This window comes from Protomyctophum parallelum (genome assembly GCF_964188405.1).
Source record: "Protomyctophum parallelum genome assembly, chromosome: 8".
Taxonomy (NCBI): Eukaryota; Metazoa; Chordata; class Actinopteri; order Myctophiformes; family Myctophidae; genus Protomyctophum; species Protomyctophum parallelum.
This window is the reverse complement of record NC_139703.1, coordinates 31,095,101-31,383,458: the sequence shown is the minus strand read 5'-3', so window position 1 is coordinate 31,383,458 and position 288,358 is coordinate 31,095,101. Positions and strand designations below refer to the sequence as shown.

Sequence of the window (288,358 nt, the reverse complement as noted above, 5' to 3'; positions counted from 1 at the left end):
CTCAAAAATGATGAAAAACGGCGTGCTATAGTATGCCGTACGGTAGGGGCTATAGCCCATGTTCAAAAATGATAAAAAACGAGGTTAAAAGAAAATCAAAAATTCAAAAAACAATGGGCTATAACCAATGTTTTTAGATTTTTTTTTTTTTTTTCAAATCCTCAAAAATGATGAAAAACGGCGTGCTATAGTATGCCGTACGGTAGGGGCTATAGCCCATGTTCAAAAATGATAAAAAACGAGGTTAAAAAAAAATCAAAATTTCAAAAAACGATGGGCTATAACCCATGTTTTTTGAAAATTTTATTATTTTTCAAATCCTCAAAAATGATGAAAAACGGCGTGCTATAGTATGCCGTACGGTAGGGGCTATAGCCATGTTCAAAAATGATGAAAAACGAGGTTATTTTTTTTTTCAAAATTTCAAAAAACGATGGGCTATAACCCATGTTTTTTGAAATTTTGAACTTTTTTTTAAATCCTCAAAAATGATGAAAAACGGCGTGCTATAGTATGCCGTACGGTAGGGGCTATAGCCCATGTTCAAAAATGATGAAAAACGAGGTTAATTCTTTTTTTTTCAAAAATTCAAAAAAACGATGGGCTATAACCCATGTTTTTTTTAATTTTGATTTTTTTTCAAATCCTCAAAAATGATGAAAAACGGCGTGCTATAGTATGCCGTACGGTAGGGGCTATAGCCCATGTTCAAAAATGATGAAAAACGATTTTTTTTTTTTTTAATTAAAAAAACAATGGGCTATAACCCATGTTTTTTGAAATTTTGATTTTTTTTTCAAATCCGCAAAAATGATGAAAAACGGCGTGCTATAGTATGCCGTACGGTAGGGGCTATAGCCCATGTTCGAAAATGATGAAAAACGAGGTTAATTTTTTTTTTTTCAAAAAATCAAAAAACAATGGGCTATAACCCATGTTTTTTGAAATGTTGAATTTTTTTCAAATCCTCAAAAATGATGAAAAACGGCGTGCTATAGTATGCCGTACGGTAGGGGCTATAGCCCATGTTCGAAAATGGTGAAAAACGAGGTTAATTTTTTTTTCCAAAATTTAAAAAAATGATGGGCTATAACCCATGTTTTTCGAAATGTTGATTATTTTTCAAATCCTCAAAAATGATGAAAAACGGCGTGCTATAGTATGCCGTACGGTAGGGGCTATAGCCCATGTTCAAAAATGATGAAATGATGAAAAAACTAGGTAAACCCATGTTTTTTGAAATTTTGAATTTTTTTCAAATCCTCAAAAATGATGAAAAACGGCGTGCTATAGTATGCCGTACGGTAGGGGCTATAGCCCATGTTCAAAAATGATAAAAAACTAGGTTAATTTCTTTTTCAAAATTTCAAAAAACGATGGGCTATAACCCATGTTCAAAAATGATGAAAAACTTTTTTTTTTTTTTTTAATTCAAAAAACAATGGGCTATAACCCATGTTTTTTGAAATTTTGATTTTTTTTTCAAATCCGCAAAAATGATGAAAAACGGCGTGCTATAGTATGCCGTACGGTAGGGGCTATAGCCCATGTTCGAAAATGATGAAAAACGAGGTTAATTCTTTTTTTTCAAAAATTCAAAAAACGATGGGCTATAACCCATGTTTTTTGAAATTTTGAATTTTTTTCAAATCTTCAAAAATGATGAAAAACGGCGTGCTATAGTATGCCGTACGGTAGGGGCTATAGCCCATGTTCAAAAATGATGAAAAACGAGTTATCTTTTTTTCTTTCAAAAAATCAAAAAACAATGGGCTATAACCCATGTTTTTTGAAATTTTGAATTTTTTTCAAATCCTCAAAAATTATGAAAAACGGCGTGCTATAGTATGCCGTACGGTAGGGGCTATAGCCCATGTTCGAAAATGATGAAAAACGAGGTTAATTTCTTTTTCCAAATTTAAAAAAAATGATGGGCTATAACCCATGTTTTTCGAAATGTTGATTATTTTTCAAATCCTCAAAAATGATGAAAAACGGCGTGCTATAGTATGCCGTACGGTAGGGGCTATAGCCCATGTTCAAAAATGATGAAATGATGAAAAAACTAGGTAAACCCATGTTTTTTGAAATTTTGAAATTTTTTCAAATCCTCAAAAATGATGAAAAACGGCGTGCTATAGTATGCCGTACGGTAGGGGCTATAGCCCATGTTCAAAAATGATAAAAAACGAGGTTAATTTCTTTTTCAAAATTTCAAAAAACGATGGGCTATAACCCATGTTTTTCAAAATTTTGATTATTTTTCAAATCCTCAAAAATGATGAAAAACGGCGTGCTATAGTATGCCGTACGGTAGGGGCTATAGCCCATGTTCAAAAATAATAAAAAACGAGGTTAAAAAAAAATCAAAATTTCAAAAAACGATGGGCTATAACCCATGTTTTTTTAATTTTGAATTTTTTTCAAATCCTCAAAAATGATGAAAAACGGCGTGCTATAGTATGCCGTACGGTAGGGGCTATAGCCCATGTTCAAAAATGATGAAAAACGAGGTTAATTTTTTTTTTTCAAAAATTCAAAAAACGATGGGCTATAACCCATGTTTTTTGAAATTTTGAATTTTTTTCAAATCCTCAAAAATGATGAAAAACGGCGTGCTATAGTATGATGACGTTCTCTCTACTCTCATACTTAAAAGTATAGCGGTGTATGAGAATGGGTGTTGCGGAGGATGAGAAACATCAGCATGTTTTGCTAACAACAGAGAAGCCTACATACTTACACCTAGCAACCCCATTCTAGCCTACTTAGGTTCATCTTACGGTGGACATGTTTGCCTGAAAATAATAATAATAATTTTTAAATGTTTCATAGTTTTAGAAATATATTGCTTTCAAATTTACAATGGGGCTCAATGGCAGACATTGGCACGTCAAAAATCACTTTCACCTAGAAAGTCCAATGGCATGCTACTAGTCCTACATACTTACACCTAGCAACCCCATTCTAGCCTACTTAGGTTCATCTTACGGTGGACATGTTTGCCTGAAAAGGAATCTTTGAAAGGTGTTATAGTTTTAGAAATATAGTGCTTTCAAATTTGAGACTTTTAACATGGGGCTCAATGGCAGATTTTGGCACGTCAAAAAATCACTTTCACCTAGAAACTCCATTCACACTTTTTATTATTCAGCTTACTGTGGAGACACATGCTGGAACTTTTTTACTTTGAAATGTTTTATAGTTTCTGAGTTATTGTGGGCTCGCCACAGCGAGCACACACTAGTTACTCTCAGTTTATATTTATTATTCCAATTTCCGCCACTTTTTTTGGCACCCTACTACTTCCACATACTTTATGCTAGAAATTTAGTTCAAACTTCAAACTGTTCAGCTCTTTGCAGTTATTATTGCTCCAATTAGAATTTTTACAAAGTTTTATACTTTTTATACTTTTTAACTTTTTAACTTTTTTTTACATTCTTTATAGTGAGAGTTGATGGAAGAAAGGTCCCATTTTTCACAGTTAACTTTTTTGAGCTCTTATTACTCCGTCATACTTTCACTTTGAAACTTCATTCAAACTTTATAATGTTCATCTATCTTTGAACTTTCATTGGTGAAAAAGTTGTTTTGAAAAAGTTTATACTTTTTAAAATATTTAACTTTATTTATAGTTTTTTCCTCCCATTGACAATGTATGGGATTGATCTCTAAATCAACCTCACTTTTGCAGCCTCATTACTCTGGCATACTTTGTCGTAGAAACGTGATTTAAACTTTAGAAAGCTCACACGACTCTGGACTTTTTCGTGGTTCAAACCGTATTCGAATACGTTAAACGGTTTTTCCGAAATTGCAGTTCAATCGCAGGCCGTTTCGCCTAATTAGTGCCAAGTTAGAGTGCAGGGCTTCTTTCACTAGAGTGCGTGAACAGAAAATCTTTCCTTGAAAATGTACCAAACAAATTGCCGTCCCGGCCAAAATATTCACTTTACACGCATGTCCTTTGGTCATTTTGTAGCCACACATGTCCTCTTTCACACAATGTGACCACCAAAACACAGAGACATACAGAATGTGAACTACGGCCTTTTAAGTGACACAAATACAGTCAAGCTGCTCATTGACATCCATTGTAGAAATCTTACGAGGAAATTATCGCGATGACAATTCTTAACTCGCTCTTATAACCACATTTTCGATCGTACCAAAACCACAATCGCACATGGTGTACCTCAATATCTCAGGCCACTCACAGCGAAAAAATTATTTGCATTCGACTTTTACTTTTTGCGATAGAGCAATTTGTTCGGGCATAGTTTCCCCCCATTCAAGACCATTCAAGACCATTCAAGATCAAGACCTTCAAGTTGCGCGCCACTTGTTTGTCTTTTACACTTCCACAGCTGAGACATATAAGAGCTTAATTACAGGGCTGAAATTAAAGTTACAAGATCTCAATGAGTTGCTCTGCGATACCTTGTGGGCTTGTAGGTCTGCCATTTGTGCAATTGGATGGCCTTTACACAGCTCTCGCAAGAGCACGCACGCACGCATGCACGCACGCACACACACACCCTGTCTTCCTATTGGCTGGCCTTTACACAGCTCTCGCAAGTGCACGCACGCACGCACGCACGCACGCACACACACACACACGTTTATAAAAAAAAAAATTCAAAAAAATAAATAAAAAATAAACAAATAAAAAAAAAAAAAAATAATAAAAAAAAAAAAAATTCTTTTTTACTTAAAAAGAAAAAACTTCAATTTTTTAGATTTAAAGAAAAACTTTAAAAACACTTCTACAACTTCCACATACTTTATTCTGCTTAAACTATAGTTTTTACACATTTTCATACTTTTTTTAACTTTTACTTCAGCTTTAATGCATTTTCTACTTTTCTTTACAATATGCTACAGTCCCGAAATTTTGATTATGGATTTAGAACACCAATGGTAACACCATTACTCCGGTCCCCGAGTTTCAAACTTGACACGGCAATAACTTTATACAAAGCATTTTACGCGAGCCCACGCAGTTTCTACAGGAACTGCTTTCTAGTTTAACTTAAACACCCAATGCTTTCTCTATGGCAATAGCACAAACTTTGGCATGCTACTAGTCCTACATACTTACACCTAGCAACCCCATTCTAGCCTACTTAGGTTCATCTTACGGTGGACATGTTTGCCTGAAAAGGAATCTTTGAAATGTTTCATAGTTTTAGAAATATAGCGCTTTCAAATTTGAGACTTTTAACATGGGGCTCAATGGCAGATTTTGGCACGTCAAAAAATCACTTTCACCTAGAAACTCCATTCACACTTTTTTTTATCTTTTTTTTATGCCAAGCAGCAGAAAGAGCCCATGGTAATTACAGACCTACCTACTGTGCCTTGGCAGAAAGTGGGAAATGACTTGTTCCACCTGGATGGAAAGAATTATCTACTGGTCATAGACTATTTTTCAAACTTTCCAGAGATTGCACTGCTTTCCAGCATGACAGCTACTTGTGTGATTACACATTAGAAATCTATCTTTGCGAGACATGGGATTTGCTTTGCAATCAGACAATGGGCCATGTTACAACTGTAAGGAGTTCCAGAACTTTGCAGAAGAATATGATTTCCAGCATGTCACATCAAGCCCCCTGTATGCCCAATCCAATGGCAAAGCAGAAAAAGGTGTGCACATAGTAAAAAATCTACTCAAGACAGCACAAAAAAGTGGTTCTGATCCATATCTAGCTCTACTGAGTTACCGAACATCACCACTAGAACATGGAATGTCTCCAGCTGAGCTACTGATGGGACGCAGACTACAAACCACACTTCCTCACACTGTAAAGCGGAAAAAGCATAACATCATGAGACAGAAGTGTCTGCAAAACAGACAGAAAGCAAACTATGAAAAAAGTGTCAAACTGTTTAGTGCCGCTGTCAAAACATGACACAGTGAGAGTTGAAGATTCTAACTATTGGAACAAGAAAGCCACAGTTTTGAAGGAAGTGGGTCCTAGATCGTACACCGTCAGGACAGAAGATGGTCAAGTGCTGAGAAGGAATCGAAGGAGCTTGTTGAAATCACCAGAGACACTCGAACAAAAGGAACAGTCAGCTGATGATGAAGTTTGTACCACAGCAGCACCACCGGCTGAGCTGGCAAACGTGTCACCTCCAGCTGACCAGACAACTTCAACTGACCAGACACCTGTACTGAGAAGGTCAACACGCCAGTCGAAACCACCTGACAGACTGGTCCTCTAGTCTAAAGGACAGCCCCAGAGCTGAATCTATTTGCATTAAAACAAACACTTACTTACTTTTGAGCACGCATTTAAAAAAAGAAAAAAAAGATGGACATTGATATGTGTTATGCATTTGGAATAGCAACAGTTGAATAACAATTCACAGAATGTGTTGTGTGATTTTACATTTAAAGAAAAGGAGATGTTGTGATATGTGAGTATAACAGCCACTAGATGGCAATGATGATGACTGTGCCACACCTATATCATGGCCACACCTACAAACATTTCTAGATCTTAGAATAGGATGTATGACCTGTATGCTACCCAACCCTATCAGTTCAAATAAAGAGTCATATCAAGAACCAAGTTTCTTCATTGAGATACAGAAACATTACAGTCATTTATACTGGTCACGCTCATTTACTAGTCTTATGTATGCAGACGATTTGGTCATTTTTAATCCATATAGTGCTGGCCTTCAACAGCTGCTGAGTGCATGCTCACGGTACGGTGCTGACTTTGACATTAAAACAGAGCAAGATTATGATTGTCCGAAGCAGTGAAGACGGACATCTAACCTTTCCTGACTTTTACCTCTCTGGCTCTGTCCTTAGTGAGATAAAATATTTGGGCCACATCATCTCAAATGACCTCTCTGATGACAAGGACATATACAGACAGCGTCGGAAGCTGTATGCGCAAGGAAACATGCTGTGTAGAAAATTTAGCATGTGCTCAGTACCGGTGAAGATTTCACTTTTTAAATCCTTTTGTACACCCCTGTATACTGCCCACCTGTGGTGTCGATACAAGCAAGCCAGTATCAGACGTTTGACAGTGGCCTACAATGACTGCATGAGGCTGCTACTGAGAGCTCCAAGAAGCTCCAGTGCAAGCCAAATGTTCGTCAGTGTTGGGTCCCTACCTGCTCTGCTGTGCTACGCAATCTCATGTATAGATTTATGTGTAGAGTATCTGAGTCATTAAATGACATCATTGATGTCATTACTAACCCAATACGAAGCTCTGTCAGGTTCTCCTCCAGACTGTGGAACCATTGGCGAACGTGTCTGTATGTTCGAAACTGAACATGGTGGAACTCTTTTTATTGTATATTTCTTTCTATATTTTTACTTCTTATCTATTGTATTGTTATTCTGTACTGTGATATGGATTCCCCTGAGTCTGCAATAAAGATTGAATTTAATTGAATTATGAAGGTCATTTATACTGGTCAAGGTCATTTATACTTGTCAAGGGCATTTATACTGATCAAGCTCATTTACTAGTCTTATGAAGGTCATTTATACTGCTCAAGGTCATTGATATTGGTCAAGGTCATTGAGCGGCATGCTATAGTGCGAGATTCTTCATCATTGTTGAGGATTTGAAAAAAGGTGCAAATCGCGGAAAAGCGAAAGGCTATATATAGTCCATGGTGTCGGAGGGCATACTATAGTATGTCGTTTTTCACAATTTCGGAGGATTTGAAGGTGAAAATGAGCTGTATTTGACAAGTTATAAATCAAGATGGAAAGATATAGAGGGTTCAATGGGAAGGGGGCTACCTATTAATATGCTGGTGGGAGACCCATCCTTGGTCAAACACTTGTCAGATCCTCAGAATGTGATGATAACGGGTTCATTGAAGGTGTGGAGTGAAATAATTAGGAGATATAAGCTGAAGGACAAAACTGGAATTCTCAAATGGTTTGCATATGAACCAGACTTCAGACCTAGTACACATGACATGAGGTTTAGAGGTTGGATTGGGAATGGCCTCTCTGCATATTGTACTCTATTGAGCTGTATTTGGGTAAAGCGATAATAAAGGACACATTCAAGTATCTCACAATGTATAAAGTCTCCAAACCAACTTTGATGAGTCAGTGTTGTGTTGCTCTTAAAACATCACTTCATCACTAATCTTTGCAGAAGAAACTAGAAAAAGTGCCCTTCTGGGCACAGGTCTCCACCAGGATTTCTTCCTCAGCCTAGTGGGAATATGCGTGCACAGTTTCATCGCAATCGGACGCTGCGTTGAGGAGTTGTGGCGATTTGTACAAAGCGGGCTACTCCTGAAAACTGTAGGAGCCAATCGTGGCCAATCAGGATGGAATATGAGAAATCAAACAAACCTGTCTTGATCACATGACTATGGAGATCATGTGTACCGATTTGCGTGAGATGTGGATAAAAAGGAGTAATAATAGAAAATGTGTTTTACATATGTCGGCCTCCTGGTGGCGCTATAAAGAGCAGATGTGAAAAATTCCAGGCAAAGGTTTTTCCTTGGCCTCTAGGGAGTTGGCATACAAAGTTATCCACAGATCCGTGCAGTTGGAGGTAAAAACACTTTTCGGCCAGTTATAGCGCCACCTTGAGGCTGAGTTGAAATTGTTCATGTGGCATTTCGTCCTCGGCCTAGTGGGAATGTGCGTGCACAATTTCACGGAAATCACGCGATGTGTTCATGATTTGCATCATTTTGTTTGAAACTGAGCACTCCTGTGAACTTTGGATGCCAATCTTAACCAATCAGGATGGAGTGTGAGAAATCTGAAAGACCGGTTTCGTTGAATGGCTCTAGAGAGACTGTGTACCAATTTGCGTGATGTTTGGACAAAATCTGTAGGTGTACTGTGCAAAAACTTGTTTTGCACAAAGCGGCCTCCTGGTGGCGCTATAACAGGCCATTCTGGAAAGTTTGGGGCAGAGGTTCATCGTTGGCATCCAGGGAGTGTGTGTGCAAAATTTGGCATCGACCGGGTTAACGGTGGCCGAGATTAGCTGCTCACGGACGGACGGACACACACACACACACACACACGGACGGACGGAGTGCAAAACATACTCTCCCCCCATGCCTTCGGCCTGGTGGAGACAATAATTATACGTGTGAGAACTTTCTTAAACAAAAATAAGACGTTCTCATACTTTGTTCTGGGTCTAGTGAACAGAAATCACAAGTAATAAATAGACTCTGTAAACTAACTGTAGGGAGTACAAACACAGTAGAGAACCTTGGGGTTATCATCTATGAAAAGGCAACACAAATGAGCAGAAAATAAAAAATAAATCATGTAAATACAACAAATTGAGCAGAGCACTGCAGGGACTTGAACCCCGTTCTGGAAAACCAGGAGTACCACACCAGTGCCTTAGTTTGTTTTGTTGTAATTTACAGGTCCATTATTTATCAGGCCTGGCCAATCAGCGGCAGCTAGAGGCGGGATCAAAGCATACACAGTGCTGCCTTGATCCCGCCTCTAGCTGCCGCTGATTGGCCAGGCAGTTTGGTGGCCGGAGCATCAAGTCTGCCTGAGAGTTCCCAGATGGGAACAGGAGGGGGGGGGAACCCAGTGTCTGACCTGAGATCAGATTCATACGAGGTTTCCACCGGACACACACTGGTCTGATTAACCCATTCTGACCTGAGATCAGATTCTAAAAAATGTCAGTCGTTCTTCGATTTTTCAAAAATAGCAGACCTACAAGCTCGTATCGCGCCACTCGGTGGCGCGATATGAGCTTGTAGATCTGCTATTTTTCAATAGCTAAAGCATAACATGATGCTAACCCCAAAATGGGTTCCCGTTCAGAATGGGTTAATAAGAACTGTGTTTGAAAAATAAACATGTCATCCCGGCCGTTTCACTCATATGGATATGAAGAATCAACTGACTGAGAGAAAACGCTATTGTTACTGCTGCTGAATTAGTTACATTTTCACTAGAAACAGACTATCATATATGAGTGACTGACTGTTGCAAATTATACAGAGACACCTCCCTGACAATATAACGATACAGAGACACCGCCCTGACAATATAACGATACAGAGACACCGCCCTGACAATATAACGATACAGAGACACCTCCCCTGACAATATAACGATACAGAGACACCTCCCCTGACAATATAACGATACAGAGACACCGCCCTGACAATATAACGATACAGAGAGACACCGCCCTGACAATATAACGATACAGAGACACCGCTCTGACAATATAACGATACAGAGACACCTCCCTGACAATATAACGATACAGAGACACCGCCCTGACAACATAACGATACAGAGACACCGCCCCTGACAATATAACGATACAGAGACACCTCCCTGACAATATAACGAAAACTTAACTAACACAGTCCAGGTGACTAAAATGTGACTAAAACTAAATGAAAACTATTCAAAAAGACTGACTAAAACTAATAGAAATGTGCTGCCAAAAACAACACAAGCTGGGAGCGATACAGTGGTGGGAGATGTTCCATGCTGTGAGATAACTGGGAGAACTGGGAGCGATACAGTGGTGGGAGATGTCCCATGCTGTGAGACAACTGGGAGAACTGGGAGCGATACAGTGGTGGGAGATGTTCCATGCTGTGAGACAACTGGGAGAACTGGGAGCGATACAGTGGTGGGAGATGTTCCATGCTGTGAGACAACTGGGAGAACTGTGAGCGATACAGTGGTGGGAGATGTTCCATGCTGTGAGACAACTGGGAGCGATACTGTATAGCTCATACATGGGCCACATGCGGCACATGCATCCGCCTTCACTTAACACATTGATTGCTAGAGTTTTCTATTTGCTCAGGCTTGGTGGTGCTGAGCGATTAACATTGGGACTTCTGAACTTTTTCTGGGCCCACAGCGAGGGGCCTCTTATAGCGAGAATCACACCGCATAAATCAAAAGGAAGCCAAACTAGTCCACTTCAATTTTAAAAAAAAAATATGATTCTACCATCTTCCATTCTGGAGATATTGACCTTTTTCTAACACCTGCTTTTCGCAGCACGCTGCTCTTTTGAAAAAACAGCAGAGATATGGAAGGTTGAAGTTGACAGACATTGACAGACAGATATAAAAATGAACACAAATAATATCATATACATACTACACACTGAATGAAAGCCCTGAATGTCTACTTTTAGGAGGAAATGAAAATCACACCCCTGTGAAGTGAGCAGTGCAATGTTGCGCAACATTGCACTGCTCACTTCACAGGGGTGTGATTTTCATTATTATTACAGTAGAAGTCTTTTTCTTATGAAAGCAGAGAGTCTTCTGTTTCATACGGTATATAGTATGTACATTTCGCTATAGGCCTTATTTTGTGAATAATAGTTCTTCTGGTCCATGCATTTTCTGAAATCCTCTCTGGTGGGCGCAAGCTGCATTCAATAGCCAATTACTGACAAACTATATTTGTATATATTTGTATATTTGTTTTCCTCCTAAAAGTAGACATTCAGGGCTTTCATTCAGTGTGTAGTATGTATATGATAATAATTTATTTATGTTTATATCTGCCTGTCAATCTCTGTGACTTTAAACCTTTATAACTCGCTATGATAACTTCATGAGGAAATGCTCACTTCACAGGGGTGTGATTTTTATTATTATTACAGTATTAGTTTTTTTCTTATGAAAGCAGAGGGTCTTCTGTTTCATACGGTATATAATATGTACATGTCGCTATAGGCCTTATTTTGTGAATAATAGTTGGACCTGAACAACTGCATTCAATAGCCTACTGACAAACTGTACATGGGATCAATATTATGTATTTGTTTTCCTCCTAAAAGTAGACAATTAGGGCTTTCATTCAGTGTGTAGTATGTATATGACAATAATTTATTTATGTTTATTTTTATATCTGCCTTCAGAACGATAGTATAACGGTGAGATGCGTTACTGGATCGGTGAGTTTAGTGGTTGAGGTTGACATGTCTGGACATGTTTGAGGAAAGAAGCACAGGAGAGAGAGATGATCAAATAACTGGCTGCTTTGTTGGACAACGCTATCTTCACTTTGTTTGGGCAAAGAAGCAGAGATCAGCGATGGAAAAGAGTTTTATCCACGGCAGATAAGTAATGACGTATTATCGAGGGACCGCCATGATCAACTAACTGCCTGGGACCGAGGCTACGTTGTCACCAGCCAATGCAGCCATCGCTATCCGTTGTGTGATTGTAGCCTTTTTATTCATTATAATTGCAGTGATAAGACCTATATCACAGCCGGGCGTCTCTCTCGATACCGTGGATATAGCCTACATCCACAATCACACAACGGATAGCGATGATGGCTGCATTGGCTGACGAAGACGTAGGCAGTAAGTTGATCATGGCGGTCCTTCGATAATACGTCATTACTTATCTGCCGTGGATATAAAGCTCTTTTCCATCGCTGATCGTGCTTCTTGCCCAAACAAACAAAGTGAAGACGCGATGGCGATACACACAACGGATAGCGATGGCTGGTGAAGACTGAAGACGTAGCCAGGCAGTTAGTTGATCATGGCGTGTGCCGTGTGCGTGTTGAAAACGTTATGAAATGGCGATCGTTGAAGATTATTCTTGGTTTATATACTGGCAGAGGGCAAATCGACACGACTGCGTTATATCTTTTTCCGAGAATGAGAGAGCGGTGCAAGGCGATTGCAAGGCGCAGTGTGGCCTGGGGCCAGTGGGGGGGGAACTCAAACTGCAATGCGATCCGGGCAGAAGAGACTCCCCCCACAAAGATTCCTCGGGAGAAACCATGTAGAAACAGGAGGGGAGGGGGAATCGAGTGTATTCACAGACACTAGACTACTACTAGAGTATGGGTAACTCCATTTTAGATGCCCTGACATCTGCGTTGGTCTATGCCGTTGCCGTGCAGACCCATACGTGTAATGGAGGCATTGGAGGAGGGAGCGTCTTCGCCACAGACAGACCTCTTTTCAGGAGGGAGGGGCTTTTTACTCCCGGATCACATATTGGAGCTTCCTGGAGACGATCGCTGTTATTTTCTTCGGTGTCCTGGAGCATAGGACGTTGATGTACAGTAAGCAATAAAAAAACGTATAAAACGTATACATACGCTTCGCGCGTACGGCGTTCGATATTAATAAAGCGTATGGATACGTTTCCAGCATTTTTTGTGTTAAAGGACAACTTTAGTTTTTTTCAACCAAGGTTCATGTTTTAGGTTGTCATTAGAGAAACTAAAAGGTGAGTGTTAATTTTCTTTCATTTGCTGCTTTCTTTTGTTTTTGGGATTTTAGCAGTTTTTGACAGGGGGGCGGGGGCATTCGAGCATGGGGCTAAATATGTATTTTTTTTTTACAAATTATTATGGCTATTTATTTTTTTATTATTTACTATAGTCCTAATAAACCCCAAGAAATTACATCTGGCCACAAAAGATCACAGGATCTACTGAATGTGACAAACTGACATATTGAGCCTATACACACAGTATAAGCCTTCCCCCAGTAGGCTACCTTCACATTCAGTAGATCCTGTGATCTTCTGTGGCCAGATGTAATTTCCTGGGGTTTATTAGGACTATAGTAAATAATACAAAGATAAATCACCATAAGATTTTGTAAAACAAATACATATTTAGCCCCATGCTCGAATGCCCCCGCCCCCCGGTCAAAAAGAGCTAAAATCCCTAAAACGAAAGAAAGCAACAAATGAGAAGAAATGAACACTCATCTTTTACTTTCTCTAATAACCTAAAACATGAACCTTGGTTGAAAAAAACTAAAGTTGTCCTTTAATGTGGCCCTCAAGTTAATATTGTAATACTGATATATGTTATTGATTTCAGCTGCTATAATTCCAAACATGCTTTAATTACTTCAATCTATATTAGTAGCTTAACCCTTTTACTGCTGCCATTTATTGAGAAATTAGGACCTAATTCATGCCAGCATTTTTTTAATTTGAGCTCTTATTTTGAAAAGCCACATTCTGCCTCAACCGGAAGTGAGCTTATCCCTGCCAGCTTTACGTTGCCAAGACAACCTTTGTTTACATGATCGAATCATGCCGGTACATTTTAGCACTCCACAACGTCGGCTCGTGCCGTCAAAGAAACGCTGTTTTGACCAAAAATGCCATCTGGGACAAGGAATAGGAGATACAGGCGATTGAAAGAAACGGATAGAATGGATTCTTATGGCGACGGTGAATTAATATGAACGATCCAGTGCAGTGCTAACAACATTGCTAGCTAACCGGCTAACGTGAGTAGCATTATGGCTTGATCAATCATATTCACTATAAAAGCGCAATTGCCGAAGGGCTTCGGCAATGGCAGCAAGCGTTAATATCAAATTAATGCTTCAATTGCCGAAGGGCTTCGGCAATGGCAGGAAGACGGTTAGTAGTATTTCAATGTTATTGTCTTTTTGTGTGTTTGGATTTAGTTTGTAAAGTGACTATAACTAAATGCATTAAATAAAAAGGTTACATTTCAGGATTCCAATTCAAAAATGAAAAGAATCAGGATTTAAATTCAAATTTGAGCTTGTAGATCGGCTATTTTTGCTACGACAGTAATATGCAATGTGGCCCTCTGGAATGAATGTGGAAATATAGTGGCCCTCTCCATCGTCAAAGTTGCCCACCCCTGGTATAGCTATACTGAATAGTATAGCCATACAGCTATACTGGGAAACTTGGACCATGGAGAGGGCCACTATAGTTCCACACTCACTCCAGAGGGCCACTGTATTTCCACACTCACTCCAGAGGGGCACTATAGTTCCACACTCACTCCAGAGGGGCACTATAGTTCCACACTCACTCCAGAGGGCCACTATATTTCCACATTCACTCCAGAGGGCCACTATAGTTCCACACTCACTCCAGAGGGCCACTATCTTTCCACACTCACTCCAGAGGGCCACTATAGTTCCACACTCACTCCAGAGGGCCACTATAGTTCCACACTCACTCCAGAGGGCCACTATAGTTCCACACTCACTCCAGAGGGCCACTATAGTTCCACACTCACTCCCGAGGGCCACTATAGTTCCACACTCACTCCAGAGGGGCCACAGTAGATCGGCAATTTTTGCTATATTTGAATTGAAAACCTGAATACGTTTTTGCCATTTTTGAATTGGAATCCTGAAAAGTAACCTTTTTATTGAATTTCAAATGCATTTAGTTATAGTTATGTTAACTTTATGAACTGTTAATATAACTACATTGGACACAAAAAGACAACAACATTGTAACATTGTCATGAAGTAATTAAAGCGGGTTTGGAATTGTAACAGCAGCTGAAATCAATACTATATCAGTATTCTGATATTAACATGCGGGCCGCATTAAGTGAAGGTGGGAGACGCACGTGGCCCACGGGCCACCAGTTGCCCACCCCTGATATAGCTATACAGTGGTAGTATTAGTCATAACACATCTAGCCTGGAATCCAGACTGATTACTGTTCCCTACTCAGTCTGGCCAGGGTCCTATTTTGACTTGAATTTTAATTAAGGAAAGTCAGTCAAGTTTTACATTGGAAGACACTAAAGTTACAATGTAAGGACTTTTAATTCCTCTAATGAAAACAAATAAAACCGTTACTGCATCAAAAGTAATCAACAATATAACAAGAATCAAACATGGGGTCAAATTGTAAAATATTACCAAAGAATGATGCAAAAAAAGTGTGAAAATCTACAAGACCACAAGAACGCGCCGAGGCGCTGTGAGCTTGTAGGGCTATTTTCACAAAAAGTATCTGTAACCAAATACAATTGAATGCCTCAACTGTGTCACATGGTGAGTTGAGGACTTTGTGGTGGCGGTGTGTTACATGGTGAGTTGAGGACTTTGTGGTGGCGGTGTGTTACATGGTGAGTTGAGGACTTTGTGGTGGCGGTGTGTTACATGGTGAGTTGAGGACTTTGTGGTGGCGGTGTGTTACATGGTGAGTTGAGGACTTTGTGGTGGCGGTGTGTTACATGGTGAGTTGAGGACTTTGTGGTGGCGGTGTGTTACATGGTGAGTTGAGGACTTTTTGGTGGCGGTGTGTTACATGGTGAGTTGAGGACTTTGTGGTGGCGGTGTGTTACATGGTGAGTTGAGGACTTTGTGGTGGCAGTGTGTTACATGGTGAGTTGAGGACTTTGTGGTGGCGGTGTGTTACATGGTGAGTTGAGGACTTTGTGGTGGCGGTGTGTTACATGGTGAGTTGAGGACTTTGTGGTGGTGGTGTGTTACATGGTGAGTTGCGCTGGCATGCCGCGCACCAAACATGGAAGATCTGCAAGCTCATAACACACTTGGAGCTTGTACAAACAGGGGGAGGGGTTGGGGGGGATGAGGGGGTAGCAGAACACAGCACAGAACAGCACTGATCGACAGTAACAGTAAAAGTAAAAGGAGACAGGTGGTGATTATGTGATTGACAGTAACAGTAAAAGGAGACAAGTGGTGATCATGTGATCGACAGTAACAGTAAAAGGAGACAGGTGGTGATTATGTGATACAGTAAAAGGAGACAGGTGGGGATTATGTGATACAGTAAAAGGAGACAGGTGGTGATTATGTGATCGACAGTAAAAGGAGACAGGTGGTGATTATGTGATCGACAGTAAAAGGAGACAGGTGGTGATTATGTGATCGACAGTAAAAGGAGACAGGTGGTGATTATGTGATCGACAGTAAAAGGAGACAGGTGGTGATTATGTGATCGACAGTAAAAGGAGACAGTTGGTGATTATGTGATCGACAGTAAAAGGAGACAGGTGGTGATTATGTGATCGACAGTAAAAGGAGACAGGTGGTGATTATGTGATCGACAGTAACTGTAGAAAACCCCACCACTCTCCGGCTGAGAGTGGGGTGGAACCGGAGCTGATCACCTCATTCCTCCTCTAGTGGTGGGCGGGGCTATACTGAATACTAGTTGGGCACACCTGTGGCTGGCCTATAAAGGCCCAGGTGTAACCCTCAGAGAAAACATAGTACATGAACCGTACTGTACTGTACATTATGTGTCGCATGTCGTTATAGGTGAGCCGTACTGTACTGTAGAGAAAACGGGTCGGGGAACTGCTTAAGGGGCCTTGAGCCCCCGCGGGCCAGGCAAAGACTGGTTGTATGCGGCACAGGCAGCCACATCCAACCAGGGAAATTGTCTGACTACGCTGCTTCCCGTAAGGGATGGCAACGAAGGTCAAATAATTTAGGCACAAGAAGTTTGAGGTGACCTCATGGGTAGGAGGACACCTCGGACAGGCAGGGGTTATCTTAGCATACCCCACAAACTCCGGGGGACAGACTCCAAGAACCAGATCCGCGAGTAGGGCCCGGCGCGCGTCCAGAGTCGCCGCCAACCACCGCCGCCCGACCCGCACGGCTCGACAGCCCTCATGGGGCGGACAACAGCCGCACGCGCGCCGGCCACCGCCGCGCCCGAGAGGGACACTGATCGACAGTAACAGTAAAAGGAGACAGGTGGTGATTATGTGATCGACAGTAACAGTAAAAGGAGACTGTCATTATGTGATCGACAGTAAAAGGAGACAGGTGGTGATTATGTGATCGACATTAACAGTAAAAGGAGACAGGTGGTGATTGTGTGATCGACAGTAAAAGGAGACAGGTGGTGATTATGTGATCGACATTAACAGTAAAAGGAGACAGGTGGTGATTATGTGATCGACATTAACAGTAAAAGGAGACAGTTGGTGATCATGTGATCGACAGTAAAAGGAGACAGGTGGTGATTATGTGATCGACAGTAAAAGGAGACAGTTGGTGATCATGTGATCGACAGTAAAAGGAGACAGGTGGTGATTATGTGATCGACAGTAAAAGGAGACAGGTGGTGATTATGTGATCGACAGTAACTGTAGAAAACCCCACCACTCTCCGGCTGAGAGTGGGGTGGAACCGGAGCTGATCACCTCATTCCTCCTCTAGTGGTGGGTGGGGCTATACTGAATACTAGTTGGGCACACCTGTGTCTGGCCTATAAAGGCCCAGGTGTAACCCTCAGAGAAAACATTTGGTCTCATTTGGTATAGAAATGTTGAATGGGAGAAGAGGTAGAAACCTGATTCTGTCCACCTTGATGCGTTAATATAATTCAACCATAATCACTCCATGTCACCCTCAATAAATATATGTGAAACCACAAGCCGACTATGATCCTGCATGGTGCTCCAATAGGCACACTGGTGTAAGGGTGATATAGCCTACAACCAGCAAACCCCTTCGTAGTTCGTACAGTATACAATTCTTTCATGGTCCTTCGAGCACGGATCACCCTGCCATCAGAGATGGACCCGAGTCCCCCTCCCCAGCTCGCGCCACCATCGGCGCAGCAGCGACCATGGGCCCCAGCCCCCCAGCAGACATGGCCCCCAGCTCCCCAACAGCAGCCATGGCCCCCAGCACCCCAGCCGTACTGTACTGTACATTATGTGTCGCATGTCGTTATAGGTGAACCGTACTGTACTGTACATTATGTTTCGCATGTCGTTATAGGTGAACCGTACTGTACATTATGTGTCGCATGTCGTTATAGGTGAACCGTACTGTACATTATGTGTCGCATGTCGTTATAGGTGAACCGTACTGTACTGTACATTATGTGTTGCATGTCGTTATAGGTGAGCCGTACTGTACATTATGTGTCGCATGTCGTTATAGGTGAGCCGTACTGTACTGTACATTGTGTCGCATGTCGTTATAGGTGAGCCGTACTGTACTGTACATTATGTGTCGCATGTCGTTATAGGTGAACCGTACTGTACATTATGTGTCGCATGTCGTTATAGGTGAGCCGTACTGTACATTATGTGTCGCATGTCGTTATAGGTGAGCCGTACTGTACTGTACATTATGTGTCGCATGTCGTTATAGGTGAGCCGTACTGTACATTATGTGTCGCATGTCGTTATAGGTGAGCCGTACTGTACATTATGTGTCGCATGTCGTTATAGGTGAGCCGTACTGTACTGTACATTATGTGTCGCATGTCGTTATAGGTGAGCCGTACTGTTGTGATGCCCCACACATATGAATAGAATATGCCTGCCTGCCTGCCTAACTGTCATCCTGTAGGTGAGCCTGGGTAGGGCATCATTGGCCTGATGGCTGATGGGAGAGCACCTGGGCCCGGTGTCTCCCAGAGGCTATAAATGCCACACTCACCCCAGTTGAGGAGAGAGATCCAGAGGAGGCAGACCTGCTGCCTCAACTCCCTGCACTAGCCTCCATGTCGCTGCTCATTTATGTTTGATTATTCTTTCCATCCACACATGCACCACACCATGTATCACCCATCCATACACCACACCTACACCACTGATTCACTGACTCCACACCTCATACCTGTTGCGTGATTATGTCTTATAGTTCAGTTCATTTAAGTTATTGTCTAGCCTTATATATATAATAAATACAGTTTATTATACTGTTGCGCTGTCTCCTGCCTCCCAATCTTTGTCATGGCATGAGCCAGCTATGACACTGTACTGTACATTATGTGTCGCATGTCGTTATAGGTGAGCCGTACTGTACTGTACATTATGTGTCGCATGTCGTTATAGGTGAGCTGTACTGTACTGTACATTATGTGTCGCATGTCGTTATAGGTGAGCCATACTGTACTGTACATTATGTGTCGCATGTCGTTATAGGTGAACCGTACTGTACTGTACATTATGTGTCGCATGTCGTTATAGGTGAGCCGTACTGTACTGTACTGTACATTATGTGTCGCATGTCGTTATAGGTGAGCCGTACTATACTGTACTGTACTGTAGATTATGTGTCGCATGTCGTTATAGGTGAGCCGTACTGTACTGTACATTATGTGTCGCATGTCGTTATAGGTGAGCCGTACTGTACTGTACATTATGTGTCGCATGTCGTTATAGGTGAACCGTACTGTACATCATGTGTCGCATGTCGTTATAGGTGAGCCGTACTGTACTGTACTGTACATTATGTGTCGCATGTCGTTATAGGTGAGCCGTACTGTACTGTACATTATGTGTCGCATGTCGTTATAGGTGAGCCGTACTGTACTGTACATTATGTGTCGCATGTCGTTATAGGTGAGCCGTACTGTACATTATGTGACACATGTTGTTATAGGTGAGCCGTACTGTACTGTACATTATGTGTCGCATGTCGTTATAGGTGAGCCGTACTGTACTGTACTGTACATTATGTGTCGCATGTCGTTATAGGTGAGCCGTACTATACTGTACTGTACTGTAGATTATGTGTCGCATGTCGTTATAGGTGAGCCGTACTGTACTGTACATTATGTGTCGCATGTCGTTATAGGTGAGCCGTACTGTACTGTACATTATGTGTCGCATGTCGTTATAGGTGAACCGTACTGTACATCATGTGTCGCATGTCGTTATAGGTGAGCCGTACTGTACTGTACTGTACATTATGTGTCGCATGTCGTTATAGGTGAGCCGTACTGTACTGTACATTATGTGTCGCATGTCGTTATAGGTGAGCCGTACTGTACTGTACATTATGTGTCGCATGTCGTTATAGGTGAGCCGTACTGTACATTATGTGACACATGTTGTTATAGGTGAGCCGTACTGTACTGTACATTATGTGTCGCATGTCGTTATGTTGTCCAGCATTCACAGCATATCGCGGAACAGAGTAAACCTCTGTTTATCTAAACGGTCGTAATTGAGACAAACATTCTGTGACTACTAGAAAAGAAAGGAAAAACAAAACATCACGGGCAAGGGGTGGATTATTTGTGACCAGATTTGACTGAGCCTGCCATCGCACAACCTCCAGCTTTTCACCAGAGGAGAAAAGATCCTTTTTTATCCAAAATGAGTTAATAGCACAGGCACTCTTCACAAACTGGAGCATGTATGAAATAAGTGTCAGAGCTGAAATCTACATGTAAATAAATACAAAATAAATGCTTAAACATGTAGCTAGGTGTAAAGTTTGAGAACACAGAAGTGAACCTTTCAAGCCTGCTTTCTCAACTCTGCAAGACATTACTCTATAAGCCATATCTCTAAAACTGGTGGGTCAAACTGAACAACCAATATGTCACAAAACTTTGGCCACATTTATGCATTCACTGTGGCAGTAAATGAGGTAATGGGTATGAATGGCCTGTCTTGGTTTAAAGCCCACTCACCACGACAAGGTGCAGGCCGAGAGTGGGGGGGAGGGGGGGGGGGGGGGAGGGGACAGAACACAGCACAGAACACATTAAAGTCAATATGAAGCATAATGATAATATTACAATCAACATGAAACGCATATATTTCGTTCAATTTATTTAAACAACCGTGGTTACTGAAGTAACCTTTAACATTGCCTTTAATCCAGCCAATATACAGTAAGCTAGAACAACAACTTGCTAATAATGAGCATTTTTCTTTTCTTTTGTTCTCTCTTTCTCTAGCCTATAGGTTGACGCTATATATTAAGTGACAGATCACATACTACTTCAACAGAAGATGATGCTACAGTTGTATTAAATAGAAATTTCACGAAATACCTTTCGTTTATGGGTAGGTTTCCTTCAAAACCTAGATGCAGAACATTATTTTATGTGCTCCTAGGACAGAAAATTCTAGACTTTTGCTGTCCTGGGCTCTTAGGGGTGACGTAGGCAGCTACGCCCACGCCGTATAAAGCGGACGTGGCTACGTCATCCCTCATTCGGAACTTTTCTTCTGCTATAGAGAACAGAAGGGCGTTCCACGAAAGGTATTTCGTTCAATTTATTTATACAACCGTGGTACCTTTAAGGTTGTATTAAATAGAAATTTCACGAAATACCTTTCGTTTATGGGACTTTATGAACTCCCGTGACCTGAACTTCCAGTTCGTCCCAGGTAAGTCTTTTGGGAGGGACTCTGACCCTTTTGTTTCCAGAACCTAGTCCTTGTGGAGAACAGGAGGCAGCGCTATGCTGCCCTGATTTTCTACTGAGCCGCTGCCCCCAGCTAGCGAAGGCGCTGCCACATCTAGGTTATAGTATGTGGAGAAAGTCGAGGGTGTAGACCAGCTTGCTGCTGTGCAGACTTCCTGAATAGAGACACCCTTGTAGAGTGCCCAGGAAGCTGCCACGCCTCTCGTGGAGTGGGCCCTCAGGGCTTGAGGGGAATCCACGCCTTGGCTAGTGTAGGTCAGACGGATGGCTTCCACTATCCAGTTGGAGATAGTGACCTTCGTGACAGGCTTTCCTTTGGTCCTGGCACCCCAGGACACGAAGAGTTGGCTTCCTTGTCTGAAGGGAGCCAGTCTATCCACGTATATGCGTAAGGCTCTGACTGGGCAGAGGCAGTTAAGCCTCCTGTCATGAGGCGAACGGCGGGGGGTGGAATGCCTGTAGGTTCACTGGCACACACACAGAGCATTTTTGGGAATGAAGGCAGGTTTGCTTTTAGGGTGACCTTGGTCGACCCATCATTGAACCTCATGCAGTCTGGAGAGATCGAGAGCGCATGTTAGGTCGCTGACCCTTTTTGCCGTCGTGAGGGCGATCAGGAGAGCCACCTTCAAGGTTAGGAGCTTGAGGCTCACTGTTTGTAGTGGTTCAAAAGGTGCTGTAGCCAGAGCCTTTAGAACCAGGGACAAATCCCACGAGGGAACAAGGGATCTGCATGTCCTATGTTCCCTGTGTACACCCTTCATGAACTGTTTTACCAGCGGGTGCTTCCACACCGTCTGGTTAACAAGGCCCGGGTGGCAGGCGGAAATTGCTGCCAGGTGGACCTTGACTGAGGAGAGGCCTAGACCGTTGTCTAGGAGCTCCTGTAGAAATGTCAGGACGTCGATCACTGAGGCCTGGTAGGGGACGACTTGGTCTGGTCTTCGTGACGCTCGAAAACGCGCCAGGCTGTGTCGTAACGGTCCCTTGTTGACTGGGCCCTGCCTTTCTGAATCGTTTCGATGACGATCGGAGGTAGGCCCACGGAGGTCAACATCACCCTTTGACGGGCCAGACGTCTAGGTCCTGGGGGTGTTGGGTGAAAGATCTCCCCTCTCGCTTGGGAGAGGAGATCCGCTCGAAGAGGAATTTTCCACGGCTGGTCGTAGAGGAGAGGGGTTATTTCCGACCTCCAGACCCCCAGGACGGGGCTATTAGGAGCACCGTCAGACCCTGAGTCCTCACTCTGTCCAGAGTGGGGCTGATGAGGGATAGCGGGGTAAAGGCGTAGAGAAGGGTTTTGGGCCATCGGTGTGACAGAGCGTCTAGCCCCGATGTTGATGGTCCCGTGATTGCGAAGAAGAGGGGACACTTCGTGTTCGCCTCTGTGGCAAAGAGATCCACCCTGGGTTTCCCAAACCTGCTCCAGACCTGGGACGCTGCATGAGGATGTAGCGACCAGTCTGCGTAGCGGAGAGGTCCTCTGGACAGCAGGTCTGCTGTGTTCAGAAGACCTGGGACATGACACGCTACTATGGAGAGAAGGCGTGTGTTGCACCACAGGATTAGTTTCCGAGCCAGTTGATGAAGACGAGGGGACCTGAGTCCGCCTTGTCTGTTGATGTAGCACATGGCCGTGTTGTTGTCTGTCCTGACTAGGACGTGGCAACCCCGGATGCGCTGCTCGAAGTGTCTCAGGGAGGAAGACCGCCATAAGCTCCAAGTAATTTATGTGAAGGGCACGTAGTGGCCCCAACCATAAACCTCTGGCTGTGAATCCTTCCAGCGTGGCTCCCCAGCCTGTCATGCTGGCATCTGTGGTGACGACTTTCCTGATCAGAGGCTTTCCCATGGGGACGCCCTCTGAGAGGGTTTTTCTGTCTGACCACCATTGAAGGGCTAGTATGCATTGTGACGTCACTGTTACCTTCTGGTGGCGACGGTGCATTGGTACATGTAGAGAGCCTATCCATTGTTGGAAAGGTCTCATATGTAGTCTTGCTAGGCGGATTAGATAGACCGCCGAGGCCATTAACCCTGCCATTCGGAGGCATGCATGAAAGGGAATCGAGCGTCCCCTTTTGAATGATGCCACGCACTGCAGTGTTGCGTCTATTCTCTCTTGGCTCAGGCGGGCCGTGTAAGAGAGTACACTTCGAGTCGCAGCTGCGATTCAAAATGTTGACACCACCACTCCTCCTGCGCCTAATCCGCGAGGGGGATTGGTTTACGTCAATAGACCTGCAAGATACATACTTCCACATTCCGATTTACCACCCGCACAGAAGATTTTTGCGCTTTGGGTTCAAAGGAAAAGTGTACGAATACAGTCCTTCCCTTTGGAATGTCTCTGAGTCCGAGAGTTTTCATAAAATGCACCGCGGCAGCTATTGCTCCCCTGCGACAGCAAGGAATCCGTCTCGCAACATATGTGGACGACTGGATCCTACTTGCAAACTCTCCGCGAGAAGCACTGTTGCACACACATCGCGTGCTCAGCCACTCTCGCCTCGCTCGGCTTTTAATAAACCACGAGAAGAGCATGCTCATGCCGACGCAGTCAATAGACTTCATAGGCTGCATAACACTTAACTCAATCTCTCTATGCAGACTGGTCGCTACATCCTCATGCAGCGTCCCAGGTCTGGAGCAGGTTTGGGAAATCCAGGGTGGATCTCTTTGCCACAGAGGAGAACACGAAGTGTCCCCTCTTCTTCGCAATCACGGGATCTTCAACATCGGGGCTAGACGCTCTGTCACACCGATGGCCCAAAACCCTTCTCTACGCCTTTACCCCGCTATCCCTCATCAGCCCCACTCTGGACAGAGTGAGGACTCAGGGTCTGACAGTGCTCCTAATAGCCCCGTCCTGGGGGTCTGGAGGTCGGAAATAACCCCTCTCCTCTACGACTAGCCGTGGAAAATTCCTCTTCGAGCGGATCTCCTCTCCCAAGCGAGAGGGGAGATCTTTCACCCTCACCCCCAGGACCTAGACGTCTGGCCCGTCAAAGGGTGATGTTGACCTCCGTGGGCCTACCTCCGATAGTCATCGAAACGATTCAGAAAGGCAGGGCCCAGTCAACAAGGGACCGTTACGACACAGCCTGGCGCGTTTTCGAGCGTCACGAAGACCAGACCAAGTTGTCCCCTACCAGGCCTCAGTGATCGACGTCCTGACATTTCTACAGGAGCTCCTAGACAACGGTCTAGGCCTCTCCTCAGTCAAGGTCCACCTGGCAGCAATTTCCGCCTGCCACCCGGGCCTTGTTAACCAGACGGTGTGGAAGCACCCGCTGGTAAAACAGTTCATGAAGGGTGTACACAGGGAACATAGGACATGCAGATCCCTTGTTCCCTCGTGGGATTTGTCCCTGGTTCTAAAGGCTCTGGCTACAGCACCTTTTGAACCACTACAAACAGTGAGCCTCAAGCTCCTAACCTTGAAGGTGGCTCTCCTGATCGCCCTCACGACGGCAAAAAGGGTCAGCGACCTAACATGCGCTCTCGATCTCTCCAGACTGCATGAGGTTCAATGATGGGTCGACCAAGGTCACCCTAAAAGCAAACCCGCCTTCATTCCCAAAAATGCTCTGTGTGTGCCAGTGAACCTACAGGCATTCCACCCCCCGCCGTTCGCCTCATGACATGAGGCTTAACTGCCTCTGCCCAGTCAGAGCCTTACGCATATACGTGGATAGACTGGCTCCCTTCAGACAAGGAAGCAAACTCTTCGTGTCCTGGGGAGCCAGGACCAAAGGAAAGCCTGTCACGAAGGTCACTATCTCCAACTGGATAGTGGAAGCCATCCGTCTGACCTACACTAGCCAAGGCGTGGATTCCCCTCAAGCCCTGAGGGCCCACTCCACGAGAGGCGTGGCAGCTTCCTGGGCACTCTACAAGGGTGTCTCTATTCAGGAAGTCTGCACAGCAGCAAGCTGGTCTACACCCTCGACTTTCTCCACATACTATAACCTAGATGTGGCAGCGCCTTCGCTAGCTGGGGGCAGCGGCTCAGTAGAAAATCAGGGCAGCATAGCGCTGCCTCCTGTTCTCCACAAGGACTAGGTTCTGGAAACAAAAGGGTCCGAGTCCCTCCCAAAAGACTTACCTGGGACGAACTGGAAGTTCAGGTCACGGGAGTTCATAAAGTCCCATAAACGAAAGGTATTTCGTGAAATTTCTATTTAATACAACGTTAAAGGTTACTTTAGTAACCACGGTTGTATAAATACATTGAACGAAATACCTTTTGTGGAACGCCCTTCTGTTCTCTATAGCAGAAGAAAAGTTCCGAATGAGGGATGACGTAGCCACGTCCGCTTTATACGGCGTGGGTGTAGCTTCCTACGTCACCCCTAAGAGCCCAGGACAGCAAAAGTCTAGAAATTTCTGTCCTAGGAGCACATAAAATAATGTTCTGCAGCTAGGTTTTGAAGGAAACCTACCCATAAACGAAAGCTATTTCGTGAAATTTCTATTTAATACAACTGTAGCATCATCTTCTGTTGAAGTAGTATGTGATCTGTCACTTAATATATAGCGTCATTAACCTATAGGCTAGAGAAAGAGAGAACAAAACAAAAGAAAAATGCTCATTATTAGCAAGTTGTTGTTCTTGCTTACTGTAAATTGGCTGGATTAAGGGCATCTGTTAAATGCCTAAATTGCAAATTGTTGATAAAATAATAAAAATACACACACCTTGCTGTGTATATATTTAATATTATTTCATCAACAATGTACAATTTAGGCATTTAGCAGATGCCCCTAATCAATATAGTATAGGTAATATAGTTACCTTGCCATGATGGGACTCCAATGAATGATGGGAAATGAAATGAAATTCCTCAATTGTTTTATTGAATGAAACACACGCACATACGCGTGCATTAACATCCACACCACTACAACGTCCTAATAGCTATGTAGGGTAATACGGTACAGAGCTGCACTAATTCATATGTTAATTTGGGTCACTAGAAGAGTGACACAAATTCAACGTTTGCCACCTGAAAAGTACTACGAAAAGAGGTTAATCAAACAGAAACCACCTGAAAAGTACTACGAAAAGAGGTTAATCAAACAGAAACGACAACATTTGGCCAACCTGGCGGGAAGGAAAGTACAAGATAGGGAAAACATTTGGCCAACCTGGCGGGAAGGAAACAACCTTGGGAAGGAAACAAGATATTCAACAGTTGGTACTTTGAAGAGATGTGAAGAGATGAAACCTGAAAACCTGAAACCTGAAACTAGAGAAGAGAGAAACTAGACTAAAGACCTTGGTACGGGAGGCCGGGTATCAGAGCACAATGGACGGGGGTCGCACGAGGGACCGCTGGGTACGACCCGGTTCCTGCACCACCCAGTTCCTGCACGACCCGCCTGCCCATTATGCCCGATTATCCCAGATTCAACCCATACCCCGGGGAGAACTACACTATAACTGACGTAGATCCAGCGTCGTTCAGCTCGTAGATTTAATGTTGTCAACGTCGGGCCCCAAATTCAACATGCTCGTAGATTACACGTCGCGTCGGGCCAATCAAAAACAGATTCAACACACACACGGCAAACACATGCGCGCACACACAGACAGACACCCCCCCCCCCCCCGCACACACACACACACACACACACACACACACACGCCCCCCCCCCCCCCCCCCCACACACCCTTAGGCCCATCACAATTACTACATAATAAGTATTTGTGATAATCGCAATACTTTTGGGATAATAGTCATAATCGCTCCCATGTTAGAAAGTAGTGGAAGTAGCAGATCTAGGAGCTCAAAACTGTTTTGATCTCGTAGATCTGCTACTTTCACAATTCATGTATTTTTTTTTGTAATGTAAATAATTTATTAATACTTGTGACGGGCCTAATGTACCTTAATGTACCCAGGCTCCAGGGGTACATTTGGGGATTCTAGACAACATAGCGTGCCCACTATCGTTGCCCGGGCGAGGAGAGCCTCGACGTCCCAAGATCACTGTCCTGGCGGGGAGACCCTCAATCCAGCCCCCGGTGTTCCCAAGGAGCATTCCAGACATCAAGGGCAGCAGGCATCATATCCTTTAAAAAATATATAAAGAAAAAGTGTTAGAAATGACTCCCCATGTCCCCCATATATGGGGACCAGGTTGGCGGAGGGTGTGTAGAGCCCAGGATCACATTCAATAATTGACACAGGGGTGAAAAATGAGTTACAAAATCGTGGGATAAAAAGATTATATAAAAGAAAAAAAGACACACCCGTGGGCCACCAGCCTACTTGAGAACGATGCAACTTTGGAACCCAATAATAACCGTTGTCAACTTGTCATAGCACCCGTTTTAACTAGAGATGCAACGATACTGATTTTTCAATTCCGATCCGATCCGATATATTAATTTTGAAATTTCCCGATATCCGATATTTGCCGATCCGATATTTGCTGTAGGCTACATAGCAAAACAAATAAATACAAAAAAAATTCAAAGAGGGGATGTTTATGGTTAAGTGTTTAACCTGTAAAAATAAGAATATGAACTGTTTAACCTGTAAACCTTAAGGGAATGGCAACCTGTTAATTAATACTATGGATTATTATGTGCAAAGGTACATTTTTACCCCTAAAGTGATGCCTGCATGTAACCTGTTAATTCATTCTATGGTTTATTAATAATAATAATATACACGTGGTACCTTTTTACCCCTAATGCGATGCCGGGAAGCAGCTGCGCTATCATGAGACAAAAGCCTTGAGCCTTACCGACAGAACTCTGGGAGAAAAAAAGATACCTCAGGACGTTTGTTTTGGCGCTGGTGTTGTGTTAATGCTACTTTAGTTTGCAAACTCTGTCTTTGTCTTAAGAATTGCACTACACTTACAATCTGAATCAGTGTTTGAGCTTCTGACAACAATGTCATGGTTTGATAACTGAGCCAATTATATAAAGACGGATTTAACCACGACGACGACGCGCGCTTATTATTCATCATCATCATCATCATCATAGTCACAGCAGCATTTTTTTCAATGGCAATAATAAAGTTACAAAGATAGAATCACATAGCGCTAAACAGCACGTGTGTGCAGTAAATATATAGCAGATCCCCTCCAAAAAACGCTACCAGAGCATCAAATCTCGTACCACCCGTCTCAGTAACAGTTTTTACCCCCAGGCAGTCAGGCTGCTGAACAGCTGACCTTGAACTGTATTGCACTTCACTTCACTTGCACTTTTCTTTTCCTGTTTTTGTCTTTTCTTGCACTATAGATGTTTGTTTATGTCCTGTGTATGTAAGACTGAGAGTGCTCTGAGCAAAATAAATTTCATTGTATGTATACTCTGTATCTATACAAATGACAAATAAACCTGAACCTGAAGAATGGATTACAAGAGCAATCTCATCAACAATGTCAGAACGCAGCTAGATGATCAGGCTCCACCACACAACTGAACTGCGAAAGCACTTGACTGATCCGTGCGACGACGGGTAAACGTTATACTTTTAATACTGTTAAGTCTGTAAGTGATTCCATTATCTTGCATATTGCACCTTAGTGGGGCTTTTTTCTATAGTCTGTTTGCAGTCTGTACATACTGGAGGTTGGATTCGCTCACTGCACTGTCTGTGCAGGACGGACTGTAAACATTAAACACGTGTCCCCCTCCTGTATCGGAGCGTGTATCGGTGGCATCAAATCCGATCTCCGATACATTAATTAAGCTGGATCGGAGGCCGATACCGATATAATATCGGATCGGTTGCATCTCTAGTTTTAACTGTGTCTGTGTCCCTTTCTGTATGTGAAGAGTGCAAACAGACTGAAAAGTGGACTGGTTAAGTAATCAATTGGCAGGTGTGGGGTGCCATGGCAATCAATTGGCTGAGGCAGAGGCTGGAAATTGCACAAGTGAGGGGATTTAGGCTGATTAGGCCCACTGGCAGAGCCTGACCAGGTGTGCTATGACAAGTTGAAAATAGCCAATCTACAATCTCACAACAGCTCGCAGTGCAAGGTATTGCCACTGCAATGCTGTAGCTACAAAAAATACAATCTTTCTAACAGCAATGATGAATACTATTTAAAAGTATTTATAAGCAGTGTTGGAATAAATACTCTCATTTCTGACTTGAAGGACAACTTTCTTTCTTTTCAACCAAGGTTCATGTTTTAGGTTGTGATTAGAGAAAGTAAAAGATTAGTGTTCATTTTTGTCTCCACCAGGCCGAAGGCATGTGGGGAGAGTATGTTTTGCACTCCGTCCGTCCGTTTGTGTGTCCGTCCGTGTGTCCGTCCGTGTGTCCGTGAACAGCTAATCTCGGCCACCGTTAACCCGGTCGATGCCATATTTTGCACACACACTCCCTGGATGCCAACGATGAACCTCTGCCCCAAACTTTCCAGAACGGCCTGTTATAGCGCCACCAGGAGGCCGCTTTGTGCAAAACAAGTTTTTGCACAGTACACCTACAGATTTTGTCCAAACATCACGCAAATTGGTACACAGTCTCTCTAGAGCCATTCAACGAAACGGGTCTTTCAGATTTATCAGACTCCATCCTGATTGGTTAAGATTGGCTTCCAAAGTTCACAGGAGTGCTCAGTTTCAAACAAAATGCTGCAAATCATGAACACATCGCGTGATTTCCGTGAAATTGTGCACCCACATTCCCACTAGGCCGAGGACAAAATGCCACATGAACAATTTCAACTCAGCCTCAAGGTGGCGCTATAACTGGCCGAAAAGTGTTTTTACCTCTAACTGCACGGATCTGTGGATAACCTGGTGGAGACCTGTGCCCGGAAGGGCACTTTTTCTAGTTTATTTTCATTTGCTGATTTCTTTCGTTTTAGCGATTTTAGCTATTTTTGAAAGGGGGCGGGGGCATTCGAATATGGGGCTAATAACATTTTTTTACAAAATGTTATGACGATTTCTTTAATAATATTTACTATAGCCCTACTAGACCACAGGAAATTACATCTGGCCACAGAAGATCACAGGATCAACTGAATGTGAAGGAGGAAACTGGGGGGGAAGCCATACTGTGTCATAGGCTCAATATGTCAGTTTGTCACCTCACCCTTGACATTCAACAGATCCTGTGATCTTTTGTGGCTAGATGTAATTTTATGGAGTCTAGTAGGACTGTAGTAAAAAATCAAAAAATCGCTATAACATTTTGTAAAAAAACAAAACATATTTAGCCCCATGTTCGAATGGCCCCGCCCCCCCGTGTCAAAAATAGTTAAAACGAAAGAAAGCAGCAAATTAAAGAAAATGTACACTGATCTTTTACTTTCTCTAATAACGTAAAACATGAACCTTGGTTGAAAAGAAAACTAAAGTTTTCTAAAGTAAAAGTATCAATACTGCTGTATAGAAATACTATGTTACATGTAAAAGTCCAGAATTGAAAATGTACTTAAGCAAAAGTACAAAATAATTGGTTTTAAAAATGAACATAAAGTACCAAAAGTAGAAAGTAGTCATTTTACAGAATGTCCCATTACAAGTTTTCAAATGTGAGCTTGTAGATCGGCTACTTTTTTTATACATTTATACAGGACTGAAGTGGTTAATGCATGTTTTGTAATAATTCTTTTTTTTTTTAAGTAGCTAGTAACTAATGTTTTCAAATAAATGTAGTGGAGGTAAAATGATAATATTTGGATCCGAGATGTAACGTAGGGAGGATGAACCCTTGACAGTCAAACGAGCCAATGAAATAAACTAATATAGTGACATCACACCATCACACATTTATCATACTACAGCTGTGGGTGCGGCTTCAGTTCAGGTGGATCACCACCCATCAGGCAAACCAGGCATACTTAATGAACTGATGGGCGTGCCGGGCGTGCCCACATAAAAACAACATTTTAACAAATACTGTACAAGTTATACCTCCTTATATAACAATAAGACCTGATGATCATGTTTTATGGTGGACAAAAAAATCACGGCACTCCATCTTTAAGGAATGACCGAAGTACTCAAACTTAAAAAATTACAGTGTTAAGCGTTCGCTTAACACTGTAATAAAATAACATTGTAATAACACACTCACCGGTCTGCCGGGTCCAAAGACCGGGGAGAGGCAGGGAGCCAAATCTGTACCTCTCCCCCACCGCCGTTCTGAGGAGGGTTCCAGACAAGGGCAGCAGGCATCATTTTCCTTTAAAAATAAACAAAAAAAAGGATTAGACCCGAGGACAATTCTACAAATGCCTTCTAAATCCTGACAGTTTACTGAAAATCCTCATGTTTTTTTGTGTGTGTTTCTATGTCAGTGGTTTTCAAACACATGTCAAGGACCCCCAAAAATACGAAATTGACGGCCGACCCCCCATCTGAAAATATGCTGTTCCAGGGACCTCCCCAGAAGCAAAGATTTGAGTTAAAAATGTTCGCAATGAGAGAATATATTAAAAGATTTGTGCCACATTTTCACACATTTTGAAAAATAGCTATAGCTATAGCAACACTATGAGCTTGTAGATCTGCTATTTTTCAATAGTTAAAGTATAACATATTGCTTAACACCAAAAAATCACACCTGTGTGTGAAGTGAGGGGCACTCATCATTGTACATCATCATCAAGAATGGTGGTCCCCAATGGTCCCTATGTAATTAATGTTTAATTTACATCATATTTGGCGGAAATTTGACCTAATTTCTCCTTTCATTGTCAATGAAATGAGACAAAAGCTGTATAAAAAAAACACTCGTGTGAAGTGAGGGGTGTCATCATGACATAACGTATGTCGATTTGAAAAGACACACGAGTCACGACGTAAATTCAACATTCATTGTCAATTGGAGCCGAATATAGGAGGGACTAACGCCCCTTGAAAATAAACCAAACTTTTACTTTTGAAGCCTTTGAAATTACTTCGGACAAAAATTTAGCATATCTTCGGCGTCCAGAAAAATGTGACATTACTCCTTTAAAGCAGGGGTATACCATTCTGGCATGATAGTTACACACGTTTGGACGGTTGTAATATAGGAAAAACATAATAAAATAATATATATTTTACTTGGAGTATTTCAATTTCCAGTAATTTTACCACTACATATCAGAGGCAAATATTGTACTTTTACTCCACTACGTTAATTTGAAATATTTCGTTACTATATGTTAGTTTGTACATTAAGATCGGTGGTTTAACCCTTTTCATATCAAGGCCCATTATTTATTGGGCATTTGAGCCACGGAACCACCATTTGACGACATTTAGCCTCTCAGACCCATTTGAGCCACGGACCACCATTTGATGACATTTAGCCTCTCAGACCCATTTGAGCCACGGACCACCATTTGAAGACATTTAGCCTCTCAGACCCATTTGAGCCACGGACCACCATTTGATGACATTTAGCCTCTCAGACCCATTTGAGCCACGGACCACCATTTGAAGACATTTAGCCTCTCAGACCCATTTGAGCCACGGACCACCATTTGAAGACATTTAGCCTCTCAGACCCATTTGAGCCACCATTTGATGACGTTTAGCCTCTCTGACCCATTTGAGCCACGGACCACCATTTGAAGACATTTAGCCTCTCAGACCCATTTGAGCCACCATTTGATGACATTTAGCCTCTCAGACCCAAAACTAAAGAATATGTTGGTGTCGTTGGATAAGATTTTTTCCACCATTCCATGCTGTATTGATGTTGGTACCATTATAGGAGAGATAGCAGGCAGATGTTGATCAAAATAACAATTCTTCTACATTCTCTAATTGTGTAGACTTCTTGTAAATTAAGTAATGCAGATTTTTAACAATAATTTAACTCAAGAGTTAAAGATCTATAGAGCGTCGCAGTCCCGCTCCATCGAGAGACCCGGAAAAGAATTCCGCGTTCATTTCGTCATAGACTTTTCAAAAAGTATTTATTTAAAGACGTTTACACTGCAGACAAAGCCAACTGGAGTTGTGACAAATCATGACAATAAACACAATGTTTTGGGATGATCAAATAATTAGAAAGAAATTACAAATTATTTGATCGGCCCAAAACATTGTGTTTGTCATGATTTGTGACAACTCAAGTTGGCTTTGTCCGCAGCATAAACATCTTTAAATAAATACTTTTTGAAAAGTCTATGAGGAAAATTAACGGGGAATTATTTTATCAATTAACTTGTGTAACTTGTCACCCTTTTTGCAGGTGATTATTTTTCTAAGTGCTGGAGTTTGGAAGTGCTCGTTAGATATCACTCAACTGACCTGTGTACCACCTGTTTTGAATTAGCACATAATGCAAGAGGCAGCAGGACATTGCTTTACTGAAAACGAGTGCTTCCAAACTCTGGAAAAAAAACATGGCCGTGGTCTGCAAAAGGTAAATAGGAGTGGTTGCACCACTCAAAAAGACAAAACACCATACAGATATGAACATGAACACCCCTCTACAGTGCTTTGGCACCTTCCCAATCAACAGGATTGCCAACAACACTGCATATGAGACAGGCCAGTGACCCACACATAATTTAGCTTCCCCACAGTGTCAATAAATTAACACATTATAAACCATTTTAGTTCTCTTGTGTGTTGTTACTTAAACATGGTCTATATGTTATACACAAGGAAACATGTGCAACACAACATGACTTAACAGTCACTTCCAATCAAGCAGCTGGTGATGTCAATTAGTAATTTTGACTCAGGTGTGTGCGCACACTTTCCTGGGGGTCTTTGTGTGTGTAATATGTGGTTTGTCATGGACACTGGGCTCACATCCTTCCTGGACTACATGTTGGCTCAGTAAGACAGCCCTCCCTCTATCCAAAAGGAGGAGCAGTGCACCAAAGCATTACGGGAATTTTAGTCCAGGAAGGACTCAAATCTAAAACCACATATTACACACATAAAGACCCCCAGGAAAGTGTTCTAAATCTTCTAATCGTCATTAACATATATTGCAAAAAGTGTCCCTTTAATATTCACCAAAACCAGAGCAGAACTCCCACCACGGGACTCGGGCAATTAATCAATAAAGTTGCAACCACTATTAATGGCAAGTATTTCATACAGCTTAAGTTAAAACATTGTGAACTATCCGTTTAAGCTAAAGTATCAATGCTTCCATGTCGAAATATGTCTGCTGTACTGTACTGTACTGTACTGTACTGTACTGTACTGTACTGTACTGTACTGTACTGTACTGTACTGTACTGTACTGTACTGTACTGTACTGTACTGTACTGTACTGTACTGTACTGTACTGTACTGTACTGTACTGTACTGTACTGTACTGTACAAGCTCTCCTCCGTGGCCTGTGTGTTAGGCTGTGCAACAATGACACATGGTGAACAAATGCTATAACGACCCAGGGACCCAGCCACACAGAGCTGTCTACAGGAGTGGTTGTGTCACTCAAAAATATCCCAACACGGATTTTTTATTGACAGAAAGTAGCTCAAAAGATTTTTAGGAAACAAAAGCATGGCAGATTGAAAGAGGATAATTCAAGCTTGCCCTACTACAGCGGCAATGAGTTTAACGTTGTTCAATACAGATCGTAAATGCAATTTGGATCAATGGGATGTCAATGGAGGGCATTGCAACTCTAGATTCATCACATTGTTAAGTGTTGCAAATTGTGGCTAAATGACTCTTAATCAAAGGAATTTCCAAACTGATTCCACTATATTTCAAAGGCCCAATTAATTCAGAAATGAATTATAAATCAGACCCATCTGAAGTGAGTGATACTGTACAAGCCCTCCTCCCTGGCCTGTGTGTATCTGTCTGTTAGGACACACACACACACACACACACACACACACAGTCGAACATTGCAGCTGTATGGAAAGCTTGACTTATTCTCTTTCTATCCTCAAAGTGTTTGTTTCATACAAATCCACTGTATACATGTTATGAGTTACTTTGTGTCCTTGCAGGTGATTATTTTTCTAAGTGCTGGAGTTTGGAAGTGCTCGTTAGATATCACTCAACTGACCTGTGTACCACCTGTTTTGAATTAGCACATAATGCAAGAGGCAGCAGGACATTGCTTTACTGAAAACGAGTGCTTCCAAACTCTGGGAAAAAAAACATGGCCGTGGTCTGCAAAAGGTAAATAGGAGTGGTTGCACCACTCAAAAAGACAAAACACCATACAGATATGAACATGAACACCCCTCTACAGTGCTTTGGCACCTTCCCAATCAACAGGATTGCCAACAACACTGCATATGAGACAGGCCAGTGACCCACACATAATTTAGCTTCCCCACAGTGTCAATAAATTAACACATTATAAACCATTTTAGTTCTCTTGTGTGTTGTTACTTAAACATGGTCTATATGTTATACACAAGGAAACATGTGCAACACAACATGACTTAACAGTCACTTCCAATCAAGCAGCTGGTGATGTCAATTAGTAATTTTGACTCAGGTGTGTGCGCACACTTTCCTGGGGGTCTTTGTGTGTGTAATATGTGGTTTGTCATGGACACTGGGCTCACATCCTTCCTGGACTACATGTTGGCTCAGTAAGACAGCCCTCCCTCTATCCAAAAGGAGGAGCAGTGCACCAAAGCATTACGGGAATTTTAGTCCAGGAAGGACTCAAATCTAAAACCACATATTACACACATAAAGACCCCCAGGAAAGTGTTCTAAATCTTCTAATCGTCATTAACATATATTGCAAAAAGTGTCCCTTTAATATTCACCAAAACCAGAGCAGAACTCCCACCACGGGACTCGGGCAATTAATCAATAAAGTTGCAACCACTATTAATGGCAAGTATTTCATACAGCTTAATAAGTTAAAACATTGTGAACTATCCGTTTAAGCTAAAGTATCAATGCTTCCATGTCGAAATATGTCTGCTGTACTGTACTGTACTGTACTGTACTGTACTGTACAAGCTCTCCTCCGTGGCCTGTGTGTTAGGCTGTGCAACAATGACACATGGTGAACAAATGCTATAACGACCCAGGGACCCAGGGGCACAGCCACACAGAGCTGTCTACAGGAGTGGTTGTGTCACTCAAACATATCCCAACACGGATTTTTTATTGACAGAAAGTAGCTCAAAAGATTTTTAGGAAACAAAAGCATGGCAGATTGAAAGAGGATAATTCAAGCTTGCCCTACTACAGCTGCAATGAGTTTAACGTTGTTCAATACAGATCGTAAATGCAATTTGGATCAATGGGATGTCAATGGAGGGCATTGCAACTCTAGATTCATCACATTGTTAAGTGTTGCAAATTGTGGCTAAATGACTCTTAATCAAAGGAATTTCCAAACTGATTTCACTATATTTCAAAGGCCCAATTAATTCAGAAATGAATTATAAATCAGACCCATCTGAAGTGAGTGATACTGTACAAGCCCTCCTCCCTGGCCTGTGTGTATCTGTCTGTTAGGACACACACACACACACACACACACACACACACACACACACACACACACACACACACACACACACACACACACACACACACACACACACACACAGTCGAACATTGCAGCTGTATGGAAAGCTTGACTTATTCTCTTTCTATCCTCAGTGTTTGTTTCATAAAAATTCACTGTATACATGTTATGAGTTACTTTGTGTCCTTGCAGGTGATTATTTTTCTAAGTGCTGGAGTTTGGAAGTGCTCGTTAGATATCACTCAACTGACCTGTGTACCACCTGTTTTGAATTAGCACATAATGCAAGAGGCAGCAGGACATTGCTTTACTGAAAACGAGTGCTTCCAAACTCTGGAAAAAAAACATGGCCGTGGTCTGCAAAAGGTAAATAGGAGTGGTTGCACCACTCAAAAAGACAAAACACCATACAGATATGAACATGAACACCCCTCTACAGTGCTTTGGCACCTTCCCAATCAACAGGATTGCCAACAACACTGCATATGAGACAGGCCAGTGACCCACACATAATTTAGCTTCCCCACAGTGTCAATAAATTAACACATTATAAACCATTTTAGTTCTCTTGTGTGTTGTTACTTCAACATGGTCTATATGTTGTACACAAGGAAACATGTGCAACACAACATGACTTAACAGTCACTTCCAAATTTCCAATCAAGCAGCTGGTGATGTCAATTAGTAATTTTGACTCAGGTGTGTGTGCAATCCAAATCACAATGTTGCTCGCGCACACACACACACACACACACACAAACAAACAGTGTCAAAATTGTCAAATTGGAAACACTTCTTCAGCAAATAAAAGCTTCACATCACACAAAACAACAATGCTTCTAACTAACTAGTTGCTGCTTTATCAATTGGAAAATCAAAGTGAAATTACACACAGGCAATTCCATCAATTCCTTAATGATAATTAAGCAGTTAATTAGATAAGCCAGTGCACCATTGGTCCTTCCAGCAAGGTGGTCCCCAACTAAATGAATGATGAGTTTGTAACCAAATGGACACTTATTGAATCTTTAACTCTTGATAGAATGAAACCAAATGAACCAATCAGAGTAAATATCTGCATTCATTAATGTAATACCAGAACAGAAGTCTACACAATTAGATGTAAAATAATTGTCATTTTGATCAACGTTTGCCTGTTATCTCTCCTAATGGTACCAACGTCAATACAGAATGGAATTGTGGACAAACTTTTATAGAAAATATGTTTTAGTCTCTAAATGTTCTGATGAATTGAAAATGGTGGACCCTGTTGTAAACAATTAAGTGTAATGCTGTATCAGTGTGCCTCCACAGACCACAGTAACAGTCTTTGTATTGAGTTGTGCTTTCATGTGAAATGTACCCATTCTGCAAACTGTTAATAAATACTGCAATCTTATCAAAGACAACAAAATATTCTAATAGTTTTGGGTCTGATTGAGTCGGCTATAATTCTCATCAAATGGTGGTCCGTGGCTCAAATGGGTCCGAGAGGCTAAATGTCATCAAATGGTGATCCGTGGCTCCTCAAATGCCGAATAAATGCTTGAAAACCACTGAGCTAAATGAGCCAACACCAAACACTCACCTAGGCTGCATAGTGGACAGTGAGGACTTCTGTTTCCACTGCAGATTCTTGTAGAAGCTTTTTTTGTTTTTCACCAGCCAGGTAAAAACACTGACGAGTCTAGTCTACTCGATGTCCATGTCAATTAAATGTTACATTACGAGTTATTCATTAAAACAAACGGCTTGTTGTAAGTTACAAACACTAGCAGGCACGTGTTGGGAGTTGGCGTGTGTGCTGTTACTTTCTTTTACCAGAAGGTGCGGTGGTGCGACCTGAGGACTTAAATTGCATGCACATGCGCATCCCGTGCACCGCAGCTCAAGGAAACACCCCCCCCCCCCCCCCCCCCCCACACACACACACACACACACACACACACACACACACACACACACACACACACACACACACACTCACACACACACTCACACACACACACACACACACACACACACACACACACACACACCTACACTTACACACGCACACAAACACACACGCACGCGGCACACAATTTATTCATTAATTCGTTCGTTCGTTCGTCCGTCCGTCCGTCCGTCCATCCATTCATTCATTCAGAATCATTCATTCATTAATTATTTCGTTCGTTCGTTCGTTCATTCGTTCATTCATTCATTTCATGACAGACTGAATGACGTTATAGGCTATATGGCTGCATTGAAGTGTATGATTCAACTTTTCATGGTTTATATTAAATTGTTTTAAAATGTTAGTGTTATAGTAGGCCTATAGTCTATAGAGTAGCCTAAAACATAATTTAAAAAAGCAAAGTAACTTATGGGGGCAAATTAATCGCAATATTTCTTATTTCTGTGATTTCTTCTTCCTGTGAAGCACTTTACAATTTACAATTTAGGCATTTAGCAGACGCTCTTAATCCAGAGCGATTTACAGTAAGCAAGTACAAAAAACATGGTAGGCCTAATACATATGTAAAAGGTCTTCATATATAGTCCAGGCAATCTAGCCCATTTTAGACCCAAAAATCAGACTAATTAAAATAGTTTTTTTTTCAACAGATATCATTTCTATGAGGTGTCTAGAAGAACATACTAAAAGTCCTAAGAAATCCTAGATGCGGAAATATATTTAATTCTCATCAATTCAAGATGTGTGCTAATACCTCGAGAAAACTAAACACCCTAATGGGCTTTTTTTTTCTTTTGTCCTATCACAATGAAACTTTCCACAATGAATCTTAACATGAAAACTAAACTTTTTTGTATTACAAGTTTCTCTGAAAATTAATTTGAATATGCAAATTAGCTTAATATATATTGAATATGCCCACATTTGCATATCACGAAAATTACTTTTCCCCAAAATGTACAATATTTACATTGTTGTTTGTTAATGATATCAAACACACTGATCAGACTTTCATGAACCATTTCATCGAAATATTGTGACTTCATAGAATAACACCATTCATATGTATGACAAATGCATAAATCCGTCAAATCTTCCTCCAACCATCCTACTGCTAATGGTTGATGGCAATGCTGCTTTTGGACTGGCCTCTAACCTGAAACCTGCCGGGCTTGGTTGTACCTACCGGGGGCATAACCCCCACCGGTATAGTCCTCAGGGTCACAGAGGCACACAAGCCTCCCCAGTCCCCACCACGACAAGGTAGCAACAACAGGGGAGGTTCCCCTGCTAACGTGGCCCAGGAAAGAGAAGTCTGGAACTCTCTGCAACCCGACTTCGGATGAGCGGATGAAGATGAATGGATGGATGAATTTGCAACACATTAAAGGGATTGTGACATTAAAAATAAATGAATTAATGTCACATGTGAAACCTTTAAGGAGTAGGAAACAGAAACACACAACATAACATTGTAGCGACAGAGCTGTGTGATGGAGTCTACCTGGAGGTTGCAGAGCTGTGTGATGGAGTCTACCTGGAGGTGACAGAGCTGTGTGATGGAGTCTACCTGGAGGTGGGAGAGCTGTGTGATGGAGTCTACCTGGAGGTGACAGAGCTGTGTGATCGAGTCTACCTGGACCTGGAGGTGACAGAGCTGTGTGATGAAGGCTACCTGGAGGTGGGAGAGCTGTGTGATGAAGTCTACCTGGAGGTGGGAGAGCTGTGTGATGGAGTCTACCTGGAGGTGACAGAGCTGTGTGATGAAGTCTACCTGGAGGTGACAGAGCTGTGTGATGGAGTCTACCTGGAGGTGGGAGAGCTGTGTGATGGAGTCTACCTGGAGGTGACAGAGCTGTGTGATGGAGTCTACCTGGAGGTGACAGAGCTGTGTGATGGAGTCTACCTGGAGGTGACAGAGCTGTGTGATGGAGTCTACCTGGAGGTGACAGAGCTGTGTGATGGAGTCTACCTGGAGGTGGGAGATGTGTGATGGACTCTACCTGGAGGTGGGAGATGTGTGATGGAGTCTACCTGGAGGTGGCAGATGGCCTGCAACAGCTTCAGGTGCGTCTGCAGAGTACAGGAACAAGAAGACTGGGATGGACTGAGACACTGCTGCAGCCAGGGGATGTCCTCCCAGAGGTAGGTCACCTGGCCTCTGTGACCCTGAGGACTATACCAGTGGGGGTTATGCCCCCGGTAGGTACAACCAAGCCCGGCAGGTTTCAGGTTAGAGGCCAGTCCAAAAGCAGCATTGCCATCAACTATTAGCAGTAGGATGGTTGGAGGAAGATTTGACGGATTTATGCATTTGTCATACATACATTTGTCATACATATGAATGGTGTTTTTGATGTAATTCTATGAAGTCACAATATTTCGATGAAATGGTTCATGAAAGTCTGATCAGTGTGTTTGATATCATTAACAAACAACAATGTAAATATTATACATTTTGGGGAAAAGTAATTTTCGTGATATGCAAATGTGGGCATATTCAATATATATTAAGCTAATTTGCATATTCAAATTAAGTTTCAGAGAAACTTGTAATACAAAAAAGTTTAGTTTTCATGTTAAGATTCATTGTGGAAAGTTTCATTGTGATAGGACAAAAGAAAAAATAATGCCCATTAGGGTGTTTAGTTTTCTCGAGGTATTAGCACACATCTTGAATTGATGAGAATTAAACATATTTCCGCATCTAGGATTTCTTAGGACTTTTAGTATGTTGTTCTAGACACCTCATAGAGATGATCTATGGTGGAAAAAAAATGTAATTAGTCTGTCTGGAAATGCTACTTTGCCTGGACTAATAAGCTATAAACAGTGGAATATCTATAGAGCACCGAAGTCTGACGTCACTTTCAGTAGAGGGCGCCAGTAGACAGGTTCATGTATTTTTTTAGTTGCATTATAATCACTTTTTATTATTAGGGCAACCAGACTCTAGTAATTGTAACACTTTATTGTGGGCTCGCCACAGCGAGCACACAATAGTTATTGCCAGTCTATATTTATTATTGTGGGCTCGCCACAGCGAGCACACAATAGTTATTGCCAGTCTATATTTATTCCGCTTCTTTATTCCGCCGTTTTTTTGTGACCTAGTAACTTCCACATACTTTATGCTAGAAATTTAGTTCAAACTTCAAACTGTTCAGCTCTTTGCAGTGATGTGTGCTTGTATTTTTATTTTTACAAAGTTTTATACTTTTTATACTTTTTAACTTTTTTTTACATTCTTTATAGTGAGAGTCGATGGAAGAAAGGTCCCATTTTTCACAGTTAACTTTTTTTAGCTCTTATTACTCCATCATACTTTCACTTTGAAACTTCATTCAAACTTTATAATGTTCATCTATCTTTGAACTTTCATTGGTGAAAAAGTTGTTTTGAAAAAGTTTATACTTTTTAAAATATTTAACTTTATTTATAGTTTTTTCCTCCCATCGACAATGTATGGGATTTATCTCTAAATCAACCTCACTTTTGCAGCCTCATTACTCTGGCATACTTTGTTGTAGAAACGTGATTTAAACTTTAGAAAGCTCACACGACTCTGGACATTTTCGTGGTTCAAACCGTATTCGAATACGTTAAACGGTTTTTCCGAAATCGCAGTTCAATTGCAGGCCGTTTCGCCTAATTAGTGCCAACTTAGAGTGCGGGGCTTCTTTGATTAGAGTGTAGGAACAGAAAATCTTTCCTTGAAATTTTACCAAACAAATTGTCGTCCCGGCCAAAATATTCATTTTACACGCATGTTCTTTGGTCATTTTGTAGCCACACATGTCCTCTTTCACACAATGTGACCACCAAAGCACAGAGACATACAGAATGTGAACTACGGCCTTTTAAGTGACACAAATACAGTCAAGCTGCTCATTGACCTCCATTGTAAAATTCTTACGAGGAAATTATCGTGATGACAATTCTTAACTCGCTCTTATAACCACATTTTCGATCGTACCAACACCACAATCGCACATGGTGTACCTCAATATCTCAGGCCACTCACAGCGAAAAAAATATTTGCATTCGACTTTTACTTTTTGCGATAGAGCAATTTGTTCGGGCATAGTTTCCCCCCATTCAGGACCATTGTAAAATAGCCGACCTTCAAGTTCATAGCGCGCCACTCCCAGTCATAGTGCTGGCAGTCTTTTACACTTCCACAGCTGAGACATATAAGGGCTTAATTACAGGGCTGAAATTAAAGTTACAAGATCTCAATGAGTTGCTCTGCGATACCTTGTGGGCTTGTAGGTCTGCTATTTGTGCAATTGGATGGCCTTTACACAGCTCTCGCAAGAGCACGCACGCACGCACGCACACACACACACACCCTGTCTTCCTATTGGCTGGCCTTTACACAGCTCTCGCAAGCGCACGCACGCACACACGCACACACGTTTATAAAAAAAATACTTTCATAAAAATTTAAAAAAAAAAAAAAAAAAAAAAAAAGAAAAAAAAACAATTAAAAGAAAATTAAGAAAAAAAATTAAAAGAATTACAAAAAAAATTAAAATTGAAAAAAATGAAAAAATTGAAAACATTTAAAACATTTAAAAATTAAAAACTTTAACTTTTTTTTTAAACTTAAAAAGAAAAAACTTTTAATAAAGAACTTAATATTATTATTTCTTTACATTTAAAGAAAAATCTTAGACCATTATCAATAATCATTGTGTTTATGCTTTTAAAGATAGGCCTATATGCTATTTGAACCTTCTTTTTACATGTAAAAGTATGCTATTTCTGTTAAGCTCATGAATGCTTTTATATGTATACTCCATTGGATTTACTCTTTTTTTTCTTTTTCTTTTTTACCTTTTCTTAATTCATCAAGAATACATTGTAAAGCATTATTCATACATTACAAATCATTAGTAGACACTAGACAGTAATACTTTACTTACTTTATTCTGCCACTTTTTGGGCATCGTACTACTTCCACATACTTTATTCCGCTTTATGCAGTTATTTATGCTTATTCTTTTTACCAATTTTTATACATTCTTTTTTAAACTTTTCCTTCAGCTTTAATACATTTTCTACTGTACATTATATACAATGCGTCTTTTGGCGAGTTCACGCAGTTTCTGCAGGGAACTGCTTTCTAGTTTAACTTAAACGCCCAATAGCACAAACTTTGGCATGCTACTAGTCCTACATACGTAAACCTACCAACCCCATTCTAGCCTACTTAGGTTCATCTTACGGTGGACATGTTTGCCTGAAAAGGAATCTTTGAAAGGTGTCATAGTTTTAGAAATATAGTGCTTTCAAATTTGAGACTTTTAACATGGGGCTCAATGACAGATTTAAAAAAAAAACACTTTCACCTAGAAACTCCAGTCACACTTTTTATTATTCAGCTTACTGTGGAGACACATGCTGGAACATTTTACTTTGAAATGTTTTGTAGTCTGAGTTTTTTAACTTAAACGCCCAATGCATTCTCTATGGCAATAGCACAAACTTGGGCATGCTACTAGTCCTACATACTTAGCATACCTAGCAACGACAAAACATTTCAAGGTAAAAAGTTCCAGCATGTGTCTCCACACTGCTGAATAATAAAAAGTGTGAATGGAGTTTCTAGGCGAAAGGGCTTTTGACCATTGAGCCCCATTGTAATTTCTCAAATTTGAAAGCACTATATTTCTAAAACTATGAAACATTTCAAAGATTCATTTTCAGGCAAACATGTCCACCATATGATGAACCTAAATGGCTAATGGTGTTGCTAGCTGTAAGTATGTAGGACTAGTAGCATGCCAAAGTTTGTGCTATAGCCATAGAGAATGCATTGGGCATTTAAGTTAACTCATAAACTACAAAACATTTCAAAGTAAAAGGTTCCAGCATGTGTCTCCACAGTAAGCTGAATAATAAAAAGTGTGAATGGAGTTTAGGTGAAAGTGATTTTTGATGTGCCTTTAGAGCTGCCCCATTATAAATGTCTCAAATTTGAAAGCACTATATTTCTAAAACATTTCAAAGATCCCTTTTCAGGCAAACATGTCCACCGTAAGATGAAACTAAATAGGCTAGAATGGGGTTGCTAGGTGTAAGTATGTAGGACTAGTAGCATGCCAAAGTTTCAATTTGAATTATTTAACTTAAACGCCCAATGCATTCTCTTTGGCAATAGCACAAACTTTGGCATGCTACTAGTCCTACATACTTACACCCATGTGACCAGGGCACTAAGGTCCGGACACAGAACACCACTCTGGGAGTTTCACCCAGAGAAAAAAATATTTATATATATATATATATATATATATATATATATATATATATATATATATATATATATATATATATATATACACACACATACACATACACATACACACACACATGAATACCCAACAGGTTTACATAAAGGGAGCAATGATGCGTGTTTCCAGTACAACAATGTAATAATTTATTTAGGCTCAAAGCAGAATACTTTAATCACTTACAACTAAAGGGAAGGGTCATCAGGTCAGAAATAGATTTTTTTTATTTTAACAACCCATTTAAAAAAGGGATGACTACAACATATCAGAAACTAGGTTAAAATGTCAGTTATGCTAACAATTACCACAATACCAGTAGCCAGGGCAACAAAAGGTGTCCTTGCTGACAGGGGGAAGGCAGGGAGTGAGGGGAGAGGTTTGCAACGACACCAAAGAGCGCACCGCGCACGCACACACTCAAGCCACTCGCACTGCAAGACAAGGATAAAGTTAGATACACACACCCCCCACTGATTTCACAAACCATGCACTAAACTAGTTAAAACCCCAAGACAGCCTATAGCCGCAATTTGCAACATATACATATACACTAGGCAATGAGAGGCCATGCCGTCATCAGCACTCTGTCCCTGGAGCATGCCACCGAAGCTGGAAAAGCACAGCATAAATATATACGAGGCCATGGCGTGGAGAAGCCACGCAGTCAGTACTCCTAGCTGGTCCATGGGGCAACAAGCCACTAAACGGTCAGGAGCCAACAAACAGCAGCTCTACATGAGTCATAATTATGAAGTTATAGTATAGTCTACAACAGGTGGGGGGAAACCAAGGAGCCTATCCCAGGGTAGGATTCCCACTGTCAGATGCCTGCAAAATAAGAAACACTTCGATTTTGCTCATAACTTTACAATTACAAAAACACATGGAGACCTTACATACCGTCAATGACATTCTCTTGCACCTACAACCCCAACACACCACCAGGCAAACACAACAAGCCAGCCAGCTACTCTGATAGCTGGGTGTGGCTCCCTCTTATTCAGTGAGCAGCCAGGTGTCTCAGCTGTCCTGAATATGGGTAATTGGGGTGCCACAAGCTCAACCCACTACACCTAGAAACCCCGTTCAAACCTGTTTAGGTTCATCTTACGGACATGTTTGCCTGAAAAGGAATCTTTGAGATGTTTCATAGTTTTATAAATATAGTACTTTCAAATTTATAATTGTGGTCAATTTGCACATCAAATAATCACACTACTAATGCTCACACATCGATGGTTTATTTACAAACCCAACACTTTGTTTGAACCGTCAAGGTATCCCGTGGTGTCCCATTTGAATAGACCACTGCGCCATTGGTACCAGTCAATTCATGCTGCTTTTTTTAGTTTTGAAGTTGTTCTTCTAGAAATCGGTCTTGAAAGTAAAGACTTGAGTGTGGTTTGAACCCACAACCCCCAGATAATGTAGCCAATTACCTAACTCACTGACCTGTATGTGCTACCTGCAACAGCACATCTTCCTTTGCCTTTGAGTAACAACATTGGTACAAAAAAATTAACATCAGGAGTTTTGTCTATCGTTTGATGTGCTGTTGTTTATCTAGATTACAGTACCAAGTCGGCTATACCACCCATGAAATTATCATTATTAAACTAAATGACACCAGGGGGGTTTAATAACAAAATGATAGACAATAGGCCTATGGTGGAATATGACATCAAAGCTTTTAAGTAATATGTTGCTAACACCGTCCCGTCCCACACAAGTGATACTTCTGTCCCTCAAATGAACAGTTTGGATCTGGTCACCCTAACTACTGTATACACTACTGTTGACACAGCATCTTGTGTTTTATGGAGGGCAAAATGCATGGCTGTACTTCCTGTAAATGATCATGCTAATAATAATGCGTCCTCATTGATCAATCATCATTAATTAGAAATGGGTTTTCATTTCATAACGTAAAAATAAAGGAAAGGGGAAGAAGACCCACTGACAGTTAAGTTCCCATGAGTTCTCCGGTAAGGCTTTCTTTTTTCATTTTTGAGTGCAGGTACAACCACTCCTACAACCAGCAATGTCCGCGTACACCTATGTACCCATGACGTCATGTATGTATGTGGTCATGAGCACCAGTATATGACTATAGGGTACCAGTAGGGGGCGCCAGAAACAGAGAGATAGTGCTGCGCCTGCAATGTTGCCTGCTAATGAGAGAGAGAGAGAGAGAGAGAGAGGTGTGTGTGTGTGGGGGGGGGGGGGGGGGGGGGGGAGTTCACACAGGTGTGATTTTTTTATTGTATTGAATTCAGGACCGGTATGCGCTGGATGGGAGCATAGCCTAGATATAATATGTCTGTGGATGGGAGCATAGCATAGATATAATATGTCTGTGGATGGGAGCATAGCATAGATATAATATGTCTATGGATGGGAGCATAGCCTAGATATAATATGTCTGTGGATGGGAGCATAGCATAGATATAATATGTCTATGGATGGGAGCATAGCATAGATATAATATGTCTATGGATGGGAGCATAGCATAGATATAATATGTCTATGGATGGGAGCATAGCCTAGATATAATATGTCTATGGATGGGAGCATAGCATAGATATAATATGTCTATGGATGGGAGCATAGCATAGATATAATATGTCTATGGATGGGAGCATAGCCTAGATATAATATGTCTATGGATGGGAGCATAGCATAGATATAATATGTCTATGGATGGGAGCATAGCATATATATAATATGTCTATGGATGGGAGCATAGCATAGATATAATATGTCTATGGATGGGAGCATAGCATAGATATAATATGTCTATGGATGGGAGCAGCCAGCGGCTATCATAATCATAACGGGTTAAAGTCGCCTCAGCCAGCCCGGCCCACCCGGATGCAGTCATTCGCATGGTCCTCCTGGCAGCCAGCCAGGCAGCATCTGTTGAGCAGACCCATGAAAAATCCCATTTTCAATCCCCACTAAAACCCAAAACAGACAGCCGAGGGAGCCAACCGCACCGAACACCTTTAAACCACAGCTCCAATCGCAGTGAGTGGGGGACGGTCACGGGACATGGGAGGGAGCTTGTAGCACCGTCCGTGGGCTCGGGTTTGCAGGCAGCATCCTTTCTGTGTTATTATGTGTAACACAAGACCGTGCCGGACAGAGGAGGAGGAGAGCAGATCTTAGGAGGGGGGAGGCAACCGGAGAACAGGCAGGGACTGAGGGACAGGGTATCTTTGTGCAGGCTGCTGGGTATAGGGTTGCGTGATGTGCGTTTGAGTGAAGGTTTCATCATGACTGAAAATGGCTGTGTTGTTGTATGTAGGCTATAAACAACCGATCTGTGTAGCGCCTGCATTGCTACCGCTGGAAGAAGCAGAGGAGGAGGAGGAACGAGGAGGGAGCGTTCTCTCTTCCCCAAAAATATTAGCCCATCTCTTGTCGTAGTCTCCCTGCCTGTTAGCCTCCGATTCCTGTTTGAAATTGACATTATGAATGAAAGGTACGTATTTACCCGCTAATCTGAGAGGACGCGCAGCTAGGGAGGAGCAATGTCACGTTGACTTGACAGGATTATGTGCCTGATTTATACATAGTTGCGCGTGGGTGTCGCGCAACCGATATAGCCGACCGCGACGCGCGGTGGCCAGCGGGTTTGTAGATCGGGATATTTTCGGTACTGTCACAGTAGTGACACCATTGTGCGACGAAGTATATCCGACTTCTCAGAGGGTGATGAATGATGATGTGTGATGCATGTTGACATGGATAACAAAACATGATGATGCATCAGTAATGCCGAGGAATGTGGCAACAAAACAATAGTCTCCCACAAGATGAACCGTCTTGTATGATCTTTAATATTTTATGGATGGACTGAGTTTCTGTCTTTGTACTGTTGGTTGTTCCCTCATTGGACAATGGCAAGGATTAAAATATATCTCCCCAGAGTTTTGATTGGCTGTCGGGTTCAGCTGCACATGTTCCTCATTATAGTGCCAAAAAGCAGAATGCTCTGTGGAAAGCAGAATCATTAATGCATTGCAGTTTGTCTTTTGTTTTCTGTGACATGATTCAAAATTATAAGCTTTTAAAGCCACAAACAAAGGTGTCGTAATTGGGAACAATATAACAACTAGCTAACTCTTGATGTTGAGACAATAATACCAAATTGTGATATCAAAATTTATTTTATTTATAAAATAATCAAAATAGTGATACATTTACAATTATACAACATTGTCCACAATGATACCTATAGTCTCATAACACAGCATCAATATAATATTGAAGTATTTCCCAACCCAGCATGTATGCATGCATAATAGTATGACATTTCATCAAAGGCATTGTGGAGTAATATGAAATATACTGCAAACTGAGTGTAAGGATCCATTCACATCACATTATTTTATCCAATCTGGATCAGTATAGTATGCATTATATCTAATAATGACCTACAGACTAGAGGTTGGAGGTGGTCTTCCTAGTCTTCCATTGATGAAGCTCGACCCTTGCAGTGTAAGGGCACTGTTATATTACTGTTGACAAGCCGATTGACTCTTGCATGAGCAGTAGAAATGTAGTCTACTCAGCTCTACTGTATATGCAGAAACCCAGGTTCGAATCCCAGGGTATGGTGTAAATGTTACGGATTTTATAGTGTGGAAATCTGCAAGTGGCATGATAACCCCCTGCTGATAACATAGGGCTGGGCAATTCACTGAAAATATAGCAACACCGATATTTAGAGACCATTACCAAATTGTTAAATTATTAGCTTGCGAAAGATGAGAAAGATGATCGACGTTGTTTTCTTTCCCAAAAAATGTAATTGTTATATCAACGAATCAACATGAAAAAATCATATTGTAATTGACTAAGATTAACCGCTTATTAAATTGTATTATACTTGAAAATAGCTGATCTACAAGCTCACAATGCATTGCATCACAATTCGTTTTGAGCTTGTAGGTCTGCAATTTTCACTATAGCCTACTGTATGTATTTTTTTTATTTTTTTTTTCAATAAACATAATCGAGGCAAACATTTTAAATAATCACAATATTGATTTGAAGTCATATTGCCCAGCCTTTTGATAATGTAAAACCGTCTGTTTCTCTAAGCACCAGGTTTTCCACCAGAAGATCTATATGGCCAAAGCATCTTCAATGACTCTAGGCCAGAGGGGAGAAAACCTGTGTCTGCCATGCGCCACATTACTGGAGAGTGAGGGACAGACAAACTGCCACCTAGGAGAGTGAAAGCAAAGCCGTCCAACTGCAACCCAACATGTCTGTGACCGCCGTAGACACAACCGCTGGCTTCCTCGCCACAACTGCCGCCACTTCCGCAGTCCCTTTCCTTTCCACGACCACCGACGCCAGAGCCAATGTCACCTCCAGGGCGACGACGTTAATGACCGTTACCATAACCACAAACGAGACCAGCTCCTTCAATGCCACCAAGCTTCCGGCAGTGGTAGACGAGGGCTCGGGGATGGGGATCTCTGTGCTCGTTCCCTTTGGCATCATCACCGTGATTGGACTGGCGGTGGCCATTGTAAGACATCATTATGTCCTGTATTTGGTTTCTATGTGTCTGCTTTTTATATATTCCCTCTGGTCATTATTTTATGGCCGTTGAAGATATGTTTTCTGTTCAGATAATATGATTTTGTTTGATATTTATATTTAATAACGCAATTTAATAAAATATTTGTTAATCACATTCACCCTGGCATCCCTATTTTTGGCATGGGCGACATTTCTACATTCTTGTTTACATAAAAAAAATTAAACACTCAGTTATTACGTAAAGTATTAATGTGTGTGTGTATGTAGGCTATATGTATGTACCAGTATGTCATTACAGTATGTGAGAACTATTGATAACAAAGAATTCTTCCATTTTTGTCTCCTTGTCTTGTCTGTTTCTCAGATGCTGTATATTCGGAAACGGAAGCGGTAGGTTTAATATGTTTTTAATTTCAGACATGAGGGCGTTTTTAAAATCGCCTTCTAAATCCTTTTCAGCTTCTTTATAAAAGAAAATAATTTCATGTCATTTTAGATGTTGCAATTTTTTATTCAAAGAAATCCTGTTGCTATAATAGGCTATAGCTACAGGATTTCTTTGAATAAAAAATAGCAACATCTAAAATGACACAGCTTTCCTGGTTTTAAAGGTATAACAATGTGTATGCTTAATTGGTTAACGCATCTCACCAAAGCTTGATTGACGATTTCACATGGAAAAAATAGCTGATTCACAGTGTGTTTGTATTTGTCTATTTTTTGCACGAGACCCCGCTGTACGACCTGGTATAAATTAAGCGCAATATACTGCTGTTGACCTCTGGCCTCTCGTTGCAGGTTGGAGAAGCTGAGGCACCAGCTCATGCCCATGTACAATTTTGACCCCGCGGAGGAACAGGATGACCTGCTGGAACAGGAACTGTTGGATCACAGCCTGGCCGGCCCCAACGCCAAGGTGCGTTGTTCCATCACAACTAACCATTCTGCAGCACTCTTAATAGTACACCTGAACTATGAATACAAAGAATGAGCTCATTTTAGTTTATTTCAAACATAAATTAAAAACAAAATAAAAAGTAGTTGGACCCGTTGGTCGCCTCGTTATCCGTTCGTATCACTGTCTTTGACTTTATTAAGTTTCATAAAAGTAGTGTCAGATGGTTTGACTTCCATGCCGTTCAGACTATGTTTTTGCTTACTAGCAATAGCATCCCATGGCTGAGACAGAGTCATGCCGTTCAGACTATGTTGATGCTTGCTAGTTGCTAGCATCCCATGGCTGAGAGGTCGGCTAGAGGCAAAAAGTGTCTGGTTGCCTAGAGACGAGGCAGCCAATACGGCAGCCAATGAGAAAGATAGCTTGCTAGTATGGCCACTACGGCAGCCAATGAGAAAGATAGCTTGCTAGTATGTGAAAGGCAAAGCGATCGAACATAGACCAGCTCAGCTGTGCTTACACATATGATGAATTTAGCTACATAGAAATGTCTATTTGTATGTCTCTAAATGTTTGTATGTCTTTAAATGTTTTGATGAATTGAACAATGTGGACCCTGTTGTAAACAAGTGTAATGCTTAATTGGGTCGTCCACTCACAGTTGACAGTCTTTGTATTGAGTTTGTGCTTAAAATGTACTGTAAATTCTACAAACTGTTAATAAATATTTCAATCAATCAATCAATCAAAAAGCAGCTGGTAAAAACTGAAAAATAACAACACAGCAATGTTTGAAAAAGAGTAAACTTGTAAACTCCTACCCCCACTCTCACCAATGCAAACTCTATTAACTCATAATCATCACAATTTTATACACAACCAAAACATTTCCACTCCATGTTCAAAGAAAATACAACTATTAATGGTGTTGTTAGTAATAAAATAAAGAAATAAAACCAAACCGTTGATTAATTGAACCCATTAAAACCGAGAAGGCATCCATGTCATATAAGATGACAGCATTGGCTATTCAAAAATAGCAGATATACAGGCGTGATCACAACGCATTATTTGTGAACATTTTAGAAAAATCTTTAACGTGTGAGAACTACTGATTTAAAAGGCATTTGTAGAATTGGCCTTCGGGTCTCAACCCATTCAGGACGGGAACCCCTTTTGGTCACCCCAAAAAACACGATCCACAAGCGTGTGACGCCACGACGGAATGCACACTTCAACTCGTCGTGAGCCTGCAGATCTTCCAACAGAAACATTGTGTACACTCAGCAGGCCTTGTGGTTAGAGTGTCCGCCCTTGACATTGGGAGGTCACCAGGGGGTGTACTTGTACTTGTTCTACACAAACAGGTCGCTAAGCTCCTGCCCTGTGGGCCACAAGGCTTGGGAGCATTCTGTAGCTCGATATTAGTACAGCCAACCGAATATAAAGAAAACATGAGCAAATGACACTATAGAAAGTATGCTGGTAATAACAAATGCACAATGTAATTTATCCATTTTCAGTCTTCTGATTGGTCCCTTTGGTCCACAAAGCAGCGGTTGTTTATGCTGACTTTGCTAAACATAATACTGCACCTGAGAATCGAGATATAACTTTTTACTATGGCCAAGTTTCAAATTTGAATTGAATACTTTAACCCATTAAGACCTGAGGCCGATTCTACAAATGCCCTCTAAATCAGTAGTTCTCACACTTTCAAGAATTTTCAAAACTGTTCAAAAATAGCAGATGTACAAGGGTGGCACGAAGTGACGCGCTGTGAGCTAGTATATCTGCTATTTTTGAATAGCCAATGGGTTAAATGTTTTTCAGGCAACTGAAAAACATGGATGGAGAGATTATTTTTGTCCAACCTAGCAATAAAAGATAAAAAAAAAAAAACACAGAGAAATATACATTGATTACGTTTCACAACTGTGTTCTCTACGTGCTCGTAACACCAAAAAATGTTATCAGGCGGTAAAAGTCTATTTTTGATTTGATTTATTTATTAGATCCCCGTTAGCTTGTTGTACATCAAGACACCAGCCACTCTTCCTGGGGTCTCAAGTCTATGAAAGTGTGTTTTAAGAATTGATTTAACCCATTTTGGGCTGGAAACCCTTTTGGCGTTAGCATTATGCTATGATTTAGCTATTGAAAAATAGCAGATCTACAAGCTCATAGCGCGCCACTGAGTGGCGCGCTACGAGCTTGTAGGCCTGCTATTTTTGAAAAATCGAAGAACGACTGACATAGAAACATAGCTTCTTCAGAAAACTGCAAGGATGTATAAGACATTTTTAGAATCTGATCTCAGGTCAGAATTGATTTAAGAGAGCAGTGAATGTGCTGTCCTGATCCCCTCAGACAGGCCAGTCCAAAGTCCAGGAGCCGTGGTGGCACAGGCAGATGCCTGTAGAATCCACACAATGTCCTGTTAATGCTGTATGTGCTTTTCCTTTATTTTCAGTTTTATGTGCACATTTAATATACTATGCATTTATTACTTGCGCAAGCAGAGCGCGCAAGTAATAATTTCACCCAGTCTCTTTCGCCGTGACAGCCAACCCGCCATTTGATGTTTATGCAAAAAAACATCAAATCTGTGCCTGTTTTGCTGGGACCAGATTACACAAATGACCATATTTCTTACGTCATCATTGAGAGCTAGTCATACGTATACTATACATAATCAGTAAAAATAAAATAGCAAATTGTGCCTGATCTGCTGGGACCAGAGTACGTGGTGTGTATATGTATGACTAGCTCTCAATGATGATGTAAGAAATATGGTCATTTGTGTAATCTGGTCCCAGCAAAACAGGCACAGATTTGATGTTTTTTTGCATAAACATAAAATGGCGGGTTGGCTGTCACGTTTTTTGGCGCAAAGTAACCACAGTATACCGCTAATCAACTTACAACTACATACTCTAAATAGTATATGTATATGTATATGTATACGTATACGTATGTCTTACGTCATCATTTAGAGTTAGTCATACGTATACTAAATACATAATCAGTAAAATAAACGACTTCTGCAATTATGATAATAGGAGATTTCAATGAAGACCATTATACTGAGAAAGATAGAAGTATAAAGACCTTCATGTCAAGATTAGGCTTTAAAAAATTAAATACAAATACAACTACAGATTACGGAAGTATTTTAGATCATATCATATTTTAACAAATGTGAAAGTATTATTACAGAAATTGAAGTTAGAGACACATATTACTCTGATCATGATTTAGTATTAATATCACTATAGTCCAAGATGAAATACATTTAAAATTGACAATTTACAATAAATAATAAAATAATTATACTGTATAATATATTTTAATTCAGTTTATATACCTTTTTTTCCATCACATATCAATGATTTATTTTTCTTTGAAAAACTAAAAAGGGATCTAGAATATATCTACATTGATAAAACTGTATTTCTTATATAGATAGAAACTTGAACCATACTTAATAATACTAGGTGTTTATATGCATAAAGTAGGTAGGTAGCAAATAGTTACACCTAATAATTATACATTTCAAGCGTTCCTTCACAGATATTCTGAGATTTGACAGTTTACAGCGGTCGAAAGTACTTGCGCGCTCTGCTTGCGCACTAGTTGGCCATTTATGGCCTACTAGTGTGCAACAAGCAAGTATGCACTCGACAGAGTGCAGTTCTAGTTATTACTTATGTCATGCCATATTCTTTCTAGGATGTTGATTAATTGGGAACTGTAAAATAGAGCTATAATGAAATTTAGACTAGATAACGGTCGACTATGACAATATTGTATAGCTTAAAGCCTTAAACTGTCTAATGCTGGTTTTACCGCATTTACTGTAGAGTGATGCAATGTTATGAACGTATTTTATTTAATGTTTCTAATTCTAATTCTAAATACACATTTCTACCCTTGTTTACCAAAATGTCGTACGTCAAATAAAACAATCTGCAAAAGGTTGTCACATTGCCTTAGAAACCTGTTGTGACATTGAATTGATCAATATTGCACAGCTCTATTGTCCATAGTTTTATTTTATTTTATCATGTACCGTAATAGTGTAAACGTGAAGAGTTGTTTTCCGGTCGTAATTTCCCATTTTCTTTCTTGTTTCTTTTAAAGTTTTGACAATGGCATAATGGTAAAAAGACAACCCTGGTAAAGTATGACTGTGTGTGTGTGTGTGTGTGTGTGTGTGTGTGTGTGTGTGTGTGTGTTTTGATCCATGTTCCGTGAACCTGTTCTTTCATATCACTGATCCTAAAGCTTCCTTTATCTTTGGTATCACGCCGGTGACGCTCGCCCAAAATACCTGTCCTGAGCCACACCGACATGCGACCAAAATACACTTTACTACAACAATGATAGTTGAATTCAGTGGTTCTCAAACATTTTAATTTCAAGGACCCCCATAACTCTGTAACTCAGAGTTACAGACCAGCAAGGGTCCTTTTTGAACACCTTCACAGAACCCTGAAGGTCCCTGGACCCTCTTTTGAGAACCGTTGGTTTTACTTGCAGTGTACAGTATACAGTAGTATGTCTTCAAACCATTCACTGCCAGGATACTTGTGTGCGTGTCAATGTGTGTGACAATCTCTACCTTTAAAGGTGAGCTGAAATCGCATTTTCGAGTTATTGTTGGAGTGTATGGTATTCTGTATGCCCGGTGACATATTTCATAGAGAAACAGGAGCTGTTAGCCATGTGTTTGGCTAACAGTGAGTCTTAGCCAAACACATGATGGGGCACAGGGTTGAACCACATCCTCCAGACAGCAGCTATAAGCCTCCTGTGCATGGGGATATTTTATTGTGCTATTTAGTTGTAAAATGATAATTGATCACGCTTCCGCCATAATAGCTCAGATTTATATAGAGCTTTTCTAAATACCCAAAGCGCTTTACATGGGAACACCAGGAACAGACTTTATTAAGAAAAAAAAGATCAAAGCTAAAACGTAACAGATACAGGGTTAAAAAGATAAAAGGATAAACAAGACCTCAGCTGGGGAAGGCTATTCTGAAAAGGTGTGTTTTGAGTGAGGTTTTGAAGGAGAGGAGAGAGGGAGCAGCTCTGAGATGGTTGGGGAGTTCATTCCAGAGTTTGGGGGCCGAAACATAAAAGGCCCTGTCCCCCCAGGTACGGTACTTGGCCTTGCGGACCTTCAGGAGGTTAGCTTCACTGGACCTGAGGGAGCGGGGGGGGGGACATAGGGTTCAAGAAGATCGGAGAGGTAGGGGGAGCCAGGTTATTGAGAGCTTTGTAGGTGGTGAGCAGGATTTTGTAGTGAATTCTTTGTTTGACGGGAAGCCAGTGTAGGTCGTGGAGGACGGGTGTGATGTGGTCTCTGGAGCGTGTACTGGTGAGCAGGCGGGCAGCGGAGATTTGAACGTGTTGTAGTTTGTTGAGGACTTTGGAGGTGGTGCCATTGAGTATGCTGTTGCAATAGTCAATCCGGGATGTGATGAATGCGTGGATGAGGGTTTCGGCGGCAGTGAAAGACAGAGAGGGCCGGAGGCGAGCGATATTCCTGAGGTGGAAGAAGGCGGTTCTGGTGATCTGGTTTATGTGGGGGAGGAATGAGAGGGTGGAGTCAAATATGACACCAAGGTTACGGATGTGGGGGGAGGTAGTAACTGTGGAGCCATCGATATTGAGGGTGAAGTTCTGGGTGGAGCTAGTGAGAGAGTTAGGGCCGATGAGAAGGATTTCTGATTTGTTGCAGTTTAGTTTTAAAAAGTTATTTTGCATCCATATTTTGACATCTGTGAGGCAGGTGGTGAGGGTGGAGTGGGTGGCAGCAGTGATGGTCTTGGTGGAGAGGTAGAGTTGTGTGTCGTCGGCATAGCAGTGGAACTGGAGGTTGTGGTGACGGAGGATTTGCCCAAGAGGTAGGATGTAGATGATGAAGAGGAGAGGACCAAGTACAGAGCCCTGGGGGACGCCCTGGGTGACTGGGGCAGTGGAGGAGTGACAGTTGTTGATGGAGATGAACTGGTGGCGGTCAGAAAGATATGATTTCAGCCAGGAGAGGGCAGTGTGTGTTATTCCAAGGGAGGACTGAAGGCGTGAGATGAGGGTGGAGTGATTGATGGTGTCAAAAGCGGCAGAGAGGTCCAGGAGGATGAGGATGGAGAGGGAACCAGAGTCGGCGGAGAGTAGGATGTCGTTGGTGACTTTGAGGAGGGCTGTTTCTGTACTGTGCATTGAGCGGAAGCCAGATTGAAATGTTTCATAGAGGTTGTTTGAGTCCAGGTGTGATTTCAGTTGGGAGGCGACTGCTCTTTCTAAGATTTTGGAGATGAAGGGGAGGTTGGAGATGGGGCGGTAGTTGTTGGGGGTGTCAAGGTCTAGTCCGGGTTTTTTGAGAATGGGGGTGACAGCAGCCAGTTTAAGGGCAGGTGGGATGAAACCAGAGGACAGGGAGGTGTTGATGATTTTGGTGATGGTTGGGGAGAGAGCTGGGAGGCAGGCCATAACTAGGGAGGAGGGCATGGGATCCAGGACGCAAGTGGATGCCTTCATGCCGGAGGTTATGGCGGATAGGTCAGATGTGGTGATCTCGGTGAAGGTAGTGAGTGGTTGACCAGAGAACAGAGGGGGGGTAGGTTCAGGATCCGGGGGAGTGGTGGAGGAGGGGATGGCCAGTTCAGAGTGAATGTTGTCTATTTTAGTTTGTTTACGTTCAACATGCAACATTGCCATCTGGTGTCTGTATAGAATAATGAAACATGGCCCTGTGTGGAAGATTGATTGGCATTTTCTGGCATGTTGCCAATTGTTTGAATGCCCCCGCCCCCCTGTCAAAAATAGCTAAAAACGCTGAAACGAAAGAAAGCAGCAAATGAAACACTCAACTTTTACATGAAAACATGAACCTGGTTGAAAAAAAAGAAAGTTGTCCTAACAACTGTAAGTTCCCAATATGACTGACTGTGACTGAAAAACATATGCTTTTCATTTCAGCTCATCTTTAAGTCTACATTATATACTACATCTTTAGTATCTTTTCCTTTTTACGTCTTGGTCCTACTGTCAAGTACTTCTCCTTCAAATTATTCTGTTCTACTTCTATAAATGTATCTATATTCTATTTTATTTATATTCTATCTCTCAGTAATCACATTCTTAAATGATTCATGAAAACAGAACAGAACAGAATGACCTCCCTCAAATAATACGGTAATAATAATAGACACTGGGAGAAATCTTTCCCCTTTCTGCTTCGTCTAAGGTCCCAACTTTAACCAAACAGTGGTGGCGAAGGCAATTATGAATCAACTGAATCTACCGTGACTATTGTATTTGTCCCTTTTTCCACCTCAATGTTTCTGCAACTGAAGTACTAACAAAAAAAATACAAAAATGGAGAAAATGGATAAATGGCAAATCGATTAGATCGGCTGTTTTCACTATTCGTCGTACAACAAAGTATATAGGGCTTAAGTCTGTAATGCCTGTCACTTAGTTTTAATGTTTTGTGCCCCAACCCCTCCACCCCTGGCCCCTTTCATCCACAGACACTCACAACCTCCCAAGGGACGACACAGCGGCCCAGTCGACTGGTCTTCACAGATGTAGCGAACGCTCTCAACGCTTAACGGCCGTCCCAGACATGAGACTGGGCTTCATGGGGACGGTTGAATGGACGGTTACCCTCCCCATCGTGGAGGTGTGTGTATAGCTCAGGAAGTAAAAAAACTAAAGAGGGAAAACTGGATGGTATGTTTTAGTGGGGGTCTTTGTGGGCTTTCTTTTACCCGATTTGGAATTGTAAAAGTCTCCCACTAGTTTCATGGTTTCACAATCACGTCTGTTTAGAAATAATGTCTTTGCTGAATAATAATTAAATATTTCGGGGTGAAATCATGTTTGATGGAGCACTGTTAATCTTTTGGCACACAAAGTCACTGTAATAGAGCACGACCGATTTAGCGGCCAGCATTTTACTTTTGTGGTGACAAGCAGTTATGCAATCGAGGTGTCCCGATTTGTTAAACATTTTGGTCTTCTTGGTGTTCAAATGTTTAAAAAAAGGATTCTAAAATAGCAGATCTACAAGCTCACACGATTTTTGAATAGGGCTTTAAGTGTTTAAATAAAATAAATTTAAAACCGGGAAAACCTCTGTGTCATTTTAGATTTTAGTGTTGGCTCACAGCGCGTCACTTCGTGCCACACTGCAAGCTTGGACATTCGCTGTTTTTGAACATTTTGGAAAAGGCATTTGTAGAATAAATAGAAACTTGAATCAAATCTATGTTCTACTAAATATTAGTACAAAATATCGTTCAAATCTGGTAGTTGATGGTAGGACTTTCCAAAATTGGTATCGGCATTCGACTAAAGATGGCTTCGGTCGAGCTCTACACTGTAATGCCCTGTTTTTGTGGAATTACCTTGGTGTCATTGCTGTTGAAATGTCTTGAGTCAGCTTGTCAGTCCGCTTTCTCTGCACTCTGTTGTGCTTCCATGTAGAGATGGGACGATAATAATTAAGAACATTTAACACGATTATTGTGGCCAAAATAATTGCGATGAACAATGTTATATCATGACAATCCAAATATGATTAATGCTCTTAAAATGCCACTTTTGTTAACCACTTGCACCCCAGACAGCATCCCTATATGTTTGCCAAAAACCCTAGGTCTACAAGCTCGGCTATGTTTGGCAAAAAGATTTGGCTTAGAGTGAAAAAAGAGCATAACAAGTGTACAGTATAGTGAGTTTAAGTGGTACAGGATTTATGCAGCTCAGCAAAAGCTAATTGATTCCACGATAAATTAAATTTGTTTTTCTAATCATGATATAATAATTATCGTCCCAGCCATGCTACTTCCATGTGTTTGACACAAACATAGCATAAACTATGAACTGTTTTGCATTGTTTCTTGACGTTAAAGCTCTGGGTACCGTTGAGCTTTAACTGACCTTGTTTTACGAGTTCCATCTTGGAGAGAACTCTCACCCTTCTAATCATCCTTTCTTTCGTCTCTGTCAAGGAAGTAAACAGTGCTTGTTTCAGTGACACATTGGTTTGGGTACCTGTGCCCAGACCCACATTAAACCTACCAGTATTTAAACCTTTTTTATATTTGTGTTTTTCCATAGGCAACCTTGAAAAAAAGAGATTATGTGAAATCTTTATTAAAAGGAAATTAGATACAAGTTGCAGTTACACAAGTCACACAGTAAATTGTAAAAAAAACAAAACACCAACACGTTGGTTTGCGAGGTGTATTTTGCCATCTTTTATAACCTGAATCCTATCATTCTGTTGTGAGAATGTGAAAATCTGACACTCTTGAACACTCAACGCTGACTCTCAAAGGGGCTTTTATATCTCCGCTGGTCTACGTAAAACCACACATTCCAATGCATATTACGTAGACCAGTGTTTCCCAAACCTCTCAGCACCAGTCAGACCACAAAGAGACATTTGGTGTCTTCCTGGGACCCAAACGTACAAAAATACATCTAGAAGCCCATGTGCCTCGATTCGACGTGTTTTTGAGCTTGTAGATTGCCTAAGGGGCTATTAATGTTTCTTAAATGCTTTTGAAAAATAAATGTTACTTTATTTATTTTTTATTTATTTATTATGATTTGTGTGCGTGTATGTGGGGGGGGGGCTGCTGGAATATTTTTACTCGAGGCCCATAAAAATGATTCCACGATTGAAAGATCACGCTTGTAGCGTGAGTCAGATGTCCCAATAATCTGACATTATTTACCCCTAACCATAACCACATGCTGAAGCCACGGCTGAGTCTTAACCGGCCACGTATGTGGGACATCATAACCCCCATAGCTATCAACACTAGAGCTGGGACTCGATTAAAAAAATTTATCTAATTAATCAGAGGCTTTGCGATTAATTAATCTAGATTAATCGCATTTTAATCGCATATCAATATTCAACCCGAGAACAGCGAGAAACCTTTTTTTTTTAATGTTTTTTGGTATCCCAGTGAATCAACGAATAGTGACTACAGGATACCACTCATTTTCCACACATTAATGTCATTAATATACCTGTTGTGGAAATAATAATAAAAAGTCACCCCATTCTGTGTTGCCTAGAACTGGAGGTCTGAAAAAAGATTAGTAACAGTAACAAGTACATCTCAGTGACATCACAAAGCTGTACTTACTTCATATTGTTACTGTTTTTTGTCAGACCTCCAGTTCTAGGCAACACAAAATGGGGTGACTTTTTATGATTTCCAGTTTTCAGTACTATAGAAAAGCGCCCAGTGAGAAACGTTCTGCGGTGAAAAAAAAGGTGCGATTAATTTATCTGTAGTTAATCGCGATTAATTTTTCTGTAGTTAATTCATCTAAATTAATCGCAATTAGTCCCAGCCCTAATCAACACTCTACAGTACGTCAGACTAACCCCCCGTAGGCCATAGCTATCAACACTCTACAGTACGTCAGACTAACCCCCGTAGGCCATAGCTATCAACACTCTACAGTACGTCAGACTAACCCCCGTAGGCCATAGCTATCAACACTCTACAGTACGTCAGACTAACCCCCCGTAGGCCATAGCTATCAACACTCTACAGTACGTCAGACTAACCCCCCGTAGGCCATAGCTATCAACACTCTACAGTACGTCAGACTAACCCCCCGTAGGCCATAGCTATCAACACTCTACAGTACGTCAGACTAACCCCCCGTAGGCCATAGCTATCAACACTCTACAGTACGTCAGACTAACCCCCCGTAGGCCATAGCTATCAACACTCTACAGTACGTCAGACTAACCCCCCGTAGGCCATAGCTATCAACACTCTACAGTACGTCAGACTAACCCCCCGTAGGCCATAGCTATCAACACTCTACAGTACGTCAGACTAACCCCCGTAGGCCATAGCTATCAACACTCTACAGTACGTCAGACTAACCCCTTGTAGGCCATAGCTATCAACACTCTACAGTACGTCAGACTAACCCCCTGTAGGCCATAGCTATCAACACTCTACAGTACGTCAGACTAACCCCCCGTAGGCCATAGCTATCAACACTCTACAGTACGTCAGACTAACCCCCCGTAGGGCATAGCTAATTAGCTATCAACACTCTACTGTAGCTTGGTTATCTTCATATTCCGCAACCATTGCTGCTGGTGGAAAACCATGCATGTCAATTTTTTTAATTATTATTCTTAAAAAAATAGAAAAAAGGGAAAATAGCCAATCTACAAGATTGTAGATCTCCGGTTTTGTACTACTTTGTGTGACACTTGCATGACAAACTAGTGCATTAATAAAAAAAAAGAAACGACAAAAACTAACAATTTGAAATAATGGACCTACAAGGTTTTCTCACTAACAGCGATGGTCCTAACTACAGGTGAAGTTGCCCTTGATGTTTCAGAGGATGAGAAAAGGATCAGCTGTTATCGTGCACTGAAAAATAGCAGATCTGGAAGCTCACAACGTGTCGTGGATACAATTTAACTAGATGTGAGTTTAGATCTGCTAATGTCAGCACGCAACGTGATCATAATTATGACAAAGTATAATTGCGGCAGTACAGAATTACAAAACGACATTTAGAAGGAGCAACAGTGACAATTATCATTTCTCAAGTTATAAACGCTATACTACTGAGATGTCGACTTAAAAAACAACAACAATGAAAATGGATCAAGTAGACTACATCAAAATGTTACATCACTGTCAGTAATAAGGTCACTGAACAACATTTCCACCATATTAAGACAGTGAATATCCAAGCAAAGAATGGTGTAAAATTAAACTAGAAAGCTTGACTCACCTTTAGTCAAATTGAAAAGGAAGGCACCTTTTGTTTTTGGCTCAATTCCATTGAGTATGCTCTCATGAATGTGGTGAGGTGAGATGAGTGTACTACGGACAGTGGTGGAAAGTAACTAAGTACATTAATTACATTTACTCAAGTACTGTACTTGAGTACAATCTTGAGGTGCATTTACTTTACTGAGAGAATTTCCAATTTTCAATACTTCTACTCTCCACTACATCTCAGAGGCAAATATTGTACTTTTTACTTGAAAACTTTAGTTACTAGTTACTTTGTAGATTTGAATTATTACAAACCATACATTAACCACTTCAGCCCTATTTAAACTTTGGCTATTTGAAAATAGCTTGTAGATTAGCTCCTTTCAAAAGATTTCTATACGTTATACTCATATGTAAAATGGGGCATTCTGCATAATGAGTACTTACTTTTGGTATGCAAGCAAGTATATTTTGAGGACGATACTTTTGTACTTTTGAAGTAAATTTTGAATTCCGGACTTTTACTTGTAACAGTGTTTCTACATTACGGTATTGATACTTTTACTTAAGTAAAGGAATTCAGTACTTTTTCCACCACTGACTACAAAATTCTTATATCGTCGTTGTTGGGTGGGAAACTTTGTATAATCCAAAACACGTTACTTTTCAGGAAATTGAAAAATAATGAACCTGTGTTCCAATGGATCCAATGTAGTTATTTAATAATAAAAGAATGAACCTGTGTTCCAATGGATCCAATGTAGTTATTTAATAATAAAATAATGAACCTGTGTTCCAATGGATCCAATGTAGTTATTTAATAATAAAATAATGAACCTGTGTTCCAATGGATCCAATGTAGTTATTATTTAGTCACAAGCTCTTGTTAATACTAATCATTGGTTCAATGTTTATATAGAAAAAGAAAAAGAAAATAAAACAAAACACTTTCACGGCTACTTCCAAAATGTTTCAGAACTAAAACGATCTATATGAAATACAGGTGAATATATACGAATCTATATTAAAATAGTATTGTAGGGCATTCATTTAAAAAAAATACATACAAAGTTTAAAAAAACACGGATACAAGGTTTCTGCCCGACATCGACGATATTTCAAGATTATACAGGGGGCTGGAGATTTTCCGAGCCATCTGGATGTTCTCGTGTGATCCTTTTACCCAAAAAGGACCCTAGACGAGTCGAGGTTAAAAAAGGACAAAGTACAGTATAGCTAAAACCAAGCAAGCATTCCTCCTCATAGTGGCTGAGGAGGACCCGAGCCTGTTCGGTTCCAGAGGTAGTCCAGTGGACAATGAGCTTACAGAAAAACAATAGACTCAGGGCTTTGTTCAGACTGCAGACAAATCCGATATCTGATCTTTTAGGACTTAAAACTGTCCACATCACTATTAGCAAGTGATCAGAGTCGGACCTTAAGGCTGGGGCGTTATGACTTCGGAAAAAAACGTCCACCTCGATTACGATTGATCAATGATTTGTTTTGAAATAAATTGTGATCTGCAAGATTTAGATTGGCTATTTTTGCACTCTAAATGCATTTCCGATTATGCTTAGGGGTCCTTGTGTTTTGTTTTTGTGGTTGAGACTTAATTTAAATAGAAATAAGTAATAATAATAATCTGATTCCAATCTGGATAGGCCAAAAATCTGATTCAGGCTGCCAGTGTGAACAGAGCCATAATGTACAGTACATCAGTTGTGTTAGCATTTAAACAGTGCTGAAATATGTGGAATTACATTACCACAGTAATGAAGTCATTTAACCTGTGAAAACATCATATACAAAGTAATGTATTAATGATCTATTTATATGTATGCCAAACATGATATGCATTTCACATAAGGCTAGGTCACAGAAGGGTAAAGCAACTGAGCTCATGTTGAAGGCAATCTTGTTTCAAAGAAATTTGAAACAATCTTTTTCACCAATTGTTGTGATGTTTCTTTCAGTGTTTTCCACAGAGTTCAGTGCTACCCCTCGTTTTTATATGAGAGTGATACAGAGTGTACATACACGCTTGCAATTTACAGTGTAAAATAAAAAAAGAATCTAAAGAATACATGTCATGTTAAAAATGTTATTGTACTAAAAACTTAAAACAAAACCTCATCAAGTTCATGTAAACTATAGGCTCATCTAGCCCAGAAAAATAAAACAAGTGTCATTCCAGGTTTTGACTCATACAGCTTGTAAAGAACACCCACAGGCACTAGTACACAGTAAAATATATGGACTGTTAAGTTTAGGGCGGTTAATGGAAGTAATCAATTTAGGTTTGTAACTAATCAATGGGGCTTAAGTGGTTCATAAGACTAATAATCGATTTACTCTGTTATATCAAGTTATTTAGACCTTTATCAATTTTTTTATATATAAATAAAATATATATTTATAAAAAAAGATCTGTGTGTAACGGTTAATGTTTACATTCCCAGGGTTAAATGAACACTCCAGATTTTGTACTGTGTAGTAGATATTTTATAGGAGTCAGACATGCTGATTGTTTGTACAGGAGTGTACAGTATGTGAGAGTGAGTGTACAGGTATTGTCTTATGTTCATGTACGTTATGTATTTTGAATTTATATTGGTGAGTAGGTGTGCATAAACAGATACTCTTTGCCTGTCTACGATTGAACGTCTAAAATATATGTGTGTGTGTGTGTGTGTGTGTGTGTGTGTGTGTGTGTGTGTGTGTGTGTGTGTGTGTGTGTGTGTGTGTGCGTGCGTCAAGTGTATCCCGTGTGTTACACTGAGGTAGAATCAGAATGAAGGTAAGTGAGGCGTAGTCGAGTGAGGTCGTTGTGTGGTTTTTCATGCTGTGAATGTCAAACAAGGAGATGCACAACAAACACAGGACAATAAGTCAGAGTGAAAACATGTTCCTGAATAGCTTTGTTACCTGAGGTTACATGGTCACGGTGATGAAAGTCATTTATCGGTAATGTCCTGAGTGTGGTCAGATGAGCTGTCAAACACTAGTGCTGCCGACTACATACGGTAGGAGTAGTTTCATTCCAAAATGAGACACCCACAATCCATTCCGGTCGAGCAGAAACCTCTCATCTCTGTATTTTTAACATGAAGTAAAACAGGTTTCCACCCGACAAGAACAAATTGGTACAAGTCACCACAAAGTCAAATTAGTTAAATTAACACACTGGATTTTACTGTGACAAAATGATTGCCAGCTGTAAAATAACACTCCCTTTGTTATCAAGAATGTTGAATTATTATCTCAGTATGGTGGTTACTCACACAACACTTGCAATCGAGAGCCTACAGATTTGCGTTTACTTTTTTTTTTAAATATGCAATTAAAAAAGTAATAATTTTCCCCTCCAAAATTTATGTGATTTTGGAATGAAACATTTCATAATGATGTTCATAATGATGACATCAGCACGTTTGTAAAATAAAAAAATAAAATAACATATGCTAAAAATATCAGTCAAAAGTCTAGATCCCATGTAATAACTGGGAGAAAAACTCTTGATTTAGTACTTGTGGTTCAAGACGAAGTTCTGTTTGGCAACTGTTTCTTCCCTCCACCCTCATCCATCCATTCTGAAACCCAAGCCAAACCCCTTAACACACACGCACGCATGCACGCACGCACACACGCACACCCTGAACAGCCACATCCATAGAGCAACATTAAAACAACAGAGGTATGCCTGCCCATCATTGAAAACAAACCCAAGATACAGTATGGCAATACAGCCGTAAAGAGCAGAAACCATCTCCTGCAGTGAATCCTTCTGAATTCCCCAAGTCCTTAAAGGAGCCCTTCGCCCATTTTCAACCTAATCTTCATATAATTGGTCCTCACTAATGATCATTGTAGATGGCACCATGTATGTCTAGTCACTGTCTAGTGTGTCAGAGGCCTACAACAGAAGGTAGCTTTGGTAATTACAAAAAACGAAAATGTAGGTGGCTGCTTTTAGGCCCACTTAAACAAGTCTCCTTGGTTGAGGTATGATCGTATATGAGTGGGTTGTGTCCTTCTTCAAAGGGGCTGTACCCTCTTTGACCAACTCCCTTGTTGTCCTTAATTGGTTTTGGGAGACATAAATGTGTCAGATTGGGGGTGTCGGGAGGTAGCCTGGCTAATAAGCCAGACTCAAATCACACTGTCGTGTGGTATTTGAGTCTGGAGATGCTGTGTATGGATCTTGTTTCCAGGGGGGCAGGTTAAAACATTTTCTCTTTGACGCAATTGGTCAGAGCTACTGTCAGTCAAAGGTCTCAAGCATTGAACATCACTGTACCAAAGCCCGCCCATATTGCATACAGTGTCCCGATTGGCCACACCAGTTCTCTGGTGTAGGAAATGGGCGTACAATTGAGCCTCTCCAGACCGTAATCTGCCGGCAGGCAATTTTCTTTTTGCCAACGGCTGATTCGGTCTGGCTTATTAGCCAGGCTAGTCGGGAGGCTGAATATAAATGGAATTTCCAGACAATCAGGTTTGCCACCTCTACTTACTAATCTTTTGTAATATAAGAACAATGGATTCTATTTCAGCATGTTAACTTTCCAGGAAGAGAGAAGTTATAGTTTCTATTAGCTTGGAATCTCTCCATCGCTGATGTCATCGGTAGGCACTAGGCAGGTTGCTGAACTGTTCGTAGCCCACCAATGAGATGCAGAGTGAGTAGACTGAAATGGAGCCATCTTACAACGAGCATCACCATCAACCGTGCATGAAAATGGGCGAACTGCTCCTTTAAACCTTTATACTTTGTTGCATGCCAGTGTCGTGCACAGAAAATAGCGGATCTACAAGCTCACAACGTGCCACAGCACAACACGTTGTGAGCTCATCAGCTCAGCTGTGAGATCGGTAATTTTCAGTGACATGACACGATGCGCGGCAAGTATGAATGGGACATCAGAGCGGATGTGGGGATCAATTTGTATCCCTCTTTGACAGAGGCCAAACTATGAGGTAAAGGCAGAGGGCCACTGTTTCTCTAGTCTTCCTCCTGTTCTGGAACCTGAGATGGTGAGGCTTCAGGGGACGAGGACCCCTCCTCAGCTTCTCGTGAAGGGCCCTGAAACACCAGGGACAAACAAGCACTGTTGTCAGTTTACCTTTGTCTCTATACATGCTGAGGGCTTGACGCCGAAACGCATCCGTGTATGCTGTCCGTGTACCGGAAGGCTATTATTTTCTTATTGTGTTTATTACTTTATTACTTTGTCTCTATACTGAATGTCATCACTATCGAGGAGTATCTCTGTATTTCAACTTTTAATGTTTTGTTTTCCGCAAATGAATGCCCTACAGTGTCAAACAAAACATTGCAGATCTACTTAAATTTGAATAGTGAGAAGTAACAGTTTTGGCCGACAGCGACAATATCTTATTTGTGTAGTGAATGAAGTAGGACTGGCCGATATGACCGTTAGCTCAAGGACTGTTAACACATTCAGACCGTACAACGTGTGGAAACGTCATAGCTAATCCAACCGACTGATTGCGACGACGTGTGACGTGTTGGCCTATCCTCCTTGCTTTTCGCGCATGCGCTGTCCCGTTCACTTCCCTGTTTAGCGATCAGAAAGAAAGGCTTGCCACGCGTAATCTAGGGAGCTCTCCGTGGTTTTGACCAGATGGCTATACTTCATTTACTTAAATGTAAATAGCCAAGCTACAATCTATTCTCACTGATACAAATTCTTCAAAAGAAAACATTTCAAGGGAGAAGAGGAAAAGAGGGGGGAAAAAGGCAAAAGAAAAGTAGAAACGTTTTTTTTTTTTTTGCTTGCTGCCAGATAGCTACAGTAGCTTGTCCCAGGAACAAGGATATGAAATTCAGAGGCATTTGACATTTCTACATTTTAATGTACTTTTTAATTTGAAAGTATTTATGAAAGCATGTACTTTTGAATACTAATGTATTTTTTTAAAGTACAACTGTAACTCAACTACAAATTTGACACAGCAACTTTCACTTGTAGTGGAGTAATTATTTGACCAGGAGTATCTGTATACTTTTGACTCGAGCACTGGGGTTTGGTTTATGTTGTTACTGTGTTAGCAGCAATAACCTTATACCAGCATGAGTGTTAAGGTGTCAGTGAGTGACTGTGAAAGCAGGGAAACGAGTCCACCTGTTAGACACCAGTAATGTTGAGGAAGAGGACCGTTATGCCAGGAAACAGAGAAGACAGGGGAAGAGAGAGAGAGAGAGCAGTTAGATCAGGTTTCCCCTCTTCAGCTTGACTCATTCTTCCCCTTTGCGTGCGAGCATCTGAGAAAGGGAGTCTGCCTATAACGGTTTCAGTTCTTGCAACATCTCAAAACTTCTTTGAAACTACTTTTCAGAAGAGAGGATGCGATAAGACAGATGGAGAAGAGGGCATCGAGGAAACTGGCCCCTTTGGCTCGAAAACGGTTGTGTAATATGCTGAATTGTAATGTGGAAAGTTTCTTACTGAACGACGGGCGTACTTTTAATTCCCTGTGAATAATGATACTTAACCACTTGAAGAGATTTGGTGGCGGGGACGGAGAAAGCAGTCCGAGTACAGTTGTCACTGAAGTCTGTTAAGACTGTTACTAGAACATTTAAAAATGGAATGTGCAAAAGGACATATCAGGTGTAGAAAACTCATCACATCTGCAACGATGCTTGGTTGAGGACAGATATTTTAAGAACGGTTCACAGGCCTGCCTTACCTTATGATGAAAGAATGCATTTACATTTATTTTAGGGATGTCCGATCAGGTTTTTTTGCTCCCGATCCGATCATTTGATTTTGAGTATCTGATCCGATCATTTGAAAATGACGTGATCGGCCCCGATTTCCAATCACGTGATCGGATTGGGACAACCCTAATTTATTTGTTCGTTTAGCTCTTACATTTCAACATGTACTACAGAAAACTGTGGATCAAGGGCACAGACGCCAAATAGAAGTTTTTGTCTTACCTGGTGTCCTTCGACTGCCTCTAAAGAAACCTTCTGGGGCTGTGAAGAGAGGTGAATCGGACAATTGGCTAAAAGAGGATTTGAAACAGGTCTTATATCCATTTTCAGGCCATGCCGTTTCTTTTTTTATCCCACGATTTTGTAACCCAGTTTTTTCTTTTCACCCAGTGCCAATTATCTAATGTAATCCTGGGCGCTACACTTCCTCTGCCAACCTGGGGGGGCAGCGGACTGACCTCATGCCTCCTTCTATCCATGAGGAGTCCAAGCTGCTTCTTTTCACCTGACAGAGGGGAATTTCCCCGGCCGGTCGTAGCGCGTGGAAGGGACACGTTATTCCGACCAGTTCCTTTCCCCTCCATCAGGCGCCCCGGCTGGCCAGGGGGAGGTAGTTTTAGAGACCAGGATTACGGCATGTTTTTGTGAGGGTATCTACCCTAGGGGACACAGGGAGAACATGCAAACTCCACACAGAAAGGCCCTATCGCCAACCCCCGCCTCGGGTATGGGCACTGATGACGCGGAGGAGGGAACACGCCGCCAGTGCCCACAGTGTCCCCAGCGGGAATCAAACCCAGGACCTTCTAGCTGTGAGGCGACAGCACTACCAACTGTGCCACCGTGCCCCATGCCGTTTCTACTGAAGGTGAAATCACCATGTTAAGGCTGTTTAGGACGGGACACGCCTTGATAATTCAAATGCGAGGCGGACAGACTGTCACCATCACTGATCACATACCCAAAGAAAATCCATTCTATTCTACCAAGTGTTAGTTCAATAAAATAATTATTAATTAATTGTCTCTTTCTGTCATAGTGGCATTGTCCTGCATCAGATCATGTGTCCCTATCCAAATCAGGTTCTCCAATGGTTTTTAGACCAAATACAACCACTGCAGTTGTTAGTTATATTGTATTAACAATAACATACTCTACCATACTGGTCAAAATAAAAATGTATTAATGACAATAAGTTGCATACTGGTGGAGCTCTCATTTGAGATCTGGTCTCATGGTTCCTTGAGGGGGTTCCAAATGGCACATCCATTTGGCTCCATTTGTACTCTCTCAGAGTTATAGGTGTCCTTGAAAAAGTGAGCACCTGCACTGTGCTACACTAAATGGAACAGAGCCTTCATTGGTATCATTGACAACACCCACACTATGAAAGAAGGAAGGAAGAGGCTGCTGAGGATGGCTGCTGTGCATAGAGCCTATACACATAACATAACATGTTTACGTGATTGAATTTGTCACATACCCATTTCCTTGGTCGCCCACGTGGTCGTCTTCCCCCAACCGGCTCTTGTTTCTGAAGCAGAGTAGATGAATGTTTTTGTGACATTGGACATTGGACTTTGGAAGAGCATTGGGCACAAGTCACTACAATGCAATGATTTTTTTATTTTTTATATTATGAGGAGCCCCTTCACATTAACATAACATTAGAATGCTGCGTTCACACAGGCATTGGCAAAAGATGCAAAGATCACTCAACCCCCTCCTACACTCGGACTTGACCCCCCTCGGACTCGGTCTTGACTTGGACTCGCTTTAGGTGGACTAGATCCAGGGGTTCTCAACGTTTCAGGCAGAAATGCTTTGGCCATGTCTTGCGATCCCCGCCCGGCCCCCCTCCCCACCCCAAATACAAATTGACCGCTACAATAACCTTAATAATAGAGAAAATACATCAAAATAAATACTGAAACCAGATATAACTAGAACTGCACTCTGTCGAGTGCATACTTGCTTGTTGCACACTAGTAGGCCATAAATGGCCAACTAGTGCGCAAGCAGAGCGCGCAAGTACTTTCGACCGCTGTAAACTGTCAAATCTCAGTATCTCTGTGAAGGAACGTTTGAAATGTATAATTATTAGATGTAACTATTTGCTACCTACCTACTTTATGCATATAAACACCTAGTATTATTAAGTATGGTTCAAGTTTCTATCTATATAAGAAATACAGTTTTATCGATGTAGATATATTCTGGATCCCTTTTTAGTTTTTTAAAGAAAAATAAATCATTGATATGTGATGAAAAAAATGGTATATGAACTGAATTAAAATATGTTATACAGTATAATTATTCTGTAAATTGTGGAATCTCAGTATCTCTGTGAAGGAACGTTTGAAATGTCTAATTATTAGGTGTAACTATTTGCTACCTATCTACTTTATGCATGTAAACACCTAGTATTATTAAGTATGGTTCAAGTTTCTGTCTATATAAGAAATGCAGTTTTATCGATGTAGATATATTCTAGATCCATTTTTAGTTTTTCAAAGAAAAATAAATCATTGATATGTGATGATTTTTTTTTTATATAAACTGAATTAAAATATATTATACAGTATAATTATTGTATTATTTATTGTAAATTGTCAATTGTTTTCAATGTATTTCATCTTGGACTATAGTGATATTAATACTAAATCATGATCAGAGTAATATGTGTCTCTAAATTCAATTTCTGTAATAATACTTTCACATTTGTTAAAATATACAATATCTAAAATACTACATACGTAATCTGTAGGTATATTTGTATTTAATAGTTTAAAGCCTAATCTTGACATGTAGGTCTTTATACTTCTATCTTTCTCAGTATTATGGTCTTCATTGAAATCTCCTATTATCATAATTGCAGAAGTCGGAGATGATAGATATTTTACCATGTTTGAGAAATTTAATTTCGAAAGGTCTGTTTTAGGTGATCTGTACCTAAGAATGATATATAGATCTTTATCTTTTACATGTATACATAAGTGTTCTACTTTTTCTAATATCCCGATTTCATTTTGAATTATTTCAATGGAAATATCTTCTTTTATAGCAAACATAACTCCCCCACCTATATCTTTTCATATACACACCACGTACTCTGGTCCCAGCAGATCAGGCACAATTTGCTATTTTATTTTGACTGATTATGTATATAGTATACGTATGACTAGCAGCTCTCAATGATGACGTAAGACATACGTATACATATACATATAATATATAGAGTATGTAGTTGTAAGTTGATTAGCGGTATACTGTGGTTACTTTGCGCCAAAAACCGTGACAGCCAACCCGCCATTTTATGCGTATGCAAGAAAAACAGCAAATCTGTGCTTGGTTTGCTGGGACCAGATTACACAAATGACCATATTTCTTACGTCATCATTGAGAGCTAGTCATACATATACACACCACATACTCTGGTCCCAGCAGATCAGGCACAATTTGCTATTTTATTTTTTACTGATTATGTATATAGTATACGTATGACTAGCTCTCAATGATGACGTAAGACATACGTATACATATACATATACTATATAGAGTATGTAGATGTAAGTTGATTAGCGGTATACTGTGGTTACTTTGCGCCAAAAACCGTGACAGCCAACCCGCCATTTTATGCGTATGCAAGAAAAACAGCAAATCTGTGCCTGGTTTGCTGGGACCAGATTACACAAATGACCATATTTCTTACGTCATCATTGAGAGCTAGTCATACATATACACACCACGTAATCTGGTCCCAGCAGATCAGGCACAATTTGCTATTTTATTTTTTACTGATTATGTATATAGTATACGTATGACTAGCTCTCAATGATGACGTAAGAAATATGGTCATTTGTGTAATCTGGTCCCAGCAAAACAGGCACAGATTTGATGTTTTTTTGCATAAACATCAAATGGCGGGTTGGCTGTCACGGCGGTTCCCGCCCAAAATGGGTTAATTAATTTCTCAACAAATCGACACAAATTAATTCAAATAGATATTTTTTTAATTGAGTAAATCGATTTGTCTAATTATTAACCACTTTTAACACCATATCGTTCTTCTCTTTTCTCTTTAGCAGAGTTTGGCAGACAGCTTGGGAGTATAGACTAGACGCCTTAAGAGACGACGTCACACCACCTCCCATAAGATGCAATGGAAAAGTTCTGCAATCACGTGTAAAAAATGCCCCATCAAACTTTTATATGCTGTTTTTATCCCAGTGTGGAGGAAGAATGATTAGGATTTGTATTGTGATCTCTCGCCCTTGAAATATATAATCCATTGGTTTCTGTTGTGTTTGAACAATAATAGCAATTCAAAACAGTTGTCCTCAAAACCACACCTCCAGTCGCTGTCATAAGAACGGGAGGTGCGCTCATGAACACGGCAGCAGAGCCTATTTGTGCACGGCTGCACGCGCACCTGCAGCCCATCAAATATAATTTATGCTTCGTCCCGCGATGGTGCACGCAGACCTCGCACGCAGACCTCTAAGCTCACAACAGTCGCGATGTGATGTGAGCTTGTATATCAGCTGTTCTCTGCGTGCAGTACTGTTGCGCAATGAAGAATAAATGTCTCCTAGGGTGCATCTCACTAGCCAACACACAAGAGAGATTGAATGGACTGAAAACATTTGTAAACAAATAATTGGTCTATATGCTAATGTGGTGAACCTTTGGTGTAGCACGGGGCCCCTTGTTCTTGGGATTATATGCTAATGTGGTGAACCTTTGGTGTAGGACGGGGCTCCTTGTTCTTGGGATTATATGCTAATGTGGTGAACCTTTGGTGTAGGACGGGGCTCCTTGTTCTTGGGATTATATGCTAATGTGTTGAACCTTTGGTGTAGCACGGGGCCCCTTGTTCTTGGGATTATATGCTAATGTAGTGAACCTTTGGTGTAGGACGGGGCTCCTTGTTCTTGGGATTATATGCTAATGTGGTGAACCTTTGGTGTAGGACGGGGCTCCTTGTTCTTGGGATTATATGCTAATGTAGTGAACCTTTGGTGTAGGACGGGGCTCCTTGTTCTTGCTCCCTCTCGGTCTTCCTCTGGGTCGTTTTGGAGGTAGAGGTCCAACAGGTTCCTGGAGAGAGACGGAAATAAAGCAAAAAGTATATTTTCGTGATGGCTATTTTATTTATTTACATTGTTATAAAATAATTAAAAGATAGAAGTGATATCATTTTGTTAAAAAAGGCGTTAAATAGCTATAGATTATGAACGTAATCATTGCTACAGTAAAGTGCTTGTCCAGTAACAGGAGTATCCCCATCTCTGCAGCTCTTGATAAATGTCTACTCTCTCTCCTGAATGGATGAAATTGCTTACCTACCTAAAAATAAATGTATTTTCTGTTTATTAAAGAGCTAATAGATATTCTATAGAGAAAATACTTTAACTACTTCTCACATACGTTTTGTTTTAAGCATAAAACATCATGTCGTTAATAAATTCAAGGACTAAGGGGGAATAAGGGAGGAATTTGAAAACAATCACACTTGTGTGAAGTGAGGGGCTGCCACATGATGTGAGGCATGGTGATTTTTTTTTGGGGGGGGGATGTTGATTTTTGGGTGAGCATGAATAAGATAAACATTAAAAGTCCACAGACTTGGCTGCCACATGACTTCATGTCTGAAAGCCATGGGCGTTACTTGGGAGGGGCATCTAGCACTTCCAAAGCCTTCCCCACCTGCTGCTGCTTGCGTGGCCGGCCCCTGCCCCTGCGCTGAGGCTCCTCCGGTGTCTGTGCCGCGTCTGGCTGTGGAGATGGCTCCGTGGTCCCCGTGTCACTCATCCTTGTGTCTGTCCACCAGCTTCAAACAGTGCAGGCATTGAAGCACAACGCAGAGGCCTCCAGGGCTTAAGTAGATCTCAACGATTTATCGGAGGCTGGCGGGTAGAGAGAGAGAGGATAATAATGAATGACAATGTCTGTCTGATCTCCTTTGCAGCTTTTGCCACTGTATGTTTATTTTTGAGGTTGCAGACTATATAGCCCCTCCTATATCCTAGCTTTTGATGTGTGTCCACAAACGTTGTCCTACACAGTCATTAAATTCCCATTGAAAATGAATGGCGAATTTCAGTGCCTGAGCAAATAGTAGTGTCTATTTTACACCATGACGATGTACGGTGATAAGAGCACCCCTCACTTCACACACGGTGTGACTTTACAGTATACAGTGGAATATGTTATGTGCATCTAATGTCGCTTCCACACCTGTACTTTAGGTAGACGTGACGCTAGCCTCTTCTATAACCCATTCTGGATGGGAACCCGTTTTGGTGGGGTTTTTTTTAATATTTTTTATCCCATGATTTTGTAACCCATTTTTCACCCCTGTGTCAATTATCTAATGTGATCCTGGGCTCTACACACCCTCCGCCAATCTAGTCCCCATATATGGGGGACATGGGGAGAGCTTGTAGGTCTGCTATTTTTTTGTGGTGGAAATCTTTGAATATATATTTCAGAGCGAACGTTTTTAACTAAAATATTTGCTTCTGGGGGATCCCTGGAACAACATATTTTGAGATGGGGGTCCGTGGCCCAATAGAGATAATTCTGGGGGTTATTCAGAAAACTATTAGGATCTAGGGCCGATTCATACTCCTATTTTACCGCTGTTTCGGCGCTGTAGTGCCGAAATGATTTCGGCTCGTCAGAAACTTTCAGTAGCACCGAAGAGCCGACTTTAGGACGGTACCCGTCCCCCCCCCCCCCCCGTCCCCCCCCCCGAACCTCAAATGACGTCAAATTGTAGGCTCTACAGCGCCGAACCGACTTTTATTCGGCTCTAAAATAGGAGTATGAATCGGCCCTTAGAAGCCTTCTTTTTTTAATCGCCATCAGTCCAAAATGGGATAAACAGCTTTTGTCCCCACACTCTCAAGATTTGCCATTGACAATTTCATCGTCTACTCAGTCTTATAGTAGAGTAGAGTAGAGTTTATATATTTTGGTCATTATAACAAATCAATACAGTGCCTGCTTTCTTTTTTTCTTTTGCAAAAGAAACACACCAAAAAGGTGTAGGCTGAAGCCTAAGCTTATAGTGCCTACCCTTCTAACAGATAAATGGCTTTCATAGGTAAAATAATACAACGAAGCAAACATGTGAACACCCAGACAGTTTTTTAAGTTACTTGATTCAGTATTTAGATATTTGATATTAATTTTAGCTGCCCCACCCCCTCCCTATACAAACCCATTGTAACTTCTAACTAATTTTAACCAAAAACACTTTTTTCTGGTGACTGATATTGTCCTGATATTGTCCTTCTAATACATGTTTTTTAATTTACCGTTTTAATTTATTTTTAAATATTGTTTGGATTCTTTAGTCTCTTCGTCTTTAGTCTCTTCGGCAACAGTAAATGAAAAACTACGTCCTCCTCACGTATTAGAAGGACATTATCAGTCAACAGAAAAAAGGACTGGTGTTTTTGATTAATCTATCATGGTTAAAATGGAGTTTGAAGTTACAATGGGTTTGTATAGGGAGGGGGCGGGGCAGCTAAAATTAATATCAAATATCTAAATACTGAATCAAGTAACTTAAAAACTGTCTGGGTATTCACATAAGACTGAGTAGACGATGAAATGACCAAACTATTTTTTTAGGTTTTTAGGTTAGGACGTAAAGTGAGCGTAACGTGAATGCATGCGGGGGGTGTCAGGGACTGGGCGTTACTGTGTGTGTGTGTGTGTGTGTGTGTGTGTGTGTGTGTGTGTGTGTGTGTGTGTGTGTGTGTGTGTGTGGAGGCACAGTGGAGACAGCAGCGCAAAATGTATCCAACGTTTACAATATGTACTCATTGATGATCCGATCATCATGTAAGGGATAACGTATGGCTGAGTGGTCATTGTTTATAGACAAATCACCAACAGGCTGATTAACCACAGATGCGAAAACAAGGTATTTCCTTGCTTGGTAATGAAATTCCATAAGCTGGCCAGCGTTTGCCCAGCTGCAGCACAGTCGGAAGACAAGGAAGTGAGTTGATCAAATAGAATCCATTTCCAGGTACTGCATTGTCTATTCCTCGCTCAAATGTTTGCAATGTTTAGCTGTAAATGACATTGTGTGTGTGTTTACATGGCTGCCATGTTGGAAACAGCAGTACATCAGCGGGGCACAGAAGCTCAGAGGGTTTCATTAGGCATCGGTCTGTTATAGAGCGGAGCGGTCATTATCCAGAAATAACAGACCACTGAATTTGGCGATTGACCAATCAGAATGAAGCATTCAACCAAGCCATGTAATAAATACAATTATTATGCATATGCCATGTTAGTTACAGTTACATAGATCATGCTGAGCTAAACACGTTTAATTTTGAAGTATTTATATTTAAACGATTTGAAGATAGTCTCCACTCCCCACACCCAGTGATAGCGCTCCATATTTACGCACAGACAGACAGTAATCCACCACATTTTTTGCTTAATTTCCTTTATTTGATGCGGATCGAAATCGGGTGCGCTTGGAAGTGAAGCGAAACCCCTGTTTTTGGCAAACTAGAATGCGTTTGTTTGATCCACACCAAGATTTTTTTTTTGCTTTTGTGCCTTTATTGATAGTTACAGTGAAGACAGACAGGAAAGAGAGAGAAGGGGAGAGACATGCAACAAAGGTCGTCATGAACGGGACTCGAACACGCGGCACACTGTCAGGCAAGAGCCTTTATGTGGCATGCGACTGGACCACTAGGCCACCGGGTGCCCCTCCGCACCTGGTTAGAATTCTAATGAGCCTTCACCCCTGGACAATACGCAGCAGAATTTGTTTTAATCGCAGTAAAACATCCTGATGTTAATGAGACATAAAGCTACATTCAAACCTGGATAGTTTGAGCGGCGCGATTGCAAAAAAAGTCAATAGAAAAAGGAGACATTGCGTGAACGAACCGAGCGGTCGCCTGGTATCTTCAGCCCAGCTGCAAAGACCCACCTGAAGCGACCTTCGCTTCCTTCCCCACCCCCCGACTCCACCCATCGCATCCTGACAGCCAATCAGCGTTCGTTGATGTTGTCCAGGGCCCCAGCAATGTTTTGGCTGTTTTATTTCAGCTCCAACTGGACTATATATATATATCAGTGGTTCTCAAAGTGGGGTCCAGGGGGTCCTTGAGGGGGTCCCTTACAGCTTTGTAACTCTGAGAGTGAAAATATTTTGTACACTCTCAGAGTTATGGAGGTCCTGGAAATAAAACTATTTGAGAACCACTTCCCTATACAGTACACTAGTAAAAATCTAGTTGATTGGAGGCCCCCAGGGGTCACTCCTCCTATTTTCCCTCTATACTAAATATCTTTGCTGAAAATAGCCGATCTACAACCTCGCAGATCAGCTATTATCGCAGAATGTTCACCCCTGAATAGGGACATATGCGCACACACACACACTATAGGGTTCAAAGACTGACTGACTGAAACTTCATTGAATGCTTCAATTTTGCACCGTGCATTAACGCATGTTTGTTGTTTGTACAGTACAACGTTAACAATTCACAGGACTACCCCCCCCCCCCCCCCCCCCCCCACCCCACCCTTCAGCTATGCTCGATTCGTCATATTGATGATTCAAATTCACACAGGGTCCTTTTCGCAGTGCAAGCGTGAGAACTGCTTATATAGCCTTGGTGGCATATCCGTCATGGCAGGTTCATCCTACACAGACAGGGCTTTGGCAAACGCAGGGAAACATGAGAACGGTTTGCAGTGAACTAAAAGTAGCACAGATATTCACAACTCAATATACCATCCAGAATGTAGATGTGAGCTCTAGTCTATATACCTATACTCTATATCCAGTCTCTGCAGGTTGCCATCAGCACCACCAACCAAGTAGCCTACAATACATTTACTCCACTATACTGTCTGTGCCTACAGTTTTGAGGTACTGAATAGGACTTTTACATGTAACAGAGTAGCCTATTTCTACATTGGTATTAATTATATATATATATATATATATATATATATATATATATATATATATATATATATATATATCCATCCATCCACTGGTTGGGACTACTTGATGGATGTTTCTTTATATTACTGTATTTGAACTTGGGAAGATTGACAGCTTCACATTGGTTTTTACCAATTAGCACATTATTCTGTCATTAAACATGCTAATTAAGAGTATTTTATATTTACTCAAAATAAGAGTTAGGCTACTCGGATGCTGGTAAATTCAACCTTCAATGGGGTAAAGTAGCCTATATAATTAATAGATATTCAAAACCATTATTCGGGTTAGTATTATTATTTGATTCATCATCAAATAATAATAATAATAAGTCTAGCCTATTGGCAGTAGCCTATTTAAATCTGCAAAGGAGCAGGAAGTTATCATTCAAGAAAGCTAAGCTCCATTCGCCATACATTAAGTTGGCCACAAACGCAAACGAGTGTTGCTCATACTTCTGGAAGTGGGACATATAATACAGCCCATAGCCTAGGCTACTCCACCAGCACACACACACACAACTCAAATTCAGAACTTAATGTTCTTTTTTCCATATAGCCTTCGAAAGAGGGTTAAGCAACTTTAAGCAATGCGTGGAGCAATCAATAGAAAGCTGGCCTTTCGTTTCCACTTACAATAACTAAACGTAGATCAGCTCTGTGTGTGTAAATGACACCACAAGACTTTGACTATAACCCCCGACGCAAGAGTCCAAACGAACGACCATAATAGTAAGAAGCTAATGTACAGATCTTCACATGCACGGCGTGGGATATTTCCACCATCACCCGTGTGTAACTGGCATTTAAACGCATTAGTCCGTGATAATATAGGCCCGCCAGACTGTGTCTGTGTTGTCAACAAAAGCAGCAAAAGTCCCAGAGAACAACATGTAATTTGCAGGTGTAAATCTTCTCATGTTATTCGGTTCAGTCAGATCGCCAGACATCTCAATATAAACTCCCTTTAACATGTATGAGACCAAAGACTGATAAGGGGGGGGGGGGGAGAAAAACATGTTTTTAACTTACCTTGCTACAGCACGACCTGTTCTGGTTTGAATGGGCTGGCACTTGAAAGTTTAGACCGAATCTGTCTAGAAAATGTTTTTTTTAAACTGGTCTTGCAGCAACTTTGACAGTCGAAGAGTCGATCGAGCTTCTTATTGGTTGGAATGAGACGGGAGACGGCAATCTCAGGCCCGTCTTCTTCGATCGGGAATGTGTTTGATCGGCCAGACAGACGGACAGACAGACAGGGCAGGCAGACAGACGCTGTGTGCAGGCCAGGGTGGTGTAGTATAATGGGTGGGTGGGAGTGAAGCCGAGCGCTATGCATTGCACACTTTCTCTATTAAAGCATGCGTCGAGACCCAGAAGAACTAACTGCAGGAGGAGTGGTAAACACGGAACTCCGCCCCCCCAGGGCGCCCGGACCACCCACTTGAGAGCAGACAGACAGCATCAAACAGGACCCCCATACATTAACATGATGACCCCCCCCCCCACACCCATACAAAAGTTGTTAAATGTTTCAAAAAGTGACAACATTTTCCAGGATCTTTTGTAGAAGATGTAGGGTAAATGTGGTTATAGGTTAAACTGATTTTGATGCTATATCTATATTTTGCTGGGGACCACCTGGAACCTCCTCAAGTAGCCTAACTTCTCTGTCAAATTATTGTAGTGGGTTAAAACACTGTAGCTCATGAGATGTAGTAGTAGTTTATAAAGAGTACTCCAAAATTCACTTAAGCAAGTAGCCTACTTGAGTAAAATGCATTAGCTACCTTCCGCTAGCTATAGTGGGATACTAAATATATTTAGATGGCCAAAAGGATGTGAATGTGATTGAATTGCAGTGTACTGCAAAAGGTGCAGGGTACCTGTCTTCAGTGTCTTGTTAGATTAATCTTCTTTTTGAGTAACAGAAATACCAATAGCATATCTCTTCAGGCTGTACAGTTTAGGCTACTGTATTGAATGCCTGTTTTTCTCTGCTCATGCGCTGTATCAACACAAACTAAAGCAGTGTGACCAAGATAGTGTTTTCTCTGTGTTTTACGTCATTGTGATGAAGACTTTTGGTCTTTCCAGTTTGCAGCAAATTGATTAAAACAATAATAATAAATAAAATGCAGTGGCACATTCCATGGGTTGCTGGAGCTCATGGAGTCATTTCAGGTGAGCATGCTGGAAAACGGCCAGAGTGCACAACATTTGCTCTGCTGATAATACAGCACACAACGGTGTCGTAGACCGGGGGGGAAAATGGATCTACAAGCTCACAAGGCGTTGCATCGCATTGCAACACTAGCCTTCAATCAGGCTTGAAGAGTCAGACAAAAAAGTGTTATATGCTACCATGTTTAACCAGCAGTGCATTATGTCAACATTTCGTTTTCAAAATGTTATCTAAATTGATACCAAAACAATTGCTTTGTCATAAGAATGATCATAATTTGTCTGAAACGAAATTGAGAACTGTTGAAGGTCATTTCTTTGTAGAATTGTTTGTTTCATAACCTCTTGTTTCCAATAACTCTTCAACAGTGATGGAGAACTAACATATTTGTTTTAGTCATCTACTATCAAAATTAATACTAACTTACTAAGTGAAAGTTAACAAATCATAACTGCCAACCTATACCGCTGAAGCCTGTGGTGGAATAATGGTCATTTATGAATCTGCAACATGCTGTTTGCTACGATTGGTGTCTATTTTCCACATTAAATATATGCAAAACGTTGCACATTAATTGTGCAAAAATGTGCGCTGTAACCTAAATACCACCATATATGATGTGTACAGGAAAAAGAAAGTGCCTAAATGTGTTGTGCAATTTACAGAGGCAGAAAGCATGAGACAGAGAGGGGGGGGCGGGGGGGTTATGAGAGAGAAAGAGAGAGGGAGGGTGGAGTGTGTGTGTGTGTGTGTGTGTGTGTGTGTGTGTGTGTGTGTGTGAGAGAGAGAGAGAGAGAGAGAGAGAGAGAGAGAGAGAGAGAGAGTGAGAGAGAGAGAGAGAGAGAGAGAGAGAGTGTGTGTGAGAGAGAGAGAGGGAGAGAGAGTGTTCTGTGTCTGAGATTCTGTTGGACTGTGATCTTGAGGTTTATTTAAGCTGAATTCCGTGGGCTCATCAGGACTGGGTTACAAAAACCCTCCTATAGAAGTAGAAAGAATGTGCAGCGCATACAGTTCTGCATAAGGCACAAAGGCATGTCTTTAGAGATGGGGGCAGGCATCAAAAGACAGGCAGAGGAGGGATTTCTTTAGAGAGACTGGGGGCAAAGAAGGTATTTCGGAGCTCCATTCAACGGCAGGGGAGAGGGGAGGTGTAAAGTTGTTTTGTGGGTGAGAGGATATCTGCTGGGGGACATTAGGAAGTCAAAGTTTGACAAAAGGAAACACATTTGATGGTGGCGCCCGCAAAGACACAAAGATGCAGGCACACACACGCTGATGTTGTATGTACAGTAGGCCCACGGCTACATATAAAGTCAGTGATTAAAGTATTAGGCAGTTGAAAAAAAGAGGAAAGCAGTTGGGATTTGTTTCTAAACTTTGTTGTTAGATTTGTTTTCTTTCTGGGCAGGGCATTTTGACTAACGGTGGTACAAAGCGTCAGTGCAACGCAAACTAAAATCATTACACTCCCATATAGAGGTTAAAGAGAGTCAACAGTGACGGCAAGGGCTCCTTAAAGCAACATTGAACTCCAGAGTTCAGAGCGAGCTCGACTGCTGTGGTGACCCTACATAACCTGACGTTTAGTGTCACATTCATATGTATGCACGTCATCATCGCTGTCGGGTGGAAACCTTCCATGTCCAAAACTGTTTTAGTGAATCAGGGAAAGAAGATCCTTTGTTACAATGGACCCAATAGTTGTTATTTAGTCACAGGCTCTTGTTAATACCTTTTATAAAACCCACAGAAACACTTTCACTTTAAAACATTTTCCAAAATAGTGAAAATAGCAGATCTACAAGTCCAGGACATGTTACGGACGAAGTAGGGCGTTCATTTATGGGGGAAAACGTTGAAATGTGGAGATACAAGGTTTCTGCCCGACAACGGTGATATCTTATCTTTTACCTTTCATGTTAAAGCTGAGGTCACACAAGTCAAAACTGGGTCACATGATTCACTCTATTAGATTATTACAACAAAAGTAACAAATATCCGTGAGATAATGGCTGGGATCCTGTACCGTTGCAACATACACGTGTCCTGCTTGAATATGTATCTGTCTAAATATTAATGGCCATAATATAATATCTTTGTATGCATGTGTGCTGCTGCTTATATGATTCACTTTTGAAACTAGCCATTGAATTTATTCTAGCAATGCAGCTATTTTATGCAACTTTGGATACGTTTCAGTTAAAATAATTGAAACGATAACAGACTAAATAACTGGGGGGAGAAAATGTAAATAACAATACATGTTTAAAACATGAACTTTGCCCTTTTACCACACTTTCAGCATGTGCTGTGTGCTCAAACACAGCAAGAGCACATTGTGTTATAATCGCCCCTTATATATACATACATATACTGAGTTCAGTTAATAACTGAGTTAATAACTGAGTTCATAGATTCATTGTAGATCGACTATTTATTTTTAATGAAGAGATTTGGTTGTTGATGTGAAAAGGCTATCCAAATACAGTTGTAACTCAAGTCCATCTGATTGAGATTTCTTTTAAACAAATGGAACCCTGCATAGGGTCATTGTGGTTGTGGTTTCTGTGGATTAGGTCTCGGCTGAGCAGACCTAGGCTATGATCACAGTCACTGTTGGGGGACAATGTCCGTCCCCATCTCCATGACCTTTTTAATCCAGGACACATAATGAGAGACGCGGATGAAGATGTTGGGTTGTCCCGGGTGTCCACAGCGCCTCATGGGGATGATGACTCCCTCCAGCACCCAGCAATCACTGTTGGGACAAACCAAAGGTCCCCCATAGTCCCTCTGTAGGGGAGACACACAGTTCAATTATACACGTGTGACTGTGTGATTATCTTATTATAATTAATCTTTTGAAGTGCCTTCAAATTTGACTTGTCCATTGGACAAGTGACTCTTGGTTTCACTTTTTCTGTGACACTTCTAGCAGCTAACAATATTGCCATTCCGTTTCAGGAAAACCGAACCTCGTGTTATTCTGTATTTCTTTAAAAAACTACCCTACATCACATATTTATATTTATTTTAAACCTGTCTGTGATTTTACATACATTTTATGTATTCCAAATAGACAGCCATAGATCGGTCCGATCCATGTACGGTTAGCAGACCGACCTTGTCTGCATTTAAACTTGTAACACTGCGTGTGTACTCACCCAATAATTAATTCCTAATACTTTGGAGTCGTTTTGGAGACTAGTTTCATATCCATTTGAAAGTTCTGGCAGAAAAAAATATATATCTCCACAACATTTCAAAATGTTATTTGGGAAACACAAAGGTATGGGGCACACAATTGTACACCAATCATACGCACCTGTCAATTGTGTACCCCATTACGTTTGTGCTTCCCACATCGATTGTTCCCAATGGAAGTTTTTATATTTTCAGTCCAGCAGTCTTTTCAGGTCCGGCCTCACTGTTGTCTGTGTTAATCTTGTGTTAATCTTGTGTAAAAGTGGCAATGTTTTCTGCCAGAACTTTCAAATGGATGAAACTAGAGCACAATATCTGACTCGAAGTATTTAATTTATTTAATTATTAGGTGAGTACACACGCAGTGCTACAAGTTTAAATGCCGACGAGGTCCGTCTGCTAACATGTAACGATGATGGTGTAGTAAGTGTATCTCCAAATTAAAATTATTTTGTTTTTTGTTTGTAAATTAGTGCCCTATACTTTGTGAGGTTTCCACCCGTCACCATCAGAGACGATATGTATTTCTAACCACATCGTCCCTAGTTTGGCCTTCATCATAATTTGAACAAATCTGCAAACATTAAGCGAACATCTGAATCTGAAACGGTTTCATTGTCACATGATCATACTATAGGTGTAAAGAGGGGAATGAGGGAAATGTAACCAGGCCTCCCTGAACCCTGGTCAGAATCCTCAGTGTGTGGCCACCCACATACACATAATGATAACACAATCTGTGTCAAGTTTATGGACTGCACTTGTTTCACTACAGTATATTTATTAGGCATCGATGGACAATAAGATAATATCAATGTAGCCTCGTTCCCAGCCTTACTCATCTGCGAAGAGAAAAGCCTGGTCACGAGTTTCACGACCTAAGGCAGAGAGTGTTCTGCTGGAAGTGTCAAGCCGGAACATCAGTCGGACGTCTTTCCCCCGGATACATTATTTTCCGACCGATCACAACACTCGTTTCATTCACAGAGAACGTAAATAGATTTGTAAAGCGGCAACGTCATTTCCTTTGGTGGTAAGGTAATTCAGCCAAAATGCTGCTACTTCCGTTAAACCACTCAACCGGCCAAGTCTTGCCCAGCATGATATCAATGGAGGATAACATAAGGTGGCTAAAATAGTCATAAACCACCACAGTTTGCCAGCCATGGGTATGGAACCCAGCCTGGCGGAGACCTGTGCTCTAAGGAGCATACTTTTCTAGTTTGATCAGTGATTATGCCTACCTCGCATGCGCCCACCCCACCCTGGGAAGGAGCTGGTGATCATGCCTACCTCGCATGCGCCCACCCCACCCTGGAAGGAGCTGGTGATTATGCCTACCTCGCATGCGCCCACCCCACCCTGGGAAGGAGCTGGTGATCATGCCTACCTCGCATGCGCCCACCCCACCCTGGAAGGAGCTGGTGATTATGCCTACCTCGCATGCGCCCACCCCACCCTGGAAGGAGCTGGTGATTATGCCTACCTCGCATGCGCCCACCCCACCCTGGAAGGAGCTGGTGATCATGCCTACCTCACATGCGCCCACCCCACCCTGGAAGGAGCTGGTGCACATCTCGTTGTCTCGGACGCGACCCCGGAAGTATTTGTTGCATTCCTTATTGCTCAGAACGGGCATCTGAGCCACGTTGAGCACTGAGTCGTCTCCAGTACCTGGAAAACAGAGAGATGGAGACAGAGAGCTATAGTGTAAAGAAGTACATTTACTTGAGTACTTAACTACATTTTATGAACATCTGTACTTGGGCATTCATATTTCTTGGATACGTATACTTTCACACGCCTACATTTAGTAAAAGGTATAGGGTACATTTTCTTTGGTTAAAATAAGTGTTATATACTGTATATACTAGGGCCTTACCATTGATTGGGAGGGAATTATTAACGGATGATCTTTGGAAGTTGGGTTGAATTTGGGCACAAAATTTATGTTATTACATAAGATAGATAGATAGATAGATAGATAGATAGATAGATAGATAGATAGATAGATAGATAGATAGATAGATAGATAGATAGATACACTGCATGTCTGGCACAGCAAAGGAGGTGGTGGAGGAGAGGAGTACGTGTGTCACCCGCATGCAGTTTAAACGTTAGCGGTGGTGGTAGAAAGAACAGGAGAGAATTGGTAGGCGACCGTGTTCAATATTCCGAAATTCCGATGCTGCCTGTCTGCCACGCACCCCACAGAAATGTTCCCCGTGTGGCTCTGATGCGAGACGCGGTCTAATTCCAAAGGGGGAGGTGTCGCGTGTCGGTGCGGTGGACAGGGCAAGGGGAGTGTTGCAACGAAAACGGTGACCCATACATTAATCTGTGTCCCTCCCAACATGTGTGATGCGTGATCTGCGGGAAGATGGCGAGTGTAGGAGTTGTTGTTTGGCGAAAATGAAGTAAATTAAAATAGTGGGAGCAAATGGTGGTGCTGGCAAGCAGTGTACATTGAGGCTGTCCATGCGTCGTGGCGTTGTGAGATGGGCTAAGGAAGGTCTTAGATTATTTTTTTAAATGTAGGAGAAAGAAATGGGATCTTTTTTACTCTTACTTTAAAAAATTGGTCTGTGACCCACAAATGGGTCCCGACCCACTACTTGGGTACCACTGATGATGATGATGATTTTTATTAACATTATGCTTTTATATTGCAGTTTCATCAAGGATATGATGCAGACAATTCAGGACCAAAGAATGATTTCCATTGCACTTGCCTTTAGTCTCGCCCCAGCCAGCGATCTCACAATACTCTCCCTCTGGTACGATGTAGCGCTCAGGTGGAAGACAGATTTGAGAAACACGGTCATTAATTTGGACGGCGCTAGGGGGGGAAATAATTCATAGGAAAATAAAAGGTGCTGTAAGTGACAATGTTTTATATGTTAAATAGTTTCCAATATGAATCATTGCTACACAGTGTTTGTTCAGTAAGAGGAATATTCCCAACTCTTATCTCCAACAGAAAATACATTTTCAGGTTGGGATACCTATTTCATCATGGGACACAAAATTGGAGCTGAAATTGGTTCTCTCTCCTTTTTGTCTCGCCCCCTAGAGGCCGGAAGTTGACTAACAGCACTAGTACATCTGTGGCCAAGTTAAATACATGTGTACTGATTTAGAAGGCATTTGTAATCGCCCTCAGGTTTTAAAGGGTTAATGGGTTAAATAGTACAAAATAATACTTTTATATTTCATATGACAAAGTATATAGGGCTTAACCCATTCTGGGCTGGAACCCCTTTTGGTGTTTTAACATTATGTTACACTTTAGCTATTGAAAAATAGCAGATCTAGAAGCTCATAGCGTGGCACAGAGTGCCGCACTACGAGCTTGTAGGTCTGCTATTTTTTCTTAATCGTGAAAATGTGGCACACATCTTTGAATGATATATTATTTCACAGCGAACGTTTTTAACTAAAGTCTTTGCTTCTGGGGAGTCCCTGGAACAACATATTTTCAGATGGGGGTCGGTGGCCAAATACATTAATTCTGGGGGTCCTTGCCATGAAATATTGAGCACCACTGATTAAAAACATGAGGTATTTCAGAAAATGTTCGACGTCAGGCCTAAGGAATGTCCCTCTCTGTTTGTTTTTGTTTTGTTATGTACAGTCCAGACTGTGATAATACCCACTATTCCAGCTGCAGCATGACCAGCTGAGACTCTGAAGGTCCACAGATGATCTTGGTGAGAGGGATGTTCTGCACGTCGGGCTCTCCGTCTTGGGGATCACGGAACAACGTCCCCATCGTCGCAGAGTACCCTGGGAGGTCCACGTAACTGTAGCGCACGCACACACACACACACACACACACACACACACACACACACACACACACACACACACACACACACACACACACACACACAAATAAATACACATTTTATTCACAGGTGAATGTGAACAAAATGTGAAAAACAATGCAAACATTTTCTCGGTTGTAAATGGATCATGTTTACCAGGAGGAGAAGCACTGCTTGGTGCTGATCACCCATCTGGGGTTAACCAGTGATCCTCCGCAAAAATGGTTTCCTTTCCTGGATACAGGGGAAACAGATAGGTCACTAGGGCTTGGCAAGCCCTACCTGTACATTAGAAAATATCTAGAAGCTGTTATTCTGTTACCTGTTATTTTCAAAAGATGTTTGTATACATTTTATTCATTCATTTAAGAACTACTTTTGGTACTTTAGTACTGATACAGTATTGATACTTTTACTTTAAGTAAAACATTTGCGTACTCTTTGCACCACTGGTTTGAACCCTAAAGGCTCCCAGCCCTATGTCTGGGGTCATATACAGTAGCTCTGTCTGAGGCCCAGCGCTGCTTCTCCCTGACTGACCTGTCTCTGAGGCTCACTGTCCACGGAGAGTTCCCAGGGACTCCATTCACAATGCGCAGCATGGTCCTGGGCAGGCGATCATCTCTCTTCCCGCACTCGCTGAACTCTGGGTTCTCTTGTTCCCCAAAGCGCACATGACAAGACACAGGCACGAGAATGGTTCAGACTCATTAAAAGACAGACAGACAGACAGACAGACAGACAGCCACAGACAGACAGCCACAGACAGACAGACAGACAGACAGACAGACAGACAGACAGACAGACAGACAGACAGACAGACAGACAGACAGACAGACAGACAGACAGACAGACAGACAGACAGACAGACAGACAGACAGACAGACAGACAGACAGACAGACAGACAGACAGACAGACAGACAGAAAGAAAGAAAGAAAGAAAGAAAGAAAGAAAGAAAGAAAGAAAGAAAGAAAGAAAGAAAGAAAGAAAAGAAAGGCATAATGAGGTTCATTTTAGGTTGGTATTGTTATTCATGGTTCGGCTCGTATGCCTTCAGAAACTAACCTGCTGGTATAATTGTTGGTTTTTTCTCTCCAGCTGTTCAAAAACAAGAAACAGATGAATCGTTAAATTGCCTGTCAACACAGAAGAGCTTCTGATGGATTTGCACTTTCTGAAGGGAGGTATTTTGATGAGTGTGTAGAGCATTTGTATGCCCCCCCCCCCCCCCATATGAGGGGTATAGTAAGAGAGAGCAGTGTTCTATATTATACCACATTGCTTGATAGCACAGTAGTCAAACTCCGTTTTGGGATCAGTGGTGTAGCACCACGGTCCATGCTGGTCGCCATCTGGGTTACGGCAGTAATTCTCTGTCAGGTTGGCCTCAGGGTGGGTCCTTGGGTTGATCCTGGAAGATCATACACCAAGCTTTGAATCTTTAAAGAAATCACAGGAATCACTCGTCCATGACCGTAACAATGTTTAGGTCAGCGATTCTCAACATTTTCTAGAACAGGGCCCATTATCGCAAAAGCTTTTGCGGCCCACCCATAATGTCCACTTAACACGGCAGCCGATATGGGTGGTTCACAGGTTGAGAACCCCTAGTTTAGGTCATGATAATTACTTCGCTGTTTTCCTAGGCTGTGAAAACCACCATTGCATTTACGGAGAGCCATGAGGCTCATTGGGCCTGAGCCTATCTCCTGTTTCTGTAGCGTGAGGCAGCTTGATACAAGTACATACAAGTAAATATAAGTACACCCAACTGGACATGACGGATGATGCTAGTACTGTATGTAACTGGACATGACGCTAGTACTGTATGCAACTGGACATGACGCTAGTACTGTATGTAACTGGACATGACGCTAGTACTGTATGTCGCAGAGAATGACCCCAGGGTCTATGTGTATGACCCGGCCGGGGATGGAACACCGACCTCCCAGTCTCAGGGCACGCTCTAACCACAAGGCCTCGTGGCCTTGTACATCTTATTATAGGCTGCTTAATTAGTACAATACAAGCATAGAATAATTCCATAATTTGATAATAAAACCGAGTAACAAAGAATGAGCCATGAATGTAATACTATACTATATGTAAGTGTGTGGCATGGTACAGTAGGTCAGCTGCTAGAGCACACGGTTCTGAGTTTAATCCCAGGCAGTGCCAACTCAGTGTATGAGCAGCATGGCATGGCTTGGTGTGCCGTGAATACCGAGAGCGGATGGTAGGTGTTGCACCCCACCTCAACAGTCCATTTCCCAGGGGACTCCTAGGAACAAAAAAAGAAGGAATACTCACGGGGGCGTGGCACGGTCTCCTGCGGGAGGTTTGCACATGCGCAGTGTAAACTGCGATGATAGAGTGATCCAGCAGCGGCAATAGCTTTGCTTCTCCCCCGACAGATGTTTTTTATTATTATTACAGCCTACTGCTGCACAAGTTTGGGCATTGTGACATAGTCAATCAAATGTGTCTTTGTATACTGTAGAAAAGCATTTATGTGTTTAGGTGTTGTGACCTGATTGTGAATGTGAACAGTGCACACTGCGAAAATCAGCCCCCATCAACAAAGAGTCTAAGACAGTTATGGAAAGTAATATTATTAAGCATTGGAACATACATTTTATTTCAGTTTTAATATGTCCATTCATTTCATGTTATAATATATATTTGCATATCTGATCTTAAATATGGGGCCAGAGCCCTCTATGTGTCGCCCATCAGACTTCTATTTCCCTCTTGGACCAAACACACGCTGTATTAGCAACTCTGCTCGCAGTTTGTGCTTACACTGCCCATGTGCCACCATGGACATATAAACATAGACGCCCTTTCCGGCTGTGGAGCGTATGTGCTCAAGGGAGGGCAAAACGTTCCCGAGATTCTTTGCGAAGCACCGCAGAAGCATGAGCGTGCGTCACAGAGCGCATGTTCGGTTCTGTAAGTCCCGGAAAAGATGCGCTGTGATTGGCCAGTAATCACTTGAGTGGCAGCGTGACGTAACATGCCTTCCACACTTCCGGCGTATTTTACCAGTGTAAATTCATCCGCCCCTCCTTCAACACACATCGCTCCAACGATGCAGCTATCTATTTTTTTAATATCTATGCATACCACGGCCTGTGAGTATTCCTTCTTTTTTGTTCCTAGGAAGACTAGCGAATTGAAAGGGGGACGGGATTCTCGGCCGATACCAACAATAAGCCACTCCTATTAATTACTTGTTTTATGCACATCAAACAATAATGGTTAATAATGTTTTAGTTCAACTCAAATCAGTAGCCCAATCTGATTACCTGGTACAGTGGTTTTCAACCAGTGGTCCGGGGACCACCAGTGGTCCTTGACGGGATTCCAGGTGGTCCCCAGTTAAATGATGGAGAGTTGATAATCAAATGGACCCTTATAGATCTTTAACTCTTGAGAGTGTAAAATGATGTAAAATGTAGAATAATTGTTATTTTGTATTTGCCTGTTCTCTCTCCTATGGCACTACATCAATACAGCATTGTGGACACAATCTTATCCAAGACAACAAAATATTCTGTTTTGGATCTGTGAGGCTATATCTCATCATCCATGGCTCAAATGCTGAATAAATGGGCCTTGATGTGAAAAGGGTTGAAAATAACTGACCTGGTACAGTATATCACACACGAGTTTGTTCAGGTTATGTGCAAGTAAGTACAGTAGAGCAGTGTTGTTCATCATACTTAGTTCTGTGAGGTGTGTTAACGTTCCATTTCTGGCACGTGATTCCCTTCCTCGTCCTGCGCACCATGCCCTGGTAGTTCCTGCCGTTTTCATGGTAGCAGTCTGAAGGAAACAACAGGGAAATAACAGCAGTATGTGAAGCACTTGAGACAGTTTAGACCAGCGGTTCTCCAACTGCTTTGCTATGTCAAGGACCCTCAAATGAATACCACGTGTATTAGGTGGTGGACCCCGATCTGATGATATGTTGTGCCAGGGACAAATCTCAAAGATTTGTGTTTTAATTTTTTCATAATAGCAGATCTACAAACTCACAAACACGTTGCAACGTGACGTGTTGTGAGCTGGGTACTGTACAGTAGATATATTTTCAAATAGACAATGTATATAGGGGTAAAGTGGTTAAATCTAATCTAAAATTATGCTATATTAACTAATTTAGCTGGGGGGCACTTGGACCCTCCTCAAGGACCCCTGGGAGACCTCATGTTGAGTCACATGAGTATAACCTAGCACGGATGATGCTCTCTTGTCCTCAGCTGCTCAACAGACTAGCACTGATAAGCACAGGAGAAGCCACTCTCAAACCCTCTCGCTTGTCCTGACCACAACCGAACAGCAGGGGGCGGCGTACCCTCAGCTTCGATGTCGTCTGCACAGCGTTTGATCTGCAGGCATAGGACCGTCCTCATCTCAGGCACAGACGTGAAGCACCAGGGAGCCTCCGATCCGTCCGGGTTACGACAGTAGTTCTCCTCCAGGCCCCTGGTTGCAATGATGTGGTAATTTGGGGAAATAGGGATTATAGGAGTCCTCTGCAATACATTTAATCCATTAAGACCTGAGGCCGATTCTACAAATTCCCTCTAAACCCGTAGTTCTTTCAGGATTGTTTTCTAAAGTGCTCAGAAATAAAAACGCTCGCCAAAGAATTCCATAGTCTGGCATTCTCTCAAAATTTGGCTCTCAATACGAAGGCATTTCGGTTGGCACCCGGGTTCTGTGCACGCACCTCTGGTCGCTAACCATGCTTTTTTACCGTCCCTTTCTGACGCATTGTTTAAAGTGTGGCATAGAAATGGTATTCACTCCTTCAAAGATCTTTATATTGATGGGTTATTTCCGACCTTTGAACAAATACGACGCAAATTCAATTTACCCCAATCACATTTCTTTAGATTTCTACAGATACGACATTTTTTAACACAACACACTGCTTCATTTCCAAACATACCTCCCAACTCATCAATGGAATCTATATTTCTACCTGACCCATTGCTCAAAGGAGGTGTTTCTATTATTTATAATTCTCTCTCATGTTTAGATAATAATGCCTCATTGGAGTATTTAAAAACTGCTTGGGAAAACGACTTAGGAATATCTATCACTGACGAGCAATGGTCTACATCTCAAAAGTTTGTGCACTCTTCTTCAGTATGTGCCAGGCACGGTCTTATACAGTTTAACATATTACACAGGTTACATTTGTCAAAGGAAAAACTCAACAGAATGTTTCCAAATGTGAATCCAGCCTGCGACAGATGTAGCCAGTCGCCGGCCACCCTAGCTCATATGTTCTGGCACTGCACTAAACTAACATCATTTTGGCAAAGTATATTTAAATCACTGTCAGACATTGTTGGAAGACCTTTTGACCCGGATCCACTGACAGCAGTTCTGGGGGTCGGGTGGACCGGGGTCAAACTGTCTACTTTCCAATATAACATGGTAAAATATGTGACTCTACTGGCTCGCAGACTGATACTGTTGAATTGGAAACAAGCACAGGTTCCCACTCACACTACACTTATGAAAGATGTTATGCACTACTTGCAATTGGAAAAGATAAAGTTTGAATTGAGAGGGAGTGAAGATAGATTTTACCAGACATGGCAACCCTTCATTGACCATTTCAATAGGTGCACGCTAACCCCTCCTACACAATAGATAACATATTAGAAAATTGGAAAGAAAAGTAAAGAAAAAAAAGGAACTGAGGATTTTATTTTATTTTATTTATTCTCATTTAACAGTTTGACTGTTTTTTACGATTAACCCGCATTTTAATCAACCCCCCTTCACTGCCGAGATTGTTGTATTACCTTTAGAGCATACGCTGAATTATTTGGGCTTTTAATCCGCGAAAATCCATCAAAAAAAGCTCCCGTGGTTTGTTATGATCTGTGTGTAGCATCCACCATCTTGGTGCACGCGGAAGACGCACACAAGATTGGTTTCAATGAGGCGTTGCACCCAATGCATTTCCATTGGCCTCAATTTCCCAGAAGCCCTAGCAGCCCACAGCATGTGACGATTTCCGGTTTCGACATCACAGCGAAGGCATCCAGTCTCATACTCCGCGACGAAGACGGATTTTCTTTTGATTCATTACATTACGGCGGATTAAACACATAAAACAAAAGGCGGGTATGTCCGATACGGCAGCGACATTAACCTGGAGTAATCCATTCAAGGCACGGAAACTGTTAAAAAGAAATGTCTGTAATTCTGTTAATTTACAACAACGTGTTGGGAAAGTTTTGAGAGCAAGAGTGTCTGTCCTGTGGTCTTTGTTTTGTTTGTCTGTTCACATTTGTCGTTGTTTAACTGTTTTTTTGTTTTTTTGTTTTTATCACATTTATATATCTTTTTTATTATGTATTGTATGTGGAATTTACATTACCTGTCTTTATCTTTCATTTTATAACTGAATAACTCATTATTATTGTCAAAGATTGTCATATAAGTTGTCATATACAAGAAATGCCTAATAAAAACAGTATTAAAAAAAATGAAATAAAAACGCTCAACATGCGCTGTAGAGTTGATTAAGTGGGTTTAAGTGGTTTTAATCCTTGATTAATTCAGTTAAAGATGAGGTTTACCCAAGGAAAGCATTTCCTTGAAATATATCAAAAGACAGTGATTGCTAATTAATTTAATATTTAAGTTTTCAAGTTTTCCCAATGTCTCTGATTTGTTAAGATGGAATTCTGTTAAATGTTAAATATGCAATGTATTTGGAATTCAACCATGCAAATATTAAAAGAAAAGGCACACAGCAAGTGTAAGGATCTACAATCTCACAACACATTGTGGTGTGTGACACATTTGCGATGTGCAACGCCATTAAGTGGTTAATTGAAACACACTCTGTGTCATTCATGTGGCGAAAATGGCAGTGCATCGGACACACGTACGCATTGTAGATTGTAGATTTGTGTGTGAGCTTAGATCAGCTATTCTTGGATCCATCGTAAATTAGCCATTACTGTCATCCCACAGAGGTCTGTGTCACTCACTTGCATTCGTATGTGTTTGGGTAGAAGGGGTGTTCGTGAGGGTACTGGGCGTCCCACCGCTGGCAGGGGATCCCCGACGTGGTCTCGTTCACCTTCCCCCGGTAGTCCTCCCCGCGGCCACGGAAACAGTTGGTTGTGTAGCTGGAGCGATGGCGCTTCTTAGGAACCACAGCTGGACACGAGAGGTGAAAATGGGTTGCATTCTCAGACACTGACGGAGCTTTGAGGGAACTTACTTGACAATTTCAACTATGATTGACATATGAGTATTTTGTGTTTTGGGTAAAGAAACATGCACTGGGTGGTGGATCCAGAGCCGTAGAAGAAAAGAATGGCGACAACGCTTTGATCTCGCCACAAAGTGGGGTGCTATGTTCTATAGTTCCAATCATCGGAACTATCCCATTGAGAATGAACTCTTCCGCATTCCATTGTTACAATGGGAGTCAACGCTAGTGTTGTCACTCTCATACTAGATCACGCTGGGCGGATCAAAACAGTAGAACAATAAATTATTCCTCTCTTATTGGGTCTCAGGCAGCAGAACAACCCTAGCATGTTGTTCTCTGTCATGGAACCTGCAGTCCACTAGCCTCGGAAACCCAGACAAGCGGTCCACAGACTTGGACATCCTCTCTGTCCCCAAAACAAACAAGCAAACCGTTGGAGACAGAGGCTTCAATGTGGCAGGCCCCCCACCCTGTGGAACTCTCTCCCAATAGAGATTAGCCTGAAGAAGGCAATATTATCTGTCCGAAATGTTGGTGTCTCTGTGTCCTCATTAAAACGCAAAATGCATTGGCAGCTATGAGTGTGCGACTATACATTATTTTCACTCAGTATTAACTCTCCCGTTGGCTGTGCATCCTTTTGCTTATAGTGCCTTGAGAAGACACCTATTCTCTCAAGGCTTATGGCATATAGTTGTTTGTTTGTTGGTTGTTCATTTTATAAAGCGTCCATGAAAGGCTCTATACAAAATGAAAGCTATTATTAGAAAAACAAATCAAATTTTCACACCAGAAAGAACTATAATCCAATATTGTGGAATTTATTCTGTAACATTTGAGCTTTTCCTCAGACGTTAGGGATACTCAGTGCCAGCAGCCCTATACCGTAGGTCAAGGAGAGACTCCACCTTCACTTGTGTGAAATGTCAGCATGTTGGTTCCATTTGTACACTCTCAGAGTTACGGAGGTCCATGGAATTAAACAAAAAGGTTTGAGAAGTCAATGTCTTACTGCACTTGCTGATCTCACAGTTCTCTCTCTCCACATCAGTCTCTGTGGTATAACACCAGGGTACTGGGGATGCATCAGGATTACGGCAGTAGTTGTCATCCAAACTCTTATCTGGATACCTGGAAAACAGAGTTCAGTCATTGAAGAGTGCAAACTGACTGTGGAAAGTGGACAGACTAAGTAGTGTAATGGTTGGTGTGGAGAGTTTGCCAAAACAAGCTTAGGCTAGGCTTGTCATGGCAATGAATTGGCTGATTTGGGCCAGAGCCTTTTCTGGTGGTTCTGGACAACCGCCTATCCGACCGACAAATGAAATGAAGTCGGTGGGTCGAACGGTTCTTGAGATACGTGGAATACAGACGTACGTACTGGTACGTACATACAGAGAGTCGGTGCATTTATTGTAAGATGTATGTCAAAACAGTGGAGATGTTTTACCTAATATACCAAACTGTCTGTGCCCCAAGCACACCAACGGGCAAGGCAAAATATCAGGGCACACCTGTATTCATAGTTAAAAAAATATATATATATTCAGCAAAGATATTTGGTGTAGACGGGGGACCCCAGGAGACACCTTTCAACAAAGTATACAGGGGTTAAGCAGTTATGAGCAGTAGTAGTACCTTGAAACAACTTTACAAACACAGCTTGCTTGAAGAAGTTTCTGGTCAACGTGGCACACTGAAAACAAAAACCTTCTGCCAATAATGTCAGCAATTATATTTGTTTTCTCCTCAATGACCTCCCTTTGAAAAACAATTATTTTTTCTATGCTTTTTGTGATTAATACTGCTTTGTTAATTTAAATGTATTGACTTTATTCATATTTAAATTATTAAACACCTGGCTGGTGTCAGCAGCCAAATCATTTATTGTCAATTAATTATCATGGTTGGGTCGTAACAAGCACGGTTCGGTAATCTGGGGTCAAGGCTGAAAACTTTGTGCACCGTGACTTACTGTATACAAAATATAAGAAATAATATCTGGCATGTACTGTACACATAAACGTGCTTTTTCCGGTAATTCACAAAATCCCAATTATAATTTGGCCTATATCAGCCACTTAAATTAAAGTTGTTGGCCGGGGTCCCCCAGTGGTCTATACTAGGGTGTGCTCCTTTATCCCCTCTACACCACATTTCTTTGCTGAAAATAGCTCTGCGAATAGATCAATTTTCACTTATTTTCGTGTTTAATATTTTTTGTTTTTGTTTACGTTTCTATTATAACCCACCTTGAAGGGACAATGAGCTTGTAGTTTGCTATTTTAGAAACAAATTGAAAGAAGATGTTCTACATTCTAATAATCAGGGTTAGTACAGTAGCACCTCCAGAACCTAGCTGTGTAATATGTTACACAACAGTATGGTTTTCTTCCAGTTCCTGTAGTCGAGCTAATAGAGCTAATAGTCATCAAGTATAAACACTGTATAAACACTTTGTATAAAGTATAGTGTTGTATAAATACTTTTCGGGCTGGTAGATATGCTGATGAGGATGCTGCTGGTCCCATCTCTGACACTCTCTGCCACTCACTGTGTGGTCCACTTGTCCCCTGTAGTCCTCTCCATTACATGTAATGCACACCTCTGTATAAGGACAATACTCCGTTACATGTAACAGTGTTTCTATGCAGGTCCGTGTGGGTCTACTGCACCTGCTTGCAATCTGGTTGAGTTGCTGGCTGGCTGGCTACACACCTGAATGGTTTTGTTTTTGTTACTGTTTTAATTGCTGTGTCTGATAATCCCATGTGGGATGGGTCAAGAAATTGTCCGGATACGAAAATAAAATATTAATTCATTCATTCATTCATTCATTAATTCAGTACCTTTGTAAGGACACTACACATGCATGTAAGAGTGCATTACATGCATTCCTGTAGAGTACATGCAACGTGAATTAACTGACAGGTCTGAACAATGCTGTCGAGAAAAAGTGGACAACAGAAAAAGAGCGAGATTTTCATTTCAAAACCGGTCCTAAGATACCCACATTCATAATACCCACATTCTACATGTTCCCAGAAATACATAAAAATGCAGTTAATCCTCCGGGCCGACCCATTATCAGTGGCATATATTCCATTTCTGAACCAGCTTCTCAATACATTGACCTCTTTATCAAAGATCTTTGATCTTCCAACATAAAAGACAACACAATGGATGGCAATAGAGTACAGCCAGGAAGAAATCTAAACAACTTTTGAAGCCATCGTCAGGGGAGCTGCATAACAACAATCTTCCATAAGAACACAGGCCGTAATACGATTTTGCGAACTGACAGCTTTCACTCCCCTCACCTTAATCGCTAAAAACATTACCTACGGAAATGTCAGCATCTCCGACGCATCTGTGACAAAGCAGAGGATTTCTGCTTTGCACTGATTTGCCATGCAACTCCTTGCAACAAAACAGTTTTAAGTTCAATGCAACTCCTTGCAACTGCCATTGGGGATAAAAGTACTTGCATGTTGCAAGGAGTTGCATGTCGAATCATGGAGCTGTCGCTTATTAGAGCATGGGTACAAAGACCAAGAGTTAAAAACATCATACCACAAGGGTAAATCTATGGACAGAAATACTCTTTTGTGTAAAAAAACTAAAAATACCACACAACCCAAATGTCTATTTTTATGTCAATTTACTGTATAGTAAACGGTCTATCCAGAGCCGTAACATCATTAAACTTCCTGGAGTATATAGTACTCTACACACGGGTCACTGTGTGAGAGCCCCTAGCCCCCTACCCTACACACAGGACACGCTTATACAGCCATTTACCATCAAAGGCTTCCTTGCTACATAAACCTGTTGGTAATTGTCTCCAACAGGCCGAAGGCATGGGGAGAGAGTATGTTTTGCACTCCGTCCGTCCATGTGTGTGTCTGTCCGTGTGTCCGTCCATCCGTCCGTCTGTGGACAGCTAATCTCCGACACCGTTGGCTTGATCGCAGCCATACTCTGCACACACACGCTCCCTGAATGCCACAGCTGAACCTCTGCCCCAAGGTTTTCACATTGGCCTCTTATAGCGCCACCAGGAGGCCGCTTTGGGCAAAACATTTTTTTGGACAGTACACCTACAGATTTGGTCCAAACATCACGCAACTTGGTACACAGTCTCTCTAGAGCCTTTCAACGAAACGGGTCTTTCAGATTTTTCAGACTCCATCCTGATTGGCTAAGATTGGCTGATTGGTTTCAAACCAAACGCCGCAAATCATGAACACGTCGTGTGATTTCTGTGAAATTGTGCACGCACATTCCCACTAGGCCGAGGAAGAAATGCCATTGGAACATTTTCAACTCAGCCTCATGGTGGCGCTATAACTGGCCAATTAGTGTTTTTACCTCTACCTGCATGGATCTGTGTGAAACTTTGTATGCACACTCCCTAGAGGCCAAGGAAAAACCTGTGAATTTTTCACATCTGCTCTATATAGCGCCACCAGGAGGCCGTTATGTAAAACACATTTTCTAATATTACTCCTTCAGATTTTATCCACATTTCACGCAAATCGGTACATGCTCTCCATAGTCATGTGATCAAGATGGGTTTGTTTTATTTCTCATAATCCATCCTGATTGGCTACGATTGGCTTCTAAAGTTTTCAGGAGTAGCCCGCTTTGTACCCGTGTTTATATTACTCCTAAACATCACACACACTCCTATCCTCCTGGTGGAGACCTGTGCCTTGGGACCTGGGCACTTTTTCTAGTTTCTCCTGTGGTCACTCTAGCAATGTACCTAAAACAAACAATTTTTCTGATCTGTTTACAGCTTTAGGATTAAGACAGTGATGTATATGTGAACAGAGTGGGGTGTAGGGTACGGTACCATCTTTGCAGTGCGGGATGTTGCAGCTCTCGTAGCGGCGTTCTGGGTCGGTGGTGTAGCACCATGGCCCGATGCGGTCCCCATCTGGGTTCCTGCAGTAGTTCAACTCCAGGCCGTTACTAGCCGTGGGGGTCCACCTGCAGCAGATGGAGAGGCCGCCTTTTAAACAACCCCAGGACTAGAAGTGACACAAGGATAACAACACAGCTCAGAGGATTGGTCTCACCTGTGGTCGTGGGGGAACTTTGACCACCACTGCTGGCAAGTGTGTCCACTTCTGGTCGTGAAGACTTTGCCTCTGTAATCTTCACCTTTGCCTACGATGCACTTCCGTACATACACTTCAGGATGAAAGAACATCATTTAATTTCAAACTTTTATTTAAAGGAGCACTTCACTCAAATAACGAATTAGTTATTTTCTATCAATTACACACCCCATGAAGCCTTGAATTCATTGATGTTTTTTCGCATTCCTAAGCCAATAAGATGACCGGCGGGAGACTCAAAGAGGAGAAGACTCAAGAGTCTCCTATACTGAGTCTCCTATACTGACCGATGACCCGGTCGTCGAATTATTGGCTCAGGAATTTGACAAAAACAAAAAGTCATGGGGTGTGTGACTGTAATTTTTGGGGGTGAACTACTTGAAAGGTACTGGGGTTATACTCTCATTGACAGTGAAGTTGAGCGAGCAAAATATAAACAATGGCAGTCGGCACACAATGAAAAAATACCTTAAAATAAAAGACATAGACAGGAAGACGCGTGAAAACAATAACTTTCACTAGATACTAATATGAAATACTAAGTAGGTTAAAACACTACAAATAGATACACAATAGAGCGTGGTCATAGACTAGTTACTGTGAAAACAAAACTTTAAAGTGTGTTGAAGGGCATTCTTCCAGGAGTCTCGGGGGCATTAAAAGAAAAAGAGGATTTGCTAAACTCGGTGTGAGCCCTGGGGATTAGAAGTAAAGGTAAGAGATATCAACCCACACAGCAAACAGTTCACGCACTGCTGGGAACCTTTAGTAAACATTTTGTGACTCATCTCATCTCACCCTTCTTCTCGTACAGGTCACAGTTGACATTGCGCTTGACCTCTGCGTTGCTGCCGTCGCCCACCCAGGGCAGGTGCTTACAGGAGATGACAGGACGGGTCTCGTAGTTGAAGGCTCTAGGGTTGAGGGATGTTTTTCACAGTCATGTTTTTGCATTCCAAGAGTGGTGGAAAAAGTTATACTTTTTCTTTCTTTTCTTTTTTTTTACGTAAGTAAAAGTATCATTATACTGCAATGTAGAAACACACTCAAATTGCACTTGAGTAAAAGTACAAAAGTATTGGCATCAAAATATATACCAGTACCAAAGTAAAGTAAAGTTTGTAGATCGGCTATTTTCAAATAATTTAAGTGGAATAGTAGTAAGTACAGTACTTAGTACAGTTAGAATAGTCACATGTTTCTTTACAGCATGGCTTTGCAAGAGGCTGGCACAGTCTGTGTGTGTGTTAAAAATGTTGCAGATCGACAAGCTCAACACTATTGACTATTCTAACAATGTGTTTCAACATCATGAATACAGTAGGAAATCAATGCTTGTGCGCTTGATCCGGTACAGTACTTGAGTACATGTACTTAGTTACTTTCCAGACCCATGTATTCCACTCAGTAGTAAGTACTGTGTGAACCCTGGCATCCTTATTCTTGGCATGTCAAAACATTCAGATAAAGATTGGTGAAAGTTCACAGACAATAGCAGATCAATACAAGCTCACGACGCATTGTGAGGTTGTAGATTGGCTATTGTTGACAAAGAGATTTGTAGAGGGAAACATTTGTGCCCCAAATAAATTGTTATTTAAAGGCATAGCCTAGCCTATGTAACTCTTATTTATCAGCCACTGGAGTAGTGTGGTGGTGTTTACTTGCAGAGGTTCATCGCCCTGTTTTGGCGTTTTCACTGTTTGTTTTTGGTAGACAGGGACATTTTTGGGCAACCAAAATAAACAGCGAAAACACCAAAAATAGTGAAAAGTGAAAGGTAAGTGTACCAGTTTCTGCACTACTCCCGTCACCCGTGGCTGATGATGACTGCTTGTATAGAGGGTATGCGCATGCATAACGTGAGTGGTAAATCGAGTGGCAAAGTGAGTTTGGATGTATAGGCTGTCAAGGCCAGAATGAAGTTTTTTGCTACTCAGTAGGCATTCCCGCAAAACGTCCGGGTATGATGATGATGTCACACGCATTACCCTCTATAGATGGACATGTTTGGCAAAGTTACATACTTATGCCTTCAAAGGACCATGGTCTGAAAGGTTCGTTCCAGTATGGAACAAAAAATGGTTCTTAGATGGCATCACTCTGAGTCTGAAGAAGAACCAATGTCGGTTCCAGTTGGCACCTTTTTTTAGAGTGGCATATAGGCCCCTAGGGACCCCGGGCAACAAAATGCATGGAGTTTGTTGTGGTTAATGGCCTTTCGAGGAGTATAGGACAAATCCTACCGGCACTCTAATGACTGTGCGCATCTAGCGGAGCAGTCCTCCAGGCCCAGGCCTGTGAGCATGACAACCCGAGCAGAATTCCAGGATGTGGGAACCAGCTCCCTCCCCTCTGAGCGCTGGAAGTCATTCAGTGCACTGCGATGCCCTGGAGTGTGCAATGGAACAAGACAAGTACACACTACTTATGGCACTATAACACAGCACTGATCCATTTTGTTGTTGGCAGGTGCTCCCATGCAGGGATATATATCAATGTATTTCCTTTTTGTGCCTATTTTGCCATTGCAAAATAAAGACTAAACCTAGCCTATACACTATGCAGTATGCACATTATTGGTACATCAACATTTGGGAATGAGCCTGCACACATATAACCTTTGGACCAAGAATTTGCAAATGTTTGTGAAGCTAGTAAAGCAGCCTGCCCTTTACAGGATAACATCATTAATTATCGAATTACTGTCGTACTTCAAATAAGTACAATAATTAACACACATGTCCTAATCCTAACCCAAGCCACTATTTCCCAAATAATAATAAAAAAAAATAGGCTGGTTCACTTATTTGTTATCACAACATAACATTACAATACAACAACAAAGGGATGCTACAATGTATAGGCCTTAATATTACACATAACAGAGTGCTCAGTGTAAAATATAAACATCTAAATAAATATTTCTAGGTTAGGCTACAATGAATTGCAAAACCTTACCCAGTGCCAGTCCGTTGAAAATTGCCACAATACAGAATACTAAGTGCTTCATTGTTCCTCTTGTCAATGATCAATGTGGGAGAAAAAACTAAAATAAAAGCGTTCCTCTGACGTTTCGTTTTACAAAATAGTCCCAATATGTCGGCTAACGAGACGGCATAATGACACAGGACAGAGACAGAGATTACCTAACCAAAACTACAGTGGGAGGCGTGAAAAGCCACGGTGTTGTAGTAAGCTATCATCTAGTATAGATAATAAGGCTTTGCCTTATAAAACACGTACAGACCAGCCACAAACGAACATTGATCAAACAGAGGGCCATATTCCGGAAAACCCAACACCAATCAATACGTGCATTAATCATTAATGAAGGAGAAAATCACGAAATGTGTCTTTCATTTTACATTATTTCTCCCCGCATAGGCCTACACTATATTCCTTCTGATAACAACATTATGGCACCACAAGTCTACAATTGTTGTTTTTGTTCCTTGGATAGAAGAGAGCGGCTGTCAATAGAATAAAAAGCATGTAATACTTGTTGTAAAGGCTAGAGGTCAGTATAATGTCTCATTTATCATATAGAACGGAAATGGTCGGCATGCAAGTAGGCCTACATGGTTGAATTGATTGAAAAGTTGAGCATATTAACAGTTTGTAGAAAAAAGCACAAGAAACTACAGTTCAATTAGGTCTAGGCTACTAAGAGGATTTATAACCCAAGAAAGAGGCTTCCATTAGGGCCCTTAATATTAATTCAGTTCATCTGAATCTCATATTCAATTAAACTGTTCAGGTTTTACTTTTAGCACATGCATGGTGCACGTGATGCTGTGGATAGCTTCATTAATTGAGATGAAATGCACTGTACGTGTGCACTGCAGTAGCCATGCAGTAGTCAAGTCTAGCCCCATATGTGCCCTCTCCCTACGCTCATTCTGTAGCTCCGAGATGAGGTCACACACTGGGCCCCTCCCACCGCGTTTCAGAAACGGCGCAAGTTTTCACAATAAGTGTTTCTTATCCTTACCACACCATTAATCCAAAACGTGTAGGGCCCATGTAGGTTTACACTAATTAATTTAGGATCGGCCCAGAAAATCCAACTAGAGATTTGAATTGAGCCTTTAGCCCGTATTTTTTCAGTCGCTTCCATGTTTATCAAGGAAGTTGAAAAGCATTAGCGCCTCCCCGGCGCCTCCCCTGGTCGAAAGTTTCCAACTGACTTCAGTTCACTCGACATGCACGCGCACACGCACACTTCCTTGATAAACATGGAAGCGACTGACAAAATACGGGACGTAAAGGCTCAGTTCAAATCTCTAGTTGGATTTTCTGGGCCGATCCTAAATTTGAATTAGTGTAAACCTGCATGGGCCCTACACGTTTTGGATTAATGGTGTGGTAAGGATAAGAAACACTTATTGTGGAAACTTGCGCCGTTTCTGAAACGCGGTGGGAGGGGCCCAGTGTGTGACCTCATCTCGGAGCTACAGAATGAGCGTAGGGAGAGGGCACATATGGGGCTATAGTCAAGTCATGCACCGAATTAACTACTGAACAATAAAAAACAAACTATTACAAGATTACTAATATCGGTTTGTATCAAGTTTTTCAATAAATCGCACTGTAACGTAAATATGAAAATAACTCTCCAGACTCCAATGAGGATGTGAAATAGTTTAGTTAAACTTTAAATGCGCAGTTTAAATACTTTTATTTTGAAGGAATTACACCTACTTCCTGTACTGAGTGACTTTAATAGTTGTACTGTACAATCAAAATAAGTCTTCTGCTGTTTTACAGAAAGTCAACCCGTTCGCACTTTTCTCCTGGTTTAACACCTATCATGGTTTAATACTAGGCACTCTTTTCGCAGATAAGTAAGCCTGGGACCGAGGCTATAGGAATATCATTGGTCTTCGAGGTAAGGGATGTCCTACGCTGCAATGCAAGTTCGATCAGCCAAATCTTTAAAAAAATAAAGAAAATCATGTCTGGTAAATAGATCAAGCTATTGCAATATGTTCAAAGGTAATTTCACACATTCATGTGTTTAACGTACGTTGGATGTGTATTGTTGTCAGTAGTCACTGTAGCCTAGACAATGAAGTCTATTAAGGAAATTTAACTTTTAATCCCCGTTATCATCTTCCCTCGAGGAAAAGAAAAGGAATAACGACTTATTCCCTTTCTTGCACATCCACTTTCTTGTAGTCTACGTTTGTACATAAACAACAAGGCAGTAATAAGGCTGTAGATTGCTTGGCGAACAATAACAATAATCCATTCAGACTTCTACCTACTTCCAAGTTTCCCAGCGTCTCTAAAAATCTCTGCTACTTCCTAGGACAGTATAAGAGCGGACCATGACGTCAGCTGTTAAAATGACAGAGGGGACAGTCACCGTGGAGTCGTGTACATCGCCGCTGTTTTACAGAGAAGCCGTGCCGGCCACGGGGGATGCTGTTAGGCTGTCAGTTCTGCTCCTGCACGGCATCCGCTTCTCATCAGAGAACTGGCTCAGGACTGGTACCATGGAAACCCTGGCCACAGCAGGATGCCGGGCTGTAGCTGTTGACCTGCCAGGTAGGTGGTATGGTACGGGTATAGGTAGATGTGCGTGCGCGCGTGCGTGTTTGAGCGTGTGCGTGTGTACAGTACTCTACAGTTAAATACTCCAAAGGATTTACAAAGGGGCCTGGCTGCAAGTGGTGTTTGCGAAATCTATAGTTAGTAGTTAGTAGATATAGGCTATTTTATGCTCACTTGCTCATTATGGCACCATTTCTGTTCGCTCAGACAGAAAAGGTTTGGACTTTTCAAATAAGATTTCAAACTTTTATTTTATTGTAACAATGGCTTCTATTTCAGCATGCTATCAAAGTTGCCAGGAAGAGAAAGCAAGGCTGTGGAATCCCCAGATTGATTGTCATTTTCAGTTCAGGCTTCTGAGCTGTCCATAGCCCACCAATAACAAGTAGTAGATGGGAACTGTTCCATCTGAAACTGAGCATGATTAGTCAGACCAATTCTGAAGATAAGGTTGAAAATGGGCATACTTCTACAGTATAGACCGATTCCGTAGCGGGTCTCATGGTCGCAGCCTACGTATTTCCTGTAGGCGGACTCGACGTAGCTGCGGGGGTAAAACCCTCACCAGGCGCACCTCTTCCATTACAGTGAACGGCAGAGTGACTGATGTTAGTTTGCCTCAAACTTTACTCCTTTACCTGCTTTTTTACTAACACTAACATTACAAAGATGCCCAGAACATCGAGATGAACCTGTGTAGTTTATGGCTGCTCCAACAGTAGTGGCAACATAAAAAAAAAAAACCATTACTCAATGGCTCTGGTCTCCGCCACCACGGTGGATATTTTGACATTCAGTTTTTTTTATTTTTATGTTGCCACTACTGTTGGAGCAGCCATAAACTACACAGGTTCATCTCGATGTTCTGGGCATCTTTGTAATGTTAGTGTTAGTAAAAAAGCAGGTAAAGGAGTAAAGTTTGAGGCAAACTAACATCAGTCACTCTGCCGTTCACTGTAGTGGAAGAGTTGCGCCTGGTGAGGGTTTTACTCCCGCAGCTATGTCGAGTCCGCCTACAGGAAATACGTAGGCTGCGACCATGAGACCCGCTACGGAATCGGTCTATAGCCTACACTGCTCTGTTCTTTTTTTCTTTTTTTTTTTTTACCATATTCTGCCTGTATGGCCAGCTCTCCTTTATCTGCCGTGTCTCTTGTTCTTTAGGTCTTGGCCAGTCTAAGTCAGCAGAAGCCCCGGCAGCAGTGGGGGAGCTGGCTCCAGGTGGCTTCCTAAAAGAGCTGTGTGAGGGTTTGAGCTTGGGCCCGGTGGTGCTGGTCAGTCCCTCACTCAGTGGCATGTACTCCCTTCCTTTCCTCTTCCAGCACCAGGCCCTGGTACGGGCCTATGTCCCTATAGCTCCCATATGCACTGACAAGTTCACTGCAGAGCAATACCAAAGTGTGAAGGTACGTGTACTATATATATATATAAAGAATATTGCTGCGGAAAACCTACAGTATCTCCACGTTCTAACTTTTTTGCCATGTAAACGCTTCTGACGAGAGGTAAAGAGTTTGTGCGTGTTCGGCTTCGTACACACATAAAGAACAACTGCTGTGTTCTGCCTGTGTTTTATGGCCGCCTCAATGCTTTGCCAATGGAAGTCACGTGGTTTGACCAAACACTTGTTTGATTGCCCCCCCCCCCCCCTCCCCCCAAAACTGTTTGGTCAAACCATGTGACTTCCATTGAAAAAGCATTGAGGCGGCCATAAAACACGGACAGCACAGAGCATGTTCGCCTGATATGTGTTTACGAAGCCTTCCAATATACTAGTGTGTGTAGCGAGAGTGTGTGGGGGGCGGGGGGGATGGGAAAACTGACTTTTTAAAGTGAATGCATATGCTGGCTCCTGGAACTGGGGTTCATGCTAACAGCTAGCTGTAGAGATAGTACAGCGGCTAACAGCCATATTGTGAGAGAACCTTTCACTTGGTGATACAAGCGTGAAATTTGGCATGAACATGCCTCTGGGTCAACTCTTTAACTTTTTTAACCGAGCCAGCGAAAAATCCAATATGGCGGTCATTTTTCAAAATGGCCGCCAAATAAAAAAGGCCTTTTGTGGTGGTTCTGGACAACCATGGGTGCGGCCGACTCGAGACCGGGCACTGCACTCCCTGTGGGTGTGTGGAACGTGTGTGTCGAATTTGAGTCGGTGGGGCGAACGGTTCTCGGGTTACGTGGATTACAGATGTACACACGCACACAAAATTCGTGCAATATAGCAGATCATTGGAACGGTTGTTCGCTTGGTGATACAAGCGTGAAATTTGGCATGAACATGCCTCTGGGTCACCTCTTTAACTTTTTTAACCGAGCCATCCAAGAATCCAATATGGCGGTGCTATTTCAAGATGGCCGCCACATCTAAATGTTAGCCTATGTCTACATTTCTTACACATTTTAGGAAAAATGTCACCATTATAGATAGATTTTTATTTTTATTTTATATATTTTTCTTATTCTTTATATATATTTTTTAATTTTTTTGTCATTATTTTTTGTTTTCATACTGAAAATGGTAGCATGCTAATGCTACCATTTTCTAATGCTAATTAGCATGTTAGCATTATCATGTTAGCATGCTATGTTAGCAAGCTAGCATATTATCATGTTAGCATTATTATGTTAGCATTAGCATGCTACCATGTTATCATTAAGTTAGCATTAGCATGCTACCATTTTCAGTATGAAAACTAAAAATAATAACAAAAGAATTAAAAAAATATATAAAGAATATAAAAAATAAATAATAATAATAATAATCTATCTATAATGGTGAAATTTTTCCTAAAATTTGTAAGAAATGTAGACATAGGCTAACAATTAGATGTGGCGGCCATCTTGAAATAGCACCGCCATATTGGATTCTTGGATGGCTCGGTTAAAAAAGTTAAAGAGTTGACCCAAAGGAAGGTTCATGACAAATGTCACGCTTGTATCACCAAGCGAACAACCGTTCCAATGATCTACTATATTGCACGAATTTTGTGTGCGTGTGTACATCTGTAATCCACGTAACTCGAGAAACGTTCGCCCCACCGACTTCGACAAAAGAATTCGACACACACGTTCCACACACCCACAGGTAGTGCAGTGCCCGGTCTCAAGTCGGCCGCACCCATGGTTGTCCAGAACCGCCACAAAAGGCCTTTTTTATTTGGCGGCCATCTTGAAAAATGACCGCCTTATTGGATTTTTCGTTGGCTCGTTTAAAAATGTTAAAGAGGTGACCCAGAGGCATGTTCATGCCAAATTTCACGCTTGTATCACCAAGTGAAAGATTGTTCCTATTATCTGCTGTACTAAGATAAGAGTTCATGTTCCATCGTCCATTCCATGTGTGTCTGTTCAGGTTCCAGCTTTGATCGTGTATGGTGACCAGGACACCCAGCTCGGAGAGCTGTCACTCAGCAACCTGAGGAATCTGGCCAATCACAGCGTGGTGGTGATGAAGGGGGCGGGACACCCGTGTTACCTAGACGACCCGGACACTTGGCATAAGGCTCTCACAGACTTCCTGAACACGTTGTGAATGCATGCTGTATGTACTGTATCATTTCATACAGTAGTTCACTTCACCCCTTACAGTGATTCCCTCATTTTGGTTTATATCGAGTGTTCCCAAACGTCCGCAACCCGCAAATTGTAAGAATGTAAGAATTGAGGCATTCAATTTAGTTTGACTCGGCCACAGATAAATATTGCACAACGCCTCACGCGGCAAGGCGTTTGTAGATCAGCCTGCCACTTTCTTACATATTTGACAATTTGGTATAAATAAGGTCTTAAAAGTCTTTAAATTGTAACTTGTGAGAAATGTGCAGATATCATGTACACTATATAATGTTTGTTTAATTGTTTGTTGTTTGTTGATTAAGAAAACAATGTTGCACATTAATGTATATATTAGAGATTATATATATATATATATTAGCGGATTAGAACATGTGAAACAAGTGGGAAAACAAAACACCACACATTGAAATGAAGTGAAAAATATGAACATTATTTAATAACTGATTCTCTGTAATAAACAATTTGAAAATATTTTACAAGGAGTCACAGACACAATATTTTACAAATTTTGCTCTCTTCTTTTTTTCTTTTTTTTTTAGCTTCATCTGTACAAAAGAATGGAGCGACACGGACCAATGCCCAGCAAGAAGGAGCGAAATCACAACCGCGCACACACACACACACACACACAAACATTCATACTCCCACACACTAGAAATAAACAAAAAAATAAATTAAACAACTGACTTCAGATCTCAAGCAGTACTGTAATCCTTTTTTCTTTTTTTTTTAACTTAAAATTTGACAGATTTTTACTCATTTTATGTTTGTTTGTTGTTTTTTTATTTTTTTATTTACCACACATTTTGTCAAACATGGTCACATAGCACCGGACTACAGATTACAGAATCACATACACACTTTCCCACAGAGACTCACCTATACGTGGACGCAGCGAGGACAGGGAGGGGCCGGGCCGGGGACAGGAGGCTCCTCCCTCTCATCATCAACAAGCTGCTCCATTTTAGCTTTTCTTTTTTTTCTTTTATTTCCCGCCCCACTATTTTTTGGCAAAAGTAAATTTCTGAAACCACAGAAAACAGAACTGTGTCCCTCCTCAGTTACAATCTGGTGGTCCCTTCCTGGGACCCCCACACACACACACACACACACACACACACACACACACACAGACACACTCGCACACATCAGTAGGATTCTCTCTGAGTCCCGTGCTTTCTCTATGGAAACGCACACCCCTGAGCTCATCTCTGATCTGCCACTGGGTTAAGTCAAATCCTTGGCTAGTTGGCTTACTTCTGCCGAGGTGTCCATGTCGCAATGTGACACCTTGTGAGCTTGTAGAGCTGCTATCTTCCATACTACTGATATGTGTTGCAAAGTGTATTTTTGAATGTTTTTGGAAAATGTCAAAATTTCAAAACAGCAATGAATTGATATTAAAAAGAAAACTCACGGAGCACCTCTCCAAGCTGGCTGTTAACGCGTGTTTGTTTACTTGTGTGTCAGTGCATCATGTGTTTGTGTCGGTGTGCTACATTTATAGTCACGTCATGTGACTGAGTGTCTCGTGTACTGAACCGGGATAAGAGAAGCAGTCGTGCGTTTCCACAGGCAACATGTAGCATTCATTTCTAGACAGTATGAAAAGAGACAGGATTAATGGCACAGGACAGAGACAAACAAATACCAGAATACAATGCAACAGAACAGCATCAAGGGGTAAATGGCCGGCCCATTCGTGAACGCGGGCGGAAGCCAAATGGAAATGCAGGTCTTATAATTTCTTTCACTTATCTGAATAACTCACTTTTATGTTTTAATCTGTCAGATTTGTTTTGACGCTGTTGCCGCACTTATTTACCAGTATGTTTGTCTTTATCAGATATAGAATCTAAGACTACAGAATGTGGTTAGTTATTAAGGTTAGGATCGTTGTGACATCTTGCCCGGGTGAGAGTGGGTGGGCAGAAAATCAGGGCCAGAGGATTCTTTTCAATCTTTCAAGGCTTATTGTAATTTATGCTGACACTCGACTCTTTTGTCAAGTTTCGCTCAAACATGTCAAGCAACAAAGTATGAACAAGCCTTTGATGCCCCACAGTCAGTGTCATGCATTCAACAGGCATAAAACACCAGCTGACCATTTCAAGATACCAACATACTAATGTATATCTCACTATACTCCAAAACACCAAAAGTCCAGGGGAGTATTTAATTTGGAGGTGTATTTGTGTGTGCGTGTGTGTGCATGTGCGTGTGCATGCGAGACAGAGGGAGGGAATGTTTTATTTGTGTGGATGTGTGTGTGTGTGTGTGTGTGTACACTGTACACACCATGTACAACAGGGAAAATACTCGGAGCTTCATACTGTATAACACTAAGGCATTTAAAGAGGCTTTTTGTACTGTAGCTATGTTGCCTTTTAAAACGGAAACACCAAACATTCTTTCTGACACCTCTGTGAGTCAAGGGAGACACCATTGCGCTATCATTACAGATGTTGAGCTGTATTTTTCTTTTTTTGTGAAATCAACTGTATAACACTTTGCACGTTGTGATATGTGAAACCAAAACAAATTGGCTACGCTACCATAACTGTCATCCTTCATACACTCATACTCAACTCGTTTTAAAAGACATTCCCTTTGAGGGCAAAGAACACAAACATACGTCCATACACAAACACAAACACACACAAAGTTCAGGCAGAAACGCAACTATATATAAACTCGTCTATGGCCCATTGGGTTGCTTTATACTATTGGACATGTACCATAGCTCTATACATGGCTTAGTAAAGGAACGGTACAGTATCTCTATATGAGAAAGCAGTCATGTAGCTCTGTGGGTTAAGAGAAGCTAAAGCCAACAGGATGGCTCCATTATACAAAACAAAATAAATCATTTTTTTTACTGCCCAAAGTGTATCTATCGCATGGCTGCAATATAAAGGTACTATACGGTAGCTCTACTGTCATCACATCAGCCAATGCTTTCACAAACAAAGTGCATCAAGGCACTACGAAATCAGAGTGGCTCCTAAACATGGGAGTCTAAAATGGCATCGCGCCTCATACTGACCAAAATGACATGTACAGTAACCTACCGTCACAGATTACAAACCAAACTGCAATGTGTTTCACCATATTTAGTGGCCTCTGCTGCACTTTTGTTTCGTCGAAAACGTTGAATATAAGCCCCTATCCCCCAGCAGCGAATGATCTGAAGTTAGAACAGCGTCAGTCAAAGGTAATACAAGCTTTTTAAAGAGTGTGCGGAAAAAACCCCACCTTGAAACTACTACGGGATGAGACAATCATGAAGGCAGAACTACCGGAAAGAAGCACATACAAATAGTGTTTTTGCTTAGTTTTTTTCTGGGAAGGGGGGACATTAGTAGAGGTTAGATTAGACTGGATTAGATTGCACTTCTAATCTAAAGGTTACTGGGAGCAGCTTCATGAAGGCTTGGCAGAGGTGAGCTTTTGTTTATCAGAGAGCACAAGAGAGGTTTTACAGAAGTCCAAAAAGCAGAGGTCATGATGGTTCGTCGATCATAAGACAGAATACTACAAATCACAGATAGTACTCAAGTTTGAAAATGGATTCATGTTCTACACCAATAAGTCCTCAAACTTTTTTTTTTGGTATTATTTCAAGGTACCATCCTAACATGTACACATTGAACCAAATGGACCTGTACAATGAGTACACACTCAGTTACAGACCTGCAAGGGCCTTTGTTCGGAAACCCCTCGAGGAACCCTGATCGAGGATCCTTAGACCCCACTTTGAGAGCCATTGTAATCTACAGCATCCTCGCAAAGTTCAGGATCCTGCCGTGTCTTTATCGTACATAACAGATATATCTACCGGCGAGATAACTCCAACCTAAAAGGAGAATCTTAGTCGTTATTTAAACTAAAGCTGTACAAGTCTCTGTCTCTTCCTAGTTTATCCTAATTCTGAACCAGAAGCCTTTTTCTCCTCTTACTAATTTGGCTATAAAAATAAGACCACGTGAAAGTCTATCTCATTTTGGCAAGAAGTAGATATAGTGCATAAATAAAGTTGTGACTTTTGTAAGTTAACGCTTAACATTTCTTTTTTTCCTGTTTCAAATTATAACCTAAATATACTGTATGTTTTGAATACTCGCCACTTCAGCAGTATATAGTTGACATTTTGTGTATATATATATATATATATATTTCTTTTTTTCCTCCCCCCCCCTTCTCCTTTGTAATTCTTTTATGGTCACAAATGACTGGATGGTCCGACGTAGCCCCTCATGAGAGGCAAATGAGTGAGCGGTGAAGGACGCCATACCTCGCCATTTGTCTACACAAACAAGGTGCACGAAGGCGGATAGACAACTCTGAGTCCATCCGCTCTGTGACAAGGATATTAGGCCTGTCCTATTTCTTCTCCTCCTGCTCCTCCTCCTGATGGAGGTGAAGGTGTATGGGACGTGCGGGAGGATGTGTGTTCCGTTTTCTTTTTCCATTTCTAGACGTTTGCCTCCGATGATTTCGGGGCAGCCGGGCGCCACTCCCGCTCTTCTTTTTAAGATGAAGACAAAACCGGACTGAGGAACGCAAGTGTCCCCCGCTTGGTTGTCACTATAAGCAACAATGACTGAAGCTATAGCTGGGTATAGCGCGGTACTCTGGGCTTCCGAACCTCGTTTGTGACGACGGGAAGTCCCATTATTACCTATGACTACAGCAGGCGAAGGGCATAGGGGCACGGGGGCGATGGGAGTTTGGGGGGGGGGGACGGGGGGGGGACGGGGACGTACGTACGTAGGAATTTAAAGCAAGAGAGAGAGAGTATGAGGGCTGACCACTGGGTAGAGCAGAGCCAGCTGAACGGCCAGTAAGGTGTAAGGGGAGGGACGGAAGGAGTGGCCTCGCCCACAGTCTGACGTGTTCTCCTGCAGAGGGAAGAAAGGACACAAGCATGAAAAACTACCCCGGCCAGGATGAGTGTTCACGGCCCAGCCATCCAACCACATCCAAACACAGATTGTTATGTAGTCAGTAGGGGGTGGGCCGCGTGCATTTTCAGAGCGTGTTTATTTTTCACGATCAATCAAGTGATCATGATCCGGCCTGGACCAACGGAACTAACTTAGTATACTTTAGGTTGTTTTTTAACATTAATGTTATAATGAGCCCAGTGTCCATAAAATCACTTCAAGGGAAAAGGCTCGCTCAACTCAGGCAGTCTTTTAAAGGTTCAGGCGTGTGCTGGGTGCAGATTCAAAGAGAACATATAGAAAGAGAATGAAATCCGCACTCTCAGTCGTAACTGAGTGTGCTGCTAAACTGCTAAAATCAAAAATACGTAAAACCACATATTACACACATAAAGACCCCAGGAAAGTGTTCTAAAGCCACCGCCACCCACTGCAAATGTAACCAAATGGACCCATGGTGTACCGATCATGCATTGACCCTCTCGTTGTCAAAGTTACAAAAACTGACGCCACTAGCAGGCAGGCATGCACGCGTGCGCGCACACGCGCACACACACACACACACACACACACACACACGGCCATGCAAACACACACACATACAACATGTTGACATAATGTGTGCATGGATGTGCCTGTTTGTGCAAACACATGCAACATGTTGATGTAGTGATTGATTACCTGTTTCTGTACATACACGTGGCATTGCGGGTCCCAAAAAGGTAATACACAGTAAGTGAAGCAATACATGTTTTTAAATCCATATCTATGATATCATGATAGTAGCGTCCAATTAGCCCAGACGTGGTTGATCAACACCCTACGTATTTTGGTCAATGGTTCCTATACAAACCCAGTGATTACAACGGGATGGAACTACTTGTCGCTACTACTGTGTTTCCGGACAGTTAAATGTACATGCTACATGTCACCAAATTAATGGACATCTTTTTACATTTGTGCTATTTTGGAATTCCAAATGGTCCAATATTATTTCTAAATTAGAAGCCTTATTTCCAGAATAACAAAATTGGGACTAGCAGCAAGATGGCTATTTACAATTGTTACAATTATGTTTCTACATAATCAGTGAATAATTCAAGCTACTATTAGGTCATACATATCATGTATGTCAGTGTGATGTGGACAGGTCATACATATCATGTATGTCAGGTTGATGTGGACAGGTCATACATATCATGTATGTTAGGTTGATGTGGACAGGTCATACATATCATGTATGTCAGGTTGATGTGGACAGGTCATACATATCATGTATGTCAGGTTGATGTGGACAGGTCATACATATCATGTATGTCAGGTTGATGTGGACAGGTCATACATATCATGTATGTCAGGTTGATGTGGACAGGTCATACATATCATGTATGTCAGGTTGATGTGGACAGGTCATACATATCATTGCATGTCAGTGTGATGCATGATAGTGTGATGTGAAGTCTTACATATCGACTGGTATCGAAGCACATGGAGGGCCCTTTCCGATACCGAGCTGAAGCCAGTGATTCACAGGGATTCATATTCTTGTCTGGAAGTGATGCAATTAAGGAACGTTACTGTCAGTGTTACCCCTTCCTCCTCCCCAATGTAGTTGTATGCCAACAGATTCCTCCCCACACACATTTCTGAGAGTTGTCACTGCATTTGTATCCTGGTGGCTCACCTGCCAGTGAGGAGCCCCTACCGGGAGGCGTAGAGCCTTCGTCCAACTCCTCCCGGCCAACACTCCCTGGTGGCAGGTGCCGCCCACGTAGGAGTAGGTGTAGTGACAAAGGACTGTATTTAGCTTGTCTTAAGTACCAGGTCTTATTACTTAACTTAAGACCTGGAGGCGTGATCAATGCCATTTGGCTATTCTGAGTGGCCAAAGAGCATTGACCACGCCTCCAGGTCTTAAGTTAAGTAATAAGACCTGGTACTTAAGACACACAAAATACAGCCCAAAGAGTTTAACCACTTAATATTTAGTGACGGGGATACTTGGCCGGCTCTCGTTTCCTTCCACACCGAACCCCTTAGACAAAATTAGCCGGTCTATAAGCTCACGATGCGTTGCGTGGGGCAAATTGCAAGCTTGTAGATCGGCTATTTCTGCCAAATGTTCTTCACCAAAATAGCTAGGGGTCATTGGTGTTAATGCGGTTAAAGAGTTTACAATAGATCTTTTAAAAACACACCGATGGCCCACTCCAGCTCACAGTTAGGAGTGTAGATCACGAATACAAAGCGTGGGGGCCATAATTCTACACCGGAAAATTACAATAACCTTGAATGGAATTTGATGAAAAAAGTTGGGCGCTGAGCCACGGACAAAGACAGAATGGCAATATAGATATAGATGGAAATCGGCGATTAAGAGACTTTCTGGTTCCTGCCAGCTGGCGAGGCATGTGTTTAGAAAGAAGGATACACTCCACTTCCTCCTGGGAGAGCTTCTCTATCTCGCAGGTGTTGCAAGGCAACTTCTCCGCCACCACGAACAGCAGGTTGGTGTTGTTTATCCTCTTGGCATGGAACAGCCTGCAGACAGAGAGAGAGAGAGAGAGAGAGAGAGAGAGAGAGAGAGAGAGAGAGAGAGAGAGAGAGAGGGAGAGAGAGAGAGAGGGAGGGAGGGAGGGAGGGAGAGAGAGAGAGAGAGAGAGAGAGAGAGAGAGAGAGAGAGAGAGAGAGAGAGAGAGAGAGAGGGGGAGGGAGGGAGGAGAGACAGAGGGAGAGGGAGAGACAGAGGGAGAGGGAGAGAGAGACAGAGACAGAGACAGAGACAGAGACAGAGAGAGAGAGAGAGAGAGAGAGAGGGGGGGGGGGGGGGAGACAGACAGGACACAAGATAAAGACACACGATAAAGAGATTGGATAGAGTGACATAAAAAGAGAGAAAGGAAAAGAGAGGGAGAGGGAAAGGGAAAGGGAGATAAAGAAAGAGGACTGTCATCAACTCCCTTCATTAGCTAATGGATCAGCTAGCATGGTGACAGCACTGATATGACCATTCCATTAACTCTGATGATATGGTTTAATCAGCACTAATGTTTATTAGCGCTGACACCATGATAAATCCAGCCTGCAAACGGTGCTGCACTGCTTTCGCTGCTATATTTGTTTATAGTGTACTGTACTCAAAGTGGGGTCCAGGGGGTCCCCAGCCTTTTGATTGAGTTTGCAAATCGTACATTGGTACGATTATGCAATGGTGCTAAAAAGCCTTATTTACGTGTTTATTGTGTATTTATTGTGGTCCTATTCAATTAATAGAACGCTAGTAGCGTCACAATCATTTTAACCATTTAATTAAAAGAAAATAGCAGATCTAAAGCTCACAGCGTGTCACTGCCTGCCACGCTGCGAGCTTGTCTGCTATTTTTTTATTTATTTTTAAGACATTTCGAAAATCTTTAAAACATCTTAAATCTAAAATATCTTCTCTTCCCTTATACACAAAACCTTTTCAGATGGGGGTCTGCGGCTAATTACTGTACATGTCCTTGATGGAGAACCACTGCTGTACAGTACAGTATCCGATGCGAGTGTGTGGGTGCGGCCGGCCGCACCCACACACTCGCATCGGATCAGTGTGCCAGCAGCGTTCCACACACCTGGAGCAGTTGCCACAGTCTTGCAGCATGTTGTAGGAGCTGCTGGTGTTGGTGAAGTAGAACTGTGTCTGAGTCATCACACAGCTCCTCTCTCTGCCGTCCACTCCCTCTGCCTCCACGTTGTCTGTGAAAGTGACACACGTATCAATCTTATTAACACATGGTCGCTGTCGGGCACAAACCTCTTACCGTATCTCCACATTCCATACTTCATACTATACAAGAAGCATTCGTGACGTGTTTCGAGCTTGTGGATCTGCTATTCTTTTAATTATGAGTTATGAGGAATTCTGAGGTTTCCACCCGACAGAGACGATATTATGTTCACTTATTATAAACTCCCCCTTCCCTTTATAAAAAAACAAAACAAAACACAGACCATACAAAAAACAGGGCACACAAATAAAAGGGATGAAAATGAAAGGAAAAATATGGGTAATTATTTTAAAGAATTATAATTAACTAGAAAAAGTGCTCCTCTGGGGCCAGGTCAGGTAGATTTTTGTGGGCCAGCAATGCTCGGAATACGCCAATCGGGATGGAATATCAAAAATCAGACGCACCAGTCTTGATCACTTGACTATAGAGATAATGGCCCAGATTTTGAAGATGCGTTTTACAATGGGGTAATACATAAATTGGCCTCGCTCTGCGCACATTCGTATTATGAAAGGCATATCGGCCCGTGTTGAACGCACACACATATGGCATACGGCGTTCCTGAATATTTTAGCATTGTGGGAGTGTCCATATGTTAATTATTTTCGCTTTGCGCAATTTGCTATTAAGCCCCTTGACCTAAAAACACTCAGCGCATAACGATTAGACGTGGGTCTGACCACCTCATAAACGCAAAAAGCACTGTTTGATTGTACACGTGAGCGGCTCTGGGAGGCTGCTAGAGTGTTGCCATGTCTGTTTATTATAAGCGGCTTCTTTTTCTGTAAAGTTGCTTGTAAATATTGGTAGTTGTACTATTTGTGGTTGCTTTTCTTGTTTCTAAAGTGGTTATTTGGGCTTTTCTCCTAATGTTGTTTAAACCAGTGATCCTCACACAGCACATTCCCATGTCAAGGATCCCCAGATGAATGCATTTGCCCAACTAAGGACGGCTAATCCAAAAATTAAATTAAAAATGTCCAAGATTACTTTTGAAAATAGCAGATCTATACCAGCTCACAATGCATCACATTCATTCATTAAAACTATGAACTCTGACTGCAGGGGGATATATATAATGATCATTATAACAATGTGCAAGAACATATTTAAAAAGAAGGAAGAACTTTATATTTGTGGACAATCAAAATATGTTTTTTTATTTGAATGTGGTGTCATTAAAATTAATCTGGATATGGCAGACTCACTATCTAGAAAATAAAAACATGGCACTTCATTTAAAATAGGTTACAGACCCCTGTTATATGCGCTTCTTTTGGGATTATTTTTATAAACCTATTTAGTTGTTTCTATGGGACATGGCAACAGAGCTCTCTGCTGCGGCAAAGAGAGAGGCTTTCTTTGGTAAAATGTTGAGATTAGAAACGGCCATAATTCTTACATTTCTCAACCTTTAAAAAAAATAAAAACATCTCCATAATCCTTGGGAAGTTTGCTTTCATACGCTGTATCACACCCGATTCAAGTCTTCTTCAATAAAATGCTACGAGCGAACTCAGCGAAGACCATACCATCGGGGCCACAGCATTACGCAGCATGCATTCAACTCATTCCTTCGTCGTGACTTGAATGAAATAAAATATAATAAACGTTATTTTACTGTTGTTTTTCAATAGAAACAAATAAAGAGCGTGTGTAAGCTACTGTGTGCAAGTGCAACAGTGCATATACATGCATGCACTAGGCTATATTTCTTCCGTGTCGGGATGGTGATTGAGCTCTTCAAGTTCACAGCCCGTTTGTCTTTCATAAAAAAACGTTGATATAAGCCTATAAACACTCATGGTTCTCTCATTTCTCAACCGTTTTATTAAATGTAAAAATCTCCATATTCCTTAGGAATCTTGCTTTCATTCGCTGTATGGTACATGGTTCTATCGTTATCGAATTAAACAATATCAAACGAACTTGCATGTTCGGGGGTTAGACGATTCTGGGAACATTACGTATGGATTGCCAATTTGCCAATATGCTGCTATCTACTCGCAGTTCCATTCCGATCTGAAAGGTATAGGTGGGTCTGTTCGTTTGAGGCATAAAGGTGATAGCATGCAGTGCAATAGGAATAATTAACCCAAATGTGACAAAGGCATGTCATGTCTTCTATGGTGCCAGCCTGAAGAAATGTAATACCACGATCCCCAAAGGGCGCATTCCGTATGTGACATCAGCTGACTGGTAAAGAGAATAGTACGGACATGTTGATTGGGTACGTCTCAAACACTCCTTAAACACTCCCATGACTAATTCACGTCCGTTTTGCGCACTCCACGGGGTGTCGAAAGCGCTTCTTACCATGCCCATAATTGTTATATGACATTCCACACGCCCCCACCTCTTAAAACTGTAATATTATATATAATATTGTTCCACTTGCATAATCGACCCCAATGTGTACCGATTTGTAATATATATAATAATAATTATATTTTTTTGTGCAAAAATCTGCCTCCTGGTGGCACTATAATAGGGGAATGAGGATATGAAGTGTTACTCTGCACAGATCAGTGCAGTTCTAGGTAAAACACAAGTCGGCCTGTTATAGCGCCACCATGTGGCTGATTTGAAAAATGTGTGCACCCACCTGTGATGAACCAGCTGTGATATGCCATTCCGTATATGAACTGCTGGAAGAAGGACCTGGAGAAAGAGAATGACTTGTCACCTTATATCCATAAGTAAATAAATACTGGAGCATTGCAGTGTGTTTGTGTACATACAGTAGCATCTTACTTATTGTTTAGTTATCATAGTTTTGCAAAGCTTACCAAGCAGCTGCTGATGTCCACCAAGCCAGGTTCACAAAGTCTGCAATCGTAGGCTATACATGCAAAAACAGAAAACAGGGTTAATCATAGCACACTATGTATGTTCTTATAATTAAATACACACACACGCACGCACTCGCACACACATATGTGTATCGTACGTACAACAAAAGTTCTTAGTGAATAAGTCCTTATTATTCTTATTATTTTTCTCCTGAAGCTTAGCTGCATCTCTCTACTCTTAAATGTAAACCTTAATATTTAATTTCCCTCGCAGAATCAATACAGGTCTGTCTGTCTGTCTGTCTGTCTGTCTGTCTGTCTGTCTGTCTGTCTGTCTGTCTGTCTGTCTGTCTGTCTGTCTGTCTGTCTGTCTGTCTGTCTGTCTGTCTGTCCGTCCGTCCAATCTGTTCATACTATAACTATGAACCGTTATCTGTCTGTTAACTATGTAAGCATCATTCCTGTGAATGTCTGTCATTTTCTTACCACAAAAGCAGCTCTGGGCGCCGCCCCGTGGCTGTTGCTGGGCACAGGGTCGCACACAGACTGGTAGTCGTTGGACAGCTTGCGGTTGTAGAAAGAGTTGTTATAGAGAGCGTACATCAGGTAGGGGTCCACCTCACTGAAGAACATGCCGACCTGGAGGTGGACAAGGGCATACAACAGTCTAGATAAGGCCGCACGATAATATCGTTATCATGTCGTTATCGAGGTATGAAACATGCGAGAGTGAAAAAGGTCACTTCACGTCACCTTGTTCCAGTCCTCTTTCTGGTTGGACATGATCAGGAATCCTCCGTCGTCGATCAGGTAACACAGGAGGTCCTGCAAACGGACAGCGTGCCTCGTGAGAAGCTTATCCCATTAACCCACAAGTAAGACGCGCAAACGCGTGAAGCGAACGCAGCTCGTGTGTGTGTGGTTGTGTGTGTGTGTGCTACAGCTGCGCCCTGTGTGTGTGTGTGTGTGTGTGTGTGTGCGTGCGTGCGTGCCACAGCTGCGCCCTCTGGTGGCGGGCCGGTGGTGTAACAGCGTGACACCACACAGCGTGACACACACACACACAGACACTCAGCCCCTGCTGTCATAGTAAGTGGCTCACTGCGTTCGCAATTATGACCTGAGATAAGATTCTAAAAATGTCTTCTACATCCTTACAGTTTTCTGAAAAAGCTATGTTTCTGTGTCAGTCGATCTGCTATTTTTCAATAGCTAAAGCATAACGTAATGCTAACACCAAAAGGGGTTCCCGCCCCCAAAATGGGTTAAGACCTTTGAGGTGATTCTACAAATACCTTCTAAGTCACTGGTTCTCTTCTCAAAGTGTTTTGTGCCAAGGACCCCCAAATTGATAAAAGATTTGTGTATTGTGTTAAAAAGAAAAAAACACTTTCAAGATATTTCATTAATGTTCAAAAATAGCAGATGTACAAGCTTGTAGATCTACTATTTCTAAATAGGTAAACACACACATCAGATGCAGACAGTATAGTTCCTAGCAATAGCATCAGTCTAAACAATATAAGATCTGTACATTGAACCTATAGGATACTACACAATGAACCTAGCATCTGTATACATAAAATGCTTACTCATGTCATACGTGTGTGTGTGTGTGTGTGTGTGTGTGTGTGTGTGTGTGTGTGTGTGTGTGTGTGTGTGTGTGTGTGTGTGTGTGTGTGTGTGTGTGTGTGTGTGATCAAATGGAGGAATAATCATTATGCATATCAAACAGGGGATCCTTGAAATAAAAAGGAGAATCACGTCTGTACAGTGTGCTAAATAAATCAATTCCACTCCCTGCAATTATGCTATAGTAGTGCATGTGACAACGCATGGCCTTTAACCCGGAGCCCACAGAGCTCATTGAATATGTCACACAATGACAGACTTACATCACTGTTGGCTTCACAGTCCATTTCACATCCGCTGTTTGGTCCACACTGCCACAGTAAATACAATGACATCGTATTAAATAAAGGAACGATTAAATATCCGGATGAATTTACATGACACTGCAATGTATAAACAGTAACACTCTGTTACTAAAAGTAAAAGTCCAGTAATCAAAATGTAATTGAGTAAAAGTACAAAAGCAGAAGTAAAAGTACCATAAAATTGTCCTTAAGTACAGTATTGGGTAAATGTAACCACTGGTTTTGTATGGACGTTGCATTAGTCATGATTATGGTACCGTGTTTGAGCCTTGGCGGTTATCGGTGTGGTTGCTGGCCAGGATCTTGAACTTGTCTGTCCACGCCTCCAGGTCCAGCTTCACTCCAACCACTGGTAGGAAAGATACACAGAAACAACAGAGAGAGAGAGAACAAGAAACGAGCATGCAGACACACATGCACGTGCCAACACACACACACACACACACACAAACAAACACACACATAACGTTAACACACAAAAGAGCACAAACAGAGAATGATAATATGCAGGAGTTAGATAAAAAACTTTTCGCATCAACACAGTGGGAATTCTCACTGCGAGTGTGAGTGCTAAACCCTAAATCCAGCATAATTAATTAGTTCCAGTCAATAGAAGAATAATTACCACTTTTTATCAATTTGGCCAAAATAAAAATAAATAAAAGCCAAATAAATAAAGTGCAAAATGTGAGTTCTTTGTCCTCTATTGGCAACGATATGTTAGCCTGGTGAGATAATTCCTTCAAAAATCCACCCGTGTCTAACAGTGAGGAACTACTCGTTTGTCAGTGCTGGGCCCACCTGCGGGTTTGACGGTCTTCCCTCCCACGGTTATCTCCACCGCCGTGCTAACCAGAACTCCTATGGTGTCGTTGTCTGGGTTGAGCTCCTCGTCCCTCGCTGCCATGCCCAAACAAACACACAGGCCAGTCACAAACGCCGTTAACACAACAACAACACGCTATGTCTTTGTTGGAGATACAGAACGGCCAGCGGTGGGAAAAAAAGTACTCACGAGTATAAAAACAAGTAGCAAAACCATAATGTTGAAATATTATACAAAAAATATATATATAGTAATAATCCTGTAACTTTTACTTCAGTAAATGTAGATTGGCTATTTTATAAACTAAATAAATCCCAGATATTAAGTGGTTAATGTGCGTTTTCTAATCAGAATCAGAAGTCTTTATTGCCATGACATGTAAACATGTTAGGAATTTAGTTTGGTGGGACAGCAGAGTACAACATTAGGACAGGTGCAAAACAGGACAATGAATGCAATGAATAATTAATAAATATAAAGTGCAGAGAGTTCAAGTGTTCACATCAGATCAGAACACAAGTCAGTCCATTTCACTGAGTGGGATGGAGGGGGGATGAAAAGGGGTCAGGGGGGGACACCAGCAGCATTGAGGAGGAATAATCTAGATCTGCAAAGTAACTTGTAACTAACACTTTCAAACAATTGTAGTCGAACAAAAAGTATTAGCCTCCGAGATGAATTGGAAGTATTGAAAAGTTGACATACTCAATTAAAGCAAAAGTACCTCAAAACTGTACGTATATAACAGTACTTGGGTAAATGTTCTTAGTTCCTTCCCTCCGCTGGCTATGGCCAAACTGTAAGAGCGTGGCTCACCTGTACGATACGGCGCTCGGAAGATGTAGCCCTTGTTGTCCAGACTGCGTCGGTAATAAGTGGCGTTGAAAGGCTCGGGGTCCTCCTCCCAGCTCTCTGCAGCCCTGAGGTTGAACACCACAGACAGGGTCAGTAGTCCACCATCAATCTGTGACCGGCACCCATTTACCAGCCCGGCTCACAGCTATCTCACAAGTTTATGGGCCATTTCAATCTGTACAACTCCACATCAGTGTGTGAGAAACAAGCCAACAGGTCTACTACAAAAAAGCCCAAAAGAAGCGATCCGTTTGACGTCTTGGAAAGAAGTGGTGGAAGTTTTTGAATATTTTCAAACATACAAAGCTTGTGTGAACATAATAGTACATACTTGTTGGGAAAGACTCTTGTGAGACCTCCATCTGTCGCAGCAAACAGGGCTAGAAACCCATACCTAGGGGAGAGGAGAGACAGGAAGATGCTAAGATGTAAAACCTTTGTGTTCCCCCCTGGAATGGTCTAAAGCAGAAATAAATGTTTTGGTCCGGCCCGAGAACGTCAGTTCGGGTTGGGTACGCGATGAATTTGAGAACTCTACCGACAGGATACTATTCCAAGTGGGCCCAGATCCAAAAAAGCCACCGGAAGCAGTCTATGAGACTCTACTCACGTGTTCAAATCTTTATTCTTCCACACCTTCTCCACCAGTTGTCTGATGATGCCCGTGTCCAGAATCAAGTTATGAAGGAGTAGATTATCACCTGGACAAATTGAAGACACGATAAACACAGAGTTAAAAAAAAGAAGAAGCAAAAAAGCAAACCAGGAGACATTATGTGGATCTCTGGATCCACATAATGAACTCGGACTTCACGTGACCACCAGTTTATTACATATCTATGACGTGTACAGTGCAAGGAAGGTTTCAGCGATATCACAGCCCCAATGATTATAAAATGAAAGTTAAACACAAAAAAAGAACAGTGGAGATACTTATGTGACCTACTAGCAGACAGTGTGCATACAAAGTTTGGCGCTGATCACACAACTCGGCCCACCGGTGCATCAAGTGGCCAGTCCAGGCCTGAATAACATTTGACAAACATGAGTGAGTGGAGAGAATAAGACGGGCTCACATTGTTTGGAGTCGGGCGTCTCCTTCTCCATGAGAGCGATGAAGTTCAGCAGGAACTCTGTGTTGTTGTTGGTGAGTTCTAGATCATTGCAGTATTCCCTGAGGACAGATGAGCCCACACATGCTTGCTTTTAGATTCAGGAGAGAACGTTGAACACCATTGCGCACACACACGCACGCGCACACGCGCGCACACGCACACACACACACACAGGGATACCGTAGGATATAAGGCCTGATTTGTACCGAGTTGTGCGCCAGTGCCGTGCACCTAAAATAGCCGATCTACAAGCACACAATGCGCCACAGATCAACGTGTTGAGATTGTCGGTCTGCTATTTCAGGCGAGCAACACGCATAAATCCAGCATAACACTACTTTGGGATTCATGAGGGGATGCACGTCCTATAGCCACAGTTTCTTACACAGCGTGCACGTCCCAAGGGCATATTCCAATATGCTGACGGCAGAGCTGTCAGTCAAAGTGATATATGGATTGGATTGCTGAGCACAGCAGAGGCAGAACAATGAAGGCGAGAGTTTGTTTGTCGGTCCTTCGGAATATAAGGTCGCAGTCTGAGGTCTGCGATTTTATTGAAAAGAAGGAAAGATTTGTGCATGCAAACAGCATTTTCAATCTTTTGTTTTTGTTATCACAAAATGTACTTGTTTGTCGCAATTGTCACCCAAGTCTCCAGTACTTCGTATAATAGCTAAATGTATATAACAGATACAAACATGCAGCATGACCATGGCAGCATGCAAAGGGGTTTTGGCATGCTACTTATATGAGAGAGATTAATTAAATCATCTTATTATGGTATAGCGCTAATTTGGGAGAAAAACCAATTGATTAGGCTTATGAAGCATTCTATTTTATTACTAGTACTACTACTACTTATTTGGTTTGATAGCTCTGACTGATATATTGATATATTTATTGGATAATGGATACGGAGTGTGTAAGCAGCACATTCGAGTTTGAACTAATAGTTTAGTCCAACTAAGTAACACAATTATATTAAAAGCGTATTAGATTATCCATTGTGTTTGTGTCTACAGTGTTATGAGTAAAGCTGTCAATTAAATAGGAGTAGAAAGTACAATGGGCCTCATTCACACTAGTTTATGTTCATATTTTGAACTCAAAAGAGTCTGATTCGTCAATCTTTTTTTTCTATGAATTTCGATGGATGTCTGTTCAAAGTCACGTCTGCTCGGAGGCGGACCAAAGCTGTTTTGCTTTATTCTTCATGCCAAATGTGCCCAAATTAACACACAAGAATATCTATTGCTTGAATGCATATTATAGACACAGATGGAAATTCAACCGTTTGTATTCCTTTTCATTTGAAGCATTGCGTATCTGATATTGGCTGGATTCCAGCATCATCTCTTTACCTCGGCAAAGGTGAGTGCAATTGTTCAGTAGAAAGGGCTTATATAACATCCATTCCAAATTAATTAGCCTTTGGTCGTGAGGTTAAACTTTGTAATCTAACTTCTTCTTCTCATTACCCATGAGAGTTGGCTATTATTTCATAAACGGATCCATCGTGTGAAGGACTCAGTTGCAAACTCGGTGCGTCCCGCTACGTTGTATAAGTAGATTAGTCCATTTTTACAGTGCTTTTTCAGTGATGTCTGAGGTCGGATGTTACCGGTTGCCTTGTATGGTCGTGGTCGTGGAAGAATGCAAATTCACCTGTGATCCGCATCAGGGCTGTACACCCCCTTTTGTGAATCACATATCAGGTTATGCTTAGAGAACCCTCCTTTACACACTATATACGAACAGCTCAGTGAATGAGGCCCAATATCTCACCCTGAAATGTCGTGGCATAAAATGGAAATACTCAAGTATAATGTATAAATTATGTGTCAAATCAAGTGTAATGTATAAATACCTCAAAATTGTACTTAAGTATGCAGTACTTGAGTAAAATGTTACTTTCCACCACTGCTTGTAGCAGTTCTAACTATAAGTGCACAAAACCACACAAAATGAAAAAGAAGAAAAAAAGGAGAGACAGAATGAAAAACAACCATTTTACACACAATGCAAAAACAACACAGATGTCTTAAAATGAAACGTGTATCTCAGGAGAGTGGATAATAAACACACAATAATGGTGAGGGTTGAAAGAGATGGAGCAAACCCCAAACACAGATGCCCATCCACACCAGTGGTTCTCAAAGTGGGGTCCAATTAAGGACCCTCAGGGTTCCTTGAGAGGGTTCCAAATGATAGTGTAAAAATGGCACCAAATGGACCCTTGCGGGTCTGTAACTCTGAGAGTTCGCATTCGGCTCAAAAATGAAAGCCTGCTGAAACCCATTGGAAGATCTGGCATATACTGGCAGGAAGCCCACTTCCTTGTATTTCGCTAACCAAATTTGGTGAAGTCAGTGTTCTCCGCTGTTTTCTACCGGGGAGGGGGGATGCGGTGAACCAATAGGATCCCACCGCCTGTTTTGGCAATCTCCGAATGCTACAGTATTCTTTGAGACACACATACGGGTATTTCGGGGCGTGTCTGAATACGCCATTGCTTCATGGGGTGAAAACAACACAGCTTACCATTTTTACGTCATAGCGCATATATGGTGAAGTATAGTATTGTAGTGCAGGTGATTGCAACAACCACCGATGCAGTGAAAAATGAAAACGGGACCGCCAAATATTCAAAACTTTCCTCGATTCTGCCAATAATCATATTGTTTGAGACACGCATCCGAGTTTTTGCGGGGTTAAACAAAGAATCACGTGACATTGATCCCCTTCCCCTATTCGCTTAGAGATTACGTATAAGTGTAGTCAGAATAATATACTGTATAGACTCTGAAACTACACCTCCCGAAAGCTGAGAAATGAAACTGTCACCGGTCTTTTATTTCACGAAAATATATTTTACAATAAAAAATATATATTAAAATTTTCATTGAAAGCAAGCATGTAGGCTACATGCTTCGATTTACAGTAGGACATGCGCCCTACCGTGCTCCAGCCTGCTGGATGACGGAACATGGAAGAATTTGGAAAACTGTGGGAGGTCTGGCTCGCGGGACTATGGGTCGTTTAACCCATGAAAACCTGGGAAAGCATCTGTGTCATTTTAGATTTTAGATTTCAGAAAGGGCAGATCTACAAGCTGCGAGCTTGCAGCCTACGTACATAGCTTTTGTATTTTTGATTTATTTTTAAAGATACCTTGAACGTGTTTGGAAAATGTTGAATCATTTCAAATTACGAAAAAGCATGAGAACTAGTGAGAATTAAGGCGTTCTGTGTAGAATCCTCAGCCTCAGTCTTAATGGGTTGAAAAAACAAAAAGAAAACAGGTTTGAGAACCACTGATCCACACAATGGGAAGACAGCAAGCATTCACACAGGGCTACCTGGGCGCTATGAACACATGTCCTTCAGATTCAAAACTGTTTGGCAGCAGTGATTCAAAATCTGCAACAGAAAGGGGGAAGATTATCTGGGAAGAGCCACGCGCCGAGCAGCGGGTTGTGGGGAAAAAAAACAAACAGAAACAGCAGTTGTTCTTCAGAGGTGCAGGGGCGCAGAGAAGGGGACCGTACCATATAGCAACACTGAGGAATTATGGGAATACACCAGCGTTAGCCAATATGGTGCCTCATCAAATATTAAACCTGAATCGACTCAAAACCCGATTGCCGCTGCCATCGCAGCTTTTTTCTTTGCTCATCGTACAGCGATCTTTAGTGTGATTTTGTTTTGGGATGTCTGAGAACTGACTTACACACGTCAAGAAGCAAGTTCTCAGACAGAAATGAACCACCAAACAAGTGCTTTTTTGTTTCAGGCAGGCATCAACATGGCCAACTATTGCAGGGGGGGGGGGGGGAGGTGGGTGGCGCAGGGGGTCCTGATGGAAGTGGTCACCCCTCAGACTGGCAGGGGAGAGGTCACAGGGAGACACATAATGAGAGGAGGTGCACTGCATTGTGAAGGGCATTTGGAAGGGCAACTATAGGCAAAGAGAGAATCCTAAAGCAGACGCCACAATTTACGCCTATATATCCAGCATTTGTTCTAGTGTCTTCACTTCAGACCTGCAATTGGGAGACAGAGCACGAATGGAATGTTATAACAGCTAACAGAAGAATGGAGTGCCCAGGTAGTATTGCGCCCACAATGCCTTGCACATCCGCGTCAACGTTTTAGCTGTGGCTGGTGACGTGGCCGTGGCTGTGCCCTGCGGGCAGTCTGAGGGGTGAGAGGGGAGGGGGGACACAAGCTGATGGAGACAGGGGATTACAGTGGGGGACGGGGGGACTGACGGGGGTGGGGCACTCTGACACCCAACAGCATGACAGGACCTGGGTCCGCAGGACGCCTCCACCAGAGAGCATGATGAGGCCTTTTATTTACCCTTCGTCAAGGAGATCTACGTTACAGTGAAGTCAAGGCGCTTTAAGGTTTATTTCTGTACTCTATACTTAAGTCTATCTACGGTATACTCTATAGCCGATGTATTTTCCAATGTTTTCTTATAGAGGTTCTGGCAATTCACATTTATTTAAACATATCATTTGGCTAGAATATGTAATGAATGAATTGATTACATTAAATTAATTAATACATCATCTTTAATAAAATAAAATAAAATGTGTCTATAGTATTCTATGTTCTTCTGTTATAGTTTGCTGTTTACACACTATTCTGGACATGATAGGTGTCAATAGGTGAACATCCAGTGACAGTAGCAGAACTACAAGCTCTAGAAGTAAAGCTGTGAGCTTGTAGATCGGCTACTTTCAGCAAAGAGATGTGGTGTAGAGGAAAAAAGGATGGGGCCCAAGTATAGACCCCTGGGAGACCCCGGTCAACTATGAGTTTAAGTATTTAGAGCTCTTATCGTCTCGGTTACATTAGGGTATTCATTGTTTCTTTTTGTAGATCCATCGAGTAGTTAGGACACGTTTTGGCTAACGTGACAGTTTAAAGAGAATGAAAGAGAGAGAAAGACAGATCGAAACGGAGGACCTCTACAGAAGCCACGAGGCAGAAAGGGGTAGAGGGAAAAAGAGGAGAATGACTAAAGACAGAAACGTGACTCGAGAGAGAAATGTGAGAGGACAGAGAAGAGACCCGTTTGGAGATACTCCACAGAGAGGGTTGGGGACAAAAAGACAAGTTTAAACAGAGAACATGAATGTCTGTCTTCCGTCGGGATGTAGGAAGATGTTTAGTTGTGTGACTGGAGCACAGGAGACGTTGGACATTGGAGGGAGAGCGAAGGTTGGAGGAGGAGGAGGTGTGGGGGGGGGGGGGGAGGGGGGAGGTTTAGGGACTGGAAGAGCCATTGTGAGAGAGAGATGTGGGATCTGAGCTGCAGCAGAAGAAGGGTGGGGTGTGGGTGGAGGAGGGTGGTGGTTCCGCCTAATGTATATGCTCCGTCGCACGCAGAGAACGACCAAGAATAGCCCAAACTACAAGCACGTAGGTGTTTGCTATTCATGGCGTGTGACGAAGTAGTATGAACCAGGCTTTTCAGAGGAGAAAAAAAGGAGGATAGAAGAGTAGCAAGAGGAGAGAAAGAAGTCTAGGACGAGGTCAGACGAGGCAGGGACAGAGGCAAGCAGGCTGGGGACAGGACAGGTGAGGGGTTGGGAGGGGGGGGGGGGGGGGGGCAACAGCAGAGAGGTTGAGGACGAGAGGGGTGGGGGGGGGGGGGGGGGGGGGTCAGCGGTGAGGGAGTATAGGAAGTAAAAGGTAAGAAGACGTGGACCAATATGATGTATACTTGCCCGGTGAGCGGAATCCAGCTGGAGTAGAAGTGAGCAAGAAAAGAAATAGGGGAGTCGGGTGGGAAGGGAGGGTCACAGACAATATTTTATTCAATTACTGGCTTGAATAAAAATATTGTTTTCTCAAAAAGGAAGGAAAACCAATTAAGTCCAAACGAGACATGAAAAGAAAAAGCAAAGACACGAAAAGAAAAAAATAAAATAAATGAAGAGCAAACGTCTTATTTGCGAGAGCAAAACAAGGAACTGAAGAAATTAACGGAAAATGATACAAAAGGAAACAAAAACAAATGTTCAAATACAGACAAAAAACGGCACTGTGAAAATTGGAGGAAACTCACAAAAAACAAAATACACAAAGCAAGTCAGGAAAAAGAGGGTCTGGAGAGAGAACGAATGAGCGAGACAACAGATGTCTCCATTCAGACTCACAGAAAAGCCCACAACTCCCACAGTGGATGAAGGTCTTATGTGGGAGTTCCCATACTGAATGATTCCAAAGACCAGAGAACATCTCACAGTCAGCAGTCCAACAGAAAACATTCACACACACACACACACACACACACAGAGAACTAACAAAACGAAGATATACAGAGAAAATATATAATAAGAAAACAAGAAAATAAATAAGTAATCAGAAGGAAGTGAAAAGCATGCCTGTTTTCACAGTTCCATTCAGAAAACAAACAAACAGACATCAAAGACTATGAACGACACGGGGATGCTTCAGAATCATTACTTTTGGTCGGTAGAAGAGGCGAGAGCATTTGGCACAAAAAAAAATAATAGCACACGGTCACCATTATTTTCACCTTTTCCTTAACACACAGTTAAAACCACAGCTTTCACCTTTCTGACATTTCAGCGGTTTGTTTTTTCCTTCAGCGAGAGGGTGTGAAGGAAAAAAACATCACCGGGTTGACCAGCACACAGCATGAAGACAGGAGGGACTTATAGAAGGGGCAGTAGAGAGTAGAGCCTGGAGACCCCAGACACGTTCCTGTGTGGTGGTGGACAGCATGGAGAGAGAGAGAGAGAGAGAGAGAGAGCGGGGAGAGGACAGGACGAGAGGGGCTCCACTTGGATGACTGCAGACCGGAGGACCAAGGACTCGGTAAGAGAGGGACGTTATATTTGGGACAGAGAGAAATACGGATAGAGAGAGAGAGAGAGAGAGAGAGAGATGCATGCTGGGAGTTCCCCAGTACTTACACTGCACCTGTAGGATCTGGTCGCTCAGGTTGGCTTTGATGTGGTTCTCACTGTATGTAGGCAGGACCAAGCCCAGACTGTGAACACACAGACACACGCACAGGCACGCACGCACACAGGATTTAACCAGCACTTAAATAATTTGAACCCTAGCATCTCAGAACATTGGGCAAAAACACAGACATATACTATTTCTGGAGAAGATATTTAAATTTGGAGGAGAAAAAGGAGGGGGCCAATTATAGACCCTTCATGGGGGACTATACTGTCAGCAAAGTATATAGGGTTTAAAGGACCACTTCACCACTTTTCAACTACATATCATTGGTTCATGATAAAATACCACATTGTTTTCCTACTCAGTCTGTGTCTCATATGAGGGCATTGGGCTTGGGAATTGAATTGAATCATTAGGCAGAACTTTTTTTAAACAAGATTTTTTATTTTTTTTATTATCGTGCGACCTATGGCTTCCATTATTGTATTGCAACTTTTTAGGAATAGAAAGCCTGCAGTTTCTATTAGCTTGGATACCCCATCGATGATGTCACTGGTGGACGGGTTTCTGAACTGCCCACAGCCCTCCTGAGACACAGACCGAGTAGGAAAAAAATGGTATCATGAACATTAGTGTTGAAAAGTGGTGAAGTGGTCCTTTAAGTAGTTATTTTTCCTTCCCTGCCCTGGAAATCATTGCATCTATGTACATGGTCAAATAGATCTGCATTGGTGAACACTAGTTTATTTTTTATCTCCAAAGCCAAAGATAGCAGAGAAAAAGATATGTTCACTAGTGTGATCATGTCACATGTAAGAAAACTACTCCTACATAATAAGAGGATTAATTGGGACAAATGGCACACGAGACTGTGACATTATCAGGTTCACACTGATAACGATACTTTTCACGCACCATATGCAAATTAACATTTTATTTACGTAATAGACAATTACATACGACAATTCTACAGCATTACATCAGGGTTCGGTCTGCTGGGGGGATGTGAGGGAAACATCCACAGCCCTGCATGCTGTTGATGTACCGTCTGGTCATTAATTCCTTATCACCACCAGTGGGGATATGTTTTATCCCTGCTTCTGATCCGCGTGAGTCAGACTGAATTTAAAACACTTGTTGTGGCAAATGTGTCTTTCAGACACGATGCCATAGTGCAGACTAGCCGACACTATAGCCTTCCACTGCCTCCTATCCACCAGCATCAGGGTGGCTTGGCTTGAGAGTGAGAACAAGTTGAAGTTGCCTTATTGGGGTTGGCTTCCACAGTGTCAGCTTGATCACTACCAGTTCTGGGTGCCTGGCACACAGCCTCATCCTTCTCTCTCTGACCTTGTCCCGTGACCCACGGAAGGCCTCTGCTCATGTTACATACCAAGTGCCATTTGTAGCATTCTTGTGTAGAAACCTTTAACCAAAATCTAAACTATATAATGTATGTATGCGTGTGTGCATGCGTGCGTCCGTCCGTGTGTGTATGTGTATATACAGTTAGCGCTGGTCCACGTCTCCTTAACGTATATGGTACTTCCTGTGCATGTGTGAAAGGCTGAAAATATTTCACCTGAAAGAAAAATCTGGTTAAAGCCATTTTTCTATTGACAAGATCTTTACAGGGCACAGTTGAGTAACTAAAACATTTTTCTTCCGGTGAAATAGTTTATTTTCTGGCTAAAAAGTACATTTTATATGTGTGGTAGGGGCCTCGGGCAGCACTATAGAGAAAGTAGGCTTTCGACTCCACAAAACAGTCTTTACATTGGTGAGTAGCGAAAGTATTTGTATGCATGACGCGGGTTAAAGTTGAAAGTACCATAGCGTTAAGGAGATATCCTCCTAACACTGGACCAGAGCTAATATACAGTATACATGTACACATACGGTAACCTCATTTTGTGTGTGCTTGAAGTTAGCCTAAGGAACCATCTTCAAGAATATAATGTACAAATTGACTGGAGCATATTATCTGCTAGACTCAAATCGAGAGCATTTCATGTCCTTTAAGTTAGTAGAAATGTGCCGGTTATCGTACTGTATGTGATCACGTGGATTTAGCTGCAGACAAGACCAGCCACACTGCCAGCAGATGTATAAAGAAAAGAACGCACATCAAGCAGTTCTAGGACTGTGGAATATCATAAAATATAATTTGCAAAGTGTTGCCCTAGAGGAAATGTCATTATAACAGAGCCTCAAATGCTCAACTGAGAGTTTCTGAGATGAATAAACCATGCGGTTAATTTGTGCTTAGAATACTGTCGTCCTTTTTATGGGGGAAGGAATATGGTTCCTTAATTTATGGTGATTCAGATGAATCATTTATTGCGTGTACAGGAGGCAAATTAAGTGAACTCTGCTCAGTCTTCGGCTTGGTCTTTGCTTGATAGATGGCGGCCATATTCCTGAATTTACACACATCAGTGTTTGATGAATGACACTTGTCAACCAAGAGTCTTTAACATACAGTATGTCTAACTCATGTGGTCAAGTGAAGGTCTTTTTTGCCACTTTCTCAAACATTTTCTATCCCACACAGTGGTTGGGATAGCGGCCGAGTATCATGTAGCAACCGTGTCTGCACTGAGTGACACTCGACATCTACTCACTTGAGATTGACAGAATCAAACTTCAAAAGGAGTCGATGGAGAGTACAGAATATGGATAGCAAAGTTCTAAAGTAGCATTTGTAGAAATGAGTCAAGATTGAGAAACTGCATGGCCTATTTCTCCTCTAAAATGTATAGATCATTTACAGACAAGCTGCCAGAGACGGAGCGCTGAGCGTCTTGACTTATCCTCCCCGCCTGTCAACTCTCCTGCTGGGCATGCTGGCTTGAACCGCCTGGAGGCTGGAGCTCACCTCACACTGACTGACCACAACTCCAATTATTAATGGTGATATATCAATTGATCTGCCTTTAAGAAAATGTAACATCACAATGAATAGCAAATGCCATGCAATTATATTTGGTATATGTTTTGTTCAACTGAAAACAAGGGAAATACAATTTTTCAGACAAACCTCTCCTTTGGAACAGGGTTGGAGGGACACGCTTCACAAGCAGCAGACATTGAGCAATGACAAGCTTGGTGTCTCGCTCAGTGCATGTGTAAACGTACTCCTCCGGCCATGATGTACTGTATAAGTACACCCCTTGGACATGGTGCTATAGTACAGTATGTTGCAGGGACTTAAGCTACTGTACCTCCAATCCAAGCAGGGAGGCAAGCAATGGGTACCATCATGTACAACAGTCTCTGGTATGACCAAGCCGGGGATTGAACCCGATCTTCACAATCGCACGGCCACTGAGCAGGCTGGCTGACGTCACACTCAGTGCATCTGAAAACCCACATGCATTTACACTAGTGGTTCTCAAAGTGAGGTCAGGGATCCCCAAGGGGTCCTTGAGGCGGTTCCAGAGCGTCCTCAGCAAAATGATTTTATATAGCATCAGAATCAGTTGAATCACCAACTATTGATGTTATACTTCACCTACTCAAAAATATCCTCTTGGAATAATGTAGACATTTTGTGACGCAAATCTTCTCTTCGGGGGGTCCCCGGCACAAAATATTGGGGGTGGGGGGTGGGGGGGGGGCGTGTTTTGAACAAACAACATACCTGTAATCTGTGCCCTCCACAGGTGTCCATGTGTACGTCCGCATCGCCTCATCAATGTACCTCTGTTGAACAAACAATCAACAGAAACAAAGCTCTGATTGGTGCAACAACAGATCATATGCTCAGTGCAAATTGTTTGATCCAAAGCATGAAGACCAGTCTGGAAGGTGCCATTTTGGACGATGATTGAGTCTCATATATTGATGACTTGCCTCATCAACCGACTTAATGAGAGTCTTGATTTTCTTCTGGCCCGGCTTGCCATCAATCATGTCGCGACGGATCTGCACAGACAGGAGAGTGCAAGTGTGTGAGTGTGTGTGTGTGTGTGTGTGCATCATCATACTATAATTCACTCAATGTCTGAATAAATGGATGTCTGAATGTCTGAAACACTGTTTTAGCTTCTCACTGGCTGCACCAATCGCTCCAACTTTTCACACAGGCACTAATTCATAATTAATCTATTAGTGCATTAAAATTTCCCATCTATCCATTTGGCTTACATGGGAAAATGCAAAAACTCATATCAAGTATTTTTCTCTCAGAAACCGTCAGAGCTACAGTTACAACACTTGGAGGGGAGGTTCATAATAATTATTAAAATTAATGTAATGAATAATTACACCAGTCTGCCTCATGGTGGCGCTATAACAGCCCACTTTACATTTCGCCTTATAACTCTTGAACCGTAGGTCATAAAATCAAAATTTCCCTGGATTCCTTGGGTCAAGCGGCCACACCCATTTGACGCCAAATTACACAAATCACCAACGGAATGTCCAATCCACCCCAAATTTCATTCACATCGAGGGTGGTTTAATCAACGGACAACGCAAAGCAATTCCATTTTCATCCATAGGGGGCAGCGCAAATGCGGAATTGTAAAAAGTTTATTGCAAAAACATGCTTTCTGGGGGATAAATCTGCTATGTTTGCGATAGCATAGCCTACGTGCGCTATAGCGAGACCGGACAATTCCCACCCAATCAGTAATGTTACATTACCCACACTGTAATTTGGTATTCACATATTCAGAACGGATAAGGTCTAGTGTGGTTAAAACGATCAAATAGTTTGGTGCTGCTAAAAGCCAAAGAGAATGTGTCCTAAAGGAGAGATGAATGCAATGCTGTTCTCACAGTACCTGCTCCTTGTTGCTGTCCTCCAGTTCTGCATCCAGGAAATCCAGAGTGACGGATTCTCTGAAGTTAAAGATCTGAACACACAGGGTGGGTGGGGGTAATCAGCTACTAGGAATAACAGCTGCTGCTGATGGCGTTGCAACTTTCTGCATCCTATGTCTAATATCATGTTCAATCATTCATACAGTACTGCACCTGCTGCTATGTGGACCTACAAATGTTCAAAGACCTGCAAGCTCACAGCACATCGCATGTGCAACCCGCTGTGAGCTTGTAGATCGACTATTTTCCTTGCACTGCCGTGCAACTGCTGTCAGTATTATGAATGAGGCCATTGTATTGTTGTGAGAGACAACTAAGGCCTGTATGAATGCATTGTATTGTTGTGAGAGACAACTAAGACCTGTATGGATGCATTGTATTGTTGTGAGAGACAACTAAGACCTGTATGGATGCATTGTATTGTTGTGAGAGACAACTAAGGCCTGCATGAATGCATTTTATTGTTGCAGGTCCAGACAGTACCTTTGGCTGCAGGTTGGGATGCAGCAGCACGTAACCGTTTGGATCGATGGCGAAGGTGTAACCGTTGGCTCCAAGCTGTCCCGGAAAGAGAGGCAAAGAAGGAGGCGTTGACTAAAGCTATAATCCGGAAGTTATTTCATGATAGGCCTGTATATTTTTTTAACCCATCTGTATGGCAGAGTGCGTTAATGCAATATAACTACAGTACTACATCTACAGTGTTCTCCCTGCTCTAAATGTAAACCCGGTGTCGGGTAGAAAGCCGTCAGGTTGACTAGCGGTATGTCAATGACCTCTCTCTGTCCAGAAAGGGAGACAGTGGGCATAATACCTACGGACTGCTATCTGCTATTTAAAAAAATAAAATATTGAATCATTTTGAATTCCAAAAAACGAGCGTGTAGCGCGTGGGGTCGCTCACCCGATACGTTGGAGTCTTCCTCTTGATCTCATTGATGGCGATGTCCACTCCCATGACCCCGAGGATGAGCTGGTTCTGTGACAACAACAGCGTTCCCATTGCAGTCATCATTACAGTTACACGTCCGCTTACGCGTACTACTACAAGCATGGCCAAAGTCTGGCCCTTGGGCCAATATCTATATGCACATACGCCATGTTGGAAATAACTCTTCCTACTTCCGGGTGATACTAATAAAGGCTCTGGCGACGGATGCTCATGCTGTGTTCACTGTTCACACGGGCAGAGACAAAGATACAGTCTACTATTCTTTTTCAATGGAAGCCAGCGACATGAAGATGCAAAGATACATCCAACGTTTGTAGCTGCCGCAGCCACAGCTACAAAGCTACAAAACATTTGAGCTGGTTTCAACTTCAGCTACAAAAATACAAAGCTACAAATATGCCTTTGTATCTTTTGCATCTGCCAGTGTGAACGCAGTGTATACTGTAAGAGCAACGTCCCACAGTGTCAGCTAAAGAGGAGACAAGCTGCTGTAATGTCCATTGTCGCCTCAGGGGGGAGCTGTTTGCACAAGTTGAGCAGCAGCAGCTGCCTGGGCTGATGATGACACCATTACAAGTGAGTGATGATGTCCACATGATGGAGGTTCCAGGGATAAAAATATAATCATTTAAACCCTACAGCAGGTACTCAAGCTGCTGTCATGTTTAGCACTCCTTAAACTACACATTTGTCATATTCTCACCATCTCCCCCAGGTGTTAAAGGCAAGATAAGCCACCCTCCCCCCTCCCCCACACCCCAATAAAAATAAATAAATAAATAAAATATTGTACTTGTAGTGTGACTACCTTAGAGTTGTAGGCGTCCACAGTGAGGTTGAAGACAGGCATAGTCCCAGTGATGACAAGGCCCAAACCCTGAGCAAAAAGGGAAAAAAAGAAGTCAATATCTTATTTTGTCACGAGCTGACACATGAGGTTGTAGATCTACTATTTTCACTAGTTTGGGTCCCGGGGGGAAATCAAATTTCTGTTTTGGTCTTGAGCTAAAAAGTTTATGAACCCCTAATAATTAGGCCACGTACCCTCATTTGATACAATTATTTACAGTATGTTTGGGTTCCAAATATACCCTGTATGTAAAACATTTACATTTAATTCTGAAAGTGTACAAATGGACCAGATGGTCCTGGGATCTGATGTTAAGAACCAGTGGTTTCCAAACTATTTTAGGTGATCCCCAGATGTGTAACATTGTTTGCTCACTCAACAGTAAACAAACCAAATTGACCACATTGTCAAAAATTAAGTAAGAAAGTGGCAAAGTATCTGTGGAACCGAGTCAAACTAGATTTAACGTGTCAACTCCTACAATTCCAAGTCAGGCTGGGGTTCAAAATAAATAATATTTTTGTGGGGGGGACTCTTACAGTACAGTACAGTACAGTACAGTACAGTACAGTACAGTACAGTACAGTACAGTACAGTGGACAGATAAGCTGTTATGTGTCTCACCAGCGCGTCCTGATAGACGTTCGTCCATTGGACCTGCTTGGCTTTGGACCCGGCCAGCACCATGGGCCGACCCAGGACATCCAGGTACTCCTGAGATGACAAACACAACACAGTTCGCTCAGACAAGAACACCACCAACAGATTGAGAACGTTAATAGCTTGAGAACGTTTTAGTTACACCTGTGAATATTGTAATTTGTACAGTATAAGCCTTATGGGTTTCCAAGTCTCACCTGCACGTGTTTCTGTGTCTTTTAATAATTGTTAGCTTATGCACTGGTTTTAATTATGTGCGAATAGATAAAACAAACTAAGAGTACTTGGCGTTCAGGCTCCAATATACTGTACTGTACATAACTCCCTGCGCAAGACAACCATTTAAGAGCACAGAGATATATGTAAGTTATATGATATAACAAACCCACCCAGGGGAAAACAGAACCCTTAGTACCCTAAAGCTACATTCGGTAGCACCGTACAATGTATCAGCTGAGTTTAAGTAGACCAATTTGGTCAGCTGCTTGACACGTCACATATACAACATTGTCCTGGCAGGCTACGCATCATGAACTGCCTATTCTAGGCATGTGATACACCAACATTTGGCGAAAATCCCCCCTTCTTACCCCTACTGTAGGTTATGAACATCCGTTATAAACATGTGTATATGGGAAAACTGTAAAGTACAACAATAAAGTATATAGGGGTACTGGTTACACACACACAAACACCCACCCGCACACACACACACACCCACCCGCACACACACACACACACACAGACATACACACACACACACACGCACACACACGCACACGCACACGCAGGCTACTTGGTGTTGTTTATAGAGCATGTGGTGTGCAGGCGTTAACACTGGATGGTTGTATAGTTGAACGCTTCAATCTGTCATAAAACGAGAAGAGCCTCAGCGGCTTCCTCCTCCCTGTCAGCCCATTAAACCAACGGGCCACCGGGGGCAGCGAGGAGCAGTACTGGAACAAACTACTCACATTGTTTAGATTTTATTTTAACAGGGGTGGCGGTGGCTCAGTGGTAGAGTGGCTGGATGGTAACCGCAAGGTTGCCAGTTCGAACCCGGGCTCCAGAGTTAGTGTCGAAGTGTCCTTGAGCAAGACACTGAACCTCAAATTGCAGTAGTAAGTAACAAAGTAAAGGTGCTCAATTATGAATGGCCAATGGCACACATATTTGTGTTACAACATTTTTGGCGATAATTGTTCGATAAATAATCATAATCTTTTGATCAGCTATTTATCATAATCTAAATCTCCAAAGTAACTAAAGCTGCATGTCTTATAATAATTGTCGCGGAGTAAAATAAAGGCACTATTTTCCTCTCTATGATGTAGTGGAAGCAGATCGTATATAGAGTACTGAGGAAAAAAAGGAAAACAAGTAAAAGTTGTACGTATAGGACGGTACTGCACAGTAACTTGAGTAAAGGTACTGGGGTATACTCTCCGCCAGCGGCCATATAACTCCAAGAGCCTGTCACCGCATTAAAAGCAACGATGCCACTGGTGGCGACGGCGGCAGGCAAGGCTCCGCGGAGACATAAAAGAGAGCCTGCAGTCTTCAGCCACTCACGGCTGTTTCTCATCATTACGGAGGAGCTATTAAAAACACATTAAGGGTGTCAATGGTACGACATGCAAACGGGCCATCCTCCTCCCCCAGTGGCTCTCTTAACTGTCAACCCAGCCACGGACTGAGGGACGGGTGACACATGTCCCCACAGCCAGCCGTGGGAGAGAGGGGGGGGGGGGGGGAGTGAGGGGTTAAATCCACTAGTCATCCATCATATTCATCATCATAGTCTTCTCTATAGCCGCTAACATGGACTCCCCATGATGGAGACGTGATTTGGGGGTTAATCGTATATTGATTGGGTGTGATTGGTAAGACTATTGAGTGCATGACCTCTTGACATCATATATATATATATATATATATATATACATAGAGAGAGAGAGAGAGAGAGAGAGAGAGAGAGAGAGAGAGAGAGAAAGAGAGAAAGAGAGCCCTCTGGCTTCACATGCTCATCTCCAAAGAGCATCACCGCGGCCATTTGACTCCAATGGAAAATGTATCCAAACACAGATGTTATATCAGATGTAAGTCAATATAATAAACGACACACACAGAGTCACACACCTGACAACATCCCTGGGTTGGTATGTTTATATCTGGAACACAGTCCTTACAGTATATGCGACCTAAGACTTTGGTACTCTATTCTTGTTGCTAGCGGGTCCCGGTGGTCAAATACATTTTTCTTTTTTGCTTTTATGCATTTATTTCATATTTACATGTATATATCTACGATCGGATACGATATTTACAGTATGGAGTCTTGCATAACATTACTGTGGAGGGAAAAGGGTGTTTTTTTTGTTGTTAAAATAACGGGATCCAAGACCACTAACTGTTTCACGTGAGGACACAGAGAAAATGTCACGTTGTAGGACATTTTGGATCCGTTAACGCTATGTTTTTCTGATGTACGCCCACAAACCTATATGGAGGATAATGACATAATGATAATGACAACCAAAACTGGGACACCAGGTTGAAAGTGAGTAAATTGATGGTGTATTCTAGAGTTCAATATTGTACATTATTATTTAATATTTTTCACTGGGTCAAATCTAATATACATTAGCATACAGTACTGTAGGTACATCATTCGGCAATGGTGGAAACGCACACACACACACACACACACACACACACACACACACACACACACACACACACACACACACACACACACACACACACACACACACACACAATTTCCATCCATTTTTACAGTGAAATATATAGGAAGTGCCATTGCCACCTTTGTGACCCCAGTTCCGATCCTTTTTGTAACAATCACTCACACACACACACACGCACACACGCGCACGCGCACGCACACACACACACACACACACACACACACACACACACACACACACACACACACACACAAAAGGCGGCCTCCCCGAGCGCAGAGCTATTTCAGTATTACACTTTGGACCGTTTGTTATTCATGGCTTGAGCACCGAGGTGCTGACAAGCGTAACCTATTCTATTATTAGCTGGCTAAAAGTCCGGTTTAACGTGCCACAGGGAGATATTCCATCAGGGCAAATGACAGCCAGACCTTTTCACAGGATATAGGGGAACATTTTCCGCCTGACTAGAATAATCTTTAGAACAGTAAAAAAAAAAAGGCCATGCGAGCATGGGGGATAGGTGGGCCAAAGGAACTGCAGCTGCATGAGACTCCAGACCAGGCGGCAAGCTATCGCTTGCCACTGGAAATTAGGCCAATGAGGAAGTACTGAAAGTTCCTATTCATCTTTTCACATTTAAGATATTTTTTGGTCTTTTCTGCCTTTATTTGGTGAAAACAGGGAGAGAGAGACAGGGAGTGAAATATTAGAGCCAATGGGTCAGCCTGGCTGCCTTACCCCTTTTTACCATTAAAAAAAACATTTTAAAATAGCCTAGTTCAAATATCCAATCTCAAGCTCACAACATGTCAATGTAGAGCAGATTTTCAAAACAGTGAAATACGTTTAGAGATAAAGGGTAAGGCAAGATAGGGCCCTCTATGCGATACACGCCCTAACCACTAGGCCCCCCACATGAATCTGTTAACATTACAATATAATACCAATTATTTGGGGGCGTGCAAATATCACACAATATCTTCATGGCCCACCAGTGGGCCCCGGCCCACAGCCGTCCTACACACTCAGGGTCAGAGGAGGGACATGGCACTCGCAAAGAGGGGTCACGACTTGGCGCGGATGAAATATTGATGCCGTATATCTTAGCCAGCGAATAACCCCGACACACGCCAAGAACAACTGTCGCGCGTGTGAGACGCGCGCAAGTGCAAGTGCGTATGAATAATAATTCGGTGACCGCCATCTGTTCTGTGATGCTGACGAGATGTCGCGATCCCTGTCAGGCGCGATGAGGGCGCGGCGCCGCTGAAGGACAGAGTATGGTTAAATAATATTAAAAGCCCAGATGTGTCCGCTGGCACCGCGGTGTCCTCACTGTCGGGCAGTAACCTCGTATCTCCATATTTCAATAATATACTCGCAGGTTAATGCCATACTTCGTCACACTACACTGAGCAACGGTATAGCAAAAATACCCGATCTATACAAGCTCACGACGCTTGTAGATTGTTATTGAGACGCGCAGGTTATTGAGACGCACAGTGCTGAAATTTGCACCACTGCCGGGCCCGCTTGCCCAGGGGAGAAATTGCATTTTGTTTTACCTTCGGGTCAACATTTGTGTCAACACAGAAACAGGGTTTGTGTCAAAGGTTGTGTCTAACCTCGACGTGGAAGCTAAATGACTCAATAGAATAGCAGAGAGACCATACTGTATACAACCACGCCAATTGCATATTGGTATATTGTATTAACATAGTGTAGCATATAGATTGGACAAAATGTAATTGCATTAATATAATAGTTGCGGACGCTGCTGAACAATGCAAAACTACATAAAAATATACTATAAACTCCAAAACCACGCTCAGTGTAGTCACTGAGAGGCCTACTGATGACCAAGAGCAAGTTGTAAATACAGTATTGCTCTTGTTAAGATCGGTCTCCTATATTCATTTAATTCAGTCAAATATTTGATTGTCTCAAGAATGTGACAAAAATAACTTTGGTTGAAATATTCCTTTTAAGTGTGTCTGTGGGTTTTATAAATCATCAAACCGATGAAAAGTAATTAACAAGAGCCTGTGACAAAATCATAACAACTGGAACACCATACAGTAGTAGGTTTGTTTATTCCCATTCCCTGGAAGGTATTTACGACCATTGTGCACATAGGAGGTTTCCACTGGACAGCGACGGACAGGAGGAGAGCAGTATGGTTAAATAATAGAACAACCCCGCATGCGTCTGCTGGCCCCCTATGTATGGACGCTCCGCACGCACGCACACGCACGCACGCACGCACACACACACAAACACACACCTGCTGCAAGGAAAACCTATTAGATTAAGTGGCAGTTCTCAGAATATAAATATATACGGCCGAGTTAATGGAACAGCTGACAGTCTATTCTGGGGGGCCTGATCGCTCGGTAGGGTGGGGGCGTGGGGGGTTTGGGGGGTATCGCCCCCCCCCCCCCCACCCTTCTCCCTCCCCTCGCTCCCAGCAAACTGAGTCAATTTCTACATCTGGAATGAGGTTATCCCAGGGGGGTCTCTCTACACACCCTCCTTGTGTGAGACGCCTGAGGTGTGTGTGTGTGCGCCTCACGTGCGTGTGCGTGTGTGTGTGTGTGTGTGTGTGTGTGTGTGTGTGTGTGTGTGTGTAGGTGTGTGTGTGTGTGTGTGTGCGTGTGTGTGTATGTATATTACTATACTTGTGAGAGCCCACATGTCCCCACGAGTACAGTAGAATTGGAGAAATGATTTTTAGTCTTTAGTCTTAGGAACAGATTCGAGGTGGGGTTAGAATTAGACATTTAGAGGTCAGGTTCACTGGTCGGGGTTAGAACTATGGCTCATTTATACATAGTAGTAACAGCCAGTGTCGTCGTGCATCGAAAAAAGCACCTACAAGCTCACACAACGCAACCGAGCTTGTAGATCGGCTAGTTTTTGGGCTTCACGGTTACGGTTGAAAATTTTGAAAATAGCATTCATAAAATGCTGTTGTCCTCACAAGTACTGTATGTGAGTATACCGAGTGTGTGTGTGTGTGTGTGTGTGTGTGTGTGCACGTGCGTGCGTGCGTGCGTGTAATGCGTATGCATATGTGAGAAACACGGGGACTAAGGGGAAGATGAATTAAGCAGCTCAGCTAGCTTCTACACAGATTCCAGGAGACAGGCCGGGGACATGGGCCTCTTTATCTCTCCATCTCCACCAAACATTCCATACGATCCGTCCTCGTATACACCACCGCCGTCCTGCTGTGCTCCCATGCGTTTGTTCGTCATGGGGTATATTTACACGCATATCTGCACATCTGCATACCGCACTTTATCGTTATCATCAAAGAACGCCTTTGATGTTTGAACTTCGGTAGAACTTTGGGTTTACACACAGTTATAGCTGGGTGTGATATCGTTTGTGTTATACCAGGGGCGTCAATGCAGCAACGGCCAATTGTTATATATATTTTTCCTTTAAGAAAACAAGCAGGCACACTTTTTTTTACTAGACCGGTGCCCGGCTGTAGAACACTGAGTCGGTAACGATGGAAGTTGGAGATCCATGGCCCGACCCGGCTATGCAATACCCGTTGTACCCGTTCCACCCATCTGTCTGTGTCCCTTTTATGCCCATATATGGACATTTCTGTATCTGTATCTCTGTGTCCCTTTATTCATATATATGGAGTTCTGTGTCAGGCTTGCACAAATATCGAGTGTTGTGATGTCAGAACAGCTCCATATATGGAGATATAGGGGTGATCAGGTCCAGAGCCCGGGCAGAGGCCCTTTGTGGCGGTTCTGGACAACCGTGGGTCCGACCGACTAGACACCGGGTACTGCACTCCCTGTGGGGGTTTGGAACACGTGTGTCATATTTGAAGTCGGTGGAGCGAACGGTTCTCCAGGTAAGTGCATTACAGACGTACATATATTATATGTACATACTGTACAGAGACATGGTGCACTTATAGATAGATTGGCAGAATCTGCTTTGTTTGCATTTCACATCTTGGGTAATAATGTGACTTTCTTTTTTTTTTGTAACAAGAGTGAACTGAATAATAATAAGTTCAATAATTCCTGATCTCAGAAGCAACAGTTCAATATGGCTCTAATCACAGGGGTTACAACAGTATAGCGTTGCTGCCGGGCAGAAATCTTGTATCTCAAATATTTCAGCAATTTTTCTCCGTAAAATTAATAATAAACAAATAAAACAAGAATGCTTTCAGACATACAGTACACGGTCACCACCATGACAGAATAAAGCATACGGTACAGTTACAACACATAATAGCACATCTCACCTGGGTGTTGATTCTTATGGCGCCGATCGATGGAATCTCAAAGTAGTAACCTGATAATGAAGGAGAGAGCAGTCCGTCAATACGCTGTACAATCATGACAGTCAAGCGTGATTAATGCTTATAGTCGTCCATTTTGGATGTACACTTGCATTTTCCATGTTCCCCTAATGCGCCTAATGGTCATGAATGCACACAGCATGTCGCTCACAAAAGACAATACAACAGAAAACGGTGCATCTGAGGAGTGAAAATCGAATCATTTCAGGCTATTACATGCAACGCCATCAGCACCAGACGGGCAACGAGCAGAGGTTGAACCTAACCAAGTATATTTACTCAAAACCTGTACTTTATTTCAGCGTTTCTATTAAAAAAAATAGAAAACTTTATAGTTCTATACAACTGAGAGGCAAATAGTGTACACTGGTTACTCCACAACAATGATTTGGCAGCTTTAATTACTATTAGTTAGTTAGCGAATTTAGTTATTTATACATTAACCACTTAAACCATATTTTATACTTCATGCAAAGTGTTGTGAGCTTGCTGATCTGCTATTTTGGAAAGATTTCAACACATCTTGAGAATAATGAGTACCGGTACTTCTAATTTTGGCATTCAACGTATATTTTGATGCCAATACTTTTGTACTTTTAAGCAACATTTTGAATTAAAAAAAAGCCCTGTGCTTGTAACACTGCGTTTCCATATTGTGGTATCGATGCTATACCTTTACTTAAGTAAAAAGATCCGTGGTACCGTCCGTACCACCACTGTCCGTTTGGTGGACTGAAAATCGAAGCGCGAGCTGATCATGCAGGAGGCTCTATGGGCGAGCAGGGAGTCGGCCCTGCTGACCCCCAGCATCTCATCATTGTTCTGCTGGGTGTAAATGCTCATTGGGAATGCTGCTGAGCCCCCAGGCGGTGAGCGCTGATTAGGGACGGAAGAGGAGAGCGGGCCGGCTGGGTCAATAACCACCCGCTCCCACCAAGTTATTAAAGTGTTTATACAAAGAGGCGCGAAATGGAGATACATGCCCAGAATGTTAAGAGGGAAGGAGTCTTTGTCGTTTAATTTGGAGACATTATGCACTCGTTGCTACTGTGGCTTTCTTGCACAGATACTGCATTCTCATTGCTTCATTGGTATGAATTTTTTCCCAGATTCTATGCCGAACTCCTCAAGTCATTTTTTAACCATACAAACCCCTTGCGAGGACCAGGAAAAACTGTCCTCACAATGTCTATTCCTCAAATTCTACTGTACTTGTGGGAACATTTGGCCCTCACAAGTACAGTCCACACACACACACACACACACACACACACACACACACACACACACACACACACACACACACACACACACACACACACACACACACACACACACACACACACACACACACACACACACACACACACACACACACACACACACACACTTTCTATAGTCTTATTCCGAGAACTCTGTTTGTTCTAATGCTTTTGGTTGTCTGTCAGAGAAGGTGACATCTATAGTTGTGGCCTGGGTCAATTGGTAACAGAAAGGGCGGAGAGAGAATCAGCGTTGGGGACTGTATAAGCTATTGTAATGTTCTGCTGCCTGAGCTAAAACAGCACAGCACTACTTGTCAGCAGGAAATATGGAATTTAGTGATTTACTTGCCTAATGAAAACCATCAACAGCCACCCGTTTGTCTCTCCCAACTTCATGGCTCTATTTGGGCATGTTTACGACAGCTTACGCTGAACTACAACCACCATCGCCGTAAAAAAATGAGGAGTCACCTATTATTTGCCGGCTTTAGAATTGGTTTTAAGGTTTCAGTCAGAATGTTTAATGTTCTGGAGGGTTCTGCCGTCTGTGGACCTCTGTGTGAGCTGGGGGGGGGGGGGGGGGGGGGGGGGCAGGATGACTCAAAGACGCCGCTTATTGAGTTTGTCGTTAGAGCTCCTGGGTTTTTCGAAAGCACTTCCATCCAGAAAAGGTTGGGACCTCCGTTTCTCAGCGAGACTATTACTAACATAGTATTACATTACTGCAAGTACCTATTAATTGGTTTCACAATTACAATTCATTGATTATTCCATGTTTTAAAAGAAAAGATATATATTTTTAACATACATTTTGTTTAATAATAATATTAAGTATAAGTTACTTTATCTATAAAATATTTTTTTAACACTGCACCCGGGTGGCACAGTGGTAAGGTAGGGTGATAATTGTCACTGCATGTAATCCTATGGCTGGGGTGACACCTGTCAGGGAGTGATGGGCGGGAGGAGTAGGACGAAGGCACTACGTCCTTCCGGTGGGGGCTCCTCACAGGTGAGTCAGTAGGATACAACAGCAGTGACGACAAATACAAATGTGTGTGGAGGCCTGGGGGAATCAATTGGCATAACAACAAAAATGGCCCACTTTGCAATATCCTCATGCATATGAATCTCCAATGTCACAATTTCCCACATTTTCCCACAATACTCATGCCTACTAATTTGTCTTGCGTTATTCCCCCACAAGTGGGTCACAAGTGGTGTCTGTGTCCTTGTTCAGTCACACAGGGAGAAATGCCGGAGTCAAGAAAGAGCCTTGGTTCTCCTCAAACCAAGTGAGACAACAGCCAGTTTCCTGGCCTGGGAGAGAGAGAGGGGGGGGGGATCTATGTTCGTGCGTGGAGAAACCTTGTAAAATAAGCTTCATGTAGTGTAGACCTACTATTTTTGCAATTATTTTACTTTCTATTTTAAGTGGAAGGAAAATCAATTACACACCCCATGAAGCCTTGCATTCATGAAGTCTCCGGTAGGAGACTCAATTGAGCATTGAGCCTACCAGAGCATGTAGTTGGTTCCATCAAAGACAATGGTCTTCAAGCCTTTAAACGCAGAGTTCATACATCTCCTTACACTGACTGTTGAGCTGCAGTGAATCGTATGATGTGGCCAATGGATATAATCTCACTTGCCTTTTGTCCACAATTGCATCGAATAAAAATAAAATTAAACAAGAGCTTGTGACTAAACAACTACACTGGGTCAATAATTGGAAGACAGGTTCTTTTTTTCCACCTCCATTGTCTGTAAACTTAAAGTAACAGTTGTTGGACATATAAGGTTTCCACTCGACCACGAGAATATTGGACATGCGTCAGTCATGGGCGAAGGGTTCTAGTGTTTCACTGTGTGGGGTGTATCGTGTCAGGGAGCTGCTGCCTCTGTTCGGGTGTGATATACCAAAGAGTAATAAGTAGTGCTAGATGTAAGGGCAGTTCCTCAGAGGCCCGGCCTTGTCAACACATTGTCTGCCACAGAGACCTCACTAGACTGCTGGTGAACAGTTAGAGTGAGTGAGCATGTTGGCACTGAGGCGTACACAATCCTGGACTTCCCCCAGTCTGAGACAGAGGGATGTCACACTTATCACCTCACTGACATATTCCTCCTGATAATTAATAGCAACTGGCGTGTCATATGTGTGTGTGTGTGTGCGCGCGCGCGCGCGCGCGCGTGTGTGTGTGTGTGTGTGTGTGTGTGTGTGTGTGTGTGTGTGTTGTGTGTGTGCGGCCAAATTTCCCCACAACTGTATTTGGGATTTGAGAAATATACATTGTGAGGAGCTTTTTCTTGGTCCTCACAAAGAAATGGATGTTTTGTGGTTGGACACCCCATGTGTCCAAAACTGTCACTTTTCAGGATTCAAATTCCCAAGTAGCGAAACTAGCACATATACAAGCTCAAAGCGTGTCGTTTTGAGCTTGCAGATCTGCTACCTTTGTTGCCTTTGTGCGACGTGTGTGTGCGATTTGTGTGTGTGTGTGTGTGTGTGTTTATGAGGAGGTGGGGGTAGCCCTACTTCTGAATCTCTTGGCTCAACTGGCAATGGAACTAATAGGAGAAGTTAGCTCCAGGATAGACTGCCACGGGCCCTAAAACATCCACAACATCTGCTGTCCAAGAGAGCAGGAGGTAGAAAGACGGCGGTAGCTCAGGGGTAGAGTGGCTGGATGGTAACCGCAAGGTTGCCAGTTCAATCCCGGGCTCCCCCAGAGTTAGTGTCAAAGTGTCCTTGAGCAAGACACTGAACCCCAAATTGCTCCTGATGTGCTGGTCGGTGCCTTGCATGGTTTCCGCCGCCATCGGTGTATGAATGTGTGTGTGAATGGGTGAATTGATGCACAATCTATGTAAAGCGCCTTGGATAAAGGTGCTATATAAATGCACCATTTACCATTTACAGACTGATCACCATGCGAAAGCAACCATTTTTTTACTTCTCAAGATGGCAGCGCAACACTTTGGGAGCTTGGATATCTGCTATTTTCACGACTAAATTCACCCTTACAGTAAATGATGATATGATGGGTTGGCTGGGGAACGCGCCGAGACCCCCCACTACGTTAACACAGCCTGGGGTTACTGCATCATCTCAGCGTTCCGGATAGTGTCACGCTGAGATCAAGAACAACTCCAGCAAAAAGACTTCACACGTTGATGCTTTGTAAGGGCACGGTATGGCTGAGTTTTTGTTTTGGTTGTGTCAAACAAAAACCTACTTAAGGGCCTACTTAAACTACTTAAGGTGTGAGGACCAATTATATGAAGATAGGTTGAATATGGGTGAAGTTATTCAAGTTAAGTGGTCAGATGGGTGTGCCGCGGAATGCTGTTCAGAGCATATTTATTTGAATGATCAGTCAATCGATTGTGTGCTGACTGGAATCAATGGAACCGACATAGTATACTTCAGTAACACATTTTCAACATCATTTTTACAATAATTTTCATATTACCGCCGGTAATGTGATATTATCATTTACATTTGAACTGTTTTCGTTTCACAATTATTTTGGGCGCCCATTTGTAATATCGTCATGGTCCACGAGTGGGCCCCTGCCCACAGGTTGGGACTGGCTGATAGGCTAGGTTCAGTAGGTCACCATGACATTCCATTTGAATGATGGCCGTGTGTGATAAAACACAGCATATAGTACGCCCACATGAACAACTGGATTCATAAGTTCACATAGTGACCACAACTACCGTATTATCTGTGGTGGACAGTACCAAAGTACATTTACTTGAGTACTGTACTAAAATAAATAGTATCTGCACTCACAAGTACATTATGAATTAAACTCTTAAGCCCTATTCAAATAAAATGAAAATATAAGATTTACAGTTAAAAAACAAAACAAGACATTTTTCACTATATTTTTTGGGACATTTCTGGAAACTCCCTGACTCCAGTACCTTAACTCAAGTACATACTTGCCCGAGCAACCGTCACTTGTAGTTTAAACATTTAACCAGGAGTATCTCTACTCTGAGTCCAGTACAGGGACTGTGATGTCCACCTCTGCTTATAATTAGCACCATTGTTGAACATCCACCCACCTTTATTGGCACAGGCGATCCACTGCAGTGGAGTGACGTCGTAGTTATGCTGGCCCACAGAGAAGGTGAACACACGGACCTGGGAGGACGCACGCACGCGCACGCGCACGCACGCACGCGGCAGCGCACGCGCGCGCGCACACACACACACACACACACACACACACACACACACACACACACACACACACACACACACAGACACACACACACACACACACACACACACACAAACACAGTTACAATCAGTGGTGTAAAGTAACTAAGTACATGTACTTAAATAGGGAGGGAATTCCACTGAATATAGTGTCTGCGTAATAAAATGAATTTTCAACTTGAGAGAACACGATGGTATGAATTCCCCTGGTAGACGCAGTAGAAAGAGCTAACAAGTCAATCCCGTCACCCCCACGCCCCTCTTCCTCGCCCCTCCCCGGTGACTTACATCACATGAGTGGGAGTGACAGACATGTCAAACTTCAATATTTATGCCTAAATGACAGTTATCTGTCATGAGGGTTAGTGAGAATGAATATGGGTTCTGGCTATGCAGTGGGAGAATGAAAATGGGTTCTGGCTATGCAGTGGTAGAATGAATATGGGTTCTGGCTATGCAGTGGTAGAATGAATATGGGTTCTGGCTATGCAGTGGTAGAATGAATATGGGTTCTTGCTATGCAGTGGTAAAATGGATATGGGTCATGGCTATGTAGTGGGAGAACGGAGTTACTTTCCACCACTGGTAGGCCTACTAACTCAAGTAAGCTACTGTTACTTTTTTGAGTTTTTATTTTATTTTTCTTTACTTTACTTGAATATTTCCAATTTTCAATACTTCTACTCCACTACATCTCAAAGGCAAATACTGTACTTTTGACTCCACTACAATTATTTGACTACTTTAGTTACTAGCTACTTTGTGGATTTGTATTACAAAGCATACACCAACAACTTCAGCAATTTAAAAATAGCTGATTAAATGTTTTATTAGCTCATGACATTGTGAGCTAATAAAACAAAGAGAATGGAAAGAGAAGAGCAATGAAACAAACAATGAGTGAACGTGTCGGATGTAATTTCATGGATGCTGATGATAAAGTGGATAATTAGTCAGCGGGTCAGAGCTGTTAACACCAGCCAGCTAGACAAGGAAAGAGTTGGACGAGAGATTACTCACTAGTAATATGGGCATGGATATGTACAGAAAACCAATCTATTCAGCAATATAATAGACAATTTTTATTTGAAAATATCAGAACTACAGGCTCACAATGTGTAATGTAAAAACCGAGTGGTGCAACTCCCCTATCCCCCCCCCTCTCATTAGCAGGCACAGCACTACCCCTCTCTCCGTTTCTGGCGCCCCCTACTGGTAGTAATGAGTCACATACTCGTGCTCATGACAACATACAGGTACACAGGTACACGGACATTGCTGGTTGTAAAAGTGGTTGCACCACTCAAAAAAGGAAAGTGTAATGTTTTTTAAACATCTTAACATCGACTGCCAGAATTGTTTCAGTCTGTATACCTTCCCTGCCGAGGTCTTTTCAGCCCTATATCTTATTTTGAAGACCATTAACTATGTTAGGGAGTTAGGGAACTTTTTCACTGCCGGACCATTTCCTGTTTGTCGATCGCCTAGCAACCGAGAGCTATCCAAAGAGTAGTGGAGATGGCGATCTTACATAATTCAATACAAAATCATCTGAACCCGTTTTAGAGAGAGAGAGAGAGAGAGAGAGAGAGAGAGAGAGAGAGAGAGAGAGAGAGAGAGAGAGAGAGAGAGAGAGAGAGAGAGAGAGAGAGAGATCACAGGTGGCAGACGAGAGGATAACAGCCACAAAGGATGAAAAGAAAGCTTGGAAGATGAAAGTGTCTGGATTTTGTTGTGCACAGCACACAGATTGGGCCTGCTGGCAACTCTGCCTATAGCCAGAACAATGCCTTCTGATAGAGTAAGACATTGAGAGAGAGAGAGAGAGAGAGAGAGAGAGAATGCAGCTTGAATATTAAGCCATTTTTGTACAGAGATCCTGCTATAACAGTGTAAAAGAAGAGCCGCCATTAATGGCACCTTTGTTCTATTACACAGAAACAAACAAAGCCTCCTGCGTGTGTTGCTTTTTTCTTTCTTTTTTTTGCGCCAGGCGGCGTTCCGGAACCGTGAGGCCTGACGTGTGACAACACATCAGCGCCGGCGTCTAGTGTTTATGATGACAGCTGCTGTTGTCGCTAGATTTTATACATTCACGATTGTACGCATTTTAATCCACAAAAATATAGACAAAGAAAATGGACTGACGTCGTAGACGCAATGCAGTTCACAGAAGCTCCGCCACTGAAGCGTTTTTGTTCACCCAGCGACATAAAGGCTGTTTTTTCCAAACAACTAGAGCATGCTAAAGTTTTATAACCATTCAGTGGCTGTCAAAAAGAACATTCTAAAGTTGACAAAAGTCACTTTGTGACAAAAGTTTCCCCCACTCTCTCTCTCTCGCCCTTGTTTGCTCGCTCTATTTCTCTCTCTCCCACTCCCACTCCCACACAAGGTCGAGAGATGAATTCAGAGCCTAGTTTTATGGTAGAATTCAAATTCGAATTTTTTGTGATTGATGTTATTCAGTGAAATAATGATATAATATTGTCTCTGTTGGGTGGAAACCTCATTATGTGCAAAACTGTTACATTTCAGGGTTCAAATTCAAATATAGCAAAAGTAAAAATTGCAGATCCATCTGTGACACTGGAGTATGTAAGTATGGCATTAACATTCCAACGTGGTCCTGTCAGTGCAAACATACTAGGTGGCAAAGCACTTTATACATACTTGATGCATGTCATGAATTCTTATTCTCTTAGCCCACGTCTCTGGACAAGCATGTGCATCTACCCTGCCTCATTTATACTCCTTTGTACGACGGTGTCGTGTGGCAAAAAGAACAGCCGCACGCTGTAAGACGTAAAGCGCCGACGCGACACCGCCGTGCGGACAAAGCAAATCACGGAGCTTTCGCCGTGTGCCACGAGCTGGCAGAGTTAACGGATGAGCAGATTAGCAGCCTCGTGGCGACAGACTGACCGTTTTGTTGGGCCAGTTGTACTTCTCGAAGATCTCCTGCTGACGATCTTCACCGCCATCTGTAAACATCATTATCATCTTATTGCAGCCGGCCCTCGGGGCACTGCTCTCCTGTGAAACATGAGGGGGGGAGAGAGAGAGAGAGAGAGAGAGATACAGAGAGAGAGAGAGAGAGACAGAGACAGAGACAGAGACAGAGAGAGAGAGAGAGAGAGAGAGAGAGAGAGAGAGAGAGAGAGAGAGAGAGAGACAGAGAGACAGAGAGACAGAGAGACAGAGAGACAGAGAGACAGAGAGACAGAGAGACAGAGAGACAGAGAGAGAGACAGAGAGACAGAGAGAGAGACAGAGACAGAGACAGAGACAGAGACAGAGACAGAGACAGAGACAGAGACAGAGACAGAGACAGAGAGACAGAGAGACAGAGAGACAGAGAGAGAGAGAGAGAGAGAGAGAGAGAGAGAGAGAGAGAGAGAGACAGAGACAGAGACAGAGACAGAGAGAGAGACAGAGACAGAGACAGAGACAGAGACAGAGACAGAGACAGAGACAGAGACAGAGACAGAGACAGAGACAGAGACAGAGACAGAGACAGAGACAGAGACAGAGAGACAGAGAGACAGAGAGACAGAGAGACAGAGACAGAGACAGAGAGACAGAGACAGAGACAGAGACAGAGACAGAGACAGAGAGACAGAGAGACAGAGAGACAGAGACACACACAGAGAGAGACAGAGACAGACAGAGAGACACAGAGAGAGAGAGAGAGAGAGAGAGAGAGAGAGAGAGAGAGAGAGAGTGGAAAGAAAAGACAGTTAGAAAGTATAGACAGAGACAGAGCACCCAGGGGAGGTTGAATATTCAGGAGACTTACATCCTAGAGAAAGTGAGAGAGAATGAGAGAAAGAGAGACAGAGAGAACCAGAGACAGACAGAGACAGACAGAGAGAGAGAGAGGACATTGATCTATTTTTTCAAACATTAAAAAAAATAAACATATATTTCCTATACCCTTTTCCTATCATGTACACACCCCATTTAGAGTGCAGTACATCACTTTTCTTTTATGCTGGAGCATTTAAAAACAAAAAAAAATGTGGTGGTGGGTGGGTGGGGGTATATGTGGTGGTGGGTGGGTGGGGGTATATGTGGTGGTGGGTGGGTGGGGGTATATGTGGTGGTGGGTGGGTGGGGGTATACGTGGTGGTGGGTGGGTGGGGGTATATGTGGTGGTGGGTGGGGGGGCTGCAGGCTCCTGGCTCCATGCCTCCGGGAGCCCACCAGAGGAATACAAAGTGTGTGCGTGTGCCCCCCACGCCTCTCCTCTGGGCTGCACGCGCGCCGCTCATCCATCATCCCATCAGCGCCCATTAGGGTGGCAGCCTGCTAAAATACACAGCGTTGCAGCAGACGGGTGGCGCCGAGGCGAGGCGAGGCGGGCACCTGTGTCGGTGGCCACATGGGAACCGCCGCCGCCGCTGGTGGGAAGCTGCTATAGGTACATTTACTCAGGTAGATCGCTGCTCCCCAAATAAAACGGTGGGTCGGGACCTATCGTATTGGGTCGTGGACCAGTTCTTATGGGTCTCTATAAAAAAGGGAGATATATCTCCCTTTTCCCGTTTCCTTGAAGTAAAAAAAAGTATACATACACTATATATTTCAAAAGATTTTAACTTTAACTTTCCATTCTAAAACAATTTTTTTTTTACCAAAAGTATTGAATTAATAAAATGATTTTTTTAAATAAAAAAAGGTAGTGAAAATAGCAGATCTACAAGCTCACAAGCTACAACGTTTGGGAGCCACTGCTTTAGATGGCGTGTCATTCAAACAGATGCTTGGTTCATCGTTTTCCTGGTATCCTAATAGTTTCAATGCACAGAATATTATTTTGACAGTGTACTGTTTTACCTGTATGCTAGTTTACTGAGGGTTAAATGCTAAATGCCTATACGTTTATACTTCTACTACACTATGTCTCAGAGGCAAATATTTTTCCAAAAGTCTATCTCGATGGCTGTTGTGCTAATACTCAAGTATAATTTTCAATACAGGCCTTTTTCTTGTAACAGACTTTTTCTACACTGACTGTAGTACAGTGGTATTGGTATTTAAGTACATTAAAGTAATTCCACCACACTTTGGTGTACAGTGCATGGCGAACATCACTTCTAAACAGGCATGCAGCCAACACCTCCGCCATTCTGGAAGCCTCTAAAGTGAAGCCGGTTCATTCCATGTCAGCACCACTTCATCATTGTTAATTCAACCTACACCGCACAGAAACCCGAGTGCTACTCCCAAAACGTGTGCAAAATGCACTGGATTTCCGTAGCTGCAAAGTAATTAGGCATGATTGTATCATTGACAGATTTGTTAATTCCCTGCATTTTCCTGTGAATACTTTTTTTTTTGCTGACAGTGTGCCAGCTCTGTTTCATAATTCCCCACCCTGCAAATTAGCATATCGTTGTGCCATGTATACCTGCACTGAAGCCCAATGTTGTTTATGAAGAATGCAGAGGCACTGAGTTTTGCAGAAACTTTTCTTACTATCAGCAGCGATGACCACTGGCTCTCCAACACTTTCAAGTCTGAGACCCCAAAATGTATATGTATTTGGCCACAGACCCCCCCCCCCCCCCCCCCCCCATTTAAAAAGGTTCTGTGCCAGGGACCCCCATAAGAGAAGACAATATTCAACATGGTTCACAATTTTTTTTTTTTTTTTTATTTATTTAAATTATTATCCCACGATTTTGTAACCCAGTTTTCTTTTCACCCAGTGCCAATTATCTAATGTAATCCTGGGCGCTACACTTCCTCTGCCAAGCTGGGGGGGCAGCGGACTGACCTCATGCCTCCTTCTATGCATGAGGAGTCCAAGCTGCTTCTTTTCACCTGACAGATGGGAATTTCCCCGGCCGGACGTAGCGCGTGGAAGGGACACGTTATTCCGACCAGTTCCTTTCCCCTCCATCAGGCGCCCCGGCTGGCCAGGGGGAGGTAGTTTTAGAGACCAGGATTACTGCATGTTTTTGTGAGGGTATCTACCCTAGGGGACACGGGGAGAACATGCAAACTCCACACAGAAAGGCCCTTTCGCCAACCCCGCCTCGGGTATGGGCACTGATGACGCGGAGGAGGGAACACGCCGCCAGTGCCCACAGCGTCCCAATCGAACCCAGGACCTTCTAGCTGTGAGGCGACAGCACTACCAACTGTGCCACCGTGCCCCACAATTACTTATCAAAAGTAGCAGATTTACAAGCTCTGCTACATTAGCTTGTAGATCCTTTGCTAAACTAATTTAGCTGGGGACCCCCTGGAACCCCCTCCACTTTGAGAACCATTGCGTTTGACAAAGCTCATGTGATAGCACCACTATTTCACATATATTGTGTATGTTGTTTGCTTTCTTTATTCTTTATCATTCTCTTGAAACAGCAAATGTTGGGACCTTGTGGCTTTTATGCCTTCATTATGGCACAGTATAGGCTCACAGGAAATGCAGAGAGAGATGACATGCAGCAAAGGCCGTCAGGATCCGCACTCAAACCCAAAATGCCAGGCTACATTGTGGCATAGTCTTGTGGTGCGACAGTCAGTGGGGAAAAGTAAACAAGTACATGTACTCAAGTACTGTACACATTCAAGGCATTTCTTTTTTTACTTTTACAGTTTTAACTCAAAGCTTTGCTTCTGGGGCGTCCCTGGGCTGGAACAAAATATTTTCAGATGGGTGGCAAATACATTATAATGTTGAGGGTCCTTGACATGATTACGTTTGAGCACCACTAAACATTCTACTACACAAAAACGTTTTTGAGAAAATGATTTAGAAGACATTTCGGACTTCAGGTCTTAATGTTAATCAGGTCACTTAAATAAAGTGGTGAAAGGGACAGCTTCTTACATTGAGAAGCTGCTCAAAGGCAAACGTGAAGCCAGTCTTGTAGTCTGTGGTCCCTTTGGCCTGCATGTGAGACACAGCCTCCTTGAAGATCTTCTTGTTCCGGATGTTGGCTTGAACTAACGTCTTGAAGCAGGGGACCACAGCGTCGGCCTTCTCATTGAACTGGGTTCATGGGAACAAAGACAAAAGCAAATAGAAAAAACATGACTCTTCTTCTCTCTTTCTGGTGCTTTGTGGCAGCTGCAGTGCCACTTACAGGCTGGGCATAATGTACTATACAGGCGTACTCAGTGGGTGTGTGGCGCTTTTGTGGATTCATGTGGACACACATCATTAATTGAGACGATTCCATGTGTGCGGTGAACGTTTTGACCCCGTGACGTTTTATAAAAAACATCCTCGTGGGGACATGCCCTGAGGTTTGACAAGCCTCACAATTATGGGCTTAGTGTTATTGTTCCTGTCGGGTGGAGACCTCTTTTTCTAGACACAGATATGATTGGCTGTGTTCTAAGGTTCTCTCCCCTTTCTCCCTCCCTCTCCGTCTTTCTCCTTCTCTCTTTTCCTCTCCCTTCATCTGTCTCCCTCTCTCTATATATCTGATTGAATACTTTTACAAATTGCAAACAGTACAGCAATTGCGCAATTACAATTACGCAAGCAATGCTAAAAAGGTTAACACAAAAGGCCTTGATGCCTTATTGTTTCCATTGTGGTCCTATACACTATGTATTCCATTCATAATCAAGACATACAGTACAATAGGCTACATAACGGACCATACAATAATACCAGGAGGAATACAAGTTTGACAAATTCTTAGTATACATAGCTTGTTGATTACTTTTGATGCAGTAATGGTCATTTTTCATTTATGGCAATTCAAATTAAAACACACTTATTAGGCTGGTTTTGAATGAGGATATTGGGGTGATGGTTTGATGGTAGAGCATTCCACATTTGTGGCAAATTTGTGGGAGTACAATTAAGATGCTGTCTCTCCCTCTTTCCCTCTCTTGCAGTATGTATGTATGTATGTAGTACGGTCTAGGACGTGGCTGCCCCGTGCCTCTGCGGCTGGCAGTAAACACAGCTAATTACAACCTTCCACACAAAGAACAGGTGCGAGCTGAAAATGCCAATGGAAACCATTGAACAGAGACGCTGAAGGTAATATCATCTGTCTCATCTCATACACAGCATTAGTCTACAAGTGCGCACGTGCACGCACGCACGCATAAACGTGTATAGGTTTATGTGAACAGGCAGGTGTGTGCGTTGCCTCGGTGTATGCGGTCAGGGTGGCGTTGGGAATGGATGATTAGAAACCATGTCTGTAACACCTAGTGTTCAAACATCGTTTCTTCTTGAAGGTCAACTTCAAAACCAGTTGACATTTTCAGGACGGAATGATGTAAAACGTTTGTCTGCGGCTGCGCGCACATGTGTGTGTGCATGGGTGCGTGCATGTGTGTGTGTGTGTGTGTGTGTGCGTGTGTGTGTGTGTGTGTGTGTGTGTGTGTGTGTGAAAAGCTGACATTTCTCATAGTTTGTGTTGCTTCATATTCAAATTGCTTGGAGAGCACATTGGTGTGGGCTGAACTATTCAAAGTCAGATCAATGTGGATGTTTGTCAGAATAACCTAATGTCAAACTCCAGCCTCCAGGTGTTGTCATGTACACAAAAGGTGGCTGGGGTCTGCAATGCATCCCCAGGGTTCATCTAACTGTACAAATATATTCATAAGCAGTGGGAGAAATACGCAAAACCAGTTCTATGAAAACAAACAAGGCCAATAGAAGCTACAAGGCCACATGGGGCACTTTACACCTACATTAGGGAGCCCATATGACGTCTGGGGACATTTTAAGGTCTTTTTTAATAATATAAAACCGGCTCTTGTGTGTGTGTGTGCTCTTTTTTTCTTTTCTTTTCTTCTTTTTTGCTTCCTTGTTTACGGTCCGACTGAACTGTCTCTTAACTCTAAATCTACGGCGCTCTCCATGGTTTTGATCAAAACGTCATAATTTCTAACTTAACCAATCATCTCGTTTGGAATATAATCGCTTCTAGAAAGAGTTGAGATGTGACAGCGCAAAGTAGTAATGGAAGATTATACCCCACGGTTTTGGGGGGAAATGGAAGGTGGGGCTTTTCTGAGTAAAATCTGCCTCATCTGCTGAGCACTCTAGCACCCTTATTCTTCCCTTATTCTTGTGTTTTTAGCTAAAACGTCATTGAAATTAACAACAAAAAGTACAGTAAAATCATATTGAATGTTTTCTTTTAAAAGGAGAGGGCCTGGTATTGACTCCTGGGGGACCCTGGTCAACCAAGTGTACAGGGTTTAAGAGGCTAATGTCATGCAGGCGCGTGTGCACGCACGCACACGCACACACACACACACACACACACACACACACACACACACACACACACACACACACACACACACACACACACACACACACACACACACACACACAATAGTACAGCAGTTCACACAGAGTACACATATCGGGTAAGTTGATGCTTACAGGAATGTTGTATACGTTCTGTAAGCCGTTACCGTCTATATTGTTCCTGTCGGGTGGAGACCTTGTATGTACAAAACCATTCTTTTTTTATTATTATTATTTTTAAACATTTAATTTTTTTTCCACAAATCTTAGGAGAAAACATTCACATTTGAAACAGGGATATACAAGGTTTCTGCACTGACTGTCTATATACTGCAGGGTGAAAATCAGTTGCGTTAGATAAGCACGCTCATTTCTTGCTCTTAGAGCCGGGATTTAAAGGCATACACTGTCTAAGAGCAATGGATTATGGGAGGATTACTGAAGGAAGACTCCGGTTACCACGCAACTCTGGTCTGTGTGTGTGTGTGTGTGCGTGTGTGTGTGTGTGTGTGTGTGTATTTCTCGATCCTATACACTCCTAATCATTACTCCTAATAGAAAGCTTGGTAATCAACAGCGGGCACACAAAGCACGCATGCACACGCACGCACATACACGCACACACACACACACACACACACACACACACACACACACACACACACACACACACACACACACACACACACACACACACACACACACACACACACACACACACAACTGAAATGGGAAACAGGCTGACACAATGGCACGCCGTACAATGTAGAGCTGACGTCAAAAAGACAACACCCCTTTTCATATTTTTGTTTAGTTAGTATAAGCACTGTGTTCGTGGTTGCAGTCCCATAGTCCGGATGGACGGCGTTTGGAAATGACTAGTATAACAAAAATGTATGTTAAAAAATATTGTAAAACCTTGAACAATGTGTCTTCATCATGATACCAGTATGAATAATAACTGTGTTGGTTCCACCGTTTGAGGCTGGAACAAATGCACGCGGCCCACCCATCTGCTTGCACTATCACATGGGTGGGCCGAACGCTTTATTGGACACAGACTGTGATCTATTTGCTTGTCATTTTCCTCATTGGATAAAACTTTAGAGAATAAATATAATAGAGACGTCACCGAGAGAGGAAACCCTGAGGCGAAATGGACATAGTGGCCGAATTTGGTATTGCAGCTCGAGCCAGCGCTGGGCCGTTGACTATCATTGTGCACGTTCATGTTATTGGGCCGATGACACGTCAACGCTACGTTTCATACGTGAACGCGAGCAAATGGCGCAATGATAGTGAACGGCCCAGCGTGTTCACAATTTGGCCCAATACTGTCCCAGAATGCACTCTGTTCCTACCCGGAAGGAGGAGTGAAATCGCCTCATGCGCTTTTGAGCAACTTAATGCAAGTGGATGGGAGGAGAAATCCGGTGACGTCTCTATTAATATATACTCCAAGGATAAAACTAGTACTTTCTCTTGCATCACAAGCCATTTCACACATACTAATTACACAAGTGCAAAATGGCCGCTATTGTGTGAGTGTGGCCAAAAGCGACGGCCGCCCCGCCCCGCCCCCATGCTCACCCTGGCCACGTTGACGTAGTCGTCATCTGACAGGGTGTCCAGCATCTCCATCACGGAGGTCTTCATCAGCTTCAGGGTGAGCCCACTGACACTCCCACTCCTGCAGGACACACCACCACCATCATCACCAGCCCACCACCACCACCATCATCACCAGCCCACCACCATCATCATCATCATCATCATCATCTTCCACCGTAGTCTGAAGACTCCCCTCTTCAGACTCGCAGCCCCCAGCACTTGCCGTAGCACTTGCACTAGCCTCGAACTTATATAATTTAGATAGCATATTATCATATTATGTAGACATACAGTAGCGCTCTATAGTGTATGCTCTTAGGTTCATTGTACAGATATTCCACTGTTGGACGGATGTTAGGTTCTTAGCTTGCTTCTGATCCTTGATGACTATCTGAGCCATCATCAACACCACCGCTGAGCAACGGAGCAATCGCATACTAACTTGAGTGACCGACCACCCTATTTAAACGAGGAAGTTGCATTGTTTGTGTTGCTGCTGCTTTTAAACCTTGTGCTCACATCCAACCACCCCAGCTACCGCATGTTTTAGATCTCATTTCATATTCCTTAAAATGTTTCAATCCATTCATGAGTTGTCTTCACTGAAACTATAAAATCAGCCTAGGGGTTTCGTGCTTATTCGCCCTAGCTGTACACTTCATCACATGACAACATTTTGCTATTTTTGAAGCATTTTCACCTGTATAGAATCGGCAAGGTTGAACGCTTTGTAACAGGTGGGGGAGGTGGTGGCCCCCGTGCCCAAAAGACACGACAACCCTATAATCTGTTGCCCCAGTTGCAGTGGATCTAGGTATTCACACAGAGGGATGTGTGTATTGAGACCCAGTTGCGGTCGATCTAGGTATTCACACAGAGGGATGTGTGTATTGAATGTTGAAGGAGACAATAGCTGCTGGTTGACAGGCTGACTGGGGAGATTAACAGAAGGTTGTGGGGCTGAGAGATCTGATTCCCCTCAAACCAACAGGTGGCACTGGTGCCCTTTGATGGGGAGGAAGGGAACCATTCTAACTAGAGAGTCCAAACAGAGGGCAGGGGGAAGGGGAGGGAGGGGGGAGAGAGAGAGAGAGAGAGAGAGAGAGAGAGAGAGGGGGGGGGGGGGGGGGGAGAGCGCGAGAGATTCACACATCCACGCTGATCATCATGTCCTTCGGAGACGTTTGTATTCAGTGTTATTTATGTACAGTATGTCAATAAGGGACCACGGTGGAAATAAGTCTACGACTTTACTGTGTGAGTTTTGCCTTCTATTGGTTTCTGACCTTCTGATGTATTGTAATGAATTCCATCAATTCAAAGAAGAGAGAGAGTGGGGGGGGGGGGGGATACTCACACGTCCACGATGATGACCATGTCCTTCGGGGAAGACGCTCCTTGGATGTACCTGTCCAAAAACAAAGACAAAAACAACAAAAGATGTCACCCTCATCGCCTTTATCAAGGAGAATGGATCCAAAAAGTTTACAATAAGCCGAGCCATGATAATAATATGCTGCGGAGCCCACTGATGCTACAGAACTCTGAAATGGCTTATGAGCTTATAGAAGAGTTTGATAAGTTGTCCTCTGTGTAATTCAGACATGCTGCACGGGGACAGACCTCCTCCTCTCTGCCCAATAATACAATACAATACAATACAATACCCCTTCTTATCTGTCAATAAAGAACCAAGCCAAACTAATTGCCTTGCTGGATGTGCCCGTCTAAATAAATAATGTCTGGCCAACGTGTACAAACATAGGGTGTTCCTGACTGTCATCATGGCCTGGCTGCGATGGGCTTAAACAACCAGTGATGCATGGTAGTAGTTCACCCCCTCCAAATAAATAAATAAACATATTTTCTATCAATTACACAGCCCATGAAGCCTTAAATTCATTGAGATGTTTTAGTCGCATACCTGAGCCAAGAATGCATTGAGCCGCTGAGCGGTGGAGTGCCCGCTAGGACACTCAAAGAGCCTCCTGCTGAGCAGCCACCCGCTCATCCCATTATTGGCTTGGGAACAAAGACTACTCCTATAATGAGCTGAGCTGTGCTTGATTCAGGGAGTCTGGTGTATGATACGGTCGATGTCCAACGGGCCAATGGATCCCATGGATCTGACGTAATTAGTCTTTAGTCACAACAAGCTTTTGTCTGTACTTTTCACTGGTTTCATACTGTATTTATAAAACCCACAGTCCACAGACATACTTAATCACTTAAGTAAGCTTGTAGATGAGGCTTGGTGTGTAGACCAAACAAAAAACAAAAATACATACTGTAACACTGATGATAGTGCTGTCAAACAAGTCTATGAAGCCATCTATGAAATCTATGAATGGAAGTACACACTAGTGTATGTTTATAGTGGGGGTCTCTGCTCTATCTAAATGTCTCTTGGCTTTTTTTACTGTATTTTTTACTTTTGTTTTGTTTATTTAGACGGGACACCGCATACATACAGGAACAATACATATATAAATGTAATGTAAATGCACTGAATCACGCATCACGTCACGCTGTGTTTCGAGCTGGATTTTGAGCATGTGGATCTGCTGCTTTTGATGCTTTTGTATGTGTGACGCTGTTAGCATGATCAATTATGGGATTAATTTACAGGGGGGAAAAAACACAAAACGTTCAAATATGGAGTAGAGGTGCTCCGATTGATCGGCCAATTTTCACTCCAAATGACTCGTTCGGTGATCAGCAATTTCCCGATCTGGAGAAACCAAAAATCTGAGATATAGTATAATATCGTTTTCCATCTTTGTGACAGGCCTAAACATTCTCCCCTTGCTTCCCACAAGCACAGGAACCGTTTTGACATATAATAATTTTGATAATACTCAGATCTTCCCCTTACGCACTACAGTAGATCGGTATCGGCCGACCGTGAGAAAAACAATCGGGATCGGTCCCAAAAAACCTGATCGGAGCACCTCTAATATGGAGAGGTTTCACCTCTAATATGGAGAGGTTTCACCTCTAATGTGGAGAGGTTTCACCTCTAACATGGAGAGGTTTCACCTCTAATATGGAGAGGTTTCACCTCTAACATGGAGAGGTTTCACCTCTAACATGGAGAGGTTTCACCTCTAATATGGAGAGGTTTCACCTCTAACATGACATAACCGACGACAAAATAAAGAGCAGAAATGTGGAGACACAGGGTTTGTGCCTGTCAGCGATGCTATATTTAGTCAGCCTGTGCTATACAGGCTATGTAAACATGTCAGCTATAGCAGCGCTGAGCGGAGCTGACCTGCGTGCTAGTGCAGAGCCAGAGCCGATATGCTCTTCCTCTCCACTGAGTCATCAGTGGGACGGACAGCATCAAAAGCCTAGTTTACTCTGGCCAGGAATTTAATGTCAGGCGGGGAATGCGAGACGCTTGAGACCATTAACGCTACTGTTGTTGAGTAGCCACTCCTAAAAGCAGAGGCTGCCATGGGCGTGTGTGGGGGCGAGCGTGCGCTCGTGCGCGCGTGTGTAGAGTTTACTTTTACTATTTACATTTAAGGCATTTAGCAGACCAGAGCGACTTACAACATGCAAGATAAACACATAGCCGACCGGTACATCAAATGCAGAGCCAGTGTATTGCCGCAATAAACTAGGAACACCGTACCTAAAATCTAAACAATATCTATCTATCTATCTATCTATCTATCTATAAATGCACCAAGTCTCTGTACGTCTGTACAGTATGTCTGTACATGTGTACGTCTGTAATGCACGTAACTCGAGAACCGTTCGCTCCACCGACTTAAAATTCGACACATGCGTTCCATACCCCCACAGGGAGTGCAGTGCCCGGTGTCTAGTTGGTCGGATCCACGGTTGTCCAGAACCACCACAAAAGGCCTATTCCCGGGCAGGTACTCTGACACGGCTATTGCATAGCCGGGTGGGGCATGGATCTCCAACTTGCATTGTTACCGACTCTACAGCCCGGTCTAGTACTATAAAAAAAATATATATATAATCTTTATTGAACTATATGGTTCCCAAACTGGGGGTCGGGACCCCCAGAGGGGTCCCCAAACTATTTTAGGGTGTCGCCAGATGATTAGCTTAAGATTGTTTTCTCACTCAACAGTAAACAAACCAACATACAGTAGAAGTGTATAGAGGGTATCTGCAGTTCTGCACATTCATAAAGTTACAATTTAAGGACTTTTGAAACCTTATAGGGTAATAGGGCAAACATTATGGAAATAGTCGATCTACAAGCTGTTGTGAGCTTGTAGTTTGGCTATTTTCTAAATATTTGTCTGTGGAACCGAGTCAAACTAAATGTAACGTCTACTAATTCCAAGTGCCTGTCAGGGTGGGGGGTCCCCAGGTCAAATATGATTAGTTTGGGCGGTCACAGTCTGAAAGGTTTGGAAACGCTTAGTAAACAATGAACCTAGCCATCTAGATCATTTTAAGTAGTGGTCAAAGTTTTTTATGAAAAATAAAATAAATAAAGGCCATGACTCCACAAGTATGGTAGAGTTTGAGAAATATTGACATTGTAAGGACAATGTCATGGTCCTCACAAGATAAATGGTTGATTTTAAAATCTACAAACTGACACATTAGATCTTGTAGATCGGCTATCGCCGGCGTGCAACTATAACTCTGGCTCGATGTAACAGGCGACAGCAAGACAACACACCCTCTGCTTCTCGTCTCACCCTCTGCCTTTTGTAGAGAAAACGTAGAAAAAAGGCAACCATATTGTTATATTATTGTCATATTGTTATATGTCAATGGTAAAATTGCCAAATTGTAGTAATACCAACTAAGTGTGCGCCTGTGTGTGTGTGTGCGTGTGTGCGCGTGCATGCGTGTGTGTGTGTGTGCGTGCGGTCTCCCATGGTTGTGTGTGCCCGCCAGGCAGGGGTCTTACACACAATGAACCGAGGCGGAGGCTGGACTACTTGTTCCCTATGAGAGGCACAGTCTGCCCAGGGTTGATAGAGGATGACATAGTGTATAGGGGCAAAATGGAAGAAGAATCACCCTCATTCCTTCCCAGCAGCAATTAAATTCACATTTATGCCCAATTCAAAGAGAGCGAGAGAGAGAGAGAGAGAGAGAGAGAGAGAGAGGAGATTGATGGGATTACAGACCAACGGGGGGGCAGTCCTCATGTGAATAGTTTGACATTGTTAGGAGCGGGCGAGTGTTTAGCAGTTGGTGGAATGTAACTAAGTACATTTACTCAAGTAGACCTACTGTACATACTTTGACTTTAATTGAGAAAAAATCATTTTTCAATAGTTTTGACTTCTATTCCAGCTAGGGATGTGCCGATGAGACATTTTGGCCGATATCGATATCCGATGTAATTTATTGATGTTATGGCCGATAACCGATATTACCGATGTCGATATGACCTCATTCTGTATTGAAAAATTATAATTGTGTTCATTCTGAAAAATACATGTAACAGGGTATCTACTGCAGACTTAGGCAAGTCAGATTTAACTTAAATACCTTTATATTTATTATTGTGAGCTTGTAGATCTGTTCAAGCTGTTACTTTGGGCTTTGCCGATTAATCTCTAATTCCAGCACATCTCAGGCAAATATTTTTACCGCAAAATATTGGACAGCTTTGGTTGGTTTGCAGATTTTGATTATTATTATAAAATGTACATTCACCACGTAAGCCCTACGTTATATTTTAGCAGTTCAAAAATAGGCTCTATAATCTATGAGCTCACAAGGCATCTCATCTTAATGCCTAGTGAGCTTGTAGATCTGCTATTTTCGAAAGGCTTTGACAAATGGTCTGATGTATGATCTCAATGCCAATTATATTACTCAAGTAAAATTGTGAATAATATGTGTATAACCGAGTACTTGATATTGTGGTATATACTTGTACTCCAATACATCTCAGAAGCAAAAACTGGTCGATATATATTTAGTTACTTTGCAGATTGAGTGATTTTAACCCATTAAAAACGGGAAATCGCCTGTCATTTTAGATTTCAGCGTTGGCTATTCAAAAAATACCAGATGTACAAGCTCACAGCGCCGTTGCACCGCAAGCTTGTACATCTGCTATATTTGAACAATTTCTAAAAACCTTGAAAGTGTGAGAACTACTGATTTAGAAGGCAATAATGGGTTAAGGCCGGGCGGCAGAGCAATCATTGAGGAGTCTCTCTCTCTGCTGATTATCAGCAGGTTCCGCTGAGCGTGGAGAGAAGCCAGCTGCCTCCAGACCACAGCGTTTTCTTAAGCTCAGCCAAAGTGTTATCTAGGTATAGAGGAAGGGTCCCAGACGTCTTTCTGTCCTCCTCTGTTTGGCAGACGCCGCTCCAACCTGCAGCGTGACCCCCTGACCCCCACGTGGTGCAGTGCTGTCCCGAGACACACAGCCTGGCCATAGATGTACAAAACTATGGTGTCCAGGCCATGTGGACTGCTATTGGCTGGAACCGCAGTGAGAGCTGGTCGTCAGTAGAGCCAGTAGAAGCCCTAGAAGCACATGCACCCTTACTGTATCATTCATTTTAAAATGAACGGAACCGTAATTTACTAAACGCATATCATTATAATTAAAACCTATTGAAAGCTAGAAGGTCCTGGGTTCGATTCCCGCTGGGGACGCTGTGGGCGCTGGAGGTGTGTTCTCTCCTCCGCGTCATCAGTGCCCATACCCTATAGGTGGGGTTGGTGAAAAGGGCCTTTCTGTGTGGAGTTTGCATGTTCTCCCCATTTCTCCTAGGGTAGGTACTACCCAACCTAGGAGAAATTGCTCCTATGGCTTGTATGGGTACCTACCTACTACAGTAGGTAGGTACCCATACAAAAATATGCAGTAATCCTGGTCTCTAAAACTGCATCTCCCTGGCCAGCCGGGGCGCCTGATGGTGGGGAAAGGAACTGGTTGGAATAATATGTTCCAATATGTCCAACTGGGGAAACTCCCCAGAGCCTTGGACTTTGCATAATCATAATCGTTTCCATGTTCAAGATTGCCCCCCAAAATTGCAGAAATAGCAGATCTGTACAGCTTACAGCATGTCACTTCGTGGCACGTTCTAAGCTTGTAGATCAGCTATTTCTGTAGTTTTTACTTTTTTTAAGTTTACATTATTATGTCTGTACTTTATTTGTAGGCCTATATTTAAGTTGTTTGTCATGTCTGCCCTGTGCAAAATTTTATTACGATAACAGAAATACCGGTAAAATAAATATTCATTATGTTCCAATGTTTAGTGTTAAAACCACAATTAAATCACAATTATTTTGATGACAATCGTCAACTTAAATAGTGTAATCGCGACAGCTCTGTGTCTGTGTCAAAATGACAAATACATTATTTTGTTGTGGTTGAGGAGGAGGAGTATTGATAAAGCCATGGGGGTTGAGGACTTTGTCCACCATTGGAATGAATCAAAAAAGGATAACTGACCATGATGGCACACCAACAGGACAGACTTACGGAAATGATTGGCCCTCAACCATTTCTGGGTCAGGGCCCAATTGAAAATATCAAAAGCTGCCATGTTAAGTGGTTCCAGTGCATTACATGTTTATTTGTTATGATCAATCAATCTATTGTGTTCTGGCTTGCGTCAATGGAGCTGACCTACTTTCCAAGTTACTGAAGTTCCAAGTATCACATTTTAAAGACAATTAGGCCGCCTACAGGTTTTACAAGTCATTCTTAACATTATTTTTTTCAATCGATTGTGTTCAAGCTTGAACCAATAGCTTTACGTTCCTATGTATCACAATAAAATGTATAAACTGCAATACCATCATGGTCCACATGGGTTGAGAATCGCTGGAATAGAGCACATCAAAGACAGATAAGGAAAAAATAAGGGAACAGAGCACGTTCAAAACAGACTTAGGAGAACAGAAACAATAAAAAAAATCCAGTTTGGGAAATAGCAAATTGCAATTTCATCAGAGCTCAGAACCGTCTGCACTGAATCTGAATTTCGGTCCCTTTACTCATCTAAAAGCCGCCTGAAAACCCTGAAGAGAGAGAGAGAACCCAGCCACGGTGCCCAACGCCGCGTTGCAAAAGGTCGATTAACTGTGCATGTCCACGGTGAGCGCGTGGGCAAAAGTGTATGTTTGAGAGGGCAGGGTGGGGGCGGAAGGCAGAATCCAATTATTTCCAATAATAAAGAATGCTACATCAAAGGTAGAACTTCCGCCGCTCTCCATAACCGTGTGGCATATGAAATCAGGTCCGGTAGCCGTGTAGCGTATTGGCATGACTTTTTCTGAAATTTAATGGGTTTGTGAAAGTAGGCATTGATGCGGGACGAGAACTCAGTCAGAGTCGTGGCGCCCTCCTCCGTCTTGGGTCCCTCGGGGGCCCCGGAAGACGTCGGGGACCCAGTCTGGTGGTTGGTGGAGAAAGGCTAACGGCCTGGAGCCTAAGGCTGGAGGTTTTCATTAACTGGACAGTCTATTCCTCGCACTGCAGAATAGGTGCTTTAACCCGTTAAAACCGGGGAAAGCACCATTGTCGTTTTAGATTTGAGCCATGTTGGCCATTCAAAAATAGCAGATATACAAGCACTTACTTATTAACTTGTACAAATCTTTGAATCGTGTATAAATGTTTTAAGCAAATATTTTTATACTCAAGTATTTGCTTCTGGGTCCCTGGAACAAAATATTTTCAGATGAGGGTCGGCGGTCAAAATACAACACATTTTGGTGGGTCCTTGGCATGAAAAAGCACAACTGCTATAGCAACATAAGTTTTTCAGAAACAGTTTTTTTTTATAGAATCGGCCTCAGATCTTAGTGGGTTAATAGGACTCCCAAGTTGAGAGTAAATGTTAATCACACGGCAATGCAGACTGCCAGTACCCAGACATTATGCGGTCGGTCATCTCCGTTTGCAAACCTTTTCTCTCCAGCAAACGAGGCAGAATTGATTGACAGCAATGGGGTTTTAACAAGGATGTTTTTTTATTTTTTATTCACACATTTCTTTTCTTTTTTCCCCCTTATCTCTCTTCTCTCTCTCTCTAAATAAGCATGGCCCCTGTGACAGGGGCAGAATTATTTTATTTTTGTAAACATTCTCCCCATGTTTCAAGCTGTTTTGAAAAGAGATGACCTAAAAGCTCCCAAATGTGCTCACAGCAGCAGCAGCAGCAATGTTCAAAGGCTATTTTGCTGCAGTATAAAATACGGCTTAAATGGCTTTAAGAGGGATGTGTGCACAGAGATGGAGTGTTGAAGGACCAGAGTGAAGTCAGTCAGTCGCCACTGAAGTCACAGCACAGTATAGTGCACAGTATAGTCACTCACTCTATTGCTAAAAGCAGAATTGTATTTCTCCCTGCCTCTTGGTATAAGAGCTCTAGGAACCGGGGGGGTGTGGGGGATAGCGAGGAACGATTTCAATCTCCAAGGCTGATGTATATACTTCCACGGTTTAGACAGATTGAAAAAAAAAAGAAAAAAAATCTCATGGATGGAGGCTTGTGGTATCGCCATATCATCCTCCGTTGTTTTGGCTCGTGGATCCAGGGAATCCAGATGTGTTGTTTCTGCATGGATTCCAGTCAGTAATTACCTCTCAGCGTCTGTCTGACCGTTGAGGCCATTTTTTCCCTGTCATTACCCAGTCTCCTGCGTGCCAAGGCCAGGTGACGAGCAGATGGGTCTGGGCTGGAGCTGAACTGAGCCCCCGGTCCAACGGTCATGTTTCATGTTTCAGGACCAGCATGGAAATAAAGTCATCATCATCCGTGATGTTTGTATTAACCAGCACTGTGTGTTAATGTTCATGTTTCTATTCAGCTTTAAAATGTTTTCTATGCTTTACTCTTTGACTCTCCTATACGGGTCATCAAATTATTGGCTTAGGAATGCGACAAAAAATTATAATTCATGGGGTGTTTAATTGATAGAAAATAAGTAATTGTATGGGTGAACTACTCCTTTAAACAGCTTCCTGGCTTTGGGGTGATGTATATTTTATACCATACAGGAGAGAAATGTGCACGGCAGACAGACGAGATGAAGTTCCATGATGTTTATTCAGAGTACAGCACAGCAGTAAAGCATAGCATAAGCTCACGCCAGCCAGCAAAGTGGCTCACGTCTCCACAAGGCTTGCACCCAACTGACCAAATGATCGTATTCTAGGTCACTACTTAAGCATTTTTACATTGGTGTAGGGTGTCGACATGTGTCGCATATCATTAGTGGCAAAGTCTTTGATCAACCAGTCTGTTTTCTTCATGTCAACAAACTTGTCATGCCAATAGCCACCGCTCCTTCTCCTCCTGAGAAGGCCGACACCAACGTAGGTGACCACAGCTGATCACCCAAAATAGGTCTACTGTCTGTAGCCTATGTAAATTACACAAGGCACAACTCTAGAACACAAGAGAATGTAATATTTCAGAATTATGGAATCTCATATTCATCAGAGGCACTTACAATAATTGAGTATTTCCATTTTTTTCCCGATACTTCCGATATCTCAGAGGCACTTCACTATTAGACACCTTTATAGTGACTGCAGGTCGCATTTACTATGAAAACATAAGGCTGGATCATCCATCACCTAGATCTGTGTACATACATGGAGGCATTTACTATGAAAACATAAGGCTGGATCATCACCTAGATCTGTGTACATACATGGAGGCATTTACTATGAAAACATAAGGCTGGATTATCACCTAGATCTGTGTACATACATGGAGGCATTTACTATGAAAACATAAGGCTGGATCATCACCTAGATCTGTGTATACATGGAGGCATTTACTATGAAAACATAAGGCTGGATCATCACCTAGATCTGTGAATACATGGAGGCATTTACTATGAAAACATAAGGCTGGATCATCACTAGATCTGTGAATACATGGAGGCATTTACTATGAAAACATAAGGCTGGATCATCACCTAGATCTGTGTATACATGGAGGCGGCCAACAACTCTACATCTGACCTCAAACCCTTAGATCTCCCGCCCCATCCATACTACCTGTTCTGACATCCAGCTGTTCTGCGTGCTCTGCTTGCGCATTAGTAGGCCATTGTCCTTTTACGCAAGTCAAAGTTTAAATGCAGGCCTCCTTTTACTTCTCACAGAGTATACATAAAACAGCCAGTGTTGAACACTGTCTGTTCCATGCTATCGTCATCATTATGATATTTACCCACTACATACTGCAGGGCAGAGTCCCACTGAACAGGAGTCGTGACAATAGATCATCCAGCATTAAACCATTTAGGCCTGACGTCGAAATAAATAAAGTGTTCTGAAAGAATATATATTCAAAGATTTGTGCCACATTTTCACGATTTAAAAAAAATAGCAAAATAATGCTTAGTTAAAACACCAAAACGGGTCCCCGTCCAGAATGGGTTAAGGTAATGCGCTCCCAACATAGTCTGTTTACCCTTTTCCCTGCAGTTGTTGTCCATTTTTCCATTAACCACTTATGCCCTATATTTTCAGATTATTCCCGTAGCCCGTATTCTTTTTACAGTCTATGGTTCACAGTCTCTCACACACACACACACACACACACACACACACACACACACACACACACACACACACACACACACACACACACACACACACACACACACACACACACACACACACACACACACACACACACACACAGGGCAGGCATGGCAGAGTGGCTAATCAGAAGGTCACCTCAGTTTCTCCAGTCTGTGTCAAAAAGTGTCAGAGCGAGATACCTATAACCGCTTAACCCATTTTTACCTGATTCTACAAATGTCTTCTAAATCCTGACAGTTTTCTGAAAAACCCATGTTTCTACAGTATGTCAGTGGTTCTCAAACAGTTTCATGTCAAGGACCCCCAAAAATATATGTAATTGGCCGCCGACCCCCATCTGAAAATATGTTGTTCCAGGAACTCCCCCAGAAGCAAAGCTTTTAGTTAAAAACGTTCGCTCTGAAAGAATATTTATTCAAAGATTTGCGCACATTTTCACGATTTTTCAAAAATAGCAGACCTACAAGCTTGTAGATCTGCTATTTTTCAATAGCTAAATTATAACATAATGTTTAAAACACCAAAATGGGTTAAACCCTATACTTAGTTGAGTGGTTCTCAAACGTCATCAAGTCAAGGACCCCCACTTTGATCTGTATTTGGCTGAAAAGGTTTTGTGCCAGCGCAGATGAGAAAATTTGTATAATAAATGTATTTTCAAAACAATGCACAATTTTACCAAACATTTTTGAGATTTTTTCCAAAATCTTTCCAAAATGGCAGATGTACCGATGTACTTGTATGCCAACAAGCTTGCAGATCTACTATTTCCCACTTTGAGAACCACAGACTGGATCCCACCGATCTGGATCACGGCACCATTGTAACACCCGGGAATTGAACCCAGGTCTCCCGCATGGAAAGCCAACATCTTAACCACAAAGTCAAAAGGATATTCCTATGAGGGGGAGATATTAGACTTTGTTTGCAGGCCATCAGGCTGAGGTTGTGAGCCACTCTGCTACATGTGCAAATGTGCAGTGATGAAGGTTAAATAAAGGTTAAATAAAGGGTCAATTAGGTAGACAGTATTCTCTATCATGAGAATGCTATGACATTAAATGAGAGCAGATTAAAGCAATACAATTCACTTATACGCTTCCAATAATTCTAAAAGTGATTGTATGAACAAAATGACACATTTTGTTTTTTTTCCTTTCTTTCTTTTTCGGTGAGGGGAGGGGAGGGGCTCTTGCCAGCAGTCTGGTGAAAGAGTCTCATTGGAATTCATGAAATAGTTTATTTTTTGCCTTTTCTTTTCATGGCGGAGGGAGCGGCGCTCTAAAATCAATACATTAACTGCGCCGGGGGGCCAACACTGTCAGGAGATTGTGTTTATGCATGCTGGAACCCATTCCACAGTGTTGTTGTGATACTGTACGTGTTACATTTGAATCGAAGGAATGATCTGCTACATACAGTACTGCATACATTTCAGATATACTTTGGCTGAGGATGGTTTTAGTTGTGGTACAACCCGGGGACTCTTTGGGGCTGTACCAGGGTGTCCCCAGCTAAAGTAGTTAATATGGAATAAACACTATACAGTGGCTCTAGTGGGACACAAACACTGTGGTGAGTTTAGTCTCAATATGTACTGTATAACACATACCGTATCTACAAGAAGTTTGTATTTTCGAGCAAAAAATATATAAGCGAATACAGCACAGACCCTCTCGTTCTCTCGGGAGAATAGGCAAGATTATGAAAAAGGTTATGATAAATGTCACCTGTACCACTCGTTTGGGATATAATAATATCAGATAAGGTTAAAAAAATCACACCCGTGTGAAGTGAGGGGCGCTCTTATCACCTTACAACATCGAGGAGGGAATTCGGTATAGCTTGGAGCAGCTATAAATGTTACTTTATTCAATGGTCATCTAATCCATGTATATTCACTTATAAGAACAATTATTTTTTCAGTTAGCTTTCTTCAGTGCTTTCTTCAATGCAGTATTTTAGCTAACTCTAACTACTCTAACTCTAATATATTAAAGTCTAACTCATGTTGCTATGATTAGGTGATGTAATGACTATGTAAAACAAACGGTGTAAAAAACAAACATTAAATTATCTTTATTGTTAATGGGATTTAATGTTTGCGTTAGGGACAAAACAAACATTAATTTCTCTTCAATGTCAATGGCGTTTTTTTAAAACAAACATTGAAGTAAAAACAAACATTAAACCATTAAACCAACCCCGATCCCCCTTCCCCAATGTACAGGGTCCCGCTGAGAGTGAAGCCTTAAGGGCCTTGCAAAGGAACGCAGGCATTATTGTTGCCTAGATGAAACAAATTCGCAACAAATTCACGGGACCGCGCTCACGTAAATACGCTTGCGCTGTCGCACCGCCACTTCTCCGAGCCAAAAAACGCAGGTCTCATTGAAAATGAACTATAGCCGCGTTTTATCGCTCCCCGTTTGCGAGACCCTTTATACAGGGGTTGATGTTTAGAGTTGAATTGACACTGAGGATGTTTCTGTGCAGGGACTCATGCTCACTGGCTAAAGTACCATACACATCACAACGCCACCTCTTATCTGTATAGTATGCCTTTTTGGTTTTTCGCGTAAATTAACGCCATACTACGCATCACACAAAGGTCTCAGCGATACCAGATGTACAAACTCAAAACGTGTGGCATTATTGCAACGCTATTTTTGTATTTGAATCCTGAAAAGTTAACAGTTTTGGAGGTTTTTCCTGCACGCCAGCAGCGACGATGACATGCACTGAGGTACATGTGGGCGTATTCTATGTGTACGGATGCGAACAATGCAGAAGCAAGGATATCCATGCAATGCTGTGAACTGTATGGAGAAAACACACACACACACACACACACACACGTTCATACTTTTGCGTCGCTGTGCGTGTGTGTTGTGCTGATGGGCTTATTATTTTATGGGCTGCCGCTCTCTCTTAGTGCTCTCGTGGATGGGTGGATGCCGAATAAAGATTGAATTAAGATTAAAATATATATATATCGGAGGAGCCTGCAGGAGAAAGAGATGCTGTCTGCCTTTTATTTTATTTATTCCTTCTTTTCCTTGATTATTGGAACGGTTTAGTACTAGTACAGAGATTACTATTTCCATATGTTGGTGTTGTGGCTGAGAGACCTATTGAAGAAGATATTGAAGCACTTAAGAACACATCGACTTTGGATTTGTGTGACCGATAAATACTTGAAATGTTCTTGAAAGATTGACATGCTTTTAAAAACACATGCATGTCTACAAAGTTTAACACTGCTTGACTTAAACTTATGGTTCCAACTTTGATTGTGTGTCGAGGGATCTTAAAACACATTTAGTGCCGGAAGTGCATCAAAATAGAAGCTCCGGGGTGCCAGAGTTGTCTGATCGCTTTTACTCTGAAAGCCATGAATCGGAAACACTTTCCTAAAAAAGTTGACTTTACAAAGTGACCTCACATCCCCGATTATCTTAATTTCTTTTTTTATGCTCCAAAAAGCGTGCATATTTTGCGGGAGAGACGGATGAGGAGCAGAAATGAAGCGCCAGCATATCGATCCATTCATCACCACGGAGAGCGCCATGGATTAGGAGATACGAGTCATTCTTTCCACCGCGCTAACATGGGAGTCAATTACAAGCTAATAGTTGCACAGAGCGTTAGCGTACGGAAAGCGAAAAGCGAAATGCCAAAAAAAAAAATAGGAAAAATTCAGAATATTCTTATCTCGCCCCGTGTCACTAGGACGTCGCTAGGACGTCCACAGACGTCGTAGGCACTAATTTTTCGGAATCCTTATGACGGCCTCAGGTGTCGTATGAACTGAAACGGTTAAAGGAGCATGAAACCCAGTGTCGATATTGTAGTTTGTTTTGAATTGCAGGTTAAAAAACTATTATATTAAATATATTTATTTATTAATATTAAAAAACCAACGCACCTGAAGCTAATGAAATTAATAATGGGTGTTTATTTTCTTTTTTTACAGTGTGGGCCATTTTTTCATTTTAAGGATCCCCAGTTTTCCCATGATTCCCATGATACCAGTTTTGTTGTTAATTCTGAGGGTCCATTTGATCCATTTGCACCATTATGGGTTTAGACCCAAACGGTCCATTTGGTTCCCAACTATCAATAACAAGACCGGTCTTGCACTGCAATGTTTTAACCGTCTGAGCTTTTGAACCTGAGCTGGAAAACGAACGGCGAAATCAGCCTAGATGAGGCTTTCATCGCCCTTTAAGTGTTCAATCTTCACTCCATCCAAACAACTTCGCCGACCTTCCCTGGCACTCGAATAACAGTCCAGTACGAGTAAAGATGTGCGGCCACCGAACGGGGGCAACGTGGCTGCGCAACTCTTTGTCACCGAGGCATAAATCAGGCTGGAGCTCAGCTGCTCCACATTACTTGGGGAGGGAGTGGCATTTTGGGTGGGTGGGGGTGGGGCAGAGACTTTGGTATCCACGATTGACCAGCAGCAGGCATAATGTTCACTGAGAAGGTAGATTGACTTTTTTCGGGGAGAGAGAAATCAATACATGATGTCATGTGGAGCCTGGCTGCATGCCGCTCTGAACCTGGGGAGGTAATGGGTCTTTGCAACGCTTGGCTAACAGGACTCCATGCCCTGTCTCTCTTTATTTCTCCCCACTGCCTTTTCGACTCCCCCCCCCCCTCCTCCTCACGCCTGGCTTCGCCTGGTGCCCCCTCTGCTTGGCTTACTTTGATAACGTGAACAGACATTATAATGGACAAATGTTAATAATTAATGTCAGAGCAATTGGAGACAATTAAGTGAGTTGGCTGGACCATTAATTTTACCGGGGGCCGTTTAGATGGGTTTGGGAGGGAAGGGGAGCAGACCATCTGTAGTGACAAACACACACACACACACACCCTCCCGCCAACCTCATTTCCTCCGGAGGGGTGCCAGGGACAGGCCACGGCCAGGTCACCCGCACCGGCACGCATCCATTCCCGGGGAAAAAAGCTCAAAGGTCTGTTAGGCCACAAACAGGCCATGAGGTTCTCTGGCTCCGTTTCTCTCTCTCTCTCTCTCTCTCTCTCTCTCTCTGCAACGCTCTCTGTTAGTAAACTGTTTCTCTCTCTCTTCTAGATCGGCTATTTATGCCACTTTTGTGTGTCACCGTAGTATGACAAACTAGGTCATTAATTCACAAGAAAAAGATAAAACGTTGAAATATGGAGATATGGGGTTTCGACAAAGTAATAGTGTTCCATAGTGGCAGAGCAAGTGAAGCATGCTCCTCAGATTGCATCGGTGCACTCTGGGTGGCGTGTGCGGGCGCGTTGGTAATCGTATACACAGCAGCATGTATATGGCCAAGCACCCCGTGCGATAGGAGGGACTTATCTGTGGAGGTCGTGAGACAGAGGGAAGACCGCTGATATGAGTAGGTGTGGGCGGATGTGCAGGACATTAATGTATCTATGTTTGAACCTCGTGTGTAATACATGCATACATACTGTACTGTCTGCGCTGCATGCCTGCCGGGTATGTGTGCACAACGACATGAGGCCATGTTTACCATATAGGGAGTATAGGTGACTTGCGTTACTGTCGCCATTGTTAATATTTCATTCCAAGTCCACACCCACACACACACACACACACGCACACACGCCTATATATGCACATATATGCACAGCAATTTCTGGTGGGCGACACCGCACTCATGTAAGTGTAATCAAGCTTGCACAGGAGATCTGTGGCGTACGTAGTACGTACAGCATGTATTTCTACACAGAGTGGGTTGTTCTATCAACATAAAATGCTGCATTCAAGTTCAGGAGAGTTTAGACCAGCCAACTGTTGCGAACAGCATGGAAAGGGTTGTTGTGACTCTTCTCAGTGTGCCTATGGTCCTACAGTATGCTGTGACTCTTCTCAGTCTGCCCATGGTCCTACAGTATGTTGTGACTCTTCATGGTCCTACAGTATGTTGTGACTCTTCTCAGTCTGCCCATGGTCCTACAGTATGTTGTGACTCTTCTCAGTGTGCCCATGGTCCTACAGTATGTTGTGACTCTTCTCAGTCTGCCCGTGGTCCTACAGTATGTTGTGACTCTTCATGGTCCTACAGTATGTTGTGACTCTTCATGGTCCTACAGTATGTTGTGACTCTTCTCAGTCTGCCCATGGTCCTACAGTATGTTGTGACTCTTCTCAGTGTGCCCATGGTCCTACAGTATGCTGTGACTCTTCTCAGTCTGCCCATGGTCCTACAGTATGTTGTGACTCTTCATGGTCCTACAGTATGTTGTGACTCTTCTCAGTCTGCCCATGGTCCTACAGTATGTTGTGACTCTTCTCAGTGTGCCCATGGTCCTACAGTATGCTGTGACTCTTCTCAGTGTGCCCATGGTCCTACAGTATGCTGTGACTCTTCTCAGTGTGCCCATGGTCCTACAGTATGCTGTGACTCTTCTCAGTGTGCCCATGGTCCTACAGTATGCTGTGACTCTTCTCAGTGTGCCCATTGTCCTACAGTATGCTGTGACTCTTCTCAGTGTGCCCATGGTCCTACAGTATGCTGTGACTCTTCTCAGTGTTCCCATGGTCCTACAGTATGTTGAGACTCTTCTCAGTCTGCCAATGGTCCTACAGTATGTTGTGACTCTTCTCAGTCTGCCAATGGTCCTATGTGTGACTTGTATTTCCAAACGTCACCCAATTACCTTTTACCATGGAAGCCACGTATGGAAAGGGAGCATTTGCAATGCTTTCACCACAGTAAAAGCTGCATTCATGGTCTGGAGATGTATGTTTAATTTGATTTATTTTTCCTAACAGATGACTTTTGTACAGACGGGTAAACGTGCCAGCATGGGGCACACACAGGTTGGTGAAAGGCTGGGCCTGTTTTATAGCGTAGACTTGAGATGCTGTGACCTCTCCAGAGAGGGTGAGGCGAGCAGACAGCATGTTAGACTGTAATCACACAAGCTTGACCTGACACATCATGGCGCCCGCTCCACCCCCCCCGCCCCTGCCACCGCGCCACCACCACTCAGCACGCCTGGGCACCCGTTGCCAGGCAACAGGCAGTGGTGGAACATTTTACTCTAAGGCGTTTTACTTGAGTAAAAGTAGAAATGTCACAGTGTAGAAATACAGTATACTGTACAAGTAAAAGCCCTGTATTCATGATTGTGCTAGAAAGTATTTTTTGTGAAAGTACAAATGTACTACTGGCATGCAGAACATACTTAAGTTACAGTACAAAAATAGCAGATCTGATCCACAATTTTCGAACAGAGAAACTATAAAATAGGGCTTAATTGGTTAATGCACGTTTTGTAATAATCTACAAATGAATTAAAGTGTTCAAATAATTGTAGCGGAGTACAAAGTACAATGTTACCTCTGATATGTAGTGGAGTAGATGCATGAAGTATTGGAGCATGTAAAGTAAAGGTACCTAGTCAAAAGTTTTGAGAGGGGCGACTGGGACAGAGTCTGGGGAGGGCCCCCAACAGGAAGACGACAAACAACAGAGATAGCGACTAACGGGTTGTAAGCTTGCAATTTGTATATTCTATTGTTTTTTTTTAATAGCCATTGCAAAAATCTAAAATGACACAGATGCTTTGACAGTTTGAATGGGTTAAACTCTGGCGTGTGACGGACAGACTGCACGAGACACGTGTTGCTATTTGTACAATATGTGAAACAAAATGGGAGACAACAAAGGCAGTCGATGTGTTCCGTAGATACAGTAGATGCAGACAAATAATTCTCCGGTTACATTATATTGGCAAGATCACGTCAGCAATGAAGAGCTGCGTAAATGGATGATGATTGGACATATTTATATACTGTACTACAGAGTGACGACTTTGGCGTCAGAGGGACAATGAATAAAGGGAAGACAGAAGAGAACGTAGGTTATGAATGAAAAGTGAACCTGTAACCATGTGACAATAATCCTCGGATCAGGATAATTATACCAAATTAATCACACCCGTGGGTGCCGACGTCACTCTATAAGTGCGTCGCACACCCACATACTCTTTTCTGACGACTGGAAAGGCACGACAGGGCCAACCTTCACCGCCGAGTGACAAAGAAGGGTTACAGGTTCACTTTTCATTCATAAAACCGGGTTTACGTACGTAAAAACCTACGTTTTATTTCATTTCAAGTGAACCTGTAACCACGTGACAACATGAACAGTAAACCAAATTAGTCATGAGGAGAGTGAAGTGGCCAAAACCTATACAGGTAAAAAAGCCATACATGAGGAGTGAAACTCATCACAGTAATACAGCAGAACACAACCAACTGAGTTCTAGCATTTTATTGCCAACTGAAAATCATGTTTACAAAACATTCTCCAGGTTAATTCCAATAAACTGTTCCAATCACAGGAAACAAATATTCTGGAGCACAACCGACGGGTGCCCATATTTAACTGAGAACGATACAACTCCGGTGAAAATGCTGCCTCTCAGGGGCCACACATGAAGCCTCATCATCTGAGGCTTCGGGTGCCATATCCTGCCATGTGCCTGGGACAGCAAGTGCCGTCTCACTGGAAGACACCAGTGAGACGGCTGTTCCCTGCAAAACGAGGCCGCTGGAAGCTCCTACGCCTCTTCAGAGGCTCCTGAGCCACTGGCCTTAACTTCTCAGGCTGAGACTGAGAAGCCTTCACCACTAACTCATTTCTTATTAGCCCTATTGCCTGTGGCTCGGGCCCCGGCACACAGAGCTAAATTTGGGCCCACTCCATACAGCAGGGAAAGCCAATATGTCTCTCACTGAATAGTTTGGAGAAACACGCATGCAGCAAAGTAACATGCAAGCCCAATCAAGGGTGGACAGAATTGCTGCATTATAAAAATGTATATTATATTGTCAATATTAATATTAACAATAAATAATAGTCAATGTAAGGAAGATCATAAATCAAAAACTCTCCAAACAAGGCACAGCCTGACTGCAACAACACTCCAGAGGCATAGGAGGCGACGTCCAAGATGCGGGAGGCCAATATGCATACCACCAAAGAAGAAGACGGCCGTAGCCGACAGTGTAAACAACAGCTGAGCCACGCTAACAGTAGCCTCGGAAACCCAGACGTTTTTATTTCCAGGGAGAAAAAAAAAGTCTGGGTCTGAGTCCACTTCAATTCGGCATAGAGTAGCGCAAACATTGCTCACTCTCTGCTGATTTCTGGTCGTCTGCACCTTTGTTAAATTGACACACACACGCACACATGTACACACACACACTCCGCTCTCTCTCTGTCGCTCTAAGTAATTAGTCTCATGTCGCGCAGCTGCGCATAGTTTCTCCCGGCGGATCCTACCGGGAGCTGCCTATGCCATAGAAAGCATAGGTGAGTTCCAGGCTACGCTAACAGAAGCCGCTCCAGTGCTGTGTGGAGTGCTGCCAGTGTAGGCTATGCTATACTTGCAGGGAGAAAACATACACAATACACACTTACCAAATAGGAATGTGAGTATATCTCACGCTCATGCGCAACGAGCGCACAGCTGTCACCAGCGGGAACGTGAGTTATGTGTATCGCACGCGACGAACACAATCGTCGCCTGCAATAAACAAGGAACTAATAGTCAAAATCACAAGCTGGTATAAGCTCTTACCGACCAGGAGGAAGAAAAGAGGAAGAGTGTGTGGGTGTGGGACGCTCTTATAGAGTGACGTCGGCACCCACGGGTGTGATTAATTTGGTATAATGCTCCTGATCCGAGGGTTATTGTCACATGGTTACAGGTTCACTTGAAACTAAAAAAAACATTGGAGGCATGCAGTTCTTTGGTCTCGGGGGGGAGGGGTGGGTGGGATTGTTTGTTTTTGTGTTCCTTGCTTTTGCTGTTATGTGTTGTTTTATATGTGTTTTGTTTTCTTTAAGTCATTCATGTTGTTAACGTGTCTTATTGTGATTTTTGTCTTAAAATAAAAAACATTTGATAACATAAAAAGAGAAAAAAAGAAAAGCGGGATGGAGTTGAAATCATGGTCTGAAGTGAGGACCGGTGTTGCCAGTGTTGCGAGAGAAACATGCAACCAAACCAACAAGCTCAAAAGAAGCGAATATAGGCCACATGAACACTAATAAACCATATACATCAGCCATTTGAAAATAGACAATCTACGAGCTCACAATACGTCACAAAGCCACGTGAGTTGCAACTACCAATATTTACAAGCGACTTTGGAGAAAAAGAAGAAGAAAAAGACCAAAAATAAAAACAAGCCCAATAGCAGACTTGGCAACACTGATGAGGACTGCAGCAGCTGAGTGGGACAATGTGCCATGAGTATAGGTCAGTCGCTGTGGGCTCGCTGCACAATGTTCAAATCAAATGCTTCCGACCTAAACTGTCTGCATGTGCAACGTAAGCGCTGAAAATGAGAAAGGAGTTTAAAGCCACAACACTGCAAATGTATGCTCTAATCTTGTTTCTTAAACCCCATATGGGTAACCGGAGTCCCTCAGGTCCCTTTACAAGTGTATTTTCTGTTTGTGGGGAAAGCTTTGGCTGAAAATAGAAAGGTGATCGACTGATAAGCTCACAGCTTGTCAACTTTGTATTTTTTCAACTGAGGTTCATTTTTTAGGTTGAAAGTAAAAGATGAATGGTACTACTATAGTTCTACTAGACCCCAGGAAATCACCCTGGCCACAGTAGTACTGTATAGTAGTAGTAGTAATAATAAAGTGTGGCAATAACTATAGTCTGGTTGCCCTTTGGGCAACCACACTAATAATATTCATCTTTTACTTTCTCTAATAACAACCAAAAACATGAACATTGGTTGAAAAACAAAAAACTTGCATGACTGAAGTGAAATGTGACAGAAGTAGCATGTGCTTAAATTCATATATAGAAAATATTTCAGATATAAAAAATAAATAAAAACTGAGATGATGGAATGATGATGCTCATGGAAGGGGAACCTTCTGAAAGCTTCATGGGCAAGGATAATCAACTTCAAAATCTCAAGAAATAGGTCAAAATGACCTCTCAGTCATGTGAGTGTTAACCCATTCGGGACGGAAACTCCTTTTGGTGTTTTAACTAAGCATTATGTTATACTTTAGCTATTGAAAAATAGCAGATCTACAAGCTCATAGCGCGCCACCGAGTGGTGCGCTATGAGCTTGTAGGTCTGCTATTTTTGAAAAATCGTGAAAATGCGGCAACAAATCTTTGAACATATAGACTTCTTTTTTTTTTTTTACGTCAGGCCTAAAGAGGTGGGGGTTTCATTGGAGCAAAGGGGAGGGTGGGGGGGGGGGAGACAACATTTTCCAGGTTGAACGTGTAGTCTCCTCTGACAGTGCGGCACCGGGGAGACGTTTACCTCCGGTGTTGACTTAATGAAATTGTCAGTGAACACCTCGTTAGTCTGATGCTCCGGGAGGCACCGAGGTGCTCAGCACACCACCGGCTTTTCACACACCTTTAACTCTGTGGCATGCATGCAGCAACCCCCCCACCCCCATCCCCAGCTGTACGGAGAACACTCTGACTCCACACAGCTATGCTGCCTTAATGTTGTGAAAGATCGTCTTGCAGTGGCAGACAGGACAGTAAACTCAGTAAACGAGTATTTGCATTTTTTAGTGGTGCAACCACTCCAAGGAACAGCAATGTCCGTGTTCACCTACTGTATGTGTTGTTCACCTATGTGACTATGTGACGTTAATGAGTACCAGTAGGGGCGCTGTTGTGCCAGAAACAGAGAGAGGGAGAGAGAGAGAGAGAGGTTGGGGGGCTGACTTTACATTTCAAAGACAAATTGTACTTTTGGCTCCACAAGCCTACATTTCTAGGAAGGGAAAAAGCACATTATGAACTCACAGCAGCACTATGTAACTTTGTTTTATGAATACATTTAAATTTTGTCCAATCTGTATGGTAAAGCATCTTAATAGAATATAACTTATAGAATTGGGGTGGTTGTATTTTGTCTCCCTGCTCTTCTATTGAGACATTTAGATCACGTCAAAGGTCAATTCTCACGTAGACACAGGATCTGACACAAGATTTGACCTGATGGTCAAGATTCAATTCATTCCCTATTTCAATGGTAACAATAACAGCACAGGAAACCGGGTTCAAAGAGGTTATAGGACAGTTAGTGCCCATTTTCAAATATAGTGAAAATAGTCGATCTACTGTACAATTAATATTTTAGAATTTTTCAGGAATCAAAATGTACAAATGTTAATACAGCAATGCATTGATATTCAAAAGAAAATATACATTGTAATTTGTACTTTTGAATATTTAAGTATTTATAAAAACATGTACATCAGTACTTTAAGTCAATTTGACTGAGCAACTTTATAGTTGAGTAATATTTCACCAGGAGTATCTTTACTTACTGACTAAAGTACAATGGCAACCTTTCTTCCAACAAATGCGCGTGTATTTAGTAGGCGTGTGCGCACTCAGCGCATGCCGGTCGGACTCGGCAGCTGAAACGCTGCGTCTTCTTCACGTGTGGCTTCGCTCGCACACACATGACAAAACATCTGGTCATTGTTGTTTGGCTTTTAATCTGACAGCCATTGGCCTGACCTGAAACAGCCACTCAGCCTGAGACTTGGACAGAGATAGACGGCGAAAGCGGGTCAGCTCTAATCAACATGGCTGTCATGATTATGTCCAGTGCACTCCACTGTGTGTAACCAGGCAACAGGCAAGAGGGGCCTTTTACAAAGCCGATGTGACACTGGCAGGTAGAGTGGATGTGGGAAAAAGGACAGAGGGAGGGAGGGGGGGGGGGATGTCTGGCCCGACACAGCCTAGTTCTGTCCAAAGCTTCACACCGGCTTTGCCCTGGAAGCGCTCACACACACAGTGCACAGTCACAAGGTGGGAACTCATTCGACACAAACATTAACCTGGGGCTTGGCGATAGGACTGCAAATCAATAGCACCATTTCTTTCAAAATGATCGGTTTCAATATTTCTTATATACTGTAAGCAAGTTCTACACAAACATTTTGTTTTGCCCTTGTGGCAAAAGACAAAGCATTCTATAGCGTCACTTACAGAGATAAATAAGAGTCAAGGAAAATGTTTTGATCTCAAATCCCACAATAGACTGCAAGGGAATCCTATAATATTTTCCTATAATCCTATAATCATTTTCATGGTTTTATTGTGCTTTGAGTATGCTGTTTTTTTCCACAAGAACTCTGTTATTTATGGGTTGAATCGGTGGGGTGGGAGCGGCTATCTTTGGGAGAGCTTTTGTTCTGTTTTGTCCTGTGTGTGTGGATGTATTGTTGTATTGTTTGTGTACTGTATGTACTGTATGTACTGTTCATTTGTGTTGAGGACCCCCTCTAAAATGAGATGAGGCATCTCAAGGGGATTATCCTTTCAATAAAGGTATATAATAATAACAGTTCTTCAGAACTGGTATTATTATTGGTAATCGATAAAACCTTCTAATGCAGATAGTTTCCATAGTTTTACATTTGAAATCCTTATTCTAAAGTAAGCTCAGTTCTAAATTTTACTTTGCATGGTGCATTACTGCAGACATTATTACAACAAAGCATACACTAAGCAATGTTATTGGATGGCTGTTTGATGCAGAGAAGTGTGAGTCAGCAAGACTCAATTTATCACTATAGAGGGCATACACATGCATAGAGTGAGTGGCAAAGTGAGTGTAACGTTGTTTAATGTCATTTAATGCCGTTTAAGGCAATCAGATAGGACTTTTCATTTTGGATTTATGGGCTGTCAAGGCCATAAAGTAGTTTTTTGACACTCAGCGTTCGTGCATAACTTCTATTGTTGTTACTCAGAGCTCAGCCTAGATACTTTGAAACGTTTTCTGTCAACGGGTGCCTTGCATGGTTACCTCTGTCATAGAATGTGTGTGTGAATGGGTGAATGTAATGCACAGTCTATGTAAAGCGCTTTGGATACAGGCGCTATATAAATGCACCATTTACCATTTATATCAAACTGGGGGTCCTTAACCCATTTTGGGCGGGAACCCCTTTTGGTGTTTGAGCTTGTAGGTCTGCTATTCTTTTTGAATGACTGACGACTGACATAGAAACATAGCTTTTTCTGAAAACTGTCAGGATGTAGAAGACTGGTACCAGGACCAGGATGTAGAATCTGATCTCAGGTCAAAATGGGTAAAAAACAAACAAAAAAAGGTTGAGAATCAAAGCTAAAAAACATTGTTCCACTGTAACACTGATAAGACACCATGCACATGCACAGCCACCTGCGATACCTGTGGCCATGCGTGTAGAAATGTCAATGCCTTCAAGGGCAAATTATAGGCCAATGCTTTGCGCAGATGAGATGCCTCGGTTTATGTCCATGTCTATTCACTACCAAATAGCACCAACAGTGTAATAACACTTGATTTGAATGATTTCTTTGTGTGCTTACATATAGGTTTATCATGTTCTGCTCTGTTGAAAGGTGTGGTCTACTATAGGTGTGTGCTAAGGGATGTGTCCCCCATCCTGACCAAAACACCAGGTGAAAATAATGATTAAAAAAAGGAAAAAGGAAATAAAAACAGTTTCACTTGGTGAAAAAGTGTTTTTGTTAAGAGGTTAAAGCTCTATGTATTGTGATAGTAATCATCTCCCCATCTCTCAAGGTCTTTAATAAACAAGAAATACAATTTCAGCCAATCAGGAGAGAGTACTCATTTAACAACCCTCAATTGCATAGTGTTCCAGTTCCAATTGTGTCTGCTCATTTATTTGTGTCATCACTTCTAATGTCACCTTTCTTTATACTGTACGGTTCTGTCTCCTGAGTGGATCATATTGCTATCCCAACCTTAAAATGATTATCTAATATAAAGAGCTGGAGAGATAGGGATACCCCATGTCATTATCAATGAACAAATTACTACTAAATTACCTACAGTTGAAGTTAAAAAATATGTTCACCCCAGTTTTCTACAGTAAAAAGACCAAAGCAGCCTGGGCCATGGCTCAGCGGTCCAGGCACCTTGGCTGGTAATCCAGTCTGGCAGTGTGCCGCGGGTTCCACTCCCGATCCGGTCGGCCTTTACTGCATGTCTTCCCCCCCATCTCTCTCCCCATTTCCTGTCAGCCTAATGTCTGTCCCTCCATAAACAAATAAAATAAAAATGAAGGCGAAAGCCACAAAAAAACAAAGACCAAAGCAAAGTGCATTGGCTGACACTTACCATGGTCGTCTGCGGACATCATACAGGTCTATCTTGTTGGGGGCTTTCCATGGAGTGGCTGGCGAAAAGGAAATAATATATAGGTGATAAAACCGTACCATGGTACATTTCAGATTAGATCAAAGTAATCATATTTCCATTCTATCTATCATCTATTGAGTCTATTGAGCTATACCAGTAAAGCAATCAGATAAGAGATTGCCAATGTTCCGGAGCCCTAGGGTCAATTTAGACCTTATCGAGAGGTGACTTATGACGGCGGTTATCAAAGTGGGGACCGGGGACCCCCCAGGGGCCCTTGAAGGGGGTTCCAGGGGGTTGTTAATATAGCTTAAAAATCTGTTTAACCACTTTAACACAGTTATATACATTGGCTATTTGAAAAGACACGTAGATCTGCTATTTTCAAAGAGATCTTTTTAATACAAAATTTTGAAACATTTAACAACAGAAGTCTTGTAGTGGGGGTCCCTGGCCAGAAAAATCTTTTTATTATTTTATTTAAATGTTTTGGAGAAGCCAAAGTGCACTACAGTAACACACAGTTGTATTAAATAGAAATTTCACGAAATACCTTTCGTTTATGGGTAGGTTTCCTTCAAAACCTAGCTGCAGAACATTATTTGATGTGCTCCCAGGACAGAAAAGTCTAGAATTTTGCTGTCCTGGGCTCTTGGGGGTGACGTAGGAAGCTACGCCCACGCCGTATAAAGCGGACGTGGCTACGTCATCCCTCACTCGACTTTTCTTCTGCTATGCTGATAGAACGAACTTTAAACTTCCACAGTGTGTGCAGGGTCATATATCTCATAAATTCGGCCGAGAGACTAATTCTTTAGGACCGTGAGATCTCTGGCACACTCTCGAAGCAAAACAGAAGAATTTTCTTCTCGAGGAAAAAGCCGAACTACTACACAAGTGAGTTTTAGCCAACTTGTTGCTGCTCGCTCGTTGAAAAAAAGTAGCTCGCGCCTTTTTCTCTCTAGCTAAGCTAGCTTTGTTAGCCTAAAGCTATCGATAGTTAGCTTCGCGCTACTAGGCAGCTACACCTGTGGTATTCTCTTCAAACACACCACGAGGAATATAAACCTGTGGGTGTTAATGACTCTCTCTCGACAAGCAACCATGTCGCTGCCGAGGGAACCCCAGCCCGAGGAAAGACGCCGGCGCCGAACCCAGGTACCGGTTGAAATTCAACAAAAGACCTGCGTCACCTACGGGTGCGGGAACACCATGTCGGGAAGAGACGGCCATCCCGAATGTATGTATTGCCTCGGCATTAGTCACACCCGTGACGTCCTGGAGGAAACCGGTCCCATTTGTCTCCATTGTGAGAAAATGGACGACGATATCCTAGCCAGCAGGCTCAAACGTGTCGAAAAGTATTACGAAGCGTTCAGAGCCCGGGGCTGCCTGGAAGGAAGCTCCGATAGGAGCTCCTCTCCTGCTCCTCCTCCCCCGAGACGAGCTCGGCAGCAATTCACCGGGCAGGGACAACGACAGGTATGCTACAACAGCTTCTGCAGCCATGGCTGACGAGGCTTATGGAGGGAGACCCAGGGCCTCCGCACGACAGCACGTCGTGCAGGCCACCATTGAGTGCCCACCCAGACAAGCAGCTAGACGCAGGCAGCCTGCTGCTGCACCCAGCTACATGGTGGACCGCCTGGACCCCTCCCCAGACCGCCCGATGTCTCCCACACGTGAGCATCGGTCCACCAGGGAGGAAGGGGAGCTTCGTGATGACGAGCTCCCTTCCTACCAGGAGCCATTCAAGGCCTACCGCGTCCTGGACGAGGCCTACTCTGATGAGGAAGATGACCTTGAGGATCTCTCCCCCGTTCACCGCAGCGGCTTCCGTCGTCGCCGCCTCGACGACCTGGACGTTATGGATACAGGGGAGCGCCAGAAAGCGTCGTCGCCCCCTACACTCCCCATGGATGAATCCAACATCTATGATATTTACAAGAGGGCCTCCACACGGTGCGGCCACATATGGCCTACCTCAACTGTCGAGGTAAAACCATGGGACGGCATGACTGCTGACTCCGCCCCCCCACTGCACCTAAAAGACAGAGGATCCCTCTAGCCACGGGCTTCGAGGGCGCCATGAGGCACGCCTGGGATAAACCCCTCCTGATGGTGGAACTTCCCAGGGCCAGCGTGAAGGGGCCCCACGACGTCCCACATCAGAGCCAGGTAGACCTCGCCTTGAACGTCATGCCAAAGATGGACACGGCCATCGCGGCCTACCTGGCCAACCCGGCAGCTCCTCGAGTGGACCACCACTCTAAGGACCCTCAGCTCCTGTCCAGCAGTGTGAAGGAGGCCTCAAAAATAAACAAGTGGCAGTACGGACACATGTCCCTCGCGGCAAGCGCTCTCAACGCAGGAGCACTTCTCCAAGGTTCTACCAAGCGCCTCCTCATTGAGATGGGACAGAAGTCCGCTCCTGTCCTGATGGCGGAACTGCCCGAGGACCTGGCAGAGCTACGCCGCTTGAACCACGAGATGGCTACTCTCCAGAGGAACACCACTCACCACAACGCCAAGGCCATGGCGTGCTCCATCCTCCAGGAGAGATGGCGTTGGGTCGATCAGACCACCGCCATCTCTCTTGAGACAAAGAAGGAGTTTGTGGCTGGAAATATCCACCCAGACAACATGTTTAAGGACGCACTGTCCAAAATGTCAGAGTCCATTCAGCAGCTCGAGGCCTCCACCAAAACCATGAAGGCGCTCGAGCCACTGGCCAACCAGGCTACCCCGGCAGGCAGCTCCAAGGCCAAGAAGGCACCCTGGAAGGCCAAGGCTGACGACAAACCCAGGTCCCAGGACCGGAGCGGAGACAGACAGCGACACCCTGCAGGACGTGGCAGAGCAGACCGCCGCACCTCTCCACCGCCCTACAAGGCCAAGAGCGCTCCCAGGGGCCGAGGCCAGGGGAAGCGCAAATGACCTGCCCGGGCCGGGTCATCTTCCCCACATTCAGAGTTCAAGGCCAGAGGGGGGGATCACGGATCTCACCTCAGAGCCTGCGCTAAAGCGCTTAAAATGGGCTGTACACAGTGCTGTGAGCACTGCTGTACAGACCCAGAATGTTGTTCAAATGTGCAATTCACCACATGTGCCTGTTTTAAGTTGTTCAATAAAGAAAACAAAAACACAAAAAAAACAACAATAAAAACAACTCTGAAGGGCAAAAGCCCAGTGGGACAGATAACCCACACTGTGTCAGCAAAGGCTGGCACAAGCCAGAAGCTCCACGCCAAAATTTTCCTTCACTACCAGGAAAATCCACTAGAGGGCGACATTCCACACAAGGTAAGTCTCCCCCTAGGCAGGCGGCAATGCACCACGCTGACGAGCACAGGGAACCCTTTGTCACGTCATCTGTCACAATGGCGGATATCCGGGGCTTCCCCGTGGATCATCCGTACTATTCAGACAGGATACAGACTACAGTTTGCCTCAAAACCGCCCACCTCCAGGAGAATTATTTTCTCAGAGGCGAGCGGGCAGAAAGCCGCCATTCTACAAGAGGAAATCAATTCCTTAATGCAAAAAGGCGCAATCACAGAGGTGTCCCCCGATCAATCAATGAACGGCTTCTACTCCCGTTATTTCTTAGTAAAGAAAAAGGGGGGGGGAATCCGTCCCATTCTAGACCTCAGAGCCTTGAACCGTCACTTGAAAAAGCTGCGATTCAAAATGCTGACACCACCACTCCTCCTGCGCCTAATCCGCGAGGGGGATTGGTTTACGTCAATAGATCTGCAAGATGCATACTTCCACATTCCGATCTACCCCCCGCACAGAAAGTTTCTGCGCTTCGGGTTCAAAGGAAAAGTGTACGAATACTAGGGCTGTCCCCGACTAAGGATTTGTATAGTCGACTGATAGATGAATAAATTAGCTGTTAGTCGACTAATAGTCGACTAAGCAAAAAAAAAAAAAAAAAAAAAAAAAAAAAAAAAAAAACTTTTTTTATTTTTTATTTTTTTTTGCCCCCAAAAAATTCTATATAAAAATACAATATTTACAAAAATATACAAAAATATTGTATTATTCCACTAGGTCTGTGGGGGACATAAACACATTTGAACATTCTGACTGTTCAAATCTTTCTTTTTAACAACTGAGAGGCTTGTCATTAGCCAGATTGAGCACAGCAGGTGAGATTGAGATTCTGGAGTCTATCAGGCCAGCACACTGTGCGATTCAAGTCACAGGCAGTGGCACATTGCCACACAGGCAGACACACTCCAGATGCACATTGGAGATTTGAACAGTCAGAATGTTCAAATGTGTTTATGTCCCCCACAGACCTAGTGGAATAATACAATATTTTTGTATATTTTTGTAAATATTGTATTTTTATATACAATTTTTTGGGGCAAAAAAAAAAAAAAAAAAAAAAAACATTTTTTTTTTTTTTTTTTTTTTTTTTTAGTCGACTATGAGGTGGTCAGTCGACTGAGACCCGTTCCGATCGATTAGTCGACTATTCGACTAATCGAGGTCAGCCCTAACGAATACACAGTCCTTCCCTTCGGGATGTCTCTGAGTCCGAGAGTTTTCATAAAATGCACCGCGGCAGCTATTGCTCCCCTGCGACAGCAAGGAATCCGTCTCGCAACATATGTGGACGACTGGATTCTACTTGCAAACTCTCCACGCATGCTCAGTCACCTCGCCTCGCTCGGGTTCTTAATAAACCACGAGAAGAGTATGCTTATGCCGACGCAGTCAATAGACTTCATAGGCATAACACTGAACTCAATCTCCTACACGGCCCGCCTGAGCCGAGAGAGAATAGAGGCAACATTGCAGTGCGTGGCATCATTCAAAAGGGGACGCTCGATTCCTTTTCATGCATGCCTCCGGATGGCGGGGCTAATGGCCTCAGCGGTCTATTTAATCCGCCTAGCAAGACTACATATGAGACCTTTCCAACAATGGATGGGCTCTCTACATGTACCAATGCACCGCCGCCACCAGAAGGTAACAGTGACATCACAATGCACCCTAGCCCTTCAATGGTGGTCAGACAGAAAAACCCTCTCAGAGGGCGTCCCTATGGGAAAGCCTCTGATCAGGAAAGTCGTCACCACAGACGCCAGCATGACAGGCTGGGGAGCCACGCTGGAAGGATTCACAGCCAGAGGTTTATGGGTGGGGCCACTACGTGCCCTTCACATAAATTACTTGGAGCTTATGGCGGTCTTCCTCGCTCTGAGACACTTCGAGCAGCGCATCCGGGGTTGCCACGTCCTAGTCAGGACAGACAACACCACCGCCATGTGCTACATCAACAGACAAGGCGGACTCAGGTCCCCTCGTCTTCATCAGCTGGCGCGGAAATTAATCCTGTGGTCCGACACACGCCTTCTCTCTGTAGTAGCGTGTCACGTCCCAGGTCTTCTGAACACAGGGGCAGACCTGCTGTCCAGAGGACCTCTCCGCTACGCAGACTGGTCGCTACATCCCCATGCAGCGTCCCAGGTCTGGAGCAGGTTTGGGAAACCCAGGGTGGACCTCTTTGCCACAGAGGAGAACACGAAGTGTCCCCTCTTCTTCGCAATCAGGGGACCATCAACATCGGGGCTAGACGCTCTGTCACACCGATGGCCCAAAACCCTTCTCTACGCCTTTCCCCCGCTGTCCCTCATCAGCCCCACTCTGGACAGAGTGAGGACTCAGGGTCTGACGGTGCTCCTAATAGCCCCGTCCTGGGGGTCTGGAGGTCGGAAATAACCCCCCTCCTCTACGACCAGCCGTGGAAAATTCCTCTTCGAGCGGATCTCCTCTCCCAAGCGAGAGGGGAGATCTTTCACCCTCACCCCCAGGACCTAGACCTATGGGTCTGGCCCGTCAAAGGGTGATGTTGACTGCAGTGGGCCTACCTCTGAACGTTATCGAAACAATTCAAAAGGGCAGGGCCCAGTCAACTAGGGACCGTTACGACACAGCCTGGCGCGTCTTCGAGCAGTGGTGCTCACGAAGACCAGACCAAGTTGTCCCCTACCAGGCCTCAGTGATCCACGTCCTGACGTTCCTACAGGAGCTCCTAGACAACGGTCTAGGCCTCTCCTCAGTCAAGGTCCACCTGGCAGCAATTTCCGCCTGCCACCCGGGCCTTGATAACCAGACGGTGTGGAAACACCCGCTGGTAAAACAGTTCATGAAGGGTGTACGCAGGGAACACAGGACATGCAGATCCCTTGTCCCCTCGTGGGATTTGTCCCTGGTTCTAAAGGCTCTGGCTACAGCACCTTTTGAACCACTACAAACAGTGAGCCTCAAGCTCCTAACCTTGAAGGTGGCTCTCCTGATCGCCCTCACGACGGCGAAAAGGGTCAGCGACCTACATGCGCTCTCGATCTCTCCAGACTGCATGAGGTTCAATGATGGGTCGACCAACGTCACCCTAAAAGCAAACCCCACCTTCATTCCCAAAAACGCTCTCTCAGTATGTGTACCAGTGAACCTTCAGGCTTTCCACCCCCCGCCGTTCGCCTCTGACGAGGACAGGAGGCTTAACTGCCTCTGCCCAGTCAGAGCCTTACGCATATACGTGGATAGACTGGCTCCCTTCAGACAAGGAAGCCAACTCTTTGCGTCCTGGGGTGCCAGGACCAAAGGAAAGCCTGTCACGAAGGTCACTATCTCCAACTGGATAGTGGAAGCCATACGTCTGGCCTACACTAGCCAAGGAGTGGATTCCCCTCAAGCCCTGAGGGCCCACTCCACGAGAGGCGTGGCAGCTTCCTGGGCACTCTACAAGGGTGTCTCTATTCAGGAAGTCTGCACAGCAGCAAGCTGGTCTACACCCTCGACTTTCGCTACATACTATAACCTAGATGTGGCTGCGCCTTTGCTAGCGCACGCAGTCTTGGGCGCAGCGGCTCAGTAGAACATCAGGGCAGCATAGCGCCGCCTCCTGTTCTCCACAAGGACTAGGTTCTGGACCTAAAAGGGTCCGAGCCCCTCCCAAAAGACTTACCTGGGACCCACTGGAAGTTCAGGGAGTTCACGGGAGTTCATAAAGTCCCATAAACGAAAGGTATTTCGTGAAATTTCTATTTAATACAACGTTAAAGGTTACTTTAGTAACCACGGTTGTATAAATAAATTGAACGAAATACCTTTCGTGGAACGCCCTTCTGTTCTCTATAGCAGAAGAAAAGTTCCGAATGAGGGATGACGTAGCCACGTCCGCTTTATACGGCGTGGGCGTAGCTTCCTACGTCACCCCCAAGAGCCCAGGACAGCAAAATTCTAGAATTTTCTGTCCTGGGAGCACATAAAATAATGTTCTGCAGCTAGGTTTTGAAGGAAACCTACCCATAAACGAAAGGTATTTCGTTCAATTTATTTATACAACCGTGGTTACTAAAGTAACCTTTAACGTTCTTGGATACACTGACTTATGTACTTCAAATAAGGTCAAAATGGCTTTCAAGATTTTGGGGGATGAACCAGGGTGTTTTCAGCACTGCAGTTCTCTTACTTACACATACTTACTTACTTACTTACACAAACTTACACACATACTTATTTTATATATAAATTACTTTGTGCTTTCAGTTCAAGTTCATTTACCATGATATGCCTTTTTGAAAATTATGGTCCCATTCATTGAAATGCTTCTATAGGGCTTATACTGAAGGTAATAGCATTCATTGTGGTAGCTTTTCGTGATCGGAAATTCCAAGATGGTAGATTTGAATAAGCAGAAAACATGGCTTCAAAACACGTCTGTAGAAACCAATGGGTGATGTCTTCGGCCGTCTTTTTTTCCCCATTTTTTTTTTACAGTCTATTGGATAAACAATTACCTCAAAAACAGATATACAATTAGTGTAATATTAGTTATATTAGAAGTTTATATATCCCTAACCCTTTTTGCTGGCCAATTGAAACACTTTAACCCAATAAAACACAGCAGATGTACAAGGTCACATGGCGTTTTAGTTGACTAAATATCATAAGTAATGGCAGATTATACACATGTTTGCATGCAGTGGCGGATTTAACATTCTGTGGTCTCCCAGCAGAGCTGAAGCTGGGGGCTCCTGTGGCGGACGGCGGGCCCCCTCCACGTAATTGCGTCATCTGCGTAGTGTAATTAACCGCCCCTGGTTGCATGCTGATACTTGCCGATGTGACGGGTTGTGAGCTCGTGGATCTGCTATTTTCAGAGCACACCACCCAAGAATAAAATTATTTGTCTTTTAGTTCTACTGGATCTCTTCTCTACTAGTCCCTCCCAATTTGTATTTTAGTCTAGTTTTTATTTGTTATATAATAATATATTTAGTCTTAGTTTTAGTCATCATAGCTTAGGTTTTATTTTGTTTTTGTCGGTGAAAAAAGCTAGTCGACAAACACTTTTGGTTCTAGGTTTAGTCAAGGAGGTCTAGCAGGTGTCTAAATGAACAGTGTGGCCTGGGTAGTATCATAGTGACTCTATAAATGAACAGTGTACCTGGGTAGTATAATAGTGACTCTATAAATGAACAGTGTACCTGGGTAGTATCATAGTGACTCTATAATTGAACAGTGTACCTGGGTAGTATAATAGTGACTCAATAAATGAACAGTGTACCTGGGTAGTATCATAGTGACTCTATAAATGAACAGTGTACCTGGGTAGTATCATAGTGACTCTATAAATGAACAGTGTACCTGGGTAGTATCGGGTGACTCCTGTAGCACTGCCAAACACCTGCCAGCGCAGGGAGCTGTCGTCCTGCTGGTTACTGATGAACACCCTCTCCAGGGCCTGTGTCCAGTTCAGCTCGTTCAGGATGACTGGGGCTACACATGCGCGCGCGCGCACACACACACACACACACACACACACACACACACACACACACACACACACACACACACACACACACACACACACACACACACACACACACACACACACACACACACACACACACACACACACACACACACACACACACACAACACACAGTTATATACTGAAAGCATACCGTTTAATAAACGCAAACATGTCTTCCCACTGAGCAAAATATGAAAAGCATTGGGTGTAATTAACCCCAACGTCCAACAGTGGCGATAAGAATGTATGCAGGCGGGTCAGGCCAGAGGCGGTTAGCGTTATGCAGGTGGGTCAGGCCAGAGGCGGTTAGCGTTATGCAGGCGGGTCAGGCCAGAGGCGGTTAGCGTTATGCAGGCGGGTCAGGCCAGAGGCGATTAGCGTTAATCTGGATCATCTCTGTGGAAAGCGTCAACGAGATGACGGAACCACAGGTGACCTTGGAGGAGGTCACGTGTCACTCCCAGCATGCAATGCCTCGGCTGGCAGCAGCGGTTTGACACTGCTGCCAAGACTCAGGACTCAGGCTTCTAACACGTTTAGTCGCTGTTTCTGCTCCATGCAACACATGTGTAAAAGCAGACAGTAAAAACTAAATTATTGTTACGGATGAGTTTAGGCATGTGGCACGCGTGCGTGCGTGCACACGTGTGCATGTGCACACGTGTGTGTGCGTGCGTGTGTGAGAACGAAAAGAACGAAAAGGAGAAAGAATGAGACAAGAGAGAACAGAGACAGACAGACAGACAGACAGACAGACAGACAGACAGAGACAGACAGACGTTGGTGTATGCGTTCAGCGTTTGTGTTAAAACTTAAGGTCACAGCCATATGTCACGGGTCAGTGACAGTGGAATGGATTTATGATCTCCCGCAGCGAAGAATTCATCATGATGCTGAATGTTATTCACACCTCCGCAGTCTAGCACTGTGTCTGTCTCTGTCTCTCTGTCAGCTCTGACCATCACTTAACCATTTAAAGGGCCATGAAACTCCACCTAGGCTGATGTCGCAGCTTGTTTTCAAAAGTACACATTACGAAGTACGGTTTCCTTGTATTAGCAATGCATTGATGCATTGACATTTAGATCAAATCGACCCCCCCCCCCCCCCCCCCTCCAAAGCGGGTGTGCTCGGCCCGCGTCACTGGTGTGTGACAGAGCTTACATTTGCCTCCATGCGTCAATGTGTGTTGTATCATGTTTTGAGCAGGGTGGCTTCTCCAATCATAAAATAAAATGAAAATGCACCGTGTCAATCGCATTAACCCTAATATTTTGGCCTTTTTAAAATATTCAAATCACTCAAAATGTATGTTCAAAATGTACCAAGATTTTTTCAAATATTTTCAAAAGCAACAGATCTGCAAGCTTGTAGATCATTTTTGAGGGGCGGTTTAATGTTTGTTTTTAGATCAACGCCATTGACAATGAAGGGAAAACTTTCGTCATATCCCTCATTACGTCATATTGTCTCTTTAATTTTGTCTTACATCTCCATTACATCACCTAATCAACATGAGTTAGACTTTAATATATTAGCGCCCCTCACTTTTGATTAGCCATAGCATAGGGCTTAATAACCCATTAAAACCAGGAAAGAATCTGTGTCATTTTACATTTTAGCTACAGTATATATAGCACATGTTTTTCAGAAAACTCTTTTCCGATTAAGAACAGTGGTTCTCAAAAACAGCAGACAAGCTCACATTGCATCAGTGTTGGGGAGAAATAACATACAAGTTAGACTTATAGTCATTGTTAACACCTTGAACGGCAAGGGCGTGTTCTCCGTTCAATCAATTAGTAACGCCCAGCGCTCAGGACGGAGGTTGATAAAAAGGACGGAGATTATTGATATCAAAACCGATCGCATCGCTCCACAGGCTGGGGGCGTCTGTTGCGCAACATTCAATGTTAATTTCCGGTGGGACGTCATCGAAAATGTTCCCCCCCGATTTTAGCCGACGAGACCAAAAATCTTAAAACGTGAAGTGTTTTGGTTACATCAAGCTACTTCAGCTACATCAGGGATAGCATCCGGTCCGTCGCTAAATGTGCTCCGCTGCTAAAAATGGCTGCGCGCTCTGATTTAATGGATTAAATAACCCCGGGCGTTCGGGGTGTTAATTGCATTGGTTCTCCCGCCCGTCCAATCAGTGATTGTACCTTGTACCTTGTGAGACTTCTGCCTAAACCTAGCCCTGACCTTAACCTCACAAAAAGTATGCCTAACCCTAACTGTTGCCACGACAACGGATAGCAGCATGACATGTCACACCAAGTACAGTATAAGGTCTACCCTGGAGATGGAGAATCAGATAGAGTAATTCCAGACACATAGCATCAACAGCTTGTAGCATCAAGCAATAAGAAGTTCTCAATCCCAGGGCTCAAGGTTTATTCAACCTCGGCCTCCAGAGATAATATACTGTAGGTAGACTATAGCTTGGCTTCCTTCTAACTCCAATACCACAAGACTACGCTCCTAGAGAGAGAGCCTTGGTTACACTAACCTTAGTCTTAACCGGCCACGTAGGTCGGACTAAGGGGATGGTGTGTGGGATTCATGTTATTGTGACTGGAAGCACGCTACCGAGGCAGCCGTCAGAATGGGGTTTCGCTTTCGGTAGTCATTGAATGTCATGTTTCACAGCCTGGTGTGCTCTACTCTGTTTGCTTGAACCTGCCTCCCGTCCCTGCCTCCTGCTCTCACCGGGTGGGAGTACCAATGAAATTAAATGCTGCCCTCAGAACATATTTTAATGAATATAAGTCACATCTCCCCCACAACGTTGTGGGATCGCCTATTTTCGACCCGCGACACCATCGTGCGACGAGCCGCACACGCACAGTTCTTCAGACTTGTTTAATAGCTAAGCTGGAGTCAGTAGAAGGGGGGAGGGGGGATGCAATCAAGAGTGTTTAATAGCCACCTGATTAAAGAGGAAACAGGATGCAGCGCTGAGCCCTAGAAGAACTTCCACTCTCTCTCTCTCTCTCTCTCTCTGATTTAATTACAGAAACCAACCCCGCAGCACGATAAGCCACTGAACCGCCGAGTCCGAGCTTTTCCAACGCCCCCTCCCCCCATCCCCTCCCTCCCTCGTCTGAGTTTCACACAAATAAGTGATCATTATCCACTTTCTTTTCCCACGATTTTCAATTACTGCTCGCTTGCCTCCCCTGACGAGCCGTCAGGTTAGAGAAGAGAGCTCACCATCACATATCTTCATTTACCGTACGTTGTGCAAAACCTTCTGCTGAGTTGAATGTATTGTACACTCTCTCTATATCTGCGGTTGCTAATTTATTTATCCAATTATATTTGGTGTATTCTATATTCTACATTTTCGTGATGGCTGCATACAGACAAATCCGCACAGGCTGCCCTGGGTGCAACCATAGCTGCGGTGTCACATTAAGCGCAACAATGATTGCATACAGCTGGCCTACAGGGCACAGCTCCATTACTGAGGTTCAGTTAATGGTACCATTAACTGATTAGCTCCACGCTGCCGCAAGGTTCCTAGTTTGATCCCAGGCTCCCCCAGAGTTAGCGTCAAAGTGTCCTTGAACAAGACTCTGAACCCCTAATTGCTTCTGATGTGCAGGTTGGTGCCTTGCACGGTTTCCTCCGCCATCGGTGTATGAATGTCTGCCTGAATGGATGAATGTAATGCACAAACTATGTAAAGCGCCTTGGATAAAGGCACTACAGTACAGTATATAATTGCACCATGTACCATTTATTTACCTCGTGGGGACATGTATAGCAATGCCGTCAGATATATAACAATGCCACTAGATGTAGAATGCCCACACACGTGCACAGATATCACAGCAGCAGTATGCAGTGTGTGTGTGGAGGCTATGAACATATGAGAGCCACATTGCTCCTGTCACCAAAGGGAAGGCCTCAACGTGTTTTCGTTCAGATTCATAAGCAGTGCAACACCAGTGAAAGGACAGAGGCCTCCCTACAGATGGGGATGAATATTGAAAGTGCGCATGCGTGTGCGCGCGTGCATGCATGGAAACGATCGGCTTCCTGCACAGCATGACAATACAATTTCTCTTCAAAAAGTGCAATGATAAAAGCCAGTCCTCAACCAAATAATTTAATTAAGATTGAAGCTAAAAGATAAGGGTTATTTTGCAGTGTCAGGTAAACTGAATGTACTCAATGTAGCTATCTGATAACCGGCATACAAAATAAACAGCAACACACTCTTATGGCTAAATACATGGGATAACTTAGATTGTTTCAATGATATTTACACGTTTCAAACTCAGCCAAATCTTATATTCAAAAGGAGGTATTGCCTCCTAAATGAGTTGGATGCGTGCAGTGTCTAAAGTAGCACAGCTAGCTCACAGCCAGTGCTGGACAACGTCCTCAACCCTAGCACTTGAGTCAAAGCAGCTGAAAAGTGCTAATTGACCATTGAGCTAACCGAGCCGGTCAGAAATTGAATCTCGCAGAGAAAAATGTATAAACGCTCGCACACTGAGGGCTCCGATGCGACAGATGCTTTATTGCGCCACTAAACCGTGTGATGTTTCTCGCCCAGAGCTCTTTCTCAGACTTAAAAAACATACACAGAAAAACATACTCGAGTACACTCATGTCCACCAATGCTCACAACACGTCACACTATCGAGTATAAATCACACTTAATACAGCTATGAATGATGTCACAGGCTGCTGACATTGAACACGATCTCTGATAGGTCATTACTAGAAGAAAAATGAATCAAATCTCTTGTTCTTAATTGATTCGAGTCAGTTTGAAATGATGTGCCAGTGATGTGAAATTGCTCACAGTTGTCCTTTGGATACATGTGTGTACGCAGTGTTCCAGTTTCATATAGGGCCCACACTGTCCTCTCCTCGTCTCCTGTCATAGGATCCTATTGTAGGGGAAACATTCGCTGAAAATATATCCGGAACAGCCCAGAAAATATATTTGTGCAAATATATATCTTGTTGTCTACTTTCTTTCTTTCTCTTTGTGGAAACAATCAAAACGATAGAGCTGGCACAAAAAACTAATTTCACCCACGGTTTTGCACCTGTAAACCTGTGACGGGACAATAAAGATGATTCTGATGTTATGTTGAGAGCCAGCCTTTTATAGTGCAACCTGGGAACACTGGCCAGGGGCCCCCATAATGCACCCAATTGGAACCTGTGGGAAGCCAAAGACATACGTAGGGCGCAAGCACATTGTCGCATGAAAAATGCCTAGACCAGGCGTCTCTTCCGGGTTTTTAAACAGCTGGTGGATGGCAATGACGCTCGCATGCTGCTTCAACTTGTATAGCGTCGGAATGCTTTGCCAACACTACAAGTTAAAGCCGCGCGCGCACCAGCGTCATTTCCATCCACAAGCTGTTTACAAACCAAGAAGAGACATCCTCCTGTAGGCGCTTTCTTGCCGCCTCTTGGCACGTATATGTGCCCACCACGCCCATAGGAGTCTACAACCATGCAGATCCTGTGTGGCTGTGAAATGCGCATTTAACTGTGTAACATCTTTCAGTGCACACACACAGCGGCCACAGCCTGCTGGCTGTGTTTGTTGAATAGGTGTGTTTGCTTGCTGAAAACACTATTGAGTGTTTGTAGATCAATGAAAATGAATAAATGATAGGCCTTTACACGTGTGTGTATGTGTAGGCTACACTGTGTGTGCGCGGCGCGTGCAGTGCACAAACAATTAAAATTAGTTAACCCATTAAAACCGGGAAAGCATCAGTGTCATTTTAGATTTTATTGATGGCATTTCCAACTTGCATCGTTCCAAGTAGGTCAGTGCCCAAAGGGCACCACTCTAGTTATTTATTTTTTTAATCTTGGTTTAGAATGAATTTTCATAATCAGCCTCAGGTCTTAATTGGTTAACAAGAGCTTGTGAACTGCACTGAATCCAATAGGACGCAGGTTTTATTTCCTCCATTTCCTGAAAAGCTGCCGTTTTTGAACATGCAGGATGTCCGCCCTGATCTATAGGCTCTTGTTGACGTGGGCCTGGGTGTGTCTGTACCAAGGGTACAGAGACCTGGGTGTGTCTGTACCAAGGGTACAGAGACCTGGGTGTGTCTGTACCAAGGGTACAGAGACCTGGGTGTGTCTGTACAGAGACCTGGGTGTGTCTGTACCAAGGGTACAGAGACCTGGGTGTGTCTGTACAGAGACCTGGGTGTGTCTGTACCAAGGGTACAGAGACCTGGGTGTGTCTGTACCAAGGGTACAGAGACCTGGGTGTGTCTGTACCAAGGGTACAGAGACCTGGGTGTGTCTGTACAGAGACCTGGGTGTGTCTGTACCAAGGGTACTGATACCTGGGTGTGTCTGTACCAAGGGTACAGAGACCTGGGTGTGTCTGTACCAAGGGTACAGAGACCAACCGACGTAAGGATCGCTGTGTTTATTCATGCCTGGCCGTGACACCGGTCGAAAAATTATGCAGACTTCTGCACCACCTCTGACTGTCAAGCAACGACTCGCGGCGAAAAGGCCCACACTCACTCACACGCACACACAATTGCACACACACACACACACACACACACGCGCCATCTCCCCGCGTTATCTCACGCAGGAGAAAATATACGGGCTAACCTCCGAGATAAGGGAACACAGGCTCACCTAATTCTCTTAGATTTATTCTGTTTGGGATGTGTCTTACTCCGGACAGTTAGATAAAACGGGGGTGGGGTGGGAGGGTGGGTGGCAGGCAGGCAATGCAGGAACCCCTGAGTGTGGTGTCTAGCCTATTGTTTCTCAAAGTGGCGCCCTGTGTGGGGGGTTCCAGGGGGTCCCCTGCAGCAAAAGAAAATAGCATCACAATTAGTGTATGCACTTTATCCATTTATATGTTGGCTATTAGAGAGCCAATGTATTCAGAGAGCAGCGAGGTAACCACATTGTCTGTGGGTTTCATAAAAGTTTAACCAATGAAAAAGAACAAGCGCTTCTGTCCGAATAACACACTGGATCCATGGGAACACGGGGTTACTCCCCCCCCCATTCTCTGAAAAGTAACCGTTTTGGGGCGGAGATACAAGGTTTCCTCCCCCGACAGCGGACGACGGGGCAGACGGTTATCTTTCAAAGGTCGTCCATCAAGGCGTTCAGAGAGCAGCGCTGCACGCAGCCTTGGCTCTCCGTCGCGGGGCCTCTTTATGGAAGCCTGGACTGTCTGCACACGTCAGAGTGGAGCGGGGAACGATTATGAGTGGGATTTATGGAGCATCCCTCTGCCGGATCGTTCCTCAACATCCTGCACCGCCCTATCCCCCCCCCCCCCCACACACACACACACCCGCCACACAACGCACCAAAACATTACTCACACACACCGCCGGCAAGACATGATGAACAGCCATCGGAACCGACGCACGCCTTATGCCCAATATTAATACAGCCTTATAGAGACACGCATATTTACACACAGTCTTTATTATGCCTGATTCATACACGGTCGCGGGCCGGTGTCGCACATGGAAAACAGCAGATCTACTACTTGTAGATCAGCTATTTTTTTGTATAGCGCGACACCCGCATGCAACTAAGTATAACTCAGGCTTTAGCTAAAAAAAACTAAAGCAAAACAACGGCACAGCCCCTAGTAATACATCACGGCACGAGGAACACTACTGGGCCGTCCCTCAGAAGAAAGCCATTATGGGTAATGGAACAAAAACTATTATGCAGCGTGGACCCTTTTGAGGAGTCATAACCGTTATCACTGCCATCTCCATCAAGCATCCTGTGTATTCTGCTTTCTTTAAAGAGTGACAAAGCACTGACAATGGTACTCTCTCTCTCTGTGTGTGTGTGTGTGTGTGTGTGTGTGTGTGTGTGCGCGTGTGTGTGTGTATTCCACGAAGGAGAAATAGCCCCAGCAGATACAGACAGTACTAAGTACGCACACTTGCGTGGTGGTAACACGGCACAAGATGGCGATGCTGGCATATTATGTGTCAACCAGGATCCGTGCTGTAAGTCACAGTCATTTGTGAGGGAAGGGTTACAGAGAGGTACAGTACAGCCCGTACTGTCCTCAAGGGACCCTCCATCGTGTAGCAGGCTGAAGATCTGCCACGGACAGAGCACCAACAACCTGCCATTTGAGAGTACTGATGATTTAACCCATTTTGGGCGGGAACCCCTTTTGGTGTTTTAAACATGTTATAATTTAGCTATTTTTAGCTAAAAAATAGCAGATCTACGAGCTTGTAGGTCTGCTATTTTTGAAAAATCGTGAAAATGTGCCTGACATTTTTTTATATATGTGCCCGAGTACAGTGGTGTAATATACAAGGGGGCCATGGTCATTTTTCAGTTTTTTACATATTAGATATATCAGAGCGAGTTTTTAACTCAAATCTTTGCAAATCTTTGAAGATATGTTGTTCAAGGGTCCCTGGAACAACATATTTTCAGATGGGGGTCACAGCGGCCAATGTCATATGTATTTGGGGTCCTTGACATGAATATGTTCGAGAACAACTGACATAGAAACATGGGTTTTTAATAAAACTGTCAGGATTTAGAAGATTAAACAAAACAAGCAACATCACGCACCAAACAAATATATTTCTTTATTTTCAACTATAACTAGATGTCTAGTTATAAATGCCAGTTGTCCTGGTGTAGTTTGCAATGGGCCTTAATAGTTTTCATTATTAAATATTAATAAAACCCATAACCACCACTTTCAACCTGGCGTCCCTATTTTAGGCAACAAGATGCGCGTTACTGTATAGATTGGCTATCTTTGCTACTTGTGCGTGACAAAGTAGAGTGAATAAAGTAGGCCATATGTGAACAAACATAAAAAGATGAAGTGTTACAGAGACCTTAAACCATTCATCCTTCAGCTGTAGAAGCGGCAGCACTGCAGCAGTAAACCTCCAGAGCCTCACAAGGACTCACTCAAATAAAACCTACCGGGGGGAAAATAAATGTTTCTTTGGCTGAAAAGAAAAAATAAAGGAAATATGAAATGCCTACTTGCTTATTTTAATGTTGAACAAACATGTGCTCTGGGGACCCCCGGGGGTCCTTGAGGGGGTTCCTAGGGGATCCAGAGCAGAACTTACATGTTCTCTGCTATTTTCAAGTCCCTGGCATTATACCCTGAAGAAGGCACTTCCGAAAGGTGCCGAAACCTTGGTCTTGAGCGGGAACCCCTTTTGGTGTTTTAAACATTATGTTATAATTTAGCTATTGAAAAATAGCAGATCTACAAGCTCATAGCGCGCCACCGAGTGGTGCGCAATGAGCTTGTAGGTCTGCTATTTTTTATCGTGAAAATATTTATTTCAGAAAACTGGAGGATTTAGAAGAATTTTTCAGGCCTAAATGGGTTAAAAATAAATCACATGGTGACTACGAGCTTATGTGCGACCTCTCCTTTCTGTTTTACAGTTCTGTCTCCTGTGGTCAGCACCTCCCCGCTATTGGTGCGCACTCCTACTGTACCTCTTTGTTTGTTCTGAAGTCCCTGGCACAACATATTTTGAGATGGGGGTCTGCGGCCACATACATATCAATTTGAGGATAGTTTACATGAAAATGTATTTATTGTAAATGTACAACATACATCAGGATGACTTTCTGCTATGAGCGGTGTCACACTCTGATGAGGTGGAATCTAATGTAAATGTCACTGCAGAGGAGGGATATTTCCTTCCACAGATGTTTTGTAATTAAAACAGTGCCGCAAATAAACACATTTAAAAGTAATTTGTAAGCTTGGTGGTGAGTGAAGAGGAGGGTGCCGAGCTCACTGTTCTAATTAGCGTGCAGGTGAGAGATAGTGCCCCTCCACTGGATGCACAGCGAGGGTGGATGGGTGGTGACTGGTGAGGGACATTAACAGTGAGGGTGGATGGCTGAGGGACATTAACAGTGAGGGTGGATGGCTGAGGGACATTAACAGTGAGGGTGGATGGCTGAGGGACATTAACAGTGAGGGAGGATGGCTGAGGGACATTAACAGTGAGGGTGGATGGCTGAGGGACATTAACAGTGAGGGTGGATGACTGAGGGACATTAACAGTGAGGGTGGATGGCTGAGGGACATTAACAGTGAGGGTGGATGACTGAGGGACATTAACAGTGAGGGTGGATGACTGAGGGACATTAACAGTGAGGGTGGATGACTGAGGGACATTAACAGTGAGGGTGGATGGGTGGTGAGGGACATTAACAATGGGGGTGGATGGCTGAGGGACATTAACAGTGCCCCCTCACTGTTAATGTCCCTCAGCCATCCACCCTCACTGCTAATGTCCCTCAGCCATCCACCCTCATTGCTAATGTCCCTCAGCCATCAGACCCCACTGGGGGGTAGAGGGGCAGGAACAGTTTTGGACATACAGTGTTTCCACCCGACAGTAACAGAATACAGCCCACTGTGTTCATCATCCCTGTCTCTCTTTCAACTTCTGCTCTCTCTTGGGGCTCGCTCAAAAAATGACTTTCAAATCCTGTTTTCCCCTACTTTCCTCACACTTTATTTTTCACCCGTTTATTAATTCACACACACACACACACACACACACACACACACACACACACACACACACACACACACACACACACACACACACACACACACACACACACACACACACACACACACACACACACACACACACACACACACACACACACACACACACACACACACACACCTCAATCTGGCTTGATGTTCAGGGGGACTGAGTTGATCCCCAGAGAAAATGCGCGACTTGGCTGACAAGTGCCACCAAAGTCTTTAAAAATACCTGGGGCGGGTGACATGAGTGCAGGCACGTCCATGTGACAGAGTTCCACTATAGTAGAAATAATGTTAACAATACAAATTATGCTAGTTTTGTGGCTTAATTTATTTTTTATACGTGGCCCCCAGCGCCCACCACCAAATGACCAGAACTATTTAATATTCACCAAAACCAGACCAGAACTCCCACCACAGGACTCAGGAAATCAATTACCGGTAATACCTTTGCAACCTAGTTCTATATTAATGGCAAGTATTTCCTACAGCTTTAAGTCCAAAAATCTGAACTAACCCTTTAAGATGATCGGGGATATGAGGTCACTTAGTAAAGTCAACTTTGTTAGGAAAGTGTTTCCGGTTCATGGCTTTCAGAGTAAAAGCGATCAGACAACTCTGGCACCCCGGAGCTTCTATTTTGATGCACTTCCGGCACTAAATGTGTTTTAATATCTAATCCTAAACCGAACCACAACCTGAATATTTTTCTAATTGTAAGACTTTCTTTTAACCATAAAACAACCATTTCTCTTGTGAGGACAAAAAAACCTATCCTCACAACGTCTATAATTCTACAATACACACACACACACACACACACACACACACACACACACACACACACACACACACACACACACACACACACACACACACACACACACACACACACACACACACACACACACACACACACACACACACACACACACACACACACACACACACACACACACACACACACACACACACACACACACACACACACACACACACACACACACACACACACACACACACACACAACAGAATGTACTAGTGCTGTCTTGGTTTCACCAGAATGTACTAGTGCTGTCTTGGTTTCAACAGAATGTACTAGTGCTGTCTTGGTTTCAACAGAATGTACTAGTGCAGTCTTGGTTTCAACAGAATGTACTAGTGCAGTCTTGGTTTCAACAGAATGTACTAGTGCAGTCTTGGTTTCAACAGAATGTACTAGTGCAGTCTTGGTTTCAACAGAATGTACTAGTGCAGTCTTGGTTTCAACAGAATGTACTAGTGCAGTCTTGGTTTCAACAGAATGTACTAGTGCAGTCTTGGTTTCAACAGAATGTACTAGTGCAGTCTTGGTTTCAACAGAATGTACTAGTGCTGTCTTGGTTTCAACAGAATGTACTAGTGCTGTCTTGGTTTCAACAGAATGTACTAGTGCTGTCTTGGTTTCAACAGAATGTACTAGTGCTGTCTTGGTTTCAACAGAATGTACTAGTGCTGTCTTGGTTTCAACAGAATGTACTAGTGCTGTAACCCCTAACCCTTTGTATTTATTAAGTAAAAGTATATGATAAATAAACTTAAACTGCCTAGTGCCTACTACTTAACTCTATAATTGCGGCTAGCTGTTAACCCCAGTACCCAGTGCCACCATACGCGTTCACTTTAAAAGACGGAGTCTGCCCGCCCCCCCACACACTCGCTACACATTGGAACAAGCACACACTGTTTACCTTTCATCAGAAGCTTTTACATGGTGGCAGCGTCGTGGTACAAAGGCACAAATTAAATCCGAAATGTGGATGGCAGAAGATCGACCAAGGACAGCGATCCTGGAGTCGGACTTATGGAGGTTTGAAAATCCTCCTTTCAACTGCTTTGCACTGTGATTAGTTTTTCAATCCCATAGTTGGAACGGTGGGGCGTTGCCATAGGAACCGGACCAATGTTAAAAGCTTCCGTAGGCCTCAACCATTATATAGACGTATATAATATAGTATACGTTGGGGTACGTATATATACAGACCTGGGATATGACGCCACCTAGTGCAATATTTTTGAAAAGTACAACATTATAATTCTTAACCGGTTAATGCATGTTTTGTTATACTAATCAAACTTTGTAACTTGTACGTTTTCAAATAACTGTGGTGTAAAAAGTACATCTGCATAGTTTTGCATTTGAGTATTAAGTATAAATTATTGCAAAAAAAAGGACTAGCTCAACCTCAAAATAGAACTTAAAGGCCCTGTGTTTATATATAGCAAAACAATAGGGTTATATTTTTAACAATCATTTCCCTCTAAATACTTTTTATATTTGTTATTTGAACTTTGAACTTTAGCATCCCTATTCTGGGGGAACCATTTGCAGAAAATCTAGATCTATAAGTTCACAACGTGGCTATTTTCGGCAAAAGGTTGCTTTTACTAAGTACTGACGGTTTAAAGCACAATTACGGGCCAGCACATTTCTTACCGTAATCTGATTTTATCATATCCAACAAGCACTGATAGGCGAAAACATGTAAAAATAAACATTCAGAGCGGAGCGCAGCTCGCAGAGAAGCCCCGTTGGGACAAAACTGGTCTGCACGTCTTTGGTCATTATGAAAGACAGGTGTGAAAGAGGGGGAAGACTGGAGCTCTGGATGTCGTTATGTAATGTTGCACCTGTAGGCCAGCAGATCAGATTAGGGTAAGAAAACGGTTAAAGGGATATTTCACTTCATTATGCTTGTACACAATGACCAAAATAAAAACATAATTTCCACAAAAATCGTCTACTTGGGCTTATGTGAACACCCCGGACAGTTTTTAAGTTGCTCGATTCAGTATTTAGATATTTGATACGTGAGGGGCCGTGTTTTTTCATTTACTGTCTTCATACATTTTTTATTATGTTTTGGGAAAATAATAAGGAGAAGGCCGGAGGACACAAAAAAATATATAAAATGAATGAAAACAGTAAATGAAAAAACACGACCCCCTCACGTATTATCAGTCACCATAAAAAAGGACGGGTGATTTTGATGAATCTGACATGGTTAAAATGGAGTTTGAAGCTACAATGGGTTTGTATAGGAAGGGGGCGGGGCAGCTAAATATGAATTAAAAAAACTGTCTGGGGTGTTCACATAAGCCTGCGTATACGATAACAATGATCAAAGGTTTTTTTTTAAGTGAAATATCCCTTTAATCCGGAATTGCCCGGAAAATGTTAGAATCCAACACTGACGATAGTGCTGTTAAACAAGTCCATGAAGCTATCTATGAAGCCTATGAAATTTTTTAATCTGCAACACAATTTTGTACATGAACATAGTAGTAGTGATCTGTCTCTCAGCTAAGGGAAAACGTTGAAGACCCCTGCTCTACACAGTACCAGCAGTCAAAACGTTGAAGACCCCTGCTCTACACAGTACCAGCAGTCAAAACGTTGAAGACCCCTGCTCTACACAGTACCAGCAGTCAAAACGTTGAAGACCCCTGCTCTACACAGTACCAGCAGTCAAAACGTTGAAGACCCCTGCTCTACACAGTACCAGCAGTCAAAACGTTGAAGACCCCTGCTCTACATACCAGCAGTCAAAACGTTGAAGACCCCTGCTCTACACAGTACCAGCAGTCAAAACGTTGAAGACCCCTGCTCTACACAGTACCAGCAGTCATCAGCCACTAGAGTCATGTGGAGGTGAAAACACCAGACTATAGGCTGACAGCGAGAGGGCAGTCCACCACAATACTTACTGTTTTGTTATGCAAACACAGGGAAACGCTATGCCTTTATAAGTACGTACTTGGGTACATGTACTGTACTGTACTTATAGCTAAATTCCGGTACTGCACAGTGGACGGCAGCCTCCACAGGAGGGGTGCGTGGGTGGCCATGTTGGTTGTGGGTTTAAATCCCTTCATGTGAGAACACCAAAGCTTCATTTCCCCCGCGCCTTTAATCTACACACGCAATTAGTCACTCTCTCACCATTCCATTCTTAATGGCCACAGTTCTGCCAGTGACTGTCTTCTACAATGAAAAAGAAAATGACAGAGTGACTGTTTGCCGGTAGGAACAGGCTCTGCGTGCAAGTGGGGGATTTAACTTTATATTGAAAGCTTCAAATGTAATGAAAGGATACACATGACTGAACTTTTCTTTTTACCATGTCCGCAGCTGCTTATTCGTACGCAAACGCTAGCGTAGTTGTGGGTGTTTTATAGTGTTGGTGTCGAGTGGAAACCTTGTACTGTACGTCCAAAAGTGCTTTTTTATCAATGTATTTATATTCCAATCTGTACATGTAGATTTAACGTGTTTGAGAAATCGTAATTGTTTGTTGTCACTGTCATTGTGAATGAATGCATGGGACCCGAATGGAAACAAGACCGCAAGGTCTTTCTTCTGTGCTGTCCTTTTGGACCAATGCTGTGCTTGACTGTACCCTGTACTGTTTGCATCTTATTGTCTAATACAATTATCAATCAATCAAAACTTTTCAGAAAATGGGGGGGGAAGAACCTGCATATGTTTCCAATGGAGCCCATGTATTTAGTCACAATCTCTTGCTGATACTTTTACTTTACTTTACTTAACCAATTCACTAAAATAGCAACAATTGCAGATCTACAAGCTCACAACGCGTCAGGATGGGATGCGTTGTGAGCTTGTAGATCCGCAATGTTTTGTTACTTTTGTGTAACACTATTAGTAATGAACTATTATAAGTTCAAATGTGGACGTATGAGGTTTATGCACAACGCAGCCCTTATGCAGCAACGGAAAACATTATGTTATTATAGAAAAGAGAAAAAAAGCTGGTACAGTTTTTCATTTTCTACACGTGCGAGGACAAACAGGCTTATTATTGCCTATTTACAGTACAAACCTGGTCCAATTACCGGATGATTCTACTGAATCTATACCGCCATGTCTCCCAGGAATAATTTGTTGTTCCTGCCTATTTCTCAGTGATTATTGCAGAGATTATATGCCCAGAAGCCCTTCCTTTGCAATTATTTAGTAAATCCCTGTCTCATACAAAACGATTTCCATAACCGTCACCAGGACACTGTCTCTCGCCGCAGAGCGACACCCACCCACGTCAATGTTTTATTCCCCTGTGACTCTGGCTGTGCCGGTGTCCATCCTTTAATAAGCAATGATAATTAGAGGAAAACTGTGTGAATGTTTGACCTAAGCTAATTAGAAAGTTTGCAGACTTGGCAGCCGGAATCATGCGTTGGGATAATGAATCATAAAATGGTTCATTACTGCGGCTCAGGGAACACTCTCAATCTCAATAAACTGCCCTCGCAGACAAATCAAAACCAGGAAGAGTACATTGCCTCATTTAGCTTGCCGAAAGGATCACAATAAAAAAAAAGGCGTGGAGAAAAAGAAAAAAAAGAGATTTCTTTTTCTAAACGGTTTCTATTGTTAAAGTGTCTCTCCTCCCTCGTCTTTCCCAATCCTATAAATCCCCTCTTCCCCAACGTGACTCTGTCCCGAAATGGCATCTGCCCGGCACCCACAGACAGTGGTGTACAAAATACTCAACCCAGAGTCAAAGTATAGATACTCCTGGTCAAATATTGCTCGACTGCAAGTCAATGTTTGCTCTGTCAAATGTCTACTTGAATTAAAGTGCTGGAGTACCTATTTGCTTATAAAAAAAAGACTCATTATAAGACTCATTATAACCGTACCGTTTCTGTCTACTTGCTCTGTGTCTCAGAGGAGGGCTGTGGACAATTCAGAAACTTGTCATTGTTTTCCCCTGAGACAAATGGCTTCTATAGACTACCGAAGTCCTGAAGTCACTCATCTAAGAATTATCTCATCTCAATTGTGGTCCAAAAATGAACAAATTGTCCCGGCGATGTTGTCTGAGGTTGCTTTGTATCATTTACAATTAGGATAGTCAGTCACTCTTATTTGATACAGCCCGTTACTGGCGAAAATGTAACAATTCAGCGGCAGTAAACATTAGCGTTTCCTCGCCGTCAGTTGATGCTTCATATCAATGTTCATTTGTTTATTTTTGGAACACAGTACTTATTTGATAAGTACTGTGTACAAGTCCATGGGCATTCAGAATGGGGGGGGGGGGTGACCCAAATGTGATGCATCTGCATGAGATAGCGGATCTACAAGCGCTATTTTCACAATATTATTTGAAATAGGGTGGTTAATTCAAAACATAGTTTGTCCCTTCCTAGAAATGTAGTGGAAAAGGACAATATCTGTCTTTGAAATGTACGTAAAGTATCTAAAGTGAATGAGTTACTGTCACCACTGTTCAGGGGCCATCGCAGCCAGAGTTTCTAACGCTTCATTCATATGGTCTCAGGTGGAAACCTCATTATGTCCAGAACTGTTACTTCTCAGGATTCAAATTCAGCAGCAAAAGGTCAAAACAAGCTTGCAGTCCTGCTACTGTAAGATGCTTTTGTGTGCCGCTGTCAAGTATAAGGAATTAATTCGCGAAAAAAACCCAAAAAGGAGGAGGGGTGCAAGGTGGAGAGTGGACGTCGGACCCATTTCGCAGACGGTAAGCCTGTTGCGTCATTTCCTGTGTTGCCTGTATGCTGTCTGACGGCTGTGTTGTTGTCAGCAGCACGAACGGGACAAACACCAAACATTTTTGTATTGCGCTGTTGTGATTCAGACACACACTGTCACTGTTAACTATCCTACTCTGTGGCGATCTTATCGCTACTCGGGTTGGTTGTTTGGCGGGGCGACCGTCCCCTTCTGTCGGCTCAGCCGGGCGATTGTGATGACTTTCCGCCAACACCACCCCTTCCCCCCGGTAGGCTTCCCTCTCGCTCTAGCGCTCTCTCCTGCGCCGTATGCAATATGTACAGTTACAGCCCTGACGCCTTTGCTGCTCCGGACGTGTGTAACAAGTGCAGCGTGTTTGCGGTGCTGGAGGAGAGGCTCAGCGAGTTGGAAGCAATTCTAGCTAGCGGTGCAAACGTTAGCTTAGCCCCAGCTCACACACAACCACGGGGAGCCCACCACCATTCACGGTTGAGGGGCATGTCATCGCCATCGCCGGCTGGTCGGGGCTCCCACAAACAGGACGGCTGGGCCAAGGTGGCTACTACTGGTCGAAAGTGTGGAAGTAAACAAAAGCACACGGGACACCAACCACTTTCAAACAGTTTTTCCCCACTCACTGCTATACCCGTTGAGTCTGACAGTGAGATTTCAGTTCCACTTGATGGCCCGCAACTTATTGCTAAAAGTAAATGTAATCGCTATGATAGGATTGTAATTCATTGCGGGGGCAACGACACTCGACTTCGGAAATCTGAGCTTACGAAGATAAATATTGAGTCAGTTTGCACATACGCAAAGACAATGTCGGACTCCGTAATTTTCTCTGGTCCCCTGCCAAACATGATTAATGATGACATGTTTGGCCGTATGCGCCAACTCAACCGCTGGTTGTCTAGGTGGTGTCCAGATAATAACGTGAGCTTTATAAATCATTATAAAACCTTTGAGGGGAATACTGGTCTGATGGAGAGAGACGGCATACATCCAACTTGGGACGGTGCAAAGCTCATCTCTAGAAACATGGACGATTTCTTTTATACATTATGACCACCCAGAGTTGGGACCAGGAAGCAGAGTTGCAGTCCTACATAGCTCTCTGTGCTTCCTCCAGTGCAGCCGCCTACCCCACCTGTCCTACAAATCAGAACTATACAAACTATACAGTCTCTGTACAGGCTGAACAAACCATATAGGCTGCACAAACAAAAACAAAAGGAAATAGGAGCTGTACATACAAACTTGATACAAATCAAAACAAATACAGTAGTACCACAAAATACAAATATCAAATGTGGATTTCTTTCAATATTAGATCTCTACGCAAAAAAGGAACATTAGTAAATGAAATCATATCAGACAATTGTCTTGATCTATTTTGTCTGACTGAAACGTGGCTGGGTGAGCAAGAATATGTCAGTTTAAATACAGCCACCCCACCAAGTCACACCAATGCACATATACCCAGAGACAATGGTAAAATTGGAGGTGGAGTTGCTGCCATCTTCAATTCAAGCCTAACAATTAGTCCTAGAGCCAGAGCTACATACAAATCATTTGCAAGCTTGATTCTCAACCTTTCACACGCAAGCTGGAAATCAATACAGCCGCTGATAGTCATTACAGTGTACCGCCCCCCCCCCGGCACCTACACACAATTTCTATCCGAATTTTCTGAATTTCTATCAAGTCTAGTCCTCAAGTCTAATAAAATCATCTTAATTGGTGATCTAAATATTCACGCGGACATAGGAACTGATAGCCTGAATAGAGCGTTCATCTCATTGATTGATTCAATCGGTTTCTCTCAGTGTGTAGACAAACCTACTCACATTCTCAACCATACCCTTGACCTCATTCTGGTCTATGGTATTACAATAGAGCACCTCACAGTTTTTCCACAAAATCGTGACCTCTCTGATCATTATCTGATCACCTTCGATTTTACATTGATCAATTATACACCACTGGACAAAAATGTCCTTGGCAGAAGTATATCTGAGAGCGCTGTAAATAAATTCAAGGAAATAGTTCCATCAGCCATCAACTCAGTATATTTCAACAAAATAGAGGACCTCCACACATATAGTCCTCCTCAACTCGATCAACTTGTTGATAGTGTCACATGCTCATTTCAAATTACACTTGACTGTTGCTCCCCTGAAAAGGAAGGTAATAAAGCAACAAAGGCTAGCCCCATGGTACAACTCGGAAACTAGAAACCTCAAGCGAACGTCTCGCAAACTTGAAAAAATATGGCGCTCAACCAAACAGAAAGAATCATGTATAGTCTGGCAGAATAGCCTCAAAATATACAAAAAGGCTCTCGACACGGCCAGAGCCACCTATTATTCATCCGTAATAGAGGAAAACAAAAGTAACCCAAAGTTTCTTTTTGATACTTTGGCAAAACTGACAAAAAGCCGTGATTCCACTGATCCAAGTATTCCTACAACTCTCAATAGTAATGATTTCATGAGGTTCTTCAATGGCAAAATAGAAACTATCAGAGATCAAATTGATCTACAACTACTCTCGGCTCCCACTGGACTGCCCCCAAATATGGTGGTCTCAGAGATGGCCGCACACCCAAATATATATATATGGATAGTTTCTCTCCAATCGAGCTCTCTGATTTCACTTCAATGATATCTTCCTCAAAATCAACGACATGTACCCTGGATCCAGTTCCGACTAGATTACTCAAAGAGGTCCTGCCTCCGGTTGGTACATGCCTACTCAATATGATCAATATGTCCTTGTTGACAGGCCACGTGCCACAATCTTTAAAGGTAGCGGTAATCAAACCTCTACTCAAAAAGCCTACTCTTGATGCAGGCATTCTAGCTAACTATAGACCTATATCGAACCTTCCATTTCTCTCCAAAATTCTCGAGAAAGCAGTCGCCAAACAGTTATGTGACATTTTACATAACAACAATTTATTAGAAGGCTTTCAGTCAGGCTTCAGAGATAACCATAGCACTGAGACGGCATTGCTGAGAGTTACAAATGACCTCCTGACTGCAGCAGATAATAACCTCCTTGCTGGTGCTGGTGTTGCTGGACCTTAGTGCTGCATTTGACACTATTGACCACCACATTCTGCTACAGAGACTGGAGCATCTGGTTGGCATCAGGGGTACCGCACTGAAATGGTTCGAGTCCTATCTGTCTGATCGATTTCAGTTTGTAAATGTCAATGATGGCTCCTCAACACGTGAAAAGGTCAAATATGGAGTCCCACAAGGCTCTGTGCTTGGACCAATACTTTTCTCCTTATATATGCTCCCTCTGGGTAACATCATCAGGGAACACTCTATACATTTCCATTGTTACGCGGACGACACTCAACTATATCTATCGATGAAACCGAACGAAACGGACCCATTAGTCAAACTTCAAGCATGTCTTAAAGACATAAAGAGTTGGATGACCCGTAATTACCTACTCCTCAACTCTGACAAAACGGAAGTTATCGTGATCGGCCCTAAGCCCCTAAGAGACAAGCTAGCCGATAAGAACTTTTCCCTAGATGGCATTACCTTGGCCTCCAAGGCCACTGTAAAGAATCTGGGAGTTACCTTTGATCAAGATATGTCTTTCACATCTCACATCAAACAAATCTCAAAGACTGCATTTTTTCACCTGCGAAATATTGCAAAGGTTAGGCACATCCTGTCCAAAAATGACGCAGAAAAACTTGTCCACGCATTTGTTACCTCAAGGCTGGACTACTGCAACTCGCTATTATCAGGCTGCCCAGGTAAGTCTCTGAAAAGCCTACAGCTAGTTCAAAACGCTGCGGCGCGTGTGCTGACAGGTACCAGAAGAAGAGACCATATCACTCCTTCACTGGCCTCCCTACACTGGCTCCCGGTCAAACACAGAATAGAGTTCAAAATTCTTCTCCTCACCTACAAAGCTCTCAATGGTCAGGCACCACAATATCTCAAAGATCTCATTGATCCCTACAAACCAAATAGAACACCAGTGCGTCTACAGTATGCAAAAATGCTTACTGTCCCAACAATATCAAAAGTTACAATAGGAGGCAGGGCGTTTAGGTCCCAGGCACCTCAGCTGTGGAACCTTCTCCCGGCTTCGGTCCGTGGGGCTGACACGCTCTGCACATTCAAGACTAGGTTGAAAACCTTTCTCTACGACAAAGCCTATAGCTAGACCTGTCTCCAAGTCTAGCTGGATACCATGGTTGTACATTGTTGTGTGGGTCTGTCTCCCAGCAGTACTTGTAATATACACTATATAGGCTCCAGTAAGGCCTGCCACTAATCCAACATCTGGGGAATCTCTCCCCGGAGTCTCTTTTCGTCCTCCCCGTCGCAGTTCTGTGGACCTCTAATATTAACCCCCAACTGACTGCCGAGTGTGACCGTGGATCAGGCCTCTTCATGGAGCCCACCAGAAGTGTGACCCGGACCCGGCCTCACAGAGCTCGACCTCGACCAGATGTGGACCAGACCCCTCCACGGAGCCCACCTGTCTATTTCTGTCTATTTCTCTCAGTCTATCTCTCTCTCTCCCTCTACCCCCCCCCCCCCCCCCCCCCACACACACGGTCGAGGCAGATGGCCGCCCACCCTAGAGTCGGGTTCTGCCTGACGTTTCTTCCTAAAGGGGAGTTTTTCGTTACCATTGTCGCAAATTCGCAATATTGCTTGCTCTGGGTGGAACTTTGTTGGTTGTAAAGTGTCTTGAGACAACTTGTTGTGATTTGACACTATAATAAAATTGAATTTAATTTAATTGAAAAAGTTCAAATATGGAGATACAAGGCTTCTCTCCGACAGCAAGGACAGGTCATCCACTGTGTCTCTCCTTCACATTTTCAATGCTCCCGGTGTACACACTGTTCGGCGGAAGCGTTTTGGAAATTGCGTGCGAGCCAGCCGTCCTCGAGAGAGAGACCAGAAAATGGTTATCTTCCTTCGCTTGCATATTTATAGCATTTTCTGGTCAAACGGCAGCCTCTTCATGCTCTGCATTCTCAATGTGCACAAAATCAAAGCAAGCGCAGGCTCCCACAGCACAGAGACTGAGTGCTAATGGAGGTCGTTTGCAATAATAATCAAACTCAAAGAGCACATGTGTAGTGCACAGTGGCGTTCACAGTGAGTGGATGCTCCTTGCATGTCTATACAGTTGGGGGGGGTGTTCACAGATATCCAGTCTACAAGCTCACAACTCATTGTGATGCAACACATTGTGAGCTTGTAGGTCGGCTATTTTCTTTTTTTAATCGAGTGAATTTGAGAACGATTTTGGATCATTTTTGAATGATTTGAATATTCTCTTATGGGAGACCCATTTATAAAATTCAAGATATCTGGACACTAGGGTTGTCCCGATCGGATCGGGTGATCGGAAATCGGCTCCGATCACATGATTTTCAAAATATCGGAATCGAGATTGAGATTGGATTTCTTTGTCTAATCATTAATGTAAATCTCAAAGACAGATGTATAAACAGTGAGATTTTGTAAATACTGTGTTTATGCTAGTTGTTCTCCTTCTGGTCCCAGCCAGAGATCATCAAACAAAGACTAGTCACACTCATAAAAGGCGTAAAAGACAGCTATGATGAAAACAAAGGAAATGCAACCCTCGCTATGCATGATGGCATAGGTGTCTGTAGCCCTCTCTCTCTGAATGAGAGAGATAGGCCTACTCTTTAAGAGTTTTAACTCTTAAAGAGTAGGCCTTCAGTCCAATAAGCTGTAAAACTGTATTCACTCTAATTAACTAATACATCATTATTTTGCTATGATTCCATGCTTTCATAGAATGAAAAGAATCACACCTGTGTGAACTGAGTGGTGCAACTCCCCTCTCTCTCCCCCCCCCTTACCCCTCTCTCTCTCATTCTCTCTCATTAGCAGGCAACAGTGCAGCACTATCTCTCTATCTGTTTCTGGCACAACAGCGCCCCTACTGGTACTCATAGTCATACTGGTGCTCATAGTCACATAGGTTAACACGGACATAGTCACATAGGTGAACACGGACATTGCTGTTCCTTGGAGTGGTTGCACCACTCAAAGAAAAAACCACAATGACAGTCATTCTAATAAAAGTATAGTCACATTTTGCCTTTCAATAATTGAAAGGCAACACAACAGACTAGACTAGAGTGACATACATTAGGATATTTGCTTTTGTGATATTGCATTTTTGTTATATAAAAATATAAAGCTCGGTATCGGTACGTCTCAAAATCAAAGGATTGGAATCGAATGGGGAGCAAAACAAACGTGATGGGGACATCCCTAGTGGACTCTGTATACTGATATACACACAGTAGGTCCATGTGGTTGTGTTCCCTCTGGCATATCCACCCCCTCCCCAGGGTTATGCAGGGCCAGTCCACCCACTCACGTTGCTGCTATACTCCACTGATCACAAAACCCACGTCCAGACTGAGGTTTCAGACCTCTCTGGTCCTGGAGGAAAACAATCTGCCTGCATTAGACACCTCACACGCCTCTGGCACTTTAATAAGACTCCCAAAGGCCCCATGCCGGCTCCACTGGGACTGCAGAACAACAGAACATGAAACCTGACTGTTTAGATCTGCTATTGTCCCTACTGTTGTGTAACACTGGCATACGTCGAGGTATAAGATAGGGATAGGGATTTATGAAAAATAAAATCTACAAAAGATGAAATATGGACATACAAGGTTTCTGCCCGACAGCAATCATAGCCTTATTAATTCATCCTATTGAAACAGCACTATTTTGCCCAGAAGAGCATTTGTCAATCATAGACGCTCAAGAAGGCTCTGCGCCCTTCTTCAGCAAGTTGACACTGTGAAAAGACCTGAAAACTGTCTTCAAATGGAGCATACAAGACGAGCCTATACGTGACAAGACAAGAGCAGCAATGTGTGTGTGTGTGTGTGTGTGCGTGCATGCGTGTGTGTGTGCGTGCGTGCGTGCGTGCCTGTGTGCCTGTGTGCCTGCGTGCCTGCATGCGTGCATTGCTGTCCGAGGGAGACAAGGAGAACGGGCGGCCGGTGTCACGTAGCAAAAACAAATATCGGCACAAAACCTCACGTCATTAACATCAGTTGACGTTAAACATGTGCGTTAATGTGCTTCGACAGCCCCGCATAGTCACGAGGCATCTTCAAGACTTGAGTTTGGCCTACAACTCTGTGTACAGCGATCAACAGCCTCTAGAAAGAAAACAGCACACATATTCATAATGGAGTTGGCACAAAACCCGGCCGTTTGGCAATCGCAGCACAGCAGAACACGCAATGGGAGATGATTGAACAACATCAAGTGAACGTATTCTACAGAGCCGAGCTAAAAAAAAACATGCACACACACACACGCACACAAACACAAACACACACATCTTTCCACTGTACCACTCTAGTCTCTCCACCAGCTCAATCAGGAAGTCTTTTATTCTCTAAGTCGTATGTTCAGAAAGGGGGGAAGCAGAACAGGCGACAAAATGCCTTGCTTGAATTTTCAATGGGGCAGGACTTGATTGCTTTATTGTGAGGTGGCTGTGGCCTCTGACATCTCCTCCTGGACCAAGGGCGTCAGAGGCGGGATTTGTACTTGGTTACGCGTCTGTGACGTGCGTGCGGAAATAGCCGATCGACAAGAGCTTGTTGATCTGCTATTTTCACTGCGCGGTACGACGTTCAACAGAGTATAAACGAGGCATTGCTCTGACAAGATTGGTCCAGAGCCCACAGCTGGCGGCATGCACGCCGCCTGTGAAATACAGAGAGGTGCACACTAGGGCTAGACAATGACAGAGAGAGACAAAAGCACAAATTGTGGGATAAAATGTCTCGTCCGTCTGACGGAGAGAAATTCTGAGGAAGGTATACGAACGTTTCTCTGTTGTCCTTATTTGTTTGTTTTTGCAGCATTTGGGACTTGGATGAGATGCCTGCAGGGCGGCAGCATGGGCAGGAAGGACAGCTACTATACCGCACGCACGATAAAAAACAAAATGCAACTTCTGTCATCTACAATCACGTCCCTGCATGTACAACGGCGCTGGCTGACACTCTCAGCTGCGTGAAAAGGTCAAGTTGAATAAAAAAACTGCAGATCTACAAGCTCACAATGCACCACACGTGTTGTGAGCTTGTAGATCTGCTATTTTTGTACTGCCGAAGTAATAGACTGTGAAGGCCCCGACACAGCTTTTTTTCCCCGCGGCTATCCGGCTCCTCAATGCTGCTGCTGGTGTCCCCCCGTGACCCCCTTCTGTCCCCCCTCCACTCCAGCCCCTCCACCCCAGCTCGGGGTGAAATGGACTGACTTGTGCTCTGATCTGACGTGAACACTTGAACTCTCTGCACTTTATATTTATTCATTATTCATTGCACGTTGCAACATTGCATGTTGTTTTTGCACTGTCTTGTCCTGTTTTGTGACATGCAGTAAAGGCCGTCGGGAATCGGGAGTCGAACCCGCGGCACACTGCCAGACTCGGACTACCGGCCAAGGTGCCTGGACCGCTGAGCCACGGCCCAGGCCCCTAATTTAATAATATTTGCACAATGTTAGTCTAATTATCACTGCATATTACAGGATGGACATCGCAGCCGATTCACAGGGGAATACATGGTGGTGTCTCTCTGCGTTGAGACAGCTTTTATTTTGCCAGTAACTGTTATTGCACAAATACATTTCATCTGTTATTTTCACGCTGCAGGTTTCTTTATTTCCCCGTTTCCTGAATGCAAAGTCATTTATTCTTCCCTGAGAAAGAGGGAAATGCACAAAATTCAACATGGCCAACATCAAAACATACAAAATCAAGTGGAAGAGCTTAAGTATACTATCGTTCCACCCGTGGTCGTGCACAGGGATTTGGAGGGGCAGGGGCCAAAATTTGAAAAGGGCACTTGCGGCGCGCATGCACACCACAGGATTTTGTTTTTATTTAGGGGTGCCAGACACCATTTTGCGGGGGGTGGGGACGCAAGGTTATACTACCTATACTTGAGTCAATCAGTACAAATCTACACTCTCAGTATTGAGCAAGATATGAACATTGATAAGATCATAGATCAATATGATAGATGCTTATTTACTCAATCAGTACAAAGCTATAGTATTGAGCAAGATATTGACATTAATTCCATGATGAGATATATCATAGAAAAATAATATAATTCTTTAAAGCAACACAGAAGCTTCAGATAAGGTATGAGAAAATGGAACAGGAACAACGATGGGGAATAAATGCTTTAACTTAAAAAGAAAAAAGGAGCTCACTCATGTGCCCACTGTATAGCTGCCTCACTGTTTTAGTGCCCTAAACAAACAGTCCATAGTCTTGGCTCCCTGAATAACCCAAAGTCTGTGCGTGTGCACATACTCGGGTATGACTAGTTATAGATATTTAAGGTGCAGGTTTTTCAAGATTACCACACACACACACACAGATTTGGGCCCTCATTTATCAACCGTGCGTACGCCAAAATATGGGCGCACGCCGAAATTACCGACATTTTCGGCATTTACCATTTCCGCCAAAGCTTGAAATTGAACTTGAGTAGGACGAAAAGTCACGTCTGGTCGGGAGCTGTCGTACGCTTTGTCCTCGGCTGTTTTTCTGTCGTAGAACAGCGGAGCAGCATTGTTTGTAAACTTTATTTTTACATTTCTTTTTCATTCATAAATTTTTTCATTACATTACATGTAAGCAAGTAAACACACAAAACACACAAACATATACGACCCCCCCCCCCCCAGGCTAAAACAACAACTATATAGTTCATCCATTGTGCGTGTGACTTTCACTCCTAGGTAGGTGAACACTTTGGTTTCAAGTTTAAATGGAAAACGAGAATAATCTCCGTCAGTATGGGCTATTGGGAAGAGTAAACTCTTAGAATAATTTAATTTATAGCCAGACAGGCGACCAAAATGGTCCAGAGTGAGCAGGACCTTTGGTATCGACTCTGCTGGGTTGGATATATACAGGAGCAAGTCATCTGCATACAACGAAACCTTATGAATTCTACCCCCTCTGGAGATACCAGCAATGTCATCATCTGCCCTGATAGCTATGGCGAGAGGTTCAATCGCTAAGTCGAACAGGTACGGGGAGAGACCACAGCCCTGTCTGCAGGACCTATGGAGCGGAAAGTAGTCAGAGGTGTTATTATTTGTCCGTACTGCAGAGTGTCACAAATTATTTTGACCCAGGCTAAAAACGACGGACCGAAGCCAAACCTCTCTAGGACTGCGAACAGGTATTGCAACTCAATAGGAGCAGCATTGTTTGACCAGCTGAGAGGCTGTCACAGGCATCTAAACATATATATGTTTTCACTCCTAAAATGTATAAAACTAATAATACATGTGAAAAATATATATTTTGTAAAGGCATGTCATATGAAATTGGTAGGATATTTCCAAATGTGCAAGCAATTAAAATTGCGCAATTAAAAACAATGTTGCAAGTCATATAAGCCATTTAAACAGTGTTTTGCATGAGCGCATACCGGTAGCCCCCCCCCCACCTTCTACAATAGTTAACTTCCATGACATGGATCGAGAGGCATTTGCATAGCTGCAGCTATAGCTCTTCTTTTCGCAGATAAGTAAGCCTGGGACCGAGGCTATGCAGCTAGTCAAGTCTACCAACCAACACCAACGGGTATGGCTACTGCAATCTACAGCCATGTCTTTCTCGCGTTACGTCTCGTCCTTTTAATTAAGGATAAACCTGACGCGTCGCTCGAATGCCAAATGTGCCGTGCCGGCGTGCCGGCGTGCCAGCCAGCGCAAGTGCAGGGGAGTCGAGGGGACCGCAGCGGAGATAGGCTAACCCAGTCAGCCCACCAGTGCCAGTGGCAGTGCAGTGCCATGTACATGAGGCTGGTTTAGGCAGCACATTCATATAATTACCACTGACCAGCCACTGCAGCGACTCGCGAGGCAATCTAAATAGATTGTCATAAACGTGCATGGTCACGGTTTAGAGACAGACAGGACAGGAGGAAGGAGATGCACCTAAAACAGCAGCGTGTGTGCGCGCCTATTTAATTGTTATTTAATTCATATGGTTCACAGGTTCAGGTTTTCGTTCACTAATATATTTTGTTGTATATTAAATGAATGAAGACTTTAATAATTTAGGCTACAACTAACAACACACAGCAGGCACGTAGCGTGGATCAAATGATTGAATGGGCAAATTAGCATGGGGGGGGGGGGGGCGGGGGGTGGCGCATCCCCGGCCGTTAGGTGTGAAGTGTGGACGGTTTGGGGGACCATTTAAAACAAAGGCGGCTTGCATGCTGTGGTTTACTAACCAGAAAGGCAAGCGAGGTGAGAAGAGAAACTGACAGGGTACTAGGGTAGGCCTTTATTTAATTCATGCAGGTGTTCATTCTTTATACATTTAAGATACAATAACACACCAGTTGGGCTTGCAAGTTGCGTGTGCGTGCGTGCGCCTGTGTGTATGTGTGTGTATGAGAGGGGGGTGAGGCGGGCAGCAAGGGGAAACTTTTTTATTTGCTTTTTCCATTGTGTAACTAGGTTACCATGCGTTGTTTGGTCGTATTGCAGAACGTTCATGTCGCAAAAACGAGGGCGAGGCTTGATTTCATAGATTTCAGCCGTCACATTTATTAACGTCGGAACGAAATTAAGGAAGGATCAGCTGTTTGCGATCACTTTATAAATGCCGTGGCGACGTGGGTGTACTACGGAACCTGCAGATTTTACACTCGATTGATAAATGAGGGCCATATAGCCTCTAAACACGAACACAGGGATGCTGGCGTGAGCCACCGTAAAAGACCATAACGCAAGTGGCACGCAGTACAGTACTCACATCCTTTGTAGATGTCTGTGGGGATCTGGACGGCGCTGGAGTTGTAGTTGACCTTGTTCTTGAAGCTGGCGTCGTACACAAAGTCCAGATCCAGCGAGAACGGATTCTCCATCAGGTTTTCCTCCTCTCCGTCTTCTGACTGCAGGGCACACACACACACACACACACAGGGATGAGCACACTTCATACAAAAGAGAGGACAGACAAACAAGGAGAAAGACACAGCCCCAAATCTCACCGTGTTACCCGAGGCAAAATCTGTGACTTTCTTCTAAAATCTTTTCTGAAAACATACTTTTATGTTAAAGGCCCTTTTCTTATAGTGGTGTTGCCTTTGTATCAGTTGTATTGTGTCATTAGCTCTCAATTGTGTTAATTCTCTGTTATCCTCGTTTTCATTATTTTACCCATTGATCTACTTGTTTCATGCTCATTATTATCATGCTGCTCTTTTACCTTGTTCTGTAAAGCACTTTGTAACCTCATTTTGAAAAGCACTACAAATACATTCATTATCATCGTTAAAACAGTGCTTCTCAAATTGCTCAATTTCAAGGACCCCGCCCCATAGCTCTGAGAGAGCGTACGGATGGAACTGCATTTGTATGCAAGGGTCAGTTTAGAGCCTGCTAAAGCAATGCTGAATCCCTACCCCACTTTGAGAACCACGCCACGAAAAAAGTCCACACTGTGAATTTAGCTATGCATTGAAATTCAAATGAAATGTTTGGATAGGGTTCAGAGCAGAACACATCAATTACTCTGCTTCTTTTGTCTGCCTTCATATTTGGGTTGCTCCCCCCCCTGTCATCTCCAAACAGCGAGTATCAAAGCAGATGCCAGGCAGAGGGATTCAATTAGTAGCCTAAGATGATGGCTATCACTCACACACATGTAAGGTGCCACGCAAATTAGCCCCCCCCGACGATAACTAGGGAACACGTTCCATCACAGCTGTGTTCTACCACCCACTCAGACACCAGGCATGGAGGGGTGTTTCAGGCACAGGGTTGCATTTAGTTTTTTCAATTATGTGTCTTTGCTGTCGGGCAGAAACCTTTTACTTTATGTCCAGAACGACGACTTTTCAGGAAATGGGAATATATATATATTATATATATATATATACACACACACACACACACACACACACACACACACACACACACCTACCTACCTACTACCTAGTACCTACCGGTGGGCTGGCCGGTGGGCGTGCAGACCTCTGACATCACTCTGACATCATGCCTCACGCATATCACCGTGACTCAGCCACTACATAACCATTCCCAATGCAGCTATATGTTCAGATATGGAGTGTGTTGTCTAAAACCTCAATGTGTCGTAATGGCATCAGCAAACAAATCAACCTTGTCAGTCCATGTTGTGCACACTCTGACCCAGTGTGGGCAGTATTTGCCAAAACCATAGTAAAATAAATAAATAAATAGCTAAACTGTAAATAATACAGATAAATCACCAGAGTCCTTGGTGATGCAGAGATGATTCACCTTTTTACAGACCAGCGATCAAAAAAGTATTTACAGCTCTAGACAGATTGGCCCTGGGTCTCAACAGTCCTTCCTTGACTGCCAGGCAGTGGTGCGTGATTTGCACGGCAATGCTTGGAAAAAGGCAGTGGTAGAAAAAAGTACTCAAGTATACTGCAAGTATTTATACTTGCAGTATAAATACTGCAATGACGATGTACTCCGTTACAAGTGGAAGTCCCATATTCAAAATGTACTCTGTACTAAGTAGAAGTACAAAAGTAGCGTCATCATAATGTACTTAAAGTACTGAAAGTAGAACTCATATTGCAGTACCCGTTTTACAAGTTCAAAATGTGCACACATCATCTTTTGAAAATTGCCGATCTACAAGCTCCACAATGCGTGACGCATTGTGAGCTTGTAGATCTGCCCAAATGTAGGGCTGGTGTGGTTATTGTTTGTTTTCTAAAATCTCCAAATAACTAGTACATCTTTAGTAAACTAAAGTAAAAGTAAAACATTTGGCTCTGAGATGTAGTGGAGTAGAAGTAAAAGTATTGTAAATTGGAAATACTCAAGTAAAGTACAAATACCTCAAGATTGTACTTAAGTACAATACTTGAGTAAATGTACTTTCCACCACTGGAAAAGGGTATGGAGGTTCAAGCTTGGCACAGATGACATTATCTGTTTCTCTGAGTGTTTAGGATGCCCACTAAGACCCTGCCCTGTCAGAGGGAATAGAAATTAGAAATGAAGCGGGTATATATATATATCAATCCACACGGATGAAAGCCCAGGAGGTCTTCTCAAGGTCATCTCTCTGCTAACTAACTGCTTCTCCGCATCAGAGAAGTCCCACATCATTTGTCGTGCTCCTATCCCCCATTAGCAATTCATTCCGGGCTATTTTTGAGATGCTGCAAAACAAAACAACCTACAAAAAAAAAAGTGTCGAGTGAAGGGACAAACATTTGAAAAAACAAAAGCCTTTTATTTTAAACTGTATTAAAGATTTTGCTTGTTTGTTGAGACAAGTTCTTGCTGCCTGAAACTAAATTTGCAATCTTCACAAACAAGAACTTTTGTTAAAATCACTGTCATTGTTGAATGTGTATGCCGTTAAAAAGTGACATTATATGATTGCTACATCTGTAGCACTCCAATACACACATTTTGGAGCGGCGCAGGCTAATTGGATTTGACATGATAAAAACGGTTTGTTTTTTGGTTTGAGATTAAATCAAAACCCCATGTCCAGAGCAGAAATTGATTGATGGCCTGGCTTTAATTGACCATTAAATTGCAATTACAAGCTGTTGTCGGGACGAGCAGTTGATGTCCTATTGAAAAATCTGCCCAATAAACAATACAAATAGTAGCCATAACGGCCGCTGCATGATACACACTGCAACAGCATCAATGAACACTGATACCTGTACATCATTTAGCATCCACATTGGTCAAGGCCAAGAGTCCATGAATTGTACAGTAAATGGTACGTTTGTTCTCATTTTCTCTCCAATGTACTCATTGCCGTCCTCTCATGTTGGTATAGTGACTATAGTCTGTCATCCTCCACTACTGCAGCTGCTTCTTTTGACCTAACAGTGAGGAGTTTCACCGGAAGGGCACATCGGGGCGGACCACATGCAGAGGTCGGAACATGCCATCCTTCCCAGTTCCGCACAGGGCTAAAGTTCCTGCCCTGCACAGAGCAGCGGTTTTAAATCCTCCACAGGCTTGGCCGGGCGCTACAATGAAGGTCGCCTTCACAACAGAAAGCTTTACTGCGATTAAAACGAATCCTGCTGCACGTTGTCGGAAAGTGCGCTTCGTTCGGCAGGTGTGAAGCCTCATTCGAATCCTAATGCGCATCAAAGAACCGCATTCTACTCCGCCAAAAAACGGGGGTTTCGCTTCGCTTCCAAAAGCATTTGATTTCGATTCGGTGCAGGTGGGAATGCAATCCGCAGCAAATAAAGGAAATGAAGCTAAACACAGTTGGAGACGGAGAAGGGATATTCATTTTACGCAGCGCAAAGATGTCCCGTTTAACCATGGATAGACGTGGGCAAATAAGGAGAGTAGGAGACTGAAGCCCTCATTGAAATATGAGGACGAGTACATTAATCAATTGCTTAAGGAAACGCATAAAAAGTGTTGTCACTGCTGTCACTGTGTGGGGAGGGAGTGGGAACTTTCTTCATGTCGATAAACTTGTAAACGGAGGTCGGATTCATTTTGTGCTGCTGTCTGCGCTGTGCCTCCACATGCCCAAAAGAACAGTGCGTGCACACACACACACACACACACACACACACACACACGCACGCACGCACTGCGTGTGCACACAAGACAAGAGTCAGAGAGAGAGACGTCTAGTAAGTGGCAGCGGTGGCCGAGTGGATTGCGGAGCGGGCTAGATATCGGAAGGTCGCCAGTTCGAATCAGCGGTCCGACACGTTAAAATTACCACCGTTGAAGTGCCCTTGGACAAGGCATTGAACCACTACCATGAAATGCTCCATGTGGGCCTGGCTGTAAACAAGTATCTGATGCTTAGTCCAGTTACCCTTGGTAAACTTGATTTACCAGAACGCATTTCTTCTTCTTCTTCTAGTCCCCGACACACGTTACCCTAATTTTACGTCCTAACTATTACTCAAAGTATTATTTTAACACCATAGATTTCACTGTGTAGTTTATGAATGGAACACATTGATAAAGTTCCCTGCTGCGTTCCCAATTGCTGCGGATGACAGTGCAGTGTGAAGGCAAACCGCAGCAAAATAAATATGCAAGAATCCCAACTTCTCCGCCCATTCGCATCGAGTCTACCGAAGTATTAGGTGTGAATGCGACCTAATGAACACAACTGGCAATGCTCGTGGGAGGAAAACCAGTAGTGATGGGTTCTTCGGTGTGATTCTGTCTTTTATCGTTCCTCGAGTCGTTCCGTTGTCCTGGAAAGCCTGGTGACACAGGGTTCAGACAGTCAGTGGCGAAACGCACATTTTGAGTGGACATCATCTTTCGCCATTGGACAGAACAAGGTGAGGGGGGGCAGAAGTACTGAGCGGTGAATGGTTAACACATTATTTCAGCTAATCTTTTGAAGGACCGGGAACGAAATGACTCGAGTCACTGAAATGAACGATTTTTCCCATCGCTAAGCAAGGAGCATGATATTCGTCGCTTGCACTAGCGCCCCCTACAGAATGGTCAGGGAGGTGCATGTTCTGCAGAGAATGTAACTATGGAGAACAAGGTGTTCCACTGCATGTATTAACCCATTTAGGCCTGACGTCAAAATGTTTTAAATGTCTTCTAAATCCTGACAGTTTTCTGAAATAAAATGTTTCTATATCAGTGGTGCTCAATATTTCATGTCAAGGACCCCAAAAATTATATGTAATTGGCCTCCGACCCCCATCTGAAAATATGTTGTTCCAGGGACCTCCCCAGAAGCAAAGATGTGAGTTAAAAACGTACGTTCTGAAAAAATATATATTCCAAATTTGCGCCACATTTTCAAGATTTTTCAAAAATAGCAGACCTACAAGATTGTAGATCTGCTATTTTTCAATAGCTAAATTATAACAATGTCAGGTGAAAAGATCAAGGGCAGGCAACATCATGAGCATCCGAATTGTTGACTTCTATACATAATCATTCCGACGTCCAAACATTTTTCGATATAACTACAAATCTCAGAACCTTTCCAGTTGGAACCATCAGATGTGCCGTCTCTCCGAACTAGTATTGGAAAGCCTCTATTTTCTGACGTCAGAAGGCCTTCAAAATCAGTATAACAAGTCACCTCATGGCCTGAAAAACAACATCCACGTTGAACTCCGTCAACAACTCCTTGAACAACTTGAACTTAATAGGCCAGCCAATCATTGTTGCTCTATATTTCTCCTGTCTGAAGAACATTGTGAATGCCATATGCTGCATGCACCCTTAGCCTGACTCACTGTACCTTCACTCTCTAAATCATTAACATAATAATTATGGAAGTGATTCATGACCACTTCACAATCCAACTTCAATGACTCAATTTCTAAAAGGTCTCCGGCTCCCTCGGGCCCCACGGTGCCTCCACCTCGTCTTTCATATAAACACGCCGTGTCTGCAGCAGCCAAAACATCCAGCAATCTTTGCTTGTCGGGCGCAGACCTCATTATGTCCCAAACTCCTTGCCCCACTTGACCCCCCCCCTGCAGTGGCCCACGTAGTTAACTGCTTTATCACTTCTCCAGCAGCCGTTGTTTCCAATGTCGGCATTAAGACGCCACTGATGTGTGATGTGTGTGATGTTGTGTGATGTTTGGCAAAATGTTTAGGAGTAATATAAACACGTTTTTTTGTTTGTTTGTTTCTTGCAACAATTGTCTTCATTTTGTTGAGGAAAAGCTGAGCCAGATCACTCATAGCATCTCTGAGGATAGAATTCTGGATGCGCAGGAGCATTTTGTACAAAACGGGCTACTCCTGAAAACTTTGGAAGGCAATCTTAGCTAATCAGTGTAGAATCTGAGAAATCCAACAGGCTCGTCTTGATCACATGACTACAGAGATCATGTGTACCGATTTGTGTGAGATTTTGATTAAATCTGTGCGACTAACATAAACAGTGTACATTACTACCTGGGCAGGTTACGTGCTGAACTCACCGCATGTGCTGCGGCAATGATAGAATACAAGCGAGGAGACTACCATGAGTTTGTGCAGCTGTGTCTTGTCTTTCTGGGTGCAGATGATGCAGCACGGACTCCAGCAAACTTCCAAAGACCGGGAGTGCTGCAAAGGCACGCTGGATGGCCAAGTTACTTTACACTCTCAAGTTGGCTTTGCTGGAGCAGCATATTGCCTTGCTTCCCCAGGGCACCATCACCACACGGCAGCAGGTGCCGAAGATTCTGGCGTTTGCCAACTTCATTACGCAAATCTATGCAACATGGTGGCTGACCTGTGACACAGCCGTAGATGCTGCATGGAATGACCTCACACGCTACCACAACCTGCACGCTTAAAAGTCTGTTGACGAGGGCATTGCAACATCAGCCATGAAAGCACTGCAGAGGCACCTCTGGTACCTGACTCCTGAGATGCTGCCCCTGGCACTCTTCAGCACCAAGGTGCCAGCTGATGAGCGACGTGCACTTTCGGATGTCATCTTGGATCACAAGCCAGATGATCTTCCCATGCTAGCCCCACAGCAGCGCTTTGGCACTGGTTTCAGCAAGCCAACGTTTCCAGTCCTCTCACTGACCACCAGGTTGGCTGACCTTGCCAACCCAGACTGCTGGTTTGGTATGCACCAGCTGCAGATCGATCCAGCATTTATGTCACTCAATGTAGAGGATTGGGCTACCAGTGCATCATTCCAGGCAGGTGTGATGAATGTGCGTGCTATCAACGTCGTCAATGACTGCGCTGAGCGTGGGGTCAAACTCACAACAGACTTTGTGGCAGCAGCGAAGAGTGAGCAACATCTGCAGAATGTGCTGCAAGCAGTTGAGCATGATCGCTGTAAGCAGCCCAATCTTCGCTGCAAGCGCAAGCTGAACATGAACACATTTCATTTTCAAAAAACACAGAAAATTGCACTTTTACCCAAATTTGACATGCTGCGTTGGACCTGTAAATCACCATATATTGAAAAGATATTTTGCATATGTTCTTACAACATGAAGTGGCATCTTTTAGCAAAGGAACAGATCAGGAGGTTAAAATTGCATTTTTTGATGCACCCTAACGGACACACACACGGACGGAGTGCAAAACATACTCTCTCCCCATGCCTTCGGCCTGGTGGAGACAACAATTGCTACAAGTTCCAAACACGTAGCCATAGGGCACATTTTGAGCTTGTAGATATTTTTTGTGTGACACTGTAGGATGATGAATAGGGGATTGATTTGATTTGATTGATTTAAAACATGAAGATACAAGGTTTCTGCCCGACAGCAACGCAATGCAAAACTTTGCAAGTAAATGCATCAAGCCTTGGCTCGTCCGGTATTTTTAAGTCAATATACTATTCCAATTGCAATACCATTAAAAGCAAAGGGATGTAATGAGATGCACCGTGTCTGCTAGCAGTGCTGTCAATTAAAGTAATGCTGCCGCTGAACGGCGGTGCATTAATGTAGCAGGAATCCGATGCTCACTTCATAAACTCAGGAGAGCCATGGCTTCTTAGCATTGATTAATTTATTATCAGGGGTGATGGCTTTAGCCCTGGATTAATGCTACTTTAGCAGAGATCTACTGACACGGCTCCTTGAGACACTGTGGGGAATGAAGTTGGAGAAGATATACAATAATCAGCACTGCTGATCGCATTGGACTTAATTGGACTTGAGACATCTTTGGTACCAGACCAGTGGTTTTCAATATGAGGGTCACGGCCTGGGGCCCCACATGCGCCAACAGGGCGAGGTGGAAAAGTAACAAATACAATTAAAAAAACTTTTTAGAGAAATATTTTCAATTCAAATTGAATTCATAAGATCATTGTGCCAGTTGAACTGCTTTCAACCTGGTGTTCCTACTTTGTGCATGTCGATTTGAAAAGCAAAAATAGCAACAAGCTTGAGTCGTGAGCTTGTAGATCTGCTTTTTTTTCCTTTTTTTTTTCTAGAGCCATTATAAAGGGGGGGGGGGGTCCTTAGTATTGACACCACTGTTTCTCAGTGTCTGCTCCGGGGCCCACCAGGGTCCAATTGGATCAATTGGGGAAAAAATGGAAATTGGGGTTGGGACCTCAATTTACACTTTAAAATTCTCAGTGTTAATTTAACTCTGAGACTGAACAGATGGAACGAAGGAATGGTTCCATTACAGACCCATAAGGGTTCGTCTTGACATAGAACCGTTATTCCGATTGGCTAAAGGATGTGTCAGTAGCAGAGATTGGCTTAGTTTTCCCTTCATGGCAGACACGTGAGGCTGTTTGTTTGTGTCGTAGCCATTCTAGTTAGGGACGCTTAAAGTCTTTTTCCACAAGAGCCCAATCATAATTAACCAAGGCAGCTTCTAATTAGGATCTAAATAAATCCACGCAGGAAAGACTGATCGGTTAATTTTCTTCAGCCATCCGCCACCTGTTTTGCTCGATTCATTAACCAATTTGTTAATTTTATCTCCACATTCTCACGGTTTAATTAAAGGTTGAAGAGGCCAGGGATGACATTTTGAAGACTCTTTCATTCGCCACCTTCACCCGAGCCGGCAGGGCCCACTCCACACCACATCACTTGAGAAACAGAGGACAGAAACGAGTGCGTGCGCGCATGTGTGAACGAGAGCTATAGCTACTTTCTAACCACTTCAGCCCATACAAGAAGAGGAAGATAGACCTTTGTTAATCCATGTGACGGCTGCTCAGAGCAACTCCTCGTCCTGGCTGAGTGGATAAGTGCCCTGCTCAGGGACACTTGGACACATACTGGGCAGACTGGGAGGTGAACCGGCAACCTTCTGATTACCAGTTACCTGATTACCTCTCTACTCACTAAGCTACGGCCACTAGTTTTGAAAAAAATCATTGAGCTATTGATCATTGAGCTACTTGATCACCCCGGCTATGGGTCACCTGAGTGAGGGGTATGATGTTCGCGAGACCCGAAACCCCGATGACCTTGGGATACATCACTGAGGATACGTCCCAGTTGCATCCGTGCGATGCGTGTGTGTGTGTGTGTGTGTGAGCGGCACACACGTTACCGGAGCCACAGTGGCAGCATTTGAACATGGTATGTGCATACGAGACCCGTCGAAAGCGATCTGATGCGAATATTGCGCATCAGTTATCTTTGTGTATCTAATTATCACCCCTTTGGCAAGATGACGGAATTATGTACAGCAGCACCAATATTTAGGGCCAGACTTATTATATTCTTACATGCAAGTGGATAACTCAAACAATGTTAAGATATACATTTGTATTGACAACGTCGAGAAGAAACATACAATAGTTCAGAAAATGGTCATTATGGGAAACAGAACAGAGGTTAGTTAAAGTAGGACAGTAAATTAACCTGTGTTTATCTTACCATGTCTCCTCAGAGGGATATCAGCAGGACGCATGGCTCATTCATACTTAATGGCATGACTGTGTGTGTCGCTCGCCATTAAAATACCAGACTTACTTACCAGACATACATTTTCAAGTGGAAAAAGCGCGACAATCTTCTACTTTTGGCAAAGCGACACACGGCCGTTGCAACAAAGTATAAAGTAGGCCTTCGGATCCTCAGAGTCAAGAAGCCTGACTCTGAAAAGCGTCTATATTAGGGTGCTCATCGAAGCGTCGCGCGTGCTTCAGAGAACCACGCAGTGCTGTGTCGCGGGGGCGTGACCTTAGACGTGACCTCTAAGGCTGTCTTTGGATGCGTTGTTGGGCTGGGTGTGCGCGGGGTCAGAGGGTGTGTCGGGGGGCCCTGGCCCCTCGCCGTGCCATGTTAATGATGACCGATGCGCTCCAATTAGACGCGCTGACAGGCCCTAAAGCGCCGTATCATTAATCACAGGAGTGGCGTGCAACAAAGAGAAAATCACACCGTGATTTATTGCTCCTCTGCTTCTCTCTCTCTCTCCCCCTATATCTCTCTCACTGCTCCCTCTCTCTGTCTCTCTCTCTCTGTCTATTTCAACCTTTTGTGCTTCTGTGATCTGGGGAATTCTCTCACTCCCTCAGTGAGAGCAAATCAATCAGAAGGGCTAGGGGACTCGTGAGCTCGTGACCTATCGCTGAGGAGAGGACTGCAGGCGTTACGGCGAGTCCAGTGACACACCGGTTAGAGACAACCATTACCCAAAACACCAATTTACCTGCAGGGGCCTCTTGCCGCAAGAGGGAGGTTGGAAGCCCCGATCCTGGCGTCCAAAGTAATTTCATATCTTTTGCGTGTACATATGAATGACACCCATCGGCACGAGATGGCATCTTGGGTTGGCGTAAGAGGCATTCCGTTGGGTTTGCTCAGCCCTTGCTGAGGTCCACAGTGATTATTTGAGGTTGGGGAGGAGGGCACACTGGGAGGGATGCATCGGATCGAATTTGGGTGGGGGGTTGGGGGGGGGGCTCTAGGGTGCTGTCACATGCACAACACCGGCCCCTTACAGGCGATTTATACGGCGTCGTACGATGGAGTCGCCACGGCGAAAATAGACGGTTTACAAGCTCACAACGTGTCACGTCACGTCGCATCTCGGCGTGTCGTGTCGTGTGCTGTTGCGAGCTTGCAGACCACCTCCCGTCGACGTGCGGCCGCGTCGTACGACGGAGTATAAATAAACAGGTTGGTACACTTGTCAGACAGACTCACTGTAACTTGGTGTCAACTCACTAACAGACATAGACAGCCCGGGGGGGGGGGGGGGGGGCTCAGACTGGAGGGTGGGGACACAAACACTGTGTAGGATGAGGATGGGTGCTGGGGGGGTGCAGGGGAACAGGGTGACAGGGCAAGAGAGGGATCACCGGGTTAGACTGCAGGTACAGGTATACAGGGGAGGGGGTTAGAGAAGGTGGGGGGGGGACGGGCTGTGGGGTTGGGGGGGGGAGTGGGGGCACAGGCCGTAAACCGTACTCACAGAATAGTCCGAATCCTTTTTTGAATCGTAGTATGAAATGTCACTCTCCTGCGCAGAAAAGAAAAAGTGGAAAAAAAAGAAACAGGTGAGCACAGAAAGATATAGCAGAGATGTCTATATCCCGTGTAAAGATATAGCAGAGATGTCTATATCCTGTGTAAAGATATAGCAGAGATGTCTATATCCCGTGTAAAGATATAGCAGAGATGTCTATATCCCGTGTAAAGATATAGCAGAGATGTCTATATCCCAGTGTAAGGATATAGCAGAGCAGTCTATATCCCTGTAAAGATATAGCAGAGCAGTCTATATCCCCGTAAAGATATAGCAGATAGACAGCCTATATCTTCTATAAAGATATAGCAGATAGACAGCCTATATTTCGTGTAAAGATATAGCAGACTATAGACAGCCTATATCTTGTATAAAGATATAACAGATAGACAGCCTATATCTCATGTAAAGATATAGCAGACTATAGACAGCCTATTATCTCATGTACAGATATAGCAGATCAGTCTATATCGTGTGTAAAGACATATGGCAGAGAAGTCTATATCCCCTTAAAGAAGCTCCTCTCTCTCCCTCTGGCGATGGTGATTGGTGGGGAGAAGAAGCAGCTAGAGAGAGAGAGAGAGTCATCATGGTTTATATTCACTCACACCGGTTGGTTCAGCATGAGAATATAATCAGCATCACAGAACACGCAGTGGCAGTAGTGTGATGTGCAACGAGTACAGAATGGAAGTAGGTCATGAAGGTAGGTGAGCTGTTGTTGAGAGAATTACAAAAACAGGAAAATGCCATGTCATTATTCCAGATGATGCTTTTTTCTTTTGGCTAAGGTAATGTGCAATGTGCAGTGGTGGACCACGTACTTGAGTCAAAGTATAGATAGAGTCTACTTCTGGTCAAATGTTACTCAACTACAAGTGGAAATTGCTTAGTATTGGAGGAGTACTTGCTTTTTAAGGTATTCAAAAGCACAAACAAATTTCAGATATTCAATAAAATCAATGATAGTGAAAATAGCAGATCTACAAGCACCTTGTAGATCTGCTATCGTCACTTTTGATATGGAGCTTAATAAGAGGTCAATTCCAAATGCACTTTTCCCCCCATTCCTAGAAATGTATTAATGTAGTCAAAAGTACAATATTTGTCTTTATAGTAATAGTGGAGTGATCTATACAGTCTATACAGTACTCAAGTAAATGTACTTTGTTACCGTCCACCACTGGCAATGTGTCACGTGTTCAAGTCCCGTGTTCAGAACACGTGGTCACATTGTGGCGTGTCTGGAATGCAGTCGAGGAATGTAGTTGTGTGTATGTGTGTGAGTATGTTGGGAATGGCGATAACGTGTTCAGATGTAGCATGGAGGGAAATAAAGTAATGAGAAGAGAATAAAGTGGAAAGCGCTGCTCTCCCTGGGAGTCCTAACAGCCTCAGCTGGCGGTGATGAGTCATAGTAAACAGCATAGTAAACAGGGGGAGAAGCAATGAAACCACAACAAGATGAGCACCGTGATGCTGCACTGCCTCATTGGCCCCGGTAACCAAACGCATTGGTCCACAGCCGAGCACCGACCCCCGCCCTATAACCTGCATATACGCAAATGTCAGCATGTACACAACTGCATATGATGCCAATGGCTCTACAAACAACATGTACACACCTGCATATGATGCTAATAATGTCTCTGAAATAACATGTACACTGAGCTGCATGTGATGCTAGTGGCTCTACAACTAGCATGTACACTGAGCTGCATGTGATGCTAGTGGCTCTACAACTAACATGTACGCAACTGCATGTATGATGCTAATAATGTCTCTGAACTAACATGTACACACCTGCATATGATGCCAACATTTTCTCTGAAAGAACATGTACACACTATGATGCTAATGTCTCTAGAACAACATGATTAAGACATTTGAAGTTGGTCGGTCGAGATACGTGAACTACAGCAGGAGACGCCTACACATACGCACATAGATTTCGTAAGATTAATTTTAAAAAATTGTGTTTTTGCCAGTTATTTAGTGGGCCCACTTTTCAACAGCCTCACGGCCCACCAGTAGGACTCCGACCCACAGGTTGGGAATGGCCTGCCCTAACCTGCCCCGTCCTCCATGTTCTCCTCTGGACTGGCGTCTTTATCTCCGGTGGAGAGGGGAGCGTGAGGGCAGGCCGGGGCCGCATGCGTGTGGCGAGCAGCGGCCGTGGGGCCCGTCTCATTATCATGAGGAGGAGGAGGCTGGCTATGAAGACGCGCTCTCAAGGGCAACCATGCACCCGAGTGTCTGAAATGTCCCTCTCTCTGCGTAGGAGCTGGGGTGGACATCGCCGGCGATGGCCGGTGGAATGCGCATACTGTATGTCCCGAACTGTTACTTTTCAGGAAATTCGGAAATGGGCTGATCCGATGTATAGTTAAGCAGAGTAATGGCTCCCGCACTATTGGCTGGGAGATATGAGGTTTCCGACAGCGATGTCATGATGGGGTGGAGGCGAGAGGGGTCAGAAGAATGTGGTTCAGCAGACTGCTCTGGGTTAAGACCAGGAATACAGGCTGAGGAGAGGAGAGGGGAGGGGAGGGGAGGGGAGGGGAGGGGAGAGGAGAGGAGAGGAGGGGAGAGGAGAGGAGAGGAGAGGAGAGGAGAGGAGAGGAGAGGAGAGGAGAGGAGAGGAGAGGAGAGGAGAGGAGAGGAGAGGAGAGGAGAAGGGAAGGGGTAGTACTAGTGGCGACAGCAGCGGTTGGTGGTGGCGATGCTGGTGTCGGGCGCAGTATAGGGAGGGAGGGCACTGCCAGTGCTAAAAATAGCTTGGTCTCTGCAGAGCCAAGAGAGAGAGAGAGAAGCAGACATATACAGACAGACAGGCAGACAGAGAGAGAGAGAGAGAGAGAGAGAGGTATAGAGGTAGAGCCAAAGCAGTGCTGTTGTGTTGTGCCAGTGATGCTGAGAGCAAGACTTAGGCAGATCCCAGGGCTGTTTCTACTGCTCCCGTTGCCACAATTAGTCTCACCACAGTGGCACTGCCACTTATCCTTCTGTAAATAAGCCCTCCGCTCCTCGGTCCCTGGTGGTGGTGGTGGTGGTGGTGGTGGAGGGGGGGGGGGGGTGTACACGAGGGTCCGGTGGGTTCATACGGCAAATAGATTGTTGCCGCCCGCACCGCGGCTCGTTTGTGCGATGTTGATTGCGTCGTTGGTAAGAACACGACCTCAAAATGTATACACACATTCCACACATGGTACACGCCACCTGTGCACTTATGACCCGTTGCACCTAACCACTGACTCCAAGGCGCTTCACCCGCACGCACACGCCCACACACACACACACACACACACACACACACACACACACACACACACGTGCATAAGTACAGATGTGCATGACCCTCCCAGCTGCCCTCAGATAGCGTGGCCATCTGCTGTGGGTGGTCACAGGTCAGGAGGAGTCCAGGGTCTGGGGGCCTGGGGTTACGCACACACCTGATGAAACATCCGCACATTAGCTGGAACACACACAAACGTGTGCACGAGTAAGCTCGCACCTAATATTGTATCAATACTGCCATGCAGAAGCACTCTGTTACACTACAGGTAAAAAGCCTGGTAATCAAAATGTATTGGCAAAAATATATACTGTACTCATTATGCAGAATGTCCCGTTTCACCAGTTATACTGTATAAATATCAGATCTACAAGTTCACAATGCGTTTGACGGGGGGAGGGGGTGAAAAATAAAAAATAAAAAATAAAATACTGTAAAGTCTAATAATAATGATGAATTCTGAAATAAACGTTCATAATTTGTACTTTTTCTTTGGCTACTTTAAGTATTTTGAGGCAAATACCTTTGTACAAATTGACTTATTTACTATAAGTAAACATGGGACATCTACATTTCTGTAAAGTTGTACTTTGTAAATTGCAAAGTGCATGGTGGTGGTATTACTACTTTCAAAATCTGAGTAGTACGATCCATTACTGCATGCCTTCATCTCCGTCCATCTCTCTCCTCCTCTCCCAATTTATGATTTCAGCAAATGCAGTGAGATTCATGTAGAGACAAGTTGACTGTTGCTATAGAAACCGCCCCTCTGGTCTAGATAATAATGTTGACTTTTTTTTATCACCGGACCACAGTGTGTGTCTGCTCATGTCTCTCTACACATCATTGGTTCTCGACCTCTATAACTCGGAGGGTACAAATGGAACCAAATATGCAACCATTGGTTCCATTTGTACCCTCTGAGAGTTACAGAACTCAATTTGAAACACCATCAAGGAACCCTGATTTTATTTTGGTCAAATAAATAAATGACATAGCACCACTACCTTACGTGGCACATAATAATATCTAAAATCTATATCAAACTGTGAAATCACAAATCTAAAGGGCAAATCTAGCCTGTAGCTTATTCCATAATAGTATTTTCACACTTTTTATGTATAGAACAGTAACAGTTTAGATTGAGCCTGCCTGACAGAGACAGGCAGTTCATTCCAAAGATAAATGCCGTATATTTCGTGGCTATTTGCAGCAGGCTTTTATTTATTTTTGCACTGCCCTGCACCAGGCCATTATTTGGTTACAATTCCAATTAGGCTGAAGAAACTGCAAATAATACCCCCTGGACAGGGCGTTTAATACACAAAATGGTGTCCGACCCCGGGCGTTTAAAAGGAAACTGGGTGGCTATTTGAGGCAGGGCTGCTGGAAATACATACGGTACGATACAAGTAGTAAAATAATCCTGAAGGTCCTGGGTTAACTGTGTAATAAGCAGAAGGTCAACAGTTCGTGTACTGTATAAATCTGTCCTACTGTAACTCAAATTAGACGAATATAGCTGGCTGCTTATCAGAAATGGAAAAATGGGGTTCCAGACTCAAAATAGCAGATTTTTGAAAAGTTATCCGGCTACATGAGACTACCGAGGTGGTACCATGATAGCATCCATGGCTCTCTGCACAGGAAAACAATGGCTGAGTCAGCTCCAGCGGTTTTGCAGCTTGTCTTGTGTAAGCACCTTTACTGTGTGTTTTTTCCAATGGCTTTACATAAGTAGGCTATGTTTGTTTTCTGCTTCTGGCTCCTTTCCTCATCACTGTATGGATTCTAGCCATTGTGTTGTGTGTACATGTTTGTCTACGTATGCACATATGATATTTTCACTGACCAGGGTCCCCCTTAGGTATGTGGCCTATTCATTTTTCCCTTTACACAAAGTGCTAGATCTTGTGCCACCCCTTATACCTAAACTTATTTGCCATTTTTTACTATTTTGAAAAACATTTTTTAAATAGTTCAAATAGGCGATCTACAAGCTCACGACATGTTGATGTAGAACGGCTGGTTGAACTATTTTAAAATGTTTTTCAAGATAGTAAAATATGGCAAATACGTTTAGGGATAAAGGCTAAGGCTCGCCCAATAGCCGATCTACAAGTTCACATTTGGTCCTTTCACCGAATGTTTGCCTACTACAACATGCAATAGGCATTATTTGTTTAATTTACTTTTTTCATTATCATCATTATTATGTTAAAGGCAGCACTCACTTCAGTGTGATTTTTAATAATTCTTTCTCCTCCAACCTCTTCCTGGAGGAGGTTCTTTTCCAAAAAAAACATAAAAAGAAATGAAAAAAGTACATAGAAGGACAATATCAGTCACCAGAAAAGGCGGGGCAGCTAAAACGAATATCAAATATCTAAATACTGAATCGAGCAACTTAAAAACTTGCCTGGGGTGGTCACATAAGCCATATATGACGGGGTTTTTTTGTTTAGTAGAATACCCCTTTAAAGGGGCCAGTCCACCCATTAGCCAATTTTAATAGGATGGGTTGTTTAAGTATAAGCAGAATGCGACTCAAGGGTCCCGACTCCCGACCCATTGTTTTGGAAGCCCCTGCCATAGAGGAGAAGGTGAACAGTGTGTGTGTGTGTGTGTGTGTGTGTGTGTGTGTGTGTGTGTGTGTGTGTGTGTGTGTGTGTGTGTGTGTGTGTGTGTGTGGCGTGCGTGTGTGTGTGATTCAGCACAGCAGCTCAGACAGGTTGACATTTTGATTCTGAGATGAGCGCTCCATCATCACCGTCATATTCATATCACCTCCGGACACCTGCTAATGACTTTATAATTACAGAACATGCTCAATGCCTCATGCACTGACACACACACACACACACACACACACACACACACACACACACAGTCATAGACGCCGGGGACGGCAAAACCTGGAGTCAACCGCAAACCTATACAGTTCTACTGCCTCGGGTTCTCCAGCCATCATCTCTTGCACCTCGTCTCCCCTAATGGAAGCTGACATTATATCAAACGATGAGATATTTCAACTGAAAGCTCTTCATTTATAACCCCCCCCCAACCCACACACACACACACACACACACACACACACACACACACACACACACACACACACACACACACACACACACACACACACACACACACACACACACACACACACACACACACACACACACACACACACACAAGCCTGCACAGCCCCTGCTGAGTGTGTCACTGCATACAAAACAAATCTCTCCAAACAGAACTCGAAGGCGCGATTCATACTCCTATTTTAGAGACGAATAAAAGTTGGTTCGGCTCTGTAGCCTACAATGTGATGTCATTTGTGGTTCGGGGGGGGCGGCGGGTACCGTCCTAAAGTTGGCTCTTCGGTGCTACTGGAAATTTCTGACAAGCCGAAATCATTTCGGCACTACAGCGGTAAAATAGGAGTATGAATCGGCCCTAACGTGCTTGGGCCGATGTCCAAAGTACCAGTAGGGAAAATAGATCTACAAGCTCACGACTTGTCAAGATGAGACACGTCGTGAGCTTGTAGATCTTCTATTTTCACTGCTTTTGTGCAACAATCTTGGTCGTTGCTTGCCTCGTTTACGTCGGTCTATTATAATTTTTTATGTGCAAGCATCTACTCGCCCACTAGATGGCAGCTGTGACACCCCCTGGCACCTGTAGTTGGTCTATTTTATTACATGCGGATGCGATGCGTCAAATTATGTTTAGATTGTATAAACTGTACTGACGTGCCACTTTATTTTTTGTTATGAGTTGAGATGTAGTTATAACTGTATATATAATGAGTTTTATACTATATCATCAGTCGAAGTAGGCTATATACCACTGCCGATCCACAAGCTCACACCACGACGAAGTTTTGCGTCTTTTGCTAGTGCTGTAAATCAATTCAACATTGCGTTCACACGGGCAGATTGCAGTCTACCATTCATTGTCAAAGGAAGCCGCTAGTGGATGATCATCAGCGACGGAAAAAACGGTTTGTTGGACGCGTCTGTAAATGGTCAAATTGTCACCAAATGGAAGCATAGGATTAGGAGAGACACACTCTCTCCGCTCTAATTCCGCTGAGTTCTCGTCTGAAAAGCAGGGCTGGACTGGGTCAAAGGGCTAACATTTGGCCTAAACATATTAAAGCAATGGGGGCGGCCCATTCTTGGGGCGGCCCATTGCCCACTGGACATAATGTCAGTCCAGGCCTGATAATCACAGACGAGTTTGCAAAGCAGTGCTTCGAACGCTGTTGTCATGTACGTTTACAACTCAATGTGCCGGTGGAAGTGTTGTCCTCTTTCAAGAGCGGTCGAGCAGAGGAGGAAAAGCATTCTTGCTCTCTGCTGCCTCCAGGTGGGCAGGGTCACAGGGTGTCCTCGACGCAAGGTACGCAACGCAAGCAATATGGTTGCGTAGGCTCGGGATCAGATCTCAACCCGACGGAACGAGACGAATCACGTAACTGACGCAACGCAAGGGAGACATTTCTCTCACCCTCCGTTGCGTATGTATACTCTTGCGTCGATTACGTTAGACTCTGCAAGGCACTTAAGACAGCCCTCCCCCTCTCCACAATCTGTCCTCTTGTCTCTCTGCTTACAGTATCTCCTCTCTCTCTCTCTCTCTCTCTCTTCCCCCCCCCCCCCCCCGGGCCTACTATATTATGTGAATTCCTTTACTACCCAGAGGCGTTTAAACTATACTGAAATCCCATGTCGGTGGGAAACCTTCTATGTTCAAAACTGTTACTTTTCATGAAAGGTAAAAAAAAAAAAGTTTTTATTTAGTCTCTCACAAGCCTCTTGTTAATACTTTTCATTAGTTAAATATCTATAAAACACACAGACGACACACTTAACAAATTTTACGGTCACAACAAGTCATGATGCGGCACGTTCTGAGCTTGTAAATCGGCTACTTTGGCATTAATGTAAAAAAAAAAAAAAAAGAGAGAAGAAAATACATTAAAAGTTGAAATATGGAGAAAGTTCCTGTCCGACAGATAATGGTTAGAACCCAGGGCCCTTTAAACTGGAGAAACACCTGGAGCATTATTATTAGGTGCTGTGCTTTCTCTGGCTGGAGGGGAATGTATAAACTGTGATGCCGATACAAGCTCTAACAAACCCACAGCGCTTCACACTGCGTCACGTTGTGAGCTTGTAGATCAGCTACTTTTGGTGCAACACCGTGCACACAACCAAATATAAATCAGGCATAAGGTTGAGCAGCATGCACTCTCACACATTTGCACGCATGTGCACATGCGCACACACGCGCACACACACACACTGCGTATAGTGTTTCGTCAATTTATGTAGGTTATTAAATCTGTAATGATTGACATGCAATTTCATCCACAGCGCAGAATATAAAGGAGTTACATACAAGGGCATTCACAGCGAAAGGAGAGGTTGAAATGGAATAACAATAGACCATCAGAAACCAATTTGGCCAACTCATTTCCGTCTTTTATTTTATGCAGGTGTGCACGTGCAGGTTCCCACAGAGTGAAAGAACTTATTAAACGTGAATCGTGATCACACAAATTTGTCAAAAGAGTGAAAAAAAGAAAGAGAAAAGGAACTATAGAACTATATAGAAGCTACAGAAACACTGCATGGCAGTTGTAGTACTGTATGTCTCCGCCACAGCCTGTCGTCGTTGACATCCAGAGACGTCGTCTATCCAGAGACTACAGACTCATAGCATGAAGTAGTGGACAGGTTTTGTGAACTTGAACTTTGGCCACCACAGTCTAATCAGTTCATCCTCGAGTCCAAGTGGACGTTTGTGCAAGATAGAGCTAAGCGATATGACTTCAAATAAATATTATTTCAAACTTTTGCCTCGATTATGATTAATGAATGATTCCTTGTTGTTTTTGTAAAAATAACAGATGTATAAGCTGATATATAACACTATTTTTGTATGCACCATTGTATTATACAGTATAGGTGCTCGGTTCACGGTTTTTGGGGGCCGATCCCGATCACCGATTTTCTTTTTCATGATCGGCCGATACAGAAAACCTGGCAACCCTCGGGCATTTTCATACAACCTGGCCGAGTGGCCGTTTACAAAAGAAGCCAATGAAAAGATGCAAGTCGGAATGTCATCTGTGCAGAGTGTGGACTGTGGAGCATATTATGGTATGAAGTCGGCGAAAATGTACTCTTTCTGTGTGCAAAATAGAGGAGAGAACGCATGCTATTTAAAGCAGCTCATATTACTCTGGGGAGGGGGAGGAGCCACCAAGGCTGTGACAGCTGTGACACATTCTTTTGGATGTAAACTGTGCAGCTTTTAGCTTTTTTGATCAGATTTGCGTATCGGTGAATTTGGCGACGACCAATCAGATTATGATCGGCCGATTTTGGCCGGCCACCGATCAATCGGAGCACCTCAATTATGCAGGGTTAAGTGGTTAATCAGATTCAACAATTTAGATTAGAATGTATTTCTCACGGTAGCACAGTCGGTAGTGCTGTCGTCTCACAGCTAGAAGGTCTTGGGTTTGAGTCCTGCTGGGGACGCTGTGGGTGCTGGGGGCGTGTTCCCTCCTCCACGTCATCAGTGCCCATACCCGAGGCGGGGTTGGTGAAAGGACCTTTCTGTGTGGAGTTTGTATGTTCTCCCCGTGTCCCTATAGGGTAGGTACACTCACAAAAAACATGCAGTAATCCTGGTCTATAAACTGCCTCCCCCTGGCCAGCCTGATGGAGGGTTAAGGAACTGGTTGGAATAACGTGTTCCTTCCACGCGCTACGTCCGGCCGGGGAAACTCCCCCCAAGTCAAAGTCAAGTCAAAAGAAGCGGCTTTGACTCCTCATGCATAGAAGGAAGCATGAGGTCAGTCAGTTGCTCTCCTCAGGGTGGCGGAAGGTGTGTAGAGCCCAGGCTTATAACTGACACTGGGCGAAAAAATGGGTTACAAAATCGTGGGATCAAAATGTAAGAAAAGAAAAGTCTATTTTAAAAAAGGCGATTCATTGAAAAACAGCTTTTCAATTATTTGAGAAGCAACATGAGTCAACACTGAGATTAAGTCAGTTATTGGTTCTAAATATCGGTTTTGATATATTTTTCGGTTAATTGCCAGGCCTTATTGCCATTGTAATCACCAGTTCTCCTGAGATATGTTCAAAAGAATGGGTACGAATGCATATGCCTCAAGCTGTCGCTACAGTAGGCCTACACAACATTTGAATCGTTATGACAATGAATTGCCGAGTGAGTGAGTACAATACTGAGCTGTAGTGGTGTTGCATTGTATGTTAAATCCTACCTACTGCTGAATACAGATACAGCCTACATTACTTATATCTGCAAGAAGGACATATATAAAGATACTCTACAAGGTTATATAAATCATAATAAATCACTTTATACCGTGATGCAGTCACAGTGACTACCCGGTGGTTGCGTTTAACGTTAAAAGCTAAACTCTATTATGACATACTGTATGAATTCAGTTTGAGAGCAGACCAAACTGGATCGCATAATAGAGTACAATTATACGTAATCTTTTGCAAAGCCCACGGAGCGTACAGAAAATATGACTTGAATACATTTCAATCAGACTGTAGGCTACGTATTTTCATTTTCATCTCAACCGTGAATTTTTGAGGGGCAACATCTGGCCATAAAGATACAATTGCGGTCAGTTGTTGACAAAAATGAAAAAATCATTAGCTAAATCTAAGAATATGCACACCAAAATACATTAGCAGAGAATGTCGTCATGACTCAAACGCAGATGGTTTTTGGTCTATTTGTGTGTTTAGGGGCGAATGCAAAATACAGCAATCGGCTAAAAGGTTGACGCTTGTCAAAAATGCCTCTTCATAATGTCAAGCCAATAAAGATGCATCCAATAAACTGGGAATTAAACTGTTGACCCACGAGAATGAGAGCGAGATAAATATAAGGTGACGAATATGAGAGAGAGAGAGAGAGAGAGAGAGAGAGAGAGAAAGAGAGAGAGAGAGAGAGAGAGAGAGAGAGGAGGGAGTGAGAGAGAGTGAGTGAGAGTGTGGGTGTTCAGATAAAGGAGTGCATGACGGAGGGCCTTGGGCGCGGCTCTCTCTCTCATTGCTATGCTCTGCATCTCCAGGCTTTTAGGCGATTAGGGAGCTGCTGCAAGCATGGCGTCCACACACAGCTCCATGCAGATGTTCATTTGTATGCCAATAAACAAATGTGCCCTCAGATTAAAGTTCCAATACGCAGTGCAAATTCAGCAAAGTGAATGGCATTCTCCATGCACATCACATCAATGTGCTGCCCCCCCCCCCCCAACCGCACATTAACTTCAAAGGCTCTGTGAAAGATGGGCAGCGGACCAGAAGATATAGAGAAGAGGGGAGCACAGTGTGGCAAAAATGGAAAGAGTGGCGTAAAGAGCGTAAAAAAGTAAAGTGTGGGGGAAATGAGAAAGAGATGGAATAAGTGTGGAACCATAAAAAGTGTTCCTCGGAGCACAGGTCTCCACCAGGTCAGGAAATGTTTGTGATGTTTGGACAAAATGTGTAGCTGTCGGAGTAATATGAAATTGCTAAAATTTGCCTCCTGGTGGCGCTATAATAGGGCAATGTGAAAAGGGTGGCATTAATTGTTCCTCAACGTAGTGGAAATGTTCGTGCAAAGATTCATGTAAATTGAACACACGGCATTCAGGATTTGAGGCATTCTGTTCAAAACTGGCCACACCTGCAAACTTTAGATGTCAATCTTAGCCCACCACGATAGAATATAAAAAGATCACAATGATCCGCCTTGATCACATGACTATAAAGATCATGTGTACAGATTTGCGTGACATTTGGATACAATCTGAAGGTGTTTTACATAAGTCAATCACATGATGGTGCTATAAGAGGCAGATGTGAAAAATGCAGGGCAAAGGTTTTTCCTTGGACTCTAGGGAGTGTGCATACAAAGTTTTACATAGATAAGTGCAGTTATATGAATTGGCCTGTTATACCGCCACCATGAGGCCGATTTGAAATGCTTTAAGTGGCATGTCTTCCTCTGCCTACTGGGAATGTGCGTGTAAGACTTCACAGAAATTGCATGCTGTGTTCATGATTGTAGGCATTTTGTTCAAAAGGGACCAATCCTGCAAACTTTGGAAGGCAATCTTCGAAAGGAAAATGGGACAGATCCGTGTTGACTCACATGACTGTAGAGATAGTGTGTACCGATTTACGTGATGTATGGATAAAATCTGTACGAGTAATCGGCCTCATGGTGACGCTATAACAGGCCGTTGGGGCAGAGGTTCGGAATTGGCATCCAGGGAGTGTGCACAGTTTGGCGTCGACCAGGCCAATATGGTGCCGGATAGGGTTGTCCCGATCGGATCGGAAATCAGCTCCAATCACATGGTTTTCAAAAGATCGGAATCTGGGAGAATAGATCGGATTTTTTATTGTCTAATGTAAATATCAAAGAAAGATGTATAAGCAATGACATTTAGTAAAAACTGTCGTGTTTATGCTAGTTGTTCTCCTTCTGGTCCCAGTCAGAGATCATCAAACAAAGACTAGTCGCACTCATAAAAGGCGTAAAAGACACCTATGATGAAAACAAAGGAAATGCAACCCACGCTATGCATGATGGCATAGGTGTCTGTAGTACTCTCTCTGAATGAGAGAGATACTCTTTAAGAGTCTTAACTTGACTTCAGTTCTATAAGCTGTAAAACTGTATTCACTCTAATTAACCAATACATCATTATTTTGCTATGATTCCATGCTTTCATAGAAAGAAAAAAAAACACAATGACAGTCATTCTAATAAAAGTATAGTCACATTTTGCCTTTCAATAATTGAAAGGCAACACAACAGACTAGACTAGAGTGACATACATTAGGATATTTGCTATTGGGATATGCCGATATGGCATAAGTGTTATATAAAAATATAAAGATCGGATCGGGAAAGATCGATATCGGTATGTCTCAAAATCAAACGATCGTAATCGGATCGGGAGCAAAAAACGTGATCGGGACATCCCTAGTGCCGGAGATTAGCTGTGCACGGACGGACGGACGGACGGACGGACAGGGTGCAAAACATGCTCTCTCCCCATGCCTTCGGCTTGGTGGAGACAGGAGAGATGTGGAAAAGGAGAAAGCAGTATAGAATAAGTGTGGAAAAGGGGAAAGATGTGGAAAAAGTGTGGAATGGGGGAAATAATATGGAACATGTTGAAATAGAGGAAAGATGTAGAGTAAAAGTGTGGGAAAAGAGAGATCTCCCAGCCCCAATCATGTGCCTTTAGAACAAATCATATAACATTTGAATGACTATTCACGAGTTTCGCTTCAAGCCCCAAATAATGTATTCATGGCAATATTAATGCACATTCACTATCCCCCTATGCATTTTAGTCATGAATCCTGCCCAAAGTGCCCATGAATCTCTAGGGTTGCGACATCGAGCTCACTGCATACATCTCTATGTTTCTCCTTTACTCCCCTGTATATCTCTCTCTCTCTGACTCTCCCTCTTTCTCCCTTTCTATTTCGCCTGTCTGTCTGTCTGTCTGTCTGTCTGTCTGTCTGTCTGTCTGTCTGTCTGTCTGTCTGTCTGTCTGTCTGTCTGTCTGTCTGTCTGTCTGTCTGTCTGTCTGTCTGTCTGTCTGTCTGTCTGTACAATTTACAATTGCAATTTAGGCATTTAGCAGACGGTAAACAACGAAGCTAGCCTCAGTCTAAATAACATTCTATCTACTATTGTACATTGTGGTCAAGAAAAACAAGCCTACAGTAAGTACAAAAATAATACCGGTAATAAAAAGACATGAGAACAAATCCATGCATGATCATAACTAGCCCTGTCTGTCTATCTATCTGTCTGTCTGTCTGTCTGTCTGTCTGTCTGTCTGTCTGTCTGTCTGTCTGCCTGCCTGCCTGCCTGCCTGCATGCTTGCCAGCCTGTCTGTCTGTCTGTCTGCCTGCCTGCCCACCTGTCTGTCTGTCTGTCCCCATCTCTTTCTTTATCCCATCTCTCTCTCTCTCATCACTCAGTTTTTCCATGGCCTGTCACTTCCCCTCGCGGTAAAAGCAGTTGAAACAGTCTGTGAATATTCCAATCCTGTGATAAGAAAAGGAGGCATTGTCCTGCTGCACTCTGGGTAATGCCGCACGCCATTGTTGGCTGACAGGGCGTCCATGGAGGAGAAGGCTTTAGCCGGCGATAGCATCACCACACTGCGTGGACACGGCACCAGATAACAAGCCTATCCACCAGCACAAACGCATGCCAACACCTCTCAAACAACACCACCATCTGATCATCTGAGGAAGATGTGCTTTAACACCAAATAAAGACAAATAGGATAAGGGGGGGGGGGGGGGGGGGGGGAGAAAAAAAGGCCATTACGATATTAAGCGCTTTCAACCTGGTGGATATACGTAATCTGTTCTGTTGAATTGAATCGCCTGGGTTTCTTTGTTTCGTCCCATTTTATAAACGGTGGCAACCATTTCTAGAATGGACTGGGTTTGTATGTGTGTGTCCGTCCGTGCGCACGTAAGTATGAGCAGCTGCGGCTGATTGCAGCAAAGAGATGGAAACCAATTACATTAATGAACACATATGCCTGCACTTAAAGGACAAGTCCGGCCTCAATAACATACAGTATAGGCTCATTTTCCTACTGATATTGATCCCAAGTGACTGGCCATGGGGTCAATTTGCAGAAATGCCCCTGTCATCCAGTTTCCCCAGCAGATCCAAGCAGCCCCTCATAGCATATTGCTACATAAGCAATTTGTTGCGCGTGGTCTGAAGTGATTTTATTTTCCATTTTTTCATGAATCTATTATTGGTTGTCATACACATGCAGCCATGGTTGTAAACAGAAGATAAATGCTGTCATGTGTTTTGCCAAGTCCCGGAAACGACACCGCTGTGATTGACCCGTATAGTCTCTTTGACTGTCGGCTGTGCCGAATGCGTACGCCAGAACATGATTTACAAGACTGTGACGGCTCGTGTGGGACAACCTAGGCATGGCATGCGTGTGTCATGACAACTAATAACGGATTTATGAAAAAATTGGGGAAAAAAAAGAAAGAAAAAATAACTTTTCACCTCAACAAATTGCTGAGGTAGCAATATGCCTATTGCCTTATAGGGGCTCTATTCTATATGCTATGAAGGCTGCGGGGAAACTGGGCGACAGGGAAGTTCTGCAAATATACTGTACGTCATAATATAAGTCTTAACCCAATTAGACCTAACTTCGATTCTACAAATGTCTTCTAAATCATGACAGTTTTCAGAAAAACCCATGTTCCTATGTCAGTGGTTCTCAACCTTTTTCATGTCAAGGACCCCAAAATCTGTATTTGGTCACCGACAACCATCTGAAAATATGTTGTTTCAGGGACAATTACGTTATTTAGTCCGGACTCGTCCTTTAAATACATGCACACACAGGCCATCACTGTGCATGCTTCGCTCTCGCGCGCGCGCGCGCACACACACACACACACACACACACACACACACACACACACACACACACACACACACACACACACACACACACACACACACACACACACACACACACACACACACACACACACACACACACACACACACACACACACACACACACACACACACACACACTCATCAATAGTACCATCTGAATACCAGCGCCTGCACATCAAATAGAGTAGTACCGTCTGAATAGACGTACTCACACTGGGTGTGATTTTGTTCATCCACAAGTGGCCCAGAGATTCTCCAGAACCCTCTTCACAGCCAATCAGCAATCAGTGCTGGCAGAGGAAAACCTGTTATTTTCGACCCCGCAATCATTTCCATCATTTTTTCCTTCCTTATTTGCTGTCCTTACACAATGCTTTGAGCAGTGCATTGCATGCATACTTCATCTTCAGCATCAAAACACACACACACACACACACACGCACACATTTGGATTATTTTATTTGGATCTGCACAAGAGGCGCAATACAATAGATCCAAACACTGAACCCCCCCCCCCCCCACACACACACACACACACACACACACACACACACACACACAGTAGTAGTATCAAGGAAGGGACTCCTGGACCCAAACGTACAAATAATTGATACGAATGGACCATTTTCAAATATAGTGAAAAGAGCTGAGGCGTCGTGAGCTTGGAGGTGTTGAAACCACGGAGCTGGGTTGAAAACGGGGTGACGCGTTATGGAGGAAAGGCCCGCTGTGGTTGGCCAGTAGTCGCAGAGCCACAGAGCTCAGTTTGCAAACTGCTTCTGTTTTCATCGCGAGCAGTTCCGGGTTTTTTGGTTGTTGTTTGGTTGTGTGTGTGTGTGTGTGTGTGTGTGTGTGTGTGTGTGTGTGTGTGTGTGTGTGTGTGTGCGAGCCGAGGCAGCTAGAGCCCGACGCAGCCTGCCGAGCATGTAATGGCACTCATAAACGCCGTTATCGCTTGAATCCTGCGCCGCGGAACTGACGGAACCATCTGCTCAGAACCGGAGGGAACCTGTCGGGCGGAAACCCCATATCTCCGTATTTAGACGTCGTGTTCTGTTTGTGTATATCAATGCGCATCTTTTGTTTTTGCTATTAGCTTGTAAATGTTCTCTTTTTTGCATCCTGAAAAGTACCAGTTTTGGACCACCCGACAGCAGCTAGAAGTAAGGGGGGTACGGGAGGGGAGGGGAGTGGGATGGTCCAAGGCAGCATAACATTTAGCACGGCCGTCTCCCCTATCAAGTGCATCCGATGGTCCCTGGTGCCTCGGCACAACATGCGAGATGATGTGTCCTAAATAATGCTGAGATGTTTCCATAATGGAAACCTGCTGTCCACAGCACACCCACGGAACACTACACAAACTCACAAAATAGGGATAGTCACTGGTGTGTGTGTGTGTGTGTGTGTGTGTACTGTACAGTTATGTCTTATATGTATGTGGGTGTCTGCAATCGTGCATGCATGAGTGAGTGAGTTTGTGTATGCGGCATGTGTGAGAGGCCTTCGATCGTGCATGCATGCACTCATGTGTGTGTGTGTGTGTGTGTGTCTGCGTGGGACGTGCGTGCATGCGTATAATCGTTGCTGTCGTGCAGATCTCCATGTTTAAAGCACTTAGTTTTTTCACAAATGAATGCCCTACTTCATCATACAAGACTGTCGCACAAAAGTATAGTGAAAATAATAGCAGATCTACAAGCTCACATGGATCGGCTATTTCCACTATATTTTCAAAATGCTTTTTAAATCCTTTGCTGCCATCTAGTGTTCAAAAAGTTTGACCGCTTCACTGCCACTCATTGACTCCAATGTTAGGGAGCTTGTTGTCCTTCCGGTGTTAAACAGGAAGGTGGGGGCTTCCGGAAGTGGAACGACTCACCACAACACAGCCCCCGGCCTTAAGCTAGCTAGCAGAACAAATAGCTACATTTTCGATGTGATGCGATACAAAATCACAAATGATTTACGATTGTCGGGTGTGTGTCAGCGCACCATGGACAGCTCTCGAACCTTTGGAGATACGGCGCTTTGAAAATCGGGTTATAGTGGAGGCTCAACGGAGCTGGATGTTAAAAAAAACATTGCTGTTGGTGAAGGACATAAACATAAACATATGTCTACGCTCATAAACGTAGTTGGGAAGAACAGGTCCCGGGAAGGGGGGGGGGGGGGGGGGGGGTACGTTAAAATAATAATAAAAAAAGAACAGTTTCGGACATACAAGGTTTCCACCCAAGACCAACGGTATAGTGTGTGAGTGTGTGTGCGTGCATGCGCGTACGTGTGTGTGCGGCTGTGCGCACACCGTGCTCTGGATCTCGTTCAGACAGACCAATAGATTAGCAGTTGGTCCAGTCACTGATCAATGAGTATTATGGCTGTTCAAGCAGCCATTTGGATCCCTCTCACACAGTTCATGTCCTCTGTATTCATTTAACTCCGAGGGTGTTAGAAATGGGCGGCTATGAACCCCACATAACACAACACACCCGCTTCTCTTTGCTCAACCTTCAGTCGCCCATTTTGATTCCAGCAGATGCTTCGGTTACCGTCGTGACCCACCACAACAACAGCTTTCAGCATAATTCCAGCTTCTTGATTGCGGAGAGCGATCTGTAATTTGCTTAAGTGTGTGTGTGTGTGTGTGTGTGTGTGTGTGTGTGTGTGTGTGTGTGTGTGTGTGTAAGAGAGAGAGAGAGAGATAGAGAGATGGAAAGCAAGCTCTTGGTTTCCCCACTCATATTTTTTCCCTTTTCTTTTTGTAAATGTAGCCTATCTATTTATTCATTTTACCTCATTCAGCTCTGCCTCTCGTCTCTCAACCCGCTCACCCCCCCCTGTCTCCATCAATTCTCCCCTCTATTGTCTCCCGAGAGAGATCACTTTGAAAAACCAATGCTGCCGTATACCACTATACGCCCCAGTACGGAGGCACGGCCCCCACTGGAGAACTGACTCATGGGTGACTCAAGCCTATTTCGCATGCTGTCTCCTGATGGGTGTTGCTTAATGCCGACTAGTCACAGAATAGTCACCTCACGCAGTGTTCAAATGCTTCAGTCATACTGTCTGTACAAACAGAAGCGCTGAAACATATTGACAGTGTAGTGTGGAGCACCTGCTCGGGTAGTGAAGACAGTACAGTGTCACCTGCTCGGGTAGTGAAGTGGTCAATTATACTTGCCCACCACTAAGGAGTCTGGGGCTTCTAATCCACCACAGTTCATCCTGCTTAGTTAAGCGTCGATACGAACACAATTGGCCCATGTTCTGTTCGGGGGAGGGAAGCCTATTTGTCACATCCTCCTACGGGCTGGTGGAGGGGGGGGGGGGGGGGCTGTCAACGAGGAGTGTTGGGCGGGAGGAGTAGGACAGAGGCTCTACGTCCTCCCGATGGGGGCTCCTCACTGGCCAATAGGATGCAACAGCACAACACATACAGGCTTGTGTGTATAGGGAGGAATCAATTGGCATGACGACTAAATTGGGAAGGAAAAAAAAGGTTGTTGTAGGCAAGCGACACCGCCGTGCAAGACGGACTGTAAACCCAGCTTCAGGCTGGAGGATATCGTCTAAGGAAAGGAGAGAGGGAACAAGAAAGAAATGGCAAAAGCAATTACAAACGCAGAGAGATAAATACGTTGCAAGATGGAGGACTTCTTCAGGTGTGTCAGCAAGCTGTCAGGAAGAGGTTGGTGTGATAACCCCCCCCCCCCTCCACCATGGCAGAGCGAGAGCGTTGTCTGGGAGGCTTGAGAAAGTGTCCCCCGTGTCTAAATCCTGCTGATCGATCTGCCTGCTTCACCGGGGAATAGGAATCAATACGCCAGAGAAATCCATGGGGCCACGCTCCAGAGCTTGACTCCACCCCTCTCAGCACACATGACCAAAACCCATGAAATGTCATTGCAGAAGGTGAACCTCCTCCTGGCACTCTGCTCCAGATGGAAAGAATACTAGAGAAGAGGTTATAATCCTAACCGCAATATGAACTACAGTTAGTGCTATTTACAAATCACAGATGCTGCAATTAATTGTGTAAATGAGAGAGGAGAGTCCAGCTGGACTGGTAAACAAGATGTTCTAGGTAATATTTGGTCCATGAATCAAGTACAATATTAATTTCAATCCTTAAATGGCATGTTAAGCTCAGTCGCTATAGATAATATCAGGCGGACTTCTCTGGTCGTGTATCCAACCCTCGCAGACATAAGAAAATACAAACATAGAAATATTAACATCATAAAACTATTCCTAATTCACAAAAGTATTTACACTTTGCGCCCACCAGAGAGCCACTTCCCTGTTTACAGCCAGTCCAGCCAGGCTGTGTGGTTACGACAAACTTTGCCAAACAAACACATAGAGAAAAACAACTAATGTGTTAGATCAGTCTTATGGTACCTAACATATTTGATAGAAATTCATATTTTTTTAATACAGATTTAGCTGATATTTCTGTTAATATCACGTCAAAAACGGTAGCATAGCGACTTAGGTATAGCTACTCAGTGAGGTGGGAATAGGAGGTGCTTGCTGTTAAAAAGACCCAACCGTTGGTGTTCAGATTTGAATCCATTCAGTGCCCTCATAAAACAGAATTCATTCTGGGGCTAATGAAGCCCATGCACAGTGTTCATTTAACACTCAGAGTGTTTAATGGCCCCAATGGACGCATAAGGGTGGACGGAATGAAGATGTTATAGCTTCCAGGGTGGGCTTGAAATGACTCTCATCTCCACTGAAGGGCCAATTATCTCAAACGGTGACATCACAAGGAAACCTGGCAGGGACAAAAGAAGGCAGACCTTGCAACTGCTGCCCCCAAGCAGTTGTATTTCTTGGCTTAAGGCGATCTAACACTGATGGATTCCAAAATGTAAAATGTGGCACAGTAAAAATACACAATTCTTTTGACAGGGTTCCCCCAGGGGTCTGCACTCAATTGGTCCCCTCCTTTCCCCTCCCCCCACTATACTTCGACGAATGTCTTGACATGTCCAGAATAATAAGAATTGCTAGGTTTCATATGGTAAATGGAACAAAATGGGTCCTTATGGTTCCATTAAATCGACATTGAGGATTTTGCGGGGTAACTTTACATGAAAAGGTGTGCTAATTTAGATGTACTAATTACAGTACAAACAAATAATGAACATTGGGACGGACTTTCTAAGAGGAACCCTATGCGGGGATGAGGGTTGTGCAGTGCACTGCTTGTGTACAGTACACTGTGTACGAACTGTTGAACACATAAAAATAAAATATTTGTGTGAATGCCGGTGGATAGTAATGAACGAGAGAGGGCGTGCAAGAGAGAAAGAGGGTGCAGGCAGAGAGAGAGAGAGAGGGAGAGAGAGAGTGAGAGAGAGATTGTGTTGGCCTATGATGAAAGGCTTGATTGATTAGAGAGTGATGATTGTGGTAAATGACCTGGAAGATGACTCCATCTCTGTCTGCTTTTTCTCTCACATACCGCCTCCTTCCCTCTCTCTCTCTCTGTCTCTATCTCTGTCTCCCCACTGACCCTGTTCTCTCTACCAATTTTCTGTCTTTGTCGCTACCTCTTCCTGGCTTCATCATAGTAACCCATCAGCAGAATGCTCTCTCTCTCTCTCTCTCTCCCCTAATGGCACGGCTATTAGCCCTAATGCATTTCAAACGTACAGCAGCTGCCACATCAGAATCTGATGGAAAAGTTCCCGTCTTCCCCTCGCTTCTCCTTTCACAATCTCCTTCCTTTATGTCAGGCAGCGTTCCCGGTGTCCGACGCCTCGACACGCCGGCCACCATTTAACTAAGTGACAGTAGTGCTTATCTGCTGCTACTGTATACATACTGTACTGTACTGTATGGCCTGCATGTGTTAAAGGGATACTTCAGATTTTTGGAACTTAAGCTTTATGAAATACTTGCCATTTATATAGTGGTTGCAACTGTATTAATTGATTGCCCGAGTCCCTGTGTCAAGCATGCCCAAATATGGAGTTTAAGCCAGGCTATGCCATCATATTGATACTGTATCAACATGTCTTTCTTTAATGACTATATATCTCTGTATCAGTGTGGAACGCGTGTGTCGAATTTGAAGTCGGTGGGGCGAACGGTTCTCGAGTTACGTGGATTACAGATGCACATACTGTACACACACACAGAGACTTGGTGCATTTATAGTTATAGATATATCTCTGTATCAGTCTGTTGTGTACAATATATCGTACCACGACTGTATCACAATATCTTTTGTTTATATGTATTTAATTATTTCTATGTGTTCTAAACCCTGAGTGTAGCTAAACCCTGCCAGGGGTATTCTTCTGGTTTTGGTCACGATGTTTACTTTTCGCCAGAAATGCTAACATGACGGGAGCGATGCGAAATCACAAAATGGCATCCGAACCTAGGATGGATGACGATCACCAAGGACAGCGCCCGTATTTTCAGAGTTATGAGGCTTTGAAAATCCTACTTTGAAATGGAGGTAAATGGGGGCCGTGGTCAAAGAGCTAATGTTAAAAGCTTCATATATGGTGTAAAAAGTGTGTGTGTGTGTGTGTGTGTGTGTGTGTGTGTGTGTGTGTGTGTGTGTGTGTGTGTGTCATGTGATATAAGAACAGGGAATATTAACCTTCCAAACAGATTCCACCAGATTTTGGCTCATTTTGAGCAGAAAAAGGAGCAATAAGCGTTCACATCGGATTCGCATTTAGACCATGTGAGTAAAAGAAAAAGAAAAAAAAAAGTAGTATATATATTATGGATTAATGCCAATTAATCAAATCTCATAATCTCGTTGGCACAGTGGGGTACAGCTATTCACAAGATTTTCTTGTTTCAGCACAGATTGTGTTAACATATGTCTTCCATCATATTCACTCTCTCAGTAAAACAAACAAAAAGAAATATGATGTCCCACAGTCTCCAAAAGTTCCATTCTCCCTGGCTGGTCGGTGTGGCAATTTAAACACCACACAGAGAAGAGAATAGGTTTTAAATCCGCGGGAAAACGTAGGGAAATCTCATCGCAATGCACGATGGGGGGCAGGAGACACACAGAGACAGTCACACAGGGATGGGCTCCTGACCTTGAGGAATCAGGAGCGATCAAACACTTTAATGTCTATTTCACACACCATTTCATTCCAATTGATTTAAGCCCCCCCCAACGACCATCACAACAGTTGTTACCATCAACACCTCCATGTCCATAACCATGGCCTCCCCGCACCCACTGTGGTCACAATCTGGCAACTGGAGCTACGCCGCGAGAGGGTGTTTGTGCGTGTTTGTGCGTGTGTGTGCATGTGGGTGTGTGGGTGTGTGTTACCCCACAAGTATATTCCCTATTTTACATTTAGTTGCGCATCGATGTCACACATCAATCAATTGCAGATCTACAAGCTTTTCTCCCCTGACAATTCTCGGTATTTTCAATGCTGTCCTAACATGTTGATGTCATGTCCTCGCAAGTATTAGGAATACAATACAAACGCGTGTGTGTACGTGTTACTGTTACGTGTGTGTGTGTGTGTGGCGTGCCTGTCTGGAATCACGCATTTGTGAGTGCTAGTGTTTTGTATGTGCATCAAGCGTGTGCGTGCATGTGTGCGTGTGTAACAGATGTGATAGCAGCCGTGGTGAGGAGCAGGCATGTCGTTGAGATCCTGTGATGTCACCACTTTAGAAGGGCGGAAGCAGATGGTCCGGGCCCAGGTACACAACCTGCTGCTAATGAACGCACACACACACACACACACACAAACTACTTAACTACACAGCGTGTTTTTAGATGGACAACAAGCACACTCACACAAAACATCCTACCAAAAGCCCCCCCCCCCCCCACCTCCCCACAACATAATATGTTATATTTCTCTTACCTGACTGGATAAAATTGGTATCCTGACCTTTCTATTGTATTAAAGAGCTGGAGATGTACAGGGAGACTCATCTTACTGGATAAACATACAGTACTCTATAGCAATGATTCTAGAGCTATATTCAACTTATAGCTCACTTACCCTACCTCTAAGTGTCTTTTGCTCAGTAGTCAGGGGATATTAATACAATCTGGGAATACATTTCTTACCAAGAATTCTCTTCACCAATGTGTTTGTAAAGGTGTCTACTACCATATCCCACATTGGGATCTATTCAACGACCCTAGGGGAATATTTGACAGCTGCTGAAAGTTGGGGTACCATACAACCATTATAAGGCAAATTTTCATTATGCTTTAAGTAGCATGTGACGCATTGTGACGGGTCAAACTAGAGTGTTTTCATGATTATGAATCCATTTCAAGCATTTGTTTTTCACAAAAAACACTCCTTGGGCTAAAAATGTCCAGCATCACAAATGTGATGAGGTCAGCACATTTGGGCTAGTGTGGCTATGGCCAAACTAGGGGGTCTATGGCCAAACTAGGGTGTTTTCATGATTCTGATCCATTCCAAGCATTAGGTTTTCATGAAAATCCCCTAGTTTGACCCCTAGTTTGGCCATAGACCCCCTAGGTTGGCCATAGCCACTTGCCCAAATATGCCTAAATGTGTTTGCCCAAATATGCCTAAATGTGAATGTGCATATTTGAAACCAATGTGGTACGAACACATTGGTGTAGAAAATTCCTGGTAAGACATTTATTCCCAGATTTGACATGATACTGATAATATTCCCTAACTACAGTGACACTTCTCAATGAGTATACTGGTCGGGAAACCGACAGCCTCTGTACCCACAAAGACAAAACTACAGCCACCCCAAAATGGTTGGCAGATAAATGATGAATGTCAGATAAATGACATGCCTATTGCCTACGCCTAGCATACACAGTCAGATAAATGACATACCTACGCCTAGCATACACAGTCAGATAAATGACATGCCTACGCCTAGCATACACAGTCAGATAAATGACATGGCTACGCCTAGCATACACAGTCAGAGTTTTGATTCATCCAGTTTTAACCTCCACACTGTCCCTATTTTAGTCATTATGCAAAAATCTAAGTTGAATACCAAAGTGAAATAGCTCACAACGTCCTGTAATGTGACGAGTTGTGAGCTCGTCTGCTACCGTCTGCTTATAAAACAAAACCGTAATGGAGGCAAAAGTTTGAAATAAGTGTGCTATTGGTTTGAAGTCATAAGGCCTTTTGCAAGTAAACATACTCTCTCTGTGCTCGGCGTGTGACAGACTGACAGAGCTGTTAGTTTAAGATGCTCTGTGTTTGCTGCTAATGCCCAGCCAGCATGCAGCACTAATCTAATTAGTGTGCCAGTCAGCCGCCTGTTCACCCAAACACAAATTAGGGAGGCACACATATCTACAAACTGTGTGCATCGCTGTGTGGCAGAAACCGTGTATCTCCAGATTTCAACTTTAGGTGTTTTGTCTTCATTTACAAAAAGTGAATGTCCTACATTGTCGTATAAGGGTGTTGTGCTAAGAAGTCGTGAAAATAGCCGATCGACAAGCTCACAATGCGATGCAACGTGAGCTTGTAGGTCTGCTATCTTATGCTATTGAAGAAAATGTTAAAGTGAAAGACTGGTTATTACGTGTGTCTGTGTGTTTTTATAAATCTTGAAGCAATGAAAAGTGGTAACAAGAGCTTGTGACTAAATAACAACTACATTAGATCTGTTAAAAACACAGGTGTTTTTTTTGTCCTGATAAGTTAGTAACCCTTTTGGACATGTATGAGGTTTCCACCCGACAGCGATGAGGCCTATCTCCTCCTCCTCCTCATCTCCGACCCCTCCCTCCTGTGTGTGTGTGTGTGTGTGTGTGTGTGTGTGTGTGTGTGTGTGTGTGTGTGTGTGTGTGTGTGTGTGTGTCCTTCCTTTAAACGGTTTCACACTCGCCCCTGCCGAGATTCATTACCTGGCCTAATTATAAAGGCAAATGAAATCAGCGGCAATACATTATTAATGGAGGAAGCGCCATTAGGATTCATTTGCAGCATTCGCGACAATGTGATATTTCTCAGAGTGTTTTCATGCCTCATGGAGGAAGCAGACACACAAGACAGATAAGCAGCAAGGTGTTTGAATGTGATGGAGATGAGAGGAGGGTGGGGACGGGGCTGTTTGGACATGGTGGTGTGTGAGTGTGTGTGTGTGTGTGTGTGTGTGTGTGTGTGTGTGTGTGTGTGTGTGTGTGTGTGGGGGGGGGGGGGGGGGGGGTCGGGAGCACTGGAAAAGCAGCGAGAAAGACAGACAGAAAGACTATATACCGACTATAGGGCGGGCAAATGAACCGAAAATATATCGAACCGATATGTAGAACCAACAAGTCTTGCTCATGTAGGTTAATCGTATAATCGTGGAGTGCGTATACTGTGTATAGTGGCGTGAAAAAGATACAGAGAATTGCCGAAGGTCACAACAAGTCGCACTATACAACATGTTTTGTAGCTAGCTTGTATAGATCTGTTATTTTAACTATTTTTTTAAATAATTGCTCATCAATCATAATCGAGCCAAAGGCTTGAAATAGGCCAAATGGTGATATTGATTTGAAGTCCTAATGGTCCAGCCATAGAACCGAGTAGGATTGGAAAAAAAGAAAAATCACATTTTTGACCAAATACCTCGATATTGATATTGTGACAATAATCTCATTGATAATCTATATTATAATATACATTTCCTTCTGAATAGAAAGCTCAGAAACACGTTAAAGACGTTATTGGCTAATACAAAGAAGTTAAAAGCATACACTGGCAGTGTATGAGTTAAGTGATCAAAACCCAGGCACCATGGTTTTTCTGTAAATCTTGCCATTGACCACCCCAGCTGGTCTGTCGATTCATGGGGGCCCTGATCAGTCTCAGGCCCAGGGGCCCGTAGAGTTGGGATCCGCCCCTGGCCCTTTTTAGCTTAAATATTGTTTTAATGTTATCCTTTTAGCCCAAATGTCTGACTCTACCTCGTGCTATTTTCATTACCGACTAATAAAGTATCTAATCAATCTATTAATCAATCGATCAATCATCAATCATGACTTCAAAGCGGCTCTGTAGAACAGTGTTGTTTTTGGCAGGCATTTTCTTTGTTTTAGTCAGTCTTAGTCTTTTTGACGAAATGCTTATTAGTTTTAGTCACATTTAGTCATTTGGATGAAATGCTTCATTAGTTTTAGTCACATTTTAGTCATTTCCATCCTTGATAGTTTTAGTCCAGTTTTAGGCGACAAACTTTAAAGGTTTTAGCCCAGTTTTAGTCAAAAATTAAAGATGTATTTAATTTTGCATAAGAGCACTTGCAGGGAGGAGAAGGGAGGGGCCAGGGCTTAGAATGTGTCACACAGAAAAAAGAAAGCAAAAGGCAAAGAAGTTTAGGGATAAGGGGTTTAGCGGTGACAAACATGGAGCCCTTAATCTCTGCATAAAGATTTAATTAGAGTTCCTATCTACAGTCATGGAGAATTTGTTTAGGACTTTTCACTTTTCTGAGGAAATTACTTTTAAAAGCTACAAGTTGAGAGCACATTACAACGTCAGGTATAGGCAATGCAAATGGGACATGCAAAGCTTGCATCCGATACGTGTGGGACGGTGTGTGTGTGTGTGTGTGTGTGTGTGTGTGCGCGCGCGCAGCGTGTGAAAGAGTAAAGTAACCGAGGGAGGGTGTGTGAGTGCGTGCATGCATGCACAGACACAAGGACAGTCACAAGATGCAGCCGTAGTAGCGGCAGCATTTCTGATATTTTTGCACGCACAATTGGCGGAACATTTCCATGCATTCTGAAACTTTGTTAGTCAAACCACTGACATGTTCGTCTAGTCCCGTCTCGTCAACGAAACCTCACACGCGTCTTCGTCATATTTTAGTCAACCAAGAGAGCGGTTTAGCTCGTCAGCGTCAGTCTCGTCCTGAAATCTTTTGTGTTTATTCCGTCAACGTCAGATATTCGTCCTGAAAAAAGGGCTCGTCGACGTCGTTATCGTTATGCCTGACGAAAACAACACTGCTGTAGAAACCAAAGGACGACGGCGCGGCACGGTCCCTTTATCCATAATATTAATTTTTACAGTCTATGTTAAAACCACAAGAAAATACAACAATTATTGTCACATCACGACATCCCAAATCAAAAGACTCGTCACACATCAGGATATCGATATAATACTGTTACACAGCTGATATAATACTGTTACACAGCTCAGCCCGAGGACAGAGAACAGCAGCGAGAGAATGAAACAAATGCAGAGAAAAAGAACCGAGACAGATCGGACACAGAGACGTTGTGGCGGTGGGGGTAGGAGGGTGGTCTTTTCCGCTCGAAGAGGTATTGACGGCGTATTGGAAGCAACCCCCTATGAACAGGTGTGGGACTCAGCCCCCCCCACTAACTGCATGGCTACCCACACACGTGGGTAGCCGTGCGTGCGTGCGTGCGTGCGTGCGTGCGTGCGTGCGTGCGTGCGTGCGTGCCCTTGAATTACTGTACTTGTGCTGGCCAACGGTCCCCACGAGTACAGTAGTAATTTGAGAATTAGACATTGTGAGGACAAATGTCCTGGACCTCACAAGAGTATAATGGTTGTTTGACGGTTGAAATACATCTTTAGAGTTAGGCGGATTAGACATGTAGAGGTTAGGAGGATTAAGAGTTATATACACTAATACTTAGTTGCGCACCATTGTCGTGCACCCAAGATCACCAATATACAGTACAAGCTCACAATGCGCCGGGGGCTTGCAAGATCCGCTCTTTTCGGCTTTGTAGAGGAAATTGCAAAGAAATTGTACAAAACAATGGATTAATTTGCTGTCCAAAATGTTGATATCCTCACACAAGTGCAGTAACACAAAAGTGTGCATGTGCCTGCGTGTGTGCGTGTGCGTGTGTGTGTGCAGGTGTATGATGGGCCATTAGACCCCCTCCCCACCTCCCTCAGAGCGCACGTGGCCACCGCTGCCACCCCGAGACCCCCTCCGCTCGAGACCCCCGCCACTGCAGTGTAAGGGACCATGAATAAAAATGGACTTCAGCGGGGGAAGTGGAAGAGAGGGGCTCATAATCATTCCTTTTTAAATCAGTTAAAGCCTTTTCTCAAATATCCCGCAGGACGCACGGGGTTAAAAATCCATTTGTGGCAAGTGTACCATGACAGCGAGCCCGTCTCCCTGGAGACAAAGAATATGACAGTGGAGAACGCACAACGTTTGTGTGTGTGCGAGCGGGCGTGTGTGTGTGTACGCACACACCGGCATGTTTGCATCGGTGTGTTTGCAAAATCTGGGAGTCAGCAGAGCAGGCAGGCTTACTCACATGCATGCATGAACGCGCGCGCACACACACACACACACACACACACACACACACACACACACACACACACACACACACACACACACACACACACACACACACACACACACACACACACACACACACACACACACACACACACACACACACACACACACACACACACCACAAACCTATGAAAGAGTGGTTTCTGTTTGGGGTTTTCACAGGGAGGTGAGAATTGTTACATTTCAACAGCAGGGATTGTGTATGTGTGTATGCGCGTGTGTAAAGGTCACTTGGTAGAAAATGTAATATCCAAGCTGCTCCGGTCCATGAAACTGAACAAACAGCATGTAAATAATCACACAGATTAGAGATTGTGAATCGAGATTCAGGTGTGTGTCTGTGTGTGTCTGTGTGTGCGTGCGCGAGTGGCTGTACATATACAGTATGTGTTTGTAAAAACACGCAGGAATGTGCCACGCACGGCACGTCCGTGCGTGTAAAACAAGGTTTTACAAAAGCGTACCGGTATATCACTGAATAAATACAAGTGTGTTTAACACTGTCCCCTGTGATGCTGATCACATTGTCATCGTAGGGTCACATGTAAACAGAACACTGAAACCCTGCAGGGGAAAGAGGAAGAGGAGGAAGAGGAAGGATGGAAGAGAAGGCCGTTGGAGCCGAGCTTTACCTTCACACCATCCTGCCACACGTGCTCCTTCTGAAGCTGCTCCGCTTCCCTGGCCAGCTTCTGCACACACACACACACGAACACACACAAGTAGAAGTTGAGAAAAGTACAGGATAATCGTTGCGTGTGCGAGAGACACAGAGACAGAGAGAGAGAGACTAGACTCTAGGGAAATGAAAGCAGCTGTCAATGTCAAATACATAAAGTAAACTAAAGAACAGTGAGATATCTGTACAATGAAACTATAAACACTCTAGAATGCTATGTCTATGCATAATATGCTACTGTATATACTGTAAATGGCATATTGTAGCCTTTACATTCGCCTGCAAAGTCAGCGAGGCTACGGCTAAGTGCTGCGGGCTAAGGTGTAGTCTGAAGAGGTGAGTTTTCAGACTATGCCGTTGTTAGACTGATTCTTGGTTCACCTATGATCATAGGTTACTATTTCTGTGCATTTGATGTATTACCTTGTGTTCACCTTGCTTACTGTAAATCGCTCTGGATTAAGAGCGTCTGCTAAATGCCTAAATTGATTATTTATTTTCTATTTCTGAAAAGTAATGGTTTTGGGCATACAAGGTTTACACCTGACAGTGACAATATCTATCTATCTATCTAGCCCCACCGACTTCAAATTCGACACACGCGTTCCACACCACAGCAGGGGGTGGAGTTCCCGGTGTCGAGTCGGTTGGACCCACGGTTGTCCAGAACCGCCCAAAAAAGGCCTCTGCCCAGGCTCTGGACCGGGTCCCTGCCCAGCGTCCATATATGCAGCTGGCCTGTTCTGACCTCACAACACTCCATATTTGGGCATGCCTGACAAATAACTCCATGTATGGGCATCAAAGGGACACAGACATAATATCTGGGTGGGGCATTCATTTCCAACTTGCATCGTTCCAAGTAGGCCAGTGCAGTGTAGGCCAATGCACCAAGTCTCTGTACTCAAATTCGACACACGCGTTCCACACCACCACAAGGTGCTCGGTGTCGAGTGGGTCGGACCCACGGTTCTCCAGAACCGCCCCAAAAATTATTCTACCCCGGGCAGAGGCCCGTCTGGACAGGGCCCCTGCCCAGTGTCCATATATGGAGCTGATGTCTGCAACTCTGCATAGACATTCTGATGTCTGCATAGACTCCATATTTGGGCATGCCTGACAAAGAACTCCATATATGGGCATAAAAGGGACACAGACATAATATCTGGGTGGGGGCATCCATTTCCAACTTGCATCGTTCCAAGTAGGCCAGTGCCCAACGGGCACCGACGTAGAGGCCCCACGGGCACCGCTCTAGTAGTGCATAATAGGACATAGTGTTTGGTTCAAGCAAATACTGATTGCTATCATATTCCGACTGGATTTACTTTACAGAAATCATAAACCAGATTTAATTCCTAATCAAAGAACTGTACAGCAATGTTATTACTTGTATTTTGAATGTTTTGATATTGCCATTACGACTGTATTTTGTTGTAAGATAAATGTAGCGTGCGAGCTATCATCCCCCTAGTTCAAACATCACATAACCGGTGCCCATTGATGTTGAATATCCCTTAATATCCATACAGCGTTCCCCAAGTACACTAACTGAGGCTTATCTCTGTAGAGGCTTATAGAGTTATAGACCACTATACAGCATCAAGTCACCCAAATATGGCAGAGTCCACACTCTAGAGGCCCCCCCCCCCACCACCCCCACCCCCCTCCATTTCTCTCTTCCTCTGTATCTAGGTTCCCCCAGGCCCCTAGGGGGCGATCTGGTTCACATCCCAGAATATTCTGTGCACAGGGCTCTATAATTACAAACCCTATTTAGTGTGCTGCTAAGAGCACTTTGATTTTTGGTGCTACGTTGTTAAGAAGCGGTCCCCACAGAGCAAGGGGAATATGACGTCACATGATAAAGACAGAGTTGGCCAAACTGTGCCAACGTGTGGGAATGAGAATATAGTGTTATCAGCTCTCAGTTGCGTGATCAAACAAAATAAATAATAACACAAAGTAACAAATGTCTGGAATGTGTTTTATTGTGGGCGTGACGTGCTTCAATGGTGTCAATCCTGTGATTTCCTATAGTTTCCAACTAGAGATGTCGGTCGGATATTAACTTTTTTGCCGATATGCGATATAGCCTACCGATATTGTCCAACTCCTCATTTCCGATACCGATATCTTGGGGTATCTTGGGGTCTTGTTCACGAGTGAGGGGAGGACGGAGAAGGAGATCAGCCGGAGAATCGGAGCGGCAGGGGTGGTATTGCAGTCGCTGAATCGCACTGACGAAAAGAGAGCTGAGCCAGAAGGCAAAGCTCTCTGTCTACCGAGCAATCTTCGTTCCTACTCTCACCTATGGTTATGAAGTGTGGGTCATGACCAAAAGAATAAGGTCGCGAATACAAGCAGCCGAAATGGGTTTTCTCAGACGGGTGGCTGGCATCTCCCTTAGAGATAGGGTGAGAAGTTCAGTCACATGGGAGAGACTCGGAGTAGAGCCGCTGCTCCTTCGCCTGGAAAGGAGCCAGCTTAGGTGGTTCGGGCATCTGGTTAGGATGCCTCTCGAGCGTCTCCCTAGGGAGGTCCTCGATGCAAGTCCCACTGGGACCCCGGGGCACTCAGACCAAGGTGCAGATCGAGGGATTACATTGACTCACTGGCCTTGGAACGTCTCGGGTTCCCCAGGAGGAAGTCACTAATGTTGCTCTGGAGAGAGAAGTCTGGAGCTCTCTGGTGGAGCTGTTGCCCCCGCGATTCGACTACGGATAAGCGGTTGAAGATGGATATCAACTGATATCGATAATATGCAAGCTTTTTCACCAAAAGTCAACTAATTGTCAACATCACATAGATAGGCCTATTTGACAGTGCAGACTCATAATTGCCTTGATGTACAGCATTAACGAGCGCCAGCTGGACATTTCATATAACACACACACCATACAGTATGAAGTCCTGTAACTTATTAAATCCCTACTTCCAACGATAATACTGGCGGGGGGTACCATCAGAGAATGTATATTATTTTCTGGAAACACAGATGGTATTAAATCCCAAACGACACAGCGCCACATCCCTGACAGAATAATGACACAGAGCCACCTCCCTGACAGAATAACGACACAGAGCCACCTCCCTGACAGAATAACGACACAGAGCCACCTCCCTGACAGAATAACGACACAGAGCCACCTCCCTTACAGAATAACGACACAGAGCCACCTCCCTGACAGAATAACGACACAGAGCCACCTCCCTGACAGAAGAACGACACAGAGCCACCTCCCTGACAGAATAACGACACAGAGCCATGCACCTCCCTGACAGAATAACGACACAGAGCCACCTCCCTTACAGAATAACGACACAGAGCCACCTCCCTTACAGAATAACGACACAGAGCCATGCACCTCCCTGACAGAATAACGACACAGAGCCATGCACCTCCCTGACAGAATAACGACACAGAGCCACCTCCCTTACAGAATAACGACACAGAGCCACCTCCCTTACAGAATAACGACACAGAGACACCTCCCTTACAGAATAACGACACAGAGCCACCTCCCTGACAGAATAACGACACAGAGCCACCTCCCTGACAGAATAACGACACAGAGCCACCTCCCTGACAGAATAACGACACAGAGCCACCTCCCTGACAGAATAACGACACAGAGCCACCTCCCTGACAGAATAACGACACAGAGCCACCTCCCTGACAGAATAACGACACAGAGCCACCTCCCTGACAGAATAACGACACAGAGCCACCTCCCTGACAGAATAACGACACAGAGCCACCTCCCTGACAGAAGAACGACACAGAGCCACCTCCCTGACAGAATAACGACACAGAGCCATGCACCTCCCTGACAGAATAACGACACAGAGCCACCTCCCTTACAGAATAACGACACAGAGCCACCTCCCTTACAGAATAACGACACAGAGCCATGCACCTCCCTGACAGAATAACGACACAGAGCCATGCACCTCCCTGACAGAATAACGACACAGAGCCACCTCCCTTACAGAATAACGACACAGAGCCACCTCCCTTACAGAATAACGACACAGAGACACCTCCCTTACAGAATAACGACACAGAGCCACCTCCCTGACAGAATAACGACACAGAGCCACCTCCCTGACAGAATAACGACACAGAGCCACCTCCCTGACAGAATAACGACACAGAGCCACCTCCCTGACAGAATAACGACACAGAGCCACCTCCCTGACAGAATAACGACACAGAGCCACCTCCCTGACAGAATAACGACACAGAGCCACCTCCCTGACAGAATAACGACACAGAGCCACCTCCCTGACAGAATAACGACACAGAGCCACCTCCCTGACAGAATAACGACACAGAGCCACCTCCCTGACAGAATAACGACACAGAGCCACCTCCCTTACAGAATAACGACACAGAGCCACCTCCCTGACAGAATCGTCAGACAGAGTTCCATGGAAGATGCCATGGGATTTTGAATCACACCCGTGTGAAGTGAGGGGCGCTAATATATGAATGTCTAACTCATGTTGATTAGGTGATTAAATGGTGATGTAAAACAAACGGTGCCAACACAAACATGAAACCTGTATATAGGAGGGGCTAGCGCCCCTCAAAAACGTGAAGCAGGGAGCCTGTTTCTGGCGTCAGGACTTCTGTAGTCTATCCGCTAGTGCTAACCTAATTTTCTAAAAATAACAGAAAAGCTGTATCGTAGCCCACTGTATAATGTATTCCTCTGCGTCTGTATGCTTGTGTATTGTGTGTTTAATCAACCAAATGGGCTTCAAGTAATGGGGAAAAAAATATTTCATTCATTTCCTAATGGAATGTTAGACCACTGGAACAATGAAACGAGGAGCTAATTGGCCTATTGAAATCATTGCCCCAGATAGTTCAATAGAAACGACATTAATTGTGCGCCATCTGTTAAGAGAGAGAGGGTCAGCACTGCAAGAGGGCACTGCCGAGTGGCAATCTCTCGTGGCGATATTAACACGACAACATTTTTCATTAAGCATGTTTAGTTTATAGTGAATAAACAGTTCTGTTGACCAATCTGTAGCAGAGTATGATAACATATTCCATTATAACACAATTGTCTTGTGAGGGTGTTGGAGTTGATCTTCCTTTTAGCTCAAGGGTAGACATTTTGGCACTTGGGTTCAAAAACACGGGAAGAACATGAAAGTGACGGACTGCAGCTTTTTATGCTATCGATTTATACTTTGTTGTACGATGGTGTCGTGTATGGTACTGTGTATTATTCTATTAATACATTTTCTTTGAATTAATTAATATTCAACTATAATAATAATACACCAGGGTGAAAGTGGCTAAATACCTAACTTGCATAATTTGTGGAGCAGTAGGTTCCATTAAATTCCCGTAATGAGTTTGTGAATGTGTCTGTGAATGCATTATGCACTGAGACTGTGATGGTGCCACGTATAGGACAGCGATAATGACACCAAAGCAGGTCTTTCCTTGAGGAGTATAGCACGTATATAGCAAAAGGCTACAGTACATCCGCCCAATCCTCTCCCTCAGCACGTCTACCAGTGATCTACAGTATGATCTGCCCTTTCATCCTCTCAGCTCTCTCTTTTCCTCAGCCGTTTAATCTGTCAGTAAGGATCTCTCCCTCTTTGTCCCCGCAGAAAAATCCATTTCTCTCCCTCTGAGAGTTAGCCCCACGTGTCTTTTCCCTCCTCCGTTCTCCGCTTTCTCCAGCTGCCGACAGTTATTCCACAGACCCCCCCCCCCCCCCAACCCCCTGCACCACCCCCCACCCCAACCCCCAGAAACCAACCATTTTCTAGCGGGCGCCTATCTCTCCTTAATGCAGTCCTACCCCCCCCCCACACACACACACACACACACACACACACCCTCCTCCCCTGCTCCAAAACAGCCATGCGCCTCTCCGTGTGTCTTCTCCCTGCCTCTGTGTTGCTGGGCCCCACAGATGGATGGGCTACACAAACAGCCCATGAATCAGAGTGAGAGATGTGGGATGGAGGGGACCAGGGATATATCATCAATGTTGGTGGTGGTGGTGGCTGGTGGGCTGCTGGTGGTCCGAGCAGCTTAGAGCCAGTGGATGAGCAGGCTAGTAGTGAGATACAGCACAGTATGATGGACCTATATACACAGATAAGGCCCCGGTACAGACCCCCCCCCCCCCCCCCACACACACACACACACACACACACACACACACAATATATATATGTATCACTGTACTTGTGAGTACATAAAAGTTAAAGGAAAGCATCGGAAAACGCAGTAGGTTTGGGCTAATTTCTGGTGCGTGACACCAGCATGACACAGAGTATATCTCAGGTATAACTCTAACCCATAAACTCCAAACTTAACCTCTAAATACCTAATCCTAACCCTAATACCCAATGAATCTTTTACTAATTGTACGTCTAACTCTAAACATCTTTTTGTTTTTACCATAACACAATGATGTTGTCTTGTGAAGAGGGGACCGGAAAATGGTCCTCACAATTTGTATTTCTAAAACTGCACTACACTTGAGGGGACAGTCCTCACACAAGCATACAAGCACAAGCGCGAGCACACACACACACACACACACACACAGCAAAAAATGACACCATGCACGGTAGGGACACTGACGGTTATCTCGCACACAGAGGACGGTGTCCTCTGGCGTCATCAGCCATTGTAACCCTGACACAAACTGCATCACGTTTTATCGGGCCATTTGTCAACACGCCTGCAGGCAAGGTCAAGAACCATAAACACAAGCCGGTAATGGATAGTGGCATGAAAAGGACCTACACGACGTCTACGGCCATAAACATCCCATAGAACAGGGTCGCTATTGTGTGAAAACACAATAGGTAACGGAAGGGTTTGATTTATTAAGGGGGGTGGAGGGGGAAATTCATGCTTTTGCCTTTGATACCCCTCCGGTAATAATTCAGTTTTCATGGCGTGTGTTCTGGTTAGACTGAATTATATACATCAGTGGTCCTCAATAGGGTCCAGGGACCACCCTGGGTCAAAATGCATTGGTCTATAACTATAGAGAGTGTACAAATAGTGGTTGGAGTGTGCCCATTTGGTTTCATTGGTACACAGAGTTAAATAAACTGTGAGGATTTTACAGCATGGATTGGAGTCCCCAGAGATCAAAACAAAACAAAATGGCTGCCCATGGCCTAATGGAGTGGTTATCAAACATTTTCATGTCAAGGACCCCATGTATATTTGGCTGTGGGGCACCCATCTGAAAATGTTTTGCGCCAGAGACCCCCAAAAGAGAAGAGAAAATTATTCAAAATTGTCCAAAACGTTTTCGCGTTTTTTTTTAAATCTTTTAAAAGTAGCAGAAGTACACCTACAATTGCTTACATATAAATGGATACAGTTGTTACAATGATTATGCTGTTTTAACAACTTTGACTGGGGGTCCTTGAAGTAAAAAAATCACACCTGTGTGAAATGAGGGGCGCTCTTGTCATCGTACATCAATTTCAGTTAGCGGACATTTGACATGCTACGTAAGGTACTGTACATAAGGTGGTCCCTTATTGGCCAAGCGCTCCCACCAACATGTGATTGGTTAGCCGATTTGCTCATATGATGTACGTTTTCCCTTCAATGTCAATGTTTTGATGTTTAATTTACGACATATTTAGCGGAATTATCAGCTCTTATCATCATACTGCACATCATCATGCATGATCTCATACTGGCCAATCAGAATGCCTGTTGCCTGTGATTGGTTAGCTGATTTGCTCGTTTACAAATTACGTAAATTGTCCCTTCAATGTCAACGGTGTTTAATGTTTTGATGTTTAATTCTGAAGTCATTTCTCCTTTCATCGTCAATGTCAAAACTTGAGACGGGCGGGGACAAAATGTTGTGGACATTTGACCGGAATTCTTACCGTGGTCAATGGCAAATCTTGAGACGTGTGGGGACAAAAGCTGTTTATACATAGAAGGGACTAAAATAAAAAAGGTTGACAATCTCTGAAATACATTGCCTTTTGGGAAATGTAGACTGTCTGATAGGCCCCCTCCCCGTGTCAACCAGACGAAACAGCCTCCGCTGCCTGCCTGCCTGGCTAGTGGAAAAGGCCTTTGCTTTCTGACTGTGAGCCCCGCAAGACAAGGAGACATGAAGCAGGGGGGGGGGGGGGGGGGGGGGGGAGACGAAGTGAAAAGCTCAGCATGAGGCGATTAGGATCTATAATATTCATAACTGTTCAGTTTGTGCTGTTTTGGCGCGGAGCAGTTTAATCACTCAAAGTCATGTTATTTCTGGGGGAATGACAGCCCACCAGGGGCGCACACTGCGTCACGCTGGGGTGGGCGCCCCCCCGCGGTGTGCAGAAGATAGGTACAATCTCCATTTTTTGCGTGATATAAAACATATTTATTCATACAGTTTGGATATCTTCTCATATATATCTAGATACAGTTTATATACCTAGTTTATATACCTACCATAGATATATATCTAGAATTCTATCTAAATTGGAAATACTGAAGAAAGTGAAAAAGATTACCTCAAAATTGAAAAAAACTACAGTAGTTGAGTAAATGTACTTACACTCCACTGGGTTTTCAAGTGGGCCCTAGATCCAGAAACGGTTGGGAACCACTGGCCGTTCTAAAGCCAAGCACAGAGTAAATGTAGGTCACCATGATCATAATCATAAACATCAGTGGCCTTGGCCCAGTCTGGCTTATAATCGCTCTTTAAATCATGGTGTAAGATCCCACAGTCTATAGGGCCTTCTGCAGGACTGGGAGGATTCAAAGGACACTCAACACAACACTCGGGTGTCTTCTGTAACCCTGAGGGACACTCCAAGCAACCCTATACATGCACAGTTCATTCTGTGTTCACATCTAAGCCTGAGTGCTTACCGGACCCGTAAGGGTCTGTTTTTACACAGAGTTAGATTAACACGCCGTGTTTTGGCTGTGTATACCAGAGGTGGAAAGTAACTATGTATGGTAACAGGTGAAGTGGCACCTCCATGTAAAATTGGCTATTTTGTCCACATTGTTAATTAAAATATTAAAAAAATGGTCTTAAGTAAAATAAAGTGCACATGATCATTTGACAATTGAGGTATAATATTTATAATATTTATACATTTGCTACAAATTGCTACAAAACCTGTATATTCATTTTGGGGCATAAACAATAAGTTGAAGGACTTGTTTGGGACCTGGGGAGACAATACATTTCTCTTTTGGACAACTCGACGCATCTCGTCACACTCTCAAGTAGGGAAATTTACAAAACAAATTAATAAAAATATAATATAAGAAATATAGACATACAGTACAAGGTGTCTGGTCGACAATGACAATACACAACAGACTTATTTTATATTCAAGTCAGTCATCTTAATTGTCAGTTCTTTAGCAGTAAATACATTAACGAGACCAGCTGATTGCTGCCACAGTATAATCTCATTTTGATTACATCAATATCATGAGATTTGGAGTAGCCTGATTAGCATGTAAACGCTAATGCTGTGACAATTTCCTGTCGCGTAGTGGCACCTTTTTCCCACGCCTGCCTGTGTGTGTGCGTGTGCGTGCATGTGTGTGTGTGTGTGTGTGTGTGTGTGTGTGTGCGTGTGTGTGTGTTTGGTAATTTGGGAGGGGTGCAGTGCGTCACAATACTGGAACTGCTGAACCAAAATAACTAGCAGTGGTTGCTGTGGTTCTCAAAAAAAGGACCCCAAATGTATATGCATTTGTCCGTCTCTAAAATGTTCTCTAAAAATGTGTTGTGCCAAGGATCGTCCTCAGGTCTTAATGGGATGTTATACTTTCGCTATTTTGCGTTTGATGCGAATATGTATGAATGGTAATGGACGGTGATCCATCGAATCTACCGGCAACACACCCATTTTATTATAGTATCGCTGTCAGGCAGAAACCTTGTATCTCCATAGAGTATTTCATAATTATTTGTATATTTTGTTAGTGAAAATAGCCAATCCACAAGCTCATAACATGTCTTAAGATGCCACAGGTTGTGAGCTTGCATATCGGCTATTTTCACTTTCTTAAGACGTTTCTAAAATAGGGTTTCCACCCGACAGCAGCGTTGTTATCATTACAGTGGTAGTGTTCTAAGTGGGGCTTATTTGGCCCACAGGATGAGACTCTCTCTCCTAACTTGTCCTTGGGATGATAGCCCTTAAAGATTTTATTCCACCCTAAAACATGATCATCAGGTCTTATTGTTATATAAGGAGGAAGAAGTTTTTCAAAAAAAGTGTACAGTATTTGTTAAAATGTTGTTTTTATGTGGGCACGCCCACCAGTTCATTAAGTATGCTTGGTTTGCCTGATGGGTGGTGATGGGTGGTGATCCACCTGAATTTAAGCCGCACCCACAGATGTAGTTGTATGATAAAGGGGGAGGGGTTAGGGGAGGGGCTGTCACTATATTACTGTTTATTCCATTGGCACGTTTGACTGTCAAGGGTTCAGCCTCCAGGAAGAAACCCTAAATACAAAGTTAATACACCATTGCACATAAAAACGACTCCAGGGTGTCTAATGAAGTACTGTCACCTCATAGACACATGAAAAACTGGACAAATACAAAAATGGTGGCACTCCATCTTTAAGGATGGCCGGCGTTGCAGTTGCCGTGCAGTGCAGCCATCTGTCCATTAGGGGGCAGCGGTCTGAGTAGCAGACAGTGGACCAGTGTAACAGGCAGGCAGCATCAGCACAGCCTCTCAGCCAGTGGAGCCTGTCAGAGTGAGAGCAGTCTGTCTGCTGTAAGCTCTTCAGTCTGTCTCTGCCACTCTGGCTGCCAGGATTAGGGCCAATCACAGAAACCACTGAGTCAGAACCGCACCCACAATAACAGATGGAGAGGACCTTCCTACTCTCCAGAATTTTAAAGACATTCTCAGACTACAAACTCTCCTTTTTCACTTCAGCGTCTCGCCCCCCTATAGTCGCCACCGTCTCCCCCCCACCGTCTCCCACACACCACTTCGCCATATTATAGCTGCATCCTATCTCTCTTCCGCTACTCTCTGCCACTTTTTTAAATTCAGATATCATATCGTCCCTGTCGGGCAGAAAACTTGTATCTCCATATTTCAAGTTTTTGTTTTCCCGTATAGATTAATGCCCAACTTGTACTGTTGTACAAGGGTCTGGTAGCAAAAATAGCCAATCTACAAGCTCAAGAATGAAGTATGTCTGGCTGTGGGTTATAGAAATATTAAACCAATGAAAAGTATTAACCCAACACGCACTTTTCCAATTAAATTTGTCCGTGTATGTATACAGGGGAGGGAAGCACACAAATGTGTGTGGGCATAACAAAAATGTGTGAGAAATAGGGGTCGATTACAAATAATAACTACCTTGGATCCACTGGAACACAAGTTCTTTTTTTTTACATTTCCTGAAAAGTTAGTTTTGGACAATTGGACATACGTCCAACATGCTGCAGGCCTGCTCCATGTCTTTGTTCTGCTGAAAGAGCAACGGACCAACTTACAAACACGTCCGAGCTGTTGAAGCTCCAGAAAGCGTAACGGCGGGGCTCCACTGGACACGTGTGACGTGGGTGAAAAAACGAACAGGGGCCATTTTAAAGCAGTCACCGAACGCAGCGCAACGCAACGCATCGTAGGCAGTGGAGCCACCCTTCATTGATTAAAAAGGGAACATTCCCTGATGAGTCCAGTGGAGCCCGGCGCTACCCTTATGCTATATAGCCGTATAATTGCCTGCTTTTTCTATATACAGCAGGGCACTCTTGAGCGCTCACTTGAGCTATTTACCCAAGGAGAGTGAAAACAATAACAATGCTACTGCGTCTCTCTCTCTCTTCTCCTCACAGTGGTCAAAAACAATGGAACATTCCATAATGAGATGGAATAATGGGAAATAATGACCCGTAATTCCTGGTCCCCGGTCGCTTAGCCATTGGCATCTGGGCATTGTAGTCCTTATTAGTGAAGGGCTGACAGAGGAGACGCATGGAAGGGTGGGACGCAGGGCCATTGTTTAGAGATCCAAAGCGGCCCCCGTGGCAGGGACCCGGACGTTAAATCAGGGGACGTGCACATCTACGTCTATTGTAGCACGTTGCTGAGATAATCCCCACTCCCCCCGCCTTTGTACCCCTCCCAAACCCACCTAATCCCCCCCCCCCCCCCGCCTTCCATTTTCCCCCCAAAACCGGGAGGTATAATGTTTCATTACTACCCCACGCTAATAAGTCTGGTCTCTCTTTAGAAGCGTTAATATTCCAAACAAGATGCTTGGTTAAGTAAGAAATTAATCTGCGTTCTGATCAAAACCATGGACAGCACCGTAGATTTCGAGATAATAGCCCTGACTTACGTCCCAGTAGCTACCCTTGATCAGTTCCATTAAGGAAAAACCAGGGCCACACAATCCGTTCCTCCCGAGCTACTCTGCCGGGACTGGGAGTGTTAAGACCTGAACCTGAGTCTACAGATGCATTCTAAATCAGGAGTTCTCGCACATTTTCAGTAATTCTCACAATTTAAAAAAATATTCAAAAATAGCCAACGCAAAAATCTAAAATGACAGATGCTTTCCCAGTTTTAATGGGTTAATGCCTTACTTCGCCACCCTACAGTATCACACAAAATAAGCAAAAATAGAAGATCTACAAGTTCACAACAGATTGTTTTTTTAATCGCAGATCTAGAAGCTCAACACATCGCTAATAGATCAGCTACACCAGTGGTTCCCAAACTGTGGTGCGTGCACCCCTTGTGGTGCGCGAGCGACTTCTAGGGGGTGCGCGACACGAAAAGGCTAATGGTGGTGCTATGGTTTTATTTGAAATATATTAACATATTATGCCAATATATAGCAAGGATATGCAGAATATAGCCTATATGCTGCATATATATGCCATATTCAGGTTCATATCTGTGCATATATGTGGATAAATAGGAAACATCTCTCGATATAGCTAATATGCAATTTATATTTCCATGTGGGGGGGTCAGCTAGGTCGGGAGGTAACAGGGGGTGCACGGCCAAAAAGGTTTGGGAACCGCTGAGCTGCACTGTTTCAGGAGTCGCCTGGAGATAATAATTGACCTTGATCATTAGAGCGTTTAACCAGATTACTCCCCAGCCTATCATACACTGTAGATAAGCGACTTGGTGGGCCGAAAACATATTGCAAGTGGGCCCCCAAATATCTGGCAAAACACATTAAAAACATATTTTTAACAAAATATTTGAACTTGCTGTGATGAATCCTTAGTAACACCACCATTTATCCTTCCATATTGGTGGATTTCATTCTACAGATTTGCAAGCAGCCATGCCATCGGAGCTATATTATCCACTAATCTATTATTTCACTGACTGCTAAAATATCACCAGAAAATAATAACTGCGTTATTTCTTTCCTAATTGGAATTCAATTCTTTTTTTTTCTTTACATTTTGCATGCATGCCAGACATGTCCCTCATTAAAGCGCAGGGCGGTTCGGAGCTAAGTGGCAGAATGATCACAGCACAGAACAAAGTCCTGGTAGACAGCCGGGGTCATTGTCCTTGTCATTATCATTCACTGCATGAGCAACTAGTGCTGCAAATTCAATTAAAAGCTCCCATGGGTTGAATGCTAAAAGTAAGAACTATCGCACAAACACACGTGCCGTGTAGACGTGCGCGTGCAGACACACACACACACACACACACACACACACACACACACACACACACACACACACACACACACACACACACACACACACACACACACACACACACACACACACACACACACACACACACACAGTGATTTTAGTTAACACATGTTTAGTTAACACATGTTATGAGTGAGGGGGGGGGGGGGTTGCGGTGACCATGGATCAGAAGCAGTAACACGTATGTGGAGGCAGGCTGCTTGGGCTCACTCTCCATTGTTTGACAGTTACTAACAGTTACTAACACACATGCCCACAGTGGTGCCCGGCCTCTCCTGTTACTAACACACATGCCCACAGTGGTGCCCGGCCTCTCCTGTTACTAACACACATGCCCACAGTGGTGCCCGGCCTCTCCTGTTACTAACACACATGCCCACAGTGGTGCCCGGCCTCTCCTGTTACTAACACACATGCCCACAGTGGTGCCCGGCCTCTCCTGTTACTAACACACATGCCCACAGTGGTGCCCGGCCTCTCCTGTTACTAACACACATGCCCACAGTGGTGCCCGGCCTCTCCTGTTACTAACACACATGCCCACAGTGGTGCCCGGCCTCTCCTGTTACTAACACACATGCCCACAGTGGTGCCCGGCCTCTCCTGTTACTAACACACATGCCCACAGTGGTGCCCGGCCTCTCCTGTTACTAACACACATGCCCACAGTGGTGCCCGGCCTCTCCTGTTACTAACACACATGCCCACAGTGGTGCCCGGCCTCTCCTGTTACTAACACACATGCCCACTGGTGCCCGGCCTCTCCTGCTGTCACTGGCAACAACCAGGAGGGAGGGAGAGAGAGAGAGAGAGAGAGAGAGAGAGAACCCAAAGGGAACATGAAAAAAAATAAAAAATAAAGGAAGCAACGCCTGCTTCTTTACGCGGCAGCCTCCCCCCCAGAGGCATTGACCTTGTGAGACAGAGAAAAATGAATAGCCACTGACTGGAACGAGCACGCTTCAGGAAAAGAAAAAAAATAATCCCAGTGACATTACAATAGAAGCAGAGTGGACACCTGGCTGCTATTTCAGACTGTTGTTATATTTGTGAACATGCAGGTGCATGGTTGTGCCAGACACAATGGCCGCTCGCTCGTTGGTGCTCAAAATGGGGTCCGCAGCACCACAGGGGTCCTTCACGGTAGTGGTTCTCAAACCTGTTCAACACATACAGTACTGTATGTGTTGTATGCTATTTTCAAATAGCCAATGTGTATAGATAGGGTTAAAGTGTAAAACTGATTTTGAAGCTATATTAACTTTTGCTATATTAACTTAATTTTGCGGGTACCCCCTGAACCCCATCACAAACACCTAGTGTGACCAGATCCAAACTGTTCATTTGAGGGTATCGCTTGTGTGGGACAAGTGGGACGGGACAGGATTAACTTATTACTTAAGACTTAGATGAAAAGGAAGCCTGCTGGGGCGAACTCCCCAGCACACTCCAGTCGAGCAAGAATAAAGACTTAAAATCCTTTAATGTCTCAGGGACATAATATAAATGATTAAAAACAATAAAAACGCCGAAGGACACCGAGCGGTTTCGGTGGCACAAGGTCTGTTCAAATGGAGTCTGCTGTCTAAGGGCAGTATCTATAGAGAACGCCTTTTGAGCGGAGGAGCGCTTTGGATATCATGTACGATGTACGTGGCATTGTCTTGCACACAGTGTGATTCACACTGTTCCAACCTCTCAACCACTGAGGTGCTCACTGCTCAAACGTCCTGTCATCTGCATTATTAGTGCAAATAGTTTGGCTGAAACTACAAAAATATATGGACTTCTCGTGGTTGTGCGTTTCTGAATGATAGTGTTCCGACCTTGAGGGCGGTTCCAGGGGGTCCCCAGCCAAATGGTTCCATTACGGGTCCACTTGGTTCCATTTGTACTCTCTCAGAGTTAAATTAACAGGGGATAAAAATCAGGGGGGTCCGGGGGGGGGGCTAAGGCATGTCATGAGAAACACATTGACAGAAACACGCTCAGAAGGCAGCGGGGAATGGTTGTGGTGAACTGGGGCTGAAGTGACGCCTGAAACTATGTGACACACACGTGACAGCGCTTTGAGTTGCATTAATTCTAATCTGTTCTCCGCACATTTATATTTGGATAGGAACACAGGTAAACATATACTGCGATGAAGGCAGTGAACACAGGCTGCTGAACATGCACGCTCCGCACGCTCCGCACGTGCACACGCAACACACAATGCATCCATCGTCTGGCACACGATGGAAGCCGGATGAAAGCCCCCCGCAACCCTTCTTGGACAAAAGCCATGCGTGGGATTGTGACTGCGTTCGTATGCATAAACAACACACACACACAGACACACACTTGCGCATGTCATGCCGTCTCAATCATCACTGTTCACATATTAAACCCACCCACCCACACTCCACATACATTTGAATACACTCATGCACAAACACGCAAAAATGCACACACGCAATCGCACATGCATGCACGTTCACACACACACACACACACACACACACACACACACACACAATGAGCCCCAAAGAGCACTCAGTAATCATCATGCAATCAATTACACACGCATGCATTCTGCGTGTGTCCTTAACATATTCTATCTGGCACAGACGCCAGACACTACTTGGTTAGTGGAGCACAAATAGTATGCAAGTATGCACAAATATATGCTAAATATTTTAAGGGGTGAAAAGTTTATTTTGGGTGGCATTATTTCATATTTCAAATGGATGATCTAGTATAGTACTGAGTTGTAAACCAAGGACTTAAAGCTTAAGTACAATCACTTTTTGTCCACAGTGTCAGCCTCCTGATGTACAGATGTAATTATTACAACTACAGTCCTACCATCAGGTAGGAGGTACGAGGTCCATGCGTGCAAGTGTAATAGGTACAAGCATTCCTTTGTCCCTCTGTCAGTCACACTCCTTAACAGAGTCCTTGCAGAGGGCAGACAGGGTAGGGGTCGAAGGTTTTGAGGTGATGTTCTTCCCCTCCTTTGCACTAGGTATGTTGGTGTGTGGTATTTAAATGTTGTGTTTGGTTCCCAAACTTCTGTCAAGGACCCCCAAATCAACATTTATTAGGCCACGGACCCCCCATTTGAAAACATATGCCAGTGGAGGATTTTTACGCCTCTAGCAGTGATTCCGAAACATTAATTTCATGGACCCCCAGTTTCACACGCATTATGGATCCCCGATTTAATGGCATTTCTATCTCTGGTACCCCAATTTATATTGTAAAACCACTGTTAATTTAACTCTGAGTGTACAAATGGAACGTGTCCATTTGGTTCCATTTGTACACTCTCTGAGTTACAGACCCATAAGGGTCCATTTGGTTCCCAACCTAGCTCTCTAATTGAGCTAGGTACCCCCTTGAACTCCCTCAAGTACCCCCAGGGGTCCCCGGACCCCACTTTGGGAACCCATGTTGTACGGGTCACTGTGTGCCTTTGTTGTCTTGTATTGTGTATTGTATGTATGCTGTAAATGCGTGAAGTATGCAATGTAAACATGCTGTAAATGCAATTGTGAAATGGTGTCTTATAAATCCATGAGGGTTGGGCACATTGTGTGCAGGACAGGGAAATAAATAAACAATTAATCATATTGTATTGTCTCTGTATGCTGCAGGGCGGGTCCTTGGGGTCCAAGACAAATTTCTCCCTCGGGAGACAAAATAAAGAAACCTTGAACCTTGAGTAAAGATGGCCACACATCCGTTAGGGCAGTGGTTTTCAACCTTTTTCATATCAAGGCCCATTATTTATTCAGCCATTTGATGAGATTTAGCCTCC

The 288,358-nt window shown here is 43.3% G+C and overlaps 5 protein-coding genes across 7 annotated transcripts; 2 read left to right on the top strand and 3 right to left on the bottom strand.

Annotated features, from left to right (window-relative positions):
• Positions 1–48,739: 48,739 nt before the first annotated feature.
• Positions 48,740–60,737, top strand: cUnh3orf18 (chromosome Un C3orf18 homolog). 2 transcript variants are annotated; one of them, XM_083770594.1, is made up of 5 exons: positions 48,740–49,079; positions 50,711–51,140; positions 51,519–51,544; positions 51,953–52,070; positions 59,597–60,737. In XM_083770594.1, exons 2-5 carry the CDS (start codon positions 50,871–50,873, stop codon positions 59,675–59,677), a joined length of 495 nt encoding a protein of 164 aa, XP_083626720.1. In that variant the 5' UTR covers positions 48,740–49,079; positions 50,711–50,870; the 3' UTR covers positions 59,678–60,737. The 2 variants fall into 2 exon arrangements, with proteins under 2 accessions (XP_083626720.1, XP_083626719.1); XM_083770593.1 differs by having other exon boundaries at positions 50,705–51,140.
• Positions 60,738–66,972: 6,235 nt separating this feature from the next.
• On the bottom strand, positions 66,973–81,822 carry LOC310863135 (uncharacterized protein). Its single transcript, XM_083771287.1, has 6 exons — positions 81,633–81,822; positions 76,311–76,510; positions 75,618–75,701; positions 72,085–72,135; positions 70,824–70,862; positions 66,973–68,939 (listed from the first exon to the last, which is right to left on the bottom strand). The coding sequence occupies exons 2-6, from the start codon at positions 76,413–76,415 to the stop codon at positions 68,859–68,861; spliced, it is 360 nt and encodes a 119-aa protein (XP_083627413.1). The 5' UTR covers positions 76,416–76,510; positions 81,633–81,822; the 3' UTR covers positions 66,973–68,858.
• A 3,573-nt stretch (positions 81,823–85,395) lies between these two features.
• Positions 85,396–105,323, bottom strand: mst1 (macrophage stimulating 1; the record flags this gene model as incomplete). The annotated part of the gene is made up of 18 exons (XM_083771117.1): positions 85,396–85,578; positions 87,524–87,663; positions 88,722–88,828; positions 89,646–89,792; positions 89,973–90,050; positions 90,357–90,471; positions 90,884–90,916; positions 91,093–91,229; positions 93,544–93,646; positions 94,179–94,309; positions 96,847–97,018; positions 98,089–98,207; positions 99,563–99,683; positions 101,935–102,071; positions 102,161–102,275; positions 103,001–103,116; positions 104,449–104,626; positions 105,314–105,323. The coding sequence occupies 18 exons, from the start codon at positions 105,321–105,323 to the stop codon at positions 85,396–85,398; spliced, it is 2,142 nt and encodes a 713-aa protein (XP_083627243.1).
• A 1,621-nt stretch (positions 105,324–106,944) lies between these two features.
• On the top strand, positions 106,945–112,727 carry abhd14b (abhydrolase domain containing 14B). Of its 2 annotated transcripts, none has more exons than XM_083772170.1 (5): positions 106,945–107,093; positions 107,522–107,755; positions 108,926–109,167; positions 111,120–111,308; positions 111,883–112,727. In XM_083772170.1, the coding sequence occupies exons 2-4, from the start codon at positions 107,536–107,538 to the stop codon at positions 111,297–111,299; spliced, it is 642 nt and encodes a 213-aa protein (XP_083628296.1). In that variant the 5' UTR covers positions 106,945–107,093; positions 107,522–107,535; the 3' UTR covers positions 111,300–111,308; positions 111,883–112,727. The 2 variants fall into 2 exon arrangements, with proteins under 2 accessions (XP_083628296.1, XP_083628295.1); XM_083772169.1 differs by having other exon boundaries at positions 107,517–107,755.
• A 4,953-nt stretch (positions 112,728–117,680) lies between these two features.
• On the bottom strand, positions 117,681–279,207 carry cacna2d2a (calcium channel, voltage-dependent, alpha 2/delta subunit 2a; the record flags this gene model as incomplete). Its single annotated transcript, XM_083771116.1, has 34 exons — positions 117,681–117,838; positions 118,721–118,830; positions 119,904–120,027; positions 122,668–122,723; positions 122,852–122,904; positions 123,341–123,493; positions 123,608–123,679; positions 124,750–124,797; positions 125,049–125,140; positions 125,593–125,691; positions 126,434–126,537; positions 126,804–126,866; positions 127,083–127,173; positions 127,549–127,646; positions 130,947–131,007; positions 134,544–134,620; positions 138,185–138,246; positions 138,397–138,468; positions 139,332–139,403; positions 139,855–139,929; positions 140,276–140,350; positions 141,132–141,200; positions 141,798–141,887; positions 148,824–148,873; positions 154,226–154,304; positions 157,308–157,418; positions 161,227–161,388; positions 165,220–165,319; positions 166,598–166,648; positions 191,991–192,048; positions 200,682–200,813; positions 229,833–229,971; positions 270,785–270,844; positions 279,136–279,207. The coding sequence occupies 34 exons, from the start codon at positions 279,205–279,207 to the stop codon at positions 117,681–117,683; spliced, it is 2,988 nt and encodes a 995-aa protein (XP_083627242.1).
• Between the last annotated feature and the right edge of the window lie 9,151 nt (positions 279,208–288,358).

Coding starts and splice junctions, on each gene's coding strand:
- cUnh3orf18 (XM_083770594.1), top strand. CDS start 50,871: ATGTCTGTGACCGCCGTAGACACAACCGCTGGCTTCCTCGCCACAACT. Junction 51,141..51,518: donor TTGGACTGGCGGTGGCCATT/GTAAGACATCAT, acceptor TCTGTTTCTCAG/ATGCTGTATATTCGGAAACG. Junction 52,071..59,596: donor TGGCCGGCCCCAACGCCAAG/GTGCGTTGTTCC, acceptor TTTCATCCACAG/ACACTCACAACCTCCCAAGG.
- LOC310863135 (XM_083771287.1), bottom strand. CDS start 76,415: ATGAGTGACACGGGGACCACGGAGCCATCTCCACAGCCAGACGCGGCA. Junction 72,136..75,617: donor AGCCCCGTCCTACACCAAAG/GTTCACTACATT, acceptor ACTCTGCTTCAG/AAACAAGAGCCGGTTGGGGG. Junction 68,940..70,823: donor AGGCAGTCGAAGGACACCAG/GTAAGACAAAAA, acceptor CTGGTGTTTCAG/GGCCCTTCACGAGAAGCTGA.
- abhd14b (XM_083772170.1), top strand. CDS start 107,536: ATGACGTCAGCTGTTAAAATGACAGAGGGGACAGTCACCGTGGAGTCG. Junction 107,756..108,925: donor TGTAGCTGTTGACCTGCCAG/GTAGGTGGTATG, acceptor CTTGTTCTTTAG/GTCTTGGCCAGTCTAAGTCA. Junction 109,168..111,119: donor AGCAATACCAAAGTGTGAAG/GTACGTGTACTA, acceptor GTGTCTGTTCAG/GTTCCAGCTTTGATCGTGTA.